Source organism: Pongo abelii, chromosome 3 (genome assembly GCF_028885655.2).
Source record: "Pongo abelii isolate AG06213 chromosome 3, NHGRI_mPonAbe1-v2.0_pri, whole genome shotgun sequence".
Lineage (NCBI taxonomy): Eukaryota > Metazoa > Chordata > Mammalia > Primates > Hominidae > Pongo > Pongo abelii.
The window spans coordinates 208,682,610-208,907,756 of record NC_071988.2 but is presented as its reverse complement, the minus strand read 5'-3'; the positions used below and the strand labels follow the sequence as shown (position 1 = coordinate 208,907,756).

General features: G+C 44.4%; 1 protein-coding gene, 1 long non-coding RNA gene and 1 other non-coding gene across 4 annotated transcripts; 2 read left to right on the top strand and 1 right to left on the bottom strand.

Annotated features, from left to right (window-relative positions):
- Window positions 1-27,394: 27,394 nt before the first annotated feature.
- MTNR1A (melatonin receptor 1A) lies at window positions 27,395-50,709 on the top strand. Its single transcript, XM_024246343.2, has 2 exons — window positions 27,395-27,584; window positions 47,455-50,709. Exons 1-2 carry the CDS (start codon window positions 27,395-27,397, stop codon window positions 48,321-48,323), a joined length of 1,059 nt encoding a protein of 352 aa, XP_024102111.2. The 3' UTR covers window positions 48,324-50,709.
- Window positions 50,710-78,111: 27,402 nt separating this feature from the next.
- LOC129059196 (uncharacterized) lies at window positions 78,112-221,419 on the top strand. 2 transcript variants are annotated; one of them, XR_008524918.2, is made up of 5 exons: window positions 78,112-79,819; window positions 102,724-102,892; window positions 113,912-114,074; window positions 191,168-191,275; window positions 221,129-221,419. It is a non-coding gene; the product is annotated as an uncharacterized LOC129059196 (long non-coding RNA). The 2 variants fall into 2 exon arrangements; XR_010139840.1 differs by lacking the exons at window positions 191,168-191,275; window positions 221,129-221,419 and having other exon boundaries at window positions 79,606-79,819; window positions 113,912-114,262.
- Window positions 79,424-79,530, bottom strand: LOC112133206 (U6 spliceosomal RNA). Its single transcript, XR_002914892.1, has one exon. It is a non-coding gene; the product is annotated as a U6 spliceosomal RNA (small nuclear RNA).
- Window positions 221,420-225,147: the final 3,728 nt, after the last annotated feature.

Below are 225,147 nucleotides of genomic sequence, written 5' to 3'. Positions count from 1 at the left end.
TTATTCTGTTCTTTTTTAAGGTGCACTGATTTCATATTGTTCAAACACACATGTTTTACAATCAATTCATACAGTTAACACAATTATCACAGTTGTCCTGAGGTGACATATGTCCTCAACTTACGAAGATAACAGGATTAAGAGATTAAAGGCAGGCATAAGAAATTATAAAATTAGTATTTGGGAACTGATAAATGTCCATGAAATCACAATTTATGTTCCTCTGCCGCGGTGCCAGCTGGTCCCTCTGTTCAGGGTCCCTGACTTCCTGCAACAACTTTTAATGCACAGAAGCATTAAAAGTGGATGCTACCTCAGTCTGAATGCACTTTCGCAAAGAAACTAAGCATTAGCCTAGGAAATAAGGGACTCATTCTAAAAAGGTAGCGATTGAAGAAGGCTGCGCCCACGCACACATTGCTAATGTGGGTGACATGAACTCAAAAGCTTCAGTTTACCCCTTTTAATGAAAGCGCTGGAATAAGCTCTTGGAAAGCAGGGCTTTGAGTTGCCAAATGAACTGTCATAGAATTTCACCTACTTTAATGCTGGTATTAATTGATAACTCAAAATCAGGGCTGGGCATGGTGGCTCATGCCTGTAATCCCAGCACTTTGGGAGGCCAAGGTGAGACAATCACTTGTGGCTGGGAGTTCAGGACAGCCTGGGCAATGTAGTGAGACCCCATCTCTAGTAGAACCTTAAAAATTAAATTTTAAAAAATAGCTGTAATCCTCAGACATATAGGAATCAGGGCTAGCTATTATTAAAAAAAAAAAAAAAAGTAGGCAGGGTATCAACAGGGATTAGGAGAAACTGAACATCTGGATTCTTTGATACCTAAGAGTGTAGGGAACTCGGCAAATAAACCGAGCTATGAAATGCCACCTCCCAGGAGCTGCCACAAGCTTACAGGTTAGCTTTAGGATGTTTCAACTGCAACGCCAAGATGCAATGTGAAGTCCTTAGTTTCGAGATGGGGTGGGGAAAAACTCTCACCATCCCCTGCTAAAAAGAGAAGGAAGGATATTGTGGGAACTGAGGTGACAGGAGTGGAGGAGGGTTGGGGGAGGACAGTTGGGGACATGATGGCAGGGCTGAAGGAAGGAGGTGGCATCCACTCTGCACAGAGCTCAGCCAATGTGAGCAAATGAAAGGCCATTAAAACTGCATCACTGGAATGCATGGCTGCTTGCTAAAGTCAGTGGCAAGTTAAGCCAAGAATGTTGCAGACAGAGAATGCATTCTCATGTCCTCTACTTGGGTGCATTCAGTGGGAAGCCTTGTTGGCATGTTCATTCCTGCATGCATCTAGCAGGTGTTCACTGAACCTTCACCCTGGGCCACACTCCCTTCCCTGACCTCTGTCTTCCTAGTGTCTTCAAATAATCCGGGGATAAATCTCTTATTAAGCAGAATTGTTTTTTTATTTAAGTTTAGAGTTCTAAAATGTCTAAATATAAGCATTATAAGAGATTTGAATCTCTAATCTGTTGTGCTAATGGGGCAATGTTGGTTAAAGGATAAGATGAGCAGGTTCTAATGTACAGCATAGCGATTATAGTTAGTAATAATGCATACTTGACATTTACCGAGAGAGTAGATCTAAGTGTGTTCCCCAAGGAAAAAAGGTAAATATGGGAGGGGATGGATATGCTAATTAGACAGATTATGTAATCGTTTCACAATGTATATGCATATCAAATCATCACATTGTACACCTTAAATACACACAATTTTTATTTATCCATCATACCTTAATAAAGTTGGGGAAAAATAAACTTTGGGGACAACGTTAAACTCCCCAACGAGGGGGAAAACCCCAGCTTCCTTCCACTGCTTTTTAGCATTTCTGCTTGCAGGAGATGATACGAAACTACCTCAAAAAGGCACATGGATTTCAGACAGTCCCCTTCATATCTCAGGATGACATTCCCGGTTCTTCACAGTTTCTTTCTGTTCAAATCACTAGACATCACTGGAACAGGTGCATCTTCTCTTCATTTTGTCAGTCATCTGCACTAGAAGGAAGTCCTTCATGGTGTTGTATATATTTTAATTTTTTAGAAAAGGACATCCATACTGTATTCCCAACCATGTAAGTTACAAGTATATAAAGTAGAAACGAAATGATTAGACACATTTTCTTAAGATTTCTGGGATACAAGCAATCCTACATTTTAAAACTGCCGTTGAATAAATTATCACGTTTTCATTTTTATATTTTATTTTATATTTAAGTTGAAAAAAGCAAACTATTTTGAAAAAATACAGGATTATAATCATATCACCCAGAAACACTATTTTGCATGCAGTAATCTGATTTTATTTTCTGAGTGTGGTTTACAAAATCTGTATCTTGTATCCAATTTTGTGCCCTGCTTTTCTCACCTTAAAGTACGTGTCCTTTTCAGAAAAATTCCATTTTAAAGACCTGTATGCTATTTCATAGCATGAATTTACTATAACTTATTTACCTATTTTATTTTGCTACTTTGAAGATTTTTTTAAATTTTTTCACAACAATGACATCTTTGTCTATTCATTTTTGTCCCTCTTCCGAAGAGATTTATAGATGTGTGGATTATTTGTTTTCAAAGTACTACCTATCACATAACAAAATTCTAGAACTGCAGCACTGGAACTCTGAGGGGATTGTGTTCAGATTTCCTTAACACTGATGTAGTCCTCTGCTGCTACTTCCATGCCGATGTTTTCTCCACCTTTTCCATGTCCTGGCATATGTAGAAAACTTTTTTATGGCATCGTGGATGACATAAAGGCCCTAGGCTGCTCTAAACCAGGGATTTCAGAGTAGTGTGGTTACAGTGGGCTCCTCCCAACTGCCCAGTCTGCTCCAGCGGCCCGGAGGGCTGGAGCACCAGGCTCTGTGCACAGAAGCTCTGCTATAGACAGCTCTGGATAATCCTGCCTCCCTGTCTCTTCCTGTGAATTTCTTTCTTTTTCTTTCTTTCTGAGACGGCGTCACGCTCTGTCCCCCAGGCTGGAGTGCAATGGCACAATCTCAGCTCACTGCAACCTCCGCTTCCTGGGTTCAGGTGATTCTCCTGCCTCAGCCTCCCAAGTAGCTGGGATTACAGGCACCACCACGCCCAGCTAATTTTGTGTTTTTAGTAGAGACAGGGTTTCACCATGTTGGCCAGGCTGGTCTCGAAGTCTTGACCTCGGGTGATCCACCCACCTCAGCCTCCCAAAGTGCTGCGATTACAGGCCTGAGCCACCGTGCCTGGTGTTTTTTTTTTTTTCATTTGTTTTGAGGCAGAGTCTCACTCTGTCACCCAGGCTGGAGTGCGGTGGCGCAATCTCAGCTCACAGCAACCTCCGCCTCCTGGGTTCAAGCGATTCTCATGCCTCAGTCTCTGAGTAGCTGGGATTACAGGCGCCCGCCACCACGCCTGGCTAATTTTTATATTTTTAGTAGAAATGGGGTTTCACTATGTTGACTAGGTCGGGTCTTGAACTCCTGACCTTGGGTGATTCGCCCACCTCGGCCTCACAAAGTGTTGAGATTACAGGTGTGAGCCACTGCGCTCAGCCTGTGAATTTTTTCCATGAAAAACACAGTCTAGACCAGAATGGAATCATCTTTGTGAAATTTGCTTTAATTTGGATTCAATTCTCAGTGACTCGGGTAAATGTAAGGCGTAGGTTTGCTGTCCATCAGGCCCACTGGAAAACCCTCCCGCCCCCCCACGTGCCACCTCCCGTCCTCTTCTGGTTGATGGGCTCCCCTCTCACCACAATCCCCACTTTGACTCAAGTCTACTGCATTGGGTCAGTAGCTTTCTGAAGGTCAACGCGGGGGCTCTTTCTCTTTGGCCAGCTGGCATTCCCTATGTGTTCTGACGGCTCTTCATGAAAGGCATTAGGCTCCATTTCAATTGGTGCACGGGCGGAGAGAGAGAGCTGTTTGTCAGAATTTAATTTCCTCACTAGCGGTTTACTGCCTCTGCTGCAAACAGAGCAAGCCACTTGAATAGGATGGCAAGTATTTTTTTTCCCCAAGCAAATCTCTGCTCGTGTGAACACTTAGGCAATTACTGCACTTGTCACTGTGCCGTTAAAGTGTGGATGTGTAAGAGCTGCATTTTCCAATGATGCCAGACTTGAGGAGAAAGAGCGTGTGTGACACATTTGAATGAAAATGTCATCACACCAAGTATATCCTGTAGGGAGCTAACAGTGCAGGTCTCTATAGAAGAGATGATAAATATGAGCTCAGGCCTGGCTCAGCGGCTCACGCCTGTAATCCCAGCACTTTGAGAGGCCGAGGCAGGTGGATTACAGGTTGGGAGTTCAAGACCAGCCTGGCCAACATGGTGAAACCCCGTGTCTACTAAAAATACAAAAATTAGCTGGGCGTGATGACACATGCCTGAAATCCCAACTACTCGGGAGGCTGAGGCAGGAGAATCACTTGAACCTGAGAGGCAGAGGTTGTAGTGAGCCGAGATAGTGCCTCTACCCTCCAGCCTGGGTTACAGAGTAAGACTCTGTCTCAAAACAACAACAACAAAAAAGATAAATATGAGCTCAGATTCCTAAATTCCAAGCATTATCCAATTATCTCAAGGGATAAAATAAAATTCTCAAAATGTCTAATGACTATCACTTTGCTTCGGTTTTTTGTTTGTTTGTTTGTTTCTTTGTTTTGAGACAGAGTCTCACTCTGTCGCCCAGGCTGGAGTGCAGTGGCGTGATCTTGGCTCACTGCAGCCTCTGCCTCCCGGGTTCAAGCAATTCTCCTGCCTCAGCCTCCCTAGTAGCTGGGATTACAGGCGCGCGCTGCCATGCTCAGCTAATTTTTTGTATATTTTTTAGTATAGATGGGGTTTCACCATCTTGGATAGGATGGTCTTGATCTCCTGACCTTGTGATCCACCTGCCTCGGCCTTCCAAAATTCTAGGATTACAGGCATGAGCCACCACGCCCGGCCACCTTGCTTCATTTTAATATTCATGAGCTCTACCTAAGTTTCAGCATAAGGGGAGAATATGGACAGAGGAACAAGGGCTGGCCCCGGAGGCTGTGTGGGCCCTTCCTGCCTGTCAGCCTTGGAGGCACAGTTCCATGTCTTTGTCAAGTTCGAAATGTTAGCCCACCTGCCAAATAGGATTACAAACGTATTTTTAAATGATGCTCTTGTTTTGTGATTGGTGTTCTTAAAATTTTAATTTGAAATGAGTATTTTTCTCTTCTTTTGAAAGAAGAGAAAGTATACTTTTTAAAATTATACCTATTTAAGGTATACGTGATGTTTATTTACATATACACACAAACACATAGTGAGGAGTTTACTTCTGTCAAGCAAATGACGTGTCTACCATTTCACATAGTTACCCTTTTTGGTGTGTGCAGTGAAAGTACCTAAATTCTACTCTCTTGCTAAATTTGCAGCATACACGATGATTTGGATGTGTGTCCCCACCAAACCTCACATTAGATTGTACAGTTCATTGTTGGAGGTGGGGCCTGGTATGTCATTGGACCGTGGGGGTGGAGTTCTCGTGACTGCTTTAGCACCATCCGCCCCACACCCCACCCCCGGGTACTGTACAGTGAGTGAGTTCTCTCAACATGTGGTTGTGTAAATGTGTGTAGCACTTCCCCCGTCTCTTTATTCCTCCTGCTCCAGCCGTGTGAGAAGCCTGCTCCCCCTTCGCCTTCCACCATGACTGGAAGCTTCCTGAGGCCTCCCGAGAAGCAGAAGCTGCCATCTTCCTCTACAGCCTGCAGAACCATAAACCTGTTAAACCTCTTTTCTTTATCAATCACCCAGTCCGAGGTTTCTTTAGAGCAATGCAACAACTGACTGATACACATGACAATATTATTCACTGTAGCCTTCATTCTTCACATCTCCAGGCTTATTCATCTTACATAGGGGACACTTGCTACACTTCAACCTCCACCTCCTCAATTCCCGCCACCATCCCAACCCCACTACCCCACCACCCCACCACCCCACCCAGTGGTCCCTGGTAGCCACGGTTCTGCTCTTGGCTTCTGTATGTTTGACTTGTTGTTTGTTTAAATTTCACATAGAAGAGGGATGATGCAGTGTCTTTCTTTCTGTGTCTGGCTTATTTTGCATAATGTCCTCAGGTTCATTATAAATTATATTATAAATCACAGAATCTCCTTTTATATAGCTGAAAAAAATATTCTAGTGTATACACATACCACAGTTTCTTTATTCATTCATCCATCAATGGCCCCACGAGTTGTTTACATATCTTGGCCCTTACGAATCATGCTGTGATAAACAGGGGTACAGATATTTTTATGAGGTGGTGATGTCATTTTGCAAAGAGGGGTTGCTGGGTCCTGTGGCAGTGCTATTGTAATTTCTTTAGGAGCCTCATACTGTTTTCCTTAACGGCTGCACCAATCTACAGTCTCACCAGCAGTGTACCAGGGTTCCCTTTTCTACACCCTGGTAGTACACCTCACCGACATTTGTTATCTTGTCTTTTTTATCATAGCCATTCTAACAAGGGCTCTTTGTGGTTGTAATTTGCATTTCCTTGATGATTAGTGGTGTTGAGTACCTTTATCATATACCCGTTGGCTGTTTTTATTTCTTCGGAGAAATGTCTATTTAGTTCTTTGCCTTTTTTTTTTTTTTTTTTTTTTTTGAGATGGAGTCTCACTGTTGTCGGCAGGGGCTGGAGTACAGTGGTGCAATCTCGGCTCACTGCAACCCCCACCTCCTGGGTTCCAGCAATTCTCCAACCTCAGCCTCCTGAGTAGCTGAGATTACAGGCACCCACCACCTCACCTGGCTAATTTTTGTATTTTTAGTAGACACAGGATTTCACCATTTTGGCCAGACCGGGCTCGAACTCCTGACCTCAGGTGATCCACCCCCCCGCCCCACCCTTGGCCTCCCAAAGTGCTGGGATTACACATGTGAGCCACTGCACCCGGCCCTTTGCCCATTTTTAATTGGGTTATTTGGTATTTTGCTACTGAATTGTATGAGTTCCTTATATTTTTCAGATATTAACCCCTTTGATCCAATATGTGGTTTGCAAATATTTTCTCCCAATCTGTTCGCTGGGTTTTCATTTTGTTGGTTATTTTCTTTGCTGTGCAGAAGCTTTTCAGTTTGATGTAGACCTACTTATTTAAATATTTTTTCTTTTATTGCCTGTGCTTTTGGTGAGATATCCAAAAAATCCTTGCCAAGTTCAATCTCAAGAAGCTTTCTAGCTATGTTTTCTTCCAGGAGTTTTATGATTTCAGGTCTTACTTTTAGGTCCTTAATCCATTTTGAGTTGATTTCGTATATGGTGTAAGATAAGGGTGCGTTTTCATTCTTTTGCATGTGGATATCTGGTTTTGCCAATACCGTTTATTGAAGAGACTGTCTTTTTTCCATTGTGTCTTCTTGATTGCTTAAGTATACTTTAAAATAGATACTTTAAATTAGTGTGGACAAAAGAAAATGTTATTCATAAGCCTTATTAAAAACAAATTCTTCTAATTAAATAAACAATGATCAAGATGCAGAAACTTCTCCAACTAAAAGCTCTTATTGGATAGAAATAGTTTTTAATAATAATTTCTTAAAAATGTTGAGTTTTAACTTCTAGTGCGGAATTTCACAAAATTTAAAAATACACAGAGGTCCTTGAAAACTGAGGTCATACATACCATGTGCTTGGAGCTGTTACCGCTCACACTGAATGCAGGGCGAGCTCTGTGCTTTTTACCAAAATATCAGCGAACTCTGTTGAGTCTGTGCACAGGCTCTGTTCAGTAAGCTTTAGCTGCAGTTCATCCTTGGGCTCTGGTGGCTGAGCCCATGCTCTCCGCCAAGTCCCTCTGCTGCACCTGGTGGGGTTCCAGTTTCACCGTTGAGTGACTGTGACCACACCTATGGTTGGGTAGCTGCACAGTCTCTGGGTTTGATTTATTTAATGGATCAAAGTTCAGTCCATTCTCTCTGTTGGCCAGAGTTCTGCATTTTAAAACCACGTACCCTCAGGGTGCACTTTCAAACTCCCAGGCCTTTGGGCACCAGTGGCAGGCAGGGACGGCCAGCTTCAGAGCACACACCTAAGTTCAAAATTATTGAACTCTGCAGTCTTTTTTTTTTTTTTTTGAGACAGAGTCTTGCTCTGTCTTCAGGCTGGAGTGCAGTGGCGCGATCTCGGCTCAGTGCGACCCCCACCTCCTGGGTTCAAGCAATTCTCCTGCCTCAGCCTCCTGAGTAGCTGGGACTATAGGCGTGCACCACCAAGCCCGGCTAATTTTTTTTTTTTTTTTTTCAGTAGAGACGGGGTTTCACCATGTTGGTCAGGATGGTCTTGATCATCTTGACCTGGTGATCCACCCGCCTTGGCCACCCAAAGTGCTGGGATTCCAGGCGTGAGCCACTGCGCCTGGCCCGCAGTGATTTCTTAGCCGGAGGATGTTGAACCAACTGCTTACCTTCTACTTAATTTAGTTTCCGCAGCTGAGAGGAATATGACTGATACCTCAGAGGAGTTTTGTGAGCAATCAATACTAACAATCTCATTGAGAGCTGTTCTCTCTCTCTCTGTTTTTTGTTTGTTTGTTTGTTTTGTTTTGTTTTTTGAGACAGAGTCTCTCTGTGTCGCCCAGGCTGAAGTGCAATGGTGGGATCTTGGCTCACTGCAACCTCCACCTCCTAGGTTCAAGCAATTCTCCTGCCTCAGCCTCCCAAGTAGCTGGAATTACAGGCACCCACCACCACTACCACACCCGGCTAATTTTTTGTATTTCTTTCCTTTCTTTTTTTTTTTAAAAAGAGAGACGGGGTCTCACTCTGTCGAGCAGGCTGGAATACAGTGGTGCGATCATGGCTCACTGCAGCCTCCAACTCCAGGCCTCAAGCAATCCTCTCACCTCAGCCTTCCAAAGAGTAGTTGGGACTACAGGCATGCACCACCATGCCCAGCTAATTTTTTAAAGTTTTTTTGTAGAGACAGAGGTCTTGCTCTCTTCCCGAGGCTGGTCTCAAACTCCTGCCCTGAAGTGATCCTCCCACCTATGCTTTCCAAAGTGAGCATATTTTGGGAATACAGACGTGAGCCACTGTGCCTGGCCATAAGAGAAGTGTTCTTATTGAATGCTCATTACATACTAAGCATTCTACAATTACTAACTTCATCCATCCAGCAACCCTCCTCAATATCCCCATTTCCCAGATCAGGAAATCAAAGCACAGAGAGGATAAGACTTTTTTGAAGGTCACACCAGAGGTCAGTGTTGACACTGAAACTCACAGCCCTGGCTCTGGCCTCAAAGCTTGTCCCCTCAGACCTCCTCCCTGGACAGTCCCTTGTGGGGTGAGCCAAAGGGCACAAAGGTAGAGCGCCTCACACCGGGGCTTTTGGCACAAAGTAGATGTGCAATAAATGTTTTATTGTTTTGTTACTGTTTTCCCCCAACCCATCCCAATCTTCAAACATGCATTTCAATAGTTAAATATTATTAAAGTGCATCCTAAGAACATTTAGTTTTGTAAGTGCCCTTTGAGAACACGCCGCACGTCAGCATTTTCTAAATGGCTAGTTTAGGTCATTTGAGGAATCATTTGCTAGTCCAGAGGAGCCCTGGCATCGAATGCTTGTTATTTTCACCCATTCGGTGTGTCCAACACTGGAGACTAGACAGGGTGTGGGGTGCGATGAAGGCTCAGGGTGCTGTTCACAAGTGACTGTTCACAAGTGACTCTTGCTGTTCGTTTATTCAAATATTCTTTCTGAGTATGTACTGTGAAGCATTCTGTTTGCCATTAGTGAAGGAGGAACCAGGTCATCCCTGCTCCTTTTTTTTTTTTTTTTTTTTGAGTTGGAGTCTCACTCTGTTGCCCAGGCTGGAGTACAGTGGCGTGATCTCAGCTCACTGCAAACCCCTGCCTCCTGGATGCAAGCAATTCTCTGCCTCAGCCTCCTGAGTAGCTGGGATTACAGGTGCCCGCCACCACGCCCGGCTAATTTTTTTTTTTTCTGTATTTTTAGTAGAGACGGGGCTTCACCATCTTGGCCAAGCTGGTCTTGAATTCCTGACCTCATGATCCACCTGCCTCGGCCTCCCAAAGTGCTGGGATTACAGGCCTGAGCCACCGCACCCGGCCTGTCCCTGCTCTTTATGAGGACTAAGATAAAGATGTACAGGGTCAAACTCACCACTTCCTAGGGTAACAGTGAAAAGGAGGCTGGGCATGACCAACTCCATTTTGCTCCTCACCCGCTCCACCCCGCCCCGCAGTGATACCATTTAGACTAACTGCTTTCGCTGATCCCTGCACACAGGCCAAGCTCACTATGGGAGAAACTGAGTGTACAGTTTAACTTTAAGGCAAGGATGATAGCAGTCCCTTCCCCTAACTAATCCACCCAGAGATAAGGAGGGCCACACAAGTAGCAATGTTATGTTAAGGATTTACAGGTGCACTGTGGCCTGACCAGGGACAAAGAGGCTTCACAACCCCCTTGGACCCTTGCTAGTGCCCAGATGTCTGTGGTCATCGGTCACCTCTTGACCTCAACTCCCTGCCTCTTCTCCCTTGCCCTAACATAAAAGGAGGCTGAAAATTTGCATTCCCTTCAGATGGTTCTTTAGGACACTAATCTGTCGTCCTCTCAGTTTGCTGGCTCTTCCACATAAAGTTGCCTTCTGTGCACCAGTATCTTGCCTTCCAACTTACTGGCTGTCATACAGACAGCAGTGCCACAGCCTGGACTCGACTCCACTAGCCCATGCCCTCATTTTCTCACCAGCTTCATTTCACAAAATAAAAATCTCTCTCTCTGCCCGGCGTGGTGGCTCACGCCTGTAATCCCAGCACTTTGGGAGGCCGAGGCAGGCGGATCAATAGGTGAGGAGATTGAGACCATCCTGACTGACACGGTGAAACCCCGTCTCTACTAAAAATACAAAAAATTAGCTGTGCGTGGTGGCACTGGCCTGTAGTCCAGCTACTTGAGAAGCTGAGGCAGGAGAATCACTTGAACCCAGGAGGTGGAGGTTGCAGTGAGCCGAGATCGTGCCACTATGCTCCAGCCTGGGCGACAAAGCAAGACTCCATCTCAAAACAAAACAAAACAACAACAACAACAAATCGCACTCTCCTCTTTATCTTGGCTCAAAGCACTGGTGCTGCTGAGGCTCACATACTCTTCCTCCCTCTGCGTCTTGTCTATTCCATTCATTCTTTCATTCACCCAGTTCAGTTTACTGGGTGGGTTGCATTGATAAGGTATTAGTTTAGTCTGTGCCCTTTGTTATGCCCTGTGCACATAAAAGTGAACAAAATTTGCTTAGTAGCAGTCATGGCCTTTAACTGAGAAAGAATCATTTGCTATGGTCAAGGAGTTACGTGCTGTGAAGCAACAGGTTTAATAAAAACTGAACTGTGGTGTTTATGGCTTTTTTCTCCCAACTCCTAAAATGCCCTCACATATGTAAGTGCTGAAGTAACAGTTGCATGTTTGGAGTAGCAGAGAGTAAATCAAAACCAGAAAGTTTTCCTAATCACTTACAAATTTCCTATATGTTAACTCGAAATGAAAGCAGCATGATGCTCATTCAGCCCTGCATTGCTGCAGAACCTCAGGCGGGACAGTAATTGGGGGCAACAAGAATATTTGTAAGTAATTTGCAGTTCCAGATAGAGTAACAGACACAACGTCTGCTCTCATGGATTGCTGATGCTCTCATGCCTTCACAGAAAGGAAATACGAACACAGAGCGAAACCACTCCTCCTTCAGTCAACATGTATAATAGAGGCGAGGTTGATGGGCTTGGAATGTTAATGCGTCGTCGGAGAGGCGGACAGGGAAGTGATTTTCCGTGGGAACTCTGCCGGTAGCGCTGTGCAGGCATCTGTAGCTTGTGCTGAATTTGCATGTGCCCAGCTCCAGATAATGAGTCTCCTTCCCCAGCACAGACACACACATCGCGATTCAGTTGCTTCTCTGTGTGGGAAACCCCCTAATCCACACACTCGCACTTCCTGGGTCACTAACGTTCAGATGGACTGAAATTTCCCAGAAGTGCCCAGTACATACCTGATATGAAATCGCTCACGGAAGGCACCTTGGGGCCCTAATACAAGCTGTGGACCGACGTCCCTCACTAGGGGTTGAAGATGAGGCCTGAACCTCTGGGGCTGAACTCGCGGCTCACAGTCAAAGTTACTCTGAGCAGGACGCAGCTGCTCTAACCTTTGACAAGTCTGCTGCTTTGAGGCAGGGAAATCCCTGATGGCTCTGGGCTTGTGGGGCTTTCGCTTGTGTGCTGTGTGCACTGCACTTTATCATTTGAGTACAGTGAGCAACCCTTATATTTGATTGTGGCACCTTCTCCCTAGATTACAGAAAAAAAAGTGTCTTGATGTATTTAACTCTTGTGTTCAGTAATGTCTTTGAGGAGCAGCAAATCCATTTGTAAAGAAATTAATGAGCCCATTTTCCACCTCTACTTGAAAAACAGATCCCTAACTACTGGTGACAGTGCCAGATGAGCTCCCTCTCCTGCTGGGACCAGCTTATTCCTCTCCCTGCACTTAAAAAAAATTTTTTTTGTAAAGGTGGGGTCTTGCTATGTTGCCCAGAGTGGTCTTAAACTCAGGCTCAAGCAATCCTCCCACCTCAGCCTCCTGAGTAGCTAGGAGGACCACCACACCCAGCTAATTTTTAAATTTTTTGTAGAGACAAGGGCCTTGCGATGTTGCTCAGGGTGGTCTTAAACTCCTAGGCTCAAGTGATCCTCCTACTTGGCCTTCCAAAGTATTGGGTTTACAAGCATGAGCCATCGAGCCCAACCTCCCTGCACCTTTGATGATGGCATACTTCTCTGTTTGAAACAGCACCTACATCAATTTTTTTCTGCCTATCCAAAACTTCATATATTCTTACAATTTAGGAAAAACTTTCCTCAATTTTTTTTCAGTTTTAAGTACCTATCCACTTCATCTTTGCTATCAGAAATATGATTATAATACAAACTTTGAAACTTGATAATAAGTTCACTGGCATTCTTTTCTGTGTGCTCAAATTGCCTCCCCAAAATCACCAAAAGGCATAAATAGACCCTGCGGTGCCTTCAACTGCCACTATTCTTGGGCGGTGAGTAGGTGAGACTTTGAATCAGAAGTCCAGTCCTAGGACCTTCTCACCAAACCAGCCCTAACTTGCCAATTCCTATTCCAGGTGGTCTGTTTTTACACAAGAATTATGGGCACCTGTATTTCATAACCACCATCATAGTGCACATAGTAGGCATGGTACCGAGCTGTTTTGGGCATGTATTTTTATGTATGTCAATGGGAAAACTTGAATTATTTCTAAGTCACTTTTTTCTGCAGGCAGTGTTTTACTTGGGTTAGTATGAAATGAAACCTTATGAATAACATTAACTATAATTAAAAGATTATTTGTTTTATGGTATATTTAGGTCTTGAAATTAGGGTACATGTATATTTAGTGAATATATTTGTACTTTAAATAAAATTGAAATTCTCATGTTGTTTTATGTCTTCCAGAGGACTTAATGTAGTTCTCTCTTTATAGCAGGCAAGGAAATAAAATCCATATTAGCTCACTTTATAATGGAACAAAAAAATTCTTTGGGCTAGGTGCAGTGGCTCATGCCTGTAATCCCAGCACTTTAGGAGGCCAAGGCAGGTGGATCACCTGAGGTCAGGGAGTTCGAGACCAGCCTGGCCAACATGGTGAAACCCTGTCTCTCCTAAAAATACAAAAATTTGTCAGGCATGGCGGCACATGCCTGTAATTCCAGCTACTCAGGAGTCTGAGGCATGAGAATGGCTTGAACCTGGGAGGCAGAGGTTGCAGTGAGCTGAGACAGCGCCACTACACTTCAACCTGGGCGACAGAGCAAGACTGTGTCTCAAAAAAATACAAAAAACAAACAACAAAAAAATTCTTTGAGTGAAAAATGTATGTTCTCCTTCTTGCTATTGACTGGAGAAATAAACATGCGGAAAGTGTCTCCAGACTTGAGAGTGACAAACACATTAAAAATCCATGTACCTGTCAAATAGTATCTTTTCCTGATAAATTAGAAGTTTCCAAATATGATGAAAGACATAATTTCATGAATATTTTGTTATTTTATAGCCACCAGCCAATAATGGATTCATGTATTCTCTCATTTTATTCAACAAGTACTTGTTGGCCAAGCATGGTGGCTCACGCCTGTAATCCCAGCATTTTGGGAGGCCAAGGCAGGAGGATTGCTAGAGCCCAGGAGTTTGAAATCAGCCTGGGCAACATAGGTAGACCCATCGCTACATAAAATTTAAAAATGAGTCAGGCATGCTGCTGTTTGGCTGTGGTCCCAGCTACTTGAGAGGCTGAGGTGAGAGGCTCTCTTGAGCCCAAGAGGTTGAAGCTGCAGTGAGCCATGATTGCACCACTGCCCTCAAACCTGGGCAACAGAGAGAGACCCTGACTCAAAAACACAAAAAACAAAACCAAATAATTGTTGGTGTAGGCTGTATGCCAGCTACTGTGTTAAGTACAGGGGATGCAACCATTTACAAGCCCCAACCTCTGCCTAATTGCTGCAGGATTCCAACAAGAAAACAGAGGTATGGCATGGCACGTGGTGAGTGCTAGGATAAAGGACATATAGAGAACTGCAGGGGCACAAAGGAGGAAAACGTAACCAAGACTTGGAAGATGACCTCACAGATCAGTTATCCCGGGGGATAACTGGGGATGGGAAGGGTGTTTCCGGTGGAAGGAACACATATGGGGAAGCTGCGGGGAAGGAGGGAATATGAGGTTTGGGGAACTGGAGAATGTTCACAGGGTTGGAGGGTAGAGCAGGTTCCCTGGGGGAGGGAGGGGAAGGGCGGGAGGGATGAGGCTGGCAGGGCTGGGTTATGGAAGGCCTTGGAAAACCTGTGGAATTTGGCTAGAATCCCACCCAGGAGTGACGGGCGTGCATTGACGGGTTTTATGCACACATGTGGCTATGCATTTATCTATTTATTTTTATACAAGGGAATATTGTAGTTAGATTTATAATTTCAGAAAAGATTCTTGGCTTTTGAATATATTGAAGGGGAGAAAGATGGGAGCCAGAGGGATTGATTAGGAGGCTGTGACACTAATTTCTGCAAAACACGATAGTGGCCCCAACTTGGTTAGGAGCCCTAGGGGTGGAGATGAAGCAATGGATTTGAAGCTATTTAAGGGCTAGAATAAGCAGATTCGTTCTATTTGGTACAAGAGGCAGAGAAGATTGCAAGACCTAACTTTCACACTAAGCATACCTCTGCCAACACACACACAGGCACAGACACACATGCGAACGCACACATGCACAGACACACACACACAGACACACATGCATCCACCCAAGGAGCTCCTTGTGTAATTTAGAAAATGTTGCCTACACCTCCACTCACATCCCTTCCTATCTTCCCAAGTGATCATTCATGGTGTGATATCAAGGAATTTGCTAACGGCAATTTTTTATCTTCCAAATAAATGCACAAACTAATTAGCATTCTACAGGTTAAATGATAGATCCTTGCTTAGAGTTAAAAAGAAAAAGTGGTTGTAGACCTGAATCACATAAAGTTTGAATTTTAGCAACTGCTGCTTAGTGTGATGCTCTAATTGCAGAGCGAGGGGAGGAATAATGCTGTGTCATTGCATAGTGAAATTTCCAACCCAAATCCTAAACAGGAAAGTCAGTATTCTAAAGGAATGCCAGCAGGCTAATTTAGCTTCTTCATCTATTTTTTAAATAAATGTTATTGTGTATAAGGTATACAGCATGAGGTTATGACATTCATATACACGGTAAAATGGTTATGATAGTGAAGCAAAATAACAGATCCATTATCTCCCGCTGGTACCCACGTTTTGTGCATGGCAAGAGCAGCTAGAATCACTCGGCAGAAATCCTGCGTATGACTCAGCATTGTTAACTGTAGTCCTCCTGTTGTACATTAGACCTCTAGGCTTGCTCATCCTATATACCTGCCACTTTTTCATTCATCCTACAAATCTGATTCTTTGACCTACATCTCCCATTTCCTCCTCCAACCCTGCCCCCGGCAACCACTGTTTTATTCCCTATCTCTGTATATTTGACTTTTTAAAAAATATTCCATATATGAGATCATATAATATTTTTCTATCTGTGTTTGGCTTATTCACTTAGGATGAATCCTTCAGGTTCATCCACATTGTGGCAAATGGCAGGATCTCCTCCTTCTTTAAGGCTGAATAGCATTCATACTTCTATCTACATCTACGTCACAGTTTCTTCACCCATTTGTCTGTTGGTGACACTTATTTTGCTTCCCTATCTTGGTTGTTGTGAATAACACAGTGATAAACATGGGTGTGCAGATATCTTTAGGAGCTGGTGATTTTATTTCCTTTGGGTATAGACCCAGAAGAGGGATTGCTGGGTCACGGAGTAGTTCTATGTTTAATTTCTTTAGAAACCTCCACATTGTTTTGCATAATGGCTGGACCAGTCTATATTCCCACCAATGGTGTACAAGGGTTTTCTTTTCTCCACACTCTCACCGACACTTGTTAACTCTTACCTTTTTGATGACAGCTATCCTAATGGCTGTGAGGTGGTATGGATAACTTAATAGCTTAATATATTATTAATTTTACACTTTGGGACACACACTCTCTAAATGAACATCAGGAATGTACTAATAAAATTAGTAGATTATGGCCAGGCACAGTGGCTCACACCTGTAATCCCAGCACTTTGGGAGGCTGAGGTGAGCAGATCGCTTGAGCCCAGGAGTTTGAGCCTAGCCTGGGCAAGATGGCAAAGCCCTATCTCTGCAAAAGATACACAGATTAGCTGGGGATGGTGATGCATATGTGTACCCTCAGGTACTTGGGAGGCTGAGGCAAGCGGATCACTTGAGCCCAGGAGGTTCAGGCTGCAGTGAGCTGTGATTACACGACTACACTTTAGCCTGAGTGACAGAGCAAGACCCTGTCTCAAAAATAGAAAAGAAAAGAAAAGAAAAAAAAAAAGTAGGCCAGGCACAGTGGCGTATGCCTGTAATCCTAGCACTTTAGGAGGCAGAGGTGGGCGGATCGCCTGAGGTCAGGAGTTCAAGACCAGCCTGGCCAATATGGTGAAACCCCATCTCTACTAATAATACGAAAATTAGCCAGGCTTGGTGGTGGGTGCCTGTAATCCCAGCTACTCAGGAGGCTGAGGCAGGAGAATCGCTTGAACCCGGGAGGCGGAGGTTGCAGTGAGCTGAGATGGCACCATTGCACTCCAGCCTGGGTGATGAGAAACTCCGTCTCAATAAAAAAGAAAAGAAAAGTAAAAATAAATTAATAGATTTACTATCAATATTTAGAGATAGAGAAACTATATAAAGATAGCAACAAGAGACAGTATGACCTTCAAACCTTCAAAATTTATGATTAAAAACAGGTACTTACAGCTACTTGAGAGGCTGAGGCAGGAAAATCGCTTGAGCCTGGGAGTCCGAGGCTGCAGTGAGCTGTGATCCCACCACTGCACTCCAGCCTAGGCGATAGAGTGAGACCCTGTCTCTAAAAAAATAAAAAATTAAAAGTACTTAAACAGTAGGGTAGTAAGATTTTAGTAAGTTAGGAAATATTTACGATGATAGAGTTTTATAATTGAAAGTTAGATTTTACAATCTTCCAAGAAATTGTAAAATAAGTTTTTAAAATGTTAATCCTGTTTCCAGCAAACGTTGGATTTTATAGACTGTGTATTCTCTTCCTATAATATTGTTGGAAGTACTGGGATAAGGAATGCACACTCTCACACCCAAGAAAGTAAGAACATTTTGGCCGGGCGCAGTGGCTCACGCCTGTAATCCCAACACTTTGGGAGGCCAAGGCAGGCAGATCACGAGGTCAGGAGATCAAGACCATCCTGGCTAACACGGTGAAAAGCCGTCTCTACTAAAAATACAAAAAATTAGCCGGGCGTGGTGGTGGCGCCTGTAGTCCCAGCTACTCGGGAGGCTGAGGCAGGAGAATGGCGTGAACCCGGGAGGCGGAGCCTGCAGTGAACTGAGATCGCGCCACTGCACTCCAGCCTGGGCGACAGCGAGACTCCGCCTCAAAAAATAAAATAAAATAAAAAGAACATTTGCAGGAGCCTAAAACAAAGAATAAATTGAAATACCAGAGCTGAGCCTGTGATAAGCCTGAGGAGCTTGTCCCTCAAAGGAAGCAAGGGACCTGAGTTTTAGTGCAACTAGGGGGTGAGTCAGTCCACGGTGATGCAGACAGCTGGAACCGGGTCCTCGCCCTCTGCCCGTTCCCAAGGCCAGATCCTCAAATAGCCACACACGGTGAAGAAATGGACTTGGTGAGAGGGGCGAGGTTGGGGGGAAATCTGCCTAGCCAAGGAAATTTGCTTGTTTCAGTTTTGAACGGAGGTAAATAAAAAACTCAGCAATGTCTTCTCTGAATCTCTGAGTGGTATGAGCTCCACATTGATTTTATTTGCATGCTGAGGAAACGCCAACTCAAGAAATTTACATAAAAATGATCCCTGTGAGGTGATAGTATGGAGTGTTTTGTAGAAGCAGCACATAAATAAAAGACAAAATGTACACCTAGAGGCTTGTGAAACAATAGAACACTAAAGAATAAGAAAAAAAAATCTTGCAAGTAACGAGGGAAAACCGGATCACCTTGGAAGCCATGACAATTAGACTTTCAGCTGACTTTCCACAGAGCAGTAGAATCCCTGAGGGAGTAACCCAATAATATTCTGTAAGTGCTGAGAAAATAGTAACTGTCAACTCAGAATTCTTTTCTTTTTTTTTTTTGAGATGGAGTCTCGCTCTGTTGCTCAGGCTGGGGCACAGTGGCAAGGTCTTGGTTTACTGCAACCTCCGCCTCCAGGGTTCAAGCAATTCTCCTGCCTCATCCTCCCCAGTACCTGGGATTACAGGCACCCACCATCACGCCCAGCTAATTTTTTTTTTTTTTTTCTTTTATTGTAATTATTATTATTATTATTATTATACTTTAGGTTTTATGGTACATGTGCCCAATGTGCAGTTAGTTACATATGTATACATGTGCCATGCTGGTGCACTGCACCCACCAACTCGTCATCTAGCATTAAGTATATCTCCCAATGTTATCCCTCCCCCCTCCCCCCACCCCACAACAGTCCCTGAAGTGTGATGTTCCCCTTCCTGTGTCCATGTGTTCTCATTGTTCAATTCCCACCTATGAGTGAGAATATGCGGTGTTTGGTTTTTTGTTTTTGCGATAGTTTACTGAGAATGATGGGAAATCATCATTCTCAGTAAACTAATTTTTGTATTTTTAGTAGATACAGGGTTTTACCACGTTAGACAGGCTGGTCTCGAACTCCTGACCTCAAGTGATCTGCCCACCTCAGGCCTCCCAAAGTGCTGGTTTTACAGGCATGAGCCTCCATGCCCAGCAATTTAGAATTCTATACTCAGCTAAGCTGTCATTCAAAAACATGGGTGAAATCAATATGTATTCATTCACATAGAAATTTTTTAAAGAGTTTATTATCAATAGATGCACTGTGATGATACTTTAGGTAAAAGGAAAAGTGAAATGTACAGAAAAACTGAATTAAAAAGAAAAACATGAAGGATGAGGAGGGGGGAAACACAATAAAGAGATCAATAAAAAGCCCAAAATTAAATGGTAGAAATAAGTTTCAGTACCTTAGTAGTCATAAAAAATGTAAATGAGCTAAAGTCTCTAGTTAAAAGATATTCAGATAAAGTAGAGATAAAGAAGCTGTATGCTATTTACATGGATCTCACCCAAAACACCAGAGATAGAACATTTGGGAATAAAAAGTAAGAAGGAGAGATACATCAGACAAATATAAAGCAAAAGGAAGAGGCCGGGCGTGGTGACTGATGCCTGTAATCCAGCACTTTGGGAGGCCAAGGTGGGCAGATCACCTGAGGTCAGGGGTTGGAAACCAGCCTGGCTAACATGGTGAAACCCCCTCTCTACTAAAAATACAAAAATTAGCCAGGCATGGTGGCGGGCGCCTGTAATCTTCCCAGCTACTCAGAAGGCTGAGGCAGGAGAATCGCTTGAACCAGGGAGGCGGAGGTTGCAGTGAGCCGAGATCGCGCCATTGCACTCCAGCTTGGGCAACAAGAGCGAAACTCTGTCTCAAAAAAAAAAAAAAAAAAAAAAGAGGAAGACTGATGCAGCTGCATTTATGCCTCTACAAAATAGACTGTAAGACAAAAAGTCTTATTACAAATAAAGAGGGACGCTGCAAAATGATATGTTTAAAATCACTGGAAGACATAATTCTAAATTTATTTTTACTCCATAATATTGTCTTATGTAAAACAAACACCAAAAGAATTACAAGAAAATTAAGAATCTACATTCAAAATTGACATTTTAACTCATTATTTTGAACATGTCAAATTAATTTATGTGTTATGCAATTTCAATCAAAATTCCAAATGGGGTTTTATGAAACTTGACAGGCTGAATTTAAAAAGAAGTTATTTGGAAGTGCAAAGAACCAAGGATAATAGGTATTACACATCAGGCCAAGGGGATAGGAAACCTGGGCTGAAGCATAAACAGGGTTGTTCCAGGTTAGCCAACCATTACCAACTCCCTGGGAAGAAGAAAATTTTGGTGAAATAATTAACTCATGCTCTTATAGATTCCTTACAGTGATAAAATGATCTCTAATTAATTACAGATAATAATGTGTTTCCTATATCACGTTCTTCGGGGATGTTAAATATGATCTCTTGTCTTACAGTTTTGGCTGCAAATTTAAAAACCAAGAAAAATCTAGCAGACTGTCCATTATTTTAACCTCCTAAAGCAAATTTTAAAGGCCACTTCTGTATGACATCTTAACACTTGTTCTGCCAGCATCAGCCCCTCAGCCACACTGTGGGCACAAACATGGAGAGGGAGGGAGAGAGAGAGAGAGAGATTGCATCCTGCACAATTGAACATGTGGCATTTTCATTATTATTCCATGATTACTATCATTATCATTTCAATAACAAAATATTATCAAGATATTTTCTAATTTCTGTTGTGTTTATTCTCTGACACAACAATTATTTAGAAGTGTGTTGTTTAATTTCCAAATGGTTTGGATTTTTCTGGTTATCACATCTTTATTATTTCTAATTTAATTCCACGTAGTCAGAGACTATATTCTCTATTATAATTTCTTTCTTTTCTTTTTTCTTCAGACAGGGTCTCGCTCTGTCACCCAGGCTGGAGTGCAGTGGTGCAATCCTAGCTCATGCAGCCTCAACCTCCTGGGCTCAAGCAATCCTCCCTCAGCCTCCTGAGTACCCGGGACTACAGGTGCATAACGCACTGCCTGGCTAATTTTTAAATTTTTTTGTAGAGACGGGGATGGGTCTCCATATGTTGCCCAGGCTAATCTTGAACCCCTGGGCTCAGGTAATCCTCCAACTTGGCCTCTCAAGCTGTTGGAATTACGGATATGATCCACCATGCCTAGCCTGATTTCCATTAAAAATTTTTTATTTTTATTTTTTGTAGAGACAGGGTCTCACTACATCATGTTGCCCAGGCTGCTCTTAAACTCCTAGCCTCAAGCGATCCTCTAACATTGGCCTCCCAAAGTACTGGGCTTACAGGCATGAACCAACATATCTGGCCCATTTTAAAATTTTTGTTGAGGCATTTTTTTTTTTTATAGCCCAGCATATGTTTCTTCCTGGTAAATATTCCATGTACAATTGAAAAGTCACACTTGTTGATAGCATTGCTCAGATCTTCTATGTCTACTGACTTTTTGTCTAGTTTTCTATCATTGCTAGGGCAGGGATGTTATAATTTCCATTTATGATTGTGAAATTGTCTATTTCTACCTTATATTCTGGCCATCTTTGCTTTAAGTATTTGAAAGCTATGTTATTGAGTACATACAATTTTTAAAATTATTGTTGTTTCCTGTTGAATTGACCCTTTCATCATTATGATGTGTCTCTCTTTATCTCTGGTAATATCTTTTGATTTAGAATCTATTTTACATCAAGATCCATTTTAAATCTGATATTGATATAGCCACTCTGGCCTTTTTGTGCTTACTGTTTTCTTTATGTGTCTTTCATATGGTTGGAATTTGTGTCACTGTCCAAATTTCATGTCGAATTGTAACCCCCAATGTTGGAGGTGGGTCTTGGAGGGAAGTGACTGGATCATGGAGGTGGATTTCTCCCTTTGGTTTTGTTATTGTGATAGAGTTGTCACGAGATCTGGTTGTTTATAAGTGTGTAGCACCTCCCTCCTCTCTCTCTTCCTCTTGCTCTGGCCATGTAAGATATTTCTGCTTCCTTTCACTTTCCACCCTGATTGTAAGTCTCCCAAGACTTCCCTAGAAGTCGAGCAGAAGCAGCCATGCCTCCCGTATAGCCTGTGAAACCGTGAGCCAATTCAACCTCTTTTCCTTATAAATTACTCAGTCTCAGGTATTTCATCACCATGGGATGACACAACGAGAAGGGTTTCACAAGGTGCAGCCCCTTGACCTTGGTTTGCCCAGCCTCCAGAACCGTAAGAAATACATTCCTTTTCTTTGTAAATTACCCAGTCTGTGGTCTTCTGTTATAGTAACACAATGAGGGGTAAGACCAATGGCAAAAGGGACTTTCAGATATAATTAAGGCTATGGACCTTCAGATAGAAAAATTAGCCTGGGTTGTCTAGTTGGATCCAATCTAAATCCACATGCCCTTAAAATAGAGAACTTTCTCCAGGGCAGATGAAGCAGAAGATAAAGTTAGAGAAATTTGAAGTGTGAGTGGGACTCTGCCCACCATTGTTGGCTTTGAAGATGAGAGAAGGGACCATGAATCAAGGAATGCAGCCAACCTCTAGAAGCTGAGAATGGCCTCAACCTTACAACCATATGAAACTGGATTCTGCCAGCAACTTGAATGAGCTCAGAAGTGGATTTACCCTTAGAACCTCCAGAAAGAAACAGCTCTACTTCTTTGTGGTTTTATCCTCATAAGACCCTAAGCACAGGGCTCAGCTGAGCCACTTCGTACCTGGACTTCTGGTCTATTTAACTGTGACATAATACATGGATGTTGTTTTAAGTCTCCAAATTAATTTAATTAAGGTAATTTGTTATGACAGTAATAGAAAATTAGCACAGTTTCTGATGAGAAATCAGCCGTTAGTTGGATTAATTGCTCACCAGTACGTAATATGTAACTTGACTTTAATTGCTTTTTATCTTTGGCTTTTAGCAGTTTGACTATGCTGTGCCTTAGTACGCTTGTTTTTGTTTATTCTGCTTAGTGTTCATTCTGCATGTGCAAATTTATGTCTTTCCTAAAATTCAGGAAAATTTCAATCATGATGTCTTCTAATATTTTTTCTGCACCATTTTATTTCTACAGCTAGTATTCTAATTAATATAATCTATAAGAATTGTAAGCTTTGTTCATTTTAAAATATATCTTTTCTTTGTGTTTCTCTGTGTTGGACAATTTCTGTTGGTTTATCTTTAAGTATACTTACTCTGTCATGTCCATTTGGCTAGTAAGTCCATTGAGTAAAGAATTAATTTCAGAAATTGTATTTTTCAGTTCTAGAATTTCCCCTTCGTTCTTTTTTACTGTTTTTATTTCTTTCGTGGGAGTTCCTATTTCTTTGCTGAGATTGTTAGTTACAACATTTGGTTCATTTAGGGACTGGACTTGATTGATCTTATTGTATCATCTTAAAGAATGTGTTTAGATAGATAGATAGATAGATAGATAGACAGACAATATTTTCATATGTTAAATAATTTTGAATTGTACCATGGACATATAAATCTTACACTGTGGGTATTCTAGATGCTATTATTTTTCTCTGTTGAGTTTTCTTTGTCTCAGTAGGCAGTGTTCTTGGCTAGGCTGGAACTGGAACTGTTTTCTTGTGTGGCAGCTCCAGCCTCAGTTCAGGACTTTTGCTCCAGTTGCTTCCTTTGGGTCTATTCCTCACGTGCTGGGTTCAGGGATGCTGGCAGTCAGAATCTGGGCATTCCCTCTCTGGGTCTTTGTTTTCTGGGATTTCGCCATCATTTTCAGTGCTCATGGTTTCCCAGCTTCACCTTTCTCATTCCCCAGGGAAGAAAGATCATGAATGTTGTTATGTGCACCCCACCATTATGTATGCCACCCCTTTTGGCGGAGAGTTAGCCATCCATGCCTTTGTATTTCATCGTTGATTTCACAAATTTGTGTATCAAAACCCCAAGTATAGGAGTTTTACCTGTGACAAACAATGCAGGGAGAAATAACTGTGTGTCCTGACATATGTGGACACTGTTCAATTGTTTTCTGTTAGTAAAACGACTAGCACCATGTATGCAGTTTGAAGACATTCATATCTGGTGCACAGGAATGCTTTTTCTCCATGTGTTTCAAACCACACTTGGTACTACCAATATTTAATGTTTTCTAAAGTGATCGCTGGAATGGAAGCTTTTTTTTTTTAACTTTTTTGCTAAAAGAGGTTACACATACATTTTTAGTTTTTGTCTAATTATGACCTTTAAATATATTTCTATTTTTTTTTTTCCTTAGCTCTTTATATAATTGTCTTAGTCTGTTTTCCATCACTATTAAAGAATATTGCAATACCTGGGACTGGATAATTTTTTTTTTTTTTTTCTGAAGCAGAGTCTCTCTCTGTCGCCCAGGCTGGAGTGGTAATTTTTTAACAACCTACTCTCACTGTAACTAATCCAGTCCCAGGAGACCAAGAACTGACTCACGCCTGCAGAATTAACCCAGTCAGACAGAGTGTCATAACCCTCTTGACCTGATCGCCTCTTGAAGGCCCCGCCTTCCTCTGGGGACCAAATTTTCCACACATAAATTCTGGGGACATACTGAAACCATAACAATAATGAAGACCATTAAGACTTTGTCTCTTAGATATGTCACAAATCATTTCCCCAATTTCTCTAGCTTTCATTTGTGTGTGGTATTTTTTGAATATAGGACTTTTAACTTTTCTGTAGTCAAATCTATCACGACCGAGAAACACTGTCACTTAGTAATGAGGCTCCTTGCTTGGCAGTCAGAGAGACCAGAGTTCCAATTCTGCCTCTACTTATTACTAGCTGCGTGACTTTGGTACATTGCTTAACCTCTCAGCACCAGAGGTTTCTCGTCCATAAAATGGTCGCAGCAGTGCCAGACCTTGTGGAATTGTCAACACATTGTGCAAACAATGGTTGTAAGATACGGGTGCCAGAGATGGGAAGTGACACACGCTGTCCATGGCAGCTGCTACCTGTTCTATGGTTAGGATTATTTCCTGCCTGTCTTTTTCCAGGCTTACGGAGTGCTTCTCCACCTCAAGTGATATGAATATTTACCTACATTTTCTTTAAATGCATTTTTGTTTTCGTGATCTATCCCAGCCCTACTGATTTAACTGTTAACTTTATAAAAATCTTTATTTTATATGCTTTTTCAAATTGTTTATGAACTCAATAATGTTTTATTTATTCATTTATTTTTTATTTTATTTTTATTTTTTTGAAACGGAGGCTTACTCTTTTTGCCCAAGTTGGAGCACAGTGGCGCGATCTCGGCTCACTGCAACTTCCGCCTCCCGGGTTCAAGTGATTCTCCTGCCTCAGCCTCCCGAGTAGCTGGGACTACAGGCGCCCACCACACCTGGCTAATTTTTGTATTTTTAGTAGAAACGAGGTTTCACTATGTTGGCCAGGCCAGCCTCAAACTCCTGACCTCAGGTGATTTGCCCACCTCAGTCTCCCAAAGTGCTAGGATTACAGGGGTGAGCCACCGCGCCTAGACTTTTTTTTTTTTTTTTTTTTTTTTTTTTTGACAAGTTTTTGCTCTGTCACCAGGCTGGAATGCACTGGTGCACTCATAACTCACCGAGCCTCAAACTTCTGAGCTGAAGAGATGCTCCCACTTTGGCTTCCCAAAGTGCTAGGATTACAGGCGTGAGCAGCCGTGCCTGGCATACTTATTGTAATTTTTTTTTTTTTTTTGAGACATAATCTTGCTCTGTTGGCCAGGCTGGAGTGCAGTGGCACGATCTCAGCTCACTGCAATCTCTGCCTCCCGGGCTCAAGCAATTCTCCTGCCTCAGCCTCCCGAGTAGCTGGGATTATAGGCATGTGCCACCATGCCAGGCTAATTTTTGTATTTTTAGTAGAGAGGGGGGTTTCACCATGTTGGCCAGGCTGGTCTTGAACTCCTGACCTCAGGTAATCCGCCCACCTCGGCCTCCCAAAGTGCTGGGATTACAGGCGTGAGCCACCGCGCCCGGCCACTTATTGTAATTTTTAATGAACATTTTGATACTGGTAGGTCATACTTCTCTCCTGTTCATCTTATTTAAATCGTTTTCCTACACTTTCTTTTTACTCTTTGAAAGGAACTTTAGGTTATTTGATATTTTTCCTGGGCTGGCATAAAGTATATGAGGAAAATGAAAATTTCAAGCTTTGAATCTAGGAACACTGTATGTCTCTCCGTTTATTTAAATTTCCATTCATGGTTTTCATGAAGTTTTTTCCCCACTGCACACAACTGGTTAGGCCATTTCCTAGCACTTTTACACTGCTGTCATGTATCCGATCCATCTAAGTGTGCTTTCTTTCTCATTTTTACTGGTACTTACAAAAGCACATACATTTTTATCATCTGCAAATATTGATTTTTACTTTTTTCTTTGACAATGTCATTTTGTTATCGGAAACATCTAGCACCATCTTAAGCGGTGCAATACACAACGGAAGATAGTCCTTGGTTTTTTCATATTTTACTAATTATGAGGCAACAGGTGAGATAGCATTTTATTCCCATTTTGCAGATATGGAAGATAAGGGCGGTGGGGCACACAGCTGGGGAACTCGCCCCAATCCCATTTCGCATTTGAGCCCAGGCAGCCTGGCCCTGCTGGATGAAAAGTCCCATCCCAGAGAAGAAACACAATGAACGGCCTCGCCGTGCGCCCACGAGGAGAAGCCTCTGGGACACGCCGCCCCCAGGGCGCGGCGGCTGGGCCCGGCTTCCCGCACCGGGGCGCTGTCGGCCCGTGGTGCGGGGTTCGAGCTGCGGGCGGGGAGTCCACGTGGGCTCGCGGCGGACACCAGGTGTCACCTGGCCGTGGCGTCCGGCGCGGCGTGGGCGTCCGGGGGCGCGGCGTGGGCGTCCGGGGGCGCGGCGTGGGCGTCCGGGGGCGCGGCGTGGAGGAGCGCGCGGGATGGGGCGTGGGCGCTGGGAGCGCCGGGCGGAGCCTTCACAAGTGGCCGGGCGGACCGACGAGGCGGGCGATGGCCCCGCGGCCGGGACGCGCACAAGGACCATGCAGGGCAACGGCAGCGCGCTGCCCAATGCCTCGCAGCCCGGGCCCGGCGGGGACGGCGCGCGGCCGCAGCCCTCGTGGCTGGCGTCCGCCCTGGCCTGCGTCCTCATCTTCACCATCGTGGTGGACATCCTGGGCAACCTCCTGGTCATCCTGTCGGTGTATCGGAACAAGAAGCTCAGGAACGCAGGTAGGGCCCGCGCCGCCTCCCCTGGGCCAGCGCTCCGGACGCAGCGCCTCTCCGCGGGCAGCCAGCCTTCCCCAAGCACTTGGTTCTTTTTCCTAAACACTGCGGACTTGGAGTTGTTTTTATTATTAGAGAGGACTCTTCTCCAGCCTACCCATTGAAAGTGCCTTTTCATCAGACACGGAGTCACAGCCCCTAAGAGGTGGGACACTCCACCAGAGTCGGGTTCTCTTTCCTATGGGGACACCCCAGTCTGGTTGTCCCGTCTGAGGTTTATTAGATTGAGAAGCATCAGGTCCAGGCTGCAGAAAGTTCCTCAAGCAGCCTCTGCAACGAACTGATCAATTGCTTGGTCTTACATGTGATTTAGTTTTCCTAACATTGTTAAAATATGGAAACATACACGCTGGCAAAATGATGGAGCAGCCGCCGTGGTTTTGTTGTTCGGAGTAGTCTGTAGTTACGAGCCTACAGTGGAAAAAGACGCTCCTAAACATGCTGTGTCCGGCAGGCCGCAGCTCCTCCAAGTAAACAAGTTGACACTTTAAAAACGGAAGTTGTTGTGTTAGAGTAGGCAGGTAGCCAGGTGTGAGCAGGAAAGAGTACACTTACATATAATATGCAGCTACTGATAATTTTGTGCTTGAGTTAAACTTGCTTTTTCCTCCGAGCAATGCATTGAACTGGTTTGTTCTGGTGGCAACCTGTGGACAGTTTGTTCTTAGGATACTGGATGTTCAGACCTCTAAGTGTTGATTAGATGCTTGGTTCTCTGAAGAAACTAGTTTTTTATTTGGAGGCACTTTTGGGAGAAGGGGTGGGGAAGGAAACGTGCACTTACATGTCTGCCAAGATCAATATTTTCGTTTTAACCTGTTGGTTAAGAAAAGCTCTAATTTTGCTTAGCTCCTTTTGGGGAGGCTCACCCCTGCCCTGCCTCCCCCACCCGACCCCCAGTAATGCTTTTACAGTTTGTAGTTTGAGAATTAGTTAGTTAAGCACCTAGTAATATGAATTGAGTTTGAGTCAGTAAACTGAATAAGCTCACTTCGTAGGTGATTGATATAAACTGGAGGAATTCTGCCTTCGAGAAGAGGCTCTTTCTTTCCTAGCTATAAAAACGACTTTCTTTGGACCAAACACGTTGTGAGCACTGGGTTAACTGAATCCTAGTGCAGCCTTGTGGTGTGGTGCCGTTGTTAACTCACCTTACAGAGGATAAACTGGGGCTGCCGATTGTTCACAGGGACTGTAAGTGTGAGCAGAGCTGGCCTCCAGAGCTCGCCCCGCTTCCTTGCTGTCACCACCTGCAGCATTTGGGAAGTTTGAATCCTGCAGAACCTTTAAAAAGTGTTCAAGGCTGGGCGCAGTGGCTCACGCCTGTAATCCCAGCATTTTGGGAGGCCGAGGTGGGTGGATCACCTGAGGTCAGGAGTTCGAGACCAGCTGGCCAACATGGTGAAACTCCGTCTCTACTAAAAATACAAAAAACTAGCTGAATGTGGTGGCCCACGGCTGTAATCCCAACTACTTGGAAGCCTGAGGCAGGAGAATCGCTTGAACCCGGGAGGCAGAAGTTGCAGTGAGCAGAGATCGTGCCATTGCACTCCAGCCTGGGCAACAAGAGTGAAACTCCATCTCAAAAAAATAAAATAAAAAGTAAAAAATGTTCACGCCTGAACAATTTTACTTCTTGTGTTTTCTGAAGAAGAACTTAAGAACTTAAGAACTCCTTACACACACTTTGTATTTTATTTGCTAAGGCATGCTCTTAAGAGGATATTCCTGTAGCTGCCTGGGAGACCCTTAGTGAGCTTTAATCCGCACAGCTTTAGAAGTTTCATATTTTTATAATAGGGATTTTTTGTTTATATGTGCAGTTCAAGCCATTTGAGGATTTCTGGAATGGATGGTAATTTGAAACAGTGATAAGGATAGCTGATTCAAATATAAGTTTTAGTATGCTTATTAAAAGTTTTGATGATTTTCAGACCTCTCATTTCAGCTAAATTAATTTTGTTGGCTTTAAGGATGAAATGTTGGGAAGAAGAGAATGGAAGAAATGAGAATGTGAAGGCATCTAGGCTTTGAACCATCACTTTCCTTTGGAAAGCTGTATAATTGCGGTGATTTATGCCACCTTACTCTCCTCAAGGGACTGTGTTGACATTTGACTTTCCAGGGAATAAATTAAAAATGGCTAACAACCTGCATGGCGGGAACACGGGACAGCCACAGCCGAGGCAGGCTGCAAACAACCACTGGCATCTGTGGTACCAACAGAATATTCGCTCTACTGTTGTCCACAATTTGATACTAGAAGTGATGCTACCATGTCATATCTTCTGAGTAAATTTGGTAGCATAATGGACGATTCCTGCAATGGAACGCTGGGATTAGATCCTGGCTGTGCACCTTCTGATTTCAGAAATCAGTGAAGCTAAATACCAAACTTCATTTTCCACATTTGTCGAATTGCAGATAATACCTAACCTTTTAGCCTCATAAGAGTGTTGCAATGACTGTAGTGAAATGGTGCGTATGAGAATACTTTGAAGAGTAATACTGTGTTGGCTTGTTTGTTTTCTGGGTACACCTAACAAGGGTGTGCTCTGTTTGTTGGAAATCATTGTGCTATAGACCTATGATTCGTGCACTTTTCTATATGTACATTATACTTAAATAAAACTTATTTTACAAAATATCAGGCAAGAATACAATACTACCTTGCCTATTCAAAATTCAATTATCTGGCAATCTAACTGAGGTAGAATACAGCCAATAAATGGAAATTAGCAAAAATGACAGGCTCTGACCTACAGCGGATTTGTTCTAACTTAGAGTGCCACGAAACTGTGATGCTGGTGTCTAGGTCCCTGTAGACTATGAGCAGGAAATTAGGAGGAAGATCGACACATTTAAAGAAATAGCACATAATAGCAAGCAGTATGGGTTGAAATAGACTCATTAAATGCAGATCTGAGAAACAGAACAAGCACAACCTTTTGTGCTTACATTGTGAAGATGTAAATAACCCTGCTCACCATTCACTGCTCCTGAAAGCAGCACAGTGTAGTAACATATTTATTATCATCACCTGATTCATCAATGAGAGGTGTCATCATGAGTGGTGTGTTCTACTTAAGAAGACAGGGATATAATACATTTTAGAAAGATACCTGTCAAAAGCAGCTTATCATTATTATTATTATTTAATCTGTGTGCACAGTAGGGTAAACTTGTCAGTATATGTTTTAAAAAATCGTTTCCCAGAATGGCTCTATGGCTGGATGGCTGACACTGTGCTAAGCCGCTCTTGCACTTGTTTCTTTCAGGTCTCTATAGAATGTTATATTTATCTATTCTGCATTACCACTCAGAGAGGATGCATAGAGTATGGAGCGAATGTGGACTTTGGGCCTCAGATATCTGGTTCAAATCTTGGATGTACCGTGGCTGTTTTAAGATGCCACTTATCTTACAGGGATACTAGAAGGATAAATTTAGATTCTGCCCATCAGTCCACCTACCTACCCATCCACCCACCTATACATCCAACCACCCATTCATCCATCCACCCACCCATCGTCCATCCATCCATCTATCTATCCATCCATCCACCTACCTACCCACCTACCTATCATTTTGAGGTACAAATAATAGTATTATGATGTTAACACCAGTATGCATCTGGTGATTAGTTCTTTTTAGATTGTTTTTATTTTTTAAGTGTTCATTTATTTTTAAGTGTATGTTTTAAAAATACAAGTAGACAATATGAACTGGAAAATAGTGAAGTCAGCCAGAAATGGAAGGTGTAGAATCGAATTCCCATTTGTGACATTATGCAAAACACACAAAATCTCCATTGTCGGAGTTTTCCCTTTTGTAACAACCATTATCTCTCTGCAGCAAGAAGGCCTGAGATTTAAATACTGATTATTTTGATATTCAGCTGTTCTCTAATTTTAAGTGAATCAACTCTAGAAGCTACAGTAACTTCCTTGGGCAAGCATGCTACCATTAAAAAACCTACGACGTAACTTGTACTGTACAGACTTGGAAACTGATTTCAAGCTAACCCCACTTCATGCAATCTCCAAGCCGAGAGGTTTCTTGTTGGCGCTGCTGTAGTTTCCCTCCTGTTGCTTTCCACAATATTTGAAATTACTGATTCAAGGCAATTTTTTACTTTAGAGACATTTTATTGATTTTTCCCCCTTGTATTCTTAGCTGTTGTTCAGATTTCTATGACTTTCTATCCTGGTTTGTATAGTACATTGTTACGGAACCCTAAGTTTTTACAAATATGTCAAAGTAATTCCCAGAATCCCCTGTAAATCTTATGACAGTAGTTTCAGACTCTCAAATACATGATTGAATTTGGGTCTGATCTTTGGTTCCTCCAGCTATTCATTTCGTAAGAATGTATTTCTGGCAGGAATTTTCAGTGTTAAATTAATCACAGATAAGATAGAGTTTACTTTTGCTGGCTTTCAGCATCATTTTTCTCTTGGCAATTTTAGGAGTTAACCTAGGATAAAATAGTCCTAGATTAAACCTCCTTCTATTAGCATTTACTGCCATTTGATGGTTCTGTTTTAAAAATATCTACACTGAAAAGTATCATGCCTTGGAAATCACTTTAAATCTCCACAGAGTCTTTGGAGCTCGCTCTGCCCATTGTTCCTTAGCACCTTTTAAAAATAATCACCAGAATAACCAAAGTGAATGGTAAGATATTTACAAGGTGGCTTGAGCTTTCCCTTTTTTTCTAAGTATTTGTAAGTTGCCTCGCTGACAGAAATACCCTTTCTTTTAAAAAGGAAACTCACATACTCCTTTAGAGTTTTCTAGTACCAAAGAGGCAATTAGTGGATTGTTGTTAAAGAAGCATTTATGCATGCACAGAACTCTGCACAGTATCATTGGTGCCATCTCTGCCTCTTCATGAAGATGATCAGCAGCCTCACTTCTGCCCCTCTCAAATAATCAAGGTGACCAGAAACCTGAGAGCTGTATGTGATATCTCTGTGATTTTTAGTGCAACTAAATAATGCTGCAGATAAATAAACTGCTGGATTCTCTGGATGAAGTGCTCAAACACTTGTCTTTCTACAGAGCTGTACACTTTCGGCAATCCCATTGAAGGAATCAGTCTCAGAAGAAGAGACAGGAAAGAAAATGCATTTGCATGGTGCTGAATATTATTCAGGTTAATGGAGGTGAATTTGAGTTGTTAAGCATACGGTTTAAAAGCGTGCTCACTTGCTTTGATACTGAGTAGTTTTGGTGCTTATTGAATTGAACATTTATCTGGATAAATACTGCATTCCTACAGTATAAGGCAGAATGTAAATGGTTGGTAAATTTTTGAGGGTTTGTCAAAATTCAAGGTCCTGTGCTAAGCTTGGGTCAAACGTGTCTCCTACTTTCAAAGAGATTACTTTCTATCAAGGCACTTTAGAAATGTGTGTTCTTTTTATTTTCAAACAAAGATAAGACATGGAGTACAAAGGTATGAAAATAGGAGCATATTTATATAGCAGAAAACTTTTTCAAGAGAAATGCAAAAGTGGTTGGTAGATGGTAGCTGGAGCTTAAAGCAATCATGAGAGTTTTTTAAAGTTGTTATCTTAGGAGGAGAGAACAACGTAATAACTGGGAGATGTGAAAACTAGTTCACATGTGAAATAGCAGCAGATTGAGACAGAATTAGTGAGAGAATTTCAAAGAAACTGATCAGTGATAGAGACACGGCATAACTATTAGTGAAGAATACACTGGCTTCAGGTCTTTTGAAGAAACGCCTGCTGGAGAACTAGCCTGCTCACTTACATTTATACTTGTTTCTTCACATAGTTATTAAGTGGTGGATTATAAAAATGTGTAATCAGTAATTAGTATTTCCTCTTTGATGATTTTCTGAACATGTTTAGGAATATAAAACTCTTATGATCTTTGAAGGGATAACGTGCTTTCATCCTTCATGCATTCATTCCCTCCTTCTTTATTTAAATACTTGCTGGATGCCTCCTCTGTCCGTCTATAGGCGCTTAGGACACAATTTTGTTTCAAGAGAAAATTCTGGTTCACTCATTTTTATTTTAAGATGCGGTTTAAATTGCAATTTTTACTTTTAAGATTTTTTTGCCAGTTAGTTTTCATTCCATTTTTTCCTTTTATTATTTACTTATCTTTTTAGCTCTTTTCATTGTTCCCTCTGAATTTGGAATACTTCCAACTGTTCTTATTTGTGTATATGTCTGTGTAGGTGTCATATAGTCTTTTACCATGTACTTTTTTTAAAAGATGGTTTTACATATATAATATATATATATATATCTTTATAGACTAAGCATTCCTTATTTATGGAAGATTAGTGCTATTATAGGTCATTTTTTTTGGGATATGTCCCTCTGAAGCACATGGCCTCTGGAACCAGATGCCTGGAGTAAAACCCGGGCTCTGCCATCCCATGCGTGTGACGTAGGGCAAGTGACCTAATTTGTTCAGTTTCCTCACTGGTTAATTTGGGACAATACTAATATTGTAAGGACTAAATGGCTTGCTGTATACTTAAAGTGCATTATGAATTAAATATAACATTCCCAGCAGCAGAATAAATTCCTTTTGTTAGTATTCTTGGTGTAGAGTTCTGATGTGTAAACATATTTTTATTTTTAAGGCAGAATGCAATATTTCACACTTACAGATCTTTAAATACTCTGTAAGTATATAAAAATAGAGTCAAAGTTTTAACTTTTGAAAAATTACTTTTATGAGATTATTATTTTATACTTTTGTAGTGTTAACTTATTTTCCTCTCATTGATTTAACTTTCACATATAAATAGGGTTCTATTATGATTATACCATTTTTAATAAAACTCTCTTTTGGATTTAACAATTTAGAGTTATTATTTAGTGCAGTTAATCTGTTTATTTACGATGGGGTTTTCACTGAGTCCTTCAAGGTTTGGAAAAGTGCCTAAGGGAAAAAAGACTCCTACCCTAAAGAGAGTTCATATAGTTTTTTTTTTTTGATTGCCTGTTAATGTCGCTGAAGGATTATGATTTTGTTTTTGTTAAAGTTTCATCCTAAATTCTCTAAGACGAATAAAGGTACAGTATCAGTAATTCGTCTTCCATTTAAGCGTGAAAGGCTGAACCAGTCAGGCTGTACTGTGGATGTTTTACAAGTTACAAATGCCTCACTAAACCACCCTTCACAGAAGACAGTAACTGGGCGTAGAAAATGAGCAGGATTATTTGCAGGATGTTACACCTTTAACACTGACTGAAATCCAAATGGGGACAAGCAGGAATGTGTATGATTTCTTAAAGACACCTCAGGTGCCCTTGGTCTCTCGTATTGTGTATACAGTGTATATGCAATACAGTGTACAATGTAAAGTGTACAGTGTACAATACTGTGTAAAATAGAAAGCAGTGCCAAGGTCTACTAATTTTCTCTACAGAAGCAGTCAATAGTCAACTTAGAGACCAGATGGGGAACTGGAGACAGAGTGGGATAGAGAGAGAGAGGGATGAGCCAGGAGGACACGTGGAGTCCAGGAGGCAACGGAGCCCTGAGGTGCTCAGATGGAACAGGGTGTTCAAACAACAGCAAGTACCGTGAACCAGGTGTGGGAGGATGGTGTGTCCCAGGAACAGGGTGTGATGTGTACAGCATGTCCCAGGAACAGGGTGTGAGGAGGGCAGTGTGTCCCATGAACAGGGTGTGGTGTGGATAGTGTGTCCCATGAACAGGGTGTGGTGTGGACAGTGTGTCCCATGAACAGGGTGTGAGGCGGACGGTGTGTCCCACGAACGGGGTGTGGTATGGACAGTGTGTCCCATGAACAGGCTGTGAGGGGGACAGTGTGTCCCATGAACACTGTGTGAGGCAGATGATGTGTCTCATGAACGGGGTTTGAGGAGGACGGTGTGTCCTTTGAACAGGGTGTGAGGTGTATGATGTGTCCCATGAACAGGGTGTGGTGTGGATGGCATGTCACATGAACAGGGAGCGAGGTGACTGGTGTGTTGTATGAACAGGGCGCAAGGTGAGCAGAGTGTCTCATGAATGGGGTGTGATGCGGACGACATGTGCCATGAATGGGGTGTGATGCGGACGACATGTGCCATGAATGGGGTGTGATGCGGATGGCATGTCACATGGAAAGGGTATTATAGTTTGGAGAGTTTAAGGAGTTAAAGGTTGGGAGAAGGAGTCACCAAGAATGTCACTGAATACTGCGGGGCTATTTAAGCCTGGGTATTGCGGGGTGATGAGCTGTCATGTGTGCTGTGGACAGCCGTGTGTGGAAGGTGGGGGGGAGCAGTGAGGCTGATGGCAGGAGGGGCGGGGGGTGAGAGGAGGCTTATTGGCTATGGAGAGACCCCTGTTCCATTGCAGGGATCAGGGAGGATCCTCCCTAGCCAGGACTGTGTGCCAGGGAGGAAACTTCCGTGAAGCAAGACGTGTGGTTTCCATCACAGGGGAACAGAAATAAGACATGAGTGAATAATCCTGCAAAGGAAGATGGGCCACATGCCCTCAAATCCTCTCCACGGCCCTAAGCAACTTGATTTATTCCATATTAAGAGACTGAGGCTGTGGGAAGCTGTGACTTACCTGAGGTCACGTTAGCAAGTGGCATAGCTAGGACCTGAATCTGGCTTTTGTTTCTACACTCATGGTGCACACTGCCTCTAGTAATCTGAAAAGACACATTTCTAAGGTATAGTCTCTTTACATTTAAGAATCTAAAACATTGACTGTGTGCTTCGATGCCTCGAAGTAAAGCCCTTCCCTTTCCCTTGTACTGCCGGAGTATATTCCCTACACACCTGCAGTAGCTCAGCTTTCCCTTGTCATACAGGTAACATGTATGCATGTGGAATTTTAAAAAATACAAACCAAGTTTGTAAACAATTCTTTATTACTGGTCTTTGTGATGCTTAAGCTCAGGCACACTCAGTTTCTTTTAGTCTTCATGAAGAGTACTACTCAGGGGGCCTCTAATCTTGCTTTCCACATGGTTAAAGTCCAGGCTGAAATGAAAGAAGGAGTGAATATTGACCTGCTGGGAAACCAGCATCTTAGTGGATACGAGCAGAAGCGCAAATAATTTCTGCTTTTCTGAGGGAGTAGTTCAGAGGCCAAAGGGTGCGTTAGTTCAATCAGCAAATTATTTCTGAGCACCTATTATGTGCCAGGCTCTGTGCTCACCGTGAGAATGTGAAGGTTCACGTCCACAGTGAGGACCTGAGTCTCAGAGGAGACAAACTGCTGTGCGAATGTGTGTGTTTTCATGTTGCCTTGATATTGGAAGCAGATGCACACGTAGTGAGGATGGAAGTATGGAAGAGCAGTGCTGGGAGGCAGCTACAGTCTGTAACTCCTACCCAGTATGGTTGGTTTGTGTCTGTAAGACACCATAGTAAGTAGCTCCTTTTTTCTATCTAGAAGCCAGTGACCTCTTTAGGAAACCACCCAACCTCATCATAGAGCTGAAGGTCTATTTCAGGTTTGCTAGAAACAGAACCTGAGACAGAGCTTGGTACTCGTGCTTTGCTGAGGGAGCGCTCTCAGGGGGAGCTTGTAAGAAACAGAGGAGAGCAGATCAGGGCAGGGGAAAGGGTCAGGGAGGGATGGGGTCTCAGGGAAAGCCTCATCCGTAAGTTGGGGCCTCTGGGCATAAATCCAGCGGAGTTGCCATTACTTGAGGCAAAGGGACTGGTCATTTGTACTCCATTCAGTGGCTCTTTGATCAGTGAAGGTAGACTCTAGGGAAGGATGTAGTCCTTGCCAAATGAAGGCGCCCAGAACTCACAGACACTTTGGGGAGAAATGCGCCAGCAGCGTCTACGACAACACCGTGAAAGACAGAGGATGAGCAGAAGCCGCCTGGAGCCCAGGCTTGCTGTGGTAATGGGCCCTGCTAACCCACACGCAGAAGGAAATAGTGTCTGCAGGGTTAATCATTGCACAGATTTGGAGATTATCAAATGAGGAAAAAGATGGCTAGAGCTGTAGAAACAGAAGTTTTTCAGAAATACACATTTTCATTGTTCATGAAAACTTCAGACACAGGGTGCAAACTTTGCACAGTGTCAGATAGGTTGATAGATTTCTCTGTAATTCACAAAAAAGCAAAGTGATGCAGAAGTATTCATTCAAATGCAAATCAGCCTGAGGATTGCAGTGTGGGATTTCTAAAAAAGAGCAGAAATGACTGATAAAAGGTAAGAGTCTGGCTCAGGATAGAAAGTTCCTGTAGATTTACTTAGTTAAGACTTTCACTAGTTAATAATGGCATATCTAGCATAAAAAAGCATTACACAAATGGCTGCTGCAGGCCGGGCATGGTGAATCACGCCTGTAATCCCAGTACTTTGGGAGGCCGAGGTGGGTGGATCATGAGGTCAAGAGATTGAGACTATCCTGGCCAATATGGTGAAACCCCATCTCAACTAAAAATACAAAAATTAGCTGGGCATGGTGGCATGCACCTGTAGTCCCAGCTACTCAGGAGGCTGAGGCAGGAGAATTGCTTGAAGCCAGTGGGGGTGGGGGACGGTGGAGGTTGCAGTGAGCCAAGATCGCACCACTGCATTCCAGCCTGGCGACAGAGCCAGACTCCATCTCAAGAAGAAAAAATGAAAAAAATAGCTGCTGCTTCATTTCCACCTTCCAAATCTTATACAAAATTCTTTTGTGGATGAGGCTATCCTATAATTATGCAGAAAACAGAATTCTAGGGAGCATAGTTCCAATTTAGCTAAGTTGACACAATACTAATTCAACACAGTCCACCCCTTGGCAACTGGGGTTCTATCTATATCTTTTAACCATATTTAACTTCAAAATAAAGGAAACATCAAAATTATGCTTCCCTTGTAAAATTGAAAATACATTAACCCTCTTTGTAAAAGAAAGTACAGTCTCTTTATCCAACTTTACATGATTTTTATTGTTCTAGTTGAGTCACATTCCCCATTTGATATCCTATAACTTAAATTCTGAGATACAAGGTTCACTAACACATCTTATATGAGATGGTAGGGGAATAGCAGAGGGAAAGAGACACAAAGTTATTACTATATTCACAAATTGTTCATGGTAAAGCAAGCAGGAAATACTCATAATTATTTTAGCCCTCATTTCTACTGTTGGCCAGGTGGCCGTAGTGGGTATTTGGAACTACCATTCCCTCCTCACTTCCTCTGCCCTCTGGCCCTTTGCATGTTCTGGTGGCTGAAGCCTTCATTCCTAACACTCTGGGACACTGTCATTCCTGCCTGTATTGGGTTATTTTGGTTTCCCATTGGCTTCAATCCTAGGGCATGGGAGTACTGAGGCACTCTAGGGATTTCTGGCATGCCAGATCTATACTTCCTTGCTCCTATTGTGTAATAATAACCCAGTTTCCCCTTGATAATCAGGACTAAACACGTTAAGCACAGTAACCCCCCTCTTTGTCTATTGATTCACTAGAATGAGGTGCCCCAAATAGCAGGTGGCACTCTCAACCTCCAGTTTTTTGGTTTTCTTTTTTTTGAGACAGGATCTTGCTCTGTCGCCTGAGGTGGAGTTCAGTGGTGCCATCATGGCTCCCTGCAGCCTTGAACTCTTAGGCTCAAGTGATTCTTCCACCTTAGCCTCCCGAGTAACTGGGAATACAGATATGCACCTGCATGCCTGGCTAATTTATTTTTTGTAGAGATGGAGTTTCACCATGTTGCTCAGGCAGGTCTTGAACCCCTGGGCTCAAGTGATCCACTCACTCCAGCCTCCCAAAGTGCCAGGATCTGTGCCTAGCCTCAATTTCCAGTTTAATGAAACCAATGAGGTGTCTCCTGGTGGAAGCATTGCTCCCTTGGGAACTAAGACTTTAGACCAACAGAACCTAAAGTTTCAGAGAAAGGAAGCAAACATTTTGCTAGGGTATCACCAGGGTAATTTGAGAGGATGAGCTGCCATTTTCACCCTTGATTTTCTGATCCATGAATCCTGGCCATGGGATGAACAACATTCTATGTTAATCACTGATTTCGAGCAGGTGCCACATGATAGGGATCTGTACCCTAGGCTCACCCACCTGGTGCTGAAACTGAACCTTCAAAAGCCATTCTACCAATCTGTCAGGTCAGCTGTTTTGAGATGGGAAACCTGGTAAGGGCAGTGAATTCCCAGGACATGGCCCCATTGCTATACTTCATTTTCTGTCAGAGGAATTCCTTAGTCAAAAGCAACGCCATGAGGAATACCATCATGGTGGAGAACGTCCTGTACGTCCGTGGATGTTAGGTTGCTGGAAGATTTAAGGGCCTGAAAAGGTAGGAAAGGCAAATCCATATTCAGAGTATGCCTCTGTTACAGCCAGAACAAACCACTGCTCCTTTTGATGATGGAAGTGGTATGTAATCCACCTACCAGCAGCGTCTGGCTGATTTTCCCAGGGAACGGTGCTCCGCTGGTGTTATCGCCACTCTTGGCAGGCTGGACATTCAGCAGTGCAGCAGTGGTTGCATCCAGATCAGTTTTCATGAGGAGTAATCTGTTGCTGAGCTCATGAATAACTTCTAGCCTTGCTGCCATGACAACTTTGTGAGCCCATTGGTCAAGGACTGGTGGCCAAAGACAGATTAACTGATATACACAGGTTGCATCATCAAGACACAAATACCTTCACACCGAGTGTCCGTCCTGAGAGGTCTGTGTGCTACGTCTTCTCCAGAGCCCCGTAACCGGTGTTCTAATTACGTTTCTTCCAAATCCTTGCCCGTCATCAAGACACAAATACCTTCACACCGAGTGTCCATCCTGAGAGGTCTGTGTGCTACGTCTTCTCCAGAGCCCCGTAACCGGTGTTCTAATTACGTTTCTTCCAAATCCTTGCCCGTCTGGCTCAGTGCTCTCTAACCTTTTTGGTAACAGGAAGACAAATTTCATGGAAGACAATTTTTCCACAGGACGGGGTGGGGGAATGGTTTCGGGATGAAACTGTCCCACCCCAAACCATCAGGCATTAGTTAGATTCTCATAACGAGTGTGCAGCCTAGATCCCTCACTCGGAGTTCACGATAGGGTTCGCACTCCTATGAGAATGTAATACCGCCGTGAGCTGACAGGAGGGGGAGCTTAGGCGGTAATGCTTGCTCACATGCCGCTCACTTCCTGCTGTGCAGCCTGGTTCCTAACAGGTCACGGACCCGGTCTGTGGCTAATGGTCAGCTAGATCGGTGGCTAATGGTCAGCTAGATCGGTGGCTAATGGTCAGCTAGATCAGGCGTCTCCAACCTGATCGAGCTGACCATTAGCCACTGCCCATGAATCTAGCTGACCATTAGCCACTGCCCATTAATCAGTGCAGATCTGAACCTGTGGCCCTCTCTCCTTCCAGGAAAAATGAACAACCAGTTTGAAGCGCTGCTCAAAGTTCTGTTTCCTGGGAGAGTCTTCCTCTATCCTTGTTTTTCAGGGCTGTACTGAATTGGGTCTGTAGTGCTGCAACCATCCAATTTCAGGTAGGTAGTATCAGTAGGTCATGAAAAGCCATGTGGAAACCAGGCAAGAAGGTTTTTTTCTTTCTTATTCAGCTGGTCAGGGGCATGTCCTCATGAGGCCATAGGAGCATGCCGAGGGAATGGAGGCAGGGTGGTGGGAATGTGGGCTGTGGCCTCTGAGCCACTTGCTCTTGCATCTTCCCTGTGCCTTCAGGAGCTGCTGGAGCCAGATCTTGGATGTACGGCTTCTGTTTGATGCTGTGATGGGCAACTTTATGATTTGGTAGGTCAGACAGCAGCACCTGGTCCTTGAGACAGCTTTCAGATCACATGGTCACTTGGGAGTCTATGTTCAAGCATTCAGACTCTACTAAGGCCAAGTAGGAAGTAAAAAATGGTATCTGCAAAGGAGAGCACAGATTTGCTGCAAAGTACTAAGGATCTGTGTTATGAGTCATCTGAATATGCCTGCTAGGGCCTCCTTACAGCCTTCCTATTAACATGCAGTGGTCCCTCCATATCCATGGGTTCCACATCTGGGGATTCAACCAATCATGGATTGAAAATACAGTATTTGAGGGATGTGGAACTCAAAGATATAGACGGCCAACTTCACATATTCACAGGTTCTGCAGGGCCAACTGTGGGACTTGAGCATTGATGTGGTTTGGCTGTGTCCCCACCCAAATCTCATTTTGAATTACCATGTGTTGTCAGGGACCTGGCGGGAGGTAATTGAATCATGGGGGCAGGTCTTTCCCATGCTGTTCTCGAGATAGTGAATAAGTCTCACAAGATCTGATGGTTCTATAAGGGGGAGTTTCCCTGCACAAGCTCTCTCTTTGCCTGCTGCCATCCATGTCAGATGTGACTTGCTCCTCTTTGCCTTCCACCATGATTGTGAGGCTTCCCCAGCCACGTGGAACTGTAAGTCCATTAAGCCTCTTTCTTTTGTAATTGCCCAGTCTCAAGTATGTCTTTATCAGCAGCATGAGAATGGACTAATACAAGCATCCATGAATTTGGGTGTCTATGGAGATCCTGGAGTCAGTCCTTGCTGGTACGAAGGGACAACCCTATAAACAATTCAAGCCCCATTGGTGTCTTAGTCTGTTCCTGCTGCTATAACAATATAGCCTGGGAAGTTGCAAATAACTGAAATGTGTTTCTCATAGTTCTGGAGGCTGGGAAGCCCAAAATGAAGGGACTGGCAGATTTGGAGTCTGGTGAGAGCTGCTGTCTGCTTCCAGGATGGTGCCTTCTTGCTGTGTCTTCTGGAGCAGATGAATGCTGAGTCCTCACATGGTGGAGGGATGAACAACTCCCTGGCACCTCTTTTATAAAGGCACTAATCTTATCTGTAAGGGCTCCACCCTCATGATTTAATCACTTCCTAAAGGCCTCACCTCTCAATACTATCGCATTGGCGATTAAGTGTCAACACATAAATTTTGGCGGAGACACATTTAGACCATAGCCATTGGATCAGATGGATCAGGTGGCTGAGCAGCCTTCAGGGCCTTGTTCTGGGCTCCAGTCAACACTGACAGCTTTTTGAGTCACTCAGGAAATGGGTTGGTTTAGTACGTCCAACCCTTTGTATGGTTGGTATATTTTGTTTTTCATCTTAGTGGTTGGAGGGTGATGCAATGACATTGTTTTCACCTTGGAAGGTGAATACAGGTGGTCTTTTTTTTTTTCTTTTTTTATGGAGTCTTGCTCTGTTGCCAGGCTGGAGTACAGTGGCACGATCTCAGCTCACTGCAACCTCCGCCTCCTGGGTTCAAGCGATTCTCCTGCCTCAGCCTCCCTAGTAGCTGAGACTACAGGTGTGCACCACCATGCCCAGCTAATTTTTGTATTTTTAGTAGAGATGGGGTTTCACCATGTTGGCCAGGATGGTCTTGATCTTGTGACCTCATGATCCCCTGCCTCAGCCTCCCAAAGTGCTGGGATTACAGGCATGAGCCACTGCATCTGGCTCAGATGGTCTTTTAAGGAATTGTTTTGCCCCTGCAGGCCATGACCACCAGTGTCCCTTAACTACTGGAAATAGAGTTTCTAATACTTTAAATCTAGTCCTATTACAGAATCAACTGCAGGTAACCCAAAACCAATACAGAGAAACCCTCCTGAAGGTTCTCCTTGGTCCACTTCCAGAACCAAATTCTGTATCAGTCTGGGTTCAATCAATCCAAGAAGCAAAATTGCTAGAGCAGTTGTGTGACCTGATTAAATAGCGTATTTGAGGTTTTCGCTTCTGTGTCTGGTGCTGCTGTCTAAAGTCCACAGAGTTAAGAAGGAGTTAACATCCCTTGGATGTTAGGAGGGGACACAGGGGAAGCTAGAACCTGGGAGGAAGGACTGGAGCTCTGGAGGATGGTCGAAACTCAAGCCAGGAGGAGGTGAGCAGGAGCTGGAGAAGCTGTGAGCACACTGCCGCTGCCCACCCCCTGCAGGACAGCAGATGAGACTCGGAGTGCCGAGCTTGCAGTGGCATCTGGCACTTGACACAGACGTTCTGAGCGCAGAGAGCAAGCTACTGCTGCACTTCTGCCTTCAAAATCTCACGCAATTGCCTCTTGTGGGGAACACTAACCCGGAGCGGTGCAAGGAAAAGTCTTTTCAGCTTCGCGAAGTTGACACAATATAAACCCACTGTGCATCGATTAACCCTCGGCCAGGTACTGTTCAAGGTGAAGGGAGAAGATGTCTAAGACAGGCAGTGTCCTCACCGAGGTGATAGCTGGGGCTGTGGGAGATGGGGAGAAGTAGAGACATAATCACGATAAACAGAAAAGCAACGTCGCGTTGCTGTGTCATTCCCAGAACGGACTCATGGGCCTAGTTCTGAGGAAGGCACTCCTGGCAATCTGACATTTTAGTTGTCTGTTACCTTATTTTATTCATATCTATGCCATATTTCACTTCCAATTTAAGGTTTTATTCCTGGGAACAAATATTGACTGTGCATTTTATAGTTGGTGCCTTTAATCACCGCGAGGCTGATCGCTGTTCGTCTTGTTGCCAGCATACTGACTTAGGTGTTTTCCTCCCCCATCTTCTCTTTAGAATGTTCTAGTTCTAATACACTTCTTTAGAATTGTGCCTGGAGAGGCTGTAAGCCAGGATGTAGCCACAGGGCCCAGTTTCTGAGTCTCGTATCTGTAGGAGCACAGGAGCTTTCTCAGGGAAATAACATTGAACAACACTCACCAGTTCATAGCATTGGTATAATCCTGACTCTTTCACTAAGTAGTCATACAACTTGATCCAATTTAACTCTATATTTTTGTTTTCTCATCTTTAAAAAGTAGGAATTATCCAGGGAGGTCATTAACCCATCTCTCAATTTTAACATCCTATGATTCTATGATTCTGCCACAGTAAGGATTGGAACTATATTCAACAGAAAAGAAATTCTTACCCATGAACAGACATTATTTTACATTTCAGAATGCATTATTACGCTTGTTGCATACAGTCCTGGATATCTGTAAAAATGGGTAGATTGTCCATATGTCTGGAGTTACATAGATTTCAGAATGGAATAGATGAACTTATAATGTGTATAATTATAATTAGATGATTTAATTACTCTTATCTGGTGAAGTTCATAAAAGAAAAAAGGAAATTCCCTTTTTCCTTCTCCCCCAGACACCACACACCCCCCATGCACACGTGAACACCTGTGCTAAAGTTTTATGTGAGCTACCTGACAGCCGCACCTGTGTGGAGTCTGTGGCTTAATTAATTTTCACCAAGCATTTGTAAAATGGGATTAATTCAAAGAATTAAACTAATGATCTAATTAATGTAATTGCTTGAATTGTAATGCAACGTAATCACTATAAAATAAATGAAGCAGGGTATTCGAGCCATGAAAGACATTTATGACATCATTTGTGATTTCATTTTTGAGCCTTTTAAAAATAAATCCATATTAGGCCAGTTTGTCATCATGACATTCTGGGTACAAATGTGCTGTTACAATGACAGTTTAATTTGGAACAGAATTTCACATATTATAGATACTTTTAAAGCATTAAACATTTTGAGCTAATAATTTATTAAAATATGCCTCTTAGGAATTTAAATGTTTCAACACTAATTGAAAGTGATCTGTGGGAAAATAAATTTGCTTTTGTAACTTTAATTTGGACGAATACAACCAATTTTTAAAGAATTTGCTTTTATGACAATTTATCTGAAATTCCTAAATAAATGGCACAAATTTTACCTTTCTTTCATCATGACTGCTATGGGCTGTTTCATTTCAAATATTGGGAAGTGACAGTTTAATGAACTCATTGAGTGTATGAGCAAAAGTCACTGTATTTATTGGGTGTGGTCTAGGACCCAAATATGAGGAAAGGTATTCACAAGGGCCACCGTCTGGAGACGCAGGGAAGCCTGGCCTACAGGTCAATAGTATAGAAGGCGAAATCTTCTGTCCCTCCACCTGGGGCTCCCTCCATCCCTGTCTAGCGCACCCCTTTCCTCACTGCTTCTGGTTCTGTGCGTGCTCTGGTGCTGCTGCTTACTCTAGTGTAATTTTCTTTTTCTTTTTTGAGACAGAGTTTTGCTCTTGTTCCCCAGGCTGGAGTGCAATGGCGCGATCTCTGCTCACTGCAACCTCTGCTTCCTGGGTTCAAGCAATTCTCCTGGCTCAGCCTCCCAAGTAGCTGGGATTACAGGCGCCCGCCACCGTGCCCGGTGAATTTTTGTATTTTTAATAGAGACGGGGTGTCACCATGTTGGCCAGGCTGGTCCTGAACTCCTGACTTCAGGTGATCCACCCACCTTGGCCTCCCAAAGTGTTGGGATTACAGGCCTGAGCCACTGCGCCCAGCCACTCTAGTGTAATCTTTTTGGCTTTTCCTGTCTCTCAATTCCTGTTTCCCCAGCACCAAATATATGCATTTAATATGTAAACTGAATTGAATTTATCGTAATTTAATCTGAGTAAAAAGCAGTATAAAGTGGTTTAAGACCCTTCAAAGGAGGAAGCTCTTACCTCTAGGTGGGCGAATGAGCAAAGGCTTCTGGCATTTCTGTTTGACATAGACTTGGGAGAACGGGCAGGATTTAGAAAGTTGATGTGAGGAGCCACTCGAGGCAGAAGGAATAGTAAGAAACAAAGGCAGAAGAGCTGCAAAAGAAAAAAACTATATTTGCAGAACATCTCATAAAATTTGACTAACATAGCTGGGAGCAATGGCTCACACCTGCCATCCCAGCACTTTGGGAGGCTGAGGTGGGTGGATGGCTGGAGCCCAGGAGTTCGAGAGCAGCCTGGACAAAATGGCAAAACCCCGTCTCTACAAAAATACAAAAACCAGCTGGGTGTGGTGGTGTGTACCTGTGGTCCCTGCTACTTGGGAGGCTGAGGTAGGAGGATTGCTTGAGCCCTGGAGGCGGAGGTTGCAGTGAGCCAAGATCAGACCATTGCACTCCAGACTGGGTGACAGAACAAGACTCTGTCTCAAAAAAATAAAAATTAAAAAGTGACTAGAGTTTTTTTTCTGTAATTAAATATGTGTTGTTATATTAATTGAGAAAATTAACAGACTATTTAGGGTTTAAGTTTTGTAACATAAATTCTTCATAAAATCTAAGAGAATTTCTGCATTTTCCTTTGGTTCAAGGTGAGGGAGTTGTAGAATAAGAACATTTCTATGGTGTAAGACACGGTGCATGGCGCTCACCACAGATAGTCTCATCTCATGCTCACCACAGCCCTAAGAGGAAGATGCTCATTAGCCCATCATCTAGGGGAGGAGGCAGATGCTTGGGGAGATCAAGTAACTTGCCCCGGTTGGACAGTTAGTAAGGAGTGAAGCCATGTTCTCATCCAGATGGCTGACGACAGAGCACTCTTGCCCTTAACTCCCTGTCTATGGGATCAGCAAGAACAGAAGCTAGAGGCCCCTTGAGAGCTGCTGAAGGACTACAGAGGGAATGAAGACTTGAACTTAAGGAAGTTGTGGCTGGCTTGACATCATATGAGGTTTCTCAGGTGATGTAGAAGGCTCCAGAACAACAGATGCAGTGCAAGTATTCTGATCTCAGGACTTTTTAAGAGATGAGAAACCGAACGGTTTGAAAGACAGCAGTTTTGAACACGGAACAGGCCCTGTTCTGGGGAGGTGGGAATGTGTGAACAGTGGATTTGATATGTCAGGAGCGGCAGTGGACTGGCTTCCTGTGAAATGGCCTCCACTTCATTTGCAGTGCAGCCGCAGCTGTGACGTCAGGTCATCAGAGCTGCAGAAGCAGCTCCTTCTTTAACAATTGTAACAGAAAACCCACTGTGAGCTGGTATTCACTGTATTTTCTAAACGATTCTCTTTCAGGAAACATCTTTGTGGTGAGCTTAGCGGTGGCAGACCTGGTGGTGGCCATTTACCCATACCCGTTGGTGCTGATGTCAATATTTAACAATGGGTGGAACCTGGGCTATCTGCACTGCCAAATCAGTGGGTTCCTGATGGGCCTGAGCGTCATCGGCTCCATATTCAACATCACCGGCATTGCCATCAATCGCTACTGCTACATCTGTCACAGTCTCAAGTACGACAAACTGTACAGCAGCAAGAACTCCCTCTGCTACGTGCTCCTCATATGGCTCCTGACGCTGGCGGCGGTCCTGCCCAATCTCCGAGCAGGGACTCTCCAGTACGACCCGAGGATCTACTCGTGCACCTTCGCACAGTCCGTCAGCTCCGCCTACACCATCGCCGTGGTGGTTTTCCACTTCCTCGTCCCCATGATCATAGTCATCTTCTGTTACCTGAGAATATGGATCCTGGTTCTCCAGGTCAGACAGAGGGTGAAACCTGACCGCAAACCCAAACTGAAACCACAGGACTTCAGGAATTTTGTCACCATGTTTGTGGTTTTTGTCCTTTTTGCCATTTGCTGGGCTCCTCTGAACTTCATTGGCCTGGCCGTGGCCTCTGACCCCGCCAGCATGGTGCCTAGGATCCCAGAGTGGCTGTTTGTGGCGAGTTACTACATGGCGTATTTCAACAGCTGCCTCAATGCCATTATATACGGGCTACTGAACCAAAATTTCAGGAAGGAATACAGGAGAATTATAGTCTCGCTCTGTACAGCCAGGATGTTCTTTGTGGACAGCTCTAACGACGTGGCCGATAGGGTTAAATGCAAACCGTCTCCACTGATGACCAACAATAATGTAGTAAAGGTGGACTCCGTTTAAAAAAGCACCGCATTCCAGGTGAGATGGACACGCTGAGCAAGGCCTCGCTCTTGACAGATGTCTGGAAAAGCAGAGTGGTGGAGGAAACTTCCAACTTTTACCTGGCTGCTGCCATAGTTTCTGAGCTAATGTGCTGTCAGCGTTATAAACACCTCCAATTCTGCTAGTCAAGAGAAGTACAGAATGTATGGAGAGTTACATGTTAACTGAGGCATGTGGTTCAGGGCTGGGGTGAGAGTAAGCTGCTGAATATGCATTCGGGGGAAGGAGTGTGCAAACTTTTATTGTAAATGAGTGCCACAAAAGGGGCAATTGCATTCTTCTTCACTTTTTGAAGATTTCTAGCAGAAAAGTGAATAGACAATTTTATTTATAAATGAGCAAATGGAACAATTTTTTTTTCTGTAAACGGAACAAACAATGAAAGTGGGGTGAGTGCCTCTTATTACAGAGGGAAAGGCTGAACATAAATCAGTTAATGGCTCATCAACAGTCACAACCACAACCAACACCACAAACCTTTCAGTTGGCAGAGTTAGCATTGGGTAGCTATACTCATGGTCATAAATGTTTGCTGCTCTATATTACAAGTTGTGCATGCAACCAGATAAAGAACTAAATTATAGGCTGGGCACAGTGGCTCACACCTGTAATCTCAGCACTTTGGGAGGCTGAGGCAGGCAGATCAACTGAGCTCAGGAGTTCGAGACCACCCTGGGCAACATGATGAAATCCTATCTCTAACAAAATACAAAAAACTAGCTGGGCATGGTGGCACACGCCTGTAATCCCAGCTACTCAGGAGACTGAGGCAGGAGAATCCCTTGAGCCCCGGAGGCAGAGGTTGTGGTGAGCCGAGATTGCGCCAGTACACTCCAACTTGGGCTACAGAATGGAGACTCTGCCTCAAAAAAAAAAAACAAAAAAAACTAAATTATATTACAGAGCTCTTATTCAGATGTCAATTACCCTGGGACTTTAAAGCAGCAGTTATATATAAAATTTTATTTAACTTTATTAGATATTTGGCTTATTATTGTGTCACTGGGCAGCTGTTTTGAACTGATCTCTGTTAATTCATTAATTTATCGAATGAGCTCAGTTAAAAATGACAAAGGATCAAGTTGCTGTAGACTTTTTGATACGGTGCTGAATGTGTTCTAGATTGACACTTTAGTTGTGCAAGTAAATAACAGAAACCAGATAGCTTTTCTTTTATAGATACTGCAAAACAATATTCTTCAATAATTCATTTTAGAATTTCACTGCCCTAATAGTACTAAAAGTCTGAGAGAGAAAAAATGCATCACAAAACTATGGTTTCAAAAACTTTGGCAGGAGTTTACCCCAAATGGCTATTGGAGACTACTGTGAGGTATGTTGTATCAAGTGTTTTGCTACAGATGATAACCATGTTTTCTTGTATTTTAAAAGTCTGTAGCAAAGCTGTCACATACTAGAATAAATTGCTGATTTGCAACTATATACATGAGACAAAAAGTTATCTGCATATATTTGCTAATGATTCTTTTCATTAAGCATATTTAGAAAACACCAAATTATGTTTGCCATTGTTGGGGGGTGTGTGTGTGTGTGTGTGTAAGTTGTCTCCAAAACTTTGCCCAAGTCATTTATGTGTAAAAGTTCTTAGTTCTTATCAAAATCACATTTAAATAGTAAAGATAATATTTAGGCCAGTGTTCCAAATTTCAGATAACTGAAAGTTAAAAAATCAACCATGTTCAACTGAGTGCTTTTTACAGTTTATTTTACACTCTTTTCTTGATGCTTGGTATGAATTACTATGTTGCTAAGTGTACACAGTATGATTCCTTTGTTCTTTATGGAATTTTATGTCTTTATTTCTGTATTGTACTATATTTGAATTGTATGTCAGCAAACACAGTGAATAGAAAACTGTGCCCTTTAAAAAATTGCCAAGAGTAGCTCACCTGAAAATCAAGTATGTAACTTTAAAATATTGAAATGATTTTTCACTACCATCAGATAGAATATTGCCAACGAAACAGCTACTCATAAAGATCAAATTAAAGTACCCAGGTTTCCCCTACTAGAATCCCTGTGTAGAAGTCTCATAATCACTCGAGGTGTTTTCTCCGGTTCCTTACTGAGATATCAATAAGTAGAGCGTCCTTAGCTCTGTGTTTTCTTCCTCTTGAAAAACTCAGATATGTAATCAGTTGTGCTTGATATTTTCAGTGTAGAAATTATTTTGTAGTCTGTTTGGAAGATTAACTCTTTCAAGACCATTAGATTAGGACTTACCAAAAGACTGTTGCATAGTACTAATGGGCACCTGGGTAGTATCGTGTAGCATCACTGGAGATGTGCTCCTTAGTCAAGAAAGCAGACTTTTTCTTTTTTTTTTTTTTTCAGGAAACAGAGTCTTGCTCTGTCACCAGGCTGGAGTGCAGTGGCACAATCTTGGCTCACTGCAATCTCTGCCTTCTGGGTTCAAGCAATTCTCCTGCCTCAGCCTCCCGAGTAGCTGGGACTACAGGTGTGTGCCACCATGCCCAGCTAATATTTTTGTATTTTTAGTAGAGATGGGGTTTTACCGTGTTGGTCAGGATGGTCTCGATCTCTTGACCTCGTATCTATCCACCTCGGCCTCCCAAAGTGCTGAGATTACAGGCATGAGCCACCGCACTGGCCAGGAAGCAGACTTTTTCATGAAATCTACTAAGCTGTGTTAATGAGCTATCAACCTGTATTGAGGTAAGTATCTGCAGTCTATCAGAACCACTTGTTTCCAGTGTAAAGAATCTTTGCCAGTCTCCCCTCGGCCTGTGGGAGTACTAGTGGTGATGTGAGGGTTGACATAAAAGAGATAACGATATTTTCTGTGGCATATTTGTGAATTCTAGGATTATTTGCATATGTCTACAGCTGGGATTTCACTGCCTAGGCTGAAGGCTTTGTGAGGCCAAAAATAGTACCTATGTTATAACAGGGAAAAATGCCCCTTTTTAAAAGCACTCAGTGGGATCTGAGACTCTGGTTAGGCAAAGTCTATACAAGGCCATTTGACGTGGAATAAGGATCAGCATCTATCATAGTCTTTTCTTCTATCAGTTACTGGAATCCTGTGCAATTATAAGCATTCCATAATTTAAGTACCTACACTAACATCCAGTTGGATTGCATAGACAGAAACAGTTGACCATTCTAATTTACATAAATTATTTGAATATTATCACTGGAGAGCTTGCTTCAATTGTATTCTCCTATGGAAAATCTAAACCATGTAGGATTATCTTTTTTGCCTTTAGTGAATGTAACTTTTAAACGTATATTGTTGTATTTTTCTTATACCTGTTGGAACAGATTAGTTTGGGACATACTCCATATACTATATTCTGTAAGCTTCATAGTCTTATAAAATATGGTTTTTCCATCATTCTCAGCAAACTATTGCAGGGACAAAAAACCAAACACCGCATGTTCTCACTCATAGGCGGGAATTGAACAATGAGAACACATGGACACAGGAAGGGGAACATCACACTCCGGGGACTGTTGTGGGGTGGGGGGAGGGGGGAGGGATAGCATTAGGAGATATACCTAATGTCAAATGACAAGTTAATGGGTGCAGCACACCAACATGGCACATGTATACATATGTAACAAACCTGCACATTGTGCACATGTACCCTAGAACTTAAAGTACAATAAAAAAATATATATATATGATTTTTCTTTGTTTAAAACTAAAGAGTTAATAGGTACTCTAGATTGGGGAAAGGAATAACTTCAGTTTGCTCTATTGTATGTCTCATTACCAAATGTGTGTATGTGTAAATCATTGACATGCATAAGCAATCACATATTTTTCTGACAAAGCAGCAGAGCAACTTGATTTTAAATATTCTGGGAGGCGATTTGACAGGATAATCAATCTTAGATATTAAATCCATAATTGCTTAGTGTTTAAACACATTCAACATGAATGTTAGGTAATGAATTTTGATCATTTTTTGGACTACCTCTGATTCATCACCAAATATTTCACTGTGAATAAGCAAACACATTTGGAATATGTTTTTAAGTCATCTTAAAGGACTGAATTATTATATTTGAGAATTACGTGAGCATAATCTATATGCAGCTTTTTCTTTTGAAAACATAATTTTCAAAATTTCTTGTTCCATTCTTCCTTTTACTTTTTTCTACTTTTATGCTTGAAAATAAAGCGTCTCTATTAAAAAAAGTTATTGTGTACAGTAAAAAAATGCTCTAGGCCAGGTGCAGTGACTCACACCTGTAATACCAGAACTTTGGGAGGCCGAGGTGGGCGGATCACCTGAGGTCAGGAGTTTGAGACCAGCTTGACCCACATGGAGAAACTCCATCTCTACTAAAAATACAAAAATTAGCTGGGTGTGGTATCAGGCACATGTAATCCCGGCTACTCGGGAGGCTGAGGCAGGAGAATCGCTTGAACCCGGGAGGCAGAGGTTGCAGTGAGCCGAGATCGCACCACTACATTCCAGCATGGGCAACAAGAGCGAAACTCCGTCTCAAAAACAAACAAACAAACAAAAAGTGTTCTAATCTTTGCAATGGTAGCACCCACTTTGCTATGTTGATTACAAGTTTTTGGAAATCTCCAGAACCTGTAGGGGGAGAATTTAGGGAATAAATGAAAGTGATTTTACTTGTGTCCAGTACTTATGTTGCTGATAAGTGTGTACTTATTTTACCAAAGGTCTTTTAGAAGACCAAAGATGGAATGTAAACTAAATTTGTAAAATACAGACAAAGGCTGAAAGGTAGAGATATCTAACCAAAGTCTTAGTATCCACATAATGTAATCATCCTTAACAAGGTAAACATTTAGTAATACACTAAGTGAAACATTTAGTGATACACTAAATGAGTACCAAGAGACTGTTGTGATGGTTGCAGTGTTTAGAGGGTTGTGATTGAAGCTCTTGTGCTGTCAACTTAATGCCTGTTGGGGCATCCCTAACTGGGGTCACCTCACACTTGTCTACCCCCAGAAGAACAATGGAGTCGAGTGTGCGGCCACCTTGTTTGAAAGTAGTAAAGGAAAATTTAAATGGATGGAACCAAAATCATAAAAAAATATACAAAGTTAATGATTTTAGAATCATGACCCCTAATCATATATATTATTGTATTTTTCTTCTCTGGAACAGAAACAGTTTAATAGAAACAACTATTTAGGAGTGTTTTTTACTGTTACAGAGTTTAACATGAGAGAACATGTATGGTTTGTGTATGGTTGTGTGTCTGTGTGCGTGTGTGTGCATAGTGTGTGTTTTAGCCAGCTAGCTGTTTTTTTTTTTTTCAATTGTAATGTTATTGATCTTAGGGAATATGAACAGCCTCTACAGCTTTGAAGAGATAAAAGATTATTTAGGTGCTGTGCTGTGTTGTTAGTAATAATGAAGTAATGCTATGTTCCTAGAAAAGAGTACCTTGATTATGAGGACACATTTCTGTGTTCCGATTACAGGAGAATACGATGAACGTGGCTGTTTTAAAACCGATTGATTACCATTGCTTTTAGAAAGGAGACACTTGTCTTTGTCCTTTTATTGTGATAATCTGGTGCTCTAATTTCTGATAGAACTGTTATGTTTCAGTGTGTGAAGCAGATGTGTCTAGTTTGCTAAGAAGTAGAGAAAATTGCTTAGAATAAAAAAAGAGTGGTACCTTCTCTTTCTATGATGTTGTTCAACAAGCGTCTAAGAACTCTTCAGTTTTGGTGCACAAAGGGACTAGTGATTATCCACCAAGCACTATTCTAATAAATACTGGATGAGCCTCAATGCTTACGTTACAAGAGTAAGAATCAATTCAACTGTTTGGTTTGCATAGTAGAACGTAACTGATTTCTGCCTAGAAAATTGTATCTTCATTAACTCTCTGCCCATTGTGCTATAGAATAAGTGTTTGCTTAGACAATGTTTAGAAAACTCAAAGTAGTTAAAGATAAGATGTTAACTTGAGTTCTGATATTGTTTTATACTGATAACTATTTTCTTGCAGTCTGGATATAAATTTTAATAAAAGTTGAGGAAGCTTGTTTTTCCAAAAATGATTTAATTTTGTATTTTTGAAAACATAGCCCATGATGTAGTAAACTTGCATGTTTTTACTACTTTTTACTCATATCTGTACCTTGTTACTGCCAAGGATGAACTTTAATGGGATCTTTGCTTGTGTATATTTGTTTTAATAAAAGTTATATGTGTATATGTGTACACATGTGTATATATGGAAAAAGATGAATATGATTTTATGTCATTATTTTCAAGGTGGACAGTTTGTTTTTCCTGTTATTTGTTGGAAATTAAACAAAAGTTGGTTAAGAATGGAAGGTTGCTGGGTGTGGTGGCTCATGCCTGTAATCCCAATGACTTAGGCGGCTCAGGTGGAAGGATCTCTTGAGGCCAGGAATTTCAGACCAGCCTGGACAACAACAAGACCCTGTCTCTTAAAAAGTAGAAAGTTAGCCAGTAAAGATGAGATGCACCTACAGTCCCGGCTACGCAGGAGGCTAAGGTCGGAGGATTGTTTGAGCCCAGGAGTTTGAGCTGCAGTGAGCTATGATTGCACCACTGCACTCCAGCCTGGGCCAGAGAGCACAACCGTGTTTCTAAAACAACAGCAACAACAAGAAAGATGGAGGGTGGTTTTATAATTACTTAATATATGCATTTGTTTATAGACAATAGGCCTGTCTCTTTGGTTTTGGCATTTTTCTCAGCAGAAGTTAAATTAGTTATTCATATGTATTCATGTGCATACCTACATTATAATATATATTATATTGTTATATTCTAGTCCATCATGGAATGGAACTGAACATAATTGACCATTGCTTTATTTTGATATATGTAACCAACAAATGCTATTCTATTCTAAGTACAGATTTGTTGCACAAATCAAATGTGTTTCTGCAAAAAGAAAAACAAAGAAGTCCCCCAAGAAAACATTTCTTGGTCAGTATATATGCATGGGATGGAATTCTTCTGGAGGAAAAAGCCAGCCTCTCTTCTTGACCTTTGCATGACCATGTTGTAGAATCATTCAACGGACATTAGGGGCCATGCTAATGCCAATCCCTTCATTTTACAGACTGTGAAAATAAGATTCACAAAAATTAAGCATCTTGTCAATGATCGTTAGAGTTAGTAGAAGAGATAAGTCTGAACCATGAGCTCCTGTATTCACTAAAAATTTAGATAATATTGGATCCCTTGGTTTTCCAGAAACGGCGCTTGGTGGTGGGGAGAAAGTGATGAACACAGCATGTATTGTCCCAAGTGCTTCCCATGTAGCAGGAAGGGGACAGAACACACCTAATTAGAATGCAGTGCAGCTGCTAACATCAGCAAAAGAGACAGCTAGATGCAAATACACACCACTATCTAGGAAGTAGTCTCCCCTTCCCAAAACTCAAACCTGAATCTGATTTAACTAGAAATTTTCAGGAAATGCAGGGATCAAGAAAGCATACTAGACAACATCGCAGGAGACAATCAGCAAAATCCAAACTTTACCCAAATCTTTAGCACAAAGAAACCACTCTAACACGTATTTGAAAGAAAAAAAGATAGAGGGGGGAGCAAAGATTAAGAGTCATGTCAATTACTTTGTAATGAATGGGTTTGTTTAAGACAAACTGTGCTTTTAGAAATTATATAATACAGAGGAAAAATGCAAGTACATGTATGAAAAGGAACTCGGTGTAGGTTACGGGTGGGACTTCATTTTAATGATTGAAGATAAGTGTCATTTATTTATTTTTTTGGATAATGTTGGAAAAACTGACTAACTCTATAAAAAATTAAGTTGGATTCCTTCTTCTGACCACATACAAAATAGAGATGGATTAAAGACATAAATCTGTAAAGATATATTAACGACATTGATAGGACAGTCTCCTCTATTTAAGAAACACGTGGAACTCAGCAACAGCAGATGCACAGTTTTCTCAGGTCCACATGGAACATTCTTCAGGATAAACCACACATTCGGCCATAAAACAAGTCTTAATAAATTTAAAAAGGTTAAAATAATAATACAAAGTATCCTTTCCAACCACAGTGGCATGAAACTAGAAATCAGTGGCAAAGGAACACTGGAAAATATGCAAATATGTGGAAATTAGCACACTGTTAAACAGTAGGTCAAAGAAGAAATCACAGGAAAATTAGAAAATAGTTTGAGACAAATAAAAATGAAAACAACATACCAAAACTTCTGGGATGCTGTGAAAACGGTGCTGAGAAGGAAATTTGTAGCTGTACATACCTACAGTAAAAAAGAAGAAAGATCTCAAATCAACAACCTAAACTCACACCTCGAAGGAATAGAAAACGAACAAACTAAACTCAAAGCTAGCAGAAGAGGGAAATAATAAGGATTAGGTCAGAAATAAACTAGAGAATAGAAAACAATAGAGAAAAATCAATGAAACTGAGTTGATTTTTCAAAAAGATCAACAAAATTGAAACTTTTAGCTAGAATGACTAAGATACAAAGAGAGAAGACTCAAGTAACTAAAATTGAAAGTGAAAGAGGGGATGTTATAACCAATTTAACAAAATTAAAAGGGCTTATAGGAGAGTAATGTGAAAAATTGTGCATCAACAAATTGAATGGCCTAGATGAAGTGAACACATTTCTGGAAACATATGACCTACCAAGACTGAATCAGATTAGAGTCATTCATTGTCTTCGTCTGTTGTTGTGTTACTATAAAGAAATATCTGAGACTCTTTAGTTTAATTAGATCCCATTTGTCAATGTTGGCTTTTGTTGCCATTGCTTTTGGTGTTTTACCCAAAGGATTATAAATCATGCTACTATAAAGACACATGCACACGTATGTTTATTGCGGCACTACTCACAATAGTAAAGACTTGGAACCAAGCCAAATGTCCAACAATGATAGACTGGATTAAGAAAATGTGGCACATATACACCATGGAATACTATGCAGCCATGAAAAATGATGAGTTCATGTCCTTTGTAGGGACATGGATGAAGCTGGAAACCATCATTCTCAGCAAACTATCGCAAGGGCAAAAAACCAAACACCGCATATTCTCACTCATAGATGGGAATTGAACAATGAGAACACATGGACACAGGAAGGGGAACATCACACACCAGGGCCTGTTGTGGGGTGTGGGGATGGGGGAGAGATAGCATTAGGAGAAATGCCTAATGTAAATGATGAGTTAATGGGTGCAGCACACCAGCATGGCACATGTATACGTATGTAACAAACCTGCACATTGTGCACATGTACCCTAGAACTTAAAGTATAATTAAAAAAAAAAAATCTGAGACTGGGTAATTTTAAAGAAAAGAGGCTTACGCGGCTTATGATTCTGCAGGCTGTAAAAGCAGCATGGTGCCAGCATATGCATCTGGTGAGGGCCTCAAGCCTCCTCTGTTCGTGGTGGAAGGGGAGCTAGTGTGGGCAGATCACATGGGGAGAGAATGGGGGTGCGGGGTAGGGGGATGCAGGGAGGTGCTAGACTTTTTGTAACAGAAAAAGACCAATAAACATAATAATGTCTAAATAATTGCTGATGCATACTTTTAAAATTAATAATCATCAATGAAAATTTCAGATTATTTTAATTTAAACATGTTAAACTTTTCCTCTTAACTTTTTGGACCTGAATTCTATAAACCAATAGAAAATATAAAATGTATATTAGAGAATTTGACGGTAACTACTAGACAAAAAAAAAAAAAGCGTAATAAAACAACAGCAATAACAGCCAAAGAAATAATGGAAATTCATTCAATCCAAATCAGTAGGAAAAAAAGTAGGGGGAAATGAAAACAGAAATTCTTGTTCTGCTTTGAGCACTTTTGATCAAGCCATAGGCGCCCACCAATCAGACACGAAGGGGCCGACCAAGCTCCTGAACTGAGTTTTAAAGCACCCGCACTCATAGGAAAGACAGTCAAGAGGATGGATTTGTACATGACATAGGCAGCCTTCAAAATTCACAGGAATTATGTTTGGAAGGTTCCTGGGCTGTAAAATGGCCTGCCTGTTGCCTACAGAATCGGCGTTTTGTTTATTGTTATTTGGATTCTAAGGAGAAATGCCATCCCTGAAAACTGGAAAAAATATTTGGCTATGAGTTGATGAAGTTTTCAGAAATGTGTGTAGACTGCTGTAACTTTTAATCCACCTAACCAGTATTTTTCCTGATTACAAATGAGAGAAAAAAAGTGGAGCAAAATAAATAATAATTTCAACAAAGGTATTACTCCCTTTAAAGGTGAGAATCTAAGAACTCAATTTAAGTACCACAATGGCGCACACAAGAATAGGTGCTCTTCAGAAGCTCTTGAAAGAAATGTCTTCTGTCAGAAAATTTTCTCCCAGAATCTTAAAAATACACCAATTTTCCTGTGATAACCATATCATAAGCATCTGCCCTACTCCAAAACTGTCCATAGAAACTGAAAGGTCATTAAGGACTGTTGAAAGTATTAGTGATTGCTAAAGTTATTAAGTAAGAAATCCTAATGGGCTGCTGGCATTTCAGGAGGACTCTTTTCTACCAAGACTCATTATCTCAATATAACCTTTTCTGATGATAAAGGAATTTAAAAACCACGTGTGCTCATATTGGTGGAATAAACATTGATGAATAAGCTAACAAGAATGCAAGACAAGAAAACATTTTCTTTCTGAGAATTATTGATAATAAACATTTAAAAGCATCTTCACTTTTGAGTAAAGAAATGCAAAAAAGTGCATAATTTGATTTAGAAAAAATTATTTTATCCCTTGAAAACATCTTCATTTTTGCTACTCATTTAGCATCGTGTTTTGAATCTTTTCAGCGATAAGTGTACTTGAATCTATGATATCATTTAACGTTTTTAATCAGAGGTTAAAAAATAAACAGAAGAACTGTATTGGGTTTAAAACTACACATTTAGCAAAATTTTAAGAAATATGAACTATTTATAGCCAGGCTGAGCTAGGTGGTAGAGACATAGAAGCAAAGAAGACATTTTCTCCTCATTCCAGGGGTTTATAGTTTAGTGAGATAACAGAAATAGAATAAGGAATTCATTTGACTGAAACTGCATTTTGTTCACAGTATGAAGTATGTAGGCTAACATGAAATGGAAGTTTTCAGAAAGGGTAACAGGTAAGCCAAGACTCCAAGCAGGAGCGATCTGGTGACCTTCTGAGGAATGATGCCTTTATTGTGATTATCCTTTATGTTAGCTCTTTATTTTATTTCAGTTTAACAAGGTTTATTGGAAAAAGAACTGTGGACACAAATCTAGTTTAGGGATCGCCTGGAGACGATGGGACCCTATAAAATTAAGATTAAGGATATATACATTTTACCTCCTTAAAGTGATGCACTTATCCTGGTTTAAACTTAAATTTAGAAATACTGAGTTCTTTTTAATTGTTGACATAGGTCCATTTCAGAGAGCATTTTTAAAATTAGAGTCATTCATTGTCTTCATTTGTTTTTGTGTTACTATGAAGAAATATCTGAGACTGGGTAATTTATAAAGAAAAGAGGCTTAGGCGGCTCGTGATTCTGCAGGCTGTAAAAGCAGCATGTGCATCTGGTGAGGGCCTCAAGCCTCCTCCGTTCATGGTGGAAGGGGAGCTGGTGTGTGCAGATTACATGGAGAGAGAAGCTGGGTGCGGGGTGGGATATGCGGGGAGGTGCTAGACTCTTTTTAACAACCAACACTCAGGTGAGCTCTCTCCAAACCTACTAGAGCAGGTCACCCAGGGGAGGGCAGTGGCACGATCACGGCTAACTGCAGCGTCAACCTTCTGGGCTAAAGTGATCCTCCTGCCTCAGACCCCCAAGTAGCTGGGACTACAGACACATGCCACCACACCCAGAACTAGCACAGGAATATACCAGGAAAGCCAAGATCATCCACAGACTATTTGAAGAAGCCGGATCACCACTAAAGCCTCCCTGAGACACTGAAAAACTGTGAATCTGCTTGCTTTCCAAGAGGGGAGGCTGGTGGTTTGGGGCAGGTTCTCAGTCCTGGCTACCAGCTGCCTGGAAGTAGATGCAGTGCTGTTGGGGGTTCACGGTGGGAGTGAGACCAGCCTTTAGGACTGCCGGCTGCGTGGGTGTGGGGTGAGGCCCGTAACTGCTGGCTTTCCCCAACTTCCCTGGCGACTTGTATGACTCAGCAAAGGTAGCCATAATCCCCCTGGGAATATAACTCCATTGGACTGGGAACCACACTCTCATCCCCCACAGTAGCGGCAGCAAGCCTCACCCAAGGAGAGGCTGAGCTCAGACAGGCCTATCCCTGCCTTCACCTGGTGGTCATTCTCTACCCGCCCTGGTTACTAAGACAAAGGTCATCCTCTCTTAGGAGGTCTATGGGCCTGCCCACTGCATGAGAAACCTGAATACTTAGCCAGGTCCCCCTAAGGCAGGTCTGCATCCTCCCTATAAGACTGCAGCTGATGTGCTCTTGAAAGCACCACCTCCTGGCTAGAGGCCAACCAACACAAAACCAGCACTCTCAACAGAAACACAACCAAGGAGCCTCACAGAGTCCTCTTCACTCCTTTGCTACCTCCACTGGAGCAGGTGCTGGTATCCGCGGCTGCAAGACCTGAAGATGGATGACGTCACAGGGCTCTTTGCAGACACTCCCAAGTACCAGACTGGAGCCTGGTAGCTCTGCTGCGTGGCTAGACCCAGAAGGGCAAGCACAGTCACTACAGTTCAGCTCTCAGGAAGCCCCATTCCTAGGGGAAGGGGGAGAACACCACATCAAGGGAGTACCCCATGGGACAAAAGAATCTGAACAGCAGCGCTTGAATCCCAGATCTTCCCTCTGACATAGTCTATCCAAATGAGAAGGAACCAGAAAAACAATTCTGGTAATATGACAAAACGAGGTTCTTTAACATCCCCAAAAGATCACATCGGCTCACCAGCGGTGGACCGAAACAAGGCAAAACCTCTGAATTGCCAGAAAGATAATTCAGAAGGTCGATTATTAAGCTAATCAAGGAGACACAAGAGAAAGGTGAAGTCCAACTTAAAGAAATCAAAAACACTATAAAGGATATGAAAGGACAATTCTTCAGTGAGAGAGATAGCATTCATAAAAAACAATCACGGCTGAGCACAGTGGCTCACACCTGTAATCGCAGCACTTTGTGAGGCCAAGGCAGGCAGATCAGGAGGTCAGGAGTTCGAGACCAGCCTGACCAACAAGATGAAACCCCATCTCTACAAAAAATACAAAAATTAGCTGGATGTGGTGGCACACACCTGTAGTTCCAGCTACTCGGGAGGCTTAGGCAGGAGAATCCCTTGAGCCTGGGAAGCAGAGGTTGCAGTGAGCCAAGATCATGCCACTGCCCTCCAGCCTGGGTGACAGAGTGAGACTCTGTCTCAAAAAAAAAAAAAAAAAAACACAACTTCTGGAATTCAAAGACACACTTAGAGAAATGCAAAACGCACTGGAGAGTCCCAGTAATAGAATTAAGCAAGCAGAAGAAAGAACTTAAGAGCTCAAAGACAAGGCTTTCAAATTAACCCAATTCGTCAAAGACAATGAAAAAGAATAAAACATGAACAAAGCCTTCAAGAAGTTTAAGACTACATTAAATGTCCAAACCTAAGAATAATTGATGTTCCCAAGGAAAAAGAGAAGTCTAAAAGTTTGGAAAACATATTTTGGGGAATAATCAAGGAAAATCTCCCTGGCCTTGCTAGCAATCTAGACATCCCAATATAAGAAGCTCAAAGAACACCTGGGCAAAATTCATCGGAAAAAGATCATTGCCTAGGCACGTTGTCATCAGGTTATCTGAAGTCAAGACAAAGGAAAGAATCTTAAGAGCTGAGAGGCAAAAGCATCAGGTAACCTATAAAGGAAATCTTATCAGATTAACAGCAGATTTCTCAGCAGAAACTCTACAAGCTAGCAAGGATTAGGGTCCTATTTTCAGTCTCCTTAAACAAAACAATTATCAGCCAAGAATTTTGTATCCAGTGAAACAGAGCTTCATAAATGAAGGAAAGACAATGGCCTTTTTCAGACAAACAAATGCTGAGAGGATTTGCCACTACCAACCCAGCACTACAGGAATGCTAAAAGGAGCTCTAAATCTCAAAACAAATCCTCAAAATAAACCAAAATAGAACCTCCTTAAAGCATAAATCTCACAGAAGATAACACAATGCAAAAAAAACCAAGGTATTTAGGCAACAAATAGCACAATGAATAGAATAGTACCTCACACCTCAATACTAACATTGAATGTGAATGGCCTAAATGCTCCACTTAAAAGATGCAGAATGGCAGAATGGATAAGAATTCACCAAGTTCCTGCTGCCTTCAGTAGACTCATCTAACACATAAGGACTCACATAAACTTAAGGTGGAAAAAGATATGGGGTGGAAAAAGATACTGCACGCAAATGGACACCAAAAGCAAGCAGGAATAGCTATTCTTATATCAGACAAAACAAACTTTAAAGCAACAGCAGTTAAAAAAGACAAAGAGGGACATTATATAATAAAAGTATTAGTCCAACAGGAAAATATCACCATCCCAAATATATATTTACCTAACACTGGAGCTCCCAACTTTATAAAACATTTACTACCAGACCTAAGAAATGAGATAGACAGCAACACAATAATAGTGGGGGACTTCAGTACTCCACTGACAGCACTAGGCAGGTCATCAAGACAGAAAGTCAACAAAGAAACGATGGACTTAAACTGTACCCTAGAGAAAATGGACTTAACAGATATTTGCAGAACATTCTACCCTACAATCACAGATAGACATTCTATTCATCAATACATGGAACATTCTCCAAGACAGACCATATGATAGGCCACAAAACAAAGCTCAGTAAATTTAAGAAAATCAAAATTATGTCAAGTACTCTCTCAGACCACAGTGGAATAAAACTGGAAATGAACTCCAAAAAGAGTGCTCAAAAGCATGCAAATACATGGAAATTAAATGACCTGCTCCTTAATGATCATTGGGTCAACAATGAAATCAAGATGGAAATTGAAAAATTATTTGAACCGAACGATAATAGTGACACAACCTATCAAAACCTCTGGGATATAGCAAAAGCGGTGCTAAGAGGAAAGTTCATAACACTAAATGCCTACATCAAAAGGTCTGAAAGAGCATACATAGACAATTTAAGGTCACATCTCTTAGAACTGGAGAAACAAGAACAATCCAAACCAAAATCCAGCAGTAGAAAAGAAATAATCAAGATCAGGGCAGAACGAAACAAAATTGAAACAAAAATTACAAAAGATAAATGAAATAAAAAGCTGGTTCCTTGAAAAGATAAATAAAATTGATAGACCATTAGTGAGATTAACTAAGAAAAGAAGAGGGAAGATCCATTTAAGTTAAATTAGAAATAAAACAGGAAATATTACAACCGATACCACAGAAATACAAAAGATCATTCAAGGCTGCCATGAGCACCTTTATGCACATAAACTAGAAAACCTACAAGAGATAGATAAATTCCTGGAAATATACAACCCTCCTAGATTAAACCAGGAATACATAGAAACTCTGAACAGACCAATAACAAGCAGCAAGATTGAAATGGTAATACAAAAATTACCAACAAAAAAAGTCCAGGACCAGATGGATTCACAACTGAATTCTATCAGACATTTAAAGAAGAATTGGTTCCAATCCTATTGACACTATTCCAAAAGATAGAGAAAGAGGGAGTCCTCCCTAAATCATTCTGTGAAGCCAGTATCACCCTAATACTGAAACCAGGGAAGGACATGACAAAAAAAGAAAACTACAGACAAATATTGCTGATGAACATAGAAGCAAAAATCCTCAGCAAAATACTAGTAAATCGAATCCAATGGCATATCAAAAAGATAACCCCCATGATCAAATGGGTTTCATGCCAGGGATGCAGGGATGGCTTAACACACGTAAGTCAATAAATGTGATACACCACATAACAGAATTAAGAACAAAAATCACATGATCATCTCAGTAGACGCAGAATAAGCATTTGACAAAATCGAGCATCTCTTTATGATTAAAACCTTCAGCAAAATCAACATAGAGGGGACATATCTTAAGGTAATAAAAGCCATCTACGACAAACCCACAGCCAAAATTATATGCGAATTCAAAGATTCTCGCACAGATGAAGGAGTCAGGAAACAGCACCTTGGAGCTACACTGGAGCGTGATCTATGCTGCAGATTGAGTTCCCCAAGAGAGGGAGTCTAGTGTGCAAGAAATCTTCCTAGAAGTGTGCTCAGGCTAAACACATCTGGGGACTGTGCATTGAATTCAGTTGCAATGACATCACACAAAGGCCTTCATTGACCCCATAGGGAGTTCTGGAGCAGAAACAGATATTTAGAGTTGTCTCAAATTGTGCCAAGGGGTCCAGGCCTTTATACCCCAGCCATGTCATGGGACATGGGCTGCGCTCTCGGGAAGAAGGCATGATCTCAGGCGGTGCAGCTCTCCTTAAGCTAGGGCATGGCCTAGAAAAGGACTCAGCTAGGAATTGTTAGCTGTGGATACTCCCAGAAGCTAGGGGATGAGTGCCTTGGTCTTAGAGGAGGGCCTGTCTCCAGGGTGCAAAACAATACCCCCTGCAGTCCACCCCTTGCTCCATGCAGATCTGTCTGCCACAGACAGGCTCTGGAAGCAGCTCCTACAGAATTCTGTTGGGCTTCCTTTCTGAGGAGAACTCCATGATAGTGGGACGAAATGCATTGACAACCACCGGAGCTTGTTTTCAGGCAATAATTCACCAACTCCCTCTTCCAACAGCCATTTCAGACCCCCCTTACCCTCAGCTGGCACTTCTTTTTGTTGCAGTAATTACTTGATAAGGTGACCCTGAGCCTCCTCCCTGAAGGTTCTGAGCCTCTGGTCACCATGGCCTTCTTGAACCATAGCTGCTGCACTTGTTCATTTACGGTAAAAATTGAACATTGAACGAGGATGTATAAAAATATGCCCAGGCGGATCATCTCTGTGTCGACTATATTTTCCCTGCCTGCAGTGTAACAGTGGCCCTGTGTCCACCTGTTGATCAGAAACAATTGCCCCTGCAAACCCTCCTCCTTCCCTGGTCGTCTCATCTAGATGTATGTCTGCATGTGTATGTATAATTGTATTATTGCGGTAAGGTAAATACAACCTAGGATTGACCATTTTAACCATTTATAAGGCACAGTTCTGTAGCATTAAGAACATTCCAGTATTGTGGGACCATCACCACCATCCATCTCCAGAACATTTTTTTCTTCCCCAGCTGAAACTCTGTACCCATTAAACACTTACTACCCCTTCCAGCGCCCCACAACACTTGGAAATCTCCATCCCGCTTTCCATCTCTGTGAGTTTGACTAATCTACATATTTTATATAAGTGGAATCAAACAGCATTTGTATTTTCTTGGTGGGCTCTTGACCCCAGAGTCTAAAGGGACACAGGTGGAACCCTGTCTGTGTCCTCTGGCAGAAGTTTCCCATTTGGGAACTAGTACATCTGCAGATCCTAGAGTTGCAGGTACAGAAACTACATATTCCTCAAGTTTTCAGACATAATGGTAAGTGTTGTCATTCTACTTCCGCTCTTTGGTTTCTGGACCCATGTATGTAATTTACTAACCCAAATCTAATAAATAATCAATTGTTTAAGAGGATACCATGTGCCAGGGAATGATACCATATCCATTTAGGTCACCACCTCCACACTGGTGAATCAGTGGCGTCTTCAATAAGCCATTTCATTACTCTCTCAGGCTAGGGGTTTCTGGGTGGCAGGTATGCAGCAGGACCAGCGGATTTCATGGTCATATACTGGCACCTTTTTACTGTAAAGTAGGGTTTTTTGCTGTAAAGTGGGGCAATATTATTCCAGACCCTGTGTCAGTGGGATGAAGCATTCCAGAAAGTCCTCAGATGTTAGTGCCAGCTAACTGCCCTTAGGCAAGAAAGGGTGTATCCTGAGCATGTACCAATTTTAGTCAAGATGAATTGTGCCTTCCAAGCTCAAAAGACCATCAAGTGGCTGGTTAGAGTCCTCAAGGGATGGCACCATATCAGGGTCTCAGTATCTGTCTCTCTTGAAGGCAGGCTGGATGTTCAGCAGCAGCAGTAGCTAGATTAGCCTTGGTGCACAGGGGCTCATGCCAGCAGGTCCAGGCATAGCCTCCCCCCTTGCCACCACGGCTGCCTATTCATGTGCCTGTTACTCCTGAACATGAATGGCAGATGGCAGAGGCTGGCTGGTGTCAACCGGCCAAGTGATTCTCATTGGTAGTTTGGAACCTCTTCCCAGGTTGGCTCTCTGGTGGTGATTAATATGTGGTGCAAAGATCTGCACACTTTCTGCCCACTCTGAGGGCCATCCATTTGTCTCTTTCCCAGATCTCCTTATTCTCAATCTGCTGCTTATTTTCTTCCAGCCCAATCAACCAGCCAAACCATTTGCCACACAGATAGCACATGAGCCTACATATATTCCAAATTCCAGTCCCTTCTCTATCCACACAAAGTGGATGACTCACATTGGGAAGATTTCTCTTTATTGCTACAGTGGGGACAAGAATGACTTTATTTTAAATGCTAATCCACGTGACTAACCCTGAGTCTGGGAATGCCTCCAGAATGTCTAGTCGATGTGTGACTCTTTAGGTAGGAACACCTCTTCGTTGTAAGTGCCATGATGCCATAGCCACCTACATATTCCTTCTATGGTGCATACAGTTTTCCCCAAGATATAAGCCCTGGATCTGGGGGGTTGTGGTGTGAAGATGTACCTGTCTTGTGGCCACCCAAGATTACACTTCTGTCTGTCATTTCCTTCAATAAACCTCCTAATACTGACAACCTGGATCAGTTACTGTTCAGGACTACCTGTGATGGGGGGGCTGTAGTGCAGCTGCAATCCATTTTCTGCTTGCACCCACATATCAAACCAATCATGTATGAACCAAGCTCAGTCTTTGTTCTCCTCCATGAACTGGCAGCCTCAAGCAGCCATAGGTGTGAGCTGAAAGGGTGGCACCCTGATTGCAACAGTCATAAATAACACAGAGCTCTGGACTATCTGCTCTGAGAGTTTCCTTGTGCCTTGTGACCTGTTGATGCCTGATCTTGGAGGTATCACTTCCATGTCGTGGTGGAATGCTCCTAGTCCCACCTGACCTATGACTCAGTGAATCTGGAAGAAGCCAGCTTCTACGAGCAATTCTGGGAGCACTGTCATTGTCTCATGGCCAGCTCTCCGTACTTATCAGGGCCCACTAACATGTTAGGAGTTCTTTTGAAAAAAGCATATAGCTCTACACTGCAGACAGCATGGATGTGCCCTAAACCCTTGGGGTCTATATGTGATTCTCCTACTGGGACTTGCCATAAACTCTGCATACTTTCCATCACACCAGAGATATTGCCATAGTGGTGTGTGCAGGGTCGTATGGCCCTGGAAGCAGAACCACTTACACTAAAGTCTGCAGCTGCCACCCAGCCCATTTCTGCTCTAGAAACCACACAAAGGTGGCAGGTTGGTTGGTTGGTTTTTAATCAACTAATGTATGGGTTAGAGTAGCATTAGTATAAGGTAAGCCGCCTCCAGAATCTGAAGTGATCTGCCAGGAATTGTGTTTCCTTCCTAGAGGTGAGAGTTGCAAGATGTAAATGTGTCCTCTGTGGCACAGATGACCCAGCGTGTCTCAGGCCGCTGGACCGCTGAAATCTTCACTGACCGGTGCTCTGGCATGCATGTGTATGATCAAATCATCCAACGTACCTGCCACTTCTTGCTCATCTAGTCCGATTAACAGTATGGTTTTCAAATATTTACTGGTAATTCGGATTTCCTCATTTGTGAAATGCCTGCCCAAGGGTTTGTCCCATTTTTCTAATGAGTCACTTGCCTTTTCTTATTGATTTGTTGGAGTTGTTTCTACATGAATCATTTGTCAGTTGTATTTGTTGCAAATAGCTTCTCTATTTTGTGCCTTATTTTTATTTTATTTATGTTATTTTTATTTTTTAAGAGATAGGGTCTTGCCGTCTTGCCCAGGCCAGTCTCAAACTCTTGGGTGCAAGTGATCCTCCTGCCTTGGCCTCCCAAAGGGCTGGGATTAGAGATATGACCTACTGTGACTGGCCTGTTCCTTATCTTTGTACTCTCTTTATGCTGTGAACAGATGTTCTCAATTTAATATGGTCAAACATATTAATTTTTTTCTTTATGGTTAGTGACTTTGGTACCTTGTTAAAGAAAAAAAATTTCCCTACAATGAGATTATAATTTCCTATGTTATTTTCATTTAACAGCTTTATTATTTGCCTGTTGCATTTATGTATGTAATTCTCCTGAGGTTGCTTTTTGTATAAAGTAAAGACCCACTGTCTTTTTTGGCATGAATACCTACCCGTCATAGTGCCAGTTATTCACAGGACTGTCCTTCCCCCTTTTTCCCAGCACCACCTTATCACAGATCAGATGTTCTGATGTCAAGTGTGAGGCTGTGACTGGGATTTCAATTCTGTTTTAGTCTTGTGCTAATTCGACTGTATCTTAATTATTGTAGTTAATAAGTCTGATGGCTGCAAGAAATAATTTCTCTACCTTCAAGAGTGTCTTGGTAAGTCTTGGTTCTTTGCATAGAATAAACTTGTCAAGTCCCCTCCCCCCTCAAAAAACTGTAACAATTTTAATTAAATTTTAATTGAATCTGTACACAACTTACATCTTTGCAATATTGAGTCTCTAAGTCCATGAAGAAGCATGTCTCTTGATTTATGAACTTTTCTTTAATGTCACTCAATAAAGTATAATTTCCTCCCTATCTTCTATTAGATTATTTCTAATTACATGCTTTTGTTTTTGCTGCTCTTGAGTGTGTCTATTTAACATTTAATTTTTTTACTGTTGGGCCTCATCAGGAAATTAAAATTGATCTCTGTATGTTAATTTTGCATCCAGTAAGCTGACTGAACTCTGCGGTTGTTTTTATTTGCTTGGTTTTGTAAAATTTATTGAAGTTTAACAATCATATAGGAACATGTACCACTCATAAGTGTAGTGTTTGGTGATTTTCCCAGAGTGACCCTCCTGTGTAATTGCCATGCACATCAAGAAACAGAACATTCCTTAACACCCAGAAGCCTTCGTGCGTCTCTGCAGTCATCCCTACCATTTCCCACACAGGTAATCAGTCTCGTTACTTCCATCAGCAGGGATTGGTTTCACCTGTTATTGGCTAGATTGAAATGGAGCCATGCAGTACACACCCTTTTGTGTCTTGTTTCTTTCACTCATGTTGTGTGAACAAGGAGGTGAAAACTTGGGCATGGTTCATGGATGTTTGGGAGAAGAAAGCTGGCAGGAGCAGATTACTGCTGCGTCACAGCCCCACTCAGGGCACACTGAAGGGCAACGGTGAAGAGAAACGCTCCTGGTAAGCAGAATTCAAACAGTGCCCCTGATCACCAACATCATGGGAAAGGAAAAGGGGCCTGAAACAAGCATAAACATGGTATTTGGCAATTTCAAATAGTTTAGCTGGTTAGTTAAGGGCCTGGAAGAATTAAAATTGGAAAAAAAGGCAAGGATGTCCAGGAAGGAGACATATGGATGGACCCATGAGAGTAGGAACACAGAAAGCAAGGAAGCCCCAAACCATCTGGTGGATTGGATGACTTGTTCAGAGGAGGCATCCTGCTTCTCCTCCAGCCGACCCTCGTGATTGCACGGGGAGCGTATGGCGTGAGTATCTGTAGTGGTGGGAAGAGGGTCTCTGTGTGGGGGATCATATGGTGTGAGTATCTGTAGCGGTGGGAAGAGGGTCTCTGCGTGGGGGAGCGTATGGCGTGAGTATCTGTAGCGTGGGAAGAGGGTCTCTGTGTGGGGGATCATATGGCGTGAGTATCTGTAGCGGTGGGAGGAGGGTCTCTGCGTGGGGGAGTGTATGGCGTGAGTATCCGTAGCGTGGGAAGAGGGTCTCTGCGTGGGCCTTACAGCATGGGTTCCCTGCTGATCTAGCGACTGCCACTGCGGAACGCTTGCCTCGTCAGCAGCAGAGATGGATACTGAATCTTCACTGTGTACCAGCCCCCAAGGAGACCAAACCACCATGCTGTGTCGAGCTGATTACATTGGACACTTTTAACTGAGAGGGGGTATTGACATGTATTCCAGACATACCTTCCCTACTGTGGTGCCTTTGCCAGCACTACCCAATTTTCATCGAGTGCCAGAGTTCTCATCATGGGACACTGAGTGAGATCTCTTTGCATCGAGGAATTCTCCTTATGCCCAAGGGTGTGTGACACGGTGAATAACATTGTCACATCACCCGGACCCTGCTGCCAAGACAGAATGTTGGAATGACCTCTGCTACGGCTGAATTGAGTCCTCCCAAGAGTAATATGTTGAAGTCCTAATCTCCAGTAACTCAAAGTGTGACTATATTTGGAGATGGGGACTTTAAAAAGGCAATTAAGGTAAAATGAGGTCATTTGGGTGGGCCCTAATCCCAAATGATTGGTGTTCTTACAAGGAGGCAATTAGGGTACAGACAACACTCATAGATGGAAGGTGACCATATACCTGCAAGCCAAGGAAAGAGGTATCAGAAGAAACTAACCCTGCTGACACCCTGAGGTTGGACTCCAGCCTCCATACTGTGAGACAATTAACTTCTATTGTTTAAGCCATCCAGTCTGTGGTATTTTGTTATGACAGCCCTAGCACACTACTACAGCCTCTTAAAAGTGCTGCTGACACACAAGCTTGGAATGATATCCAGTGGAGTTGGGACTCTGACCTTCGAGGTGAGGACTGTATGTAGAACCAATAGTCAGGATTTGGGGTTGGATGTTCAGTAGGTAGCAGGCAAAGCACAGGACCCAGCAGTGGAAGCAGGGATGTTCCTTCTCATGGTTAGATCCAGAGACTCACTTGGGGAATTGGTGCTCCCCATGCTGAAACTTCAGGCTCAGCTGCACTACAGCCCAGGAGGGAGATGCTTGCCCCAGAAAGAAGCAGAGGTTCTGCCAAACTTAAAGCTATGGCTGCTCTCTGGTCATTTGGAGCTCCTCATACCAGTAGACCATTAGGCAACAGAATGACTTACTATACATGTAGAGTCTTACTGACTCTGATTATCACATGGAAAAAAATGTCACTGGTACAAAACTGGGCTGGAAGGAGTATATCTGGAAGTTAGGATATTCACCAGGGAACCTGTTATTGCTGAATGTTCATTAATAACCATAAATGTGCAACTGGAGCAACCTTAGTCTCACAAGGACCTGGTAATCAAGGGTGAATATTGGGTTTTTCTGCCAAGTAAGCAACGTAAATCAGCACCAATGCTGACCAAAGATGAGGGGATTTAGGATGAGTGGTGGAGGACGGAAATGATCAGTATCACCTCCAGCTTTAAGACCGATTGCCACAGTAGGGACTATAGCTAGTCCCGGTAACCCACCCACCCACCCTCCCTTCCTTTCTTCCTTCTTTCCATCCTTCTCTCCTTCCTTCCCTCCTTCCTTCCCTTCTTCCTTCCTTCCCTTCCTTCCCTCCCTCTCTCCTTCCCTCTTTCCTTCCTTCCCTCCCTCTCTCCTTCCCACTCTCCTTCCTTCCCTCCCTCTCTCCTTCCTTCCCTCCCTCACTCCTTCCTTCCCTCCCTCCCTCCTTCCTTCCTTTCTCCTCCTTCCTCCTTTCTCCCTCCCTCCTCCCTCCCTTCCTCCCTCCCTCCCTTCTTCCTTCCAAGAAATCACTTTGAAAAACTAAGGATGAGGCAAAATGAACTTACTGGAGCGGTTCACATACTGGAGAGTGTGTGAATGGACTGAAGTGACGCCAGAGGTGTAGCAGAGGACATCGATGCCTGCCCATAGTTCTTGGGCCTTATCATGCTAATTTACAGATGGACACAAAATATGATCAGTGAAAGAAGCCAGACACAAAAGATCACATATTACAGCTGAGCCTTGAACAACAAGGGTTTGAGATGTGCATGTCCACTGATAAGTGGATTTTTTTTTCTATACGAGTTGCACCGAGTGTGCTGCCTCTCCTGTCTCCCCTCCTCCACTCTCCCGCCTCTGCCACCCCTGAGACAGCAAGACCAGCCCCTCTTCTTCCTCCTCCTCCTCAGCCTACTCACTTTCACTTATGAATGGTAAATGTATTTTCTCTTCCTGATGAGTTCCTTAATAGCATTTTCTTTTCTCTAGTTTATTGTACAATACAGTATCTAATACATACAACATTCCAAATACATGTTAATCAACTGTTTATGTTATCTGTAAGGCTTCCAGTCAACAGTAGGCTATTAGTAGTTAAGTCTTTGGACAGTCCAAAGTTATATGAAGATTTTCAACTGTGCGAAAGGTTGGCTTCCCTAAGCCCATGTTGTTCAAGGGTCAGCTGCATATGATTGTATTTCTGTGAAATGTTCAGAATGGGCAAACACATAGAGACAGAAAGTAGATCAGTGGGACAGGGAATGGGGAGTGACTGTTTAATGCTTGTTTCTGGGGTGATGAAAATGTTCTGAAATTGATGGTGATGATTGTAGAACATTGTGGATATATGTGAGAACACTGAGTTGTACACTTTCAAATGGTTAAGATGGTGAATTTTATGTTATGTGAATTTTATCTTAACAGAAATGTCTATCCCATGAGGTTTTGGTAGAATTTGATCATCTCTTTCTGGAGATTTTTGACATGTTATTTTTAAATTTGTTCAAGGCCTTTGATCTACTGAAGTTTTCTATACTTGCGACAATTTTGGTAACCTGTTTACTTAGATTTCTCCACATAAATGCTTGGTTCCTTTGTCTTATGGAAAACACGAATCTGTTGATGGTTTTCTATTCCATTCCACTGTGTTTTGGGCTACCCACAAACTGGCTAATATTATGGGTTTGTAATATGTCGATACTTGAATATGATGTTTTGGGTTTTGTAATTTAATCTGTAATTTTAGGTCCAAATTATTTTAAAAATTGTGTACCTTCCTTAAAGAGTTAATATTTACCTTTTATTTTAGAACTAGTTACAATAATTATATATTAGTGTATACATTTTTCATTCCACAGCTTGCCATTCTTCTTTCATATGTTTCCTGCTGCTAATTGTTCAGTTTGGTTCTCAAGACAGTTTTTAAGGGAGATGTAAGCATTGTTTCATAATTCTTGTTTAACTTTGTCTCCAACATTTGCACAGAAAAGTAGTTATGAAATTCATGGCCTATCAGTCTTTTCCTCTCTAAAAGTCTATAGAAAATATTCTCTGTGCCTTGGAATTTATGCTACAGGAGGAGGAATATGAGGCCAGCTTAATCCTCTAAAGGAAACTGCTTGATTTTCTGCCTTACTTTCTCAGAGTGCAATCCTTATTCTCATTCAGACTCTTTTCCAGGATGGATGTCTATCTTTACCCAATTTTTCCTTTGCATATGATGCACCATTTTAACTGAGGCATAGAGGTGTAGCTTCCTATGTGGAAAGTGTTCTTCTAATATCTAGATATCTTGATTTACATCCATATATAATTTCATACACATTATATACATCATTTTTGCTTATTGCTTCTGTCGCATTTGTTCTCGGCTTTCTGAAGGAACACCAGTTTTTTCCAAACATTGGCTCTCTTTTCTGTACATCATCTGTCATTTTCTCACTTGTTTTCATCTTTTCAGTCATTTCATATGCATTCTTGGGAAACTTTATTTTTCACATGACTGATTTGATTTTTTGCAGCATAATTACTTTTTTAAATCTAATATTGCCAAATTTTCATTTAAGTTGCTTCTCTCCTTATGATTTTTCTTGTCTTATTTAATGGTAATGTCCTGCTCTAGGGTGGAGTCCCAATCCCCACCCTCTGATATTCACATTCTTGTATGATTCCCTCTCCTTGAGTGTGGGTGTGACCTATGTCTTTTGTATAGCCAACAGGGTATGGCGAAAGGGCTGGGGTTTTGCTCCATGATATGCTATGTTCTAGAAGACTCTGGCTGGCTAGCCGACTCGCTCTAGAAACTCTTCTTGCTGGCTTGATGAAGTAGGTGCCCTGTGTGGCGAACAGCTGTGGGCAGCATCTAGGAACTGTAGGCATCCTCAAGAGCCACAGGCAGCCTCTAGGAGCTGAAAGTGGCCTCAGGCACACAGTTGGATGAACGCAGGGACCTCCATTCTGCAACCACAGGAAAATGAATGCCACTAACAACCTGAGTGTGGGAGCAAATGCTTCCCCATTTGCACCTCAAGTAAGAATGCCGCCGGCTGACATCATGATTGCTGTCTTGTGAGAGCTGAAGCGGAGGACCCAGCTAGGCCTGATTCCTAATGCTTACAAAATGCAAGGCAGTAGATGGGTGTTGCTTTAAGCCGTGAAGCTGGGAGCAATTTGTTATGGAGCAATGGATAACCAATACATTAATAGAGGATAAAATATCTTTAGGATACCAAGAAATTGTTGATATATTCTTCTGGATCTTGACAGAGATAACTTTCAGAGATATGTTCTTTTTTAGAGATTCCTAGATGATCCTCCATTTATTTTTTTCTGAAATGCTAGCTTTTCCATGGATTCCATGTAGGTTACTCTCCACCTTTTCTATCCTAGGATTTGTAGGTGCTGTCTAGGTGTTGAAAAGATGGGACTGGAAATGGGAGAAAGAAACCACCGTCTGTCATTTTCACATAGCAATACAGTAGAGAGAGATAACTCTACTATTTGGTCTGTGCAAGCTCTAAAAATTTGAGGCTGATGGAGGTAGGGCAGGAATAGAATTGGTGTGGAAAGGACAATAATAGGGGCATGGATTGAGGAAGGGGACACAGACATATAGCTGACTTTTTTTTTTTAAGAGATGGGGTCTCATTCTGTTGCCCAGGCTAGAATGCAGTGGCATAATCATAGCTCATTGCAGACTTGACCTCCTTGGCTGAAGCAATCCTCCTGTCTCAGCCTTCCAAATAGCTAGGACTACTGGTACACACCACCACACCTGGCTAATATATAGCTGATTTATGCATAAGTGTAGAGGTGCTTCAACTGTGGCGGAGGGAAGTTATTCTGTGCCATCCTACAAGAGATAGACAGCACTGAAAGATGATTAGCAGATAGAAGGAAAATAGAGAACCTGCTCACTGCAGCTTGACAAGAGTTTAGAATGTTACAGAATGAACCATGGACCAAACAAAAATGACCCAAAGAATCTGCACAGGGGCCGGGCGAGGTGGCTCACGCCTGTAATCCCAGCACTTTGGGAGGCTGAGGTGGGTGGATCACGAGGTCAGGAGATCGAGACCATCCTGGCTGACATGGTGAAACCCTGTCTCTACTAAAAATACAAAAAATTAGCTGGACGTGGTGGTGGGTGCCTGTAGTCCCAGCTATTCAGGAGGCTGAGGCAGGAGAATGGCGTGGACCTGGGAGGCGGAGCTTGCAGTGAGCTGAGATCGCGCCACTGCACTCCAGCCTGGGCGACAGAGTGAGACTCCATCTTAAAAAAAAAAAAAAAAAAAAAAAATTCTGCATAGGTCTATCACCTGTCCACAGGAAAATCATTAATTAGACCTAAGTGCACATTTACAAAAATGTATAAGCAAGTCATTATTGTGTGCAAGCCTAAGCTGCATGGCAATAGCGCTTGGGCTTCAGATGAAGAGGCCTGGATGTCAGGGGGAGCAGTTTAGATGTGAGGGTCTTGGAGAGTAGAATGAAGCAAAGCCCTCTGCTGACACTCCCAGTGGGCAGGCACCTCCTCCTCTGATTTCTGGGTAGGGTCCTGGATACATATAATTGCACTACGGGGTTCTTTTTTTTGGGGGGTAGGGACAGAGTCTCCCTCTATCTCCCAGGCTGGAGTGCAGAGGCACAATCTCGGCTCACTGCAACCTCCACCTCCCCGGTTCAAGCAACTCTCTTGCCTCAGCCTCCCAAGTAACTGGGACTACAGGCACATGCCACCATGCCCGGCTAATTTTTGTAGTTTTAGTAGAGATGGGATTTCACCATATTGGCCAGGCTGGTCTTGAACTCCTGACCTTGTGATCCGCTCACCTCGGCTTCCCAAAATGCTGGGATTACAGGCGTGAGCCACTGCACCCAGCCACACTATGGGGGTCTTAAAGAAACCTTCTAAAATAGCATAAGTTTGATTCCTTCTATTAATTCTATTCTCCAGAACCTTGGACCAGTTGCTACAGGTACTTCAGCTTCAGAAAACAAACACTTTCAGCTTTTCCAAGTGGCCTGTTTCTGATGGACTGTCCTTAGGTAGGATGTGCTGAATTCTGGCCAAGATTTTTCTCAGGCAAGCTTCATCTTTGTTATTATTATCACGAACACCACGCACAGTCTGACATTAGGTGGTCTGTCTTACGTTGTTAATGTTAACCTTGCCCCCCTGATTTTCTTGGCAATTTGGTTAGAAGTTAAAGGAAAATGGTTTGAGGATGTTAGCTGGAGGTCTAGCATCCCCAAACCATTTTCCCTTCTTTATACCCAGCAGCTGAGTAATAGGACTCAGCTGCCTTCTTTATAACATTGATGGTCCTTAAACCAGAACCATCAATGGTATAAAGAAAGCAGCTGAGTCCTATTACTGATTCTAATCTGGTTTATTGGAATGATTTAAAGGGATGGGCAGATATATAGATACAGTGTGAACACAGTGATTTCTATCATGTTTGGGTGCTGAATCTTTAGAGGCACATAGATAGATTCCTCCAATGTCCTGATAAGAATGCCAAGGTAGCTCAGGGAGATGGATAGGAATGGGGAACAGCTGTTGAAGGCCCGAGCTACTGAGCTTGCAGGAGAAGATACTTGATTGGCATTTAATAGACTTCTTTTGGAAAAAAGTGAAGGCTACACAGGCAAGGTTTGTATCATATGGCTTCATAGAGCTAGTGAGTGAGATGTTATGAAGAGCAGACGCCTTTGACAGAACTGCAGCCAAAAAGATAAAAATTGGGCCATGGTGGTTAATTTTATGTCTCAACTTGGCTGGATCACTGTCCCCAGATATTTGGTCAGACATTATTCCAGATGTTTCTGTGAGGATATATTTAAAATGAGACTAACATTTAAATCAGTAGGCTTTGAGGAAGTCAATTCCCCTCCATTATGTGGGCAGCCTTCATCCAGTCAGTTGAGGAAAGGCTTAAGAGAAAATCGACCGCCCTCTGAGAAAAGGGAATTCTGTCAGCAGGTGGCCTTCAGACTTGAAGATCTTCCCTTTGTGTTTGCTTTGTGCATATGTTTAAGGACCCTGAGTATTCGTCTCCATTATTAATTATACTCACCCCATCACTAGGGACCATCTAACATGAGCCAGGGCCTGGGACTGTGATGAGAACAAGGCAAATGCCTGCCTTCATGGAACTCACATTCTTCTTTCTGTTGTGATCTTACATGTTGAAATAGGTGTCTGTTCCTCTTTCCTTCAAGTGTGCTGTGATTTATAATAGTGTTTCCTTCTCCCATCCTAGCTTTATCGAGATATAAGTAAAGATTGTGTATATTTACAGTGCACAATGGGAAGTTTTGATATATGCACGCACTGTGAAACGGTTACCACAGTCAAAGTAATTAACATCCATCACCTACATAGTTATTGGTTTTTCTTGTGGTGAGAACATTTCTCTCTTAACAATTTCAAGTATACAATAATATGTTATTATTGACAGCACCGTCTCATACATAGATCTTCAGAACACACTCATCTTATCTGACTGAGACTATGCACCCTTTGACCAACTTCTCTCCATGCCCCATGCCTCCAACCCCTGGCAACCACCATTGTACTCTGCACTTCGACCTCTTTGAAACAAGTAATTCTTTCAAAGAACCCCTGCACTGGTCAGCATTGGAAAAAGTGTTGCTAGTTAACTAGCTGATGTGTAGCAGAATGAATTGCATTATCTATTAGAAAATATGGAGATTGTGGACAGGAGATATTTCTTCTACTTCCTAAGGGCTGAAATGTTCCTAGATATTTACCTTGAATATGTCATTTTAATTTTCTGAACATAGTCCAGTTACATGTCGCTGCATAATGCTGGGGCCAGCAAGTAGATGGCTAACACAGGAGAGCCATTACCCTTGGAAGAGAGATCTCTGTCTTCGGTACTCAAAGGGCAACAACATTTCCTCTGTTAGATGTGGGCTCTCTTCCTTTCCTTGCTTTGATGTTTCTTTTTCTTTATTCATTCCCCCTTTGGTTAATTTTCAGAAAAACCGTATCTCCAAATATGTAAACTGAATAAACTGGTGTCCTATATTTGAGATGAAAGTTATTTTTCGTCTTGTAAGCTTGTTGTACTTTTTCTCCATTGCTGTGTAACTAATGCCCCCTGGATTTAGTGGCTTCAAACAGCACACTTTGGTCCATTCACAGTCCCTGTGGCTCCGGAGTCTGGGCGTGGCTTAGCAGCATCCTCTGGCCCAGGTTCTAGGCGGTCATCTCACAGCTGAACGTGGGGGATCGGGGGACGCATTCACGTCCAGGCTTGCTCATGGGACTGCTGACAGTTCTCTAGTCCTCTCTGGCTGGTCCAGGGACATCATTTCATTGTCATGCGGGTCTCCCCGGAGGCCACTCGCACCCAAGATGGAAGCCACATTCTTTTGTAAGAGAGACCCCTTACTCTGCCATGTTCTGTTCATTAGAAACGAGTCACTAGGTCTAGCCCACACTGGGGGAAGAGCTTCTACAGCAGTGTGGCTCCCAGGAGAAAGGGGATAGTGGGAGCTCACCGAGAAGCAGCCTACCACATTTGTTATTATTTTCAATGTCTAACAAACCATCGATCCCCGTCAATTCTTCAATTTCAAGTATTTTCCCTTAATCACCCCTTACTTTCCATTTCACTGCCAACACCTCGATCTGTCTTCCTCACCATAAGGCAGATTAGTAACAACTTCCATAACTCGCCATGAGCCCCGCAGAGCCCTCGTTCCCCGCTGCTCGTTATTATTCCTGAAACGCACAGCACCACTTGCTGTTCTTATTTATTTATTTGGAACACTTCAGGAATTTGCATGCCATCCTTGCACAGGGGTCCTGCTAGTCTTCCCTGTACCGTTCCAATTTTAGTACATGCGCTGCGGAAGCGAGCACACTTCCTGTTCTTGTTCACGAGCGTTCAACGCTCATTGTTACCTGCTTCCAATTGTGCGCCACGTTCCCTCCCATTTGCGCCGCGTTCCTTCCAATTATTTGCGCCTTCCCTCCCAGCTGGGCGGGGCTTCCCTGTGTTACCTTCTCAACATGGCGAGCTTGCCGGACGTCACTTCGCCTTTGCCTTTTCCGCTCCGGACTCTGCTCACCGACCTTCTCAGTAGAGCCGGCCCTGCTCACTACCGCGCCCACATGTCCTGTTGTGCTTCATTCCCACAGGCCGCATAAGGTAATATTTACATATGTTCTGGCTGCTTGACTGATTCTAATTTCCCTGTCGATGCTTTTCTTCAACTAGGCTGAAATCCGTGTAACTTCCTATATTTCTGTGCATATGCGGCATCTAACAATATTGAGCACATAATTCCTCAAATACTTGTGGCTTCAAGTGAAAATAGAGCTCTGGGCTTCCTAGCTGCCTAAGCCAAAAAAAAAAAAAAAAAAAAAAAAAAAGAAGAAAGCTAGGAAGGAGAGATAACATAAAAGCCAAAAGAAGGACTATTTTGAGCCCAGGCGCAGTGGCTCACGCCTGTAATCACAGCACTTTGGGAGGCCAAGGCAGCTGGATCACCTGAGGTCAGGAGTTCAAGACCAGCCTGGCCAAGTTGGCGAAACCCCCATCTCTACTAAAAAATACAAAAAATTAGCCGGGCGTGGTGGTGGCTGCCTGTAATACCAGCGACTCGGGAGGCTGAGGCACAAGAATCGCTTGAACCCAGGAGGCGGAGGTTGCAGTGAGCCCAGATGGTGCCATTGCACTCCAGTCTGGGCAACAGAGAGAGACTCCATCTCAAAAAAAAAGGACTGTTTTGAGATATTTCCTAATAATTCTATCTCAAAATGTACAGACACGGACATAGTACAATTGTTTTTAGTAATCCCACATTTTTCTATTATTTCTTTTTAGTCATTCTATTTCTATGATAAAGAATGATATCTCAACAAGAGATGATTTTGTCCCCAAAGAGATATTTGGCAGTATCTGAAGACATTTTTGGTTTTCACAGCTCAGGGGAGGGAGGGTTGCTCCAGGGACATAGTGGGTAGAGGCCAGGGACACTACAATGTATAGAATAGCCTCCAACAACAAGTAACTACTTGGCCCTAAATGTGAATAATGCGGAGATTGGAAACCCAGCTTTATCTCGAGCACAGGAGTGGTGTAGCAAAGTCAGGGCGAACCTGGATTCTGAAGTCACAGCGCTTGTGTTCACTTCCCAGCTGTGCCATTCAAGCTGTGCCATTCACTAGCTGTGTGACCTTGGACAAGTTACTTAGCATCCAGGTTTCCTCATGTTTAAGTGATCGGAGTGATAGAACTCACCATTAAGTGTTGTTGGGAGGATTAGATGAGTTAATAGCTGTAGAGGCCTTCAAGCTGTGTCTGGAACATAATAAGAGCCATCACAAGTGTTTGTGGTGTGAAAACCCCTTTGCAGGAGTTCTCTGTGATGTAAGTGGAAGAAATCATCCCTTCTGATGATCTCCCCTAGTCGTGGTGGAGTAGAAAACCTGAGCAGAATCTCATGGGCAGAGTAGCCTTAATTGGCTGCATCAATCCCTTGTGGCTGAATGCCAAATTCATTGTTATTACCTTTGATCCTCACTACCATCTGCAAGTTGGAAATTGTAGCTAGTTTTAATTCAGTGTTAATGTGCCAGCTGAACATTCTGGCATTTCTCTGAGGGGATCTAATTTGACGATGTAAAAAAGGAGGTGAACCAGCTCTTTTAAATAAGAGCAGGCTTGCAGGTGACTAACATGCTCATTAGATTTCAGACCAGGAGAGCCACCCATTGTTAGTTACAGCAACCAGGTCCAGCACAATGGAGAGAACACTTAGAGGTGCCCACACCATCAGGACAGGAGCTATGCAGAACAAAGACACTCCGTTCTGAAAGGGACCATGTTCTGTGGCTTGCTCCAGATTTTTAATTTACAAAGCAAATGTGTGTGTGTGTGTGTGTGTGTGTGTGTGTGTGTGTTCAAATCACTCATCAGGTTAACTTGACATCTGAATTGCAATCCTGCAGTGTGCTTTTGCAAGTAGATGGATTTCCCCTGCATCAGAACAGAATTTTCTTAGGTATAGGTTTTATGTTATGATTCTTTTTGGGAGTTGCAATCATAGGAAAATTAGGAGGACTAAATCAAAAAGTGTTTTACAAAGTAGATAACTTTCATCACTTGATAATACATACATCTGGTTAGATCTTAGTCTTTCCAAATTCAACTTAAGAATGAAGCTTGTAAAAGTAATTGGCAACTGGCTGCCTCTGCTTTGCATTTAAGTCTCCATGCTAGAAGACAGGATGGGTACATAATTGACAAATAATTAATTTGCTTCTTAATTATTTACATCAGTTTCCCACTGTCCTATAGAAACACAGAGAGACTCTGGGAGCAGCTAAAATACGTATTTTTAGGGTCTCCTTATGATTATGCTAACAAGTCATATGGTGTCCAGAGCAAACATTAGCCAGGTGCGGCGGCTCACACCCGTAATCCCAGCACTTTGGGAGGCTGAGGCTGGAGGATGGCTTGAGCCCAGGAGTTAGAGACCCTGTCTTACAAAAATTAAAAAAAACTAAAACCATTAATTGGGATTTCAGATAACAAAACATAATTTAAGGAAAAACAATAGCACAATACTAAAAACCTGTAATATTGTTCTCTAAAAAGTGACATTGGTTGGTTATAAGCAAGTTTGGGTTTGAAGCATGTGAGCTGGTGGTATTAGTTAAAATTTCATGTCCCTTCAATGCCCTTTCATGCAAGACTCCTTTGAGACCTTCATTGCAGGTGCTATGAAAAGAAAATATTCTGTTTGCAGCAGAATAGCAAAATGAATGCTGTGCACATCATTTTAGTGCTTGTTTCAGATTTAAATTATAGTTATTGTGTATTTTATTCATGTTTCTTTATGTGAACAAAAATAAAATTATTCAACACTAGTTCCAATATAATTATATAATTTCTTAATTCCAGTAAAAGTAATGGCCCATGTTTGAGAATGAAGTCTTAGCTAGGTGAAACAATAAGTCTCTCTGATAGTCTAATTTTCTAGTTAATAATTTTTCTCCATGAAAAGCTAAAACTTAAAAAAAATTCCAACTCTTTTTTCATGGAAAACAAATAAATTTTTAACATTTGAAAAAGAAATACAGGCATACGATTGAAATTTCAAGTGTAATAGGAGTGTTGCCAGGAAAAGGGGTTCCAATCCAAACCCCGAGTAAGGGTTCTTGGATCTTGTGCAGGAAAGAATTCAAGGTGAGTCTCAGAGTGCAGTGAGGAGAGAGAGTTTACTGAAACCTACCCAGATGCAAAGTAGGGCATCCTCAGAAAGCAAGAGGAGGAACCCCTCATCTTTGTCTTAAGTTTTTCTTATATAGGGGTCTTATCTATGTAAAAGCTAAGCTACATTATGTCTACACGCCAGCGGGCTGACAGTGTGACAAAATTTATTCCTCGTTGGTTTAAAGAAAGCTGTCCTTGGCATTTTAGTGCACAAGCACACCACAGCATGACTATAATTATCTTTAAAAGCATATATTGTTATGTGATATTGGGACATTGGGACATTTTGCTGTCATAAGAGTTTGTCCTTGCAGGCATTAGGCGTTTGTTCTCAGCTATTAACATCCTATGACCATGGGTGTTGACATGGTTTGGCTGTGTCCTACCCACGTATCCCAACCCAAATCTCATCTTGAACTGTAGTTCCCATAATCACTACGTGTCATGGGAGGGACCCAGTGGGAGGTAATCGAATCGTGGGGGCAGTAACCTCCATGCTGTTCTTGTGATAATGAGTGAGTTCTCACGAGATCTGATGGCTTTATAAGGGGTCTTCCCCCACTTCACACTTCTCCTTGCTGTACTTCTCCTTGCTGTACTTCTCCTTGCTGACACCATGTGCGGAAGGATGTGTTTGCTTCCCCTCATGCCGTGATTCTCCGTTTTCTGAGGCCTCCCCATCCCTGTGGAATGGGAGCCAATTAAACATCTTTCTTTTATGAATTATCCAGTCTAGGGTATGTCTTTATTAACAGCATGAGAAGAGGCTAATACAGGTGGTAACTGGCAAGGAATGTGCCTCATTAGGTTTAAGATGGAGTTGATTTTAAAGTGGTGTCACCCTGACTCTCCCAGGCTCCTGTTTCCCTAACAGGAGGGTATGCATTCATAGGTAATGTTAAAAATCTGTTGTGTCACTTGAGCAATCTTAAAGATCTTTCCCTATCAACATAGACAGCTACTGTATTTTCCAGTGAACACCTACGTTTTTCATTATATGGCTATTCCATGATTTTAAAGCAATCCTCTACAAACAAAAATTTAGATTTTTTCTGGTTTTTACAATGACTAAAAATGACACAGTGACTTTGCTTGTACATATTCCTTTCCTAGTTGTGAGTGTATATGTAAGATAAATGTGCTGAAGTAAAGTGGTATTTGAATTGAAAATGATAGTTTTATTCAACATTATATTCAAGTTTCTAGTTTTACACCTTTGCCCATACATCCATCTTTTCAATTTTTGATGATGTGATCTGCAAAGAGGTATTAATGGCAAAAACCACAATTACTTTTGCACCAACTGAATACATTGTTTTCATTTTTCTAAATTTACACAGAATCCTTCCACATATTAATTAGCCATTTTCATGCCTTTTAATTTTCTGTTGAATTTTACCTCTCTAAATTAACACTTTTCTGTCACGTGTTTCAAATTTGAGAGAAATGTTATGTTTTGCTTTATTTTGTATCTTTTCTGTCCTCCATATCTTTTCCTTTCAATGTCTTTAATCTTTGTCTTCTTCCTCTTTGCTAGTATTTCAGGTCTTCCCTCGCTGACACTGACTTGCTGGCAGCTGATTGTTCTGTTCCTGGGTGCTTCTAATGGTGTTTTGTCCTTCCTTTGCTTTCTTTACTCTCCAGTTTCTCTTTTGACCTATTTTATCTTTAATTTTTGTTTGATTCCATGTTCTGTTTAATTTCTTCTAGAGCACAAAACATGTGTTGAATATATCATTCTTTGCTCCTTTGTATGTTTCTTCCTGAATGTTTTTAAGCGCTAATTTGTATATGATATTCCCTCCTGCAATGTGTTCACATATATACTAGAAACAATGACTGTCTTGTCCTGCTAGTGCTTTAAACCCAGCAGCACAGCAAAATTGCCTTGGAAGAATATTTATTTATTTATTGAGATGAGATCTTGCTGTGTTGCTCAGGCTGGTCTCAAACTCCTGGCCTCCAGCCATCCTCCCACTTCAGCCTCCCAAAGTGCTGGGATTACAAGAACCACCATGCCCGGCCACCTGGGAAGAGTTTTAAAAATGCCAGTATCCAGGGCCCATTCCAAACCGCAACCTGATCGGGCATCGCCTGTAGCTGAGTTCCCTCTAGGGACTGAAGCACGGAGAGGTTTGAGAAGTTTGCCTTGGCACCGTGGCCTACCTTGCCAGCCCCATACTGCCACGACACTGTGCGGGTAAATCTTGTGTTGTTCATTTGCAGTTTAGTTTTATGGATACATTTTCATTTTGTGGGGGAAAGTACTTAGAAAAGGAGTATCTATCTGGCTTATGTGAAGAGTATTTTTAACCTAATAATAAACTGCGTATTTTGCTCCCCCAAATTATTATATCATTTTACACCTCATTTTGCTTAGCACAAGTTTACAAAGAATTTTCTTTTTTCATTCTAGAAGATTTTATAATTTTAGGTGTGATATTATGCCTGGCGTCTATTTTGAGCTAAATTTTGGATATAGTGCAAGGTTAAGTCCGTGTAAATTTTGGAATCATCTTTGCTATTTTCTACCAAAAAAAGCCTTACTTGGATTTTCACTGGATTTCCATTGAACCTATAGCTCACTTTGGGAAGAATTAAAAGTTTAACCATATTGAGTCTTCCTATTCATGACATGGTAGTTTGCTTTATTTTTTATGTGTGCTTTAATTTCCGTCATCAATATTCTGTAATTTTCACAATATTTTTTACACATTTTTGTTAGATTTATCTCCAAATATTTCATGCTTTTGATACTAGGGTAAATGATGTTTCCTAAAATTTGAATTTCCAATTGTTCATTGCTAGTATATAAAAAGACATTTGATTTTCATATATTGGCCTTAACTTCTACAACCTTGTTAGATTCACTTCTTCCAATAGCATTTAAAGAAGATTATTTGGAATTTTTATGCAGTCAGGTAATGAATGTAGTTTTGTTTTTTTAAGTCTGTGTGCCTTTTCTTTCTGTCTCTTGCCTTATTTTACTGTTTAAGATTTTAAATACATTTTACGTAGAAGTGATGAGAGTTGATCTTTTTGTCCTGTGCTAATCATGGTTATTTTAAAATTCCTGTTTGATTGTTTTAGCATCTTGTTCATCTCTGGGCCTTATTCTGTTGATTGCTTTATCCCTTGATAGTAAGTTGGATGTTATCTTGCTTTACACATCATACATATATGTATTTTTTAAATTGACCATCAGACATTGTGTGTAGAAGGACAATAGTAATAAAGGGACTTTTAAAATGTTTTATGTCCAGAAACAGGCATACTTCTTCTGCCAGGCCACTTGTGTGGAAGTCTGGTTTGAGTTGGGTTTGGGTTTTGTTGCTGCTATAATCACAGTTAGTTCAAACTTTAAGTTCTTCCAGTCGTGGGCTCTGATACTTTGTATTAGTGAAGGACCTGGTGTGCTGCAGAGCTTTTCTCAATGTTACTGTTTCACCTTCATCTTTTGGCAGACCCTGAATGCCTGTACTACAAAAGATGTCTCTCTTTTCATTTGATTCCTCCCTCCCAGAGTAAACGACTGTTGTTGTTTATTTTCCCATGAAAGACTTAAGGTGTGGAAGAGGCATTTTTTAATTTCCCTGGTCCAGCCTCAATCTTAGGCTATCCCTGTTAGCCTGGACCTCACGTATGGGGTTTTCTCAGTATTTCTGCCTTTGTCTCATAGTCAAACTTTGCTTGTATCTGTGGGGGTTCTTTGGAGAAAGCTTCCTGCTCCTGGCTCACTGGTAGCAGACCTCTGTTTTATATGGGGCATGATCCAGGGGCAGATGGCTTTTGCTTTTAACCACCCTACCACAAACAAACAAACAAACAAACAACAGAAGATCTTTTCACAGCCTTGGGGGACAAAAGGATTACCTGCCCACCCACAGTGGCCTCATGCTTTTGTGCTGTGTGAAAGAAAGGCCCAGAAAGGAGGTGGGGATCTATGTCTGCCACATGAAGCTCTCTCTCTGCTTTTCTGCTGTGTACCATTCTTCTCTATGGGCATCCAGTGGAGGCCCATTGGGAAGACCCTGGGAATGCCGACTCCTCATGTGTATGGATGGGCTCTGTTCACACTAATGCAAGGCAACAATTCTAAAGGTGGGTGACATCAACCCCAGCACTTTGGGAAGCTGAAGAAGATTGCTTGAGGTCAGGAGCTCGAGGCCAGCCTGCAACAGAGTGAGACCTCGTCTCTACAAAATATAATTTTAAAAGGTTAGTTGGGCATGATGGTGTGCACCTGTAGTCATAGCTACTTGGGAGGCTGAAGTGGGAGGATCACTTGAGCCCAGGAGGTTGAGGCTGCAGTGAGCAATGATCGATTGTGCCACTGCATTCCAGCCTGGGCAACAGAGAAAGACCCTGTCTATAAAAATAAATAAAAATAAAAATAGGTGATATTCATTTTGTACTTATGACAGTTACTATTCAAAGGCTTTATCTGTATTAGCTCATTTAATTCTCACAGTAGCCATATGGATTAGGCGTTATTGTCATTAATTTCCTGTCTGGAGTTAGGCCAAACCTCAGGTTAAGGGCACAGTTCTTTACAAGACTGCCTTCGCGACAGACACCAGCTACAAGTTTGGAGGCCTCCGGAGCCACCCTAACTTCTAACCAGCTGGCTACCAATTCAGGGGTCCCTACAGACTCCCTGAGGTTCAACAATTTTCTAGAACAGCTCACAGAGGTTAGGAAGGCACTATACTTATGATGGCAGTTTTATTGCAGTAAAAGGATGTAATAATTCAGAAGCAACGAAAGGGAGAGATTCACAAAAGGGGATCTATGAGGGTTCCAGCTGTGAAGCTGCTCTTGTCCTCAGGACGTGCTACCCTTCCGGCACTTCAGTGTATGGCAATGCACAGAGGAAATTGCCAACCAAGGAAGCTCCCCTGAGTTCTTGTGAGTTTTATTGGGGTTTCATTACATAGGCGTGATTCATTGCCCATGTGTCTCAGTCTTTGGCCCCTCTCCTCCTCAGAGGTCAGGCCACTAAAATATGGTTCAAAGCCCTCGACTCCCTAGTCACATGGTTGGTCGTCTTAACCAGCCTCCATTCCAAGTCATATGTTCACATAAACTGTCAAGTGTGGTCCAAGGAGCCCCCCATGAATAACAAAGGTACTCCTAGAGCATAGGAAATGGCAGGGGTTTAGAGGTTACTTCCCAAAACCTGGGGACAAAGGCCAGCCAAATTCTTAATAATACACTTCCCAGATGAGGAAATGGAGTCACAGAGCTATGCAGTCATTTACCTAAGGCACTCTTTTAGCAAATAGTAGAATTGTGATTCAATCCACACCATGTGGCTTTAGAGTATGTGCTTGTAAGTGGTACAGCCTCCAGTGAAGGCAGAGAATAAGTAAAATGGAGAAATATAGGTTGACTCTCAGTTTTTGGACTTGCTCCAAATAGGGAGGTGAAAATTTCATTAACTAGAGTAGGACAGATAATAGGAGAAGGACTGGGAGGAAACATAATGAGCTCAGTTCCCGAGCCTTTTGAGTTTGAGGAGCCCGTCATATAGCTGAGTGTGCAAGAGAACGTCTCCAGGCTAGAGACAGATGTCAGTTTCATCAGGTTTTCAAGCAGTGAACATGCTCAAGGAAGCCTCTAGAAAGAGAAGGGAAGAGTGTGTAAATGACAAAGTCCTGTGGAACACAAATATTTCAAAGATAGTTGGGGAAATGGAGGAGTGAAAAAAAATAAAACTAAGTAGGAGTGGCAGGAGAAGTCTCAGGGGAGTATGAGTCCTACAAGCCACATGGGAGAACAGTATTAAGAACTAAATGCCAAAGTGAGTTGATCTGCCTTAAAGACCTCCCTCCTCTGCACCCAGTTTCCCATTGTTTCTCCATCCTGGCATTTGTTATGCTGTAATTTAATTGGTTATTATTATTATTTTATAGACAAGGTCTCACTCTGTCGCCCAGGCTGGAGTGCAGTAGCATGATCATGGCTCACTGCAACCTCAAACTCCCCAGCTCAAATGATCCTCCTGTTTAAGCCTCCCAAATAGCTGGACCACAGGCATGCGCCACCATGCCTGGCTAATTTTTTTTATTTTGCAGCGATGAGATCTCCCTATGTTACCCAGGTTGGTCTGTAATTGATTATCTTCTTGCTTTCTTTACCACAGACTGTGTGCTCCATAAGGGTAAAGGCCATGTGTATCTTGTTCATTGTCATATCACCAGTGCCAGCTCAGTGGTGGAAGTGGTGGCTGCTTCCTAAGTATAAACCCTCCATAATGAGGGAACGAAAAAGGGGTTTGGCTGCTAGAAGATTATTTACAACAGTTGCAAAAGAACTTCAGGAAAATATGGGGGCCGAAAATATAATTTTGTAATAATTAATGCATAAAATAAGCATGTAGGTAAAGATGGTGAATTAAATATTTAAGGAGAAAAAATGGTTGGAAGTAGACGTAGACACAGGATGGAGAAAGGATTTATTAAGAAAGGTTTATGGGGAGGCCTGGGGCGAACAAGCCAGAAGAGAGGAGGAAGAGGGTTCATGGGTTGAGTATGATCCTGGAGGATGGTAAGAGCACGGGAGGGTAAACAAGGGCGGGGACCATGGAGACAAAAGAGGGGAAGGAGAGCGCGGGGCAGAAGCAGGAAGATCTCTCTGACCTTCTCCCACTGTTCTCCTCCAAAGCAGGTCCTAAAATAATTATTTGGCCTCCCTCTAAAATAGGTCATTAGACCCTCATTCCAGAGGTTCCTTCTCCCTATACCTAGAGAAAAGGAATGAAGACCCAGCGATGCCAAGCAGAATCTGAACAAATTGGCCTTGCTAAGTTCTCCCCAGGTTATTCTCATTAGCTCATCTTCCCTTTGTCCAACCATCCTACAGGACTGTCCACTCTCTATCCATCCTAAGCATAAAAATACAGTGTTCCCTGTTTCTTTGGGCCTTCATTTCTGAAGGCTCCTGGGTCATGTAAAACTTTGGTTAGATAAATTTGCATGATTTTCTTTTGCTAATCAGTTTTTTGTTATGGGGTCTCAGCCATGAATGTTGTGGTGGGTTAAGAGAAGATATAAGCTGAGCAAGAACAGATAAATGAAGTCGGGGCGAAGGCCTGTCCAAGGTGAACACCACAAACACAAGGGCTTTAAGGACAACTGTGGGCTCCTGGCCTGCTTTGGGCAGCACAGGCAGTAACTCCAGGCTTCATCTCCACTGCGTGGGTCTGAGAAGCCTGTGAGGTCTGTTAGCGCAATAGGGGCTGGGGGCAGTAGCGAAAAAGTGGTTCAGATATGGGGTAGGCAAGACAGTGTAGTCAGACAAAAACGAAAATGTTAGGAACGGTGGAGTAGATTAAAGTTTTTAGAGAAGTAGAAGAGAGAATTAATGGCATGAGAAAACTGTGAGAAAAAAGAGTGTTGCAATTTTAGATTTCACTAGGGGGCCAGGCGTGGTGGTTCATACCTGTAATCCCAGCACTTTGGGAGGCTGTGGTGGGAGGATCACCTGATCCCAGGAATTTGAAACCAGCCTGGGCAACATGGCAAGACGTTGTCTCTACAAAACAAAACAAAACAAAAAAAAAAAAAAGAAAGAAAGAAAAGAAAAACAGTAGGAAAATTGTTACTGAAACACCAGTGGTTTGATCTCAGTCCTGCTGCTCACTGCACGGAAAGCCAATCACTGAGATGATGAGTATTGCCAAGGAAGAAGGCTTTAATAGGGTGCTGCAGCTGAGGAGATGCCAGCTGAGTCTCACATCCATCTCCCTGACTGATCAAAACCAGGAGTTTATATAGCAGGCAAGAAATATAACAATGTATAAGAAAACAGGGCCAGGCGTGGTGGCTCAGGCTGGTGGTGGTGGCTTACACCTGTAATCTCAGCATTTTGGGAGGCAGAGGTGGGTGGATCACGAGGTCAGGAGTTTGAGACCAGTCTGGCTAAGAAATCCTGTCTCTACTAAAAATACAAAAATTGGCTGGGCATGGTGGCATGCACCTGTAGTCCCAGCTACTCACGAGGCTGAGACAGAAGAATCGCTTGAACTCAGGAGGCGGAGGTTGCAGTGAGCTGAGATCGCGCCACTGCACTTCAGCCTGGCGACAGCGAGACTCTCAAAAAAAAAAAAAAAAAAAGAACACAGGAACTTGGGAGGGGCAAGGAAGTGATCATGGTGAATGAGGGGTCGGGCATCTGGTGTGGTGATCTAGTTTCAGTTCTTTGATACTTTTTGTGAGAGGCCTGAAGGTCATTTCCTGAGGAATTACAAGCTCTCTAAGTGATCTTGATGCCTGCCAGCGGTATGGGAAGCACTGCCTTAGCAGAAGCACACGCGATGCCTTGATCCCAGCATATCTGCAGACTGGACCTCGGGCATCTGTGCAGCCTTAGGGCCCTGGGCCTGTGCAGGAAGACTCTGGCCTATGTAGGGAGGCCTGGTCATTCCAGAAGATAGACCTGTGTGCTGAAGCTACTGGTGACTTGTGGACCACGGCCACCCGTCAGCAGGTCACACCATCTTTAGGCAGATAGTGCTGGGTTCCTGCTGCCTCTGCCATGGACCAGCTGTGTGCTATGTTTGGTAAATCATTGACTTCCCCAGTCGGGGGTGGAGAGAGGGACTTACATGAAGAGGTAGTCACAGGTTTCACAAGGTTTTCAGGAGGGTATCTAGATGTCCAGATCATCCTTTTCATTGCAATAAGCAAAGCTATAGTTGAATCATTACTATTTGTGTAGTTATATTTCATTGATGATAATCTTAATCAAAGACTACATGATTAATTTATTAACTTAATTGAATATATTTTTTCTGAACACAGCATGCTAACAGCTTCTTCCTCTAAAAATAGATGAAGCCCTAAATTCTTTGTGGATAATTTCTACGTTTTTTTTGGTAGATTGTAGGGAATATTTGCTTAGCTATAAGTTTTGTTAAATACATTTGAAATATATACACTTTTAATCTGTATATATTTCGAGGCAACTTCTCCACCCCTGCTCCCAACAAAAATACCACCTCATATATTCTGAGACTGTGGCTCCTTTACTGAATGTACCCAAAGGCGAATGCACCAGGTTCAGGGGATGCGGGTGGACCTCGAGGCCACACTGGATAAGACAGGGTTTTCTGTTCAGGGGATGCGGGTGGACCTTGAGGCCACACTGGATAAGACAGGGTTTTCTTTGGATTTGTCTTGTCAATTTTGCTTTTAGGAAATTTTTAAACATTTCCCTTCATCAAGGATTAAAATCTGAAAGCAGATCTTTTATGAGCTGGCTTTGCTTGTATTTGGGCTTGGAGATCACTTGTCTTTATTAAGCCCCTCCTTGTTAAGCCAACTAGGTCAGAATCCTAGCTCCATAATATAATAGCTCTGCAACCTCACGCTGTTGCCTTAAATTCTGATTCCTTTCTACAAGAACCACAATGAAGATTAAATGAGATCTTATATAAAAGCATTTTCTAAATCACTTAAGGCTAACCTTGTCTCAATCAATTGTCACTGCTTTAAATTGCAAAAACCTACCGTTTGCTGAAAGTCAACTTTGGGCTGATGTAGAAGCCACTTCTAGTCACAATCCTGTTGACTCTTCTCAGAGGATTGTGTGTGGCCAAGGATCTGCTTTCTCCTTCCACTGGGAATGCTCATTCTTTAGACTGGGAGGAAATGGGATTATCTTCTCTCCTCCCCTTCAACACAGAGCGGCTCTCCAGCCTTGTACCATGTTCCCATGGGGTCGATGAGTCCTCCAGGAGATTCTGAAAGGATGGTTCCTCCGTCTTCCAGTAGCTCCAGGTGCAGGGGACCGGGTGAGGGCCAGGGAGGCGGAGTGAGGCTGTCACTGCTCTCTTAGAAGCTCCGCCTCTGCTCTCAGTACCTACGGGCTGCCCTTTCTGAAGACAGGCACATTCATCAGTGCAGAGGAACACACACCTGCTCTGGTAGGGGCAGAACACGAGTTTTCTCTCTGCCCTCCAACCTTAGCTGAGACTCCCTGTAACAAAGACCGAGTAAGAAGAGAAAAACAAACAGAAGTTTATTAGTATGTGTAGCTCATGTCTACTTGGGAGGCACCCAGAGAACTGAGTATGTCTCTGGAGTTGATCTCAAACAGGTAGTTTAAACTTCAGGCTTAAAAACCTTCTCCATGGTTCAGGAGTCTGGAGATCTAGTTGTTGTTCTCTCTCTGGTGCAGAGAGGAAGGCACCCTTACAAATGGACAGCTCCTTTATGGACGTACATTTCCTTTACAAAATGGTAAGTCTCTGTTTTTAAAGGTTCTCCTGCGTCTGCAATTTCTCAAAATAACCAGCTCCAAATGATCCTTAAGACAAAGAGGCATGTGTGGGAAGCATGGTCTGGTTAGTCTGTGACGGTCAGTGTGGGAGGCATGGTCTGGTTAGTCTCTGACAGTCATATTTTGGGGTGGTATAGTCTGGTCTCTGACAGTCATATTTTGGGGTGGTATAGTCTGGTCTCCGACAGTCATATTTTGGGGTGTATAATCTGGTCTCTGACAGTCATATTTTGGGACGATATAGTCTGGTCTCCGACAGTCATATTTTGGGACGATATAGTCTGGTCTCCGACAGTCATATTTTGGGGTGATTATAGTCTGGTCTCCGACAGTCATATTTTGGGGTGATATAGTCTGGTCTCCGACAGTCATATTTTGGGGTGATTATAGTCTGGTCTCCGACAGTCATATTTTGGGGTGATATAGTCTGGTCTCCGACAGTCATATTTTGGGGCGATGTAGTCTGGTCTCCGACAGTCATATTTTGGGGTGTTATAGTCTGGTCTCCGACAGTCATATTTTGGAGTGGTATAATCTGGTCTCTGACAGTCATATTTTGGGTTGATATAGTCTGGTCTCCGACAGTCATATTTTGGGGCGATGTAGTCTGGTCTCCGACAGTCATATTTTGGGGTGTTATAGTCTGGTCTCCGACAGTCATATTTTGGAGTGGTATAATCTGGTCTCTGACAGTCATATTTTGGGTTGCTATAGTCTGGTCTCTGACAGTCATATTTTGGGGTGGTATAGTCTGGTCTCTGACAGTCATATTTTGGGGTGTATAATCTGGTCTCTGACAGTCATATTTTGGGATGATATAGTCTGGTCTCTGACAGTCATATTTTGGGGTGATATAGTTGGTCTCCAACAGTCATATTTTGGGACGATATAGTCTGGTCCCTGACAGTCATATTTTGGGGTGATATAGTCTGGTCTCTGACAGTCATAGTTTGGGGTGGTATAATCTGGTCTCCGACAGTCATATTTTGGAGTGATATAGTCTGGTCTATGACAGGCATATTTTGGGGTGGTATAGTGTGGTCTCTGACAGTCATATTTTGGGGTGTATAATCTGGTCTCTGACAGTCATATTTTGGGATGATATAGTCTGGTCTCTGACAGTCATATTTTGGGGTGATATAGTCTGGTTGTCAACAGTCATATTTTGGGACGATATAGTCTGGTCTCCGACAGTCATATTTTGGGGTGGTATAATCTGGTCTCTGACAGTCATATTTTGGGGCATATAATCTGGCCTGACAGTCGTATTTGGGTTGCTATAGTCTGGTCCCTGACAGTCATATTTTAGGATGGCATATTCAGAGGCCTGTCAGTTTCCTGTTTCCAAGATGCTGCCATCAGCGGATCCAATCTTCACTGCCTCTGGCAGAGTGGAAACTAGCCTGGGCGTGAGGGCATGCAGGCAGGGCAGCACAGTGGTGAGGGGAGGGAAGATCTGGGCGGAAGGCACCCTCCCCCCACCCCACTGCGTCCAGCACCGTCCTCACAGCACTTCTAAAATGAACGCTTTCCCTGCCTTCTTCTTCATCCTAAATGACATGCTTAGCACTGCTTCATCTTTATAAAACAGAGCTTTCTTTAAGTCTTGTTCATGCTGCAGATACAAAGCAACTTTTATGCGTGACCTAACCTAGTGGCCACCTACACACAGCCCTGTGTGACTCTGGAGATGGCGTGCACGCCCCCCGTGTCTGCTCTGGACCCCTGGCTCACGCCACTCGGCTCAGCCCCCATGCTCTGCTCAGTCCATCCAGCCTAAGCCAGTTCTGTGGCAGCCAGCCGTGAAAACGGAACCCTCTCCAGCCTGTGTCTCGCAGGAAGGCTGTTGACTCTTTCTGCAAAAAACCACACAAGTGGCACATTGGCTTTCTTTGTGGTCAGACCCTTCATTGCCAAAATCTTCAGCATTCTTCTGGCTTTCCTTGTATTCTTTATTTCACTTGAAAAGGGGGTGGGAGTGGTGAGACATTAATATAACACTGTAGCCTGTTTCTTAGAGTTTCAAATTGCTAAAAAAGGAAAGAACTCCTGATTTCTTCCTTTCACTTAAAACCTGTGAGGCAGTCCCTGTGTGTGTGTGAGCCAGTCCCTGTGTGTGTGTGTGAGGCAGTCCCTGTGTGTGTGTGAGCCAGTCCCTGTGTGTGTGTGTGAGCCAGTCCCTGTGTGTGTGTGTGAGCCAGTCCCTGTGTGTGTGTGAGCCAGTCCCTGTGTGTGTGTGTGAGGTAGTCCCTGTGTGTGTGTGAGGCAGTCCCTGTGTGTGTGTGTGAGGTAGTCCCTGTGTGTGTGTGAGCCAGTCCCTGTGTGTGTGTGAGCCAGTCCCTGTGTGTGTGTGAGGCAGCCCCTGTGTGTGTGAGCCAGTCCCTGTGTGTGAAGCAGTCCCTGTGTGTGTGAGCCAGTCCCTGTGTGTGTGTGAGGCAGTCCCTGTGTGTGTGTGAGGCAGTCCCTGTGTGTGTGAGCCAGTCCCCGTGTGTGTGTGAGGCAGTCCCCGTGTGTGTGAGGCAGTCCCCGTGTGTGTGTGAGGCAGTCCCTGTGTGTGTGAGCCAGTCCCTGTGTGTGTGTGAGGTAGTCCCTGTGTGTGTGTGAGGCAGTCCCTGTGTGTGTGTGTGAGGCAGTCTCTGTGTGTGAGGCAGTCCCTGTGTGTGTGTGTGAGCCAGTTCCTGTGTGTGTGTGTGTGTGTGAGTGTGTGTGAGAGAGAGGCAGTCCCTGTGTGTGTGTGTGTGTGTGTGTGTGTGTGTGTGAGGCAGCCCCTTTGTGTGTGTGAGGAAGTCCCTGTAGGGTTTCCCCTGCCATCACCACTTTACAGCTGGTCCCGGGCTGCACAGGAGGGCCGTGCTGGTTACCTGGTTGACAGTATCCCCAGCTGGAGCTTCTCTAGGGGCTGGAGACCGCTGCGCCCGCAGGGGCAGGAAGGTGGCCCTGGATCTTCAAGGAGGAAAGCGTCCACGTGCTTGTGCCTGTCTGGCTTCCGGGTGACTCGTTCCCTATGTGACATTGCCTTCAGAGGCGCTGTGGCCAGGCTCCAGAAACTGTGGGCAGCCACCCAGGTCTGTGCAGCCTCCCTCGCATCGCACATAAGGGCTTTTCCTTGCCTCAGAACTTCCTGCTCAAGAAAGTTGCCACAATTCTGTCTTTCGCTTTCCCGGAGTCTCCTCAAGAAAAGAAAAGAAAAGGAAGGGAAAGGAAAGGAAGCGGAAGGGAAGGGGAAGGGAAGGAAGGGGGAAGGGAAGGGGAAGGGAAGGGGAAGGGAAGGGGAAGGGAGGGGAGGGGAGGGGAGAAGACAGACAGGAGGGGAGGGGAATGGAGGGGAAGGGAGAAAAGAAAATAAAAGAAGGGAGGGGGAGGGAGGGAACGGGGGAAGGGAGGGGAGGGGAGGGGAACTTTTGTCTGAGGAATGCAAGTCCTTTGAATTGTCAGACTCAGAGAGATGTTAAAATGAGATGGCAACCGCAGCCTGCTGCCCCTTTTGATCTCGCAATTCATCTCTGGAAACTGCTTGCTGTTGCCACAGAAGCTATACATGTACCTAAGGATGCCATGCCCGGACACTATGCCCCACCATAATCAATGTTATTTCTGTAGACCAGTGAGAATTCCTGAGGAGCCACTTTGTGTCAGCCCACTCTCCATCCTCCTTTATCGCCTTTAAAAATCCACCTGGCCGGGTGCGGTGGCTCACGCCTGTAATCCCAGCACTTTGGGAAGCTGAGGTGGGTGGATCACAAAGTCAGGAGATCAAGACCATCCTGGCCAACATGGTGAAACCCCGTCTCTACTAAAAATACAAAAATTAGCTGGGCATGGTGGTGCATGCCTATAATCCCAGCTACTTGGGAGGCTGAGGCAGGAGAATCACTTGAACCAAGAAGTCGGAGGTTGCAGTGAGCCAAGATGGCACCACTACACTCCAGGCCGGCAGGAGAATGAGACTTCGAAAAAAAATAATCCACCTATGCAGGGCACAGTGGCTCGTGCTTATAATCCCGACACTTTGGGAGGCTGAGGAGGATCACTTAAGGCCAGGCATTTGAGATCACCCTGGGCAAAATAGTGATACCCTGTCTCTACAAAAACATTAAAAAATATAAAAAATTAGCCAGGCACGGTGGCATGTGTCTGTGGTCCTAGCTACCCGTGAGGCTGAGGCAGGAGGATCACTTAAGCTTAGGAGTTTGAGGCTGCACTCCAGCCTGGGGGACAGAGCCAGACCCTGTAAAAAAAAAAAAAAAAAAAAAATCAGCCGGGTGCAGTGGCTCACATCTGTAATCTTGCACTTTAGGAGGCCAAGGCAGGTGGATCATGAGGTCAGGAGATCTAGACCATCCTGGCCAACATGGTGAAACCCTGTTTCTACTAAAATTACAAAAATTAGCCAAGTGTGGTGGCACGTGCCTGTAATCCCAGCTACTCGGGAGGCTGAGGCAGGAGAATCGCTTGAACCCGGGAGGCGGAGGTTGCAGTGAGCTGAGATTGTGCCATTGCACTCCACCCTGGCAACAGAGCGAGATTCTGTCAAAAAAAAAAAAAAAAAAATCCACTTACAACTTCTGCTAATTGGGATGTATATTCAGGGCAACTTGAATCTATGCTCCCAGATTTCAATCGTCAAGCTTAGCCCAAGTAAACTCTCTACTACATTAATTTTGTTTCAGCTTCTTCCATTTAGGTTGACATTGCTAGTGGGAAAAACCAAACTCTGTAAAATATTTTAAAGAGTTTATTCTGAGCCAATATGAGTGACCACAGCCCAGGGAAACAGTCTCAAGGGGTCCTGAGCAAGTGCTCCTGAGGTGGCCGGGTTACGGTGTGCTCTTAGTGCTGCTGAGGTGGCCAGGTTACAGTGTGGTCTTACACATTTCGAGGAGGCAAAACACAAATCCATACATGGAAGGTGTGCATTGGCCCGGCCAGGAAACGCAGGACATCTTGAAGTGGGGGCTTACAGGTCACAGGCGGATTCCGAGATTCTTTAATGTGCAGTTGGTGAAAGGAACAAAACTTTGTCTAAAAATTTGGAGTTAGCAGAATGGACTGTTGAAGTTAAGATAAGGATGCTTAGGACTTGCCCTGTGGAGGATAAAAAAAGGAAAAAAAGATAAGGATGCTGTGTCAGAGTCAGCCACAATATGACCTGTTCAGCAAAACTGCCAGCTTTACATCCTGTTTAGAATCTGACTTTTTTTTTTTTTTTTTTTGAGATGGAGTCTGACTCTGTCGCCCGGGCTGGAGTGCAGTGGTGTGATCTCGGCTCACTGCAACCTCCGCCTTCTGGGTTCAAGCAATTCTCCTGCCTCAGCCTCCCAAGTAGCTGGGACTACAAGCACCCACCACCACGCCCGGCTAATTTTTTATATTTTTAGTAGAGACGGGGTTTCACCATGTTGGCCAGGATGGTCTCAGTCTCCTGACCTCGTGATCCTCCCAACTCGGCCTCCCAAAGTGCTAGGATTACAGGCTTGAGCCACTGCTCCTGGCCTAGAATTTGGCTTCTTAGTACAACAGAGAGTCTGTTTTGTCAGCCTCCTGATCTCTGTTTTTACAGGACTGCTGGTCAGTTGTTATGTCTAAGCTCCAAAAGAAAGCGGGTATGAGGAGACATGCCTGACCTCCCTTCCGGTGATGGCCTGGAACTCAGTTTTAGGCTTTCTCTGGAGTTCCCTTGGCCAAGAGGGGGTCTGATCAGTGTGGGGCTTAAGATTTTATTTTTAGTTCACCACACGAATAATGCAAATTTTTCTGACAGGGGTAACACTGGTGTTTTAATCCCAAATGTAAGCTGCCTCCTCAGATGCTTTTCGGAGGTTTGGGGTAGGCTTGGAGCTGGCAGGGAAGCTGTGAAAGCCACCATGGGTGGTGCAGGCAGCGACCATGACGTCTGCTTGCTGTAGCCTCTGGCCTGGGGTTGGGTCCACCTCCAGGAGCTGGGAGAGACGGTTCTGCCAGGAGGACAGGTCTGGGGAAAGTTCACGACTGGCCACTGAGGGGCTCTCCCCGGTCTCCCATTCTCTCTTTGCTTCTCTTCCTGTCGCCTGTCCACTCCTCACACATTCATCCTCCTAGCTCTGCCACCCTCAGTCTTGCCAGCAGCCTCCTTGCTCAAGCCAGATGCTTTTGTCCTTGTTTCTGGAATCCCTGCTGTTACCAAAGCCACTGTAGAGAGAAAAAAGAGTGATCCAAGAATAATTATGATGATTCTGTACAGAGGGTGGTGCTTCACTCAAAGAATTGTGGAAGAAATACATATGGAAGTGTTTTCTGTTCTGGTCCTCAGAGCCCTCGGCTGACTTGGTGGAGTGCAGCGGCTCCACTGCAGCTGGGCAGGAGGCGCTGCGATGGTTTCTGGGGATGCTCGCAGCGTCCCTACCCCTCTCCCCACCGTGCCTTCCCCTGCTGCTTCTAATGAGAGAAGGAGCAGGGCTGCATGGGGTTGGGGCAGGCTGAGGCAGCGGCAGCTGGCAGGTGCTTTCACCTCTTCACCAGGGCGACCATCATGGCTGTACTTTGTGGTGTGTGTGCTGTATTGAAAAATCTTGAGTTTTGGTGAGGCACAGAGGCCCACGCCTGCAATCCCAGTACTTTGGGAGGCTGAGGCGGGAAGATCCTTTGAGAGCAGGAGTTCAAGACCAGGCTGGGCAACACAGCAAGACCCCATCTCTACAAAAAATTTGAAAACAAAACTAGCTGGTCGTAGTGGTATGCACCTATAGTCCCATCTACTTGGGAGGCTGAGGAGAGAGGATGGCTTGAGCCCAGGAGTTTGAGGTTGTAGTGAGCTATGATCATGCCACCGCACTCCAGCCTGGGTGACAGAGCCAGACCCTGTCTCGAAAAAATAAAAATGAACTAAAATCTTTAGCTTTGTTTTGAAAATATTTTAAAACCCCTAAAACCGAATATTTGCCTTGAGTGGTGCTTTCCAAACCTTTCTGGTTATAAACATCACTTGCAGTTCTTTGTAAACACCAGGACTCCAGCCTGCATCTCAGCCGTGCTGAATCAGAATCTCGAGTGGAGTCTTATGAGAAGGGAAGCTGGGAAAATCTGGCTAAAGAATTGTCAAGTGGCAGAATATTGAATATAAAACCTGTGCTCTGCTAGACTGTCATAAAAGTAAAATCTTAATTATCATAGCTATGGGATAAGTACCCAGAGTTGATCTGAATATGAATATGTGGCCCATGCCATTAAATTTTTAATAAGGAAAAAGTGCCAGGACAAATGTACATGCAAAAAGCCTTTCTCACAGGCATTTTTCTGGACCCAATTCCATAGAAAAGAAAAATAACATTTCTTTCTTGTATAGCAGTCGTATTCCTGCATGTCAGCTGCAAAATAGGTTATTAGTTGAAACACAGAGCTGTGTAACTGACAGTCCACTTTCAAAAGAGTATTCAACTGGTAAGAAAATTGATAGAAAAAGCTTTTCTTGATGTGACTATTACAAGGATTAAATTAAAGTTTGGGGGAAAAAAAGTAATTCAAGAAGACTATGTTTTCAGTGACCTATATTTTTGCCTTCTTGAACAAGTGATAAAATGCTTGTTCAATTTTGTGTATATAGTCTCTGAGAAAAAATGAAATACAGCTATACGACTCAGGTTCTTTTTTGAAAAATACCGTTCTGAGCCATGAGCCCTGTAGAGGAGAAAAAGTAATCTCTTTTTCTCACCCATTCAGTTCGTGGCTGACACCTCCATAACATAGGACAGATTAACAGGAGAAAACCTGAACAAATATATTTAGTGAAAGCTTCACATGTCACAGGAGCCTTCAGGAATGAAGGCCCAAAGAACCAGGGAAAACTGTGTATTTTTATGCTAAGTCTGATGAAGAAAAGTAGATAGTTGTAGAGAAGCATGACTGGATAAAAGGGAATGTGATCTAATGATAATAAACTTGGGGGAACTCCTTTAGGCCTATTTGTTCCGATTCTTTTTGTGTCTGTGAATTCCTTCCCCCGCCCCAGGTATAGGACACAATACCTGTCACATGAGGGTCTTCACTGGAGTAGCGAGGAGCTCAGAGAATGATGTTCCTGAGTTTGATGGCTTGCTTCAGGGGAGGAGAATTCTAGATTCTACGACCTGCTTTAGAGGGGAAAGGGGGTTAGGAGAAAGGAAGGCAGGAGAAGATTGGAGAGACCTTCTGGCTTCTGTGACACTCTCAACCTCCTTCTGCTCAGAACACTCAGCATGCCGAGGTGCCTAGAATTGCCTGGTGTCAAAAGCAGCTGATGGTGCAGGTGACGTTGTCTACCTGGAGCTGCAGATGGGTTGCTTTAGAGTTATTTACAGTTTCTTAGCTAGAGGGGGCTGTGTACTCTAACTCTGGGGTGTGACAAAGACTTTCTCCTTAAGTGGACTGTGGCCACGCTCCTCCGAGCCCTCTTCTCCATCAGGTGTCCTCCGTGGGCTTCCGTGTTCATCTTTGCTGAATTCAGTTTTATCACAAATCCTGCTATGTCAGTTTAGAGAGTGGCGGAGTTCAGGACGCACTGCCTTGGTATATTTAATATTTTAGCTGAAGGAATTGGTGAAACGATTTTCTGACCTTCCCTTGAAGCGGATTATCCAACCCTTATGTAAGGGGTGGTCTCTTTATACCAAGAGAGAAGGAGCATCCTTGACTTTAAAGATGGAGGGGGCCAGGTGCGGTGGCTCAAGCCTGCAATCTCAACACTTTGGGAGGCTGAGGTGGGCAGATCACCTGAGGTCAGGAGTTCAAGACCAGCCTGACCAACATGGAAAAACCCCGTCTCTACTAAAAATACAAAATTAGCCGGGCGTGGTGTCACATGCCTGTAATCCCAGCTACTTGGGAGGCTGAGGTAGGAGAATCGCTTGAACCCAGTAGGCGGAGGTTGCAGTGAGCCGAGATCCTGCCATTGCACTCCAGCCTGGGCAACATGAGTGAAACTCCGTCTCAAAAAAAAAGATGGAGGGATGCTGAGAGGAATCTGAGTGAATGAGACTTGCTAAATTTTCCCCAGATGACTATATGGAGCTCCTGCTCTGTCCTCAAACATTTTTTCAGAACTCTCCACTCTTCATCCAATCTAGCATAAAAACACTAAGGTTTAACCATTTCTTTGGATCTTTGTTTTCTTATGAAGCCTCCTATGTCTTGTGAAACTTATATTAAATACATTTCTATGCTTTTCTCTTGTTAATCTGTCTTTTATTATGGGGTCCCCAGCCACAAACTCTGAAGGGTAGGAGAAAAGATATTTTTCCTCTCCTACAAAAGAATTCCCAACTCTTGATATCCCATCCTGCCGGCCTGCTCTTAGCAAGGACCCTGTTAAGTCAGTTTCTCAAGAACCTACTATCCTTGATGTTTCCTCTTAGTGACTTTCCATCCACTGACGCCCCCATCCTGCTGTTCAGTGATAAATTCCCACTTATCCTGGTATTCAAATTGAGCTCAGTTCTGTGCTGAAGTCTCTTTTCCCCTATTACAGAAGTTTAGTTTCTCTCTAAAATCCATCTCCGCCACTTTAACTGGTGTCCAGTTCTGGTTCTCATTGACAGGCAGGAATGGTAAATGAGTGTCAAGCCTCATTTGGTGGTGGTTGTCTGGGATGCTACATTGAGAAGGACTCTGAGACTACACCCAAGCTCAGCAAGAAGGAGAGCTGTGATGGATGAATGGCGGAAGGAGAGCTGCGATGGAAGAATGGCGGAAGGAGAGCTGCGATGGGTGAATGGGGGAAGGAGGGCGGCGATGGGGGAATGGGGGAAGGAGGGCGGCCATGGGGGAATGGGGGAAGGAGGCCGGCCATGGGGGAATGGGGGAAGGAGGCCGGCCATGGGGGAATGGGGGAAGGAGGCCGGCCATGGGGGAATGGGGGAAGGAGGCCGGCCATGGGGGAATGGGGGAAGGAGGCCGGCCATGGGGGAATGGGGGAAGGAGGCCGGCCATGGGGGAATGGGGGAAGGAGGCCGGCCATGGGGGAATGGGGGAAGGAGGCCGGCCATGGGGGAATGGGGGAAGGAGGCCGGCCATGGGGGAATGGGGGAAGGAGGCCGGCCATGGGGGAATGGGGGAAGGAGGCCGGCCATGGGGGAATGGGGGAAGGAGGCCGGCCATGGGGGAATGGGGGAAGGAGGCCGGCCATGGGGGAATGGGGGAAGGAGGCCGGCCATGGGGGAATGGGGGAAGGAGGCCGGCCATGGGGGAATGGGGGAAGGAGGCCGGCCATGGGGGAATGGGGGAAGGAGGCCGGCCATGGGGGAATGGGGGAAGGAGGCCGGCCATGGGGGAATGGGGGAAGGAGGCCGGCCATGGGGGAATGGGGGAAGGAGGCCGGCCATGGGGGAATGGGGGAAGGAGGCCGGCCATGGGGGAATGGGGGAAGGAGGCCGGCCATGGGGGAATGGGGGAAGGAGGCCGGCCATGGGGGAATGGGGGAAGGAGGCCGGCCATGGGGGAATGGGGGAAGGAGGCCGGCCATGGGGGAATGGCGGAAGGAGGCCGGCCATGGGGGAATGGCGGAAGGAGGCCGGCCATGGGGGAATGGCGGAAGGAGGCCGGCCATGGGGGAATGGCGGAAGGAGGCCGGCCATGGGGGAATGGCGGAAGGAGGCCGGCCATGGGGGAATGGCGGAAGGAGGCCGGCCATGGGGGAATGGCGGAAGGAGGCCGGCCATGGGGGAATGGCGGAAGGAGGCCGGCCATGGGGGAATGGCGGAAGGAGGCCGGCCATGGGGGAATGGCGGAAGGAGGCCGGCCATGGGGGAATGGCGGAAGGAGGCCGGCCATGGGGGAATGGGGGAAGGAGGCCGGCCATGGGGGAATGGGGGAAGGAGGCCGGCCATGGGGGAATGGCGGAAGGAGGCCGGCCATGGGGGAATGGCGGAAGGAGGCCGGCCATGGGGGAATGGCGGAAGGAGGCCGGCCATGGGGGAATGGCGGAAGGAGGCCGGCCATGGGGGAATGGGGGAAGGAGGCCGGCCATGGGGGAATGGGGGAAGGAGGCCGGCCATGGGGGAATGGGGGAAGGAGGCCGGCCATGGGGGAATGGGGGAAGGAGGCCGGCCATGGGGGAATGGGGGAAGGAGGCCGGCCATGGGGGAATGGGGGAAGGAGGCCGGCCATGGGGGAATGGGGGAAGGAGGCCGGCCATGGGGGAATGGGGGAAGGAGGCCGGCCATGGGGGAATGGGGGAAGGAGGCCGGCCATGGGGGAATGGGGGAAGGAGGCCGGCCATGGGGGAATGGGGGAAGGAGGCCGGCCATGGGGGAATGGCGGAAGGAGGCCGGCCATGGGGGAATGGCGGAAGGAGGCCGGCCATGGGGGAATGGCGGAAGGAGGCCGGCCATGGGGGAATGGCGGAAGGAGGCCGGCCATGGGGGAATGGCGGAAGGAGGCCGGCCATGGGGGAATGGCGGAAGGAGGCCGGCCATGGGGGAATGGCGGAAGGAGGCCGGCCATGGGGGAATGGCGGAAGGAGGCCGGCCATGGGGGAATGGCGGAAGGAGGCCGGCCATGGGGGAATGGCGGAAGGAGGCCGGCCATGGGGGAATGGCGGAAGGAGGCCGGCCATGGGGGAATGGCGGAAGGAGGCCGGCCATGGGGGAATGGCGGAAGGAGGCCGGCCATGGGGGAATGGCGGAAGGAGGCCGGCCATGGGGGAATGGCGGAAGGAGGCCGGCCATGGGGGAATGGCGGAAGGAGGCCGGCCATGGGGGAATGGCGGAAGGAGGCCGGCCATGGGGGAATGGCGGAAGGAGGCCGGCCATGGGGGAATGGCGGAAGGAGGCCGGCCATGGGGGAATGGCGGAAGGAGGCCGGCCATGGGGGAATGGGGGAAGGAGGCCGGCCATGGGGGAATGGGGGAAGGAGGCCGGCCATGGGGGAATGGCGGAAGGAGGCCGGCCATGGGGGAATGGCGGAAGGAGGCCGGCCATGGGGGAATGGCGGAAGGAGGCCGGCCATGGGGGAATGGCGGAAGGAGGCCGGCCATGGGGGAATGGCGGAAGGAGGCCGGCCATGGGGGAATGGCGGAAGGAGGCCGGCCATGGGGGAATGGCGGAAGGAGGCCGGCCATGGGGGAATGGCGGAAGGAGGCCGGCCATGGGGGAATGGCGGAAGGAGGCCGGCCATGGGGGAATGGCGGAAGGAGGCCGGCCATGGGGGAATGGCGGAAGGAGGCCGGCCATGGGGGAATGGCGGAAGGAGGCCGGCCATGGGGGAATGGCGGAAGGAGGCCGGCCATGGGGGAATGGCGGAAGGAGGCCGGCCATGGGGGAATGGGGGAAGGAGGCCGGCCATGGGGGAATGGCGGAAGGAGGCCGGCCATGGGGGAATGGCGGAAGGAGGCCGGCCATGGGGGAATGGGGGAAGGAGGCCGGCCATGGGGGAATGGCGGAAGGAGGCCGGCCATGGGGGAATGGCGGAAGGAGGCCGGCCATGGGGGAATGGCGGAAGGAGGCCGGCCATGGGGGAATGGCGGAAGGAGGCCGGCCATGGGGGAATGGCGGAAGGAGGCCGGCCATGGGGGAATGGGGGAAGGAGGCCGGCCATGGGGGAATGGGGGAAGGAGGCCGGCCATGGGGGAATGGGGGAAGGAGGCCGGCCATGGGGGAATGGGGGAAGGAGGCCGGCCATGGGGGAATGGCGGAAGGAGGCCGGCCATGGGGGAATGGCGGAAGGAGGCCGGCCATGGGGGAATGGCGGAAGGAGGCCGGCCATGGGGGAATGGCGGAAGGAGGCCGGCCATGGGGGAATGGCGGAAGGAGGCCGGCCATGGGGGAATGGCGGAAGGAGGCCGGCCATGGGGGAATGGCGGAAGGAGGCCGGCCATGGGGGAATGGCGGAAGGAGGCCGGCCATGGGGGAATGGCGGAAGGAGGCCGGCCATGGGGGAATGGCGGAAGGAGGCCGGCCATGGGGGAATGGCGGAAGGAGGCCGGCCATGGGGGAATGGCGGAAGGAGGCCGGCCATGGGGGAATGGCGGAAGGAGGCCGGCCATGGGGGAATGGGGGAAGGAGGCCGGCCATGGGGGAATGGGGGAAGGAGGCCGGCCATGGGGGAATGGGGGAAGGAGGCCGGCCATGGGGGAATGGGGGAAGGAGGCCGGCCATGGGGGAATGGGGGAAGGAGGCCGGCCATGGGGGAATGGGGGAAGGAGGCCGGCCATGGGGGAATGGGGGAAGGAGGCCGGCCATGGGGGAATGGGGGAAGGAGGCCGGCCATGGGGGAATGGGGGAAGGAGGCCGGCCATGGGGGAATGGCGGAAGGAGGCCGGCCATGGGGGAATGGCGGAAGGAGGCCGGCCATGGGGGAATGGCGGAAGGAGGCCGGCCATGGGGGAATGGCGGAAGGAGGCCGGCCATGGGGGAATGGCGGAAGGAGGCCGGCCATGGGGGAATGGCGGAAGGAGGCCGGCCATGGGGGAATGGCGGAAGGAGGCCGGCCATGGGGGAATGGCGGAAGGAGGCCGGCCATGGGGGAATGGCGGAAGGAGGCCGGCCATGGGGGAATGGCGGAAGGAGGCCGGCCATGGGGGAATGGCGGAAGGAGGCCGGCCATGGGGGAATGGCGGAAGGAGGCCGGCCATGGGGGAATGGCGGAAGGAGGCCGGCCATGGGGGAATGGGGGAAGGAGGCCGGCCATGGGGGAATGGGGGAAGGAGGCCGGCCATGGGGGACTGGCGGAAGGAGGCCGGCCATGGGGGACTGGCGGAAGGAGGCCGGCCATGGGGGACTGGCGGAAGGAGGCCGGCCATGGGGGACTGGCGGAAGGAGGCCGGCCATGGGGGACTGGCGGAAGGAGGCCGGCCATGGGGGACTGGCGGAAGGAGGCCGGCCATGGGGGACTGGCGGAAGGAGGCCGGCCATGGGGGACTGGCGGAAGGAGGCCGGCCATGGGGGACTGGCGGAAGGAGGCCGGCCATGGGGGACTGGCGGAAGGAGGCCGGCCATGGGGGACTGGCGGAAGGAGGCCGGCCATGGGGGACTGGCGGAAGGAGGCCGGCCATGGGGGACTGGCGGAAGGAGGCCGGCCATGGGGGACTGGCGGAAGGAGGCCGGCCATGGGGGACTGGCGGAAGGAGGCCGGCCATGGGGGACTGGCGGAAGGAGGCCGGCCATGGGGGACTGGCGGAAGGAGGCCGGCCATGGGGGACTGGCGGAAGGAGGCCGGCCATGGGGGACTGGCGGAAGGAGGCCGGCCATGGGGGACTGGGGGAAGGAGGCCGGCCATGGGGGACTGGCGGAAGGAGGCCGGCCATGGGGGACTGGGGGAAGGAGGCCGGCCATGGGGGACTGGGGGAAGGAGGCCGGCCATGGGGGACTGGGGGAAGGAGGCCGGCCATGGGGGACTGGGGGAAGGAGGCCGGCCATGGGGGACTGGGGGAAGGAGGCCGGCCATGGGGGACTGGGGGAAGGAGGCCGGCCATGGGGGACTGGGGGAAGGAGGCCGGCCATGGGGGACTGGGGGAAGGAGGCCGGCCATGGGGGACTGGGGGAAGGAGGCCGGCCATGGGGGACTGGGGGAAGGAGGCCGGCCATGGGGGACTGGGGGAAGGAGGCCGGCCATGGGGGACTGGGGGAAGGAGGCCGGCCATGGGGGACTGGGGGAAGGAGGCCGGCCATGGGGGACTGGGGGAAGGAGGCCGGCCATGGGGGACTGGGGGAAGGAGGCCGGCCATGGGGGACTGGGGGAAGGAGGCCGGCCATGGGGGACTGGGGGAAGGAGGCCGGCCATGGGGGACTGGGGGAAGGAGGCCGGCCATGGGGGACTGGGGGAAGGAGGCCGGCCATGGGGGACTGGGGGAAGGAGGCCGGCCATGGGGGACTGGGGGAAGGAGGCCGGCCATGGGGGACTGGGGGAAGGAGGCCGGCCATGGGGGACTGGGGGAAGGAGGCCGGCCATGGGGGACTGGGGGAAGGAGGCCGGCCATGGGGGACTGGGGGAAGGAGGCCGGCCATGGGGGACTGGGGGAAGGAGGCCGGCCATGGGGGACTGGGGGAAGGAGGCCGGCCATGGGGGACTGGGGGAAGGAGGCCGGCCATGGGGGACTGGGGGAAGGAGGCCGGCCATGGGGGACTGGGGGAAGGAGGCCGGCCATGGGGGACTGGCGGAAGGAGGCCGGCCATGGGGGACTGGCGGAAGGAGGCCGGCCATGGGGGACTGGCGGAAGGAGGCCGGCCATGGGGGACTGGCGGAAGGAGGCCGGCCATGGGGGACTGGCGGAAGGAGGCCGGCCATGGGGGACTGGCGGAAGGAGGCCGGCCATGGGGGACTGGCGGAAGGAGGCCGGCCATGGGGGACTGGCGGAAGGAGGCCGGCCATGGGGGACTGGCGGAAGGAGGCCGGCCATGGGGGACTGGCGGAAGGAGGCCGGCCATGGGGGACTGGCGGAAGGAGGCCGGCCATGGGGGACTGGCGGAAGGAGGCCGGCCATGGGGGACTGGCGGAAGGAGGCCGGCCATGGGGGACTGGCGGAAGGAGGCCGGCCATGGGGGACTGGCGGAAGGAGGCCGGCCATGGGGGACTGGCGGAAGGAGGCCGGCCATGGGGGACTGGCGGAAGGAGGCCGGCCATGGGGGACTGGCGGAAGGAGGCCGGCCATGGGGGACTGGCGGAAGGAGGCCGGCCATGGGGGACTGGCGGAAGGAGGCCGGCCATGGGGGACTGGCGGAAGGAGGCCGGCCATGGGGGACTGGCGGAAGGAGGCCGGCCATGGGGGACTGGCGGAAGGAGGCCGGCCATGGGGGACTGGCGGAAGGAGGCCGGCCATGGGGGACTGGGGGAAGGAGGCCGGCCATGGGGGACTGGGGGAAGGAGGCCGGCCATGGGGGACTGGGGGAAGGAGGCCGGCCATGGGGGACTGGGGGAAGGAGGCCGGCCATGGGGGACTGGGGGAAGGAGGCCGGCCATGGGGGACTGGGGGAAGGAGGCCGGCCATGGGGGACTGGGGGAAGGAGGCCGGCCATGGGGGACTGGGGGAAGGAGGCCGGCCATGGGGGACTGGGGGAAGGAGGCCGGCCATGGGGGACTGGGGGAAGGAGGCCGGCCATGGGGGACTGGGGGAAGGAGGCCGGCCATGGGGGACTGGGGGAAGGAGGCCGGCCATGGGGGACTGGGGGAAGGAGGCCGGCCATGGGGGACTGGGGGAAGGAGGCCGGCCATGGGGGACTGGGGGAAGGAGGCCGGCCATGGGGGACTGGGGGAAGGAGGCCGGCCATGGGGGACTGGGGGAAGGAGGCCGGCCATGGGGGACTGGGGGAAGGAGGCCGGCCATGGGGGACTGGGGGAAGGAGGCCGGCCATGGGGGACTGGGGGAAGGAGGCCGGCCATGGGGGACTGGGGGAAGGAGGCCGGCCATGGGGGACTGGGGGAAGGAGGCCGGCCATGGGGGACTGGGGGAAGGAGGCCGGCCATGGGGGACTGGGGGAAGGAGGCCGGCCATGGGGGACTGGGGGAAGGAGGCCGGCCATGGGGGACTGGGGGAAGGAGGCCGGCCATGGGGGACTGGGGGAAGGAGGCCGGCCATGGGGGACTGGGGGAAGGAGGCCGGCCATGGGGGACTGGGGGAAGGAGGCCGGCCATGGGGGACTGGGGGAAGGAGGCCGGCCATGGGGGACTGGGGGAAGGAGGCCGGCCATGGGGGACTGGGGGAAGGAGGCCGGCCATGGGGGACTGGGGGAAGGAGGCCGGCCATGGGGGACTGGGGGAAGGAGGCCGGCCATGGGGGACTGGGGGAAGGAGGCCGGCCATGGGGGACTGGGGGAAGGAGGCCGGCCATGGGGGACTGGGGGAAGGAGGCCGGCCATGGGGGACTGGGGGAAGGAGGCCGGCCATGGGGGACTGGGGGAAGGAGGCCGGCCATGGGGGACTGGGGGAAGGAGGCCGGCCATGGGGGACTGGGGGAAGGAGGCCGGCCATGGGGGACTGGGGGAAGGAGGCCGGCCATGGGGGACTGGGGGAAGGAGGCCGGCCATGGGGGACTGGGGGAAGGAGGCCGGCCATGGGGGACTGGGGGAAGGAGGCCGGCCATGGGGGACTGGGGGAAGGAGGCCGGCCATGGGGGACTGGCGGAAGGAGGCCGGCCATGGGGGACTGGGGGAAGGAGGCCGGCCATGGGGGACTGGCGGAAGGAGGCCGGCCATGGGGGACTGGCGGAAGGAGGCCGGCCATGGGGGACTGGCGGAAGGAGGCCGGCCATGGGGGACTGGCGGAAGGAGGCCGGCCATGGGGGACTGGCGGAAGGAGGCCGGCCATGGGGGACTGGCGGAAGGAGGCCGGCCATGGGGGACTGGCGGAAGGAGGCCGGCCATGGGGGACTGGCGGAAGGAGGCCGGCCATGGGGGACTGGCGGAAGGAGGCCGGCCATGGGGGACTGGCGGAAGGAGGCCGGCCATGGGGGACTGGGGGAAGGAGGCCGGCCATGGGGGACTGGGGGAAGGAGGCCGGCCATGGGGGACTGGGGGAAGGAGGCCGGCCATGGGGGACTGGGGGAAGGAGGCCGGCCATGGGGGACTGGGGGAAGGAGGCCGGCCATGGGGGACTGGGGGAAGGAGGGCGGCCATGGGGGACTGGGGGAAGGAGGGCGGCCATGGGGGACTGGGGGAAGGAGGGCGGCCATGGGGGACTGGGGGAAGGAGGGCGGCCATGGGGGACTGGGGGAAGGAGGGCGGCCATGGGGGACTGGGGGAAGGAGGGCGGCCATGGGGGAATGGCGGAAGGAGGGCGGCGATGGGGGAATGGGGGAAGGGGAGCGGTGATCGGTGAATGGGGGCTGCGGAGGCTGCAGGGGGTGGGTGTATTTGTCACTCCTTCCCTGGGACGAGTTTGGGGCTTGCTTCACTCCCAGTGTCAGTCTTGAGAAAGGTCACAGCTGGAAGACTGGAAGACCTGAGCATAGAGGTGTTGGTTGCAGAAATGAAGATATGGGACAGGGTGCTGTGGCTCATGCCTGTAATCCCAGCACTTTGGGAGGCCGAGGCAGGCAGATCACGAGGTCAGGAGATTGAGATCTTCCTGGCTAATGAGGTAAAACCCCGTCTCTACTAAAAATACAAAAAGTTAGCTGGGTGTGATGGCACGTGCCTGTAGTCCCAGCTACTCGGGAGGCTGAGACAAGAGAATTGCTTGAACCCAGGAGGCAGAGGTTGCAGTGAGCTGAGATTGCACCACTGCACTCCAGCGAGACTCTGTCTCAAAAAAAAAGAAATGAAGGCATGACAGCAGTGGCCTAGATAAGTGCATTCTCTTGTCTTTACAGCATGTAGGTGGTGCAACATGGCTTCCTGGAGGCACATGTCTTTGGCCTTGAAAGGCAAAAGGAGACCAGGCTAGTGTGACTGAGCCTATAGTATGAAAACCCTAGGCCGGGCACGGTGGCTCAAGCCTGTAATCCCAGCACTTTGGGAGGCCAAGGCAGATGCATCACCTGAGGTTGGGAGTTCAAGACCAGCCTGACCAACATGGAGAAACCCTGTCTTTACCAAAAATACAAAATTAGCTGGGCATGGTGGTGCACGCCTATAATCCCAGCTACGCAGGAGGCTGAGGCAGGAGAATCACTTGAACCTGGGAGCGGGGTGGGGAGGGCGAGGGGGGAGGTTGCAGTGAGCCGAGATCGCACCATTGCACTCTAGCCTGGGCAACAAGAGTGAAGCTCCGTCTCAAAAAAACAAAAACAAACAAACAAAAACCCTAAGGTGTTTGCTTTGCTTATTTTCCTCTCTCTGTTTTGCTTATTTTCCTCTCTCTTTGTCCTCTCCTTTCCCCATACACACTTGGTGGCATGAAGTCATTTTGGTGGAGGGGAGTTGCTAATAATTGATTACCTTCATATCCTAACCCTCCAGCGTCTGCCTGAGAGATTGATGAACTTGTTTTTCTTTCTTTCTTTTCTTTTCTTTTCTTTTCTTTCCTTCCTTCCTTCCTTCTTTCTTTCTTCCTTTCTTTCTTTTTTTTGGGGTCTCACTCTGTTGCCCAGGCTGGAGTGCAGTGGCGCAATCCCAGCTCACTGCAACCTCTGCCTCCCGGGTTCAGGCGATTCTCCTGCTGCAGCCTCCCAAGTAGCTGAGATTACAGGCGCGTGCCACTGCACCTGGCTAATTTTTGTATTTTTAGTAGAGATGGGGTTTCTCTATGTTAGCCAGGCTGGTCTCAATCTCCTGACTTCAAGTGATCTGCCTGCCTCGGCCTCCCAAAATGTTGGGATTACAGACGTAAGCCACCATGCCCGGCTTTGTTTATCTTTAAAGAACAAGATCCTTTGGTCAGGTAGACGTCCTTAAAGGCATCCAGAAGTTTCATCTAGCCAAGGGACCCAGGGAGGCAAGCAACTTTGGTCATGGAATCACCACTCCTGCATCCCCACCTTCCTCATAAAGCCTCAATTATGTCCAAAGGCAGGTCAGAATTGCGAGATTTTCTCTCCCGCCCTCTGGCCTTGGCCAAATCTTATAAACCTTTCGCTGCTCTCAGAGGTTCTACAACACTAGCACCCTGAAAAAAGTGCCCAGCCAAGCCTAGGTTAGGCCTCAACTAAAAACAAAAGCAAACTCGAAGTTTCACAACTTGGTCCAACTCTACTCAGTCTTAGAACTAGGCGTGGCTGTTATGTGGCTATAATGGGTGACTATGGTGCTACTGGGGTCCAGGGACTCAGAAGGGCTGCATATTTCCTGTGCACACTGTCTGCTTACCATGGCCTTTCTTACCAAGAAAACTACGTCTAAGTAAAAAACAGTAGAATGAGAGTTAGAATGAATAAGAAGTAAAATGAGAATGAGAATAGCTACCAAACCTAGTCAGAAGCCTGGATTAGAATACCCAAAATGGGCCTGCCCGCCGACAAAGCACCTCCTGTGGCCACCGGAAAAGAAGAGGGATAAGTTGGGAATGCAAATGAACATGAAACAGCTGTGTCCTCCCAGGCATGGAAGAGATGGAACTTAAGACAGTGTTATAGACAGTCCTGCCCCTAATGAGCCAGAGTCAGCCCCGCCCCAGCAAAGTGTATGGCAGGCAGTGGAAGGAGAGCCAGGCATGAGCATAAACAACAGGCGAGCTGGAGTTTTTGTCTCTCAAACTGAGTAGTAAGGAGACTTTCAGGGTCAGCTTTTTGTTTTGCTCCCCACCTCCCCCACACACACCTTTTTTTTTTTTTGAGACGGGGTCTCGCTCTGTCACCCAGGCTGGAGTGCAGTGGCACAATCTCGGCTCACTGCAAACTCTGACTCCCAGGTTCAAGCAATTCTCCTTTCTCAGCCTCCCGAGTAGCTGTGGCTACAGCCGCCCATGCCTGGCTAATTTTTGTATTTTTAGTAGAGAAGAGGTTTTCATGTTGGCCAGGCTGGTCTCAAACTCCTGACCTCAAGCGACCTGCCCATCCCGGCCTCCCAAAGGGCTGGGATTACAGGTGTGAGCCACTGTGCCCTGCTATTTCCCCTTTTGTTTTTCAAAACTGGAACTCGTCCCTTTATCCAGTGGTCTCAGGCAGACATCTGTGAATACACCCTTCTCACCTCCAGTTGTAAACAGTCAATTAGTTCTCAACTGATAAATTGTGTTTTTGAAAGACCCAGAGAGGAATTTTGTCTTCATTTAGCTCTCAATTTTGCTTTTGTATACTTATTTGTGCAGTATGCTAATTTGCTAAATTAATGTTCATTTTAGGGAATTATATCATCAGCTGTTTCACCATAGCCAAATAAAAATTTATCTTAAACTAGTGGTCACTAACTTTTCTTGCAGGAAACTGAGCTTGGCTTTCTGAAATATTCCACGTGACCACCCAGTGGGCTAGGAAGGAAACCTGATATCCACTGAAAGGACCAGCCGCCCGGTGGTAAAACCAGCCTGTTCTGGAAGCCAGGGGCTGCAAATTGTTCATCTGGCCCCACCATTGGCCAACCAGGTAGCTGCATTAACGCACCCAACCTCTGCCACCTCGGATTCCTTAACGTGTAAAAATACGAGATTTAAACTCCTGCCTGATCCTATCATTCCCTGAATCTGTTTTTTGGATTTGGACTCAGTTATAGGTGAATTTGTACTCCCTCTACTGGTGGGTGAAAGCAAAACAGTAATAAATAAGGTGAATTTACTTCATGATACAATGTATTAATTTGGAGAGCCATTGCAATTTTGGATTCTAGAAAGTGAGTTCAACTAATTGTTATCGTCATAAGGAGAGTCTTTGGAATGATGATTAAGGCAGGATCTTGAGTGAGAGGTTTAGAGCTCAAATCCCACCCCAGCACTTCTGGAACCTAGTGTCATGAACCCTCTCATCTGCTGGTTCCTCAGCCTGAGAAGAAAGAGAAGCACTAATAATACCACTCCACTAATGTAATGCAGTAATATATTAGACACTATGGAAAGTACTCCATACTTGTTAGCCATTATTGCTGATATTTTGCTGGGGTAATATATAAATTGAAGAGTTTCTGTAGAACTCAGCATCTGTTTTATCATACAGAGTATATTTTATTTCTTAAGAATTATAATGCTATAATAGTGCATAATACATTTACCAATGCTATAACAGTGCATAAGAAATGAAATAAAATTCAATAATTTCAAGCACAACTCTGACCAAGCCTCACAACTTAGATTGAAATGCTCTCATGTAGGTACATTGCTTGTTTGAAGTGGCTTATATTGGCTTCTAGCATGTTTACACTGATAGCGTCTTTGATAGTCCCTGTATAATAAATAATTAAAGCCTGGGCAACATGGCAAAACCACATCTCTACCAAAAAAAAACTAAAAAAAACAAACACACAAAAACTAGCCAGGTGTGGTGGCAAGTACCTGTAGTTCTAGCTACTTGAGGGCCGAGGTGGGAGGATCACTTGAGCCCAGGAGGTTGAGGCTGCAGAGAGCCATGATTGCACCACTGCACTCTAGACAAAGCAAGACCCTGTCTCAAAAAAATAAATAAATAAATAAAAGAAATAAAAACCAAAACACCCCAAAACAAAAAACCAAACTATAAAATATATAATTAAGGTGAACTAAAAAATCTCCAGTATTTTCTTTATAGCAATGATTTAGGTTTTTAATAAGTAGCATCCTAGGTTAGAAAAGAACATAATTTACATATTAATTGTATTTGATTTTTAGATTTTAAAAAATATCCTTCAGATGCATAGATTCTAAAAACTTGCATTTTTATATGAAAACTTCAATTATTTAATTCACTATAACTGTAATATTTTTCAGTTTACTTTTAATTACAGTAGAGATTTTTTAACTTCTTCATTGTGGAATTTTAGACACAGCAGGAGAGAAAATAATCTTATGAACCCCCATACATCTGAAGAACAGCAGAATATTTCACCCCGAGATATGCTTCTTTGGCAAGTGGAAAGTATAGTTACAGGAAAGGGCTGTCTGAGCTGCCCTTTCTTACCTAAGGCAGGCCATAAAAATTGCTGTGAAAAGATGCGGAGAAGCTTCTGCCTACCCTATCTGCCTGAAGACAGAGATGTAAATAGTGGTTCATTTATCAGGGCAGGGGCTGGCGCCAGCAGGGCCAGAGGAATCTGGGAGCAGGCTTTATTACCTTTCCATAGTTGTCCCACTTTTGTGAGCCTGGAGCTGCTTGGTCCTTTGTCCTGTCACTTCTGAATATATTGTTCTTTGCTAGATGTGCTATGTCAGCCAGGACCCTAAGCCACCTTTCTGTGTAAGCCAGGACCCTAAGCCACCTTACTTTTGAACTCAGCTTTCTCCCCATGGGATAGGCACACACGTAAATAAAAATGCTTTTTTTTTTTCTTTCTTGTTAATCTGTCTTCTGTTAACAGGAATCTGTCCCACTTATGAACTTACAAGGATTGAGAAAAGAAATTATTTTTTCTCCTATGAAAGGAAGACAAAATCTTGGGAGCCCAAATTTGCTACGCCAAAATGGAAAAGTTAAGCTTGAAAACTGAGTCATGAAAAAACCAAAAAACCCTGCCTTTCCTTTTGCTCCTAAACTAATAGCTACAGGTAGAAGGCCACATGTTTCCACAGGGGCCTCCCTCACTCTGACCATGTAAATTAACAGTTTATCTTCAAGAGTACGGGACAAGAGGAGCCTAGAAATTGTCCCCCCGCCCACCCTGAGATGAATGCATATTCAGTTGCTTCCTCTACTGAAGTTTACCTTATCTTATGTAAAGTACAGATGTGCTGAGCAGGAGATGAATACATAATGGACAGTTCATCTACCCCCTTCTTTTCATGTGGATTCTAAAGAATGTGACCAGCCCTCCCTCTCCTTTTCCCTCTTTTCCTCTCCTGCCTCTTTTTCCCCTTTTCATATTGAAGCCCTCAAAATCCTCTTCAGAAAAAGGGGGGGCCACAGATCCTACAGTGGCTTGTGTCTCTGTTTGCCAGGTGCTTCCTCAACCTTGGCAAAATAAACCTCTAAATGGATTAAAATCACCTCCATTAAGCCAGGCGCGGTGGCTCACGCCTGTAATCCCAGCACTTTGGGAGGCTGAGGTGGGCAGATCATGAGGTCAAGAGATTCATCCTGGCCAACATGGTGAAACCCTGTCTCTACTAAAAATACAAAAATTAGCTGGGCGTGGTGGCACACACCTGTAGTCCCAACTACTCAGGAGGCCAAGGCAGGAGAATCACTTGAACCCAGAGGCAGAGGTTGCAGTGAGCCGAGATCACGCCACTATACTCCAGCCTGGGTGACAGAGAGAGACTCCGTCTCAAAAAAAAAAAGAAAAAAAAATCACCTCCGTCATTTTCTTCAGTTCACCCACCCTGCACAGCCATCACCCACCTTCAACAATCACTGCCATTTGTCTACTCTTATTTCATCTGTTTCTTTTCCACCCATCCTCCCACCTCCCAAATTATTTAAAGGAAATTCCAGACATCATATCATTTCATCCAGAAACACTCCAACATATATTTCTAAAACATAAGGATTCTTTCTTTAAAGTAAACACAATATTATTAATATCCCTAAAATCAATATAATGTTAATATCCAATATCTGGTAAGTGTGCAAATTTTCTCAATTCTCAGAAATGTTTGTTTTATATTTGGTTTGTTTGCATTGGGATCTAAACAAGGACCACATATCACATTTGCTTCATATGTATCACTTTGCTTTAATCTGTGATTTCCCTCTGTCTTCTTTTTTCCTTGCTATTTGTTGAAGAAACCTAATAATTTACATCTAGAAATTTCCAGTTCTAGATTTTGTTGATTATGTCCCCATGGCATCATTTTCCTTTATCACCTACATGTGTATTTTTTCCCAGACGAGCTCTCACTATGTTGCCCAGGCTGGAGTGCAGTGACTGTACACAGGCGTGATTGTAGCCACCTTCCCACCTGAGCTTCCTGAGTAGCTGAGACTACAGACATGGGCTACTGCACCCAGCTCTCATTGGTATTTTTTGAAACCAGTTATTAGATCTAAGTCCTTGATTAGATTCAGATAATTTTTGTCTTTTGGGTACATATACTTCATAGGTAGTGTGTCTCTTTCTAGGGTACCAAGGTTGTCCAGGTCCTGGCTGTCTCTGCCGTCCATCTGCGTGTAGTACAGGGCCGGTTGTTGCCCACTCTTAGCCTCATCTAAGGTGTGTAGGAAAAGAGTTCATTTCCACTTCCCACAATCGAACATTTCAGATAGCAAGATGGTCAGTCAACAAGGCTGCCTCTCTAGAATTTCCTTCTTATTTATCTGAATTCTGTCCTTTGCAAATTATAACTCAGTCAGTACAGCCAAATATTATGTAATAGTTTTTTTTTTATCCCTACAGTGTCAACAAAAACAGCCAAACTCTGTATTTGAAGAGGTTTATTTTGAGCCAAATATGAGTGACCATGGCCCGAGGCATGGCCTCAAGAGATCCTGAGAATGTGTGTCCAAGGTGGTTGGGTTGCAGCTTGGTCTTATATGTTTTGGGGAGACATATACAATACACATGAGGTTTAGTCTGAAAAGGCAGAACAACTCTTAAGAGGGAGCTTCCAGGTCGTAGATGGAGTCAAAGATTTTTCTGATTGGCAATTGGTTAAAAGAGTTATTATCTAAATAGAATAATAGAAGCAATAGAAAGGAGTGTCTGGGTTAAGATAAGGGGCTGTGGACACTGAGGTTCTTATGAAATCTTATAGGTGGCTGCCCTTAGATACAATAGATGGTGAATGTCTCCTATTCAAACCTTTAAAAGGTGCTGGACTCTTGATTGCTTGAGCCCAGGATGCACAGGTTGCAGTGAGCTGAGATCCCTCCACTGGACTCCAGCTTGTGGAGTGACAGAGTGAGATCCTATATCAAAAAACACAAACATAAAAATAAAAATAAAAAATAGAAATAGATTCTCAATTAATCTCTTCAGGATTGGGAGGGCCTGGAAGGGGAAGATTTAGTTATGTTAACAGAGATTCTTCACAGATGCAAAATTTCCCCCACAAAAGACTTTGCAAGGCCATTTTAAAATATGGCAAAAAAACCCTACAAATTTTTTGTGGTAAAATATTTTTATTTCTTTATCTTTCATGTGATGTTATGCCAGTGTTGGGTTGGGAAGTGAGCCACATTATATAGGGTGAAATAAAGCCCACCTGATGAGATGTTTTGGTTTGTAGCCGTGACTCCCCAGGCCCCTTAGATAGGAATTTGGGCAAGAGAGAAAAAAGTTCAGAGTTTACTTCTCAGTGAGAAACATCTCATAAATACATTAATGTTTACTTTTGTCCAGAAAAATACCTATATTTTCTCAAATATGCTGTCATTTTCTACATTAGATCGTTATTTTTCCCAGCGAGTGTTCACAATCTTATATTATTATCTTGGCTCATGGTACATATCAAAATTATTTATTTAATATATCCGTCTATCCGTCTTCAGATCTCCTGCCTTGCGAGGCCAATAGTGTTTGCTGTTAAAGTTGGCTTTGAAAAGATGAAGTGATAGGAACAGTAAATATTTCCATTATCTCAATTTTATATTGATACACTTTAAACATTTATTTATATAAGACATCATATAAGAGGAGACTTGGAAATACTTGGCCTGGAAAAAAAGAGCACATACCATAGTTAACTGAACGTCTGGAGACTATTGGGGAAGAAGGAGAGTGGTGAAGGAGAGGAAGATATGTCAGACCATGAGAATAAGAACACCTGGTTGAGCTCAATGGTGGTTTTTAGTTCTTAATAGGTTAATGAGAACGTTTTCAGTCATGTGACATGTTTTACATGGAAAACAAAATTGCAAGGATAACATGGATGTGTATTTTGTAAGACAATTACAAAATCACTTTCAAGTTCATCGCCTTAATCTTACTTCTTTGAAAGATGTTTCAGCATTGTGATGCATTGCTCTTCACTGATTTTTATACTTACTGACTGACATGTACACAGACACAAAACAGTTTTCTTAGAAAGCAGTCTTGGAGACTGAGATTTGGGTGCAGAAAGTTTATGGGAGAGTGCCCTAGAAATCAATGCCTTTGATGGGGTTCAGGACAACCCCAAAATATGGCACCTTGGCATAGTGAATATGTTAAGCTGAAGGAATTCAAGAAATGGCAAGAAGGTCTTTCTGACCTGTCTCTGTGCTTCTTTCCTGAAGCAGGTGATAAGACCCTCATGTGAGAGGTGCCTTCCTAGACCTGGAGGACAACATTCTTATCTCCAAAGACAGAGGGGTATTGAGAACAAATGAGCCCTGCCAAGTGTCCCCCAGTTTACCACTCTTAGCCCGTACTCTTAGCCCATACTCTTACCCCATGCTCTTAGCCCGTGCTCTTAGCCCATACTCTTAGCCCGTGCTCTTAGCCCATGCTCTTAGCCCGTGTTCTTAGCCCATACTCTTAGCCCGTGCTTTAAGCCCGTGCTCTTAGCCCATACTCTTAGCCCGTGCTCTTAGCCCATGCTCTTAGCCCATGCTCTTAGCCCGTGCTCTTAGCCCGTGCTCTGAGCCCGTACTCTTAGCCCGTACTCTTAGCCCGTGCTCTTAGGCCATACTCTGTCCTGTCACATTTCCCCAGGACTTTCCACTCTTCATGAAACAGCAGAAACATACCCCAGTTTAACCCTTTCTTTGTGTCTTCATTTTCTCATGGACATCTCCATGTCATGTAAAACATATTAATTAAATTTCTATGCTTTTTCTCTTATTAATCTGTCTTTTGTGAAGAGGTTCCCAGCTGAGAACTTAGAATGGTAGATGGAAGACATTTTTCCTCTCTTGCACCTGAGAGAGGCTGGAGGAAGCAGAATTGAACCCGTTGACCCTCCCAGCAGCTGTGGGAATGAGTGCTTGGGGTGAATCTGGGATTCCCTTTTCCAGTTTCACTGTTACTTTTTAGGAAACGAGCTGAGCTTCACTAGTTCTGTTTCTTTTATTTATATATTTGTGATTTCTTTTTTTGTTTGTTTGTTTTAGAGATGGAGGCTTACTCTGTCACTCAGGCTGGAGTGCAGTGGCACCATCTTGGTTCACTGCAACCTCTGCCTCCCAGGTTCAAGTGATCCTCCTGCCTCAGCCTCCTGAGTAGCTGGAATTACAGGCACATGCCACCGTGCCTGGCTAATTTTTGTATTTTTAGTAGAGATGGGGTTTCGCCATGTTGCCCAGGCTGGTCTCGAACTCCTGACCTCAAGTGATCTGCCAGCCTTGGCCTCCCAAAGTTCTGGGATTACAGGTGGCCTTATTTATATATTTGTAACTAAAATTATCCTTTAAAAAGCACATGTCATGTTTAATTGTGACCTTGAGATAGATCCAATCTTAATTTGATAAGAAATAGTAAATTATATTTACCGTATTGTACTTTGGCCAAAAAAAAAAAAAATTGTTGATACGTCTCAGAAAGTTAATTTAAGAATGAGAATACAAATCAAAATAGATTTCTGTTTATGTTTCACTAACTAAAAACTATAGCCAGTACATGTCTTCTAGATCTAATTTATGATTCAGAATCCCCTCTTCTCATGTGAACCAGAAGAAAAGAGCGAGAGCAGAAAAAGCAGCAAGGTGTAATTTGGTTGCCAGGCACTCTTCTCACTGTCTTGGGAGAAGCAGTTTGCTTCAGGTAGACTGAGTGACTTACAGATAGGGCCACCTGCGTGACTGGAGCCTGAGGCAGTGGCGATGCTCTCTTTCCTTATGAAGAGATCATCTGTTGTCTCCAAACTTGGTTTCTCCTAGGTTTGTTTTTCTTTTCTTTAACAGAAGAGACCACTGTTCTTTTTTTATTCTTTTTTTTGGCGGAGGGGTGGGGGTGCGGTTAGGGGAGTGAGGTGGTTGAACTCTGAATCTGTATGAGCTTTTCAGATATTAGTATGATACATTGATAGTCACAATGTGAAGATGAATTTCTTTTAAAAAACTGTCTGGCCAGGCACAGTGGCTCATACCTATAATCCCAGCACTTTCGGAGGCTGAGGCAAGAGGATCGCCTGAGCCCAGGAGTTCAAGACCAGCCTGGGCAACAAAACAAGGCCCTGTCTCTACCAAAAAACCTACATATATATATGTATATGTATATGTATATGTATATGTATATGTATATGTATATGTATATATATACACATATGAGAAATAGAATTTAAGTGAAACAAGATGATTTTAAATATATGTGTACTAAATATAATATATATTTAATTTAAAATTTTCTTGTTTCACTTAAATTCTATTTCAATGATGATTTTTGTCTTTAGATATCTAAAAATGTGTTTAGAATCATCAGTGTGTCTATTTCAAGCATTATGTAAAGTCCAGTTGCCATCTGTCCCTCTTCATAGTTTTGTATGTGCCCTTTACACTTGAAATTGGGACACATAAAATGCATAGAAGTAATTTGATCTTTAAAAGTTATAAACCTACTTTCAATCTCCTAATGCAAATGTAGAAAATGTGGCCCCTCAGAATGTACTTGATAAAGACTTATTAAAGACTTCCCCTGGAGAGACAGCCTAACGAAAAGGAGTTCCAAAGCACTGACATGGAATTAGATTTTAAATGCTGTATTTACATTTTCCAGTCTTTTGCTTTTTATCAGCACTGACTCTACCATTAAAGAATGTCATCTGAGCTAATTAACATGGTCCCATGGTTCATTTCCCAGTGAAATAACTAACTTTCAAAAGATTTTATAGACCCTCATGCAGCCTTTCTCCTATCTTCCATGCATAAAAATTTTGGTGTATCGAGAATCTTCAATAAATATTTCTGGAGGAATGACTTTCCAATGATATTCTGCCAGACTTAATGCAATAAAGAATAAATTCCATCATACTCTCTCTGATGTCATGCAGAAAAATTGAAATTCTAGGACATGTTGAGGTGAATTACCTCCATTCAAACTCATAAATAAAACCTAAGTTAGATTTAGTAGATACTGGCAATACTTATGGAGTGTTAATTAAGATAATTGATTTTTACCAAATGAATGAATTGGATATCAGTAAGCCACACACTGGGTTGTGTGGAATCTCGGTGGTACCCAGACAAAGCTGCCTGTTAACATTTAGAATTCTATAACTTGTCTTTCATTCCATCATTAGAGAAGAGGTTCACCATGAAACATTCATAATAGCGAATGATTGATTGGTCTCAAATAAGGAACCAAGAGCAGATCCTAATGGTCAAGAGCTGTTACCCAAAGGTATATGGGGCTCTGAAAGGGAGGATGGAGAAAGCTACCAGAATATGCTACCCCAAAATACGCTTCTTAGGCATAGGGATTCTTTTGACTAAGTAATTGAGAGCCAGCAGATGAAGGAAAAGCTCTTTACCTTCCCTGTCTGCGTGAAAATTCAACCTCCCCTTTTATAAAGGAAATTTACACTTACGAAGGTAATTTCCACTGGGAAAGGGGCCTCTGTACCTGGAAGACAGCTACTCCAGGAGAAAATGCCCCTCCTTTTTCTTAAAGACAGGGTCTTCCTCTGTTGCCCAGTCTAGAGTGTAGTGGTGCAATCTCAGCTCACTGCAGGTTTGGCCTCCTGGGATCAAGTGATCCTCCCACCTCAGCCTCTGGAGTAGCTGAGACTAGAGGAGCACCTCACTGCACCTGGCTAATTTTTTTATTTTAATTTTTGTAGAGACAGAATCTGCTTATGTTGCCCAGGCTGGTCTCAAATTCCTAGGCTCAAGTAATCCTCCTGCTTCAGCCTCCTAAAGTGCTGGAATTACAAATAATTTTTATTATTTATATTTTTATTTTTAGTGAGAAGATCTTCCTCTGTTACTAAAGAGTGGAGAGGAGTGCCACCCTCCTAGCTCACTGTAACCTCCAATTCCTGGTCTCTGGTGGTCTTCCTGCCTTAGCCTTCTGAGTAGCTGGGACTACAGACATACACCACCACATCTGGCTAATTTTTTTCTTTCTTGTAGCGACAGTTTCTCACTATGTTATCCAGGCTGGTCTTGTACTCCTAGGCTCAAGCAGTCCTCCCACCTTGGCCTCCCAGAGGCTGGATTACTGGCATAGCCACTGCACCTGGCCACAGAGGCAACTCTTTCCACCCCAGACTCTCACCTGCATAGCAAGACAGGCCGCATTTACCTGCATTTCCTCATTCTCCTTTCCATAACTTGCCTTCCCTCACTCAGAAGCCCCAAACCTCTTTTCCTTTGTTTGGCCTAAAGTGTACATAAGCTTCAATTATCTGACCACCTCCTTGAGTTCATTTCTTTGTGAAACATCCATACATATGTGTGTAACTAAAACTTTGTTTTTCTTTTGTTAATCTGTCAGTTTGATTTGCAGGTCCAGCCAGAGAATTTAGTAGAGTAGAGGAATAAATGTTTTTTCTCCCTTTCAATGGAAATCTCCAAGATAAATTTTTCTTTATAATTTTAATGCACCTAAGTGAAGGGGAAATTTATGTCTAAGCAGGCCAACAATTATATAGATAACAGGAAATATAAACATCTCTTGACCATATAGAACTATTTTTGATGTCTGTCTATGCTAATGAGATTTGCCTTTAGGTAACAGCACCCTTTTAATTGTTTTTAATTTTTATTTATTTATTTTTTGAGACAGCGTTTCACTCTTGTCGCCCAGGCTGGAGTGCAATGGCGCAATCTCAACTCACTGCAACCTCCGCCTCCCGGGTTCAAGCAATTCTCCTACCTCAGCCTCCCGAGCTGGGATTACAGGTGCCCGCCACCATGCTTGGCTAATTTTTGTATTTTTAGTAGAGACAGGGTTTCACCACGTTGGCCAGGCTGGTCTGGCCTGACCTCAGATGATCTTCTGACCTCAGATGATCCACCTGCCTGGGATTATGGGCGTGAGCCACCGCGCCCGGCAAGAGCACCCTTTTATTAATGCCACCCTTATATTAACTTTATTAAAATATTAATTCATCAGGAACACTCAGTTGAACATGGTGCCTGACAACAGTGCTGATCAAATCATCAGGGAGCCTCTTCTGACATCCTCATAGAAAAATGATGAGGCCGTATGCTTGTCAGGAGAGAGATATCACCACGTTCCTACTACTTTCTGTAGCTCTGAGACCCCTTGAAGATTTTATTTTGCTTTAGGCTTCAGCCAGTCATGTTTTCTGTGAGATTTTTCATTAAGTTAGCTGGCTGTGAATATTCACCCTTCCCACTTGCAGGGGATAAGAGAAAATTTCCCGTTTGTCCTCTTAAGGTTCTCTGAAAAATCAATTGACAAAGGAAAGATTAATTGGAAAAATGGCATACCAGTTTATTAACATGTGCACAGGAGAGATTCAGAGGATGACTGCCCAATATCCCACTGGAGTCCAGATACCTGTATGGCCTCATTTCAGGAGACGGGCGGATGGGGAATATACATAACTGTTGAGGGGCAATAAATGATTACCAGGAAGAATGAATGGATTGGACAATGGAGATTAACCTGTAAATGGTTCCCTTTGGAAGCTGAATAAACCCAAGAGACAGATAATAGCTTATGGAGTCAGTTCAGGTGTGGTTTCATTCTTAATCTTTTCTGCAATAAATAATGAGATAACAGGAGGAGAAGTTAAAAAAAATGCTCTTCTTGGTAGGTTCATCTGGTCTTTATATAGATGGGAGAAAAGCCTCTTCCAGTGTCTGTTGATCTCTAAGGGCCTTTAATTCAAAATACTTGTGATATTAGGGAGCCATATTTTGGGGTGAGGGTTTACCTTCACACTCTACAGAGGAAAAACTCAGTGGGGGGTGGTTGTTCATATATTCGCAAAAATTGAGAATGCACAGAAGTCAGTCATGTACATCTCCAAATGGTTGAACTCTCAATGGAACATTGTGGTAGTCACCTTTTCAGAGAATCTGAAATGTCTTGTCTGAGTGTTCACAGAGTCATTTCCTATAAGTCCAGGCAACCAGTTTTTGACTAATAGCTGTATCAGTTTCTGGTGGAAACCCAAGTCTGATTATTAAAGGGATCGAATTCCTTTTGAATATGAATTATTTCATTGTACTTTACACTCTGAGTCAGGGATTGTTTTTCTCCCTTGCTTTGAAGGAGTTCAGAATGCGCCACCCCAAAATATGCCACTTTGAAGTAGGATTATTTTGAGCTGAAAGCAATTAAAAAGAACCGATGCAAGAAAAACTCTCTGACCTCCCCCTCTCTACCAGGAAGGGCAGGATAACTCTTAATGGCCAGAGGTAATTCTCTAGAGACCCTTTCCAGCCCAGAGAATCTGCGTAAGAGAGGAATCTACAGAATGAACCGTACTAATAGCCCTTGTCTTCCCTTATTTTCCTTCATCGATTTACCTTTCCACAATTTGCTGGCCCTAGAACTGAAGGCCCCTTTCCCTTGTGTTGTTACTTCTCTACGAAATTCTTGTTCTTTTGTTAAGATGGTAAAATATAAACCCAGGTTCTAGCCACCCGTTTGACCTGTTCATTACTGAGTGCTCCTGTGTGTATGGGCAATGCACTCATTAATGAATTTCTGTTTGTTTTTCTCTTGCTAATCTATCTTTTGTCTGTCTAATTGGCAGTCCCTAGCCCATGAAACTAAGATGGGTAGAAAGTCAGAGAATGTTTTTCTCCCCTACACTTTATACTAGCAGCCCTGGGAACACTGCATATCCAGTACAAGCTTGCTCGAAGAATGGAGGATGTTTTTCAGAAGTACTGTACTCATTAGGACAAAGTTTTGATGAACTTTTATATCTAAATTCATGATAAATATCTTTGTTTTTCAGTTTCCATGAAGCCCTTACACAAACAGTATTATATTAAGGACCATAGACAAAGATGTGCCCCACGCTTCCCTTAATGTTTCTAAAAGTTGGTCACAACCAATTTGTTTTGAAAGAACTACTAAAACAATAAACACCAGATAAAGGAAAAGCTGCCAAGTAGAAATGAAAAACATTTAAACATTGAAGAAAATAATTCCATATGAGTGATAGCGGCAGGAGGCAGTCACATGCCTAGCCAATAGGGGCAGGTCCTGGTGAAACCTCACCTCCAAGCTGAAGACAGTTTAAAGCCTAAAAGCCAAGCACAAGTTCAATCCTCAAACCGGACGGAGAACTTGTCTTCCCACTTGGCACACTTTCCTCTGATTAATCCCCACCCTTTACCTATTTTACATATACCTACTCTTTCCTAACTGATTTTCTGCACTGTCACACCCACCTTTGAGTGATGTCTTTGCTTTAACCTTTTTTACATACTCACAAACCAATCAGCATGCACTCCCCTATTCTGAGTCCATACAAAGCTCTGGACCCAGCCACACAAGAACTACCTGACTGTGGGGGTTGGGGACGACTCCCGCATCCCCTCTCTGCTGAGAGCTGCTCCATCACTCAATAAAATTCTTCTCCGTCCTCCTTACACTTCAATGTCCAGCAAATCCTCATTTTTCTTGAGCGCAATACAAGAGCTCGGGAACTGCCAAATGCAGGTACAAGCTATGACACAGGTGAACTGGAGCGTTGCCTGCTGGGGATCCCTGGCTTGCAAAGTGACCGAGAAGAAAAATCCTGTATCATGAGGGCTTGAGAATATGCTTTTACATCCTGTTAATATCTTGAGGCAGTATAGGGGAGGAGCAAACCATCTCCCTCTACTCTCCTAGGTTCTCTGGCTGGGGCCCAGGAAATTAAACTGACAAACAACATGTCAACAAGATAAAAAAGGTTTAATTGTATGTGTGTGCCTGGGAGTTTCACAAAAAATTGACACTTAAGGAAGTGGTCAGATGACTGAGGTTTCTATACCATTTTAGGCTTAAAAAAAGAATATGAGGCTTTGGAGGGTTGGGAGGAGGAATTCTGGAAGGTAAGGAGAGGAAATTCATGGTAAATTAGTGCAGTCTTGCTGTGCAGATAAGTATTGTTTCCAGGTAATAGGAAGAAACTCTCTTCCTGATACAGAGACACCTTTAGAGACAAAAATGTCCTTTATAAATGGAAATTTCTGTTACAAAAGGGGGAAACGTATACTCTGTTTTCAGGCAGTTGGGAGAAGGTAAAGGGCCTTTCCTTCCTCTGTTGGTTCTCAGTTGCCTTTGGCTCAATATAATCCACATGCCCATGAGGCATATTTTGGGATGGCATATTCTGGTACTTTCCAGCTGCAAGAAATGGGGGTTAAGACTGCAGCTATTGATAGCTATTTTATTTTTGAGAACATTTTAGGACAACCTTTGAAAAGAGGAGTCTGGGTGTGGTGGCTCATGCCTGTAGTCCCAGCACTTTGGGAATCTGAGGTGTGTGGATCACTTGAGCCCAGAAATTCAAGACCAGCCTGGGTAACATGGCAAAACCTTGTCTCTGCAAATTCAAAAAAATTAGCCAGACATGGTGGTGCACACCTGTAGTCCCAGCTACTTGTGAGGCAGAGGTGGGAGAATCACTTGAGCCCAAGAGGTTGAGGCCACAGTGAGCTGAGATTGTACCATTGCACTTTAGCCAGGGTGACAGAGTGAGACCCTGGAAAGAAAGAAAGAAAGAGAGAAAGAGAAAGAGAGAGGAGAGAGAGAGAGAGAGAAAGAAAGAAAGAGAGAGAGAAAGAAAGAAAAGGGGAGAAGAAAATGTGTTGACTGAGGATGGGTTATCTCTAGGATCTCTTTGGACTCCTCGATGTGTTGCAGGACAATAGAAAAGTAGAGCAGGTTGGGAGTCATAAGGGCTGTCCCACTAGGGCAGGCATCCAGAGTGAGCAGCAGATGCTAACAAGGTGTATCTCAGTGTCAGGGCTACTTAATAACTGATACCATAAATATCAGGGCTACTTAATAACTGATATCATAAATATATTACACTTTGTTATTATTGTGAATTTTTTTTTAAAGATAGGAATGTCAGAGGCATTGGAACCAGAGCGACTCCATCTTGAACAGGAGCTGGGTAAAATAAGGCTGAGATTTGCTGGGCTGCATTCCCAGGAGGAATGGTCACAGGATGAGAGGGGAGGTTGACACAAGATACAGGTTACAAAGATCCACCTGATTAAACAGGACACAGTAAAGAAGCCAGCCAAAACCCATCAAAACCAAGATGGCAATGAAAGTGACCTCCAGATTGAGATGATGTCTTTGGAACTGGAGGCTATCATTCTTAGCAAACTAACACAGGAACAGAAACCAAACACTGCATGTTCCCACTTGTAAATGGAGCTAAGTGATAAGAACTTATGAACACACAGAAGGAAACAACAGACACCAGGGTCTACTTGAGGGTGGAGGGAGGGATGAGGGAGAGGAGCAGAAAAGGTAACTACTGGGTACTCGGCTTAATACCTGAGTGATGTAATGTTATGTACAACAAACCCCCATGTCACATGTTTATCTATGTAACAAACCTTCACATGTACCCCCAAACCTAAAATGAAAACTAAAAACCAAGAAGGTAATCTCAGTCATCCTCAGTATATGCTAATTGTAATGAATTATCATGCTAAAAGACATTGCCACCAGTGCCAGACTGTTTAAATGCCACAGCAATGTCTGAAAGTTACCTTATATGGTCATAGAGGGGAGGGACCTTCAGTTCTGGGGTAAATCCCCACCTATTTCCAGGAAAACTCATGAATAATCCACCCCTTGCTTAGCATATGATAAAGAAATAACTGTAAGTATACCCAGTGGATCTGCCCATGCTGCCACTCTGCCTATGGAGGAGAAATTCTTCATTCTTTTTTTTTTTTTTTTAAGATGGAGTCTTGCTCTGTTGCCCAGGCTGGAGTGCAGTGGTACGATCTCGGCTCACTGCAACTTCCGCCTCCCAGGTTCAAACGATTCTCGTGCCTCAGCCTCTCGAGTAGCTGGGATTAGAGGCACGTGCTGCCATGCCTGGCTAATTTTTGTAGTTTTAGTAGAGACAGGGTTTCACTATGTTGGTCAGGCTGGTCTCGAACTCCTGACCTCATGATCTGTCCACTTTGGTCTTTTTATTCCTTTACTTTCCTAATAAACTTGCGTTCACTTTCCTCTATGGACTCACTCCTAATTCTTTCCTGGGCAAGGTCTAAGAACCCCCTCTTGGAGTCTGGATCGGGACCCCTTTCTGGTAACAGGAATGGTGCCCCAGGCTGACTACTGGGTTCCATGGCGTCACAGGGACCAGGATATGCTCTGGCAGGGTCTGTGGTCTTAACAGGTAACCCAGGTAGCAAGTACTTTGTCCTACTTCTTCATTGGCCCCTGAAAACCCACAGGAAATGTTTCCCATCACAAGATTGCCCTGCCAAATTGAGAATGAGAGATAGCTTTCCTCCTTGGTAAAGAGAGTTAGGTCTCCAGATTTTGTGTGTAGAGAATGTGTTTGAAATACTTTCCACTCACTGGTAGAACTTTTGGAAGAAAACGTCTTCTAAAATGGTTTTTCTTTGATCCAGGAACTCTGTTTTTGTTTATGAAAATATTATTGTCATGAAAATTTTAAATCATAGAGAATAATATGATGAACACCCACCAATCCAAGTCATATTATTTTCTGTATCTAAAAGCCAGATTACTACCTATATGTTGCAATCTAGTTATATGTTGCTTCATATAAATAAAATACTACAGATACAGTCAAACTCTTTGTTCTTGTTCCCAAAATGATTACCCTCCCTTCTGCGCCACAGGTAATGGTAATTGCAGACTGGTGGATATGCTTCCTATTGTTATTTGTTTTTTTTTTTTTTTAAAGATGGCGTGTCACTCTGTTGCTCCAGCTGGAGTGCAATGGGGCGATCACAGCTCACTGCAGTCTTGAACTCCTGGGATCTTCCCACCTCAGCTTTCTGAGTAGCTGAGACATCAGGCACACACAATCACAATCAGCTAATTTTTTTTTCTTCTTTTTTTTTTTTAAGGGACAGGGTCTCCCTGTGTTGCTCAGGCTGGTCTCAAGTGATCCTCCCACCTTAATGTCCTAAAGCACTGGGATTACAGACATGAGCCATCATGCTGGCCCTATTGTTATTTTTATATCTTTACTATTTTTACATATAACCATACATAATATATTTAGTATCTTCAATTTTATGGAAACAAAATCATACTTCTATTATCTGCAACTATGTTTTCATTGAATATTATGTTTTTGAGATTACTCATTTTGACACATAGTGTGCTAATTTATTTATTTAACTGCTGTATATTAGTGCATTGTATTGTTTTATGATCATTCTTCTACAAGTGGATATTTAAAGTACTTATATTTTTCACTATTACAAAGAATGCTATAATGAACATTGCTGGGGAAATTTAATTTAAACCAAAATCTTCTCCCAACTTAGAAAACCTCTTCACAAAGGTAGTAGAGAAAGAAAACAGTTTTTAAAAATTGAATAGGCATTAAATCAGAATGTGCTATATATATCACAGACAACCCACAAAGAGATTGGAAAGACAGAAAGAAATCTCACCCCTTCGTATAACCAAGCAGATACAATTCATTACATACATGCTCTCAAGGTATATAATAATTAGCCCTCAAGTGAGAGAAAGTGATAGCACCATTTATTACACACAGTTCATCCTAAATTCACCTGGTAATCATTTTTAAATGAAGGAAAAATAAACATTTATTTTTATGACAAGAGGTAGTTTTGCAACTAGGAGCCAGGCATCCCCCAAAGATAGGCTCTTACCCTCTCCCTGAAACTGGGCCACAGAGGCACTGTCTCACTCGATGTTTACAAAGAGGTGATTTCCAGGTGCTTGAGAAAGCCATTCCCAGGTCGTAAAGCTGGCAAGAGGCTTATTGGGCTTGGAAAAAGACTGAGGTACCTTTCAAAGAGACAGAAAAGGAACTTACAATTACAAGTTTTCTAAAGTAAATGTTCTAAGAAAAGGGAGAGGGAGAAGTTTCTTACCTTATTTTCAACAGGAAGAATTAGGCTATCATTTTTAATCTTTTTTTTTTGAGACGGTGTCTTGCTCTGTCACCCAGGCTGGAGTGCAATGGCATGGTCTTGGCTCACTGCAACCTCCGCCTCCCAGGTTCAAGCAATTCTCCTGCCTCAGCCTCCCAAGTAGCTGGGATTACAGGCACCCGCCACCATGCCCAGCTAATTTTTGTATTTTTAGTAGAGACAGAGTTTCACCATGTTGGCCAGGATGGTCTCAAACTGCTGACCTCGTGATCTGCCCGCCTTGGCCTCCCAAAGTGCTGGGATTACAGGCATGAACCACTGCGTCAGGCCCATTTTTAATCTTTATTTGTCCTTACAGTATTATTTTACATGTCTCACTGTGCAGATGTGTAAGGTATTAATATAACGTACGTAAAAAGTAAAATTGTTCTTTTGTAGAACTTGTACTTTTTGGGGATAACTTTCATAGACATAATAAAAATACTTTCAGGATGTTTTTTCCAGTTTATACCCACACTAATGATGGATGAGTATTTCCATTTTTCAAAATTTTCACAATACTTGATAATGTTAGACTTTATAATTTTTTTCCTTTTTAGCATCAGGTTGGTGAAAAAAGATTTCATAATGTGTACAAAATGGATGGGTAAAAATGGTGTCAGCTTTAGTTTAAATTTTTATTTCCCGGGTTATTAGTGAATTTGGGTATCTCTTCACTGGCCACTTGTGTTTCTTTTTCTGTGATTTGCCTATTTGTTTTCTTTGAGAATTTTTCTGTTCAGTTATCTTTTTAATATATTTTTCAAACTCTGACAAATCCTGAACATTATCCCTCTATTAATTATATGCTTTGCAAATGGTCTGCTGATCTGTGGTTTGTCTTTTTGAGGAAAGCTTAAATAATTTTCAATGTGATTATAATAGTTAATACAATAAGGCTGTCTTGACAGTGTTAACAAGAATTCTGGACAGAAATGTTGTTGTAATTAAGCATTAATCAGGCTGTGCTTTGACTCACTTCCTTGTAACTGAAAGGGCTGTTGCACCCAGCATTGAGCACTCACATCCCCACTGTTCCTATAGGGAGGATTTCTGACCTTAGAATCATAAGGCTTGTGTTTAAGAAGTGCTTCAGCAGATTCTGAATTCCAGGGGAATAGTTGATGCCACCAGTTTGAAGACCCCACAGAGGAACCAAACCAACATGGGACTACTGTTTCTTCATCTTCTTGTCCCAGTATTTCACCCTGCACTCTTTGACCAATCCATGATCTTCACACTTCAGCCTACTCCAAAATTATTCAAAAACCCCACCCTCATGCTCCCCAGGGAGATGAATTTGGGGTTTCCTCTCATCTCATTCAGCAGCCCTATGATGAAACCCCTTTCTCTGCTGCAGCCCCATATCTCAGTATGTTGACTTGCTGTGTGAATTGGGCAACAGACCTATTATGGTTACAAGTGTTACAATAAACTGAGAAACTATGTCATATTAAAAATATATACTAGGACTCCTCCAAGCATACTCACACGGTTGTTGGCAAGCATTGAGCCCTTTCTGTGTGGGTCTCTTCAGAGAAACTGCCTCATGGCCTGGCTGCCGACCTCCCCCATAGGAAGGAAACCAAAAGAGAACATCAGAGAGTGCTCGCGATGGAGGCCACAGTCTTCTTATAGCCTAACATTAGAGCAGTGTCCCATGACTCCTCCAATACTCCATTCATTAGAAGTAAGTCACTAAGTCCAACTCATACTCAATGGGAGGACATCCTACAAGGGCATCGATGCTAGGAGGTCGGGACCTTTGGGGTCATCTTAGTTACTGCAGCAGATTTTTGAGTATTTACCTATCTATGAATGTTATAATCCCATTCTCACATTGGATTAATAGTTGGGTTAATTATAAAATTCTAGGTTGCAAGTCATTTTTCTTCATAAATGTAAGGAATTTCTCCAAAGTTGTTGAGAAGGTGGCAATGTTCCTGATTTGTGATGTGACTTGTTTTTCTTTATGGAAGTTTTTAGCAGCATCTCTCTATTTTTGCTGTTTTTACAATGAGGTCCTTCAGTTTGGGAACTTTTTGTTTGATTATCTTTACTTCCACTTTCTTATTTTTAAATTTCCTATTGGAGAGATGTTGGCTCTCTTCTTCCTTTCTTCTCATGTCATCTCATTGTATCCTTTTCCTCTTCGTTTTGGTCTTTCATGCTGGAAGATTTTTCAAGTGTCTGGTGATTGATCCTTGGCTGTCCATTCATGGTCGAAAATGAACCACTAAAAAGCTGATTGGATGCTCTGTAGGTGAGAGCTGAATTTGAGGGCTTGAGGATTTCATTGAGAAGGCCACAATGTAGTGAACTGGTAGTATCAGAGTCCTGGGGAAAAAAAGGTGGTGTTTAAATTAGGACAATTTTTAGGAAAATTAAGTGAAATGACAACTTACAATGTTGTAGACAGAATTCAAACTACCTTTGCAAGGATTATGACAGCAAGGTAAGTCTAGCATGGCTGATTCCATCTTGCTTCTAGCCTCACAGGCTGGCTGTCCTCACTCATTCCTAGGCATGGGCCAAGATAACTGATACGGTTTAGCTCTGTGTCCCTACTCAAATCTCATCTTGTAGCTCCCATAATTCCCACGTGTTGTGGGAGGGGCCTGATGTTAGATGATTGAATCATGGGGGCAGATCTTTCCCCTGCTGTTCTCGTGATAGCAAAAAAAGTCGCATGAGATCTGACAGTATTTTAAGGGGGAGTTTCCCTGCACAAGCTCTCTTTGCCTGCTGCCATCCACATAAGATGTGACTTGCCCCTCCTTGCCTTCTGCCATGATTGTGAGGCCTCCCCAGCCCTGTGGAACTCTGAGTCCAATTAAACCTCTTTCTTTTGTAAATTGCCCAGTCTCGGGTATGTCTTTATCAGCAGTGTGAAAACGGACTAATACAATAACCATGGGAGGAATTTAGTTTCTGGTTTAACTTTGAAGCAAGGATGATAACAGTTCCCCACTAAAACTGACTCCCTCCTTATTTGGGGACTGAAACTGCCTTTGTAAGACTAACGAAAAGCCACTGTCTGAGAACTGAAGCCACCACTGTAAGATAAAGGAATGGCCACAAGATTAGGATGATGGGAAGGGCCTGAACTCTGCTAAGATGTAGGTGTAGTTAAATGATATCCAGCCATTGTCCCCTAGATTTCTTTCCTATGATATCTTGCTGCTCATTAGTCATGTGGCCAGAGGTCACAAGATTTGTGACTTCTCCAATTACTCCTGTAAATAACATCACTATTGTAGAACCTACAATTGGTGTTTTGAGATGTTTTTTAGACTTTTGCATTCTGGTAACAGACTGACCCCAACTAGACCCATGACACATGACTCAGCTGGCCCTATGACCCCCACCTGAAGGCTGACTCTGCCCATGAGGAGCATTTTCTATACCCCTATGGTTTCCTCCCCAACCAATCAGCAGCACCCGTTCCCTAGCCCCCTGCCTGCCAAAGTATCCATAAAAATCCTAGCCTCTGAGCTCTCAGGGAGGTTGACTTGGGTAGTTAACTCCCATCATACCACTTATCTAGCCCTGTGAGCATTAAGCTCTTTCTCTACTGCAATACTGTTGTCTCAGTGAATTGGCTTTATCTGTGCAGCAGGCAAAAAGAACCTGTTGGGTATTTAGAGAGTGTTGAAAACACGCAAGGAATTGGGAAATACTCTGAGTTTATTGCCACTCCTGGGCTCAAAGGGATGGAAGGAAGAAGTGATTACCAGAGCTTAGAAAATGAGAGTCTTGGAAGAGAAACCAAGACGCCTGATCAACAGCTCAGTCAGCAGAAAGCAATCCTGTATGTAGGGGAGCCAGTGCATAAGTGCTCATGACATATTCTCCTTCTACCCTTACATCTATTGCTGGGCTCCCTAGTAGTTGAACCCAGTAAAAAGCCAGAGGGCAATGAGGATCACTTATGTAGCCTTTACAGCTCAGATTCCTAGGGCAGAGAAGAGGGTGCAGAAGAGAGAATGAATTTAGGGGAACATTGGAAATCTGGCATGCTGACTTTTCCATTGGGAGCATCTAAATGTCTTTTTTTCTTGAGCTCCTCAGTTTTCTCAAGAGGAGTCTCCCAGTTTTCTGTTGCTGTTGTGGAGGTGGGGTGAGTGGAGGTATGTTAGAAGCCTAAGACGAGTATTCTAAAAGCCAAGTAGGAGAAGTGAGCTGGGGATGGAAGACCTCTCCATTTGGTATGCAAATGTCTACCTAACATCCCTGTTTTCAGTACATCATTTTAACAGACCCTCAGCGGAGATTGGTATCCCTCCAAGGCCAGACCTTCTACGGTTGAGCCTCTTCAGAAATTAAACCACTCTTTTTTGGCTTGCGTTTGGGATATAAGGTGCCTGCACTTACTTTATAAACTTTGTCCCAGCCCCACTCCACACACCATCCTCCAGAAATTCATTGTGCCCCAAATGTTTTAACTTTTTAGGGTTCTGTCACATGTTGGCTTACTTCTTGTTACTTTCCTTCTTGCAGAGTTATGTCTCTGCCTTAATAAGTCCATCCACTTTCCAACTTCAAAAATGTTGTTGATGTCTTTCACTATGCCTTTACAAATTGTTTTTTCATTATTTTAGTGAGCAGAGAATACGGAGGAAGATGTGTGTTAAATTTACCAGATTTAACTAGAAGTACTGCCTCCCGGGTTCACGCCATTCTCCTGCCCCAGCCTCCCAAGTAGCTGGGACTACAGGCGCCCGCCACCACGCCCGGCTAATTTTTTGTATTTTTAATAGAGACGGGGTTTCACCGTGTTGGCCAGGATGGTCTCGATCTCCTGACCTCGTGATCCATCCTCCTCAGCCTCCCAAAGTGCTGGGATTACAGGCGTGAGCCACCGCCACCGTGCCCAGCCGATCCCATGGATTTTGCAGTAGCTTCCCCGCCGCACCCCCGCAGTGGCCTGTAATATGTGAGGCAGCAGGAAGAGGAATGCAGTGACCAGGGGGCCCTGGTACAGACGATTGGGAGGCAGGAACACTGAATGTAATCCGAGCAAGTCTCTTTTTTGGAAGTAACTTTTAAATCAAGACTTAAAGAAACAGAAAGAGCCAACCACACAAGGATGGTTTGGAATTGGGTTCCAGGCAGAGGGAACATCCCAAAGGTTCCAAGTCAGGAAAGAGTGAGTTAAGTTCAAGGTACTGAGAAGAGCAGAGCGGCTGGAACACGGAAGAGCGAAGGACTGCTTCCAAGTGAGGCCGAGAGGGAGGCAGGACCACATCCCCTAGGGTGTTGTTGACCACGACCAGCACGGCTTCATTTTTCTTCAACTTTTATTTTAGGTTCGGGAGGTATCAACGCGCAGTGTAAACCCACTGAAGTGCTTTCTTTAGGCACAGAACGGGGCAAGTAGAAAGCAAGTCAGAAGAATACTGTAATATGTTGCAGAGAGGCGGTGGTGATTTGGCCGAGGGTAGGACCTGTGGACATCAAGGAAGGTAGTCAATTAGTAAAAAAATAGAAAAATTAGTATTAAAAATAGACATTCGAGTTAGACTGTAAAGGAGTTAGTGACGATTATGATGGTGGGGAAGAAGGAGAAGTTGTGGTTGCGTAATCCATGTGCAGTCTATACAGCTGGGTGGTTTGTGATGAAAAATACTGAGAAGGGGAAGACTGGAGAAGGCGTCAGGCTGGGAAAGACAGGCTCAGTGTCGGTTTGGGAAATACACAGTCTAGGTCCTTTGTTGGGCGTTCTGGACCTCCTGCAATCTGCTCCTTGCTTTGCTACATACGTCCAGCACTACATATCTGAATATTTCGTCCACACCAAACAAATTGTCCCTCAATACAGTGTCCGCATTTTTCAGTTCAGTTCGGTTCTAGTTTATTTATTTTGTAAATGTTGATTTCTTTATTAGAAAATATATGCATACAAATGTTGAGAAATTTAAAGAGTACATAAAGGTTTACACAAAAAATGTTAGGTTTCTACTAAGATCCCATAATTGTTCCCTGACCTCCCACTATTGATAATCATTAATACTAAGTTCTTGTATGTTTTTCCAGAAATATTCTGTGTGTTTAAAAGTGTACGGAGAAAAGTTTTTGCAAATCACAGAGGATAACACACAGATACCATTCTGTAGCTTTCTTTTATTTATTTTTATTTATTTATTTATTTTTGAGGTGAAGTCTTGCTCTGTTGTCCAGGCTGGAGTGTAGTGGCATGATCTCGGCTCATTGCAACCTCCACCTCCCAGGTTCAAGCAATTCTCCTGCCTCAGCCTCCCTGGTAGCTGGGATTATAGGGGCATGCCACTCTTTTACTGTTAAGCTTTTAAAATGGAAATAAAACACAGAAGCCTACAAATCATAACTGCACATTTCTATGAAGTTGTCACAAAGTAGGCACATCATTATAACTACAATGTTACAGTGTAACTCTTGGCCTAAGAAGGCTAAGAAATAGCACATTTTCAGCACCCTCGTGTCTCTTCCAAATATATCCCTCTCTCTCCTTTACCAAAGCAACCACTTTGGTGACATGATTTCTAAAACCTTATATGAGTTTAGGAGCTTTTACCACAAACAAGGAATCATGACATGAAGGGGAAGAACAACCACATACAAAGGGGGAAACTGAGGCTGCCTACCTGAGAAACCTGGGCGCTGCGGCTCTCAATTCTCCAGCTGACTCTGCTCCAGTGGGGAGCAGGGTTAAGGGATAAATCAGGTGATTCCATATCCGTCTTGTCACAGTCATCTGTTATTGCGACTCGAAAAGAAGCCCCAGAAATCAGGGACTCTGGGCCTGGTGTGGTGGCTCACACCTGTAATCCTAAAGCTTTGGGAGGCTGAGGCAGGTGGATCACTTGTGCCAGGAGCTTGAGACCAGCCTGGGCAACAAAGCAAGATCCCATCTCTACAAAAAATTAGTAAATTAGCCAGGCATGCTGGTGTGCACCTGTAGTCCTAGCTCCTCAGAAGGCTGAGGCAGGAGGACTGTTTGAGCACAGGAAGTCCAGGCTGCAGTGAGCCATGATTGTGCCACTGTGCTCCAGCCTGGGTGACAGAGTGCAACCCTGTTTCTAAATTAGAAAACAAAACAAAACGAAAAGCAGAAAAGAAATCAGGGGACTCTGGCTGCCTGGGAAAAACAGGATGCTCAAGACTCAAAGAAAGTAGGTGGCTAGTGGAGCGCTGATCCTGCTCAAACCACAACCCCAGAGGCTGGGCCTACCTCAGGGTGAGCAGAGAACAGGGATGCAACTCTAAATACCAAGAAATACTTTGGGAAAACAAGCATTAATCTGTTCAGTGTGACTAATGTTGATCCAGTTTATATTTTTCAGTAATAAATTTGTCTTCTTTCCCACCCATCATCTCTGTGAAGACAAGTTAAAAGTTCCTTTTCTCTTTTAGTTAATTTGTTACCACTAAAGCCTTTCTAGAAGGAAGAATGATGGTCAGCGGATGGTACCTTAAAGTGATAGTAGAGCTGTGTGAATTCTTGAATGTACAATAACATAGTGAATTAATCTGTATCTTTTCTTACTGACTGAGAATTTCTGTTTATATTTTGATATTTATCCCCCAGCATGTTGGCCTAGCAGAGGTCAAAGAAGCTTATAAAATTGAAGGCAGTTTTTATACATGTAAAACTACTGGGAATTATTCAGAAATCCTTTGGGTTTTGTGAGCTTAAAGACTAAAACTATAAAACAAACATCAAGATTTTAATAAGGATGGAAGCAAGATAATGCCTTTTTGCTTGGGCTAGAAGATTCGACCTAATCTAAGTTTACCAGATACAATGTTTTTGGGAAACTCTTCTTTTAATCCCGTGCATTCTGAAGTGTTGAGGGAAGTAGCCCCTTGGCGCTCTTGGTTGAAACTGCTATCATCTTTGTGAAACAATCTATGACACCAAAATCGAAAGGCTGGCCCGAAGACATTTCCCCCCACTGACCTAGATGGCACCTAAAATGTTAAGACATGCAAATTGTATAATGATTTAAGACTGCTTCCTGACAGGCTAGCATATTTGCAGAAATGAATTTTTATAGGATTAAACCCTTTACTGCTCCTTTGACACCTAAAAGTAGGGAAGTGTTTTGAGAGAGCAGGAGGTGGCAGTCACCTTATATAAGGCGTGGATTCTGAAGTTGGAACGTCTGTAAGTAGTGAGATGGTAGGAGTTTTGAGGAGGAGTGATACCAAGGTGTATGCAGTTTATGTGAAGTTTATAGCCCATCTGATTTTAACTTGTAGGCTTTAGACATAATCTTGTGCCAAGACATTAGCTTTCATGTCCGTCTTCCTTGACCAACATGGATATATCAGAAGAACATCTGCAACAGATTAATAAAATTAATTAAAAAGGAAGTTAAAGAAAAGACTAACCCTCTGGCCTCCAGGATTAAAAATGTGTAATTGAGGATCAGCCTTGTCTTTGAGCTTCTTATCAATCAGATTGGCCACCCAGTAATCTATCAAAAAGCTCATCCTTTGTAATTCAGCAAATTGGGAAATGACTAAAAATACGACACACTTTTAACAATTTACCAACCCTATCTCTAAACCAAATTCTCACAGAACAAACAACTGGAACTGAAGTTACCTTCTTGTGGAATATCTTTTGTTGCACAGTTACAAATAGAGAGGCCAGGTGCGGTAGCTCACGCCTGTAATCCCCGCACTTTGGGAGGCCGAGGCGGGCAGATCACCCAAGGTCAGGAGTTCGAGACCAGCCTGGCTAACGTGGAGAAACCCCGTCTTTACTAAAAATACAAAATTAGCTGGGCGTGGTGATGCATGCCTGTAATCCTAGCTACTCGGGAGGCTGAGGCAGGAGAATTGCTTGAACCCGGGAGGCGGAGGTTTCAGTGAGCCAAGATCACACTATTGCACTCCAGCCTGTGCAACAAGAGCAAAACTCCATCTCAGAAAAGAAAGAAAGAAAGAGAGAGAGGGAAAAAAAAGAAAGAGAAAGAAAGAGAGAGAGAGAAAGAGAAAGAGAAAGAGAAAGAGAGAGGGAGGGAGGGCGGGCGGAAGGAAGGAAGGAAGGAAGAAAGGAAGGAAATAAATTGTGCCAAAAACTGTATGCTAGATCCAGCTGACATGACTTTGGAAAAGCAGTATTGTAACCATAAAAGGGTTGAATTTTAGGATATTGTTGATGAAGGGATCAAAGCTGTGCTGGTAGACGCTCCTGGAGAAAAACACCAACCCCACTGAAGTACAACTTTGTGTACTGTACAGGGAAATTTTCTCTCACTGCTTGTGAATCTTCACTTTTTTTCTTTTAGGATAGTGTGTGGCATATTCAAGGTACTAAACAAAGAAATGTTTCAAAATATGTCATCATCCTTATGGTTTAACTTATAATTACTGAGTTTGCAAATATTTTGCTACTATAAGTTGTGCATATTTGGAAAAAACTCACATAAACTCTGATTAGTTATTTGCTGAAAATGTTTATAGTTTATTGAAGGAAGGTGTCTATATCTTTGATAAGAATAGCCAAATTACTTAACCAAGAAAAATTATTTGCTTTAGTGAATGTGTTTTGCTAATGTACGAAATCTTTAAAGAATAGAAATAATGTACACCAAAACCAAGTTTTGTTTGGTTTCTCAACAACTATGTGGGAAGCAAGGAAAATAATTAGCAATCTTGGAGTGCTTGAAAAGCAAATCTTTTTTGCTTCCCTAGAATATGGTTGCTATGAGGGCACGGACCTGATCTACCTTATTCCCCACTTCATCCCTGACTCCTAGAAAGGGCCTTATACAGAAGTAGATTCTAATAAATATTATTATGGATAAGTGAATTATGAAGGAATGAAAGTTGAGAGGCTGAGTCAGAAACTCTAAATTAGAAGTATTTTTGAAAGTCTTCTAAAAGATTTATTTTTCATACATACATTTAAAGGGTCATGCATTTATCATCTAAAGAGCAACAGGAGTTCTGGTCTGAATAACAGACCATTTGTTTTCTTAATAGCTGTTATTGCAAACTGTTCTACATGAATTTGGTTGTTCACAACAACTGCAAGATTCTTTCTGGTAAATATTGATCACCTTTTGTATTTAAAGGTAGGCAAGTGTTCCTTCTTTACAATCTTGCTTCCATGTAGTATGTTAGGATGAGAATAAAGAATAAATATATGGAATTCTCTGCCACTCATACATTCTTGAATTAGCCAAGAGCCACGAAGCTGTCCTGCAACCTGTGCTATGTGCTTCCCTGCAGGCCCTCTTCCATGGTAAAGTCACTTGAGGCAAATATGACAGAATTACAGAGACAGCGTGTAAATGAAAATCAAATGAGCCTACATATTATATACTGAAGGATTTTAAAAATCATTAAGGACCATGTAACACCTGGAAAATACATTTAAATATTTTATCTTTAAATACACTGAGTGAGTCATGGATGTTGTATTTTAATGCCTTTGCTCATGCTGTTTGTCTTATTGTCCTTTTCTCCCCACCTTTGGTACCATCAGCAACATCCTTATTTGTCCTCAAGGCATAGTTAAAATTCATCTTCCTACCCCTAATGTTCCTAGGTCCTCTCAGAGCTCATTGTTCCTTCCTGATGTTTGTTTTTCTATTATTGCTCTATTGAAATAGCTTTATAGCAAATGATTTCCATGATTATCAGGAGAACCAGGGAGTGTATTTCATTTTACTAACTTCAAAAACAATCCCTCAGTAACGACTGTCTAGAAGATAGTTTTCTAGGTGGCGCACCGATTCTGAATGGTGACCAGAGAAGCATTGAGAGAGGGAAGCATTTATAATCAGTTGGGCTTTGAAGTTAATGTTGGACTTTCTCAAAACGTTGTTGATGAACGAGGGAAAAGAAAAGGCATAGTCGTTTAAGGAATAAATGAAAGCAAAGGGTAGCAGAAGATTGGAGAGGGAAAAAAACTGAGCACATTTCTGATGTAAAACGCTGGGATGTATCCATGATAGAAAAAGGGGGAAGAATGAGTACAGTGAGCACACAAAAAATCTGATCATGTGATGGAGGCGACAAAAAGACGGCTCAGGTTTGGAAAGACAATAGTTTGGGCATTTCCTCCTCTCATTTGGGACAGGGAGGGGAGTGAGGATGGACCTAGCTCCACGATTTCCAGTGCTCAACAGTGACTTGCTGAGTTAAGTGTATGAAGAGCCTCTTTAGATAAGAAGTAGGGCCCAGTCAGTGCTGTGACCTGTTTCATTTTGTGACTCAGTAATTCTCCCTCCTACAACTGTCCACTCACAATCAAATTCAAAAACACTGTATAGGTTGTACCAGGGCTTCCAAATTACTTACAGTTGTAGGGGTAATACATTTTCTAAAATAGGCAATTTAAGAAGAAGTCCTATCCGTTACATTGATTTTTTTTAGTGTAAAATATGTCAAATAAAGTAAAAGAAATTTCAGAAATTCTATCAATATGCAATTTTGCTCATATATGACGATGTATTTAGCTAAAATGATAGTCACTTTGATGACATACCATTCAAGAAAAATCAGAGAAATTGAAGAATTAGGTTACTAATGAGAGTAGAAGATTCAATATTTATCTGTTCAGATAAATAACTCGACTATATCTTAAAATAAAATGCAAAAAAATAAGATATTTGATAAGTGGTGCAGAAAGAGCAATAAGGAATTCTTTAAATAAAACATTTTTTACTGAATATGATATTTTTTAACATTTAAAAGCATCAGAGTGGATATAGTGTGCTTATTAACCGGTATAAGTTTTTCTATTTGAGGAGAAAACATTAATATAGACATTTTTAGAATTAATATTTGTTTGAAATTAATATTTAATTCATGCACACCTCTCCTTGCAGACATATTTATTTATTTGCTTATTATTATAAAGGTTTGCTCATTTTCATTGGATCAGGTATTATTTTGACATCCATTACAGCTTAAATGTAATTTTTAACATAAACAGTTTCAGCTGTGGAGTTGAGCAGAACCTGTCGCCTACTGGAAGGAGCCTGGGGCATAACGCCAGTACACCTGGCTGCTGTTCCCAGTGCTATTAAACCATGTTCTTGGGAAACTGATTTGGGTGCTCTGGACCTCGGTTTCTTCATCTGTAACACGAAGGGTTTACCGGTCTGAAAATCTCAACCAAGTCCCAGTCCTTGAGGGGCTTTTATGAATATCTCAGGATATGTATTGCATATTTCAATGACTTGACTTGCTAATGGTTTATGTTGGTCTAGGGATAGAGATGCTAAAAGTATTACAATGTGTGGGAAAATCTAACAAGAAAATCGCCCTATCCAAAATGCCAATAGCACCCACTCTGAGAAGCAGCAGAGGTGGTTTACAGCACGGTCTGGAAGGGGCATGGACCTTTGTTCCTCACCCTCATCATTGCCACTTTCAGCCAAGATTCTAAATATAATGGAGGAGAGTTGAGGGTGCATGTATTTGAGGGTCTCTGTTTTCTCTGTGCATTTGAGTGTGATGTCCACTGAGAGTGGGTGTGGGCTAGAAGGTGTAAGTATAGTATAAAAGTCTTGATAGGCCAGGTGCGGTGGCTCATGCCTGTAATCCCAGCACTTTGGGAGGCCGAGGTGGGCGGATCGCCTGAGGTCAGGAGTTCAAGACCAGCCCGACCAACATGGAGAAACCCCATCTCTACTAAAAATACAAAATTAGCTGGGCGTGGTGGTGTGCACCTGTAATCCCAGCTACTCGGGAGGCTGAGGCGAGAGAATCATTTGAACCCAGGAAGCATAGATTGCAGTGAGCTGAGATTGCACCATTGCACTCCAGCCTGGGCAACAAGAGTGAAACTCCGTCTCAAAAAAAAAAAAAAAAAAGCATTGATATAATTGTCATGGAGAAAGAGACATAAATAGGAATTGTAGGCAGCTTTGAAGTCTTATTCAAGGTCAAAGACTATGAATTTATAGTGACTATAATCTGCATTGTTTTATGGTAAACATAAAACAATGTAAGGAAACTAAACTGGCTATAAAATTCATTATTATTATTATTTTTTTGAGACGGAGTGTCGCTCTGTTGCCCAGGCTGGAGTGCAGTGGTGCGATCTCAGCTCACCGCAACCTCTGCCTCCCAGATTTAAGCAATTCTTCCACCTCAGCTTCCCAAGCACCTGGCATTACAGGCACATGCCACCATGCCCAGCTAATTTTTGTGTTTTTAGTAGAGACGGGGTTTCGCCATGTTGGCCAGGCTGATCTCGAACTCCTGGCCTCAAGTGATCTGCCCGCCTCAGCCTCCCAAAGTTCTGGGATTACAGGCGTGAGCCACCATGCCTGGCCCAAAATACATGATTTTTACCAACAGTTCTTAATATTCTGGGGGTAGGAGTGGAGAAGGGGAAAGTTAAATTGACCCAGGGTCGAGATTTTGTGTGACATTGGAAAAGAAGGGAAAAAAGGAATTGAGGACATTTTAAGAGATTCATGGAGTGATTGACCCTGGAGTCTCAACTGGATGAAAGATGAATCAAGGACAGAAGACGCAGACGAAGCAGGATGGTAGAAGAGCCAGATGTTGGACCATCGATCCAATATCTAATGCATTAAAAATTCACATTAGCATTTTTTATACCATGGATTTTCTACTCCGTTTGATTCTTGGTTGAATTTCACTGTACAGTTGAGAATTTTCAGTATTATTCTGGTAGGTTGCATCCATATTTGAAGCCCTACATGTTCTTTCAGAACCTTGGCATACCCTATCCAGCAGAATCTATCTCCTATTCCCGTGAGTCAGGGTGGTCTTCTGTGACTGAATGGAAAGATGGCGTGGTAGACAACAAGGGCTGACGCAGCTTCCTCCCGATGCTCTCCTTCGTGGCCTGCGACTTGAAGCCCTGGGTTGACATGTAGGAAGTCAGGCTATTCTGAAACCATCATATTGGAGCAACCATGGAGACAGAACAGACGAGCCCCAGCAGTTCCAGCTCACAGATGCTTGAAACTTTCCCGCCCAGACATCGGACACATGAGTAAGGGAGCCCCCCATGACCCAGCCCCTAGCTCCAGGCTTCTTCAGCTGATGCTGAGTAAAGCAGAAGTGAGTTATCCCAGCCAGCCAGGTCTGATTCATGAGCAAAATAAAAGTTGGGGTTTCTAAGGACACTACATTTAGGATGTTTAGTTATACAGCAATAACTATCATTATCTTCCTTCAGCTTTTAATGTTTAAAAATATCTGATCTCTTTGTAACTGTAAGGAAGCTAAACTGACTATAAAATTCATGGTTATAAACTCTAGACATTGCTGACCTGCCTTCTGGCACTTAGTCTTACTGTGCACATTTTTGAGGCTACCCAGATCTTTTCCCTCAAGAACCTGACTTGTTTTCTGTATCTGGATGCTTATGTAATCCTTTTTTTAAATTCCGTTTTTGAAAAAAAAAATGCTTTATTTTTCAGGAACATCACTTAAAATATATTTGAACTCTTTGTTTCACATTTATTACTAATTATTTTTGTAGTTTTTCTTTTACATTTTATTCTATATGACTTCATTACAGCTGTTAACTGTTTCCTCATATTTTAGTTTTTAAATTCTATTTTTTTATGTTGCTTTTTATCTTTATAAAGTTTTTATATTTTGCTTTCCTTTATTATTGGAGTTCTGTCAGTTCATTTAATCTTCTATTATTTTTTAAAATCTTCTATTTTCTTTGTTTCCAAAGGGCCTGCTAGATAATCTTCTACTATATTTTAATATATATTTAAGCTCTTGGCTTTGTGAATTCATAGGGTTGGAGGGGAAGAGTTGTCTCTGAAAGGAAAGGGCTGTTAGAATTCTTCTGTTTCCTTGATTAATTTATCTTGCATGGTATTTTTTTTCCATCTGCCTTTTGCTTTTATTCTTTTTCCAATTAAAACCTCTGCAGTAGATTCCATGTTGGTTCATTTTCATTATTCATTTTAATTATTTATCATGCAGGTATTGGATAAATTATTAACTAAACAAAAATGGGAATAACAAAGGCAGGGACAGAGGGGAGGGGAGTTAGGGAGAGGAAGCGATGTGAAGCAGTTCTGTTTGGATTTGCCATCTCCAAAATACTTTTAGTAAATCTGTCATTTTTTTTTTATTGGTAACTTATTTCTCCTTTTCTTTCTTTCTTTTTTTCTGGTTGTGGTTTGTTTTTGTTTATGTTTTTGTTTTTAGAGACAGGGTCTTACTTTGTTGCCCAGGCTGGAGTACAGTGGTGTAATCTCAGCTCACTGCAGCCTCAACTTCCTGGGCTCAAGTGATCCCCCTGCCTCAGCCTCCCAAAGTGCTGAGATTACTGTCATGAGCCACTGTGTCCAGCCTTCCCCTCCCTTTCAACACTCAGGAGGTGTATGTGCTTTGCTGTAATAGCTCTTAGCCACACCTCCTTAATGCTGAGGTCTGGAGATCACTGATTCCCTCATTATTTCACCCTGCTTCCCCCTTAGAGAGATCACTTTCAGCAATGGGCTTTGGGAAAATCTGTTTACTGAGCTCTGAAGAAATTATGCTGACTCTCAGCATCCCCCTGCATTCAGATTTCTGAGCCTGTGAAGGGTATCCTTCAAAAGGTGGGTTCAGGATTGCATTGGTCCGTTTTCATTGATGAGTTTGCCTTTCATCCATTCTTTCTTTAATGGTTGGGGATATGAAGATTTTTAAAAAGGAAACAACCTCTTTCTGCACTATCTTTAACTAGAAGGTCTTTGAAATCGTTTGGTTTTAGGTGTCCTTACACCAAACCAGTTGAGAGCCACACTACTCCAGAACGTCAAATTCACCCTCCCTGTGTCCCACAGAGGAATTCCACAGAAAAGAATAGCCCACAAGAGCTTGCGAAATTAGAGGGAAACAGCAATGCTCTGTGCTGCATGTTCCATCCCTTCCGGAAAGCTTGGTTCAAGTCTTGCCTTGACTACCACTTTCTGACCAGATTAAGTTTTTTCACTTATAAAGTGAGAATCAGACCACATATTCTTGTTGCAAGAATTAATTCACATTATAGGTAAGTTTTAGACTACAAAGCACTCTACAAACGTAGTTAATGATCATAAAAGCAATGGAGAATTCTACTTCTAGCCCAGGAGCTGGGGAAGAGACAGTGTCTGCTGTTTCCCCATTGCTTTTCTCATTAACTTCAACGTTTTTGGGTATTCTACCTACTGCAGAGGTATTCTGCTTTAGTATTTCTGTCTGTAAAACAACTACTGTTACACATTTCTAGGGTTCCATTTTGTTTTTAATCCATAAACTATTTTTTTTTAATTTGTGGATACATAGTAGGTTTATATATTTATGGGGTGCATGAGATCTTGTGATACAGGCATGCAATGTGAAATCAGCATATCATGGGAAAGGGGTATTTATCTTCTTAAGCATTTATCCTTTGATTTACAAGCAATCTAATTACATTCTTAAAGTTATTTTAAAATATATAATTATTATTAACTATAGTCACCCTATTATGCTATCAAATAGTAGGTCTTATTCATTCTTTCTATTTTTTTGTACCCATTAACCATCCCTGTGTCTGCTCAATCCCCCATTACCTTTCCCAGCGTCTGGTAACCATCCTTCTATTCTCTAAGTCCATAAGTTCAATTGATTTGATTTTTAGATCCCACAAATAAGTGAGAACATGTGATGTCTGTCTTTCTATTCGTGGCTTATTTCACTTAACACAATGATCTCCAGTTACATCTATGTGGTTGCAAATGACTGGATCTCATTCCTTTTTTATGGCTGAATAGTACTCCATTGTGTATACGTACCACATTTTCTTTATCCATTCGTCTGTTGATGGACACTTAGGTTGCTTCCAAATCTTAGCTATTGCAAACTGCGCTGCAACGAACATAGGAGTACAGATATCTCTACAATACTGATTTCCTTTGTTTTGGGCACATTCCCAGCAGTGGGATTGCAGGCTCATATGATAGCTCAACTTTTAGTTTTTTGAGGAACCTCCAAACTGTTCTGCATATTGGTTGTATTAATTTACACTCCCACCAACAGTGTACAAGGGTTCCCTTTTCTCCACAACCTTATCATTTATTATTACCTGTCTTTTGGATGTAAGCCATTTTAACTGGGATTCGATGACATCTCATTGTAGTTTTGATTTGCTCTTCTCTAATGATCAATGATGTTGAGCACCTTTTCATATGCCTGTTTGCCATTTGTATGTCTTCTTTTGAGAAATGTCTATTCAAATCTTTTGCCCATTTTTTGATTGGATTATTAGATTTTTTTCCTGTAGAGTTGTTTGAGCTCTTTATACATTCTGGTCATTAATCCCTTGTCAGAGGGGTAGTTTGCTAATATTTTCTCCCATTCTGTGGATCATCTCTTTACTTTGTTGATTATATCCTTTGCTGTGCAGAAGCCTTTTAACTTAATGTGATTCCATTTGTCCATTTTTGCTTTGGTTGACTGTGCTTGTGGGGTATTACTCAAGAAGTCTTTGCTCAGACCTGGAGATTCAATGTCCTGGAGATTTTCCCCCAGTGTTTTCTTGTAATAGTTTCATAGTTTGGGGTCTTAGATTTAATTATTTAATTTCTTCTTATTTGATTTTTGTGTATGGTGAGAGATAGGGGTCTAGTTTCATTCTTTTGCATATTGACATCCAGTTTTCCTGGCACCATTTATTGAAGAGACTGTCTTTTCCCCAGTGTATGTTCTTGGCACCTTTGTAAAAAATGAGTTCACTGTGGGTGTGTGGATTTGTTTCTGGTTCTCTCCTCTGTTCCATTGGTCTATGTGTCCATTTTTATGCCAGTACCATGCTGTTTTGGTTACTATAGTTCTGTAGTATAATTTGAAGTGAGGTAATGTGATTTCTTTAGTTTTGTTCTTTTTGCTTAGGATAGCTTTGGCTATTCTAGACCTTTTGTGGTTCCATATAAATTTTAGGATTGCTTTTTCTATTTCTGTGAAGAACATCATTGGTATTTTGATAGGGATTGCATTGAATCTGTAGATTGCTTTGGATAGTATGAACATTTTTCACAATTTTAATTCTTCCAATCCATGTACATGGAATATTTTTCTGTTTTTTGGTGTCCTCTTCAATTTCCTTCATCAATGTTTTACTGTTTTCATTACAGAGATCTTTTGCTTCTTTGGTTAATTCCTAAGTATTTAATTTTTATGTGTGGCTATTGTAAATGGGATCACTTTCTACATTTCTTTTTCACATTATTCACTGTTGGCATATAGAAATGCTACTGATTTTTATATGTTGATTTTGTATCCTGCAACTTTACTGAATTTATCAGTTCTAATAGTCTTCCTGTGGGTCTTTAGGTTTTTCTAAATGTAAAATTACATCATCAGCAAACAAGGATAATTTGACTTCTTCCTTTCCAACTTGGATATCCTTTACATCTTCCTCTACTCTGATTGCGCTAGCTAGGACTTCTAGTACTATGTTGAATAACAGTGGTGAAAGTGGTCATCCTTGTCATGTTCCAGATCTTAGAGGAAAGGCTTTCAGTTTTTCCCCATTCAGTATGATACTAATGTGGGTCTGTTGTATATGGCTTTTATTATGTTGAGTTATGTTCCTTCTATACCCAGTTCTTTGAGGGTTTTTATCTTCTTGTGATGTTGAATTTTATCAAACGTTTTTTCAGCATCAATTGAAATGATCATATGGTTTTTATCCTTCATTCTGTTGAAACAAACTATTTCTTACAATTTGAATTAAAAAAGCTTTGTTGCCTTCTTAGCTTGGCCTTTTGTCCATTCATACTTTCTTTCCCCTCCTTTGTCTAGAATGCCGGATCTGAATTCAGTCCAAAAAATCTCCAGGAATCATAGCTGGGAAGATTGCTGTGTATCTACTATTCATTAAGGTTTCCGTGTTTAATATATTGGACCCAGCCCACTGTGTTAACATTTCAAAATGCTTTATTTCTTTTCTACAGAAAGGGCACAAAGTAGAGATTTCTAAACTTTATTTTTATGATGAAGTCAAACTAGAAAACGTTTAAAATGATACTGAAACTAGGTAGGAACACTTGCAGTTGTGCCGTGTGTGCAGTGCATTGGGAAGTATGATGGTTCTGGGTGGGTAATGCCGTGTGTGTGGTGTTAGGAAGTATGATGGTTCTGGGTGGGTAATGCCGTGTGTGCGGTGTTAGGAAGTATGATGGTTCTGGGTGGGTAATGCCGTGTGTGTGGTGTTAGGAAGTATGATGGTTCTGGGTGGGTAATGCCGTGTGTGCGGTGTTAGGAAGTATGATGGTTCTGGGTGGGTAATGCCGTGTGTGCGGTGTTAGGAAGTATGATGGTTCTGGGTGGGTAATGCCGTGTGTGCGGTGTTAGGAAGTATGATGGTTCTGGGTGGGTAATGCCATGTGTGCAGCGTTAGGAAGTATGATGGTTACGGGTGAGTAATGCCGTGTGTGCAGCGTTAGGAAGTATGATGGTTACGGGTGAGTAATGCCGTGTGTGCAGCGTTAGGAAGTATGATGGTTCTGGGTGGGTAATGCCGTGTGTGCGGTGTTAGGAAGTATGATGGTTACGGGTGAGTAATGCCGTGTGTGCAGCGTTAGGAAGTATGATGGTTCTGGGTGGGTAATGCCGTGTGTGCGGTGTTAGGAAGTATGATGGTTACGGGTGAGTAATGCCGTGTGTGCAGCGTTAGGAAGTATGATGGTTCTGGGTGGGTAATGCCGTGTGTGCACATCGTTAGGAAGTATGATGGTTACGGGTGTGTAATGCCGTGTGTGCAGCGTTAGGAAGTATGATGGTTCTGGGTGGGTAATGCCGTGTGTGCGGCGTTAGGAAGTATGATGGTTCTGGGTGGGTAATGCCGTGTGTGCACATGGTTAGGAAGTATGATGGTTACGGGTGGGTAATGCCGTGTGTGCAGCGTTAGGAAGTATGATGGTTCTGGGTGGGTAATGCCGTGTGTGCGGTGTTAGGAAGTATGATGGTTCTGGGTGGGTAATGCCGTGTGTGCGGTGTTAGGAAGTATGATGGTTCTGGGTGGGTAATGCCGTGTGTGCGGCGTTAGGAAGTATGATGGTTCTGGGTGGGTAATGCCGTGTGTGCGGTGTTAGGAAGTATGATGGTTCTGGGTGGGTAATGCCGTGTGTGCACATGGTTAGGAAGTATGATGGTTACGGGTGGGTAATGCCGTGTGTGCAGCGTTAGGAAGTATGATGGTTCTGGGTGGGTAATGCCGTGTGTGCGGCGTTAGGAAGTATGATGGTTCTGGGTGGGTAATGCCGTGTGTGCAGCGTTAGGAAGTATGATGGTTCTGGGTGGGTAATGCCGTGTGTGCACATCGTTAGGAAGTACGATGGTTCTGGGTGAGTAATGCCGTGTGTGTGGTGTTAGGAAGTATGATGGTTCTGGGTGAGTAATGCCGTGTGTGCGGTGTTAGGAAGTATGATGGTTCTGGGTGGGTAATGCCGTGTGTGCGGTGTTAGGAAGTATGATGGTTCTGGGTGAGTAATGCCGTGTGTGCGGTGTTAGGAAGTATGATGGTTCTGGGTGGGTAATGCCGTGTGTGCACATCGTTAGGAAGTATGATGGTTCTGGGTGGGTAATGCCGTGTGTGCACATGGTTAGGAACTATGATGGTTCTGGGTGGGTAATGCCGTGTGTGCGGTGTTAGGAAGTACGATGGTTCTGGGTGGGTAATGCCGTGTGTGCGGTGTTAGGAAGTATGATGGTTATGGGTGGGTAATGCCGTGTGTGCACATGGTTAGGAAGTATGATGGTTCTGGGTGGGTAATGCCGTGTGTGCGGTGTTAGGAAGTATGATGGTTCTGGGTGGGTAATGCCGTGTGTGCACATTGTTAGGAAGTACGATGGTTCTGGGTGGGTAATGCCGTGTGTGCGGTGTTAGGAAGTATGATGGTTCTGGGTGGGTAATGCCGTGTGTGCGGTGTTAGGAAGTATGATGGTTATGGGTGGGTAATGCCGTGTGTGCACATGGTTAGGAAGTATGATGGTTCTGGGTGGGTAATGCCGTGTGTGCGGTGTTAGGAAGTATGATGGTTCTGGGTGGGTAATGCCGTGTGTGCACATTGTTAGGAAGTACGATGGTTCTGGGTGGGTAATGCCGTGTGTGCACATGGTTAGGAAGTATGATGGTTCTGGGTGGGTAATGCCGTGTGTGCGGTGTTAGGAAGTATGATGGTTCTGGGTGGGTAATGCCGTGTGTGCACATTGTTAGGAAGTACGATGGTTCTGGGTGGGTAATGCCGTGTGTGCACATGGTTAGGAAGTATGATGGTTCTGGGTGGGTAATGCCGTGTGTGCGGTGTTAGGAAGTATGATGGTTCTGGGTGGGTAATGCCGTGTGTGCGGTGTTAGGAAGTATGATGGTTCTGGGTGAGTAATGCCGTGTGTGCGGTGTTAGGAAGTATGATGGTTCTGGGTGGGTAATGCCGTGTGTGCGGTGTTAGGAAGTATGATGGTTCTGGGTGGGTAATGCCGTGTGTGCGGTGTTAGGAAGTACGATGGTTCTGGGTGGGTAATGCCGTGTGTGCGGTGTTAGGAAGTACGATGGTTCTGGGTGGGTAATGCCGTGTGTGCGGTGTTAGGAAGTACGATGGTTCTGGGTGGGTAATGCCGTGTGTGCGGTGTTAGGAAGTATGATGGTTCTGGGTGGGTAATGCCGTGTGTGCGGTGTTAGGAAGTATGATGGTTCTGGGTGGGTAATGCCGTGTGTGCGGTGTTAGGAAGTACGATGGTTCTGGGTGGGTAATGCCGTGTGTGCGGTGTTAGGAAGTATGATGGTTCTGGGTGGGTAATGCCGTGTGTGCGGTGTTAGGAAGTATGATGGTTCTGGGTGGGTAATGCCGTGTGTGTGGTGTTAGGAAGTATGATGGTTCTGGGTGGGTAATGCCGTGTGTGCGGTGTTAGGAAGTATGATGGTTCTGGGTGGGTAATGCCGTGTGTGCGGTGTTAGGAAGTATGATGGTTCTGGGTGAGTAATGCCGTGTGTGCGGTGTTAGGAAGTATGATGGTTCTGGGTGGGTAATGCCGTGTGTGCGGTGTTAGGAAGTATGATGGTTATGGGTGGGTAATGCCGTGTGTGCACATGGTTAGGAAGTATGATGGTTCTGGGTGGGTAATGCCGTGTGTGCGGTGTTAGGAAGTACGATGGTTCTGGGTGGGTAATGCCGTGTGTGCGGTGTTAGGAAGTATGATGGTTCTGGGTGGGTAATGCCGTGTGTGCGGTGTTAGGAAGTATGATGGTTCTGGGTGGGTAATGCCGTGTGTGCGGTGTTAGGAAGTATGATGGTTCTGGGTGGGTAATGCCGTGTGTGCGGTGTTAGGAAGTATGATGGTTCTGGGTGGGTAATGCCGTGTGTGCGGTGTTAGGAAGTACGATGGTTCTGGGTGGGTAATGCCGTGTGTGCGGTGTTAGGAAGTACGATGGTTCTGGGTGAGTAATGCCGTGTGTGCGGTGTTAGGAAGTACGATGGTTCTGGGTGGGTAATGCCGTGTGTGCGGTGTTAGGAAGTACGATGGTTCTGGGTGGGTAATGCCGTGTGTGCGGTGTTAGGAAGTATGATGGTTCTGGGTGAGTAATGCCGTGTGTGCAGCGTTAGGAAGTATGATGGTTCTGGGTAGGTAATGCCGTGTGTGCGGTGTTAGGAAGTATGATGGTTCTGGGTGGGTAATGCCGTGTGTGCGGTGTTAGGAAGTATGATGGTTCTGGGTGAGTAATGCCGTGTGTGCATGGTGTTAGGAAGTATGATGGTTCTGGGTGGGTAATGCCGTGTGTGCACATTGTTAGGAAGTACGATGGTTCTGGGTGGGTAATGCCGTGTGTGCGGTGTTAGGAAGTATGATGGTTATGGGTGGGTAATGCCGTGTGTGCACATCGTTAGGAAGTATGATGGTTCTGGGTGGGTAATGCCGTGTGTGCGGTGTTAGGAAGTATGATGGTTCTGGGTGGGTAATGCCGTGTGTGCGGTGTTAGGAAGTATGATGGTTCTGGGTGAGTAATGCCGTGTGTGCGGTGTTAGGAAGTATGATGGTTCTGGGTGGGTAATGCCGTGTGTGCACATTGTTAGGAAGTACGATGGTTCTGGGTGGGTAATGCCGTGTGTGCGGTGTTAGGAAGTATGATGGTTCTGGGTGAGTAATGCCGTGTGTGCGGTGTTAGGAAGTATGATGGTTCTGGGTGGGTAATGCCGTGTGTGCACATTGTTAGGAAGTACGATGGTTCTGGGTGGGTAATGCCGTGTGTGCGGTGTTAGGAAGTATGATGGTTCTGGGTGGGTAATGCCGTGTGTGCGGTGTTAGGAAGTACGATGGTTCTGGGTGAGTAATGCCGTGTGTGCGGTGTTAGGAAGTATGATGGTTCTGGGGGGGTAATGCCGTGTGTGCGGTGTTAGGAAGTATGATGGTTCTGGGTGAGTAATGCCGTGTGTGCGGTGTTAGGAAGTATGATGGTTCTGGGTGGGTAATGCCGTGTGTGCACATTGTTAGGAAGTACGATGGTTCTGGGTGGGTAATGCCGTGTGTGCGGTGTTAGGAAGTATGATGGTTATGGGTGGGTAATGCCGTGTGTGCACATCGTTAGGAAGTATGATGGTTCTGGGTGGGTAATGCCGTGTGTGCGGTGATAGGAAGTATGATGGTTCTGGGTGGGTAATGCCGTGTGTGCGGTGTTAGGAAGTATGATGGTTCTGGGTGGGTAATGCTGTGTGTGCACATTGTTAGGAAGTACGATGGTTCTGGGTGGGTAATGCCGTGTGTGCGGTGTTAGGAAGTATGATGGTTCTGGGTGGGTAATGCCGTGTGTGCACATGGTTAGGAAGTATGATGGTTCTGGGTGGGTAATGCCGTGTGTGCGGTGTTAGGAAGTATGATGGTTCTGGGTGGGTAATGCCGTGTGTGCGGTGTTAGGAAGTATGATGGTTCTGGGTGGGTAATGCCGTGTGTGCGGTGTTAGGAAGTATGATGGTTCTGGGTGGGTAATGCCGTGTGTGCGGTGTTAGGAAGTATGATGGTTCTGGGTGGGTAATGCCGTGTGTGCGGTGTTAGGAAGTATGATGGTTCTGGGTGGGTAATGCCGTGTGTGTGGTGTTAGGAAGTATGATGGTTCTGGGTGGGTAATGCCGTGTGTGCGGTGTTAGGAAGTACGATGGTTCTGGGTGGGTAATGCCGTGTGTGCGGTGTTAGGAAGTATGATGGTTCTGGGTGGGTAATGCCGTGTGTGCGGTGTTAGGAAGTACGATGGTTCTGGGTGGGTAATGCCGTGTGTGCGGTGTTAGGAAGTATGATGGTTCTGGGTGGGTAATGCCGTGTGTGCACATCGTTAGGAAGTATGATGGTTCTGGGTGGGTAATGCCGTGTGTGCGGTGTTAGGAAGTACGATGGTTCTGGGTGGGTAATGCCGTGTGTGCGGTGTTAGGAAGTATGATGGTTCTGGGTGAGTAATGCCATGTGTGCAGCGTTAGGAAGTATGATGGTTACGGGTGAGTAATGCCGTGTGTGCGGTGTTAGGAAGTATGATGGTTCTGGGTGAGTAATGCCATGTGTGCAGCGTTAGGAAGTATGATGGTTACGGGTGGGTAATGCCGTGTGTGCGGTGTTAGGAAGTATGATGGTTCTGGGTGGGTAATGCCGTGTGTGCAGCGTTAGGAAGTATGATGGTTACGGGTGGGTAATGCCGTGTGTGCGGTGTTAGGAAGTATGATGGTTCTGGGTGAGTAATGCCATGTGTGCAGCGTTAGGAAGTATGATGGTTACGGGTGGGTAATGCCGTGTGTGTGGTGTTAGGAAGTACGATGGTTCTGGGTGGGTAATGCCGTGTGTGCGGTGTTAGGAAGTATGATGGTTCTGGGTGGGTAATGCCGTGTGTGTGGTGTTAGGAAGTACGATGGTTCTGGGTGGGTAATGCTGTGTGTGCACAGCGTTGGGAAGTACGATGGTTCTGGGTGGGTAATGCCGTGTGTGCGGTGTTAGGAAGTACGATGGTTCTGGGTGAGTAATGCCATGTGTGCAGCGTTAGGAAGTATGATGGTTACGGGTGAGTAATGCCGTGTGTGCGGTGTTAGGAAGTATGATGGTTCTGGGTGAGTAATGCCATGTGTGCAGCGTTAGGAAGTATGATGGTTACGGGTGGGTAATGCCGTGTGTGCGGTGTTAGGAAGTATGATGGTTCTGGGTGGGTAATGCCGTGTGTGCGGTGTTAGGAAGTATGATGGTTCTGGGTGGGTAATGCCGTGTGTGCGGTGTTAGGAAGTACGATGGTTCTGGGTGGGTAATGCCGTGTGTGCGGTGTTAGGAAGTACGATGGTTCTGGGTGGGTAATGCCGTGTGTGCGGTGTTAGGAAGTATGATGGTTCTGGGTGGGTAATGCCGTGTGTGCGGTGTTAGGAAGTATGATGGTTCTGGGTGGGTAATGCCGTGTGTGCGGTGTTAGGAAGTATGATGGTTATGGGTGGGTAATGCCGTGTGTGCACATGGTTAGGAAGTATGATGGTTCTGGGTGGGTAATGCCGTGTGTGCGGTGTTAGGAAGTATGATGGTTCTGGGTGGGTAATGCCGTGTGTGCGGTGTTAGGAAGTACGATGGTTCTGGGTGGGTAATGCCGTGTGTGCGGTGTTAGGAAGTATGATGGTTCTGGGTGGGTAATGCCGTGTGTGCGGTGTTAGGAAGTATGATGGTTCTGGGTGGGTAATGCCGTGTGTGCACATCGTTAGGAAGTATGATGGTTCTGGGTGAGTAATGCCGTGTGTGCGGTGTTAGGAAGTATGATGGTTCTGGGTGGGTAATGCCGTGTGTGCGGTGTTAGGAAGTATGATGGTTATGGGTGGGTAATGCCGTGTGTGCACATGGTTAGGAAGTATGATGGTTCTGGGTGGGTAATGCCGTGTGTGTGGTGTTAGGAAGTATGATGGTTCTGGGTGGGTAATGCCGTGTGTGCGGTGTTAGGAAGTATGATGGTTCTGGGTGGGTAATGCCGTGTGTGCGGTGTTAGGAAGTATGATGGTTCTGGGTGGGTAATGCCGTGTGTGCGGTGTTAGGAAGTATGATGGTTCTGGGTGGGTAATGCCGTGTGTGCGGTGTTAGGAAGTATGATGGTTCTGGGTGGGTAATGCCGTGTGTGCGGTGTTAGGAAGTATGATGGTTCTGGGTGAGTAATGCCGTGTGTGCATGTTGTTAGGAAGTATGATGGTTCTGGGTGGGTAATGCCGTGTGTGCACATTGTTAGGAAGTACGATGGTTCTGGGTGGGTAATGCCGTGTGTGCGGTGTTAGGAAGTATGATGGTTATGGGTGGGTAATGCCGTGTGTGCACATCGTTAGGAAGTATGATGGTTCTGGGTGGGTAATGCCGTGTGTGCGGTGTTAGGAAGTATGATGGTTCTGGGTGGGTAATGCCGTGTGTGCGGTGTTAGGAAGTATGATGGTTCTGGGTGAGTAATGCCGTGTGTGCGGTGTTAGGAAGTATGATGGTTCTGGGTGGGTAATGCCGTGTGTGCACATTGTTAGGAAGTACGATGGTTCTGGGTGGGTAATGCCGTGTGTGCGGTGTTAGGAAGTATGATGGTTCTGGGTGAGTAATGCCGTGTGTGCGGTGTTAGGAAGTATGATGGTTCTGGGTGGGTAATGCCGTGTGTGCACATTGTTAGGAAGTACGATGGTTCTGGGTGGGTAATGCCGTGTGTGCGGTGTTAGGAAGTATGATGGTTCTGGGTGAGTAATGCCGTGTGTGCGGTGTTAGGAAGTATGATGGTTCTGGGTGGGTAATGCCGTGTGTGCAGTGCATTGGGAAGTACGATGGTTCTGGGTGGGTAATGCCGTGTGTGCGGTGTTAGGAAGTATGATGGTTCTGGGTGGGTAATGCCGTGTGTGCGGTGTTAGGAAGTATGATGGTTCTGGGTGGGTAATGCCGTGTGTGCACATCGTTAGGAAGTATGATGGTTCTGGGTGAGTAATGCCGTGTGTGCGGTGTTAGGAAGTATGATGGTTCTGGGTGGGTAATGCCGTGTGTGCGGTGTTAGGAAGTATGATGGTTATGGGTGGGTAATGCCGTGTGTGCACATGGTTAGGAAGTATGATGGTTCTGGGTGGGTAATGCCGTGTGTGTGGTGTTAGGAAGTATGATGGTTCTGGGTGGGTAATGCCGTGTGTGCGGTGTTAGGAAGTATGATGGTTCTGGGTGGGTAATGCCGTGTGTGCGGTGTTAGGAAGTATGATGGTTCTGGGTGGGTAATGCCGTGTGTGCGGTGTTAGGAAGTATGATGGTTCTGGGTGGGTAATGCCGTGTGTGCGGTGTTAGGAAGTATGATGGTTCTGGGTGGGTAATGCCGTGTGTGCGGTGTTAGGAAGTATGATGGTTCTCGGTGAGTAATGCCGTGTGTGCATGTTGTTAGGAAGTATGATGGTTCTGGGTGGGTAATGCCGTGTGTGCACATTGTTAGGAAGTACGATGGTTCTGGGTGGGTAATGCCGTGTGTGCGGTGTTAGGAAGTATGATGGTTATGGGTGGGTAATGCCGTGTGTGCACATCGTTAGGAAGTATGATGGTTCTGGGTGGGTAATGCCGTGTGTGCGGTGTTAGGAAGTATGATGGTTCTGGGTGGGTAATGCCGTGTGTGCGGTGTTAGGAAGTATGATGGTTCTGGGTGAGTAATGCCGTGTGTGCGGTGTTAGGAAGTATGATGGTTCTGGGTGGGTAATGCCGTGTGTGCACATTGTTAGGAAGTACGATGGTTCTGGGTGGGTAATGCCGTGTGTGCGGTGTTAGGAAGTATGATGGTTCTGGGTGAGTAATGCCGTGTGTGCGGTGTTAGGAAGTATGATGGTTCTGGGTGGGTAATGCCGTGTGTGTGGTGTTAGGAAGTATGATGGTTCTCGGTGAGTAATGCCGTGTGTGCGGTGTTAGGAAGTATGATGGTTCTGGGTGGGTAATGCCGTGTGTGCACATTGTTAGGAAGTACGATGGTTCTGGGTGGGTAATGCCGTGTGTGCGGTGTTAGGAAGTATGATGGTTATGGGTGGGTAATGCCGTGTGTGCACATCGTTAGGAAGTATGATGGTTCTGGGTGGGTAATGCCGTGTGTGCGGTGTTAGGAAGTATGATGGTTCTGGGTGGGTAATGCCGTGTGTGCGGTGTTAGGAAGTATGATGGTTCTGGGTGGGTAATGCTGTGTGTGCACATTGTTAGGAAGTACGATGGTTCTGGGTGGGTAATGCCGTGTGTGCGGTGTTAGGAAGTATGATGGTTCTGGGTGGGTAATGCCGTGTGTGCACATGGTTAGGAAGTATGATGGTTCTGGGTGGGTAATGCCGTGTGTGCGGTGTTAGGAAGTATGATGGTTCTGGGTGGGTAATGCCGTGTGTGCGGTGTTAGGAAGTATGATGGTTCTGGGTGGGTAATGCCGTGTGTGCGGTGTTAGGAAGTATGATGGTTCTGGGTGGGTAATGCCGTGTGTGCGGTGTTAGGAAGTATGATGGTTCTGGGTGGGTAATGCCGTGTGTGCGGTGTTAGGAAGTACGATGGTTCTGGGTGAGTAATGCCGTGTGTGCGGTGTTAGGAAGTATGATGGTTCTGGGGGGGTAATGCCGTGTGTGCGGTGTTAGGAAGTATGATGGTTCTGGGTGAGTAATGCCGTGTGTGCGGTGTTAGGAAGTATGATGGTTCTGGGTGGGTAATGCCGTGTGTGCACATTGTTAGGAAGTACGATGGTTCTGGGTGGGTAATGCCGTGTGTGCGGTGTTAGGAAGTATGATGGTTATGGGTGGGTAATGCCGTGTGTGCACATCGTTAGGAAGTATGATGGTTCTGGGTGGGTAATGCCGTGTGTGCGGTGATAGGAAGTATGATGGTTCTGGGTGGGTAATGCCGTGTGTGCGGTGTTAGGAAGTATGATGGTTCTGGGTGGGTAATGCTGTGTGTGCACATTGTTAGGAAGTACGATGGTTCTGGGTGGGTAATGCCGTGTGTGCGGTGTTAGGAAGTATGATGGTTCTGGGTGGGTAATGCCGTGTGTGCACATGGTTAGGAAGTATGATGGTTCTGGGTGGGTAATGCCGTGTGTGCGGTGTTAGGAAGTATGATGGTTCTGGGTGGGTAATGCCGTGTGTGCGGTGTTAGGAAGTATGATGGTTCTGGGTGGGTAATGCCGTGTGTGCGGTGTTAGGAAGTATGATGGTTCTGGGTGGGTAATGCCGTGTGTGCGGTGTTAGGAAGTATGATGGTTCTGGGTGGGTAATGCCGTGTGTGCGGTGTTAGGAAGTATGATGGTTCTGGGTGGGTAATGCCGTGTGTGTGGTGTTAGGAAGTATGATGGTTCTGGGTGGGTAATGCCGTGTGTGCGGTGTTAGGAAGTACGATGGTTCTGGGTGGGTAATGCCGTGTGTGCGGTGTTAGGAAGTATGATGGTTCTGGGTGGGTAATGCCGTGTGTGCGGTGTTAGGAAGTACGATGGTTCTGGGTGGGTAATGCCGTGTGTGCGGTGTTAGGAAGTATGATGGTTCTGGGTGGGTAATGCCGTGTGTGCACATCGTTAGGAAGTATGATGGTTCTGGGTGGGTAATGCCGTGTGTGCGGTGTTAGGAAGTACGATGGTTCTGGGTGGGTAATGCCGTGTGTGCGGTGTTAGGAAGTACGATGGTTCTGGGTGAGTAATGCCATGTGTGCAGCGTTTGGAAGTATGATGGTTACGGGTGAGTAATGCCGTGTGTGCGGTGTTAGGAAGTATGATGGTTCTGGGTGAGTAATGCCATGTGTGCAGCGTTAGGAAGTATGATGGTTACGGGTGGGTAATGCCGTGTGTGCGGTGTTAGGAAGTATGATGGTTCTGGGTGAGTAATGCCATGTGTGCAGCGTTAGGAAGTATGATGGTTACGGGTGGGTAATGCCGTGTGTGTGGTGTTAGGAAGTACGATGGTTCTGGGTGGGTAATGCCGTGTGTGCAGCGTTAGGAAGTATGATGGTTACGGGTGGGTAATGCCGTGTGTGCGGTGTTAGGAAGTATGATGGTTCTTGGTGAGTAATGCCATGTGTGCAGCGTTAGGAAGTATGATGGTTACGGGTGGGTAATGCCGTGTGTGTGGTGTTAGGAAGTACGATGGTTCTGGGTGGGTAATGCCGTGTGTGCGGTGTTAGGAAGTATGATGGTTCTGGGTGGGTAATGCCGTGTGTGTGGTGTTAGGAAGTACGATGGTTCTGGGTGGGTAATGCTGTGTGTGCACAGCGTTGGGAAGTACGATGGTTCTGGGTGGGTAATGCCGTGTGTGCGGTGTTAGGAAGTACGATGGTTCTGGGTGAGTAATGCCATGTGTGCAGCGTTAGGAAGTATGATGGTTACGGGTGAGTAATGCCGTGTGTGCGGTGTTAGGAAGTATGATGGTTCTGGGTGAGTAATGCCATGTGTGCAGCGTTAGGAAGTATGATGGTTACGGGTGGGTAATGCCGTGTGTGCGGTGTTAGGAAGTATGATGGTTCTGGGTGGGTAATGCCGTGTGTGCGGTGTTAGGAAGTACGATGGTTCTGGGTGGGTAATGCCGTGTGTGCGGTGTTAGGAAGTACGATGGTTCTGGGTGGGTAATGCCGTGTGTGCGGTGTTAGGAAGTACGATGGTTCTGGGTGGGTAATGCCGTGTGTGCGGTGTTAGGAAGTATGATGGTTCTGGGTGGGTAATGCCGTGTGTGCGGTGTTAGGAAGTATGATGGTTCTGGGTGGGTAATGCCGTGTGTGCGGTGTTAGGAAGTATGATGGTTATGGGTGGGTAATGCCGTGTGTGCACATGGTTAGGAAGTATGATGGTTCTGGGTGGGTAATGCCGTGTGTGCGGTGTTAGGAAGTATGATGGTTCTGGGTGGGTAATGCCGTGTGTGCGGTGTTAGGAAGTACGATGGTTCTGGGTGGGTAATGCCGTGTGTGCGGTGTTAGGAAGTATGATGGTTCTGGGTGGGTAATGCCGTGTGTGCGGTGTTAGGAAGTATGATGGTTCTGGGTGGGTAATGCCGTGTGTGCACATCGTTAGGAAGTATGATGGTTCTGGGTGAGTAATGCCGTGTGTGCGGTGTTAGGAAGTATGATGGTTCTGGGTGGGTAATGCCGTGTGTGCGGTGTTAGGAAGTATGATGGTTATGGGTGGGTAATGCCGTGTGTGCACATGGTTAGGAAGTATGATGGTTCTGGGTGGGTAATGCCGTGTGTGTGGTGTTAGGAAGTATGATGGTTCTGGGTGGGTAATGCCGTGTGTGCGGTGTTAGGAAGTATGATGGTTCTGGGTGGGTAATGCCGTGTGTGCGGTGTTAGGAAGTATGATGGTTCTGGGTGGGTAATGCCGTGTGTGCGGTGTTAGGAAGTATGATGGTTCTGGGTGGGTAATGCCGTGTGTGCGGTGTTAGGAAGTATGATGGTTCTGGGTGGGTAATGCCGTGTGTGCGGTGTTAGGAAGTATGATGGTTCTGGGTGAGTAATGCCGTGTGTGCATGTTGTTAGGAAGTATGATGGTTCTGGGTGGGTAATGCCGTGTGTGCACATTGTTAGGAAGTACGATGGTTCTGGGTGGGTAATGCCGTGTGTGCGGTGTTAGGAAGTATGATGGTTATGGGTGGGTAATGCCGTGTGTGCACATCGTTAGGAAGTATGATGGTTCTGGGTGGGTAATGCCGTGTGTGCGGTGTTAGGAAGTATGATGGTTCTGGGTGGGTAATGCCGTGTGTGCGGTGTTAGGAAGTATGATGGTTCTGGGTGAGTAATGCCGTGTGTGCGGTGTTAGGAAGTATGATGGTTCTGGGTGGGTAATGCCGTGTGTGCACATTGTTAGGAAGTACGATGGTTCTGGGTGGGTAATGCCGTGTGTGCGGTGTTAGGAAGTATGATGGTTCTGGGTGAGTAATGCCGTGTGTGCGGTGTTAGGAAGTATGATGGTTCTGGGTGGGTAATGCCGTGTGTGCACATTGTTAGGAAGTACGATGGTTCTGGGTGGGTAATGCCGTGTGTGCGGTGTTAGGAAGTATGATGGTTCTGGGTGAGTAATGCCGTGTGTGCGGTGTTAGGAAGTATGATGGTTCTGGGTGGGTAATGCCGTGTGTGCAGTGCACTGGGAAGTACGATGGTTCTGGGTGGGTAATGCCGTGTGTGCGGTGTTAGGAAGTATGATGGTTCTGGGTGGGTAATGCCGTGTGTGCGGTGTTAGGAAGTATGATGGTTCTGGGTGGGTAATGCCGTGTGTGCACATCGTTAGGAAGTATGATGGTTCTGGGTGAGTAATGCCGTGTGTGCGGTGTTAGGAAGTATGATGGTTCTGGGTGGGTAATGCCGTGTGTGCGGTGTTAGGAAGTATGATGGTTATGGGTGGGTAATGCCGTGTGTGCACATGGTTAGGAAGTATGATGGTTCTGGGTGGGTAATGCCGTGTGTGTGGTGTTAGGAAGTATGATGGTTCTGGGTGGGTAATGCCGTGTGTGCGGTGTTAGGAAGTATGATGGTTCTGGGTGGGTAATGCCGTGTGTGCGGTGTTAGGAAGTATGATGGTTCTGGGTGGGTAATGCCGTGTGTGCGGTGTTAGGAAGTATGATGGTTCTGGGTGGGTAATGCCGTGTGTGCGGTGTTAGGAAGTATGATGGTTCTGGGTGGGTAATGCCGTGTGTGCGGTGTTAGGAAGTATGATGGTTCTGGGTGAGTAATGCCGTGTGTGCATGTTGTTAGGAAGTATGATGGTTCTGGGTGGGTAATGCCGTGTGTGCACATTGTTAGGAAGTACGATGGTTCTGGGTGGGTAATGCCGTGTGTGCGGTGTTAGGAAGTATGATGGTTATGGGTGGGTAATGCCGTGTGTGCACATCGTTAGGAAGTATGATGGTTCTGGGTGGGTAATGCCGTGTGTGCGGTGTTAGGAAGTATGATGGTTCTGGGTGGGTAATGCCGTGTGTGCGGTGTTAGGAAGTATGATGGTTCTGGGTGAGTAATGCCGTGTGTGCGGTGTTAGGAAGTATGATGGTTCTGGGTGGGTAATGCCGTGTGTGCACATTGTTAGGAAGTACGATGGTTCTGGGTGGGTAATGCCGTGTGTGCGGTGTTAGGAAGTATGATGGTTCTGGGTGAGTAATGCCGTGTGTGCGGTGTTAGGAAGTATGATGGTTCTGGGTGGGTAATGCCGTGTGTGCACATTGTTAGGAAGTACGATGGTTCTGGGTGGGTAATGCCGTGTGTGCGGTGTTAGGAAGTATGATGGTTCTGGGTGGGTAATGCCGTGTGTGCGGTGTTAGGAAGTACGATGGTTCTGGGTGAGTAATGCCGTGTGTGCGGTGTTAGGAAGTATGATGGTTCTGGGGGGGTAATGCCGTGTGTGCGGTGTTAGGAAGTATGATGGTTCTGGGTGAGTAATGCCGTGTGTGCGGTGTTAGGAAGTATGATGGTTCTGGGTGGGTAATGCCGTGTGTGCACATTGTTAGGAAGTACGATGGTTCTGGGTGGGTAATGCCGTGTGTGCGGTGTTAGGAAGTATGATGGTTCTGGGTGGGTAATGCCGTGTGTGCACATCGTTAGGAAGTATGATGGTTCTGGGTGGGTAATGCCGTGTGTGCGGTGATAGGAAGTATGATGGTTCTGGGTGGGTAATGCCGTGTGTGCGGTGTTAGGAAGTATGATGGTTCTGGGTGGGTAATGCTGTGTGTGCACATTGTTAGGAAGTACGATGGTTCTGGGTGGGTAATGCCGTGTGTGCGGTGTTAGGAAGTATGATGGTTCTGGGTGGGTAATGCCGTGTGTGCACATGGTTAGGAAGTATGATGGTTCTGGGTGGGTAATGCCGTGTGTGCGGTGTTAGGAAGTATGATGGTTCTGGGTGGGTAATGCCGTGTGTGCGGTGTTAGGAAGTATGATGGTTCTGGGTGGGTAATGCCGTGTGTGCGGTGTTAGGAAGTATGATGGTTCTGGGTGGGTAATGCCGTGTGTGCGGTGTTAGGAAGTATGATGGTTCTGGGTGGGTAATGCCGTGTGTGCGGTGTTAGGAAGTATGATGGTTCTGGGTGGGTAATGCCGTGTGTGTGGTGTTAGGAAGTATGATGGTTCTGGGTGGGTAATGCCGTGTGTGCGGTGTTAGGAAGTACGATGGTTCTGGGTGGGTAATGCCGTGTGTGCGGTGTTAGGAAGTATGATGGTTCTGGGTGGGTAATGCCGTGTGTGCGGTGTTAGGAAGTACGATGGTTCTGGGTGGGTAATGCCGTGTGTGCGGTGTTAGGAAGTATGATGGTTCTGGGTGGGTAATGCCGTGTGTGCACATCGTTAGGAAGTATGATGGTTCTGGGTGGGTAATGCCGTGTGTGCGGTGTTAGGAAGTACGATGGTTCTGGGTGGGTAATGCCGTGTGTGCGGTGTTAGGAAGTACGATGGTTCTGGGTGAGTAATGCCATGTGTGCAGCGTTAGGAAGTATGATGGTTACGGGTGAGTAATGCCGTGTGTGCGGTGTTAGGAAGTATGATGGTTCTGGGTGAGTAATGCCATGTGTGCAGCGTTAGGAAGTATGATGGTTACGGGTGGGTAATGCCGTGTGTGCGGTGTTAGGAAGTATGATGGTTCTGGGTGGGTAATGCCGTGTGTGCAGCGTTAGGAAGTATGATGGTTACGGGTGGGTAATGCCGTGTGTGCGGTGTTAGGAAGTATGATGGTTCTGGGTGAGTAATGCCATGTGTGCAGCGTTAGGAAGTATGATGGTTACGGGTGGGTAATGCCGTGTGTGTGGTGTTAGGAAGTACGATGGTTCTGGGTGGGTAATGCCGTGTGTGCGGTGTTAGGAAGTATGATGGTTCTGGGTGGGTAATGCCGTGTGTGTGGTGTTAGGAAGTACGATGGTTCTGGGTGGGTAATGCTGTGTGTGCACAGCGTTGGGAAGTACGATGTTTCTGGGTGGGTAATGCCGTGTGTGCGGTGTTAGGAAGTACGATGGTTCTGGGTGAGTAATGCCATGTGTGCAGCGTTAGGAAGTATGATGGTTACGGGTGAGTAATGCCGTGTGTGCGGTGTTAGGAAGTATGATGGTTCTGGGTGAGTAATGCCATGTGTGCAGCGTTAGGAAGTATGATGGTTACGGGTGGGTAATGCCGTGTGTGCGGTGTTAGGAAGTATGATGGTTCTGGGTGGGTAATGCCGTGTGTGCGGTGTTAGGAAGTATGATGGTTCTGGGTGGGTAATGCCGTGTGTGCGGTGTTAGGAAGTACGATGGTTCTGGGTGGGTAATGCCGTGTGTGCGGTGTTAGGAAGTACGATGGTTCTGGGTGGGTAATGCCGTGTGTGCGGTGTTAGGAAGTATGATGGTTCTGGGTGGGTAATGCCGTGTGTGCGGTGTTAGGAAGTATGATGGTTCTGGGTGGGTAATGCCGTGTGTGCGGTGTTAGGAAGTATGATGGTTATGGGTGGGTAATGCCGTGTGTGCACATGGTTAGGAAGTATGATGGTTCTGGGTGGGTAATGCCGTGTGTGCGGTGTTAGGAAGTATGATGGTTCTGGGTGGGTAATGCCGTGTGTGCGGTGTTAGGAAGTACGATGGTTCTGGGTGGGTAATGCCGTGTGTGCGGTGTTAGGAAGTATGATGGTTCTGGGTGGGTAATGCCGTGTGTGCGGTGTTAGGAAGTATGATGGTTCTGGGTGGGTAATGCCGTGTGTGCACATCGTTAGGAAGTATGATGGTTCTGGGTGAGTAATGCCGTGTGTGCGGTGTTAGGAAGTATGATGGTTCTGGGTGGGTAATGCCGTGTGTGCGGTGTTAGGAAGTATGATGGTTATGGGTGGGTAATGCCGTGTGTGCACATGGTTAGGAAGTATGATGGTTCTGGGTGGGTAATGCCGTGTGTGTGGTGTTAGGAAGTATGATGGTTCTGGGTGGGTAATGCCGTGTGTGCGGTGTTAGGAAGTATGATGGTTCTGGGTGGGTAATGCCGTGTGTGCGGTGTTAGGAAGTATGATGGTTCTGGGTGGGTAATGCCGTGTGTGCGGTGTTAGGAAGTATGATGGTTCTGGGTGGGTAATGCCGTGTGTGCGGTGTTAGGAAGTATGATGGTTCTGGGTGGGTAATGCCGTGTGTGCGGTGTTAGGAAGTATGATGGTTCTGGGTGAGTAATGCCGTGTGTGCATGTTGTTAGGAAGTATGATGGTTCTGGGTGGGTAATGCCGTGTGTGCACATTGTTAGGAAGTACGATGGTTCTGGGTGGGTAATGCCGTGTGTGCGGTGTTAGGAAGTATGATGGTTATGGGTGGGTAATGCCGTGTGTGCACATCGTTAGGAAGTATGATGGTTCTGGGTGGGTAATGCCGTGTGTGCGGTGTTAGGAAGTATGATGGTTCTGGGTGGGTAATGCCGTGTGTGCGGTGTTAGGAAGTATGATGGTTCTGGGTGAGTAATGCCGTGTGTGCGGTGTTAGGAAGTATGATGGTTCTGGGTGGGTAATGCCGTGTGTGCACATTGTTAGGAAGTACGATGGTTCTGGGTGGGTAATGCCGTGTGTGCGGTGTTAGGAAGTATGATGGTTCTGGGTGAGTAATGCCGTGTGTGCGGTGTTAGGAAGTATGATGGTTCTGGGTGGGTAATGCCGTGTGTGCACATTGTTAGGAAGTACGATGGTTCTGGGTGGGTAATGCCGTGTGTGCGGTGTTAGGAAGTATGATGGTTCTGGGTGAGTAATGCCGTGTGTGCGGTGTTAGGAAGTATGATGGTTCTGGGTGGGTAATGCCGTGTGTGCAGTGCATTGGGAAGTACGATGGTTCTGGGTGGGTAATGCCGTGTGTGCGGTGTTAGGAAGTATGATGGTTCTGGGTGGGTAATGCCGTGTGTGCGGTGTTAGGAAGTATGATGGTTCTGGGTGGGTAATGCCGTGTGTGCACATCGTTAGGAAGTATGATGGTTCTGGGTGAGTAATGCCGTGTGTGCGGTGTTAGGAAGTATGATGGTTCTGGGTGGGTAATGCCGTGTGTGCGGTGTTAGGAAGTATGATGGTTATGGGTGGGTAATGCCGTGTGTGCACATGGTTAGGAAGTATGATGGTTCTGGGTGGGTAATGCCGTGTGTGTGGTGTTAGGAAGTATGATGGTTCTGGGTGGGTAATGCCGTGTGTGCGGTGTTAGGAAGTATGATGGTTCTGGGTGGGTAATGCCGTGTGTGCGGTGTTAGGAAGTATGATGGTTCTGGGTGGGTAATGCCGTGTGTGCGGTGTTAGGAAGTATGATGGTTCTGGGTGGGTAATGCCGTGTGTGCGGTGTTAGGAAGTATGATGGTTCTGGGTGGGTAATGCCGTGTGTGCGGTGTTAGGAAGTATGATGGTTCTGGGTGAGTAATGCCGTGTGTGCATGTTGTTAGGAAGTATGATGGTTCTGGGTGGGTAATGCCGTGTGTGCACATTGTTAGGAAGTACGATGGTTCTGGGTGGGTAATGCCGTGTGTGCGGTGTTAGGAAGTATGATGGTTATGGGTGGGTAATGCCGTGTGTGCACATCGTTAGGAAGTATGATGGTTCTGGGTGGGTAATGCCGTGTGTGCGGTGTTAGGAAGTATGATGGTTCTGGGTGGGTAATGCCGTGTGTGCGGTGTTAGGAAGTATGATGGTTCTGGGTGAGTAATGCCGTGTGTGCGGTGTTAGGAAGTATGATGGTTCTGGGTGGGTAATGCCGTGTGTGCACATTGTTAGGAAGTACGATGGTTCTGGGTGGGTAATGCCGTGTGTGCGGTGTTAGGAAGTATGATGGTTCTGGGTGAGTAATGCCGTGTGTGCGGTGTTAGGAAGTATGATGGTTCTGGGTGGGTAATGCCGTGTGTGTGGTGTTAGGAAGTATGATGGTTCTCGGTGAGTAATGCCGTGTGTGCGGTGTTAGGAAGTATGATGGTTCTGGGTGGGTAATGCCGTGTGTGCACATTGTTAGGAAGTACGATGGTTCTGGGTGGGTAATGCCGTGTGTGCGGTGTTAGGAAGTATGATGGTTATGGGTGGGTAATGCCGTGTGTGCACATCGTTAGGAAGTATGATGGTTCTGGGTGGGTAATGCCGTGTGTGCGGTGTTAGGAAGTATGATGGTTCTGGGTGGGTAATGCCGTGTGTGCGGTGTTAGGAAGTATGATGGTTCTGGGTGGGTAATGCTGTGTGTGCACATTGTTAGGAAGTACGATGGTTCTGGGTGGGTAATGCCGTGTGTGCGGTGTTAGGAAGTATGATGGTTCTGGGTGGGTAATGCCGTGTGTGCACATGGTTAGGAAGTATGATGGTTCTGGGTGGGTAATGCCGTGTGTGCGGTGTTAGGAAGTATGATGGTTCTGGGTGGGTAATGCCGTGTGTGCGGTGTTAGGAAGTATGATGGTTCTGGGTGGGTAATGCCGTGTGTGCGGTGTTAGGAAGTATGATGGTTCTGGGTGGGTAATGCCGTGTGTGCGGTGTTAGGAAGTATGATGGTTCTGGGTGGGTAATGCCGTGTGTGTGGTGTTAGGAAGTACGATGGTTCTGGGTGAGTAATGCCGTGTGTGCGGTGTTAGGAAGTATGATGGTTCTGGGGGGGTAATGCCGTGTGTGCGGTGTTAGGAAGTATGATGGTTCTGGGTGAGTAATGCCGTGTGTGCGGTGTTAGGAAGTATGATGGTTCTGGGTGGGTAATGCCGTGTGTGCACATTGTTAGGAAGTACGATGGTTCTGGGTGGGTAATGCCGTGTGTGCGGTGTTAGGAAGTATGATGGTTATGGGTGGGTAATGCCGTGTGTGCACATCGTTAGGAAGTATGATGGTTCTGGGTGGGTAATGCCGTGTGTGCGGTGATAGGAAGTATGATGGTTCTGGGTGGGTAATGCCGTGTGTGCGGTGTTAGGAAGTATGATGGTTCTGGGTGGGTAATGCTGTGTGTGCACATTGTTAGGAAGTACGATGGTTCTGGGTGGGTAATGCCGTGTGTGCGGTGTTAGGAAGTATGATGGTTCTGGGTGGGTAATGCCGTGTGTGCACATGGTTAGGAAGTATGATGGTTCTGGGTGGGTAATGCCGTGTGTGCGGTGTTAGGAAGTATGATGGTTCTGGGTGGGTAATGCCGTGTGTGCGGTGTTAGGAAGTATGATGGTTCTGGGTGGGTAATGCCGTGTGTGCGGTGTTAGGAAGTATGATGGTTCTGGGTGGGTAATGCCGTGTGTGCGGTGTTAGGAAGTATGATGGTTCTGGGTGGGTAATGCCGTGTGTGCGGTGTTAGGAAGTATGATGGTTCTGGGTGGGTAATGCCGTGTGTGTGGTGTTAGGAAGTATGATGGTTCTGGGTGGGTAATGCCGTGTGTGCGGTGTTAGGAAGTACGATGGTTCTGGGTGGGTAATGCCGTGTGTGCGGTGTTAGGAAGTATGATGGTTCTGGGTGGGTAATGCCGTGTGTGCGGTGTTAGGAAGTACGATGGTTCTGGGTGGGTAATGCCGTGTGTGCGGTGTTAGGAAGTATGATGGTTCTGGGTGGGTAATGCCGTGTGTGCACATCGTTAGGAAGTATGATGGTTCTGGGTGGGTAATGCCGTGTGTGCGGTGTTAGGAAGTACGATGGTTCTGGGTGGGTAATGCCGTGTGTGCGGTGTTAGGAAGTACGATGGTTCTGGGTGAGTAATGCCATGTGTGCAGCGTTAGGAAGTATGATGGTTACGGGTGAGTAATGCCGTGTGTGCGGTGTTAGGAAGTATGATGGTTCTGGGTGAGTAATGCCATGTGTGCAGCGTTAGGAAGTATGATGGTTACGGGTGGGTAATGCCGTGTGTGCGGTGTTAGGAAGTATGATGGTTCTGGGTGGGTAATGCCGTGTGTGCAGCGTTAGGAAGTATGATGGTTACGGGTGGGTAATGCCGTGTGTGCGGTGTTAGGAAGTATGATGGTTCTGGGTGAGTAATGCCATGTGTGCAGCGTTAGGAAGTATGATGGTTACGGGTGGGTAATGCCGTGTGTGTGGTGTTAGGAAGTACGATGGTTCTGGGTGGGTAATGCCGTGTGTGCGGTGTTAGGAAGTATGATGGTTCTGGGTGGGTAATGCCGTGTGTGTGGTGTTAGGAAGTACGATGGTTCTGGGTGGGTAATGCTGTGTGTGCACAGCGTTGGGAAGTACGATGGTTCTGGGTGGGTAATGCCGTGTGTGCGGTGTTAGGAAGTACGATGGTTCTGGGTGAGTAATGCCATGTGTGCAGCGTTAGGAAGTATGATGGTTACGGGTGAGTAATGCCGTGTGTGCGGTGTTAGGAAGTATGATGGTTCTGGGTGAGTAATGCCATGTGTGCAGCGTTAGGAAGTATGATGGTTACGGGTGGGTAATGCCGTGTGTGCGGTGTTAGGAAGTATGATGGTTCTGGGTGGGTAATGCCGTGTGTGCGGTGTTAGGAAGTACGATGGTTCTGGGTGGGTAATGCCGTGTGTGCGGTGTTAGGAAGTACGATGGTTCTGGGTGGGTAATGCCGTGTGTGCGGTGTTAGGAAGTACGATGGTTCTGGGTGGGTAATGCCGTGTGTGCGGTGTTAGGAAGTATGATGGTTCTGGGTGGGTAATGCTGTGTGTGCGGTGTTAGGAAGTATGATGGTTCTGGGTGGGTAATGCCGTGTGTGCGGTGTTAGGAAGTATGATGGTTATGGGTGGGTAATGCCGTGTGTGCACATGGTTAGGAAGTATGATGGTTCTGGGTGGGTAATGCCGTGTGTGCGGTGTTAGGAAGTATGATGGTTCTGGGTGGGTAATGCCGTGTGTGCGGTGTTAGGAAGTACGATGGTTCTGGGTGGGTAATGCCGTGTGTGCGGTGTTAGGAAGTATGATGGTTCTGGGTGGGTAATGCCGTGTGTGCGGTGTTAGGAAGTATGATGGTTCTGGGTGGGTAATGCCGTGTGTGCACATCGTTAGGAAGTATGATGGTTCTGGGTGAGTAATGCCGTGTGTGCGGTGTTAGGAAGTATGATGGTTCTGGGTGGGTAATGCCGTGTGTGCGGTGTTAGGAAATATGATGGTTATGGGTGGGTAATGCCGTGTGTGCACATGGTTAGGAAGTATGATGGTTCTGGGTGGGTAATGCCGTGTGTGTGGTGTTAGGAAGTATGATGGTTCTGGGTGGGTAATGCCGTGTGTGCGGTGTTAGGAAGTATGATGGTTCTGGGTGGGTAATGCCGTGTGTGCGGTGTTAGGAAGTATGATGGTTCTGGGTGGGTAATGCCGTGTGTGCGGTGTTAGGAAGTATGATGGTTCTGGGTGGGTAATGCCGTGTGTGCGGTGTTAGGAAGTATGATGGTTCTGGGTGGGTAATGCCGTGTGTGCGGTGTTAGGAAGTATGATGGTTCTGGGTGAGTAATGCCGTGTGTGCATGTTGTTAGGAAGTATGATGGTTCTGGGTGGGTAATGCCGTGTGTGCACATTGTTAGGAAGTACGATGGTTCTGGGTGGGTAATGCCGTGTGTGCGGTGTTAGGAAGTATGATGGTTATGGGTGGGTAATGCCGTGTGTGCACATCGTTAGGAAGTATGATGGTTCTGGGTGGGTAATGCCGTGTGTGCGGTGTTAGGAAGTATGATGGTTCTGGGTGGGTAATGCCGTGTGTGCGGTGTTAGGAAGTATGATGGTTCTGGGTGAGTAATGCCGTGTGTGCGGTGTTAGGAAGTATGATGGTTCTGGGTGGGTAATGCCGTGTGTGCACATTGTTAGGAAGTACGATGGTTCTGGGTGGGTAATGCCGTGTGTGCGGTGTTAGGAAGTATGATGGTTCTGGGTGAGTAATGCCGTGTGTGCGGTGTTAGGAAGTATGATGGTTCTGGGTGGGTAATGCCGTGTGTGCACATTGTTAGGAAGTACGATGGTTCTGGGTGGGTAATGCCGTGTGTGCGGTGTTAGGAAGTATGATGGTTCTGGGTGAGTAATGCCGTGTGTGCGGTGTTAGGAAGTATGATGGTTCTGGGTGGGTAATGCCGTGTGTGCAGTGCATTGGGAAGTACGATGGTTCTGGGTGGGTAATGCCGTGTGTGCGGTGTTAGGAAGTATGATGGTTCTGGGTGGGTAATGCCGTGTGTGCGGTGTTAGGAAGTATGATGGTTCTGGGTGGGTAATGCCGTGTGTGCACATCGTTAGGAAGTATGATGGTTCTGGGTGAGTAATGCCGTGTGTGCGGTGTTAGGAAGTATGATGGTTCTGGGTGGGTAATGCCGTGTGTGCGGTGTTAGGAAGTATGATGGTTATGGGTGGGTAATGCCGTGTGTGCACATGGTTAGGAAGTATGATGGTTCTGGGTGGGTAATGCCGTGTGTGTGGTGTTAGGAAGTATGATGGTTCTGGGTGGGTAATGCCGTGTGTGCGGTGTTAGGAAGTATGATGGTTCTGGGTGGGTAATGCCGTGTGTGCGGTGTTAGGAAGTATGATGGTTCTGGGTGGGTAATGCCGTGTGTGCGGTGTTAGGAAGTATGATGGTTCTGGGTGGGTAATGCCGTGTGTGCGGTGTTAGGAAGTATGATGGTTCTGGGTGAGTAATGCCGTGTGTGCATGTTGTTAGGAAGTATGATGGTTCTGGGTGGGTAATGCCGTGTGTGCACATTGTTAGGAAGTACGATGGTTCTGGGTGGGTAATGCCGTGTGTGCGGTGTTAGGAAGTATGATGGTTATGGGTGGGTAATGCCGTGTGTGCACATCGTTAGGAAGTATGATGGTTCTGGGTGGGTAATGCCGTGTGTGCGGTGTTAGGAAGTATGATGGTTCTGGGTGGGTAATGCCGTGTGTGCGGTGTTAGGAAGTATGATGGTTCTGGGTGAGTAATGCCGTGTGTGCGGTGTTAGGAAGTATGATGGTTCTGGGTGGGTAATGCCGTGTGTGCACATTGTTAGGAAGTACGATGGTTCTGGGTGGGTAATGCCGTGTGTGCGGTGTTAGGAAGTATGATGGTTCTGGGTGAGTAATGCCGTGTGTGCGGTGTTAGGAAGTATGATGGTTCTGGGTGGGTAATGCCGTGTGTGCACATTGTTAGGAAGTACGATGGTTCTGGGTGGGTAATGCCGTGTGTGCGGTGTTAGGAAGTATGATGGTTCTGGGTGAGTAATGCCGTGTGTGCGGTGTTAGGAAGTATGATGGTTCTGGGTGGGTAATGCCGTGTGTGTGGTGTTAGGAAGTATGATGGTTCTCGGTGAGTAATGCCGTGTGTGCGGTGTTAGGAAGTATGATGGTTCTGGGTGGGTAATGCCGTGTGTGCACATTGTTAGGAAGTACGATGGTTCTGGGTGGGTAATGCCGTGTGTGCGGTGTTAGGAAGTATGATGGTTATGGGTGGGTAATGCCGTGTGTGCACATCGTTATGAAGTATGATGGTTCTGGGTGGGTAATGCCGTGTGTGCGGTGTTAGGAAGTATGATGGTTCTGGGTGGGTAATGCCGTGTGTGCGGTGTTAGGAAGTATGATGGTTCTGGGTGGGTAATGCTGTGTGTGCACATTGTTAGGAAGTACGATGGTTCTGGGTGGGTAATGCCGTGTGTGCGGTGTTAGGAAGTATGATGGTTCTGGGTGGGTAATGCCGTGTGTGCACATGGTTAGGAAGTATGATGGTTCTGGGTGGGTAATGCCGTGTGTGCGGTGTTAGGAAGTATGATGGTTCTGGGTGGGTAATGCCGTGTGTGCGGTGTTAGGAAGTATGATGGTTCTGGGTGGGTAATGCCGTGTGTGCGGTGTTAGGAAGTATGATGGTTCTGGGTGGGTAATGCCGTGTGTGCGGTGTTAGGAAGTATGATGGTTCTGGGTGGGTAATGCCGTGTGTGTGGTGTTAGGAAGTACGATGGTTCTGGGTGGGTAATGCCGTGTGTGCGGTGTTAGGAAGTATGATGGTTCTGGGTGGGTAATGCCGTGTGTGTGGTGTTAGGAAGTATGATGGTTCTGGGTGGGTAATGCCGTGTGTGCGGTGTTAGGAAGTACGATGGTTCTGGGTGGGTAATGCCGTGTGTGCGGTGTTAGGAAGTACGATGGTTCTGGGTGAGTAATGCCATGTGTGCAGCGTTAGGAAGTATGATGGTTACGGGTGAGTAATGCCGTGTGTGCGGTGTTAGGAAGTATGATGGTTCTGGGTGAGTAATGCCATGTGTGCAGCGTTAGGAAGTATGATGGTTACGGGTGGGTAATGCCGTGTGTGCGGTGTTAGGAAGTATGATGGTTCTGGGTGGGTAATGCCGTGTGTGCGGTGTTAGGAAGTACGATGGTTCTGGGTGGGTAATGCCGTGTGTGCACATCGTTAGGAAGTATGATGGTTCTGGGTGGGTAATGCTGTGTGTGCACAGCGTTGGGAAGTATGATAGTTATGTGTGGGTCATCACTGACAGTTTAGCTTGACATGTCCTGTCTCCAGAAGTGGGTGCCGAGCCTCCCTTCCCACACTGCCATTCCACTGGCCCAGAGGAAGCTTCTATTGTGTTCAGATTGGCAGGCACACTCTTCCTCGAGAAGGTTTGTCCCCCTTTGCTATCTCAGCCCCCAGAGAATGTCCTTTGAACGCTCTCCCACTTGTTCAAGCCACATACATTCTCTGAGACCAAGTATCCGTGCCGCTGTCCCCATCGGGACCTTATGAAATACTCACGTCCAGATGAACTCTCCTCTTCCCTGAACTAACCAGCTTATTTGCTATTAATGCAGGACTGTCTTATGATGTCTTAAATAGTACCCCCACCACTAGACTTCAAATGTTTGAACACAGAGAGACCATTTGACACCTACTGAATAACTGCTGAATTCATGCACGAGTTGTTGATCTATGTATTAGAAATTGATAATGTCATTTGAACAATCATGCCAGTGCTAATGATACTTAATATTAATTTTCTAAGTTAAGTAGCCAGAATATCTAAAGGCCTCTCCTTGGAGATTACTCGATGAGCGCCTGTCCTTCCTCCACTCTTCCAGCAGACCTGCCTTTTGTGGCTGCTGGAAATATGCATATTAGATTATCTGCGGAAACTGGCTCAGCACTACAGGGAGGTAAGAACATTCAGAACCAATAAATGTTAAAATACGAATGGGTATTAGAGTTTCTTATTCCAATTCCTCATTTCAAGATTAGAAAACAAGAGCCCTGGGAGGCAGGCAGTTTTCCTATAGTAACCCAGATGTCAAGGGCTGGCATGGGTTTCTCCAAGTCCAGTGCTTATTTGTAGAACAGTTTCTGGACTTACTTGAGTAATTGATGCAGAGCCTATTTCAATTCTCTCTAGCCAGCATGCATATGTGTTCCTCACTAAGCACATTTTTACAGTAGATATTTTTTAAATATCAAGGCAGGTGGATAACCTGTGGACAGGAGTTCGAGCCTGGCCAACATGGTGAAACCCCATCTCTACTAAAATACAATAAATAAGTAAATAAATTAGCTGGGCATGGTGGCGCCTGTAATCCCAGCTACTCAGGAGGCTGAGGCAGGAGAATCACTTGAACCTGGGAGGTGGAGGTTGTGGTGAGGAGAGATTGTGTCACTGCACTCCATCCTGGGTGACAAGAGCAAAACTCCATCTAAAAAAAAAAAAAAAAGGCCGCGCATGGTGGCTCACACCTGTAATCCCAGCACTTTGGGAGGCCGAGACAGGTGGATCACCTGAGGTCGGGTGTTCGAGACCAGCCTGACCAACATGGAGAAACTGCATCTGTACTGAAAAAAAAAAAGATACAAAATTAGCCGGGCATGGTGGCGCATGCCTGTAATCCCAGCTACTCGGGAGAGTGAGGCTAGAGAATCACTTGAACCCAGGAGGTGGAGGTTGCAGTGAACTAAGATCGCGCCATTGCACTCCAGCCTGGGTAACAAGAGTGAAACTCCTTCTAAAAAAAAAAAAAGAAAAGAAAAAGAAGAAGACAGTTGTTCCAAGCATTCAAGCATTGGGTGTCTGAGCAAAGGAGAGATGCAGCACCTGCTGGAGCACACTTCCCTGGGCCAGCACAGGAGCCTCTCCCTGTTCTTGTGGCTTGCACTCCACTCCGCCAGCCACGGCCTGATCCCGACTGGGCCTCTAATCAGGGGTCTGTGTTTTCACTGGCTTATTTATTTTTTCCAGTGACTCAGTCTGAGCAGCAGACTTCTAAATACTGTTGACTTAATTGATTATCCCAATAGGGAAAATGCAGTAATGATAGAAATAATGTCATTACCTAGGTCATGCTAAGTGCAAAGTTATTACTGATCAATCGATCAGCCAAGAAAAAATAGACTGACTATAGAAACTCCGTATGTTTTTAGATTGGCATTTGTTTCTTCTTTCCTCTGGAAGGAAAACACAAAAACTAAGTATGGGTAAAAGGGCGGATCACGAGGTCAGGAGATCAAGACCATCCTGGCTAACACGGTGAAACCCCATCTCTACTAAAATACAAAAAAATTAGCCGGGCGTGGTGGCGGGCGCCCGTAGTCCCAGCTACTCGGGAGGCTGAGGCAGGAGAATGGCGTGAACCCAGAAGGCGGAGCTTGCAGTGAGCCGAGATCGCACCACTGCACTCCAGCCTGGGCGACAGAGCGAGACTCCAACTCAAAAAAAAAAAATCCTATAAAGAAAATAACACCTGATTTATCCACACAAAGTTGACATAATCAGGGTTACACTGCTTTTTCAATTGTACCAGACTACTCTTTTTTGTTTGTTTGTTTTTGAGACAGAGTCTCACTCCGTCGCCCAGGCTGCTGGAGTGCAATGCGCAATGGCTCGACCTTGGCTCACTGCAACCTTTGCCTCCCAGGCTCAAGCAATTCTCCTGCCTCAGCCTCCCAAGTAACTGGGATTACAGGCACACGCTGCCACACCTGGGTAATTTTTTTTTTTTGTATTTTAATAGAGACACGGTTTAACCATTTTGCCTAGGCTGGTATTGAACTCCTGAGCTCAGGCAATCCACCCGCCTCGGCCTCCCAAAGTGCTAGGATTACAGGAGTGAGCCACCACTCCCAGCCAGTGCCAGACTACTCTTAGACGTCAGCGACAGGGACAGCAGCTTTTCTGGGACGGCAGTGAACCGCAGTGCCCTTATTCCTTCCACGTGCTCCTCGCAGCATCAAGGAAACCGTGCCTGGGGCAGGGACGGGTGTGGAGGATGCCTGGAGTCCTCGCTGGGAGCTGGCAGGGCACCTTACAGGGAAAACCAAGAGACACAGCCTGCATTACACCAGAATCATCAGTCTGTGCTTACTTTAATGCCTTGTTTTATCATCTTCAGGTATGGGAAAACGAGATTTTTTTTTTTTTTTTGTAAATTTGAGATCATTTTCTCCATCTCTTCCTATGTGTGTTTATTTATTGATTTTATTTCCCAGAAAAAGAACAAACAGTCATTATTCTTGGCTCACAGGATATAATAAAGATCAAGGTTTTTTATTGCCTTACCTTCGATTCTGGTGCACAAGTGTTCGCAGAACCAAGCCGGGTCTCGCTGCGTTTTCTCGGGGCCCAGTAATAAGAAGCAGACAAACTAGGAAAGAAGGGAATTTATTGCTGTAACCGGATACAGGGAGAAGGCCAGAGATTATTCCACCAGACCAACTCAAAGTGTTATAATTCTCTTAGTGCTGATATAGGTTGGGGTTATGTGCCTGCGTGCAGTATAGCATTCCCTAAGCCTATCGGTAACGAATTTTGTTTCAACTAGAAGGTCAGAGGCAAAGAAATGCTTCCTAAGTCTGATTGAGCTGTGAGGCCCCAGTACCTTCAAGGCCCGTCTACTGTGGCACAGGAGTGATCATTTCTACTTCATCTCCTTTACAGCTTGGCCCAGAGAGCTGCCTTAGGCTCTCCAATGAATCTATTCAAACAGCTGCCTCTGTTACCTTGACTTGTCTCAGATTTTGTTGACCCAAGATGGGTCCCGGCACTAGGAATGTAAAACTGTCTATTATTTCAGCTTGCTCCAGGTTAGGGAGAAGCCCACGTAAGGCTCTTACTGACCGTATGTTTCCTTTCTAGCTTTGATGTCTGGGCACCGCTTTCCCTAGGTTTAACTATTCGCTCCCTGTGACGGCCATGCTGTGGAAATCTGTGTAACCGCAGTGCTCCGCAGGCCTGTCTGTGCGACCGTCAGGAGGCCTGTCTGTGCAACCGTCAGGAGGCCTGTCTGTGCGACCGTCATGCAGGCCTGTCTGTGTGACCGTCAGGAGGCCTGTCTGTGTGACCGTCATGCAGGCCTGTCTGTGCGACCGTCAGGAGGCCTGTCTGTGCGACCGTCAGGAGGCCTGTCTGTGTGACCGTCATGCAGGCCTGTCTGTGCGACCGTCAGGAGGCCTGTCTGTGCGACCGTCATGCAGGGCTGTCTGTGTGACTGTCATGCAGGCCTGTCTGTGCGACCGTCAGGAGGCCTGTCTGTGTGACCGTCATGCAGGCCTGTCTGTGTGACCGTCAGGAGGCCTGTCTGTGCGACCGTCAGGAGGCCTGTCTGTGTGACCGTCAGGAGGCCTGTCTGTGTGACCGTCATGCAGGCCTGTCTGTGCGACCGTCAGGAGGCCTGTCTGTGTGACCGTCATGCAGGGCTGTCTGTGTGACCGTCATGCAGGGCTGTCTGTGTGACTGTCATGCAGGCCTGTCTGTGCAACCGTCAGGAGGCCTGTCTGTGTGACCGTCATGCAGGCCTGTCTGTGTGACCGTCAGGAGGCCTGTCTGTGTGACTGTCAGGAGGCCTGTCTGTGTGACCGTCATGCAGGCCTGTCTGTGTGACCGTCAGGAAGCCTGTCTGTGCAACTGTCAGGAGGCCTGTCTGTGTGACTGTCAGGGAGAATTGGCCTGCCACACAAGGGCTGGTGTGAGTTTACCTTTGAGAAAGAGGAGGAAATGTTGAGTCATTTCACACAAACTACGGAGAGAGCACACTAGCCTGCGGCTGGGTATTCAGTCCCTGCAGGACAGTGAGCCTGGGATAGGCCTGGCCAGATCTAGGGGTCCTGGTACCACATTTGACCCACACAAACCCCATCTAGAGTGATCCCTGACATCGCATAATTGGAGGGACATATTTTCCCCAACAAATGCCTGGCATCTCGCTAGAGACACATGTGTTTGGATTATTTCCCATGCTTTTTCTTGCGGAGTGGCTGTGTGATTTGGATCTTGCAAATTGGGGGTCCGGGGTGTGCTATCACCTCTGTAACTGAGCTCATGGAGAGATTCCTCGCCTGTCAACTTAGGATACTGAAGTCGAAAACTTCAAAGTTTCCTTCCAGCTCTGAAATTGGAAGATTTTATTTTTTAAAAGAAAGTGTTCACTACACTAAAAGGTTTTCTAGGAAAAATAATGCTGAACTGGCTCTCTGGGAGGGTGGGGCAGAGGAGAGGAAATAAGCCCCTCATTTGCAGTGTTTGCCGATTACCATGGTGTAAATGCCCCTGTGGTCAATTTCAGGCTGCCAACATGAAGACACGACGCAGAATCAGGACGAGATGTGTACAGCTCAGTCTCCAAAGCCAGGACAAGCCAGTCCCAACACACTACTGGCTGAATCTCACCAATTGTTACAGTTTTGTTTTTTGTTTTTTTAAACGTATTTAAGCATTTTTAGGTGTTTTAAATTTTATGTGTGTATTCTAGGAATATGTACTCAGATTCTTTCATTAGGCATGTGTTATTAACAATATTCATCTTCTTAAAGGCTGAACTGAGTTTGCACATTTTATCAACAGATATTTACTGAGCACCTACTATTGCCAGGCAGTGTCCAAGGCAGTGGGATTCATCAGTGAACAATACAGACAAAAATCACTGACCTAAATGGAGCTTGAAGTTTATATCTAAATCAAAGATTCTGTGGTGAAAAAGAAGTTAGAAATCTTTTAGCTGCAAAACATAAACCAAAATAAAACTCACCTTTGGAATAAGAAAACTTATAGGTTCATAAAATTGCAAAGTCCAGATGTACACCTGAGGTGAGGCTTCGTCCAGCTTGTGTCTGTGTCACTAATCTTTCCTGCTTTCAGCTGCATCCCTTGCAGGCCCGTGATGTTCCCACCTGGCAGCAAACTGGTGACTGTAGTTACAGATCTTCAACATCACACTCAGGAGAAGAAAGAGATTGCTTTTCAGGAGCTCCTGCAAGCCAGAGAATAAAAGATCTTATTTATTCAGAAGCCCTAAAACATACCACCTTGGCTGTAGACTATTTGGACATTTCTAAGCAAATCTGTCTGCAAAGGTGTTGAGATGTGTTGATCAACTGAAGCCCGTGACGTCTCATCCTTGCAGTTGGAGGTGGGTCTTCTGTCCACCCAAATCAGATGGATGAAATAGGGGAGGCTGTTCTCCTCAAGGAGAAGCTAGTTTGAAAAAAGCAATAAACAGGCTGGGCGCGGTGGCTCACGCCTGTAATCCCAGCACTTTGGGGGGCCGAGGCAGGCGGATCACGAGGTCAGGAGATCGAGACCATCCTGGCTAACACGGTGAAACCCCGTCTCTACTAAAAAAATACAAAAAAATTAGTCAGGCTTGGTGGCAGGCGCCTATAATCCCAGCTTCCCAGGAGGCTGAGGCAGGAGAATGGCGTGAACCTAGGAAGCAGAGCTTGCAGTGAGCCGAGATCACGCCACTGCACTCCAGCCTGAGCGACAGAGTGAGACTCTGTCTCAAAAAAAAAAAAAAAAAAAAAAAAAGAAAGAAAAAAGCAATAAACAGATGCTAGATGATAAAAATAGCAAATGTCAATCACTGGCACCTTCAGCACACCTGAAATGTGAGTTATCACACCCCCCCAAAATGAACAGAGATTTACTGTTTCTCCCTTTCTGGTCAATGACGAGAAAGGCGTGGCCTCTGGGTCTCAGAGGAGCTTATAATCTAATAGGCAATCTTGGACTGGCCAAAATAGTCAATACTTTAAAAAATACTAACTGGAGGTTAGCACATTTGGAATCCATTATAATTAACATGCTTTTCTTAATTAGTCCGAGGGAAAAATAGAGAACACATTGAGTAAGGATCAGAGGTTCTTCTTTTCACATTTAATTTTTTTAACAATTCATGGAAATTTCTTGGTGGCATTCAGGTTTTTTTTTCTGTGAATCAACAAGCTAAACTGAGAGTCAACTGTTGTGAAGGTGAGTGAGAATAAACCTGAGAGTGAACACACTATGGACGCTTGTGGTGGTTTCTGGAGAAATATGTAAAGGCTGAAATGTTTCATGTTTGAGAAAAAATCAGTGTCTTTAAGGAAGAGCATGAAATGTGAGAAATATATCAGTATGATCTGTTTGAAGTTAATAATGACTGTGTAACTGGTTTCTAAGTTTTAAGGTTTTTTCTCCAAAAATATCTACACATAACTGATTTTGCATATTTTTCACTTCTAAGTGAATATCTACAAAATACATGTAGGCTAAGTTTCACCATTAAAATGTATTAATTTCTCTGCTTCAGCTGATCATGAAAACATGAGATTGACAAAGATAGTCCTTGGCTTTGAGATGTAATTATCCTTAAGTTACCAAGTACAAATCTCGTTTGAATATGATTACCTACTTCTTAATGTGATTAAGTTTCAGTCTGGCTCATGACGTCACTAGTCTCATCCAGCATCTAGATGTACTTTTATATTTTTAATCTAAATCCCACCAGAGTCTAGCTGTAACTTAATACTGTTTCTCCTTGTTATATCCTCAAGGGAAATTTAGGATAGGAATTAACTGAGAGATTTCAATTATGATTCCTGATGACATGCAGTCTTTTCTGTAAGGAAATTTCCACCCACTGTCCTTGCTGGGATAGACGTAGGTTGCTTGGTTTGAGTCCCTTTGAGTCTCAGCCGCTGTGAACAGAGGCGTTGCATCTGCTGCTGCATCACAAACTACCCTAAAACTCAGTGGCTTAAAACAACTATTGTATTAAATTTCGTCATTCTGTGGGTCAGAGATTTGGGTAGTGCTCCTGTGGGTGATGCTGTTGCACGTGGCATTGACTCGGGGCGGTGGATGGTATTCAGCAGATAGCTGATCTGGTCTGAAGGGTCCAAGATAGCTTCACTCCTGTAGCTGGCACCTTGACGGGGACATCGGAAGGCAAGACTCAGCTGGACTCCTCTCCTATCTGTGTTGTCCAAGAGCCTTTTCACAGGGTCTTTCTAGCAAAGTGGCAGCTCATGGTACCAAGGGCAAGAGTGTGGTTCTACCAGAGACCCAGATAGAAGTTGCGAGGCTCCTTCTGACCTAACCTTGGAAGTTCTTCTTCTGAGTTACTTCTGTTGTATTCTACGCATCAGGCAAATCTCAAAAGCAAAGCCAGTGTTAAGGAGAGGGAAATCAGACTTCATCTTTCGATGGGAGAAGAAAAGAGTTTGCAACCGTCTGTATTCTGCCACAGGCAGCGAATCTATAGGTTTGCTAAGGATACAGACCCACATTGAAAAGGGAAACTGTGAAAATCCCATTCATCTGTCAATAATCTGGAACTGAGAAAATGATAAGAGGGGCCAGTGAGCTATGATACAGTGGGGCACAAGTGACCTTGTGAGGCCAGAACAAGTGGCTGTGGGGAAGAATCCACTCTGAGGGAAGGGAGAAAGCAGTCATAGGTGGGGAGCAGATAATCTTGCAAGGAATTGCATGCCTCCCGAGGGAGAGGGAGACAGAGTGGGTGGCTGCCTAATTCTCGAGGGCCTTTTGATCCTTTTTTATCTTTAAGATAAACCTTGCTATCCTGGAGGTTACTTAGGTGGGCCAGGATTTCTTGAAACCAAAACTTTACTGAATCACCCCTTCACCATCTGTATGCCATGCATTTGCTGAGTAAGTTTTGACTTTTAAAACAAAATACTACATATTACTGCATCTTCTGCAATAATAAAGTTTACTTTTACTTCTCAAAGTATTCCCGAGATGGAATAATAGTTCATAAACTCTACAACCATAACATGCTGAAAAATCACAGATTTAGTTTATTCTGTGCCAAAATACATGGGTAAACATTGAAAAACTCAGCTGATGTGTAAGGATTTTTTTCTCAGTATCGAACCTGTAGCTATTTGAGCACATGTTGGCTGATTGTCACCCGCTTCATCCTTCCATGCTAAGAGTGGGTGGCAGGAGAACAAGCTGGACGGTCTAAGCCCACACTCACAGGAAATTGACCCATGACCTCATGAGTCCAGTTGCACCTTGTTTCAATTGTATGATGGTTATAAAAAATGTTAGAAACTGGGCGGGCACGGTGGCTCACGCCTGTAATCTCAACACTTTGGGAGGCCGAGGTGGACAGATCACGAGGTCAGGAGTTCGAGACCATCTTGGCCAACATGATGAAACCCCGTCTCTACTAAAAATACAAAAATTAGCTGGACGTGGTCGCGGACACCTGTACTCCCAACTACTCAGGAGGCTGAGGCAGGAGAATCGCTTGAACCCGGGAGGTGGAGCTTGCAGTGAGCTGAAATTGCTGCACTCCAGCCTGGGCGACAGAATGAGACTCCGTCAAAAAAAAAAAAAAAAAAAAAAACTTAGAAACTGATTCTTGAAGACATAAACTGTAAAACATTAGCATTCCCTACATTTCATAATCAAACGTTCCACTTTGCTTTCTTTAAAAGCATAATGCCATTTAGATTTTTTAAGAAGCTAAAACTTTAGGGAACTATATGATCAATGGGAAAAATTTAAGTATTTTCTAAAAAACACTGGATCTATTTCTAAAACAGATTTTAGTCTCCAACTAAAAATTCATATACACATCAATATCATATCATTCCACAAATTTGCTGTCACCCTGTACAATTCTATAGAATAATTTGGTTTTAAAGTCACCTGAGCAGTTAGACCTGAGTCTTTGAAATTGGATTTTTTTTTCCTTGTGAGAAGCACAGAAGTTTGTATCCCACATATAGCCAGGCTAGTGAAGAGGGAAAACAGTTATGGATCTTGTTAAAGCTGATATAAACATAAGCTGATCGTTCTGGCTAGAATCAAAGTTGGCTTACGTAGTAGCGATGAAATAAACATAGCACGGCCCTAAACCTAACCTCTTCTATTGAGTGAGAATTGATGATTTTCCCGTGTTTTAAAATGAGAGAAACTTACAGGAGGGTCAATCACCATTGCTGAAAGTGTTTATTCTTTTTTTGGAGTCTGATGTAGGCACAGAACAAGTGGCCACCTCTGGGTATTTTTAAGTAGTTGTTTGGGGAATTGCCTAAGCAAATTTTCAACACTGAATACCCCATTTTTGTTACAAGGTGAAATGAAGACATAGACCTGTATTTATATATTGTTGCTTCCTTTCACATCAGAAGGAACCATTGATTTTTCTCCAGCTCAACGCTGATGTCCAATTTCAACCATTTAATGTGCTTATAATTTTGAAATTTTTCAATCTAAAAAAAGCATACAAAAAGTTAAGGAGTACATTGTTCTGTGAGGGCATGGTGGCTCACACCTGTAATCCCAGCACTTTGGGAGGCCAAGGCAGGAGGATCACCTGAGGTCAGAAGTTCAAGACCAGTCTAGCCAACATGGCGAAACTGTGTCTCTACTAAAATACAAAAAATAGCCAGGTGTAGTGGTGGGCACCTATAATCCCAGCTAGCTACTCGGGAGGCTGAGGCAGAATAATCACTTGAACCCAGGAGGTGGAGGTTGCAGTGAGCCAAGATCACATCACTGCACTCCAGCCTGGGCGACAAAGCCAGACTCCATCTCAAAAAAAAAAAAAAAAAGAATAATTAGCAGAGATTTTTATGGGATGAATAAAATGCATTCTAAATCAATACCTAAATCATGGATTGGAAGGTCAGAACAAATCACAGATGACTTGGATATCATCTCCTACTTTGTTTTGTTTGTTTGTTTGAGACAGGGTCTCGCTCTGTTCCCCAGGCTAGAGTGCAGTGGCGTGATCCCGGCTCACTGCAACCTCTGCCTCCTGGACTCCAGTGATCCTCCCACCTCAGCTTCTCGGGTAGCTGGGACTACAGGCAAGCATCACCATGTCTGGGTAATTTTTTTTTTTTTTTTTTTTTTTGGTAGATGCTGGGTCTCACTATGTTGCCCTCAAACTCCTGGGCTCAAGCAGTCCTCCCACCTTGGCCTCCCAAAGTGCTGGGATTACGGGTGTGAGCCCTGCCTCAGCTCCTACCGTGAAGGACAGCATGTTCAAGTAAGTAAGAATGTATTCAGACCCCTTTCTGGAAGAGAAATCACTGCTTTTATGAAACCTGAGTTTTCATTCTGATTTATTAGACACCACCCCAACTTAACATTGAAAGAAATGCTCATCTTTTCCTACACAAGAGCAAACTTAGAGGTGAAATTGGGTCATGTGTTGTTTTATTTGCCCCATGCTTAGTTTATCATTTCCTGGAAATTTTTTTCCATGCATGTGTATGTTGAGCAGTGGCCCATGCAGAAGAGGATGGTGTCTTTTTTGCTTCAAGAAGGTCCTTTTCTGCAAGTGTAAAAGTATTTAAAGCAGAGGTGTGCAGCCACCGTGGAGGCCTGGCCCTCAGAAGATGGGGCCAGTCCCTGCAGCAACAGCAAAAACAGGAGAAGTCTGTGGGGGAGGCTGAAGCCCTGGAACAATACTTAACAGATAATGGATTCGAGCCACTGGGTAGCAAATGAAATGGAAAATTTCTGTGGATTATGCTGCTTCTGCATCTGCTTTTTGGACAAAGATACTGTCATTTTCCATCCTATGATTTGACATTTAATTAAACTGAATGTTACCCTAATATTTGCACCATGCTGGGAGCACTGCAATTAGTTCTTCAAGAATTGTCCTACAGCTAAACAGATGTTCCCTGACTTACAGTGGTTTGACTTAATTTTTTGACTTTAGGGTGCTGCCAAAGTGATACACATTCAGTAGAAACCATACTTCCACTTTTGACTTTTGATCTTTTCCAGGGCTGGGGACATGCTGTCCAATACTCCCTCCTGCTGCTGGGCAGGGGCAGCGAGCCGCAGCTTCCAGGCAGCCCCATGACCATCGGGGTAACAGCCAATACTGCACAGTGGACTGTGTTGCCTGCAGTTTTTTGGATATCGTGTTTTCCCATCTCTTCATTTCTACAGACACTCCTCTGTGTTTCCTGCTTCTGAACAGAAGAAGGCAATTATTCTTGAGATGAAACTCAAGATAACTTCCCAGCATGAAGCTGCAAACCAGTAATGGCCATTGCACATGAGTCAGTACTTCTGCATTTCACCATCTTGACCATCTTATCCTTTAAAGGCATTTTCAACTTATCATATTTTCAACCTACAATGGATTTATTGGGATGTAACCCCATTGTAAGTTGAGGAGCATCTCTGTACAGTATATTAACCAAAAGCTGATTCCCACAGAAAATATTTCCAATAAATCAAATTAAAACATTTCGGAGTGGATTTACACTATGAGCATTGCTGCATAAATCATCATCTCTCCCTTTCTCCTCTTGGAAATCGTAAAAGGAAAACCTCCATTTTGAGCAAAACTAGGAGATAGATGTATTCCCTCTAGTACAAAATGCACGCACAGGATACTAGAAACAGCTAAGATCTTGCAGAAGCATGCAAGCAAGATTGAAGAGTAAAATAATGAAGAGCTGAAGGTGAGCTAAATTGTAGCAGATCTTTGGAAAATTTCGGAAAAACACATTTCCCGAAAATGATGGAAACATACAGCTGAACTGAAACATACAGCTAAATTCCTTGTTAGTAACAATGGATGGAGAAACAGAGTATAAGGGAGAAGCCTTCTTGAACTTGGCTTAGCTCAAAGAGTTAGAGGAAATGAGATATCAAAAAAGAAGGAGAGAGAGGGAAATACAATAACTGGCCACACTTGCAGGAATCTAACTGTTTCTATGGCAGCAGAGGGCAGAATCTTTTACAGTAAAAATCTGAGGGTTCCCTTGACCCCTCCTTTATATACAAAATTTCCACAAATTCTAAGTCATTCGATGATGGAGAAAAAAACAATAGCAGGTAGGAAGGAGCTGGGGTATCACTGATATAAGATACTACATGAAAAATTTTGAAGAAAAGCAACAAAATTTCAATAGAGGAATAACACTCACCAGAAACACGTTGCCACAGCACAGATTTTTAAAGTGACTGTTTTTCTATGATTAAAAAAAATCTTAATAAATAACCTCTATGCAGGAGAATCACAAGTCAGATATTTGAGAACTTAAGGAAATGATGACTAAATAACAGTAGAGAAAACATGAGCTTAGAGAACTCAGAATTATTATTTAAGAAAAAGGAAAAGAAAATGAAATCGAAAGGAGCACTAGGAAGAATAGAAATTGAAGACGCACAAATGGATAGAGACGCCGGATGAGAAAAGTGAATTCAATGAAATGAGAACAAAGGAAAAATTAAAAGGACTAGGGAGAAAAGATAGATCAGAAATCAGATGAGAGTTGTGATACACAAAACATTAAAATCCTACAGAAAAAATAACAATGATTATTTACATGTTAATCCAAAAAATGTTCCTGAAATTAAAAACAAGCAACATACTGAAAGGCATACTATGCCCTAGGAAAATAGAACTAGAATCATAAACATTGAAATGGATTCTAGTAAAATCATTGTGCTTTGAAGATAAAGAATTTTGAAGTCAGCAAGGCCAAAACAACAACAACATAAAAAAAATGAAAAAACGAAAAGAAAATTACTTGCAAGGCAGGTAAAAGATCAGCCTCTAGTTTCCTCCTGGCAAAATTTAACTAAAAGGTAGCAAAGCAACACCAGCAAAATACTGAAAAGAGGAAAGTTGAAGGCAAACTGTCCTTTTGTGTAAAAATGTCAGTAAAACACTGGGCGTGGTGGCTCACACCTGTAATCCCAGCACTTTGGAAGGTTGAGGCAGTTAGATCACCTGAGGTCAGGAGTTTGAGACTAGCCTGACCAACATGGTGAAACCCCATCTCTACTAAAAATACAAAAAAAAATGAGTCGGGCGTGGTGGCAGGCGCCTGTAATCCCAGCTACTAGGAAGGCTGAGGCAGGAGAATCGCTTGAACCTGGGAGACGGAGGTTGCAGTGAGCTGAGATCGCGCCATTGCATTCCAGCCTGGGCAATAAGAGTGAAACTCCGTCTCAAAAAAAAAAAAAAAAAAAAAAAAAAAGTCAGTAAAACACCATTAAACATGCATTAAGATAGAAAATACTGTTCTCATGGGCTCTTCCTTTAGGAAACCATTGGAGAATACATTTCAGCCAACCAAGAGATGACAAAGGGAACTATGACAAAAGGATTTGTGAAAATCATTAAATATATTCTGGTAGAAATAAGACAAACAAATGTCACTCATAAAGCAAAACCCTGAGCTATGTAAAAGAGAGACATCTAAAGTAAAGTAATTCAGAAATGTTGAAAATGAAAGGATAGCTAAGGCTATGCAAGGCTCTGCAGAAGGAAAGCAGGGAACACAGTATTAACACCAGGCTAGGCAGAACTCATGCCAAAAGCCGTTGTCATTTTTTATTGAATCTAAAATGCCATTGATTGTATGATTTATCATTACTTTGTTTCATTAAAACAATGTAGGTGGTCAACTAAATTGTGATAAAGTGCTTTCGTATCACCCAAGATTTTTACTTTATACTTACTGAGATAGGTAGACTTATTAAGACAAAGATTTTTAAAAATGATGTATCACTATTGTACATTCATGAAGAGGAATATATCAGTAAAACACATTGGTTTATGGCTTCCAGAAATTCTCCAGTGACAATTCATTTGAATCTGTTGTTAACTCAAATTCATTAATGTCCATAATTTTCTGCATGATGTCAGCCTCTGTGCCACTGAGAGCACGGGCAGCATGATGTCAGCCTCTGTGCCATCAGGAGTACGGGCAGGGCAGCATTTCCTAAGCCCTCCGTGATTGATTTCAGAATTTCTTCCAAGCCATTGATTCCTGTACAAATCAGCGAATCGTTGGCACATGTGGATGGGGTAATGTTAGGGGAGTTTCATAAGGGAACTATTTGCATAGGTATGGACAGGGTATAGAGTTCACTAGCTCAGGTGGTGGGGAGCCCCGACCACTCCTAGCCTGAAGGGTCCACAGGGAAGCTGGGGCCTCCCCCCATTCTTCTGTCCTGGTGGTGCCGCCACCAGGAAAGAGTCCCATTGTCAGGAGCTTCCCTACCCAGCCCCCCTTGATACACGCCACCCTGTGGCAGGAGCCAGGGGGAGAACACCTAGGCTCCTTCTCTGTCTCCTGCGGGGGTGCCCTGCTGGCTGAACAGAACTCGAAGCCAGAAAGTGAAGGAGCCCATTAATCAATGCAGTCCTTCCAGGATCCTCCGGGTCTGAGACGTGACTGTCAGAACCAGCCCCTGTGAAACTGTGGCGATTGGCTGCTTCTGCCCGTTTCCCATCCTCCTGCTGTCACAGCCTCCCACTGTGCTAGAATTTATTTGCCTACTTGTGTGTTTCCTCTTCAAGACTGTGGACAGGGCCTGTTTCCAGCTTAATTCTGCATCCCGAGGGCACAGCAAGGGCTCCACAAAGCCTTTGGCATTATGGGCTGGCTCTCAGTGCCTGGTTTCCTGCTGGTAGATTTTGATTTAGTAATACTGGGTGAAACTCAAACACCTGAGTGCTATTACGGTCACTTCACAATGATGCTAAGGTTCTGTAAAAATTTGAGAACCACTGGAATAAATAATCCATTTACAGGTAAAGGGTGCCAGAATGTGCACCCCAAAATATGTCACTTTGGCATAAGGATTATTTTGAGTTAGAAACACTTGAAAAACAGCAGATACAAGAAGTGCATGTCATTCTCTCCTTTTCTCCTCAAAAACAGGAGATAAAAGCATTCCTGTGAAAGATGCCCTTCCCTGCACCGGGAGGAAAGAAGCCTTCTGCGACCAGGAGCCACATAGCCAAGAGAATTCTATAGAAACGGACCATGGTAAAATAATGCTTATCTTCCTGCAGCCTCCCCACATAATTTAGTTACTTTTCCACAGCTGCTTCTTTTGGCTCAACCTAATATAAAAGCATTTAGGTATTGCCATTTCTTTGGGTCTTCATTTTCTTATTCAGGCTCCTGTGTCATGTAAAACCTCTATTAAATTTGTATGATTTTCTCCTGATAATCTACCTATGTCAACTTCACTCAGATCCAGCCAGAACCTAAGAAGGCAGAGGTAAAGTGTCACTTCTCCTCTACAGGTGATTGTAATATTATTATTATAGGCTGCTTGGGCTCTCAAACTGCTAAAAACTAAATCTAGAAGTATTGTTATTATTATTTTTTTTTAATTTTTTTAAATTATACTTTAAATTTTAGGGTACACGTGCACAATGTGCAGGTTTGTTACATATGTATACGTGTGCCATGTTGGTGTGCTGCACCCATTAACTCAGGTATGTCTCCTAATGCTATCCCTCCCCCCTCCCCCCATCCCACAACAGGCCCCGGTGTGTGATGTTCCCCTTCCTGTGTCCATGTGTTCTTATTGTTCAATTCCCACCTAGGAGTGAGAACATGCGCTGTTTGGTTTTTTGTCCTTGCAATAGTTTGCTGAGAATGATGGTTTCCAGCTTCATCCATGTCCCTACAAAGGACATGAACTCATCATTTTTTATGGCTGCATGGTATTCCATGGTGTATATGTGCCACATTTTCTTAATCCAGTCTATCATTGATGGACATTTGGGTTGGTTCCAAGTCTTTGCTATTGTGAATACTGCCACAATAAACATACGTGTGCATGTGTCTTTATAGCAGCATGATTTATAATCCTTTGGGTATATAACCAGTAATGGGATGGCTGGGTCAAATGGTATTTCTAGTTCTAGATCCCTGAGGAATCGCCACACTGACTTCCACAATGGTTGAACTAGTTTACAGTCCCACCAACAGTGTAAAAGTGTTCCTATTTCTCCACATCCTCTCCGGCACCTGTTGATTCCTGACTTTTTAATGATCACCATTCTAACTGGTGTGAGATGGTATCTCATTGTGGTTTTGATTTGCATTTCTCTGATGGCCAGTGATGATGAGCATTTTTTCTTGTGTCTTTTGGCTGCATAAATGTCTTCTTTTGAGAAGTGTCTGTTCATATCCTTCGCCCACTTGTTGATGGGGTTGTTTGTTTTTTTCTTGTAAATTTGTTTGAGTTCATTGTAGATTCTGGATATTAGCCCTTTGTCAGATGAGGAGATTGCAAAAATTTTCTCCCATTGTGTAGGTTGCCTATTCACTCTGATGGTAGTTTCTTTTGCTATGCAGAAGCTCTTGAGTTTAATTAGATCCCATTTGTCAATTTTGGCTTTTGTTGCCATTGCTTTTGGTGTTTTAGACATGAAGTCCTCGCCCATGCCTATGTCCTGAATGGTATTACCTAGGTTTTCTTCTAGGGTTTTTATGGTTTTAGGTCTAACATTTAAGTCTTTAATCCATCTTGAATTAATTTTAGTATAAGGTGTAAGGAAGGGATCCAGTTTCAGCTTTCTACATATGGCTAGCCAGTTTTCCCAGCACCATTTATTAAATAGGGAATCCTTTCCCCATTGCTTGTTTTTGTCAGGTCTGTCAAAGATCAGATAGTTGTAGATATGTAGCATTATTTCTGAGGGCTCTGTTCTGTTCCATTGATCTATATCTCTGTTTTGGTACCAGTACCATGCTGTTTTGGTTACTGTAGCCTTGTAATATAGTTTGAAGTCAGGTAGCGTGATGCCTCCAGCTTTGTTCTTTTGGCTTAGGATTGACTTGGCAATGTGGGCTCTTTTTTGATTCCATATGAACTTTAAAGTAGCTTTTTCCAGTTCTGTGAAGAAAGTCATTGGTAGCTTGATGGGGATGGCATTGAATCTATAAATTACCTTGGACAATATCGCCATTTTCACGATATTGATTCTTCCTACCCATGAGGATGGAATGTTCTTCCATTTGTTTGTATCCTCTTTTATTTCACTGAGCAGTGGTTTGTAGTTCTCCTTGAAGAGGTCCTTCACATCCCTTGTAAGTTGGATTCCTAGGTATTTTATTCTCTTTGAAGCAATTGTGAATGGGAATTCACTCATGATTTGGCTTTCTGTTTGTCTGTTATTGGTGTATAAGAATGCTTGTGATTTTTGTACGTTGATTTTGTATCCTGAGACTTTGCTGAAGTTGCTTATCAGCTTAAGGAGATTTGGGGCTGAGACGATGGGATTTTCTAGATATACAATTATGTCATCTGCAAACAGGGACAATTTGACTTCCTCTTTTCCTAATTTAATACCCTTTATTTCCTTCTCCTGCCTGATTGCCCTGGCCAGAACTTCCAACACTATGTTGAATAGGAATGGTGAGAGAGGGCATCCATGTCTTGTGCCAGTTTTCAAAGGGAATGCTTCCAGTTTTTGCCCATTCAGTATGATATTGGCTGTGGGTTTGTCATAGATAGCTCTTATTATTTTGAGATATGTCCCATCAATACCTAATTTATTGAGAGTTTTTAGCATGAAGGGCTGTTGAATTTTGTCAAAGGCCTTTTCTGCATCTATTGAGATAATCATGTGGTTTTTGTCATTGGTTCTGTTTATATGCTGGATTACATTTATTGATTTGCATATGTTGAAACAGCCTTGCATCCCAGCGATGAAGCCCACTTGATCATGGTGGATAAGCTTTTTGATGTGCTGCTGGATTCGGTTTGCCAGTATTTTATTGAGGATTTTTGTATCGATGTTCATCAGGGATATTGGTCCAAAATTCTCTTTTTTTGTTGTGTCTCTGCCAGGCTTTGGTGTCAGGATGATGCTGACCTCATAAAATCAGTTAGGGAGGATTCCCTCTTTTTCTTTTGATTGGAATAGTTTCAGAAGGAATGGTACCAGCTCCTCCTTGTACCTCTGGTAGAATTCGGCTGTGAATCCATCTGGTCCTGCGCTTTTTTTGGTTGGTAAGCTATTAATTATTGCCTCAATTTCAGAGCCTGATATTGGTCTATTCAGAGATTCAACTTCTTCCTGGTTTAGTCTTGGGAGGGTGTATGTGTCGAGGAATTTATTCATTTCTTCTAGATGTTCTAGTCTATTTGCATAGAGGCATTTATAGTATTCTCTGATAGTAGTTTGTATTTCTGTGGGATTGGTGGTGATATCCCCTTTGTCATTTTTTATTTTGTCTATTTGATTCTTCTCTCTTTACTTCTTTATTAGTCTTTTTAGCGGTCTATCAATTTTGTTGATCTTTTAAAAAAACCAGCTCCTGGATTCATTGATTTTTTGAAGGGTTTTTTGTGTCTCTATTTCCTTCAGTTCTGCTCTGATCTTAGTTATTTCTTGCCTTCTGCTAGCTTTTAAATGTGTTTGCTCTTGCTTCTCTAGTTCTTTTAATTGTGATGTTAGGGTGTCAGTTTTGGATCTTTCCTGCTTTCTCTTGTGGGCATTTAGTGCTATAAATTTCCCTCTACACACTGCTTTGAATGTGTCCCAGAGATTCTGTTATGTTGTGTCTTTGTTCTCGTTGGTTTCAAAGAACATCTTTATTTCTGCCTTCATTTTGTTATGTACCCAGTAGTCATTCAGGAGCAGGTTGTTCAGTTTCCATGTAGTTGAGCGGTTTTGAGTGAGTTTTCTTAATCCTGAGTTCTAGTTTGATTGCACTGTGGTCTGAGAGACAGTTTGTTATAATTTGTGTTCTTTTCCATTTGCTGAGGAGTGCTTTACTTCCATCTATGTGGTCAATTTTTGAATAGGTGTGCTGTGGTGCTGAAAAGAATGTATATTCTGTTGATTTGGGGTGGAGAGTTCTGTAGATGTCTATTAGGTCCGCTTGGTGCAGAGCTAAGTTCAATTCCTGGATATCCTTGTTAATTTTATGTCTTGTTGATCTGTCTAATGTTGACAGTGGGGTGTTAAAGTCTTCCATTATTATTGTGTGGGAGTCTAAGTCTCTTTATAGGTCTCTAAGGACTTGCTTTATGAATCTGGGTGCTCCTGTATTGGGTGCATATATATTTAGGATAGTTAGCTCTTCTTGTTGAATTGATCCCTTTACCATTATGTAATGGCCTTCTTTATCTCTTTTGATCTTTGTTGGTTTAAAGTCTGTTTCATCAGAGACTAGGATTGCAACCCCTGCCTTTTTCTGTTTTCCATTTGCTTGGCAGATCTTCCTCCAACCCTTTATTTTGAGCCTATGTGTGTCTCTGCACATGAGATGGTTTTCCTGAATACAACACACTGGTCTTGACTCTTTATCCAATTTGCCAGTCTGTGTATTTTAATTGGAGCATTTAGCCTATTTACATTTAAGGTTAATATTGTTATGTGTGAATTTGATCCTGTTATTATGATGTTAGCTGGTTATTTTGCTCGTTAGTTGATGCAGTTTCTTTCTAGCCTCGATGGTCTTTACAATTTGGCATGTTTTTGCGGTGGCTGGTACTGGTTGTTCCTTTCCATGTTTAGTGCTTCCTTCAGGAGCTCTTTTAGGGCAGGCCTGGTGGTGACAACATCTCTCAGCATTTCCTTGTCTGTAAAGGATTTTATTTCTCCTTCACTTACGTAGCTTTGTTTGGCTGGATATGAAATTTTGGGTTGAAAATTCTTTTCTTTAAGGATGTTGAATATTGGCCCCCACTCTCTTCTGGCTTGCAGAGTTTCTGCCGAGAGATCAGCTGTTAGTCTGATGGGCTTCCCTTTGTGGGTAACCCGACTTTTCTCTCTGGCTGCCCTTAACATTTTTTCCTTCATTTCAACTTTGGTGAATCTGACAATTATGTCTCTTGGAGTTGCTCTTCTCGAGGAGTATCTTTGTGGTGTTCTCTGTATTTCCTGAATTTGAATGTTGGCCTGCCTTGCTATATTGGGGAAGTTCTCCTGGATAATATCCTGCAGAGTGTTTTCCAACTTGGTTCCATTCTCCCCGTCACTTTCAGGTACACCAAATCAGACGTAGATTTGGTCTTTTCACATAGTCCCATATTTCTTGGAGGCTTTGTTCATTTCTTTTTATTCTTTTTTCTCTAAACTTCTCTTCTCACTTCATTTCATTCATTTCATCTTCCATCACTGATACCCTTTCTTCAGTTGATCGAATCGGCTACTGAGGCTTGTGCATTCGTCACGTAGTTCTCGTGCCATGGTTTTCAGCTCCATCAGGTCCTTTAAGGCCTTCTCTGCATTGGTTATTCTAGTTAGCCATTCATCTAATTTTTTTCAAGGTTTTTAACTTCTTCGCCATGGGTTCGAACTTCCTCCTTTAGCTCGGAGTAGTTTGATGGTCTGAAGCCTTCTTCTCTCAGCTCGTCAAAGTCATTCTCCATCCAGCTTTGTTCCGTTGTTGGTGAGGAGCTGCGTTCCTTTGGAGGAGGAGAGGCGCTCTGATTTTTAGAGTTTCCGTTTTTTCTATTCTGTTTTTTCCCCATCTTTGTGGTTTTATCTACCTTTGGTCTTTGATGATGGTGATGTACATACAGATGGGGTTTTGGTGTGGATGTCCTTTCTGTTTGTTAGTTTTCCTTCTAACAGTCAGGATCCTCAGCTGCAGGTCTGTTGGAGTTTGCTGGAGGTCCACTCCAGACCCCATTTTCCTGGGTATCAACAGCAGAGGCTGCAAAACAGCGGATATTGGTGAACAGCAAATGTTGCTGCCTGATTGTTCCTCTGGAAGTTTTGTCTCAGAGGAGTACCTGACCGTGTGAGGTGTCAGTCTGCCCCTACTGGGGGGTGCCTCCCAGTTAGGCTACTTGGGGATCAGGGACCCACTTGAGGAGGCAGTCTGTCCGTTGTCAGATCTCAAGCTGCGTGCTGGGAGAATCACTACTCTCTTCAAAGCTGTCAGACAGGGACATTTAAGTCTGCAGAGGTTTCTGCTGCCTTTTGTTTGGCTATGCCCTGCCCCCAGAGATGTAGTCTACAGAGGCAGGCAGGCCTCCTTGAGCTGCGGTGGGCTCCACCAAGTTCGAGCTTCCCAGCAGCTTTGTTTACCTACTCAAGCCTCGGCAATGGTGGGCGCCCCTCCCCCAGCCTCGCTGCTGCCTTGCAGTTTGATCTCAGACTGCTGTGCTAGCAATGAGCAAGGCTCCATGGGCATAGGACCCTCCGAGCCAGGTGCGGGATATAATCTCCTGGTGTGCCGTTTGCTAAGACCATTGGAAAAGCGCATTATTAAGGTGGGAGTGACCCGATTTTCCAGGTGCCGTCTGTCGCCCCTTTCTTTGACTAGGAAAGGGAATTCCCTGACCCCTTGTGCTTCCCGGGTGAGGGATGCCTCGCCCTGCTTTGTCTCATGCTCAGTGCACTGCACCCACTGTCCTGCACCCACTGTCTGATGCTCCCCAGTGAGATGAACCCAGTACCTCAGTTGGAAATGCAGAAATCACCCATCTTCTGCGTCACTCACGCTGGGAGCTGTAGACTGGAGATGTTCCCATTTGGCCATCTTGGCTTCACCAAAGTATTGTTATTTTTTAGACAGATTCTCACTCCATTGCCCAGGCTGGAGTGCAGTGGTGCAATCGCAGCTCACTGCAACCTCTGCCTCCCAGTTTCAAGTGATTCTCCTGCCTCAGACTCCCAAGTAGATGGGATTACAGGCATGCCATGAGGACCAGCTAATTTTTGTATTTTTAGTAGAGGGGATTTCACTATGTTGGCCAGGCTGGTCTCCAACTCCTGGCCTCAAGAGATTGGCCAGCCTTGGCCTCCCAAAATGCTGGGATTATAGGTGTGAGCCACCGCACCCAGCCTAAATCAAGAAATATTAATTGAAGGAACCCAACAGAACTACTGGGGAAAGGGAGAAGTGCCTTTATTCCCTGATCTTTTAGTTTATAGGAGGAGGGTTTTCCCCTAAAGCATCCTGTTTATTTTGCCCAGGTTAGGGGAGTAACTTATTTGATATGTGATTTGGAGAATGTACTAGTCTGTTCTCACACTGCTATAAAGAAATGCCTGAGACTGAGTAATGTTTAAAGAAAGGAGGTTTAACTGGATTACAGCTCTGCAGGCTGTACAGGAAGCATGGCTGGGGAGGCCTCAGGAAACTTATGATCATGGTGGAAGATGAAGGGGAAGCAAGCACATCTTCACATGGCTGGAAGAGAGGAGGGGGAAGAGAGACGGAGGAAGTGCTACACTTTTAAACAACCAGATCTTGTGAGAACTCACTCACTATCACAAGAACAGTGAGGGGAAAATCCACCCCCATGATCCAATCGTCCCCCACCAGGCCCCTCCTCCAACACTGAGACATAAGAGGTTTGTATTTTACAGAGACGAGACTTGGGCAGGGACACAAACCTAAATGCTATCGGGGAGAAAGCCCCTTCTTTCCTGCTGAGAGCACCCTGGTTTTCTGCTTTGCTCTCCCACCTCTCTAACTTAGGGTCTCAGACCTACGGTTGGTCAGCATTGCCTCTGAATGGTGGGCAAGCCTGTCTTACCCCAGAATTCAGGGATAGGGAGTTACTGTGCCCTAGAATCAAGCCATAGTCTCAACAGCCCTGTCAGTGATAAAAGCTGACTTTATCTCCACTGGCTGGAATCTTTTGTGAATCCGTCAGCTGGTTCAGAATTTAGTATTGGGTGAAGCATGTCTTCTCCCTTCCCTGACTCCCACCTCCCTCCCTTCCTTTCCTTAGGGTCAAAGGGCTCAGTTAATCAATCACAGCACTAGGTCTAAGGCACATCAGCAGCAGCAGATTATACAAGGACTCTTTCTAACTTTATTTCTCATTCATTGCCCCCCCATCCCAACCAAACTCTTACTACTTTATATAAATCCAGAATGATCTGTACCCTGCCCTCTTCAAAGTGGGAATTTTAAGTTAAGCGCACACCAGATTGCACCTGCTTCCTTTTACAAAGGTATGTACCATAGTATCTCAGATGATTAACACTTGCTCTGAGCTGTAGCAGGCAGCAGATTTCCTCCAGGTCACTTTTCAAGCATTTAAATTAAGTTGCTTTTATTTTGGTTCATTAATGACCATCGAGACCCATTCTATATATGCCTGCTGTAAAATGGTATATTTAAAGTCACTTCTTGTGAATTTAGGCTTAACGCTGGGTGCAGATGCAATAACTTTAATTTCCTAACTTGAGATGAGAGAAAGCGATCCTTCTTTCGAAGATGTAATTTTACTCACCTTTGAGTCTCTCCGTGCTTGTCTCACCAAGATCTATACCACTGCCCTCCCCCACAAGCCATACTCATCAGCACTGGTCAACCATGCCCTTCCATGGTTACTTTCTACAGGTCAGGCTCAAGGACTGTGGCCTTGTCCATCCTAACACGTCCTATGCACGAAGTTAGATGTTACTTATCAGGTCCACAGAAAGACCACACTGTATGTGTGTTTACAGCCGCTCATTTGTTCTCCCTTCTCCCTCTCCCCTCGGGGGACAAACCAGCTGAACACACACAACATCCCGGCTCTGAAGGTCCCGGAATGGAAGGAAGCCATGTCCCTGCCTTTACCCACTGGTGTGTCTTCCAGGATGGATGCAGAGGCACTGGCTTCTCCTTGAATACAGCTTTCCTGGTTAGGGCCCTGGGTTAATCATCATATTCTGAGTAGGGAGACAGGTAGGTTGGGAGAGATGGAGCTGAGTGCCCAGACAGAAATATGCAGACTGCAAATGCCCATGGCTCCCAAGTGCCGCAGGGGTTCCTGTTTTCACAGTCCCATCCTCCCATGTTTCTCTTCAGATGGCTTCATAGAGCCCAGAGCTCCTCTGTACAAAGTGTGATCATTCCCAGTGGATTTCTTCGCTCCATAGCTTTACCATTGGAGATCTGGTTGATCCTGATTTAGCGCTCAAGAAAGCACTAAATCTGAAACATTTAAAAACCAATTCACATCTCCTGAGAAAGATGTTGTATAACACAATTTTTTTTCTTTCCTTTTGATCCCAAAAGAAGAAAATCATGACAATATTCTTTCACAAATCCCCCATTGTTACACTATGACTATAACAAGATGTTGTTTGTGGGAAATAATGAAGCCATTTGCTGTCTCTTCCCCAGTTTCTTTTAGAGTTTCTGTGCTGAGCGAACCTCCCTGCGAAGCTAGTCAGATGCGGGACTTCTTCCCTCAATCACACCAGTTGCCCAGGGAGAGAAACACTTTTAGGACACTCTTATGCCTATTCAAGTAGTGCCTCTACTGTTTAAGAATTTGTTTGGCTAAAAAGGTGAAACCCTGTCTCTACTAAAAAATACCAAAAAAATTAGCAGGGCGTGGTGGCGGGCACCTGTATTCCCAGCTACTGGGGAGGCTGAGGCAGGAGAATGGCGTGAACCCAGGAGGTGGAGGTTGCAGTGAGCAGAGATCAAGCCAGTGCACTCCAGCCTGGGCGACAGAGCGAGACTCCATCTCAAAAAAAAAAATTTGTGAGTGCACAGTCACCTTCAAAGGGAGAATGAAATGAACAGGAGAAAAGAAGGGGAAATGAGTAGCTTGTTTTAGCACTTTAGCCTGACATTCAGTTGTGTCAGATAAAGAAGCATCTTAGAGAGTCACGTGGCAGGTGCTTCACAAGCTGAAAGGGTAACCACTCCAGAAATCCTCAACCACCTTTTATGAGGCTCCGGCAAGCACGGACATCGTATTTCAGTTTGGTTGGATGTATCAATCATTAGATCTATGTCTAGAACTTAAAGGTGCTCCAATTTAAGGGCAGCATGTCACCTCAAAAGCAAAGCACCACAAATTACAGCAATAATAGGAAACATATTTAAATACACTGATTAATGTCAATGTGTTCACTGTGGTTTTTCCAATCTATACTTCCCTAAATGTGCATATTTGAAAGCCCTGAGGGACTATGATTACCCAAATACCCTGGTGGTGTTAAAGTATTTGATGGCAGGAAAAATTAAATTCCTAGAATTCCTATATTAAAATGATTATGTAACTGTTTGAAAACATTATCTTCAATAAACTTCTATATCTGTGTTTTCACAATGTTTAATATTTTAAATAATGCTTATAATGTTCAGCTTATCTTCAGGACTCTTAGATAACTAAGTTACTATGTGGGTGATGCTAACTAGAGGAAGTAGAATGGAAGAAATCTAGGTTGTAATAAATCTTTCTACTTTTAATTTTTTCTTTTTCTTTGTCTACATGTGCGTGTTTGACAAAGGAAACACTTGGATGATTCAACCCTCTCAGACCAAAACAAAAACAAAACCCAAAACCCCCAAAGCTGGAAGTTGTTTGGTTCAGATCATATCGAAATTTTAAATTTCAACATAAAATATAATCTTAGCTACAGTTCAGGAAAAGCAAAGAGAAAGCTAAATCTGCTTTCAGAGATATGTAACCAAACAACATGAGAAAATGGAATTTTTTAAATAAATTCCCAGTTTGGAGAATATAATTCTTTTTTTCTCTATGACAATTTGCAATACGAGTTTAAGACAGCATTTAATAATTTCTGGAAAACAATCTGAATTTCTACCGAAGCGGTGATTTGGCAGAGTAAATGGCAATTCATCAAGACCTCCAACCGCAGTCCCAGAAGTCCCATTTGAAGTCAGGGAGGACAAGCTCCACCCCCAACTCACCACCTTCCTTTATCAGCCCACCAAACCCTTAGAGAAAACACAGCTGTGAGACGGAGTCTTCACTGGTGTGTTTTTCTGACATGAAAATACATATCTTGGAAAGAAGTGGAATCAGGGATGGGGTATCCTTACAAATCAAACCTCCCCACCCTAATCTCTTTCTGACCCTATTCCATTTGTTGTAAACCACCTTCCGCTCATGCTGAACTCTTCTCTGTTTCCCAGACATCCAAAGCCCTTTCAAGAGGCCACAAGTTGCTGAGAATCCTTCCCACCACCAACATCCCTCTGCCGTTGTCTTGCCTTGCTGGCAGACTTGTTTTCAAATTAGGAGACCCAGATCAAAATCTCATCTCTTTGGTGAAACCTTTCCTGATTACCCATTTAGAGTTCATTATTCCTTCCCTTGGCTTTCAACTGCCATATATAATGCATATATTTTTATATTTCTATAACAACACATATGCCATGTTTCTTTTTTTTCATATGAGTCTTCTCCACCATGCTATGATCAACTCAAAGGTTATTATTTGCCTATTTAACTTCAGTAACTAGCAAACTTGGGGCATGGAACTTCCACCAGAATTTATATTAAATGAAGGGATAAATGGTTTTGCAACTGGTATGCAGAAAATGCATGAATTGTAATCAAATTTTAGCTTTATTATACATTTGTTCTTTTACTTTGATAAGCTTTATCTAAAAAGAGACACAACTCCTTTGCTGCTGGATGAAATCTCGTGGCAGGCCCCATCTCTATTTTAATGTAATAGACTGGCTTGGTTTAGTAACTTGGCTGTCCAGAGGTTCTAGATCTTTTATTTGGGGTTAGGATGGGTAAAAGAAAACTTTGATACTTGAGGAAAGTTGTATGATGTTCTCATTCTTAAAGAACAATAACAAATTTACAGAATTATTGCAAATACAGCACAGAGAAAATTTTTCCTGAACCATTTGGGAGCAAATTGCTGACCTCATGACCCATCAGTGCTCAACACTTCAGTCTGTATTTCCTAAAAACAAGCATATTCTCCTCTGTACCTAAAAATGCCAATACAACCATCAAAATCAGGAAATTAACACTGAAACTTTTAGTTTCTGCTTTAGCAAAGTAATCCAGATCAGAAGCATGCTTCATGTCTCTTTAGCCTTTAAGTTTGGAGTAATTCCCCAGTCTTCTTTCTTGACTTTCATATTTGAAGGTTATAGTTATTTCACTGTATACCTCTGTTTGTCTTCTCTGATGTTTCTGCGTGATTAGGTTCTGGTTCTGGTCTCTGCCTGGATGCTGTGTTCTCACGTGTGCATCCTGTCGGTTGGCACAGAAATAACGAGAGTCATTTCATCACTTGATTAACTGCCCTTTGTAATTAATATATATTCTGCAGTACAGTACATCAAGATTGTATAAATACCCCATTCCTCACTAAATTTTCAATATATTAATTTATTTTTATTTAAAATAAATTTTTTATTTAAATAACTCCTATTTCCTGTTTTATTCAATGGATTATAGTTTATTACTACTATTATTTATTTTAATGATCAAATTATCTCCAATTTGCCAGGTAGGAGTGCATTAAAACTGGCTTCTCTGTCTTTTTTTTTTTTTTTTTTAACATGTCTCCAACATTTTTTGAGCACTTTATCTTCTGACACAAAGAATTCCAGCCTCATCTTGGACTTCCTTGCTCCATTCTTGGAATCAGTCATTTCTCCAAGAAGGGCTGGTTTCTGTTAGTTGAGAATATTACTTAGAAGCAAGACCTGGGTGTTAGGCGTGCTCACTGATGTTGGGGTGACACTGCTCCCAGATGCTCTCAATGCAGGGATCTAGAAAATATCTATAAGTATACAGACATTTACATCTATGTGTATCTGTCCATCTGAGGCTTCAGTTCACACAAATATCTCCAGTTCCAATCCAACATCATCAGGTTATTCGAGTCATCTTCTTTTCCATATTTGTAACTCCCTCCATTGTAATACAAAGAATCATTAAAAATAGGTTTGCTTATTTGATCAATTCTCCTGTATATAATCAATCTGTCACCTCCTGCACTGAATTGTTCAGGAAGGAAAGTGATGAGAAGAGAAAGAGGATTTACATCCTTGCATCTCCATTTAAAGTAGAACTTCCCTTTCGTCTATGCTCAGTCTAGAAATGGGTGGTCACCGGCCTCTGGTTAAGAGAGAGAGGGAAGAAAATGAAGCTTGTTGGCTTACACCATCCCTCCTCCCTCATTTCCTCCCCTATCACTATCTAGTGGTTTTATGGCTGCCTACATCGAAGTGAGGAAGACAAGGTAGTGGGGCAGAAATAAGATGATAAGACATTTCTTTATCTGTCTATGGCTTCATCATCCCTGCAGCTGGTAGATGGTTAAATCTTCTCTCCCATGGATGTGTTGGGGGATGTTTAGAAGATTCCTCACATGTTCCCTCCAATGGCAATTCCTATGACACTGGCGACGGTCCTTTCTTTTCATTACCTCCAGCACCCTCAGTTCAACTCCTGCAGCATCCTACCCTTAACAGAATCTCAGTGTTGGGGTCTTCTCGCTCTTTTGCAGAAATTCCCTTGGGAAAACCCAGAATGCTCCATCTCTCTAGTTTTGCTGTCGTTCATATTTGGTCCCCAGATGTATGTCTTGGATCAGTAAGTCCTGGGAGAGGAAAATGTCCACGGAGCTGTGTGGAGTGGGCACATATTTCACCATCTGTGTACCCAGTATGGGAGTCAGACACTAATCTTTTGCACCTCCCAACTGTGGAGAACACATTTCAGAGCTCTCTGGTGTTCCCATGGAAGATTCTCTTCACTAGCCTTGAGATGAAGAAGGCGACTCTTGGCAAAGAAATATATTTCCAAACATTGCTGTTCTCTCCATATCCTGGGTTTTTTGTTTGTTTGTTTGTTTTTGTGTTTTTTTGAGATGAAATTTCACTCTTGTTGCCCAGGCTGGAGTGCAATGGTGTGATCTCGGCTCACTGCAACCTCTGCCTCCCTGGTTTAAGTGATTCTCCTGCCTCAGCCTCCCAAGTAGCTGAGATTATAGGCACCTGCCACCAAGCCTGGCTAATTTTTGTATTTTTAGTAGAGATGGGGTTTCACCATGTTGGCCAGGCTGGTATCGAACTCCTGTATCCTGGTCATTTTTATATCTTGAATCTGGCTGAGAGGTCCCTGTTTTTTACAATTTCCTTTTGGAATTGGCACATGGAGGTCTGCCTCAAACCCACTTTGGTATCTGATATCTATCACATGGACAATTCAATGGAAATAAGGCTGAGACAGTCCTGTCTTCACACAGTGTTGAAAAAAATGAATAAATTGCTGTTGAGTGAAGAAGCTAGAAGCTGAGAATAAAAGCAGACAGATTTCAGTCTCATCTTGACTTACAGAGGTGACTTCTCCAATCTTAATCTTAGACCAGATGCCTCTGTCCCCCAAAGCTTATTTCTATGCCTTGTTTACAGTCCTCTGGGTGTAACTTTTCATAATTCTTACAACTTCCCCTCCCATGCTCATTCTGCTCATTTGCTGCCCTGGCCATTTTCCAGAATGGATCTGCTGAGCACCCACTCAGAGGCTGGCATTTGTCTAGGTTCTGGTCATACATCAGTAAACAGAAGGGAGTCTTTGCCCTCAGAAAGCTTGCATCATAGTTAGAGAGAAAGACAGTAAACAAGTAAGCCAAAACACATTTGTTATAATGTCAGGTAGGAGCAAGTGTTGTATAGGAAGATAAATCTATCTCCGTGGCTAGAAATGGATGGAGATGGGCAAGTGCTGGATGAATTAAAATGGTCGAGAAGGGCTTGCTGCCAAGGTGCTACTGAGTGGCCACATGAAGGGTTGAGAGGGCCAGCCATGAGTAGCTGAGAAAGAGTGCCAGGCGGAGGTAAAAGCAAGTGCGAAATCCCTGTGGCAGGACAGAGCTCAACATGATCCAGGAAACACCAGAGGTCCCTGTAGCTGAAGCAGACTTAGCAGTAGGCTACACGGTAGGTAAAGGCCAGAGCCTGTAGGGCCTTACATGCCACACCATGGATTTTGATCTCATTCTGTGCTTGAAGGGATGTCATTGAATGGCTGGCTTTGAGCACAAGCGTGGCCTGCTCTCCCTGCCATATTTATCAGACTGGTCAAAGAATGTGCAGAGCCTGACACCACTTCCTCTGTGGGGCACAGCCCTGTGTCCTTCCCCTTTCCCCCACACACAGACCACCTGGGACCGACCTTATATTCCCCTTTCCAGCTTCCCCTTATGCAGCATATTTCATCTACTACAGCAGATTTATTATCTGGAAAACTAACAAGCCTTTCACAGATGTCCCATCTCTTTGGGTATTTTTCTTCTTTAACTCGGCTTTCAAGACATGCCACTGAAAAGTTTCTAACTGCCCCATCCACTCCACCTCGTTCCTTCCTTCACACTAGTACTGATGGCTACTCACAGCTGCACAGATGATCCCTCAGCCCCGCTGCAGGTGCACCTTCACTGATGCCGCGATTACACGCGTGCACACACGTGTGCATAGCTCGCCTTTCCTTACACGTGTTTAAGACTTACTTTCTCACCAAGTCGTAAGTGTCTTCAGGAGAGCAGTCCTGTCTGCAAATGGCCTTATTCACGAAGGAATGGTAACAACTAAGCTGCGGGTGAAAATGACACTATTTTTAATTCTTTCATATTGAAAAAATGATCCAGGGTTAGTTTTACGTGGTGTCTGACAGATGGTGAATGTAAGGCCCTAGCTAACAGAATAACAAGAGGAATGGAGCACATGGGATTCTGATGACTTTAGGCTTTGTGTGTAGCCAAGGGAAATCATTCAAATAAGCATATTTCTTTCTTTTTTTTTTTTTTTGCAGAGACAAAATCTCACTCTGTTGCCCAGGCTGGAGTGCAGTGGCACGATCTCGGCTCACTGCAACCTCGGCCTCCTGGGTTCAAACAATTCTCCTGCCTCAGCCTTCAGAGTACCTGGGACTACAGGCGTCTGCCACCATGCCCAGCTAATTTCTGTATTTTTAGTAGAAACGGGGTTTCACCATGTTGGCCAGTCTGGTCTTGAACTCCTGACCTCAGGTGATCCGCCCACCTTGGCCTCCCAAAGTGCTGGGATTACAGGCACGAGCCACCGTGCCCGGCCAAATAAGCATATTTCTAAATGTGTATTTTCGTTTGCTGACTTAACTAACAGACAGTAATAACCAATTTCAGGATTGACCATATACATCTATTTCTCTGTATGTTACACTGACAATCCAAAAAAAGACAAGGCTTCCAGAAAGAGGCCACCCTGAGGGTGAGCTGAGAAAGAATAGGCCATAAACGAGGCAAGGGTAACAGTGTGTGTGTGTGTGAGAGTGTGGGTGTGAGTGTGTGACTGTGGGCATGAGTGTGTGTGAGTGTGGGCGTGTGTGTGCGACCATGGGGGGGTGTGCGCACGTGTGTGCATGAGTTTGTGTGGGTGTGAGGGTGTGTGGGCGTGTGTGTGTGAGTGTGTGTGCGTGTGGGTGTGAATGTGTGGGCATGAGTGTGTGTGCGTGTGTGTGCATGTGGGCGTGTGTGCGTGTGGGTGTGAGTGTGCATGTGGGCATGACTGTGTGCATGTGTGTGCATGTGGGTGTGAGTGTCCATGTGGGCATGACTGCGTGTGTGTAAGTGGGTATGAGTATGGGTGTGTGTGCGCATGTGGGTGTGAGTGCGTGTGTGTGTGCATGTGTGTGTGAGTGGGTGTGAGTGTGTGTGCGTGTGGGTGTGAGTGTGCGTGTGGGCATGAGTGTGTGGGTGTGAGTGAGCATGGGTGTGTGAGACTGTGCACACGTGTGTGTGTGTAACATAGGTGCAGGAAGCGACACGTGTAAAGGTAGAGAGACTGCACACGTGTGTGTGTGTGTGTAACAGGTGCAGGAAGCGACACGTGTAAAGGTAGAGAGACATGAGAATATGTGGGGATGCATAAGTGGTCTGGTCTGAGTGGTGGTAGTGGCATGTATGCACCCAGAGCTGGGGGACACATGAGGCCTGGCTGGAAAGACCTTGAGGCCATGCTCAGAAGTTTGTCATTCTCAAGGCCATCCAAGGAAGGATTTCAGCAGGGGAATAACACAGTTAGATCTAAATTTGAGAAATATTATGCTATGTAACTAGAAAAAAAATTGATAGCAAAATGAGCTTATTAAATAGGAAATTTATAACTAAATATTCTGAAGCTGTGTTTTCAATACTAGTACATAATGAAAACAGAAGTTTTCTCCAAATGGAAATCACAAAATGTTTTCTTTCCTACCTTAAATCTCTTGGGCACAGAAAATGAGATAGTTGAAATAGTTGAACCATATGATTTTCCACCAGCGTTTTGAAAGATGGATAACACAAAGATATTAAAAAATGCAATAAAAGAGCAAAAATTGTCTTTGCAATTAGATTTTGTTTATAATAACTTGGTTTCTGTGATTGGTAAGGGCCATCTGTCTGGGATAACCACTCAATTTAAGTAAGTGAAAACACAGTCTTGAGAGATACAGATCAAATCAGCAGCAGAAAACAATTCTTAGGGGGATCGTATTTCTCAGTGTGGGCTGTTTATACGTGTGCAGCATTGAATCATTACATAACTGCCACAAGAACAAACTTTTCATATAGTTAATGAGTATCTTAGTAGGCTTGTGAGAAATATGATGTAAAAAAATTGGAAAAATAATACTAGAATAAAGTGAAAGATAAAAACACCTGCATGGGGGAATATATGCATAAAAAGAAACAAATGTCACTCATTCAGCTGGTTATTGATCAGGCAATATACGCCAGGCATCTTCCTTTGCACTGAGGGTACAAAGATGAATGAGATACTGCCCTGTTCTCAAGAAGTCCAGTATGATGAGGGGAAATAGAAAGAAATACGATGTGTAACATGACAGCAGAGAGGAATGGAGAGAATGCGAAACGGCGGGAGTGTCTAGGGTGGGAAAGGGCTTTGTTGAGGTGAAATGTGAATGAATCTTGAAGACCAAATACTAAGTTAATAATTGGATAAGCAAAGAAAAGGCAACCCAGGCCGAGGAAGCAATGTGTACAGAGGTATGGAGGAATGAAACAACTTGGCATTCAGAACATGGTCAAAGTGTCAAAGGCTGGATCACAGGGCACAGCACAAGTCAGGACTGGTCAGAGAGATTGGAGACATACTGCAGAGTCGCAGAGTCACAAAATCACTCACGTCACACAAAGACATTTGGGCTTTGTCATTTAGGCCCATGCCTCTCTAACCAGACCATGTCTTTCCTCATACTTAGAATGGTACAAGAAACCACATATACGTGCAACACATCCTCCTGGAGCATGATTTTACTTATGGCTAAAGCATTACTTAAAACAGCGATTTTTTTTTCTTAGGAAAAAGAGATGGAATAGATTGAAAAATTCACATTAATCTTTAAAGTAAATCATGTTTCTTAAGTTAGACATTTTATATTTGAAGTGTTGGGCTGCCTTTGGCTATAACCCTAACCCTGTCAGAACTACATGCTTCATCTCCTCTACTACTGGAAGAACTTTCAAAAATATTGGGAAACAATGCTACATCATGAGATGGAGTTGAAGAGTTTTCACACAGAGAGCTCTTATGATCAGTTTGGTGGCAAATGTTAACATGGGTAAAGATAAGCAAAGGGCGCAGCGGGTGTCCAGACTCAGATGGTCAGGCCGCCGTGTGAGCACTGGCAGGATGCATGTTTGCAGCAATTTCTTCTGTGGTCACAAGCTTGGCAGCCACCCATGTCAGGACTGCCTTGGGCAGCTGTGACCTCACCGACCTAGACCCCTGACCATTGTTGCTCCCACCCCAAAATCCAAAGTCTTCAGTCTTCAACAGCGTATTCTTTAGAGTCTTTTTTTTTTTTTTTTTTGAGACAGAGTCTTGTTCTGTCGCCCAGGCTGGAATGCAGTGGTGCAAACTTGGCTCACTGCAACCTCTGCCTCTTGGGTTCAAGTGATTCTCCTGCCTCAGCCTCCTGAGTAGCTGGAACTACAGGCACGTGCCACTACACCTAATTTTTTTATTTTTAGTAGAGACGGGGTTTCACCATGTTGGCCAGGCTGGTCTTGAACTCCTGACCTGAGGTGATACGCCCACCTCGGCCTCCCAAAGTACTGGGATTACAGGCATGAGCCACCGCACCTGGCGTCCTTTAGAGTCTTAAAGCACAGGCACTCAAGTGTGTTCTCATATGGACTTGGTGCCCTACATGCCAGCCGCTCCAGCCATGGCTAAAAGGAGCCAAGGTACAGTTCGGCCTGTTGCTTCAGAGGGTGGAAGCTGCAAGCCTTGGCAGCTTCCTTGTGGTATTGAGTCTGCGGGTGCACAGAAGTTAATAATTGAGGTTTGGGAAATTGAGATTAGGAAAAAGAGATGGAATAGATTGAAAAATGCACATTAATCTTTAAAGTTAATCATGTTACTTAAGTTAGACATTTTATCTTTGAAGTATTGGGCTGCCTTTGGCTCTAACCCTAACCCTGTCAGAACTACATGCTTCATCTCTTCTACTACTGGAAGAACTTTCAAAAATATTGGGAAGCAATATTATGTCATGAGATGTATGGAAATGCCTGGATATCCAGGCAGAAGTTGGTTGCAGGGGCTGGGCTAGCATGTCTCATGGAGAACCTCTGCTAGGGCAGTGCAGAGAGGAAATGTGGGGTCGGAGCTGACACAGAGAGTCCCTACTGGGTCACTGCCTAGTGGAGCTGTGAAAAGAGGGCCACCGTCCTCCAGACCCCAGAATGGTAGATCCACCGACAACTTGTACTGTGGGCCTGGAAAAGCCGCAGACGCTCAACGCCAGCCCATGAAGGCAGCCACGGGAAAGGCTGTACCCTGCAGAGCCACAGGGGCGGAGCTGCCCAACACCACGGGAACCCACCTCTTGCATCAGTGTGACCTGGATGTGAGACATGGAGTCAAAGGAGATCATTTTGGAGCTTTAAGATCTGACTGCCCCACTGGATTTCTGACTTGCATGAGGCCTGTAGCCTCTTTGTTTTGGCCAATTTCTCCCATTTGGAATGGCTGTATTTATCCAATGTATGTACCCCCATTGTATCTAGGAAGTAACTAACTTGCTTTTGATTTTACAGACTCATAAGTGGAAGTGGCTTGCCTTGAATCAGATGAGATCTTGGATTGTGGACTATTGAGTTACTGCTGAAATCAGTTAAGACTTTGAGGGACTATTGGGAAGGCATGATTGGTTTTGAAATGTGAGGACATGAGTTTTGGGAGGGGCCAGGGCGGAATGATATGGTTTGTCTGTGTCCTCACCCAAATCTCATCTTGAATTGTAACTCCCACAATTCCCATGTGTCGTGGGAGGAACCTGGTGGGAGGTAATTGAATCATGGGGGTGGGTCTTTCCTGTGCTGTTCTCATGATAGTGAATAAGTCTTGCAAGATCCAACAGTTTTAAAAAATGGGAATTTTCCTGCACAAGCTCTTTCTTTGCCTGCTGCCAATCATGTAAGATGTGACTTGTTCCTCCTTGCCTTCTGCCATGATTGTGAGGCCTCCCCAGCTACATGGAACTGTAAGTCCAATAAATTTCTTTCTTTTGTAAATTGCCCAGTCTCAGGTATGTCTTTATTAGCAGCATGAAAACAGACTAATACACTAATCATCAGAAAAATGCAAATCAAAACTACAGTGAGATATCATCTTCCTTCAGTCCGAACGGCTATGATAAAAAAGACAAAAATAACAGATGCTGGCAAGGATGTGGAGAAAAGGAAATTCTTACACACTGTTGGTGGGAATGTAAACTAGTACAGCTGCTATGGAAAACAGTATGGAGATTCCCCCAAAAAACTAAAAACAGAACTACCATTTGATTAAGCAATTCCACTACTGGGTATCCACCCAAAGGAAAAGAAATCAGTATTTCAGGTCGGGCCCGGTGGCTCACGCCTGTAATCCCAGCACTTTGGGAGGCCGAGGTGGGCAGATCATGAGGTCAGGAGATCGAAACCATCCTGGCTAACACAGTGAAACCCCATCTCTACTAAAAATACAAAAAATTAGCTGGGCATGATGGCGGGTGCCTGTAGTCCCAGCTACTCGGGTGGCTGAGGCAGGAGAATGGCGTGAACCCAGGAGGCGGAGCTTGCAGTGAGCCGAGATCACGCCACTGCACTCCAGCCTGGGCAACAGAGTGAGATTCCATCTCAAAAAAAAAAAATAAAAATAAAAATAAGAAGAAATCAGTATTTCAAAGGGATACCAGCACTGCATACTTATTGCAACTCTATTCACAATAGCAAAGATATGGAATCAACCTAAGTAGCCGTCAGTGGATGACTGGATTAAGAAAATGTGGTATGGCCAGGCACAGTGGCTCACGCCTCAATCCCAGCACTTTGGGAGGCCAAGGCAGGTGGATCACCTGAGGTTGGGAGTTCAAGACCAGCCTGACCAACATGGAGAAACCCCGTCTCTCCTAAAAACACAAAATTAGCTGGGTGTGGCGGCATGGGCCTGTAATCCCAGCTACTTGGGAAGCTGGGGCAGGAGAATTGCTTGAACCCAGGAGGTGGAGGTTGCAGTGAGCCGAGATTGCACCACTGCACTCCAGCCTGGGTGACACAGCGAGACTCCATCTCAAGAAAAGAAAGAAAGAAGAAAGGAAGGAAGGAAGAAAGAAAGGAAGGAAGGAAGGAAGGAAAAGAAAGAGAAAGGAGGGAGGGAGGGAGGAAGGAAGGAAGGGAGGAAGATGTGGTACATACACACAATGAAATACTATTTGGCCATAGAAAAAGAATGAAATCATGTGTTTTGCAGCAACATGCATGAAACCCAAGGTCATTAAGTGAAATAAGTCAGGCATAGAAAGACAAATATCATGTGTTCTCACTTACATGTGGGAGCTAAAAAATTGGAACACATGAAGGTGGAGAGTGGAAAAATAGGTAACAGACTGGGAAAGTAGGGCAGGCGGAAGGGGGAGGATAAAGAGAAGTGGTTAGAGGTACAAACATATAATTAGATAGAAGAAAATAAATTCCATGTTTGATAGCAGAGTAGGGTGACTATAAGTTAACAAAGATGTATTGTCCTTGGGTGATGGACACGCTGAATGCCCTGAATTGATCACTATGCATTATATACATGTCACAAGTTTTCTCATATATACTACAAATTTGCATGAGAAAAAATAAAAATAAAGCTCTAAGGATTTATATGAGGGTGGAGTTGGGTAAGGATCTCCATATAAAACCACCCCTGACAAAGAACAATAGAATAATGCCATTTGTCCCCATGTTGCTGCTATCTTCCAGGATGTTCTGCAGGCAGAACATGGATACTTTGTATGCATAGGGGGCACGCAATACCGGGTTACATACGGAGGCATTAACCACTGGCCCTCTCCTCCCTTTACTCCTCAAGTTCAGTAATCACATAACAGAAGTAGGGGTGGATGCCGATATTTGAATCCCACAGACCTTATTCATTCAGTTCTCATAATGGTCGATGGCTAAGATGTGTCACAGAAGGATGCCAAAACTCGGGCAACTTCCCGCCCACTCTTTTTACTTGTCCATTTCCAAACCTCTTGTGTCCTTATTGTCAGCACCTAGGGTGACATTAGTCCTGGCATGTGATAAATAGTGGAGTAGCTTGAGTCGAGTCTATTCTGGCAAGTCCCGGAAATGTCTCATGTCCAGGGTCCCTTTGAAGTTTCTCACCTGCACTTTGAATTCTGAGACAGGAAAGGCAAACTTTTTTTTTTTTTTTTTTTTTTGCTCACACTCCCTTTTGTGTGCTGTGGAGCTGCCACACTGATCACTTATTAAGGGGAGTGTTGTTTGAATCAGAACAACTAAGCTGTGCTTCAGTAATAATAATTTTCAAAAATCCTCCAAATCTCAACAGTTTAACAAAATAAACGCATAAGATGGTCTCATTTAGGTCCTCCTTAGGTTTTTCCCTGGCAACTTTCCAGAAAGCGATGACTCCAGGCTGCTTCCATTTCCCGGAGCTGCTGTTCTAATCCCGTGGGCTCCCACGCAGACAGGGAAGAAAAATTGTGGGCAGCGATGCAGAAGTTTTGTGGCAGGCTATTAAGTCATGGCCATCACTTCTGCCACTGTCTTCTTGGCCAGAATTCAGTCACATCCAGAGGGTGGGGACAGAATAGTCTAAGTCCCAGCCCTGTGACAGAACAACATAGAATTGGTTCACACAGAGCCTCACTTCTGCCACTGGATTTCTGAATGTCCTTATCTCGGCTGGCTACTCTCGGGAAGCCTGTGTGAAAATGCACATAACTTCTGTTTCCAAAGTCTGTGAAGCTACTCTTAGGCCTTCTCCCATTGTGTGTGCTCCTCATTTACCCCAGGCCCAGGTCCCAGAGCCCAGCTTCCTCACTGACATTTCCCCTCACTAGTTTCACATTAAAAGGAGGCTGGAGGCCAGGCTTCTCTGGGTAGCATATAGACATTACCTGTTCTCATATTTCCAGTCCCACTATAACTATTGCAGCTAGTGAAAATGTCTCTGCATAAGGTCAGAATGAGTATAAATATGTATACTCATTTTTATGGGTTTACTGGAAGCATCAGCATGCTGAAATGCTGTTAGCTAGCTCTTCACATGTTCAAGTAGTTACTTGAAAACTTTCGAGTCACTAGACAATTGTTCCCATTGAGAATGTGACCTCAAATATTGGTGCAGAAATGGCTCCTGTCTCCAGCACTTCACACACCCAGTCTGACAGTTCTTCTTGACTTGCGTCCTGGGAGAGGGAGGTGGTATCTGAATTCTGAATACTTTAGAGAACAAAAGATAAAAGCTACTCTCAGGGTAGGTGACCGCACAGCCTCAAGACTCTACCCTTAACCTTCAGGAGAAAAGTATTTTCTGTGCCTCAAAGTTATCATCTTAAGTGAAACCAAGACAACTTTTGACACCTTAAATACTAGAGCAGGGAAATACGCAGGGACACACACACACCTCTGTCCATATATTTTTGACTGTACACATTTATTAATAAGAATGTTTGAGTCTGTATCTTTGATATATACATATTTATTTATTTGTGGGGATTTTACAATATTATTCTATTAATGTATTATTTATTATCTAAAACATGCAAAAATAAAAATTTGCAAAGTGTGAAATGAAGGTGAAATTATATTTTTAAAAATATTTGTTATCAAATAATAGCAAATACTTTTTGCTTTCACAAAAATAGATCAATAATTTAGAAAGAACAGTATGTTAGAAAATACCTTATTTAAAAAAATCTTGGCTTAATATTCTGTACACAGCAATGTAAAGAATTAGACCTACGTTCACTTTATTTGATCAAATCATTACTCAATTTTCATAGTTTTTGTACCTGAGAAAGATCATTTATGAAGAGCTTTAACAAAAAGAAATCAAAACTGGTTCCTTAACGACAAAAACCACATGATTATCTCAATAGATGCAGAAAAGGCCTTTGACAAAATTCAACAGCCCTTCATGCTAAAAACTCTCAATAAATTAGGTATTGATGGGATATATCTCAAAATAATAAGAGCTATCTATGATAAACCCACAGCCAATATCATACTGAATGGGCAAAAACTGGAAGCATTCCCTTTGAAAACTGGCACAAGACAGGTATGCCCTCTCTCACCACTCCTATTCAACATAGTGTTGGAAGTTCTGGCCAGGGCAATCAGGCAGGAGAAAGAAATAAAGGGTATTAAATTAGGAAAAGAGGAAGTCAAATTGTCCCTGTTTGCAGATGACATAATTGTATATCTAGAAAACCCTATTGTCTCAGCCCCAAATCTCCTTAAGCTGATAAGCAACTTCAGCAAAGTCTCAGGATACAAAATCAACCTGCAAAAATCACAAGCATTCTTATACACCAATAACAGACAAACAGAGAGCCAAATCATGAGTTAACTCCCATTCACAATTGCTTCAAAGAGAATCAAATACCTAGGAATCCAACTTACAAGGGATGTGAAGGACCTCTTCAAGGAGAACTACAAACCACTGCTCAATGAAATAAGAGGATACAAACAAATGGAAGACCATTCCATGCTCATGGGTAGGAAGAATCAATATCGTGAAAATGGCCACACTGCCCAAGGTAATTTATAGATTCAATGCCATCCCCATCAAGCTACCAATGACTTTCTTCACAGAATTGGAAAAAGCTGCTTTAAAGTTCATATGGAACCAAAAAAGAGCCCGCATCGCCAAGTCAATCCTAAGCCAAAAGAACAAAGCTGGAGGCATCACGCTACCTGACTTCAAACTATACTACAAGGCTACAGTAACCAAAAAGCATGGTACTGGTACCAAAACAGAGATATACACCAATGGAACAGAACAGAGCCCTCAGAAATAATGCCACATATCTACAACTATCTGATCTTTGACACACCTAACAAAAACAAGCAATGGGGAAAGGATTCCCTATTTAATAAATGGTGCTGGGAAAACTGGCTAGCCATATGTAGAAAGCTGAAACTGGATCCCTTCCTTACACCTTATACTAAAATTAATTCAAGATGGATTAAAGACTTAAATGTTAGACCTAAAAACCATAAAAACCCTAGAAGAAAACCTAGGCAATACCATTCAGGACATAGGCATGGACAAAGACTTCATGTCTGAAACACCAAAAGCAATGGCAACAAAAGCCAAAATTGACAAATGGGATCTAATGAAACTGAAGAGCTTCTGCTCAGCAAAAGAAACTACCATCAGAGTGAACAGGCAACCTAAAAAATGGGAGAAAATTTTTGCAATCTCCTCATCTGACAAAGGGCTAATATCCAGAATCTACAATGAACTCAAACAAATTTACAAGAAAAAAACAACCCCATCAACAAGTGGGCGAAGGATATGAACAGACACTTCTCAAAAGAAGACATTTATGCAGCCAAAAGACACAAGAAAAAATGCTCACCATCACTGGCCATCAGAGAAATGCAAATCAAAACCACAATGAGATACCATCTCACACCAGTTAGAATGGCATTCATTAAAAAGTCAGGAAACAACAGGTGCTGGAGAGGATGTGGAGAAACAGGAATACTTTTACACTGTTGGTGGGACTGTAAACTAGTTCAACCATTGTGGAAGTCAGTGTGGCGATTCCTCAGGGATCTAGAACTAGAAATACCATTTGACCCAGCCATCCCATTACTGGTTATATACCCAAAGGATTATAAATCATGCTGCTATAAAGACACACGCACATGTATGTTTATTGTGGCAGTATTCACAATAGCAAAGACTTGGAACCAAGCCAAATGTCCAACAATGATAGACTGGATTAAGAAAATGTGGCACATATACACCATGGAATACCATGCAGCCATAAAAAATGATGAGTTCATGTCCTTTGTAGGGACATGGATGAAGCTGGAAACCATCATTCTCAGTAAACTATCACAAGGACAGAAAACCAAACACCGCATATTCTCACTCCTAGGTGGGAATTGAACAATGAGAACACATGGACACAGGAAGGGGAACATCACACTTTGGGGACTGTTGTGGGGTGGGGGGAGGGGGGAGGGATAGCATTAGGAGATATACCTAATGTTAAATGACGAGTTAATGGGTGCAGCACACCAACATGGCACATGTATACATATGTAACAAACCTGCATGTTGTGCACATGTACCCTAAAACTTAAAGTATAATAAAAAAAATTAAAAACAAAACAAAAAAAAAAACTGGTTCCTTTTTAAAATCCTGACATTCATTTTGCCATTCCATTCAATAATTGGGAGAGGATTTTAGAAATTTTCAATTTTGCCTGATGTTAGTCAATTGTCCTTGCAGACTATAAGGCAGCTGAGGTATTTTTGACAAATGATTTTAAAATCTACTTAAGACTTTCATTTGTTCATGTCCTTCGCCCACTTTTTGATGGGGTTGTTTGTTTTTTTCTTGTAAATTTGTTGGAGTTCATTGTAGATTCTGGATATTAGCCCTTTGTCAGATGAGTAGGTTGTGAAAATTTTCTCCCATTTTGTAGGTTGCCTGTTCACTCTGATGGTAGTTTCCTTTGCTGTGCAGAAGCTCTTTAGTTTAATTAGATCCCATTTGTCAATTTTGGCTTTTGTTGCCATTGCTTTTGGTGTTTTAGACATGATGCACCCTTGTGGAAGTCAGTGTGGCGATTCCTCAGGGATCTAGAACTAGAAATTCCATTCGACCCAGCCATCCCATTACTGGGTATATACCCAAAGGACTATAAATCATGCTGCTATAAAGACACATGCACACGTATGTTTATTGCAGCACTATTCACAATAGCAAAGACTTGGAACCAACCCAAATGTCCAACAATGATAGACTGGATTAAGAAAATGTGGCACATATACACCATGGAATACTATGCAGCCATAAGAAATGATGAGTTCATATCCTTTGTAGGGACATGGATGAAATTGGAAATCATCATTCTCAGTAAACTATCGCAAGAACAAAAAACCAAACACTGCATATTCTCACTCATAGGTGGGAATTGAACAATGAGAACACATGGACACAGGAAGGGGAACATCACACTTCGGGGACTGTTGTGGGGTGGGGGGAGGGGGGAGGGATAGCATTGGGAGATATACCTAATGCTAGATGACGAGTTGGTGGGTGCAGCGCACCAGCATGGCACATGTATACATATGTAACTTACCTGCACATTGGGCTCATGTACCATAAAACCTAAAGTATAATAATAATAATAATAAAAGAAAAAAAAAAAAAAGACTTTCATTTGACAGATTTTAAAATAAGTTTCTAAATTATGTTTTCAACTTTTAAGGAGAAGATAGAAGAGTATCTATAGGTGACTCACATTGTTTCCAATGCACTCAAATTACATTATAAAAACACATTCATTCAAAATATCCTCTATGTAACACATGCTTTAAAAAGGACTTCTATGTTATTCAGCCATAAAGTGGAGTAAAATTCTGATACATGCTACAACATGGAAGAATCTTCAAAACATTACACTAAGTGAAATAAGTCACGCAGAATGACAAATGTTGAATCATTCTGCTCATATGGAGTCCCTAGAGTAGTCAAATACATAGAGACAGAAAGTAGAATGGTGATTACCAGGGGAGGCAGGAAACGGGAGTGGACACTTATTATTTAGTGGGTAGAAATTTAGTGTGGGATGATACAAAGTGTTCAGTGGATGGTAGTGATGGTCCAACAACAGTGTGAATGCACTCAGTGCCACTGAACTGTAGGCTTAGCAATTGTAAATTTTGCATATATTTCGCCACAATAAAAAAAACAGTTACATTTTCATTTATTCTTAAGGGGTTACACTTGTCTAAAAAGGTACAGATTAAGTGTGTGTGTATGTAAATATCCCTAAGTTCTAAGTTAATGGCTCTCAAAGTACCCTACGTGGATCAGCAGCCTAGACCTCACATGGGAAACTAATAAATACAAACCCTTGGCCACACTCCAGACCTGCTCAATCAGAAACTGCAGGGGTGGGGCCCAGCAATCTGTATCTTGCAAGCTGTCCAGGTGATTCTGATGCACACTTTGAGTTTGAGAACGTTACGCTAGGCAGCATGCTACTGGCTACTTGTCCTCATAGAAGAAGACAGCAAATTTGGAAACTTGTCTTTTTATACAAGAAAAATTCTCTTTTAAATATACTTGCCTCAAGATAAATAGGGAGCCTTTTGTATTAAAGTATTTTATGGTTCCATATAATAATTCTCATGTATTTTGAATACATTCATGTTTAATAAAGCTAACCACGTTAATGATATATAGAGTATAACAATTTAATATCTTCTGGCTTCAACCTATTTAATGCATTCATTGGCCTTTGAATGAAGCAATCAATGGATTTCACATGTTTTACCCTCTCTACCTCATTACAAAGAATCCTCGTTTTATTTCAGCCAAAGCAGCTACAGCATTAATGGTTTATATTTTAACAGTAGTTACAGAAACCTAAACAAACAGAGAAATTCCATGTTCATGGGTAGGAAGACTCAATATTTTTAACAGGTCAACTGTTTCTAAGTCAATCTATGCATTACATGAAATACAAAGAAAAATCCCATTAAGGTTTTGTCTAAAATGTGTAAATTGAGTACTAATTCTTGTGTAAATTGAGTACTGATTCTAAAATTTGCATGGAAATATAAAAGACCTAGAATAGGCATGATAATCTTGAAAAATAAGATCAAAGTTGATGGAATTACATTACTATATTTCAAGATTTATTATAAAGTTTCAGTAATTAAAACAATATGGTATTGGTGCAAAAATAAAGAAACAATTGAAACAGAACAGGGGGTCTAGAAATACACCCCTCCATAAGTAAAGTCATTTAGTTTACAACAAAGTTACCAATGCGATTTAATAAGGGAAAATGGTATTTTCACTAAATAGGGCAGGAGCAATTGAATATTTGTAAAGCAAAAAATGAACCTTTATCTTTAATCGCCTACCTCTTGCCATTCACAAAAACAATTTAAGATATGAAAAGAAGAATGACATGAAAAGAAGAATGATATGAGAAGAATGATAACACTTCTAGGAAAAATACATAAAATTTTTTCATGATATAGTGTAGGCAGAAATTTCTTAAAATAGGACTAAGAAATACATCAACCATAAAAGAAAAACAAGTGTAATGTTAGCTATAGCTTTAAATGTCGATAGGAGCATAGTTTGGTACAATATCCTTTAAAAATGTATGGCAGTATCTACTAAAGCACGTCTATTCTGCAGTTATATGCTGAAGAGAAATGGCAATGTGTGCCACAGCCAGTGGCAGCATCATCTGTAATAGCCAAGAACTGGAAACGACCAAAATGTTCAAGAGAATAAATACTACACAGCTGTAAAATAACAAGTGATCGCTGTTACAGAAACATGGATGAATGTCATAGATAAGTTGAGCAAAAGAAGCCCCCAAAAAAGAGTACACGGTGTATGATTCCACGAAGTTAAAGAATAGGCAAAATTAATTTATGTGATACAAGTCAGAACACCGGTCTTCTCTGGGGGGAGGGTTTGGTCTACGCTGAGAAGTAGGAAGGATCCATATGAGGTGTTGTAGGCATTTGTCATGGGTTGAATTGTGTCCCGCTAAAAAGAAAGGTCAATTCCTAACCCCCAGTGCCTCAAAATGGGACCTTATATTTACAGAACTAATCAAGTTAAAATGTTATCACTAGGTTGGGCCCTGATCCAGTATGACTGCTGTTTTGATAAAAATGAGAAAGCTGGACACAGACAGACATGCAAAGAGAGAAGACTGTGTGAAGAGAGACAGGAGAAGTCCACGTGATGATGAAGGGTGAGATTGGGGTGACGAATCTCTGAGCTGTGGAAAGCCAAAGACTCTCAACAACCACCGGAAGCTGGGAGAGGCATGGAACAGATTCTCCCTCTGAGCCTCAGAAGGAACCAACCCTGCCAACATCTTGATACTGGACTTCCAGCCTCCAGAACTGTGAGGCATAAGTTTCTGTTGCTGACACCCCTAGCGTGTGGTGCTTTATGTCAGCTCTAGGATCTAATACAGTGTTCAATATTTTGACCTGGGTGCTAGCAATATGGAAGTGTATATATGTATAGTGCATATGTAAAAATTTATTGACCCATTCAATTAAGATACGTGTACTTCTCTACATGCATGCTATAATATCATTTTAAATATTAAGCTTCATGTGTGTGCTCTTATTTTCTTCCCTATAGGATATAATGGATGGCACTGAAATCATTTATACAAATTCATAGCAGGTTGTGATCTTCAATTTTTAAAATCATCCCAACATTTTCTTTTCTTAGCCCTGTTAGTAATACTCTCTAGATTTAAACCATCTGTACCTTGCTATTTATAATTGTAACTTATTACTCATAATTGCTTTTCTGAACAGAACTTTAAAGAAGTTTGTTTTGGCCACTCAGGGAGGTGAAAACACACATGAGAAGGCAAGGGAATTGATTTAGAAGTAATCTAACAAAAGAGAAGCAACACTTCTGGGGCCTTACCACACTCATTCTCTTCACAGTAATGAAGCGGAAAAGGCACTTCATCAATAGTCTAATTTATAAAGTCAAGGTCTGATATTGTTTGTTTTTTTAATAATTAAAAACTTGCTTTCAGAAGCACACTATGCCATGAGGAATTAGATATTTAGAAAATACAGTCTTTTGCAACTGGCTTTCTTTCTTTTTCTGAGTCTTATCTGTCTAGCAATATGATAGTGTGAAACCATTGTCTAATTCATGTTTAAAGGAACTGGTTATTTCCTTAAGATTAGCAAATTCATTTACAGTTATTGGATTTTGTTTTTCATTTACGCAAATGAAATACGATCTTAAGCAGAAATAAGTACAATTGAAATTAACATGATTACAATAGGGTAACATAAAAAAGAGAGAAAATTTCTCCATTAATTTTTTTTCCATAATTATCAGGCCAGGTTTAAGTAATTTTTCCACCAAAAAATTCCTCACAATTTATCCAAAAAGATGAATTAGTAGCAGTCAATTTGAAGTTTTTATTTTACAATTAAATATGACAATTGTAATGAGGAAAGTTTCTGAAGTTTCTTCCTGATTCTTTTAATGTGTTAAATTTCTTGACCACTGTATTTTAATGTTTTCAATCCACTGATTTTTTTATTCCCCACAATTGTGAATATGTCATGTGCCCACAGCTCAACCCTTAGGGGGGTTCTTCTTTTCCTGCTGAGCATAATGATAAACTCACAGTAAGAAATGGTGTATAACATTCAGATCTTCACATAGTCTATCATGGGGGCCTGGTGAAAAGGGACATATATTCCAATTATCAGCTAAATAAGAATGCAACCACTGGGGGCTACTGAGAGTTTCTCTCTTAGATTAGTAGCTTAGCCATTCTTTATAGAAGTCCAGTTCCCTCGGCAAATTACTAGAATGGCATTGCAGTGATGTGACTATAAGGAAGGTTCCATCCACTCTTTTAGGCAATGGCATAGATACACAATTTTTTTTTTTTTTTTTTTTTTTTTTTTTGCCTTGGTAAGCCTCTGGGTTTCTGGATTATAAGCAAAATGGAGTTTAGAAGTTGCTGAGAAGGGGGAGCTCCCAGGAACCCACTGGGATTTCTCTTCCAGTTTTCCTTTGGGATTCCAATGATTAGATCATGGCTGATGGTTATGGGGAGAGGCTGTTTCTGGCACAGAGGCCGGCCGAGGCTGGATCCCTCCTCACCTCACCATCCTGGCCCCGCAGGCAGGTCTTCACAGCGATAGCACAGGCCTGCTTTGATGTGGAGCATCCAAGGTGAGTAAAATATTGGGGAGTGAAGCCTCCTTTAAGGTTTGGGTTGCTATCATTTGCTCCAGCTCTCATAAAGTATAGGGCCTTGCCACAAACGCTTGAGATTTGTGCTTGGGACAGTGACACCCCAGGAGATGTTTCAAACTGCCAGTCATGACGTTTCTCCCAGAACAGTTTCGCTGCTATGTTTTCCGCACTCTGATAAATAGCCTTAGGGCAAGCCAGGCCTGGACAAATAACCCACACCACTAGCCTGCTTTAAGCACACAGGCCCTTCTCGAGCAAATCACAGCATCGCTGCACATTCCGGACGATCCTCCTATTGCCCTTGGAGGCCAGTACCTGCTCTGGCTGACCTGCTCTTCATGCCGCAGCTGCAGCTGTGTTGTCCAGGTCACTTCTAAGATGCTGCTGCTGCTGCTGCTGCTGCGGGGCAGAGCTGCAGGGGCTCCCCTTTCTTCTGCAGCCTCTTCCGAGTTCGGGCCCTGAGCCCATTGCTTTGATCCCCCCACAAACGCCACACTTCTGCTAGGCTCATTTCCAGGCTTGCATGCTGCCAGCATGGCAGGGTTGAGTCCAGTTCCTCAACAGCCACGACTGCTGCTGTCTGGTCTGGCAACTCCCGCAGAGTCACTGTCACACTTGTTTTTCCATTGGGTTGAAGACACTCCTGGGCCACACAGGACTTCCTTATAATTGGCCTTTTGTTTCTCCACTCCCAGCCCTTCTTTATAAGACTTGCTTGTATATCTGAAACCCAATCTTGTACCTACCACGAATTCTTTTCTCAGAAGGCTTCTGAACCCTTATAAAAATAAATGGATTTAAGCACCAGGATGGGAGTGATCAGGTCATTTTAGCAGGAAGACATAGCTGAACCCCAGCTCCCACCCATGGTGCTCATGGTGCTCCAGGAGTTTTTGTTTTTTAGATTAGAATAGCCAACCACATAATTTTGATTCACAAAACAAAGTGCACGTACTGCGGGGTTCTTGAAGTGATCAGAATCACAAACAAAAATGTCATAACCAGGACCACATTAGACATGGATCTGTTTCTGTAGACTGAGGTTGTATTTTAATGGAATCATCTTTTAAAGATAAAGTGATACTTCATTGATTTGTTTAATCACATGCTCTGTTTTGAAACAATGAGGATGACAGCAAGTAATGTTCTACACTGCATTCATTCCCTCTCTAATAAGTTACACTCTTTTCATTCTTTGACATAATAGAAAATAACAGGATAGATTAGTGCATGTATTTGTTACTGCCCTTAAGATAAAATTGAAAAGTCCTTAGTGTAGCTTGTAAGGGTCTGGCCTCAGCTCATCTTTCCAGCTTGATTTTCTACCTCTTTCTCTTTGCTGTATGTACTAAACGGGACTCCATTCAGCTCTCTAAACACTCCACGATTTCCTTAACTCCTAGCTTTTGGTTTATGCTCTTTCCTTTGCCTGGAATGTTCTTATCCATCTCCATCTTCACCTGACAAAGTCTTACTTATTCTAGTCTTAGCTGAAATGTCACCTCATCAAAAGGCCACCCATCCACCTGCAAGCCAGCAGCTGCAGCCAGGTTAAATTCCCCCCTCACAGGCTTCTCAGAGCAGCATCGAACTTGATCACTGCCATGTGCCCAGCACTTACCATAGTCTCTGGCGTGTGGTAGGTGCTCAGTAAGTAACCATTTAATGTAATCGAAGTTTCTGTAGCATAGTAGAAATATGGTTCCTTATTGCTAAAAAATGAAAAACATGTTTATTAACCTATTTCAATTATATAGCACAAATAATCTTTGATCCCAAATGTCTCCGTTAATCAAAAATCTTATGGTTGAAAAAATATGCCTGTGATGTTTAATTTTATGTATAACTTGGCAAGGCTCAAGTGCCCACTTTGGTCAAACATCATTGTAGATGT

Coding starts and splice junctions, on each gene's coding strand:
- MTNR1A (XM_024246343.2), top strand. CDS start 27,395: ATGCAGGGCAACGGCAGCGCGCTGCCCAATGCCTCGCAGCCCGGGCCC. Junction 27,585..47,454: donor CAAGAAGCTCAGGAACGCAG/GTAGGGCCCGCG, acceptor ATTCTCTTTCAG/GAAACATCTTTGTGGTGAGC.